The 288,358-nt window shown below is 46.5% G+C and overlaps 6 protein-coding genes across 6 annotated transcripts; 2 read left to right on the top strand and 4 right to left on the bottom strand.

Moving 5' to 3' along the window:
* Nucleotides 1-94,541: 94,541 nt before the first annotated feature.
* On the top strand, nucleotides 94,542-116,025 carry XIRP1 (xin actin binding repeat containing 1). Its single transcript, XM_082290854.1, has 4 exons — nucleotides 94,542-94,680; nucleotides 104,340-104,494; nucleotides 105,756-105,809; nucleotides 107,374-116,025. The coding sequence occupies exon 4, from the start codon at nucleotides 107,374-107,376 to the stop codon at nucleotides 115,054-115,056; it is 7,683 nt and encodes a 2,560-aa protein (XP_082146980.1). The 5' UTR covers nucleotides 94,542-94,680; nucleotides 104,340-104,494; nucleotides 105,756-105,809; the 3' UTR covers nucleotides 115,057-116,025.
* Nucleotides 116,026-121,626: 5,601 nt separating this feature from the next.
* Nucleotides 121,627-135,894, top strand: LOC309579638 (solute carrier family 22 member 13-like; the record flags this gene model as incomplete). The annotated part of the gene is made up of 10 exons (XM_082293056.1): nucleotides 121,627-121,748; nucleotides 129,591-130,002; nucleotides 131,669-131,772; nucleotides 132,224-132,378; nucleotides 132,494-132,662; nucleotides 133,090-133,210; nucleotides 133,810-133,904; nucleotides 134,404-134,618; nucleotides 135,382-135,490; nucleotides 135,630-135,894. The coding sequence occupies 10 exons, from the start codon at nucleotides 121,627-121,629 to the stop codon at nucleotides 135,892-135,894; spliced, it is 1,767 nt and encodes a 588-aa protein (XP_082149182.1).
* A 7,207-nt stretch (nucleotides 135,895-143,101) lies between these two features.
* On the bottom strand, nucleotides 143,102-148,831 carry LOC309572627 (solute carrier family 22 member 13-like; the record flags this gene model as incomplete). Its single annotated transcript, XM_082281011.1, has 10 exons — nucleotides 143,102-143,197; nucleotides 143,673-143,883; nucleotides 144,038-144,146; nucleotides 144,607-144,821; nucleotides 145,139-145,233; nucleotides 145,833-145,953; nucleotides 146,365-146,533; nucleotides 146,869-147,023; nucleotides 147,362-147,465; nucleotides 148,460-148,831. 10 exons carry the CDS (start codon nucleotides 148,829-148,831, stop codon nucleotides 143,102-143,104), a joined length of 1,647 nt encoding a protein of 548 aa, XP_082137137.1.
* A 1,348-nt stretch (nucleotides 148,832-150,179) lies between these two features.
* Nucleotides 150,180-238,479, bottom strand: OXSR1 (oxidative stress responsive kinase 1). Its single transcript, XM_082289738.1, has 18 exons — nucleotides 238,228-238,479; nucleotides 219,131-219,243; nucleotides 209,490-209,598; nucleotides 198,713-198,854; nucleotides 184,442-184,497; nucleotides 175,195-175,304; nucleotides 171,663-171,764; nucleotides 168,848-168,981; nucleotides 166,948-166,996; nucleotides 164,286-164,351; nucleotides 163,926-164,048; nucleotides 159,288-159,323; nucleotides 157,465-157,653; nucleotides 155,953-156,029; nucleotides 155,010-155,062; nucleotides 154,609-154,677; nucleotides 153,677-153,741; nucleotides 150,180-152,837 (listed from the first exon to the last, which is right to left on the bottom strand). The coding sequence occupies exons 1-18, from the start codon at nucleotides 238,295-238,297 to the stop codon at nucleotides 152,763-152,765; spliced, it is 1,638 nt and encodes a 545-aa protein (XP_082145864.1). The 5' UTR covers nucleotides 238,298-238,479; the 3' UTR covers nucleotides 150,180-152,762.
* Nucleotides 238,480-248,470: 9,991 nt separating this feature from the next.
* On the bottom strand, nucleotides 248,471-259,170 carry MYD88 (MYD88 innate immune signal transduction adaptor; the record flags this gene model as incomplete). Its single annotated transcript, XM_082283908.1, has 5 exons — nucleotides 248,471-251,258; nucleotides 252,828-252,919; nucleotides 253,445-253,625; nucleotides 255,257-255,388; nucleotides 258,816-259,170. The coding sequence occupies 5 exons, from the start codon at nucleotides 259,168-259,170 to the stop codon at nucleotides 251,104-251,106; spliced, it is 915 nt and encodes a 304-aa protein (XP_082140034.1). The 3' UTR covers nucleotides 248,471-251,103.
* Nucleotides 259,171-260,939: 1,769 nt separating this feature from the next.
* Nucleotides 260,940-279,077, bottom strand: LOC309578249 (cryptochrome DASH-like; the record flags this gene model as incomplete). The annotated part of the gene is made up of 14 exons (XM_082290688.1): nucleotides 260,940-261,047; nucleotides 262,256-262,432; nucleotides 263,415-263,534; nucleotides 266,385-266,542; nucleotides 267,578-267,637; nucleotides 268,897-268,976; nucleotides 271,041-271,130; nucleotides 272,780-272,853; nucleotides 274,880-274,968; nucleotides 275,921-276,069; nucleotides 277,068-277,198; nucleotides 277,500-277,593; nucleotides 278,727-278,899; nucleotides 279,012-279,077. The coding sequence occupies 14 exons, from the start codon at nucleotides 279,075-279,077 to the stop codon at nucleotides 260,940-260,942; spliced, it is 1,569 nt and encodes a 522-aa protein (XP_082146814.1).
* Between the last annotated feature and the right edge of the window lie 9,281 nt (nucleotides 279,078-288,358).

Raw genomic sequence — 288,358 nt, 5'->3', positions numbered from 1 at the left:
TAGATCAGGGGAACCCTTCTTGCAAGAAGAGGTTGCCCCATGCCATCCTGCTGCTCAGCCTGAAATAGTGTGGTCCCCCCTCACCATCAGATGACCAAGGGCAGAGAAAATTTCAGCAGATATCTGAAAAATAGCTACTAAAGCAGATCTTCAGGCCCTAAGTCTGTGATAAAGAAATCTTTGTGGTGTGTTTCAAGTCCAGCTCCAGCTATCAGCTTCTGAAAATAAAGTGTATTTGGATTCAGGTTTGGATGAAAAATAGACTTAGGTCATAACCTGAATTCCTTAACGTGTATCTCACTCTGGACTTCATTTCCTACTTCTTTAAAGGTGTCTCTTGTTTGAGACTAGAGATTGAGAAAAACGCACAAAATAAAGTGAAAATTTTCCTCAAAGACTAAGGTTGTTGAGATCTGGCAGAAAAATAGAAGACAGGTTTTATTTTGTCAACTGTACATAAACACAGGCATTTTATAAACAAGAAATTGATTCAATTGTTTCCAGAGGTATGAGAGCGAGCGAGAGAGCTGAGATTTAGCTATTAAAGACAATCTCAGGAGAGGGAGGGAATTAGTCTCCAGTTGAGCCAGATATTTCCCTCTCCAAAAATAAATGAATCAAAGTCATGCTCAGTCAGCCAAATTATCCAAGCAGCTGCCAGCATCCCTGGTTTCTGGGGTTTATGTGATTTTGAGAGAAGAATGCTGTATTCTCTCTAAATGGAGTATCCTGAAGGGGGTCAGGATTGCAGAGTGTCCCAGTTTGGGGGTTTTTAAATAAGATGAAGCTGGTGAGTCTTAGACCCACTCCATGCTCCAGGTGTATGGATTTGATTTGTAGCTTGCTGTCCAGCTCCCTTTGGACCCAACTTGTGCCTCACAGCTTCCTCTGTGGGTCACTCCCATAGCCACTGCAGAACCGAGTCCCTGCCCATGCTGGGAGCAGCTCTGCAGTGCCTCCCACTTTGCCATACGGGGGTCCCACCCCCTGGTCCCCCACTTTGCTTTCATGTGCTCTGCTCTGATTCACACAAAGTGGGCCAAGATGCCCTTCATAGGGTCACGGGGCCATAAAATGCTTTGGGTTGGAAGAGATATTTAAAGGCCATCTAGTCCAACCCTCCTGCAATGAGCAGAGTTACCACAGGTTGCTCAGCCCCATCCAAACCTTGAATTTTTTCAGGGATGGAGCATCTACTACCTCTCACAGACAACCTGTGCCGGTGCCTCACTGCCTTCACTGTAAAAATTTTCTACTTTATATTTCGTCTGAATCTACCCTCCTCTAGTTTAAGACTATTGCCCCTTGTCCCCTTGTCCTATTGCTACAGGCCCTACTAAAAAGTCTGTCCCCATCAAAATGAAGTCACTTAATTAGCTTTGGGAAGGGTGCTGCCCCACACAGCTCCTTAATCCTCTCCCCATTATGTAGCAGCCACAGCAGCAAGGGCACAGATCAGCATCTGCTACACGACCTCAGCTCCCAGCTTCCCTCAGAATCTCCAGCTGGTCCCATGCAGAGCAGCCAAGAGCTGGTTTTTCACAGCCTGGTCCCTGGAAATGTGTAAGTGGCTTGAAACACTTCCTTTTTCTTTCCAAATCTGTCACATGGAGTGTGGTTGCTGAGGTGAGCCAAGGGCTTGGCAGGTCCAGAGGTTCTGTGTGTCCCCTTGGACACCAGATGATGCTGGCCAGCTGGTGTAAGGGTACATGAGCTATCTTTAGCATTCCAGAGAGTGCAGAGTGCTCCCAGACACAGAGGGATGGGATGTAAGCTGAGCCGCCACTTTGCAGTGACTCCCAGGACTACAGCAGAGCCCAGGAGTGTCACTCAGTGGGGTCACCCCACCTATAAAAGCCACCTCCAAGCACCACAGCACCACTCACATGTAACAGGAGGCTGTGGAGCCCAAATTTCCCCTCTCAGCATGACAGCATCCCCTGGCTCCCTTCCCCTGCACCCTGACTCACAGCCTGACCTCAGTGCCGGGCAGGGGGCCAAGGAGGAGCCACACTTAACTCACAGCTCCCTGAAAACCTCCTTCAGGAGGGATTTCTGCTGAAGGATGGCGTGAAGCAGCTCCAGAGGCCAACCCTGCAGGAAAGGGCGGCTGGGACCCAGGGAAAGCCTGGCTGCTCGCCCTCTCCTGCTGTGCTGCATCCCGCTCTGTACCACTGCGGCTCAGGTCCCCTCTCACACGCCCTGCAATGAGCTGAGCCTTGCTCAGGTGGAGGGACACGGGCTGGCGTCGAGTGTCCACCCTGGCTCCCTCCCAAGGCTCTCCCTGATCCTATTAGTGAGTGGCAGCAGGCCCTGCTAGCCCTGGGGACCCACCACGGCCACCTTGGCTCCATGTGAGCCCGGCAGGGGTGGCTCGGCCAGCGGAGCGCCCTTCGCCCCCTGCGAGGGACACGGCGGGGAAACCTGCCAGAATCCATCGCCGACAGCAGCCCTGGCTGGCTCGGGCAGAGCAGCGTCTCCTCTCCTGGCAGTTCCAGGGCTGGGGGCAGATGGACACTGGGGGTTGCCTGTGGATGTGAGCAATTCCCGTCCGGAATGAGTGCAGGAGGAGGGAGCCGTGTCAGCACCCCTTCCCTTGTTCTGGTAGTTCCCCACAGCCTTTACAAAAAGCAGAACTAGGCAGTGGAAATTGGCAAAGATTTGTCTGAAAAGGATTGTTGGAGAATACCTCTTTATGGGTGAATATTTTATTTCTTCTGTGGCATTTCTGCACAGATACGGGGACGTGGATTTACAAATTCACTTGCAGGAAGAGGGGCTCTTCTTTGTAGCAGTCTGAGCCCCTGGAGGAAAACTTTCCCTGTGAGGAAAAGTCCCACTTCTGGGCAATCTGCACAGAGCATTTAGTCCTAGGATTTGTGCTCTAGGAATGTCTCTGTGTGTCCTGGGCTTGGTGTTCACCTGCTGTATGTCACATCCCAGTGCAACCATCTGGATCCACATCAGTGACTGGGTCAGTGTGTGGGAGGTTAGACCTGTTGAAATTAAAATATAAAAAAAGAGGGAGAGAGGGAGACCAAGAAAAAAAAGAACAAAATGGTTTTTATAGAAGGTTGTCTGAAATTTGGATTGCCATCAAAACCAGAATGGAAAACATGGTCAAAACTGAAGGAGACAATTTTGGTCAAGAAGGATCCTGACCCGCCTGGGCCACCAAAGAGACCTATCCCAGACTTGAAACCTGGCATGAGACTCACATATGGAGTGACAAATGCAGAAGCTTATAAGCCATGCCATATAAATAGGGGGGTCTCAGCATCTCAGCACAGGTCCTGATGAGGTGTGAACAGACTCACAGGTTGTGGGAGACAGCATATGGCCTCGCCACTTGCAGTATCAGGGCTGCAATGAGCCAAGAAGGTGGCTTCTGGTCTGGTGGCTCTTTACTGTGACAAATGGTGTCACTGAGTCCTTCAGCTGGATGCCATCTGCCCACCCTGCCTGCAAAGCTGGTCTGGAGCTTTTCAGCAGAGATGCTAAAGAGGTTAGATTTAGGAAAAGGTTCTTCACTCAGAGGGTGGATGGGCACTGAACAGGCTCCCTGGGGAGTGGGCACAGCCTCAAGGCTGCCAGAGTTCCAGGAGCATTTGGACAATGTTCCCAGGGATGCCCAGGGTAGGATTGTTGGGGTGTCTGTGCAGGGCCAGGAGTTGGACTGGGTGATTCCTGTGGGTCCCTTCCAGCTCAGGATATTCTCCCATTCTGAGGAAGTGTAATTCTAGCATTGACCCCCAGAGATATGTCCATGGACAAATGGGTGGGATTTTATCTCTCTCCTGGTATATCTACACTGCTCTCAACTGAAACAAGTGGGGAAACACGTGGTACTTCTGCCTCTCCCTCTGCTCCTGGCACTGCACAGCCTGCTGCTGAACCCTGGTTGGTGTTGAGCCAGGCACAAAGAACTCACTGTATTGGAGCAGTTCCAGGGTCAAGAACTCCCCTTACAGCTGTGACCACAAGCAGGTGCTCCAGAGGAGGGCAAGAGGCTTTCACAGCTTTTCCTTTCCCCCTCATCCTCACATCTGCTTGCTGTATTCACCGCCATCTCCCAAAACACACACGACTACTTGGTTTTGGTTCATGTGGTTGAACGTGGCCACGGTCCCTAACTGGGCCTGCTGGGTCAGCTACAGCACTAATGTCTGTAATGCTCAATTAGGGAATAACTTGCCCCTGGCAATCCAGCTCCTGTCTGCAGAGACGGGGTCATGAAGAATCACCACCCATCCATTTCCTCCCGGTCTCAGGTTCCTTCAGAAGTTCAGCTGCGGAAAGTACAATTTTCCAAGCTGTGAGTAGCCAGAGGCACTTACCACCAACAGCCTTGACCTAGAGAGGTTTCTCCAGAGCCACCTGGTCTCTCTGGGAAGCTCAAAAACCTCCTTCTATCGCTTTGCATCTGACAGCAACTCATAAATCAGCCGGCAGTGGCTGGCAGCCCCTTTGAGGGCCCCCGTCCGTGTTTGTGTTTGCGGTGAAGCGTGTGCAGGTGAGGAGAGCCCCGGGGGAAGGCAGCCAGCCACGGATGCAGCTGCTGGCTCCAGGGGTATCCACAGATCCCACCCTCACACGTGGGACTTGCCTGGCAGTCACGGTGGGGTGATTTCACGAGGGCTGGCCCCAGCCGTGAGTTGTGCACTTTGCTGCTCAGTGAACCCCTTCCGACGTCCCCCGCAGCTGCAGCCACGCCAGGAGTGCTGGCACTGCCCCCCTCCCTGCCAGCCCGGCCTCACCTGATGCTGTCACATGCTTTTTCTGCTCCTTCCCCAGAAAAGCAACCTCTCCGTTTCAGCAGATATTCCATCTGCAACGTTTGGAGATGATTGTGTTTGGAATTGGGAACAGCGCTGCAAAGCAGAGCTGACTTCACCACCACCCCTCTTTTCCCAAATCTCTGTTCAGGAATATAGTTTGATGCAAATCTCTGGATTTTCATATTATGGAAAGAATCACAAACTAAACTATTCTGGACCAGTTATTTCTTTCTTCGAATAAACTGAAGAATTTATTTGTAGAGCTACAAGTAAAATAAAGTGGAATAAAATAAAATTGAATAAAATAAAATGAGATAAAATAAAAAATGAAATGAAATTAAAATTAAAATTAAATAAAATAATAGATAGCAGCTAAAAGAATAAAATAAAATAAAATAAAATAAAATAAAATAAAATAAAATAAAATAAAGTAAAATAAAATAAAATAAAATAAAATAAAATAAAATAAAATAAAGTAAAATAATACACAGCACCTAAAAGAATAAAACTCTAAATCTCACCAATATCAGATCCCAGTGGATGTATTTCCATCTAGTACTAATGCATTGCATGTGGACTCAGGGCTGTATCGTCCCTTTGAAGATCATGGGAATTTTGTCATTTATTTCTGTATTAAAAATAAAATGCTGAATACTGAGCAAGAGTCTGGTTGGCTGCTGACTGAAACACCCTGCAAACTGAAATCATGCCAGGCTTTCTGTCCAAGGACTGCTGCCTCCACTGAGTCTCACATGGGTAACATGGGTTCGGAAAAGTCTGCTGTGTTGGGAAGGGAGGGTTTGGGTATAGGCTGGCAGCTTCATTGCATCCACTCATCTGCTGCTGGTGACAGGGATGTCAAAAAGATTGGGTGACTTTCTTCTCTGTGGCCCTGCTCCGTGGGGAAGTGGCTTTGGAATCTTTTCACTGCATGTGGGGAAACTAGAGAGAGGGAAGAGAAATGGCAATCCAAAGAGCACATGGAAGACACTGGAACAGTGTCGGGGGCTATTCACTTTCCAGGTTGAAATTGTCTTGCTCTGGATAGAACTGATAATTCTACCACTTTGCTCATCTGACAGCCCAGGTGAAGATGATCTTGAGACATTAATGCCCAGAGTACACCCAACCAGAACTCCAGAAATCAGTGAGAAACCAAGACTCTCTACAACCTCTGGGCCACCAGATCCTTGATCCCCACCCAGTCAGTGGAAAAACCAGTTGTTGATTAGTTAAACAGTGATCTCTTCTGGCTGACATAGGGGTGCTTGCTTTAGCAGTCAGTCTGAATTGCTCTTTTCTGAACATCAGTGACATTGAAAACATCTCAAGTGCAGCCTTAGACTTCGATGATTCTTGTGCATCCCTTCCATCTGAGCACACCCTGTGATTCTGTGATCGCCTGTCATCTCTTAGCCGATCAACAGTTTGAACACATAAAAGTTCTGCTAAAGATTGAACCCCTCCATCCACCTCCAGCTAATAATTAATGTGCTGGGGGAGCAAGTGGAAGCTGATGTTCAATGAGCAAAGAGTCCATTGCACAACACACCTCCAGCCCTGCCGACTGCCAGCAGCTTTGTTTGACAATTACACCAACTTCACAGTCCTTACTCTCTGCAAGCACTGAGTCCTTGTGCCAGGGACCAAGAGTTCCGGGTGAAACTTTCTTCTGTGTTCAGAAATGATCAGTCCTTGATAACGAAAGTTTGAGCCCAGATTGTGCCTCTTAGTCATATATATTGATATATAGCAGCAGCATAACACTAAATAACAGATTTCCATTCCTGCATTTCCTCCTCTTGGAATTTAAGCTGAAACACAAAATCTTTTGACTTTTGTTATCCTTCTCCAAAAGGAGAAGGAAACCCCATATTTTTAAGCAGCTCATTTGCAGAGGAGTGCTAAACAAGATGAAACAGAGTCTCTGCCAAAGGAGTGGAACAAAGATTTAACATTTGCTCAGCAAAAAGCTCCCTGTTCCTTACTCAGCCCCCTTTTGTTATGGGATCAGTAGCTGACATAGCTCAATTCCAGCCACGAGTGACCTGACTAACACTGATGTCTCACAGCATCCTTCAGATCAGCGAATACCTTTGCACCCACAGGGATTAACTCTAATGCACAACCTTTCTATAAACACCCTTATCTTATGCAAGTAAGTGCTGGGGATTACCCTTGGCAACCCCACCCTGCTTTGTGTCCCATTTTTTTGCTTTCCTACAGCCTTAAAATGACCATCCCCTTCAAACATTTTCTTGTGCACAAAGTGGTATTGAAGCCACAGCAGTGGCTGCCTGGGTAACTCTCTTTTCCCCATAGGCACTTCAGAACCTTCCCACCAATAGAGTAATGTTCTTCATATCAGGTCAGCTGTCCCAAGAGACTAGGAGTTCATATGCTCTGGTTGAAAACAGACTAGGGCTGAAAAAACAGGAGGAAATTCAGTCTGAGCAGAATAAAGTTTAGGGGAGTGAAAAAGATTCAGTGAAAAAGTAGAACTAGGGAAAGGAACAGTCCTAGAAGGCAGCACAATTCAACTCCTTGTTTGACAAGAGTGACAAGAGTCAGAGAAAATGTAGAAGTGGTTTTGCAATGATTAAATATTAAAAATAATAACAACAAGCTGGTGGGTTGAGGAAAAGGGGAATGAGGAGATGAATGGAATTGCATAGATGAAAAATATGGCTGAGGCAGAAGTTTCTGGGCAGGAAGATATCTGATGAACAGGCTAAAATTCAGAAAGGAAAATCCTATGGGGGCAGAAACACACCAAGAACAAAGTTTTCCCTTGGCCCTTCTTCCCAGCAAGGGAGCTCTGAGACATTGTGGCATTTCCACATGGGCAGCTGGGACTGCTGAGATTTCACATCACTTGCATATTTGGAATTCCTGGTGGAGGGATAAAGTGAGGATGAGTTCCCTTGGTAGTTCCCTGTCACCTGCCAGGTTGCTGGCAGATCCTGAGGTGCCATCAGACCTTTCTCCAGCTACCTCCAGCTCTAGGAGTATATATTTTCTTTTCTGTCAGGGCTCTTATAGGTAGATAAACAACCCAATCCAAATAAATCAAGGAGCTCATGCAGAAGAGGACCGTGACTCCTACTGGGATGAGTGGCTGCCAGTGGCCCATGGGATATTGCGTGGAAAAGGGGAAAATGCATGGAATCTGAGAGGGAACTGGAGACTGCTCTGATCTGTACCCCAAGTCCATAGGTGTGACAGATCTGGGGCATTAGTAACTCTCACAACTTCCTCACCAACACTTCTATTAATTTGTGTGTGATTCTGGTAACAAGAAGAAGCAGAGGGGGAACCCTCTATGAAATAATCAATGGAAACCATAATGGGGACAGCTTTATAGGCTGTAAGATCCATGGAAGCCACAAGCAGTTAATTTACAACAAAAAACACCTTTAAGAAACCTCTTTTTTTAAGTCATTCTAGAAAAGCATAACACAGCAGGAGCTGCACTTTTCATGAAGTTTTGTAACCCAGTCCAAGGGAGCCCATTTTGTACTTTACAGCCCTTTTGTTCAATTTTTAATTATTAGCTTTTCCCCCTTGTAAATTTAAATCCGCTTCCATTACATTTAAGGAACAATAGTGAAACCCTCCTGTAGCTAATTTAACACTTTTAAATTCCCAGGGAAGGTAGCCAAAGATCTTGTATCCTGATGGATAGTGAAGAGCCTACCTTATTTTAGGGAAGGCGAGTTCAAATCCTTCTATGGCCATAGCTATTAAAAGAGACTCTTGGTTAACTTTTTGTTGTTTTCCATCAAGATGGCTAAAGAATAATCCTTGTTCATTAAGATAAAATGGCAGTGAAATAAGTAGCAGCATGTCCAAAGTACTTCATGTTCCCTAAAGATCATCTGGGAAAACAATAGCTTGATCCCATAGAAATGAATACACCTTCAGATAAAATGGAAGAGATTTATCAGTTCATTTTTATGGACCAATCTGTGATCTATTAAGCACCCTGATGCACTTACAGCAAACATCCTTCCACACCAGAAGATGCCTTTTCAACCCAAACTTCTACTGTCTTGGTTGAGAAGACCTCAATGCCTAATACACATTCTCCTGTACATTTAATAAACACAAATAAGTCAAATCTCAGCTGTATTTGGGGGGAGACACACTACCTGCTTAATAGGTCACAACTTGGTTCATAAAAATTAAAATAATTTTATTTCCTTTTGACATTCATGTGCATTTTGAGATTGTGTCTGGGTTCATGTGGGTGCCTTGGGTGTGCTGAGGGCCCATTTCTCCAGAATCAGAGACTGTCTGAAAATAAGTTATCAACATCTTTTTTTTTTTTCCTTTTCTGTTTCCTTCTCAGTTTCTGGTTACATTCTAAGAATTTTGCACACACAGTTTCTGGGAAAAAAAAAGAACAAAAAAACCCTTTACCAAATAATTTTGGTGAGTAATTCCTTGACAAAGCTCCCCAACACCACAGTTTGGTCAGTTCCCAGTACTGTTCAGTCTGAATATTGCCTTTATTAAGATCTTGTCACTTGTTAGTACTTGGGTGGTCATGTGAAAACCTACTTGCACTACTTCCTCTGCAAGTGGCATTTCAGTCAGGGAGGAGAGAAAAGTCTGTATCTATTTATATGTACACAGAAACAGATTTAAACCCATACCCCTGAATCTACTGCATAAAAGCAGAGACACACATGTTCTCCTTTATTGCAGGTACATCCAAGAAAGATGCACACACCAGCAAGTGACTAGATCTGTGTGCAAGATCCCTCATGAGGCCAACCAAAAATGCTGAAATGAGCAAATAAGCTGCCTCAATAAATCCTCTCACAGCCCAGGGAAGGGTTTTCTTAGTTTGTGGATTTTTCTAACAGTTTTGGTCTCATAAAACAATTTTGGTCTAATAAAAAACAACATCTTACCCTACAAGACTTGCCTCACTTGTTTCCCTTGACCACCAGTGGTCCAAAACCACCATATGAGATGCACCAGCTCTCCAGGAACCAGGTGTGACTCAGATTGCTGGAAAACCCTCCACTTCCTGAATTCAGATCAGTTGTAATAGGAGGTTTTACCCACTGCAGAGGTCACTTCTCATCCTTAGGTCAAATCACCTTTAATTCTGATGATTATTGGTCAGGCTTTTATGCTAATTTGTGTATACATAAAGCTTAGTGAAAAACCCTTGCCCGAAAGTGATCCAAAATCACATTTAAGATAACTCAGGTGCTACAAAGGCGGCTGATGATGGCTCTTACTTGATGTTAAGTACAGTATGTGGCTTTCTTTCCTGACCTTATGCACACTGTTATAACGTGCAGCTATTCTGCCAGCAGCTCATTAGCCCGTTGTAAAAATCTCTGAGATAATTTAAGGGTGAATATACTGAGGGGGAAAAAAAAAAAAAAAAAGAGGGAGAAATAAAAAAAAAAAAAAGCTTTGCATGTGAAAGGGAAAATAGTGGGAGGAGGGTAAAATCACCAGGGTGAAGTACAACATGTTCAGCAGACTCCCGTCCCTTGGCTGCCTGCCCGATGACTTTCCCGAGCAGAGCTCTCCTAGCAACCGGTCCCCAGCCGCTTGAATTTTTATGTATCGCTATGTCGGCAGTGATGTCACGGTTTCCATAGCTACTATCAGTTGGAGGAACGATGACACTTATGCTGCTCAGTAACTGAGGGGGGGGGGGGGGGGGGGAAATAAAATAAAAATTGTCCTGGCTGAAATATTCCATGGAACTCTGGGAGCCGGCGAATGCGGGGCACGCGGCCGAGCTTTTTGCTGATGGAGCCGCTCGCTCCTCGCGGTTTCGGCTGGGCACAGGAGGCAGGCACATCACAGCTGCTGCAATATTCATCCTCCCCTAAGTGCTCCATTGTAGAAATTAAATATTGTTATTAATTAAACTCCCCCCATCCCACAGGCTGCCCAGCCCTGTCTGGTTAGAGCACACTCGTGAGAAGAGAGCAGGCAATCCATTTGTCATGCGGTGACAACTTCTGGCATCGGGAATGGAGTGTTTCAATAAGAGAAGGCTTTGATCCTATTCATAACAGAGTATTTAAATAATTGCTAACCAGGCAGAGACTCCAGGCATTATCCCAGGGAGTGTTACATTATTGCAAAAGGTTAAACTGAGCCATTGGTGCTCAGGCAAAAAAAAATAGGAAAGCTCAAGAAATTTGGTCAAGGGATTAAGTTCGAAGGCATGGCTTTGCTAATGTGAAATACAGCAGAGACCAGGAGATGGTCTGGACACAATGTTCCCTGAGAATGAGTCTGGAACATGGCACAGAGGAGAAAAACACAGCACTGGCAATCTCACAGCTGATAGTTCGAATTGCAGCAACTCCCAGACTCACGTCAGAGAGCTTTTGACGGTACTTTGAATTTTACAGAAGTACAAGGTATTGAGTATTGCCCACAGTGACAATGTTGCTGTCCACCATGTTACCAAGCCTTGCTCACTGTTTTGGGGGGCTTGACACATATTAAGTGATCAAATGGTAATAAACCTCTCAGGCATTGATAGCAAAACTTTGAAAGACAGGGGGCTGCCTTTTCACTCAGACAAACCACATCTTTCTCACTACGGCTATTCTTAGCATGGTCTATCAAAAATAATCCTCAAGAAACAATCCTGGAAAAAAAGTCCTGAGAATAAATAACCCTGAGAAATAACATTTTGGCCAGTGTTGGACAATGTGTGGTTCTCACACAGGATGTTGACGGGATGAAGTAAGCTGGGGGCCTTCCGTGTGGTTTGTGTTTGTAACTCTTTGGGATATGCCTGCGAGGGAAGAGAGCTGCTCAGCACATGCTGTTCACCAGCCTCACAATGAAAATCACTTCCCCAGGACTTTGTCTTCCCCAGTGCTGTGACCACCTCTGCAGGTCTGTCTCACCATTCTTTATGCTGCTGGGACCAACAGGAACTCCCTGAGATTAAGATAACTGCAGATTCAATTTAAGCAGTTACAGGTATGTGTTTGGTGTCTAAATGCCCCTTGCAGTGGAAGAAGAGCCAGTTAATACAGCTGAGACTCCAGGGTGCTGTTCAGGTTCCCAGAGTAAGCATCTGCCTTTGGTGAAGCCATCTTTGAGGTCACCTGATGTGAGGTGAGATTCAGCTTCCAGCCACAAAGAACCCCATGTCATTTCGTCCCATTCAGGTGGGATGCCATCGGGTATTTCCAGTGTATCCAGAATCTTCTTTCCTAGTTCTCCACAGCCTGGTAGACATCTTCATGCAGATATCAGAACCTCTGAGCTGATTTCCCCTCGTGTCTTCTATGGTGGCTGTGGCCAGATTCAGTTCTCGTGTATTGCCGTGCACTGTCACTTCGGGTGCTCTACACATCCTCTCTGTTCTCCAGCTGCTGCTCCAAAACATCACCTGTAAACCCTTGACTCTCATCTCCCATCCCTCATGGCTTTCCCTGTGGTGTTCCCAGAGAGATTTCCAGAAGAGAGGCCACGCCTTTGGTCCCTAATTCAATGCTCACCATCCAGGCTTTGCTGCAGTGCCTCAGCAGCCTCAGTGATGCTGCTCCACCTGTGTAGGATATCCCCATGTGTCCTTTAGCCCAGTGTCCTACCCTCCAGCTGGCTGAGCATGGTACCAGCCTCCCTCTGCCACCCTGGAGGCAGACAGACACCTTCCAGGGACAACTCAGAGGAGAAGGAAGATGTAAATTTCACCCACCGGTATCAGAGGTGCTGAAACAACCACGTTCAGCCAGATGAGTCATTTCACCCTTGTAACACTGTCCCTCTCTGAGCAGTGAGCTGGGAAATCAGGACATGAATTCTCACAGTGTCACCCTTGCTTGCTTTATCTGAGATCCCTCGCAGGCCAAGCCAGTGCTAGGTGGGTGATCTTCACATGATCAGACAACTGCACACTTGGCAAGGGCGCTGTGATTCCACGGCCTACAGGAATCGCAAATCCACATATCATTCCCCTGAATGGTGGGACAATGCCTACACTCACCTCTGAGCCTTTCACACAGGCACTGGTGCTTTATTTCCCAGGAGATAATTAGATTTGCTAGCGACCGTGTGCCTGCTTCTAAGTAATGCTGGATATGCTATTTTCAGGCACGATTCAGAGTAACCTACAGCAGCAGCTCAGGGTTTTTTGGCAAGTGTTTTGCAACAGCACAGTAAAGTTTTTAATGTGCCATCATTTCATTTCAGTTGTTAACACAGATGTCTGTTGAAAGATAATGTTGCACATTACAATCTTTCAGGCATCGGCACAAGACCACTTTCTCTGAGAGGCAAGTCCTTGGCAGAATTAATCCCTGAAACTCCCTCTGAAAATGTGTGGGAGTGTTTCTCTCAGTCCTGATGCCTGCCTGGATAAGACCAGGCTTGTTAAAAGTGTGAATGTACACATCTGTACATACACAAGCGGGTTTTTCGAGGAATCTCTGTAATTGCACTCTTCATGCTACGATCTGGACGTGGGAATGACTCCCTGCATATTCACTTTGGTCATTTGCAGAGGACCTTACGAGGAACATATGTAGAACTGTGATTGCTTTTGTGATCCAGAGACGTGACCAGCAAATGCAATCACCAGACAGTCCAAGGCTCATTCAGGAGAAATTAACCATTGATGGAGGATGTGAATGAAAAAAAAACCCAACCAAGTGAGCATATGCACCTCCATGCTTTAATGATCAGCCCAGCCTGGCTCAGGGATGGGGAAGAAAGCTTTCCTGTAGCCTGGTGCCCCATAGAGGGCCATCAAATGGCCCCTGCACATTGCTCTGAAGCCTGACATTGTGATTTTCTCCTGCCACCAGCCATCTCTTCTGTCCTGATGCACAGGAACAACAACAGAGAGCCGTGGGCAGCAGAAACAGCTGGAGAAAATTTATCCTGGAGCTGATGACTGCAGAAGAGAAGCCACAAAAGTTAGCTGGTGAGGTTCTAGTGCCCCTCTTAGGGTCTGTGTGCAGATGCCTACTTCTCAATGGCACAGCATGGCCGGCAAGACTTCATGCCCATCTCTCTACCCTGCTTCTCCATCACCACAGCTGTATTGTGCTGCCCGTTCTCGGTCTCCTCCGTCAGTTCACAGAGGAGGATCCTATCCACACCCCTCAGGCATCTTTTCTCCTCTGGGGCATCCCCTTGTCCCAGCCCAGAGTGAGAAGACACCTCTTGCAAAGCGAGACACTCCTGGGCGAGAATATATCCTGGATCTCCCCATCATTCCCACCCCTGGCCCTCCCTGGGCGTCTCCAGCTATGCCACCCTGCAGCCCAACCCCTCCGTGCGCTGCCAAACAGGATTTCCCCGCGGTGCTGCGGCATCCTGAGGCTGCCGGAGGGTTCCCCGCGGGAACCAGGAGCACCAGGAGCGTGCCCTGCACGGGGCTGGTACCGCCGAGCGCTCCGGAGCCACTCAGCACCGCCCTGAAAGAAGCGCTGTTCGCTCACGGGCCTGGCTCCCATTGTCACCCGGTGATGAATGGGCCATCAGCGCGCCGCAATACTCTATTTGTTTTAGAGGTCAGTGTCACACTGAAGGGTATTCTTCACACACCGAACCAGGGGCTTGGTGCTGACGTGACCGGAGTGGCAAGTGCACGCCGAGCCCCCGGTAGTTCCCATTGTCCCCAGTGGGAACAGAGCTCTTTTGAAGACCTTACCCATAAATTATCTGACACCACACACACCCCCCCCCCCCCCGCTCTCTGCCAGCTCCCCACTCGTGCTCGGATTCAAACACCAACTCAGAGGTGATGGGCTTGTGCCATTGTTTAAGGTTTGCTGCTGTCTGGGACCACAGCTTGGTTCCTGCAGGAACAGCACAGTACCTGGCATGAACCCCCAGCCCTGGTGCGAGGATATCATGAGCTGGGCAGTGAAATTCTTTCTTTGTTTCTCTTTTCTCCCCCTCCTGCCTCTAAGCATCATCTAGTCTGATCTGACAGCCCACAGGGGAATGTGCACTGCAGGGGCAGGGAGCAGAAGCAGGAAATTGCATCAAACAGGACAGGAGACCATCATTTTGCCTGGCTTTGAAAAAAAGGCTGCTCAGATGTTTCTTTCTTGTTCTTTTTGCTGGTGCTTTTGAGATTTCCACAGGACTTCCAGTCTGGGAGACCACATATTGGGCTGGTATTTCCAAACAGGACACACATGGGACTGGCTTTGGCACAGAGGTGTTTAAATCCTCTCTTCCCTCTCGCACAGGGAGGACCTACATGCTGAGTTTCACCTGTATAGCCAAATTTTGAAGAGGTTCTCCTTTCCCCAAGGTTTGTCTGTCCAGGTATGTCCCTGCAAGGGAATACACAAACCAGGGACCATGGAAAGCAGAGAAGAGGATGTTGCAGAAATAAACCCACTTTTCCTCCTCATTTGGCCTGAATGTAACAAAACAGCCACACAAAATGGAGGCAGAGGTCAATATTTTTGAGGATGGAGTTGACACCAGACAGACCTACATTTCTTTCTTTAATTTTAGGATGATGCAATGCCAAGTGCAGATGCCCACGATGCCTGGGCAGGAATGCCTACAGATGGAGAAGACTCCAGTAGGCTTAAACCTGATTGTAGAACCTATTTCTTAGCACTGACCATACAATCACTTGTCATGACTCTTGTGTGCAGAAAGTCATGAGCCCTTGTAGTCAGCCAGGTCAAAGCCAATGAATTTCCCTGGATTTTTCTGCATATCCCATCCTTGGAGAGGAAATGACCTTGACTGCCAGCAGGACATCCATGGTTCCAGAACATCTTCCCCATTTGGCACAGCATGCCAGGGTTGTTGGAGCTTTCTGCTCCTTTGCACAGTAACATTTGCTGCCATGCTTCTTATTAAGAGTCAGGAATTTGTGACCTTTTGCAGTGCAGAGATCTGGAGATTACTTACAAAAAATGAACTAGTCTATAAACTCCAAAACTGCTGCATGTGCATTGCTGATAGAGAAGAGCAGAGAGGCACCTCTCAGTCCAGCCTGATAGGATCTGTGGTTAAGGAGGGAGTGTGTGTGCTGCACAGCAGATACTCAGTGTGGGGACCATGAAAAGCCTTTTTTCTTTTCTCACTGAGTGGCTTTTGTTGCTTCATATGAGTCTTTCTGTCAAAACAACCTGGCCTGGTGGAAGTGTGATTAGATACGGCACCCACTCTGGTGAAAATATCTGCACAAGGGATACAGGCTGTGGTGGGAAGGGGAGGGTGTGTGCTAATCCTTCCATTGCTGGTCTCCTCTTTGAGGCCTCAAGGCTGTCAGAAAGCATGGAGTTATCAAATCCATTTCACAATCAAGTCGTTCCTCCTGTGCATGGCTTGCCAAGAAGCAGTAAAATGTCAGTAAAAGTATAATTATGGTTTTTTCCCAATACAAGAATTAGGGGGCATCAAATGGAGGGAGCAGAAGATCTGTTCAAAACAAGCAGCAAAAATTTCTTCAACCTGTGCAGAGCTGGGCTGCAGGTCACCCAAACCCATGCAGTCAGAATAATCCTGTTAAACTAGGGGAGTAGTTTATAATATATCACAGCAATTTATTTAAATTGGGGAATTCTCATCCCCCAGGACTAATTGCAGAAGATGGGACACTTCTTCAGGTCCATGCTCTTGGTGGCTTTAGCACGAATGCAATAAAAAATGAAAATGAAATCACTCTGGATAGCCTGTGTTGAAAAAATTAAACAAACAGATGAAACAGGGAGAGAGGAGCAGATAATTAAACAGACAAATGAAGAGCTCATGGCCCCCTGTGGCTCACAGGAACAATTCCGTGCAGGGGCAGTACACGCTGTGCTGGCAGATCAGGGGTGACTTGTCTAAAAGGGGTGTAGATGATCACAACTTCTCCAGATATGTGGAGGCAGAATGAATTCCCAGTGCTGTGCACTGTTCAGAAGGCAAATATTAACTCTGGGTGTGTAAAAAGGGGGAAAGATCTGACAGGGGGTACAACAGTGAGCATGGCGCTACCTGTGCATGAGCGGGACTGATCTGGGAACCTTCTCTTTGCAGAAGCTGTTTCTGGCAAGAGATTAGAGAAAAACTTCAGTGATAAGAAATCTGGAATATACTAATTAATACCAATCCCTTCAATTTATCCAAGACACTAAAAAGTGGCTTGGGTGTCCCTTTTCCTTCTGTGTGGGGGCTGCAGGTGAGCACTAGAGAAAGAGCTGGCAGCAGCCAGATGTTAGATAGATGTGCCAGACAGCATTTTTCTAAGTGTAGACAACCACATCTCAGTTTAGTTACTCCAGGCCCTGATATTGCCAATAGATCCCCAGCCAAGAGTGAGATTCCTCCCAAACAGACAAAATAGGGAAGACAGAAACCATGACCAAGTGCTTTTTTCCCCCTTTGAATCTGAAAGGACTCTCAGGCAACCAGTTCAGCTGTGGATATCTACACTGTAAACATCCAAATTTAGGTAAGATGAATCCGACCAATTCAAGCTAGAAATGATGTATACACCTTCTGATAGCAAAGGTAATGAACCATTACAACAACATGTCTATGGATACAGTGGATTCTCCATCATCCAGAGATTTTAAATGAAGACTGAGCATGTTCTAACAGAAAATGCTGTAGTTCAATCAGATGATAAAAACCAAACACAAAGTGGCCCTGGACCATAAACCTCTTCCCTGTGTTGCATGGGGGTCTGGCAAGAACCATCTTTTCCAGTCTTAAAAAGATTTTGAATCAATGTCACAAATAACTACTAAATATTTCATCAGTTCAAGATCTACAGATACACCTTGCACAAGGCCACTTGGAAAATTAGTATTTTCAGCCTCTCACACGCTCCTTTTCCTTTTCTAAATAAGAAAGCAAAGCAAGCAAGCGAGAGGACTACTCTGCATAACTATGGCTTGGGTCTTGCTAGAGGCAAAATTGTTTGTGTCTTGTCAAAGGTGCAGCAAAAAGGTAGTGGTGGTCACATAAGAGCCCCCATGAAAAGAGCATTTGGTTTTGTCAACTTTTTCCCCTTGTGCTTTGTTTTCAAGAGTTGCCTTGTTTGAAAGAGGGAAGCTGTTTGGCCGCAAAAAAGCAACTGTCACCTCTTGCAGCCCTGAGACTTAGAGCTAAAAACATCAGTGGGAAGAGGGGGAGGGGAATGGAGAGTACAGCCCGATCTTGAAAAGTAGTCTACTTAAATTCTCCTCCAAAACCACAGGGGAAGAGGGCAACCATCTTCATCCCAACAGTCAGAATTGTGCAGAAATGCTCTTTGCACAGACAAAGGGCTCTTCTAATTTCTGGGGTGTCCTGTTGTGGCAATCACATCCACACTGTGCCTTGATGGGGATTATCTGCAGAATTTTTTACTTGGAAAGTGCCAGTTAATTGCACCTCTGACTTTCAAGGAAGTATTTAATAAGCATGTCCTCTCTTCCAGCATGGCTTGTCCTACAGGTGTCCCTTCAGCCTCTCCTCTTGGAACTGCTCCACTGTGCTGGTGGCGCAAAGCCCACTGGAGACAGGACTGGGATCTGCCACATGCTGTGCAGGAAGGAAAGAGGAGCTGACACGCACTCCAGCTTTAACAACAAAACTGTCCTCTCCTCCCGAGTTTATTTGTATTTTTCAAAGGTCAAAACCCCAACAGATCCAGATAAAGCAAACTCAAAGGGCCCTTTAGTGTAGCATCAACTCCTGGCTTACAGATAATGTGATTGCCTGTAGGAATCGTGCTTGGCTCACCACATTTTTCTTGCAAGCATAACAAGAACATGATGGTGAGGAGTGACCACAGTGGGATCCAGAGCAGCAACGCTGCGGCAAACAGTCCTGGATACAGTTATCTTTTGAGTCACCCTTCCTGTCAATATTTGTAGAGAAATAAAAGGCTCTGGCTGGAAATGAAGAAGATTATTTTACTGGAACAACGGGCACATTTTGGCTGCTAAAATCATCTGCAAAGCCTTTTAAAAATGATCGCATGCTGTGAATCTGTCACTGCACACGGCAACTTAGAAGCAAGTCCTCCACAGCTTGAACCACTGATGGCTGGAAGGCTTTTTTCCATATTAGTTGGAAAAGCTCATTTAAGAGGAACAGTCAGTCTCACATCACCTTTGCTCTCAGTTTCCTGGTCCCTCACTTGGTTTCCAAGGTATGACTTTCCAATGGCCATGGCGGTTTCAGACAAGACTACCGGGCCTAAAAGCTGGCTGAAACCTTGAACACCATGTAATCATCAAATGATTTGGGTCAAGGGACCTTAAATACCACCCTGTTCCAAACCCTTCTGCCATGGGCATGGGCACCTTCCCACCAACCAACTACAGCAGGTTGCTCAGAACCCCATCCAACCTAGCCTTGAGCACCTCCAGGGATGGGGCGTAATGTATCACTTTTCCTCATGTCGAGGGGTTCAAGCAGCCCTGAACAAGGAAGAGAGAGCTATTAAGATGCCTGGCTGTGACCTTGCATCTTTTCTGCACTGATTACACATCTTGGCAGGCAGGTTCTTCTAAGGTGGTTTCTCAGAATCTTCTTTCAGGACAGTTTCGCTTTGTCTGGCTGCACAGACAGTTTGAATTCAGAGTTTTTACACAGAAACAAAGCTATAAGGTAATAAAAGATGAATATTCCACCACATCATGTGAGAGACAAAAGTGAACAGAAGAATACAAATAGCTCCTCCAAAGATATTAAGTGGAGAACATGCCTCTCTTACCAAGTAAGCAGGAGAGGAGCAAAACATAGGGTTCTTGCTATTTCTGGCTTCATCTGTGGTAGTAAATTAAGCAATGCCAGGAAATGTTCCCTGTTAGTGGAACTCGATGAGCCATACTTTTAGATCACCAGCACAGTCTCTGGCTGGTTTACGCTCATGCAAACAAGCACTGTCCTAAACAATTCCTGGAAAGACCCATTTCCAACAGGCAGCTGTGAACTCCCTTTTCTTCGAATGACAACTGAGATTACTAAAATGAAAATGGGATGTTCCATGCTGGTAGAATTTGCTATCCAGGTTTGACTGTACATGTAAACTGCTAAGATCTTTTGATTTCTTGCCCAGATCCATCCCCTTCTGTCAGGAGTGAAGAAAGAACAAGACCCAGGTGATTCTGAAGTCTCTCACACCAAGGGAATCCCCTCCAGAAGATGCATGTGGTTTGTGCCCTCAGCATCATTCTAGGGTTAGGAAAAAAATAGAGCAGGACAGAATATCTTCCCCTAAGGTCTAGTAAACAGTGTCAACAAGGCCTGGGAGCTGTTCAGCTCATCAAATATGGGCAGATGTGGGCTCAGCAAAATTGCTCACATGCAACGTGCAGATGTCCAGGGGCACAAACACCACGTTGGTTCCAGAGGTGGATGGAGAAAGTGCTCAGTGCTGGATCACAAGCAGAGCCAATGCACTGGAAGGCTCTTAGCACTCATCTGCTTGTGCAGTTGTATCTCTAAAAGACACATGAATTTAAGCTCTTCCAGTTACCAGCTTGATTCCTTTTGTGCATAAATATCCTCATTATAAGAAGCGGGGGGGGGAAAAAAGGAGATTTGGTGGTTTGTTTATTCCTGGAATAAATCTGTACTGGTATAACCAGTATTTCATAAGGGAATGCTACTGGCAAAACAAGAGCATTCTAATTAAACCAGCATATCAGAAAAGCTAAACAAAACTAAACAAAGAAAAAAAAACTAACAAAAAACCCACACCATGCTCATAAGCTGTGGAAGCAAGAGACAGCAGCTGCTCTCTGCTCTCATAACCAGAGTGGAATGAATCATGGCACTCGACCTGGATTTGCATCTAATTCAGCTCTACTTCTCTCCTCTCTCAGTGACTGGGTTGAACCTCATCCTGATCCTACACAGTGAGAATGTTTTAGCTTCACCCAGCAATTCCTCAAGCTAGCAATAAACTTCCGACTACTACAGAGGGCTTTAATATGTTTTTTAAATGATGAACAAAGCTCTGCAGAGCAGCAGCAGCAGCATGGCATCTGCAAGCAGCCACTGTCTTATCCCTCCAGCTCATTTTTCAGCTCTAGTATGTTTCTTGGTGAAATCAATTCAGCAAATGTCCAGATTTATAGAGTTCAGACACACAGCAACCTTTTTCAGGGCCACATGAACAGCTATTATTTAAAGCCTTTTACTGTGTTCGTAGAAAGGAACAAAGTGCACTTTCCCATTAAAGATTTAAAGCCTTTTTGTGGCAAAGCACATGTCACGCTGAAGGACATCTTGGGTCTTGCATATAGATACATCCTGTGAAACTTCCACTGCAGGATGAATGGGTTGGTTCTTGGTAGTGGGAATTCTTGGGAATTCTTCTGATCTTGCCATTAGGTTGCAGGATAAGGTCTTTCTTAGGGGATTAGGAAGTGTCTCCCACACAGGCATGTAAGGGCATTTTATTCTGCACTAAGCAGAGCAAAGCAAAGGCACCAGAAATATCTTGGGGACATGGAACAATTACCCATGTTAATGCAGTGCTCTTCCCAAGGACTCAGCTCAGCAGCAAGGCACAGACAGATATTTTTGGGCACATATAGTTAGGAGGCATTAAAGTGCTGTCGCTTTTTCAGCAGTTTGTTACACCCTCTGCTGAAGGGCACTGCTCCCCACCCCTGACACCTGTGTGCATCTTTAACATCTCCTGGATTATCCTGGCAGAACAACCTTTACCCAGGTCAGCCCAAGGCAAATGGGAAGAAAGGCAGCTGGGCTGGCCCTGCTCAGGAAGAGAGGACAGTGGCACAGCTCTGCTTTTCTGGGACTGCAGGCAGAGTTTGAGCCTGCAAACTTGGCCTCAGGCAGACTTTCAGCTCACCTGGGCTGGAAGAGCCTGTCAAGGTGGGGTCTGGGGGAGAATCCAAGGATGGATTCTATGCTTGGCAGAGACAGCATCCCCCTTAGGAGCAGAGCTAACTTAACCTGGGAAAGGGGAAGAGGAGGAAAAGGGATTCGGGCAAGGATAGGTCGGCTCATCCTTGCTGTTTATTTTGCCCCTCTGTGTACAAGCATCCCTGCAGCTCTCCTCATTCCAGAGGAAGTTGCTGGCAAAGGGAAAATCTTCCCTGCAGTCTGCTTCCTCCCAAGGCATAGATAGAAGTAAACCACACCCCGCACACCACTCCTTATGCTTTCCACCGCCCATTCCACAGCATTTCCTATGACAGCTTGATGGGAACGGGGAGGGGGGGGATGTTTTTGTAGGGTTTTTTTCCTTGCAGGCAGCTCAATCCCCGTTTATCTGCCTCCCCTGGGCTTTACTGCACACAGTGCTAATGGAATGCTTCCACGAGGAGCTTATTCCCGGCTCTGCACGGTGAGCACAGTGGGGCAGCAGGAGCAGGCACTGGGACAGCACCTTGACTGATCACCCCTCTCCCCACGCCGTGCCGGGGTGGGAGGGTGGAGGGGAGAACTGTGCTCTGCTATAAACAGACTCCCTGCCATGCCAATAGCCCGCCACCGAGTGATGCCAATAGGAGAGTTTTAGTGATTTAAATCATGTGCGTGATGGGGAACAGCTTGATTAATTCATATGAATTGTAACTACTTAGGGCTCCATTCATCCGGAATGATCTGTGGTCCTAGCTGCCGGCAGAAGTCACAAAAGGTGCCTGGCTCCGGCTGCAGGTGATGCATCAGTCACCCCCTCCCCAGGACACGGAGCACTGAGAGCTGTTTTGTTGCTACATCAGAGTGACTGAGAGCAAGACAAGCACCAGGGATCTGCTCCATCAGCAGAGAAGGATGGGGACCCCCACCAAGCTCCTCTGCAGGGAAGGGGCTGCAGTCTAGGGATGTCTAACCCCAGCTGGCTCCTTCCAGGGTGAATGGTTTTTCAGAAACGCTGCTGACTTTATCTGAAAAATCAGCTGGCAGCATGTACATCGTGTGTGAGGACACCTGGCTGAGACTGAGCCCTGGGCCAGACATGGCTTTGACACAGTGGCTCATGGGATCATCGAGTTTGGTCTCATTTTTCCTGCACATGATGGAAGAGTTAGGCCAGAGACCCCAAGTTAGGCATGTGGATGAAGGACGGGGCTGTTTGGTGGCAGCTGCTCTGGGTGAAGAAGCCAAGGTCACACACAGACCCTCACCTCTATCCAGGAACTGCTTGGCCTTTTGGTTAAGAGGAGAAGACAGTATCTTCATCCTCCTTAAAACTTAAATCTTTTAGCAGCAGCAAAAGGAGCAGTGGGCACGCCCTGGTGAGCCGCTGAATCCAGCATGTGCCTGCTGTCACCTGCAGCATGAGGAAGATGTGGCTCTTGCTGGCAGCACTGGTGAAAACAAAGCCAAGCCCTGGAGAAGGCGGGTGCCTTGGTGAAAGGTGGAGCTGGGATTCCTGCTCCCTGGCACGCTGTCCAGCACGGCTCAAGGCTCGTGCAGACAGGGTGAAGCTGTCCCACACAAGCCCTGCTGCCGGATTTGTACCTCCCAGCGCCCTGAGGCTGCTGGTCACGACCTGTCCCCACAGAGAACCATAGTGTCAGTCCAGGACGCTGGGTCGCAGTGCCACCGTGTGGGCTCTGCCAGCTCCCAGAGCGCCGAGAGAGGGACCTGGGGTGTTCTGACCTGGACCTGGGTGGCTCCAGCTGGTGACTGATGGACCAGGGAAATAAAAATACCGAAATGCAAGCAGACATCCCGGCCTCCCTGAGGGTGCAGCACTCATTGACTGAGATCACTTTTCTCATTCAAGTCCTGGGTGTTAAGGTCAAACATTTGCTTTTCCTGCACGTTTCTTTAGAGGGTCCTTAAGGCATGACCCTCATCAAGCTCTCCCAAAATGTTGCCACCCTCCTCACCCACTGGACTCGGTGTCTGAGGGGCAAAGGCCCTTCCTACAGCACCACCTTCCTACAGGTGTAGGTCAGCATAGAGCCAGGCTAAAGGAAGCACAAAGCCCCTCCTGCCCTTCAGTGTTTGGGGCTCTCATGTTGCCACCCCATCTGCATAAAACCCATGCATGTTCTCAGGCAAGAAAACCCTTCCCGTGTGTATTTTAATACCAGCCAAGTAAAACCATGTGGCAATGCCTTCAAGCTGTTGTGCTGCTGCTTAAGGAATCTTCAAGAGAGACTGGGAGCAGTTTTCCTCCCAAACCTTCCAGCCCCGTGCATGGTGAAATCCTGCTGTGAAGCTCAGCACCTCTGGATGTGCCTCAAACACCCTTCAGAGCTGACACCCATCTTCAAAGACACCACAAGGCCTGGGTCTGCAGAGCTGTGGATCAAAACAACAAAATTCAGCAAAACAGAACTGAGCAAAAGAGATGAAGTTTTTTAGGACATTTTTTGGTGACAAAGAATTACTCTCCCCTGACTATTGCCTTCCTGATGGATGGCCCTTCCCTTCCTAGCCCCCTTAATACACAACCACTTCCATCACCAGGACAGGCTGCAGAGTGCCCTGGTCTGCAGCTTATCAAGGACCTGTGTTCCCTCTTTGGAGCCATAAGTGTGAAACTGTCCAGCCTGCTGCCTGAGGCAGCTGTAGAAGCCTTCAGCCTTGGCGATGGTGGCCTTGGTGGAGGGAAATGAGAGGAGATGAGAAGGTCCTGGGCAGGAAGGTCTCCTGCCACTCTACACATCCTTGCTACAGCAGCTCTCTCTGAGCCTGTCATCACTGGGATTTTGCTGGAGGGAGCCTCTGGAGACTGGAGCAACCCTCCCCATCCCATAGCACTGAGTCACCAGCGGGATTCCCAGCCAGGGCCTTCCAGGGGACACGAAGCTTTCCTTCCTCAGGGCTTCCAAATGTGTCAGCTTCTTGGAGACTCTCAGGCCTGGAGCTTTCCCAGGAATTTCCCAAGGAGCCTGGCTGGGCTGAGACTCAGCGCCTTCAGATGATACTGGCAGCAGAAGGGTCTCTGCAGCTCCCCAAACACCACTTGCCCTCATTGCCACAGGCACCTGAACAGCATCAGTGCAACCACCAGTGAGGAAAGAGACAGCAAAGGCAGATCTTACCTCCAACCCATCCTACTCCTGCAAGAATTGAATAAAAGTCATGTGCTCCATGGCTGACACTGCTTCTGTTTGTGCTGCACCCCTGGGAGATGCTCCCTGGAAGATCCACAGGGCACGGCTCCAATCATTGGGTGTCTCTGGCCAGGTGGCACAGGGAAGATGTTCTGACCCCTCAGAGCTGCAAAGACCTGCCTGGTGCTGACCCTCTGTTCTCATGGACAAGCTGGCTGGTCCCCAGGGACCCTGTGGAGAAATAGAGAAGTGGAATTGGGGATGTGTCAGCAATTACTTTGCTTTCTCACTGCAAAACAGGCCAGTGAGTAACAAGAATGAGCACTTCTTGGAGGTTTGGACATAGATGGTGTGAGATGGGGCAGAAAGTGAACGGCAGGAGGACACTGAACCGGGAAATTGAGGACTTATGCTATTATTGACTGGGTGTGGAGTGTCCAAACTCGTGACCCCTTGAAACTCAGGGCTGAGGGGTTTCTCTTGTGGCTGGCTGTCCAACATGCCTGGGGCTACCAGCATCAAACACAGCACTCAGAACAGCTCCCCTGTGCCCATTTTCTCATATTTTGGCACCCACCAGAAAACTCCCCACTAGGGAACATAGTAGGGTGTTTTTTAAATCATGAAAAAGTATATTGTGGTTACAACAACCATGACTTAAGACCTCAGCTCTCCCCGCTGGGGCCCTCTGGTGAGCTGGCCCCCACAGCTGCCTTGCAAAATTGTGTCACATAAAGTGAGGTCTCATGAGCAAAGAGGTGGCCTTGAGGTTCTTGTGGCCAAGTTAAACTCAGCAGCTGCCAAAGCCCTTGGCATCCACAGCTGGACCCACTACAGGTGAGCCTGCAGCAAGCCCAGAGAGCTCTTCTGGAGAACAAGCAGGCAAAGTGTAGGATGTGGCAGAAGGCACAGCACTGACACAAATGGCACCAGTCTGTCAGAAATGAGAGCAGACTTCATCTGACATTTGCATTCATTCAGCTCTCTTTTCCAGTAACTGCCCTTGGAGAACTCCACTCACAGACCAGGGCCCTGTGGCTTTTTTCCCCTTGTCCTCTCTGCTCTGGAGTTCTGTCCCCCTCTCACCTGCTCACGACATGCAGCATCAGGCACTTCTCCCTTGCTGGAAGAGGGTCGCAGATCCAAAATAACTTTCCCCACACCTTCTGGCAACAGCTCTCAACTTATCACTTAAGCCTGTCCATTCTCACAGTCCTTGCTAATTAGCCTTAAATCAGGCTAAACATCAGTTCCCATCCTCACCCCAAGACTCCATCTCCCAAATTTTCCTGCCCATTTCTCTTCCTTGTGTCTGCTCAAGCTGCGAGTGTTGCAAGGGTTGCTGACAGCTGTGGCTGTGTGGAACTCACCAGCGTAGAGTTCAGGTGCTTCTTCTGCAAAAATATGGGTGAATAATTGTTTTGAAGTTACTGTCTTGTTATCACTTTTACAGCAGGCAAATAAACTTCAGAGTGAAGCACAAATAGGCTTTAAAGTGTTTACAAGCTTCTGCAGGCACCCACCGCTCTGGCTCCTGTGTGACACCTCCTCCTACTGGGGACAGGACTGTAGGGAGGTCTTTCACCTGTTTGGGTGGCATTTCTCCAAGGAACAGAGCAGTTGCACTGAACTAGGGCCGTGCAAGAAAGTACTGCTGCAATAACACGTTCAAAACCCCCTCTCTCTGGGACCTCCTGAGAGAATATTCCATGTTTTACAGTGACTTGCAGGCCAGGACTAAGGAGACATCACACATGGTTGGAACCACTGGCCCTGCTGCCACCCAGGACTCCTGGCAACCCTCCCTCCCTCTAGCAGTGCAGACAGGAGCCCCAGTGCAGTATTTTATTAGTAGAAAGGAAATACGCCTCCAGAAAACTTCCAAAAAGCCTAAGGATTTAAGATGCTAGAGAAACCATAATTCATAGGCAACCAATGCTGGCAGACTGAGTGCCAGAAGTGCCATCTAAGAGGAGAGTGATGGAGCAACTGCTCCCATTCCTCATCTCCAGCACCCAGGGGCTGTTGTGTGCTCTAATTGAAAATGTGAGTGTAGAGGAGTTTGCTCTGTACAACCTTCTCAAGAAAAGGCCCATTAAGTTTAATAGATCTCAAATGCTCCCAAAATCTATAAACAATGAGTCCTCAGGGAGCAGGGGGAGGAAGGGTCCTTTAAAGCATTGATCACTGGAGCTGTAAACCACAAAACACAAAATGAGTGCATTATTTAATTGCATTCAACTATTTGGTAGGAGGAGGTTTCACTGAAGAATTGTGCCCACAAACTTACCTGTTTTTCCCAGTGGTATCAGATGGTGTGAGAAAAACCTGTCTATCACTTCTGTCTCTGTTGTGTGCTTTATCAGGAACAGCACAACCCAGTGCTGAGCTTCCCTTAGCTGCATCCCCACATCCTTGTGTCACAGCCCAAGAGCTGAATCCTCCAGGAGATGGTCCTTTGTACCTGCTGGGGATGCTGAACACCTGAGAGTCTCCCAGGAGCTCAGCAGACCTTGCTTAAAGCTCCCACAAAGCGCTAATTTTGCAAAGGTTAGGAATGATGCTGTGAGTAGCAGTGGTCAGGGATTAGCAGGTAGAAAATGCTGAGCTACCCGTAGTGTGGAATCCAGACCAGCACATGATGCCTGCAACTTTGATGCATCCAGGGGTTTTGCTTTCCTCCAGTGGTTGCATCATAAATGAGGTTGTTATGGGCTGTGAGCTTTGCTCAAGCTGTAGCTCCCTTCAAGGACAACTGAGGAGTGCTCTGGGTTGCAGGATGGAAGAGTTAATGTAGAGCTGGCTCAAAAGAATCCTTTTCCTTGCCTCATTTGGGAAAATGAGCATTAGTTCTACTTTAAATTTCCCATTACTAAAAAAAAAATCCTCTCAATTTACAGAACAATGTTCACAACTCTTCACTGGGAGAGCAAAAAATGCACAGAGAAAATGGATAGAAAATAGGCTGTGTTGCCTGTGTTATCACACGGACTGTGATCCCATGATCCCTGCTCTCCATAGCTCCGCCAGCACATGAATATCTACTGATCAACTTCAAGGACTCACACCTCGAGCAAAGGTGCTTTTCACTATGCCTGACATGGGTGAGAGGGAGCTTTCACAGCTGGAACCACGGAAGAGCAAACAGAAGGGCAGGAACACCATGATTTGGGAGAAGACAGCTGTGCCCAGCCTTTTATACTGGGACATTTTCGATGGCATGTGCAGCCATGCCTTTTATTGACTGGGAACCCAAAGCTAAATCAGCCCTTGGGAGTCCCTCCTGCATTATTATAGCAGTGCAGGCTACTGTTTGAAGCAGGAGATTGATGAAAAGGCTAAAATCAAAGGGCGGAAAAACGAAGAATAGTGGGAAATTGCCTTATTGAGAGATTTTAAAAGAAATAGGTGCTGAAACATGAAGCACTGTAAGGGAGCTGGCAGTGTCGCCTTGGCAGAGCAGGCTGGGCAGGGAGAGCTCTGCCTTGGGGAAGCTAGGTACCAGCTGCAGAGACTCTCCTCACTCTTCCCAGCACCAGGAACCATGCAGGGCTGCTGCCTCCAGCCCTGGTGCCACAGTGCTGGGCACAGAATGGATGGAAAACAAATGGCAAGATCATTTATTCTGAAAAGACCTCCCAGTCTAAATGCCCGGAGACACAACAGGGAAGAAATTCCTTGGCTGAGCTGTAATCCTGTGTATAGGATGTGGCCACACAAATGCACTCCATGTGGCAGTGCTGTTTATGAAAATGATGGATGTCGCATCCTCTCCTCTCCAACACGCCAGAAGCAAAGCTCAGGTGGATTTCTGTGCTGGGAAATCTGTGCCTGCTGCCCAGGCAAGAGCTGTACCTGAGCAGATGAGCTCCTGCCATCCCTCACTGTCAGATGAGAAGGAGCAGAGTTGTGGCTGAAGTGTGTTTGCAAGAGGACTTTGCAGCTTGTCCCCAAAGACCTCCCTCATGTCTTTGTGGCTTTTCCAGGGTGGGACATCATTGTTCCTTACAGAAAGACGCCTCCATCTCTGAATTCACATATGTACCATATATTTGCTTGGTGAGCAAAAACTTCAGCTTCCCAAGGCCACAACTGTGTTGGACACAGGGAGCTGGCAGGGAGGAGCAGAGGGCTGTGTGAAATATGGCCATGGTGGGAAGCATTCTCCGTCAAAGCAAGCCCAGAAAGGCTTCTCAGGCACCCAGGCACTGCTGAGCACTTTCAGAGCCTGGGGACCCCATGCCAAGACCCTGCTCTGAGACCACAGCACCAACATCTTCCACAGGAGGAAAAACCTCTTGGGTTTTCACTCTCTCGCTTTCAGTGCCTTTACAATTCTATGGAAAGGGGATATCCAAAGAACTGATCATGTTCCTGTGTTATCACATATTGTGACCAGTGTGCAGCACTACCCTTTTTTTGGCCTGTGCTGGAACTTGTGGTTCTTTCCCTTGTATTTCTTCCAAATTTGCATTCTAAAATCCCTTCACTGAAAAGGCTGGAATCTGTTAGTCAGGCAAGGTTATGTAAATCCACCAATCCCCTCTTTCATAAGCATCCTTGCCCTGGTGCAGCTGCTTGGACCATCACCAGTAATATGTCCCTGTCTATTTGGATCACAAGGGAACGTGATCTTTCATGTTGTAGGAGATTTACATATGGCATTTTCTCTGCAGCAGCATAACAAAACCCCACCCAAAGTCTCAAAGCTTCCAGGAAGTTCAGATACCAATCTTACAACTTGAGACCTATTTTTGTTTGGCTTTGTATTTAAAAACCCTTTCTTTTCTCCCTTTGATGATTTTCCCTGCTGTTGAATGAAAAGCCATCAGAGACAGCACTGTGCAGCCTGGAATTGCTTCCCAGTGTCCTGGTCCAGCTCTGCACGCCATCCCCACCCCAGCTGTGTGCTGGGAGGAGGCAGGGGGTGACACGTCCCCTTCCCCAGATGGTGAGATGCAATGTGTCCTCTCGTCTGGATGATCAGGGGACCACAATCGCACTTACCCTGCACTCTGGATGCCACTACTGTGGAGGAAACCCACTTCAAATGGGAAAGCAGGAGGGAAATTATGGCACTTTCAGGAGAAAAGCATCCTTCACCCTGGCAGGGTAGCACAGGTCTGAGCTCATTTCCAAAATATACAAGACACAGAGAAAACTCTCAGGTCCAATCTGTGTCAACAGTTTCATCTCCAGAGCTCTCCAGAAAGGAAAAGCCTCAGTGTGAGGATGTTATGACAGTACTTCACAAGAGTCAGGCCAAGATCAGGTAGTGTGTCCCAAACCCATCCCACCTGCAGTTATCCCTGGCTCAGCATCACCTGGGGCTGTGCAGGACCCTCTAGGCTGCGGTGCAGGTGTGTGGACAGCCAGCAGGAGATGCACACCTGCCTCAAGCTGCTTCTTCCCCCACTTTGCACCCCCTGGAGCAGGAACAGCTGTCATAGGGAGAGCAGCTAATTTGACACAGAATTAAAGTGAACACAGAAGTGTCCTCTCCCATCTCCTCCTCCCTGAGGCACCTCAAAGACTGGGACTGTCTGGAGAGGTGATGAGAAAGGGAGCTGGTCCTTTGCTGTCTCAATGAGAGCAGCCCCAGGAGAAAGAGAGGTGGGGAGTCCAGATAGCTGACACTTGGTGTGACTTGGCCATTCCCCTGTGGCCTGGACACCAATAAGACTCTTTGACCCATGGAGCTGGTGTCCACAGGTGTCTATTCTCAAGTGACAGAATCATAAAAATGATTCACAGGGGTTTGTCGACGGTCTGTGAAACCTCAAATAAGCCCAAACCTTGGAGACTTGACGGCTTCATGTGACTTCCCTCCATTCACAGAACCACTAGGATTAGCTCAATAGTCAGGCTGAACCAGCCCAGAGCTCTGCCTGGGCTCTATGTCAGCATAGCTGTAGAGAAAGTGTCATAAAGTGCCATAAATGCACCCACAGAGTAGAACCATCTATCTAAACGCATGCACACATACCCACAAAAGATTTTTTCCCCTGACATCATATCTGCACATCATCAGCATTTGGCTTATAACAGGATTTCTGTTATCAGAATCTCACTTGTAAAGTAATTTGTCTGACCATCGGGTTTCTGTGGAGAATAAAAATGCAACTTGGGGAAATGAGAGGGAGGAGGCGAAGTGTTTTCCAAGTGATCTCAGTGGCTGCTTTTTTTTTCCAAACTCAGTAATGGGTACTGCTATGGAGAAACCTTAAAGAACACATGAAAATGTTAATGAAGGCTGGAATGATGTCTAGTATCCAACCCAATAATTCTGCTCACAGTAATTTCTTTAAGCCTCATACTTTGAGTTCAGTAGGTCATAAATTTTGCCTGCTCGGAAGTTAACTGGATCCACAAGATGCAAATGTATTACTCATACACTGGTTAATTTGTATGCTCATTGCTTTCCAACCTCTCCACAAATTGATTTTTAGATTCGTTATTTGAGCCAGGAAGATATTTCCTGGCTCGTCCCTCAGAAGGTCACAGCACAACATGGTGCTGCTGACTGCCACGGGGAAGCAGAAAGTCAAGCAGAGGGCTGGAGAACAAGTTTCCCCCTCTCAGGCTTGAGCAAAAGTCAATCAAGATGCCAACTGCACTTGACAGATGCCTGTTTGGAGCTGTGCTCAGGGCAGGGAAGAAGAGCTGCGAGGGTTGGGCTGGGCAGAAGGGAAGCAGGGCAGTAAAAGAGCTGAGCAGCACAGGCCTGGCTGAGAGGGTGCAAGCTGACAGTTCCAAGTGCCGCCTTTCCTCTCACTTTCATCCCTCTGCATGCACTGGATCCATCTGCCACCTTGAACCCCACAGGCTGGTGGCTTCTGACCTCTCTCTTAGCAGGGATATACTGATTTTTTGACCCAATTGAAGGATTGTCCAGGCTGTCAGTGTCCATGCTGGCATCCTGCTGTCTCCACAAGTTGTCCAAAGTCCCCCTCTGTACATTTGGAAGCTGGCTTGAGATGCTGCCAGGCACTGAGGTGAGATGTCAGTGCTTTTCTCAGGCAGGGACTGGGACCCAGAACCATGGTGTGACTGACCACGGGGTTAGCTCCAGGGCTGCCAGCTTCCAGAGTGCCTTTCCATGAGAAGCTGTCAGCACTTGGAAACGTGCAAGTCCACCAACTTGAAAGCAAGGCTGGAATATGGCTCCATTCCAGTTCTAACCTCCCTGGTTCTTAATGGTGCTTTGGGAAGATTAACCTTCACCTGGAAGCAGGAGATCATAACAAAAGGTCCAGAGCATCTTCAGACTTAATAAACTGAGTCATTAGCAGAGATTCACTTCTGATTTGCCTCAGATACAGACCCCTGGAAAGCTCTCCTGCCCATCCCTTCATGTTCCTGTTAAAGAAGTTCCTCAAATCCTTTAAGGAGCGAGTTTCACCTTCTCACAGGTTCTCATTACATTCCTCCCTCTCCCTCTCCAGGGTGTCACATCCATGTCGTGGTCTCTGCTTTTGCTTTCTTTTTTCATCTGATTACTTTTTGACAGTGATTCTGCAGTCTTTATGTACTGGCTCCTGCTCTGTTTGTATTCGAGGAAACATTTACTGCTTGTCTGGCTTGCCAGCACTAGGATTGCTCACCATCCCTTGGGAACAATGAGAAATGATGTGTCAGAACTCACTCGCTTCCCAGCACTCCCTGTTTACTACGAGGACCCCATGGGCAAGAGAACAAATAGATTACTACAATTTATATCTCTCTGGATAATGTCTTGCAGCTTCTTATCTTCCCAACTGGGATATTGTTCACTCTTTTGGGCCCCTTTCAGCTCAGGAATTGTGTGATAGTGGCACCCACAGTGGTGAAAAATTGCCACTCTGACAGCAACAGCATTATGGGAAAACCAAGATTCTCCCCCTTTTTCTATTATCAGATGTGCTTGTTGTAACGTGGTGGAAATCTGGGCTTGGCAGGAAAAGGTTTCTGGGTCCCATTAAAACTTTTTATGATTTCCAAAGGCTCCCTGTTCCTCAGTGAGACGAAGGCCACAGCTTCCATCCTTAAAATGGAAATGAAATTATCCTGTTGGCCAAGACACCCAGCATGGTGGCAGGTTGCTTTTGCCCCAGTCTGGGATGCTGGGGCTCAAGTCCCTGTTGCTGATAACATCCAGGCCAAACGACAAAAGGACCAAGGTGTCTTTTGGCTGTCCTGAATGGTTCTGCCTTTTAAACTGCCTACTGGAGGTGCTTCATTCTGTATTCAAATGTCCTTTTGAAACTATGACTTGAAGCTGGGATTTCCACGTCCCTTAGCACTGAAGTTTTGGAAAAATTATAACCTGGTCAGTGGTATGCAGATCTGAGGAAGCTCCTGCCTGCCACTAAAATAATTTCACAGACTGGCTAAATTTGCAGTTGGACTCAATGTTCCTAAAGGTCTTTTCCAACCTAAATGATTCAGTGGGTATATGTTTCTAAATCTCATGAAAAGTGTTTTTTGACCATCTTTATTTTCTGCTGAAAATAGATTCGCCAAAAAAATTCCCAACCCACTCCAACAACGGTTTAGCAAAGAAGCAGGGCACGTGTTGGATTATTATCAAGGAAGTCCTCCTCTCTTTCATCTTTTACCCGCTGTCTTTCTTTTCCAAAATCTTCCTAAGATGAAATCAACAATCACTGTCAGGGTCCCCTTCACCTCTCAAGATATCTTCAAGGTCACCAAGCAACCACCTCCTTGTGTTCTGCCCTAAACCTCCGTGGTGGTGGCCTCAGGAGCCAGGTGATGTCACAAGCCAGGTGGCCACAGCTCTTTTCATCTCAGACCCCAGTTTGATCTTTGGCTTTTGCTGACTCCATGGTAACTAGAGTTGGGAGTTCTTTGACTGAGGACTTTTTAATTAAACTCATTGTGCCTGCCAAGACAGGCAGTTTGAAGGAAATGGTCAGGAGGGAGGTGGCTCTTTGTGCTTGCAGACACCTCTGCTGCTTGTTTAGCCTGCGAATTCCATAAAGAAATTTCTCTTGGAGAGCTCAGATTCCCATTGATGCTCAGCCTGTCCTCAGTGAACACCAGCACACTCTGCACCTCCCAGCCTGCACAGCTCAATCCATCCCTCCCCACACTCACCTGGAAAGGCCTGAGCATCCTTGTCTGAAGCCTCCTGATGCAATCAGTTGGCTCGAAACCCTCATTCATCATTCCCCTTCCTGCTCACACGGGAAGCCTGTCAGACCCACAGCCTTGTGTGTCACTGAAGGGCAGCGCTGCCGCGAGGAACCCTCTGTCCCAGAAGAGCCATCTCCTCTGGCAGCCTTATTCACTCTGCCCAATCAATCCCAACCCCATTCCCAGCAAGGAGGCCTTATTAATCCTGGCTGAATAGAGAGGGAGGTTTGTGGTCCAGAAGATTTTCCCGTAGGAACAGGAGCGAGACCACCAAGCCTTCCCCAGTGACCACCCAGATGGAAATAACCTTTGGCCAGTGTTGGCATGGGCTGGCCTGGATGCTGGACATGGTGCTGCTGAATAGAGGGGTTGAAGCTGTCTGGGGGCGAGGATGCAAGGAGACTGTGGGGAATTGTTTAAGAGAGCTCTGAGAAATATTGGTTGAGTGCTTCCATTTAATTATTCACTCTGCTTAATTTGTTCTTGGACAAGATGAATCGTTCATTGACTGTGCAGTCTGGAAGCAAGTCCTTCCTGACTAAACAGACTCAGCATTAAATGGTAAAATAAATGAAGGCCAAGCAAAGAAAATTCCTCTTCTCTGATTGATCACGTCAGGGCAAGATTCTTGTAGGGAAGCCAGCGCTGATAGAAATATAAACACAAATTCTACCACTTGGCAGAATAACTTTGTCCAGTTTTCCCTTTTTCTCTGGTAATAGTTTTCTTTCAGGCAATTTTGTTTTTTCAGAAAATACTTCACTGACAGTGTCATCAATGTCACTGCAGCTGATATCAGCTGAAGGTCTGGGTGGGTGAGCAGCACAGGCAGAGCTGGTCTGAAAATGCTGGGATTTTTTTCGGCTGGAGTGTCAGGAGGCATGGTGGGAATCACCTTTACCTGCTTCAAAACCCTGGAAAGTAGAATTTTCAGACTTCAAGTCCTTCTGTCTTCATAGTCTTCATCATCTGTGTTTACAGAGAAGTAGCACCACTATGAGGCACCTCATCTGGCACTTCCACCTCAGGGGTCTGTCTGAGGACAGGAGGAACCACCTTCTGGCTCACCTCAATGATCTCAGCTGCAACCACACAGCTGCAAACATCTGGTCCAGCCAGCCCTGTTTTGGGGCTCCCCACCCGGATCAGGCACTGACCACCCACTGGCAGGACATGGGCAAGTTGATTCCATTTTCTGCTCTGTCCTAAGGAGGTATGAAAGGTTTCAGGGCGTTTGCTGAATAGCTGCAGGTATTTACGGGCTCTCCAGCCCAGCAGGATCCCCATCTGCATTTGGCTTCAAAGCAGTAATTATATAAATAACGGATGGGTGGATTGACACAGGAGTAAAGCAGCAACATCTTCAGCCCTTGATTTTTAACCACTGACAACCAATAAAGACTTCTGGCAAAGTGGAATTATTCATTTACTAACCTCAACCCTTGAACTAAATGACTGGCAGCCATAACTCCAGTGTGAAATCATTCAACCCTCATTTTCAGGTTTTAAAAATAAACAGGACCAAGCTTCACACAATAAAGATGTGAAAATTCTTCCAACACAAATGTCTGAGACCAGCACATGCTACATTAATTTTATTTTCTTTCTTTCATCCTGATTAAACTGTCCACTAGTAACTCTTTGCCTCTGGCCAAATGCAAACACAGCTCTGCCACTAATAGGAATTGAGTATGTCTGCATAAAAATACAATTAAAGTAACAGTACACTTCACATTTCATGCCACTCAAATTCTCAAGTAGGTCTGTTATTACAGGGTTTCTCATGCATTGTTAGAATTTTTTTGCATTACACTCTAAGCAACTGATTTTCTTCTCTGGTCAATCAGCATTAAATATAATGTCATGCCTTATCTTGGCTTGAAATAATAACAATAAAAAAACCCCTGTCCCAGATGTTTAAGATGTTTTTTCCTCTTCTGAGAAGGATTTAGAGAAGTGAAAGATTTTCCCATCCAGCATTTCAAGCGACCCATGGATTTTTGCATTTTTTTGGCAAAACCCAGAATGACCCAGATGGTTACACGCTAAGGAAGCTCTGCTGAGGTGAGTGAAATTTTCAAATCACTGCTCTGAGCAAGACAGGGAGGAGGTTTGATCCCAGCATCTGTAACTGGAGAGGAGACTGCTTTCAGCACTGACCCAGTTATCACACCACAAGAAGGAAAAGGGATGAGCCTTTTTGTCCAGCTTTAATTCCTACTATGTTGCCAAAGCCAGCTGGACTTGGGAGCCAAAGCTTTGGGTTGGAAAACAACCATTTCTTAATGAAAAAAAGGCTGTTCAGAAAACTCCTGCCCATCACTACTGGAGGCATCTGAACTGGGGCAGGCAACACCAGCACACCCAAGGGTCAAGCCTGTCCTTCAAAGCAAACCTCTCCATCCACCAGGCAGGAGAGTTCAGCCTTCAAGGCTCTTCTTCCTGAGTCAGTCAGGATAATTCAGCATTCCCTGGTGCCTTTCCATCACAAAACCATTTGCACCCTACTAAAGTGCTGCCACTTGGGTTAGGGACAGCCCTGCACTGACCCTTTGCAGCAGGGACAGGTTGATGTATCGTGGACAGTTCTCATGTCCTTCAGCACAGAAAAAGCTGCATCTTTTGAGGTTTGGGAAGGTCTTTCTTCTAAGAGTGTTTTAGACGTGACATTGAACACGTGTGAAGGAAGAAAAACAGCTGAAAAACCAAGAAAAGGCTGGTTGAATGAGCTAAGTTGTAAGAAATCTTTGGATCACCTGCATGAGGTTAAAGGCCAGAACCTCTGCAATGTGTATGTCAGCCCGGTGTGGTTTAAACACTTGTGGAAAATTGTAGGTTTATCTGCACTGGATGTATTTAAAAAAAGCCTTAATGCAGCAGTTCATCTCACAGTTCCCTCTAAACAACCTCTGAACCTCATTCTATAGCCAATTAATTCAATCGCTTCTTTAATATCTGCTGGAACCAAACTTGAGCAAAAAAAGCTCAGCCACCCTTTTTATCGCCTGCCAGCACTCAGCAGTCATCAGAGAAGGTTCCAATAGGTCATAATTTAGTCAATATTTTACTTTGCAAAACACATGAAAACCCTTTGACATCAAAAGCAGTAGATTTACAGATGCTGGGCATTTACAGATATGGTTGTTCTGCCAAACTATGAGCGTGATCACTAGTTCAGATTAAACTTCTGTTATTGCCTTGGAATGGAAATTGGCACTCGTCCATCAGCTCCCCAAATTCAATTCAACAGCTCCTATAGATTGCAGCTGTGTTTCCTCTCTGGCTGGCCTGTACCAGGGTCAGGGGTACAGAAGCAGGGGTCAGATACCTGCCAGCCCTCAGCATCACCCAGAGCCACGTCCTGTCCTTAGCTGCTTCACAAATGCATTTGTGTGTAAGTTCACATGTCATAGAGTAACCTGGAAGGATGCTTTAACTGGAAGCTGGCACACAGTTATCTGTCCTCATGTCCCCAAGGACAAACCAAGTGTCTGGTGGTGGTGGGGAAGTCTCAGGGGATGATGGAAGAATGTTTCTCACCACATCAGGAGCTTTTTCTCAGTGCATTTCTCAGAATGAGGGTGAATAGGGTGGGGAGGGATATGGATGGCCATCTAGCACAGCCCTTTACTTACTGCATTTCCATTAAGGCGTGCTATCAACGAGTTTTAATTTTATGGTGTCTGCGTGGGGGACAGAAGAGCTTTTCATTTCCCCTTCTCTATTGATATAGTGTCCATGAACCAAGCAGTTTCATTAACAAGTAGGTTTTGCTGAAGATGCATCCACCAGTAAATTGCTCTGATACAATGTGGGACTAGAGTGGATGGATTTCAATTTGCAAGACTCCTGGCTCCTGTTTCAAAATCTGCATTAACTCCTGCGTTGACCCTTGGCCTATCATTAGCTGAAATCTTCTTATCTTATTGAAGTGGCAAGGAAGAGAGTGCCAGTCTCATTAGACCCTTTCTGAAGTCATTTACTTTGGGTTCTGCCTGCAATATTTCTCTTAAGTCTTTATTTTCATTACATTAAATTTGTCTTGGGAGGGAAAAGCTCCTTTTATTCCTCACTCAGCCCAGTGTCACTGGGCTTCCTCTCGTCAAGGAGGACAGGGGATATTCCAGGTCTTTGTCCCTGCTCTTCAGCAGTCTTGCCTACCAGCTTTGTTTGGGGAATGATCTCAGAAATGTAGCTCTGTCAGTGGCAGCCCAGCACCACTCTTTGCCCATGGAGGTTTTAACGATGCTTCTTTGAGCCTGTCTTCTGCTTCCAAGGAAGAAGAGATGCGACCAACCCACCAGCAACACCCCAAAATACCCTTCTGGGTGCCTGCTCCTGGCACTGATGAAGAAAGGCAAGGGGCTTCCCCTCCAAACACTCAAAAAGGTACAGAAATTCTTAGTCCACCAACTCCTGCAAAGCTGAAAGCCTCATGTTTCACCTGCAGGTGTTACACCAACCAAACCCCCTCTGCCACCACTACTGCAAGAGCTGATGAGATGCTGCTTTCCAGGGATGGGCTGCGTGGTGAGGTACAGACTGCTTTGCCTGGTGTTCAGTGGTTCAGAAGGGCTTGTGCAAAGCTTCTACAGGGTTTATTCTGCTCCGAGTTTGTTCTCAAAGTCCTCCAGCCTCACCAAGCGGGATGCCTCCAACCTCTCCTAAACTCCACATGCCCATTTCCCACACATCCTTTTCCTCGACTGCTGCCCAAGTCCCACCCAACCCACCAGAAGAGCCCCTCCATCCCTTTGAAAACCTCCCCGTCCTTTAACAATGGGTCCAACGCGCGAGGCTCTGTTCGAAACGCTGCGACGGGAGCGCGGTGCCGGCGGGAGCAGCGGAGCAGATGTGCCGCGGGGAGCGGGCGGGGGGCGCTGGCAGCGGAGCGGCACGGAGGGGATGGCAGCTGGAAGACAGACGGCCTCTCCACAGCCTCGTGCCGGGGACGGGGGAGCCCCTTCCAGCCTGTCCGTGCTGCCGCTGCACGCTCGCATCCTCATTAATAACATCCAGCGGATGTGATGGATGGATAGTGCCCGGGGATGAGCCGCGGCCAGCTGCCTGGAGCTGCCCTGCAAAAGCCTCGTTTCGCCAAAAGCCCGTCGGGTTTTTTCTCCCACCCTGCCTGGTTTAGCAGTACAAGGGACATCTTCGATTCCCTCGCTAAGATGAAGTTACTTGAATCGCCTTCTGTTTCCCGTGGGGAGATGCTGTACTCCAGAGAGCAAAGAGGGAAGCAGCTGGAGCTCAGGGAGGGCTCTTTGTGCCAGAAAACAGGGAATAGCTTCTCTTGAGTGGATGTGCTGCTGTTACTGAGGTGTTTTGCCTTTCAGTACACAAAACCACCGGTTAACCGGGAAAATAACCCCTAAATTTAGATATTTCTGTTTCAAGATGTTTGCACCTCTGATTTTTGAGCTTCAGCTGGGGGTGGGGGGGGTGAAGACCTGGAAATAAAAGCAAACCAAGCAACTAAACCCCCACAGACACACAAACTGGAAGATGCAAGCATGAAAAATATAGAAAATAAAATCCATAAAGGCCTTCTTGATCTCACCCAAGTGTGCTATGTCATGGGTGAGCATCATCCTCCTAAGGGTCTTCCAAACAGGAATTTTTCTAAAGTTCACAGAATTTCACATGAGAACTGGATGTGATGCCAACATCATGTCAAATTGAAAAGACTCATTGAAACAGCCTTAAAAGTTTATTTGCTTCCCTGAAAAAACTCTGAGGATATGCAGAGTTATTTCTGACATGAGAGTATCCTAGATTCAAGTAAATACAGTCCTGCTATAAATAAATAAATAAACAAACAAACACAACAACTGCGTCAAAGCTCCCCTAAAATAAGAGCTTTTTACAGGAAATGGGCCAGATCTTCCAGTGATGTAAATAATTGTCTGCCCACTGAAGCAAACCAGCCTGTGCTTAGCTGAGAACTGGCTTTAATTTCAACATGTTTTATATATCTGAGTGGCAGACACTGAAAATAGCTGCCTGCCTTTAACCAGGGGCAGGCTTTAAGGGGTTGTCATTGTCCTGGGCAGATGAGAACAAGCCAAACAGTGCTGCAGAGCTCATTGTTCCCACCTGATGGGACAGGCACAGTCAGACACAGCTCTGGGCATCAGCTGGGGTGTTCTGGCATGCTGGGGCTTGGGTGGGAGCCCTGGAGGGTTTATGACAGCAAATGGATGTGGGTGACATTGGGAATGCCATGATGTAAATCACCTTCCTAGCAAAGCTGCTTTAATTGCTGCTGAGTCTCTGTGCTTTCTCTGTATTTCCACAGCCCCTTGCCAAGGGGCTCTGACAACCTTAGCACCTCCTCTGTGGAGCAAGAAATGGTGGAGATCAGGACATGACGTCCAGAGCTGGAAACAATTCCCTCATGCTGGGGTATTTACAGGACCTTTTGAGGAAGGAGACAGTCTGTCCACTCTGAAGGTTAGGAAACTGAGGCAGGGATGTGTTGTGCTTTGCAGGTTGACCTGCCAGAAACCATTGCTTCCAATTCCCAGTGACCCTCTGCCTTTGCCAGGAGAAGTTATTTCTTATAATGTCATCCCTACTGTAAGCCAGATTTTGAGGGAGAGGCCAGGGGGTTTGATTCCATGGGAACATAGGATAAAAACATACTGAGATTTGTATTTGATTCCTTCATTTGCGTCTGATTTTGAAACCTTCAGAGTTGTATTTCCAGGCTTTTCCCACAGAGAGTTTTCTTAAAATATATATTGCACAGAGCAAGGAAACAGATAGTCCTCAAAAATCTGAAGACTCCAGGAGGTGGGGATTGAAAAAAGAGAGGAACACTCCTTTCCTACTGTTCTCTGAAAGCTCACACTGTAACCATCACATCTGCCAAAACAAGCAGCCCTGCAACACACACTTCCACCACCCCATCTTGGGGATGGGGATGATGCTGGGGGCTGAATGCTCTCCCTAAACCCAGCTGGCAACTTTGGGACACTCATTTTACCCAGAGGCTGCCAAAGGTGACAGGTTTAGTGACAGCACACACTGGGTCAATCCCTTTCTTCCTTCCCCTTCCACCTGTGTGGAGTCACACACCTGCACCCACCTCTCCACCGCAGCATTGTGCAGAGAGTGATCTAAAATTAGCTGGGTGGATTTCATGTCACACAGCTTCCCTCTGCTTTCGAGCGCTCGGCTCCCTGCTATATTTAAACCAAAGGCAACTGGTAAACAAAGGTTTGGTGTGCTCTGTTCTGACAGAAATAGGCACTGCAGCTATTTTTATCCTGCAGACTACACACAATGCATGTCCAAGTTACAACCAGCGGCAACAAAAATATTCCAAAGAGGGCCAAGATGCCGCTTTGAGCAGTGAACAGTAATGAAACCACTCTACTCCCTAAATGCCAGTGAGGCAGCTTTATCTAGACCCTAATTTCTCCCTTTGAGGCTCATCACACAAAAGCCTCACAGGAAGCAGACGAGGTTGTATGTCATGCTTTGCATGTATTTCTTTTCCCTCCAGGTTTTGTATTTTGGCTTAAACTGAACGGGGCAGTGGAAATATCGAAGTATCTTGGTCACAGGCTGGATGCATGAGGGCTATTTCTGTTCTGTCCAGTGCTGACACACATGGATGAGATGCTCAAGATGAAGAAAGAGGTTTTACCTTTCAGGTGACTTTCAGGAGAGGCTCTGAGGCTCAGATGCTCCAAAGCAAAAGCAGGAAGTGGTGTTTATAGCACTCTTAGTGTTGATGATGTTTATTCTGCTAGCCCTGGGGTGGTTGCCCTTGTGGGATATCACAGGCAGTGCTGAGCAGGACAGAGTGCACTTACCTGGTGAGTCACACACAGTCACCTGGGCCTGTGGCAGGAATGGACACTGGATTCAGAGGGCACAGAGCACTGATCAACAGGCCAGGACTTCCCATCCTCAGAGTCTGCCCTCCTGTCTCAATCCCCACAAGGTTTTGGTGTCATGCCAAGGTCAGGCACACACCTGGCCTTCAGCAGGGCTTTGTGGAGCATTGCAAAGGGGTCAGACCACACAGTGCTGTGCATAGTTTTTAAATTTTCTTCCTAGTAGCTGGTATGGAGCTTTGTTTTGGATTTAGGATGAGAATAATGCTGATAACACACTGAAGTTTTGGTTGCTGCTAAGCTGTGCTCACCCTAGATCACAGACTTCCCAGTGCCTTGTGCTCTGCCAGTGAGGAGGTGCACAAGAGGCTGGGAGGGAGCATGGCCAGCACACTGACCTGAGCTCCTGAACAGACCAGAGGGACATTCCCTACCACATCCTGCTCAGTGTATAAGTGGGGGGAAGTCAGCTGGGGGACCCTGATTGCTGCTCAGGGTCAGGCTGGCACTGGTCACTGGGTGGTGGGAAACTGTGTTGTGCAACACTTGTCTTCCTTGGGTTTTATTTCTCTCTTTTTGTTTTCTCCCTTTTCACGACGATTACAATGACTATATTTTATTGTTATTACATTTTATTTTATTTCAATTATTAAACAGTCTTATACCAACCCATGGATTTCACCTTTTTTGTTTCAATTCTTCTTCTCCCCACACCAGTGGTGGGGAATGCGAGCAAGCAGCTGTGTGGTACTTAGTTGCCAGCTGGAATTAAATCTCAGCCCCACCTTGATTTGGACCTGCCTCCAGAGCTAGTTTGCAGGCCTGCTGCCCCCAGCCAGCAAGCCCACAATAGAGCAGAGATGGCTTCTCCCTTTCTCAGCCCTTTCTTCCCACTCTAGAGACCAACCCTGTGCCTGCCACGGGGGAGCAGGCAGTGATGGAGGGGTTGCCACATCTGGCAGCAGCTGGGAGAGCAGTGCCCCACAGCTGGCACATTGGGCACAGCTCAGAGCTTGGGAAAGGAGAGACCTGGGTCACCAGGCAGCCCTGGCTTCTCCCTTGGTTCTCATTTATCACCAGTACAGGCACAGCAGGGCCCTTTTTTTATGCATCAAATCATTAAAAAGAAAGGAGGGAGGGAAAAAAATCTTTTATAGTAATAGCTGTAAAAGAAAAGGGAGCAGGGGGGAGGCAAGCATGCAACCACAGACTGATAAATGGAGTCTGGTTACAGAACACTGGAAGTTCAGCTTCCAGTGAAGGAAAGGTGACCACAGGGAGGGTGAGGCTTAACAAAAGCCCCTGGTGTAGGGCTGGTCTGGAGCCAACGAAGAGACTCAGTCTCCTCCTGGGGCCCAGCACCAGCGATCACAGACACAGGTGAGCATTTCCACTGAGTTTGTGTGGCCTTTCAAAGGAGCCCTGAGCTTGTCAAGCCCTGCTGAAGGCACACAGGGAGGAGACAGTGACCCACTGAGGATGGCTGGGTCAGCATCACTCTGAGGCATTTGGAGTGGCTTGGGTTGCTCCAGCAGGCTCAAGGTACGGGTGTGGGAACCTGTGTGAGTCCATGGGGTACCGAAGAAATATACCCAGGTTTGTTTGCACCAGAAGATGCTCACCCATCTGCAGCAGGGTCCTTGCACAGGGCTGCGTGTCTTCTTCACTGTCCTAAAGGTTTAGCAAAGTCAATGTCCTGAGAAGGGCTTGCTGGGTTGGTTTTAGAACATCCACCTCCTTGGGACAGAAGGTTGGGGTAGGCAACTGCCAGAATCTGTCATTACCCTCTTTCTTGCTCCTTGCCAGCTTTATTTTATACATTTTTTTTATTCCTCAGTGTAAAAGCTTCCCTAACTCGTCATTAACCTCAGTCACAGGACACAACCATTAAACATTATTGTGGCTGTAACATGGTACATTACTTGCAAGCATTTCCTCCAGCAAGGGAGAAAAAAGAGTCCTGCATTAAGGTCAGGATTCTCCTGCACACGTGTTAAATCAGCATCTGGCACTGCAGACCTGTTGCAAGGAGTGTTTTTGAATGGAAAGGACATTTTACAGGAAGAGTGCCTCTTTCTTAATTAAACACACAAGTGGGGAAACCCATCTTCAGTTTCATCTCAGAGAACAACCCAAGCATTCAGAGCCCGTACTCAGCTGTCCCCATGCCACCACAGCCCACTGCCAAGTGGGTGATACATCCCTGTGGAGACATCCTCGACCGGCTCAAAACCTTCTCCACACTCATGGCCCTGCCTGGGCTCTGGAAATAGCAGCTTCTACAGGAATCAATTTGGTGAATGGGATCTGGAGAGGTCCCCTGTGCCACACACTGCTTGTAGACACGAACTGAGGGAGGAAGAACTGCGCTGGAGCTTACAGTAGACATGACTTTTGCTGCCCACCAGTGCTGCAAAGCCCCTAGGTTGGATCTCACAGTCCTGAAACACAGAGAGGGAGGGATGGTCACTACAATCATTCCCTCATGCAGCGCCCTGTGCCAGCCAACACAGCAATCAGCTGTCTGGGAATGTCCTACATTACCCAGGGAGCCTTCCTGAGAGGAAGACAAACCTCCTGTGTCTCAGTTCAGGAGGGAACACAGCACGTGACCTCCTCAAGTGAAATCTCTGCAGATGCAGCCCCGGGCTGACAGGGAGAGGTTGCGATGGGTCCTGCCCGTTTCCATCCATCAGAGGACCCAATGAGACATGACTGATGTGAGTGGAGCTGACAGAGGCTGGAGACCACTTCCCCATCTGGGGACATGCCACCAGGCTAGGGGGGGGAAAGGCTGCCTTTTCACACGTGGGGGCTGTTTCATCCCAGCAGCTCCCTTTTGACAGCGCAGGGGTCCTACAGCTGCAGCACCTGCCTCACAGCCTTGGTACGAGCTCGCCTTCCACCTCGCTGCTTTCAAGAGCACATCCTAAATTGGAAGTGGCATGACATGAGTAGTCCCCCTCTCTGAAACCAGGCTGACCTCCCACCGCAGGGTGGGGATCCCCCGGTGCTTCTGTCACACATCGACGCCCGGCAGGGGACACGGCCCCGTGACTGACAGGGTTTAATGAAGACCTTTGACGTTCAAGGGAAGCGACTGCTGTTGGGCAAGGTCGGCTGAGTCAGAAGAAAGGGCAGGCCAAGGCTGGCCAAGCTGAGCCCGTTGTGCTGGCAGGGCCCCATCTGGAGCACCTAAGAGCTGTCTGGTCAGGGCCAGGCAGGTTGGAGGTGGGCAGCTACGGGGGTTGGTTTCATGCCAAATGCCGGCTGCCTCCCTGAGTTACCATCACCAGCACTCACCTGGTGCCAGCACTGCTGCCTGCAGGTCAAAGCCTGGAGTCCTCTCTCATTCCGTGTACCCTGGGGCTGAACTCACATTTGCTTTACAGACAGAAATGGAAAGGTTGGTATTTAATCAAGGAGGTTGTTAACAAATAAGAAATCTCTTCAAGAAAGACCTGGGAATTGCAGTTAATGACCCCACAGTTTCAACCTCTCACTGGGTTCATTGACATGGTGAGGGAAGCACTCATCCTCTTGCAGTCCCAAAATACATCTCTGTCCAGTGAAATTAAACAATATCACCTATGCCAGTGGTTGGGCACCCTCCATGCAGGTGTCCAGGTCAGTGTCCATGTCCCCACAGACGTACCCCACCCCTGGAAGTGTTTAAGCCTGGGTTTGTTGGGGCCCTGGGCAACCTGATCTAATGGGTGTCATCCTTGCCCATGGCAGGGGGGTTGGAATGAGATGAACTTTAAGGTCTCTTCCAACCCAAACCACTGTAGGATTCTATGATATATGATTTAAGGCTCTTATACAACATGAGCAGCTTCAGTGGGAAAACAAAGAAAAAACCTTGTTTTGCCTAGAAGTCTGGGAGTTTTTCCAGAGATGAGAGGGCAGATGAAAAATTCCTTTAAACAACAGGGAATTTTGCTTCCTTAGAGCATGAAGATCCGGTCCATTCAGAAGTTTGGATCAGTAGCTGTAGAAACAGCCATCTGGATGTTTCAGAACTGTGTCATTTTTGTCTACCATAAATATTTTTTCAATAAGAACAAAGGAAAATTAACAAAAGATACAACAGCACATTTTTGTCCATCTCTGGTGGTGACATATTTCAAATTTTTACCCTGACAGAGTGTGTTTTAGCTACCAATTGCATTCCCACATCCTTTCTAAATGGCTTTTTTTTTTGTCACCTGTGATACAAAGGCAGTAGTTTAAGGTGGAAGACCAGCCCAGTTTTACCATGGTGGCCCAATCTGCAGGCAATACAGATCAGCAGAACAGGATCTTCTGAGAAACAGCAATATTTGCAGAGAAAAATTTTCAACAAAAGGAGAGGAGCTGAGACAAGCTTGACCAGGACTCCAAGCATGACCTGGTCAAGCCAGTGATTGTGGGTCTGCACATCCAGAGCAGGAAGGAGAGGGCAGAGGGAGATTTCTGAGGTAGTGAGTTTTGTCTCACCTTCCTAAAAGGTTTTTCCAAGATTTTCTGCCCAAGTCCACCACATGGACAGAGTCACTCCCATCCAAAACATCCCCGGTTTGAGGCAGCACAAACGAGACCCAGCCCCACCAAACAGCAAAGGACCGTGACTTTCCCTGTTGAACTCTATACTACTCCAGTGAACAATTCATTTCTCATTTAGAAGGAGATTAAAATATCCCTGTAACTCCTGGTGTGGTTCAGGCAGTGTCTGAGCACCCTTTTTGATGAGTGTTGTAGAGGAAGGTGGTCACTGCTCATACCAGTCCTGTGGAGGAGGCAGGTTGGGGTTTTTCTCTGAAAATCTTTTTTTGGGGGAATGACATGGACATCAGCCACTTTTCCTGCTCCAGAGAAAGGGCTGAATGCTGCAAAGATCCCAGGGAATTCCTCCACTCCTATCACCAACTTCATAGGGTAGAAGGAGGAACTGGCAACAATTTGTCTTGTAATTTCTGTTTTGAGAAGTCATGTCAGGGTAGCACTGCACTAAAATCACCTCCAAGACCTTTCTGGAGGATTCCTTACAACCTTAGGAAGAGTTTTGGTCTAGTTCCCAGGGGCAGTGAGGCTTTTGTGACTCTAGTACCTGTCTGTGCACATCTCAGTCCTGGCTTTTCCAAAAACTTCCAAAACTCTTGAGCAATTTTGGCCATTTGACTACGAGTCCACAAACACATGAGATTGCCACCAGGTTTTAAATGCAGGTGGGCAGGGAGAGGAGGAAGGCACAAGAAGCCCAGAGGCACAGCAAAGAGCAGAGAAGCCTCTTGGGTGAGAGACAAATGCTCTGAGGATGTTTCAGTCAGAGCTGGCACACCATGAGAGGTGTGATACTCTCTCCACAAGGCAAAAAGCCATGGGAAGATGACGTGAGACCTGAATTAACATCTTCCTCGCTAAAGATGAGGGAACCTGGCAGGCTGCTCGTGGTGGTTTGGGTCTGAGTCCCTCAGACTGGCCCCACAGGCTGATGCAGGAGCTCTGCCCTCCTCCCTGCACAGGCTAGTGGACAAGTGATTCATGTCTCAAGAGGGGAAATGCAAGAGCAGAGCAGAAATGAATCACCCTCCGCCGCAGGTCATTTAATTCATTCTCCCTCCAGGAGGCAAGTGCTTTTGCACACTAATTAGATAGTTCATCCTAATGGCAGCTACATCTTTTTCCTTCCTTCTCTACAACTTCCAGCAAAACGGCAAAAAACCTGATGGATGTTTAAAAGAAGAAGCAGTGCTACCCCGGAACAAGCCCCATGTGCCGTATGGCTGAGACAGGACAGTTGCAAAATCCCACAATGTGCTTGCTGCATGGGTTGTCTACACTGTAGTGCTCTCTCTGCTCACTGCCTCCTCTGCCCTAGTTCCCAGACTTTGGGGTATAATTATAGAAGAACAGCAACTGAAGCTGGTTTAAAAAAGATGGTCTTTTTCCATGGGAAAAAAAAAAAACAGCTCTGAACAAAATAACAAAAAAAAAATTCTTGGCAATGTGTTAATTTTCTCTCTCTCTCTCTTTTTTTTTTTTTTTTTTTTTGAGAAAAAGAGAACACAAAATGTTCTATCTTCTTCTCCCTCCCCGCCCACCTGTTTTTGGGAGAAAGTGAGGAGGAAAGAGAAGGGGAAAACCCTATGTGTTTAAGCTTGCTGTTTTCAAAAGTATTAAAACATTTCTACCAAAGATGACATTTTCTAAGGAAATTCTCATTTTACCTGAAAATCCCCTTTGAATTCAGGAAAGTACAACTGCTTGTCAGAACAAAAAGAAGAAGACAAAAAAGCCTAATTTTTAACTTTCCTCCCCAAAGCTATTGCAAGGTGGCATTGAAAACACAGACATTTGTGGGTGAGGAGCCTTGGAACGCAGATTGTGCAACCTGGGAGGTGAGGAGTATTTTCCCTACGGATAAGATCTGCTGAAACATTGCCATCATGATGAGACTTCTGTATGGGGGCTGGCGAGGCTCAGCCTTTATGATTTCAACCATATTTTGTTAAATCAACCACATGGGGATTTGGGGCAGAGTCGGGGTTCTCATGACTGCTTGAACCTCAGTCTGGGAGGTTGCAGAGCTATCAAGGCCCATCCAGAAGCTCACAGGGGGTGCAGAAGCTGCAGGACCTCACTCCTGATGAAAGACACCAAGAAATGCCCGGGTGTAGATCAGGTGGGAGGAAGGCAGGTATGGCCCCACAGGTACGAAAAATACCTTGATTTTCCAGAATAAAGGGTGTCTGAGCAGCACTGTATGACCCACACAAGGTTTTGAGACCCCTTCAAGGAGAGTTTAGTGCTGCAGAAGGGATTCACTGCTAATTCTGGGTGCCAACCCATCACACAACAAGAAAAGCCATGGGCTGCAGAGCCTGGCTCTTTGTCTGCCATCTCTACCCTTCCCTTCCCAGCAGAAGACAGAGGATTCTTGCTGGTACCACCCCTCATGGAGGAGATCTCAGCCCACCCCTGGGCTACATTTACATTTCTACCAAAGTGATGAATTTATTGTGGGATAAAATGAAGAATGCAGAGAACTGGAGGCCAAATCTCTCCTGTATGAGCCATGCCCTTGTAGAAGAGGACACAGCCTTTTCCCACACCTTCAGCTGGGAAACAGGTGAGTGTCCAACCCTAAACCCACCACCACCAAACCCCACTGCTCAGAGGCCCCATCTCCTCCATCCAGGTGTGAGCTAGGAGGACAAGAGCCTTGCAGTGCAAACAAGGCTTCTTGCAAAGGCTTCCCCCAGCAGCTCCCACACTTGGAAGCACAGCCTCACTCTCAGTGCCCTCATCTCTCTGCCTTGAGTCCTGGCCTGCCTTTGATAGATGATTTTCATTAACATTTCCCTGCTGAGGCTCCCACCGCAGCCGCTGTGCCAGTGGCACAGCATGAGAGCTCGTAGAGGGGTAGATGACAAGTGATGAAATGTTGCTGGTCAGGCCAGAGAAAAGCTTTTTTGGGACTGCCCAGTACTGTCCTGTGTGTGCTTGGGTGGGACTAATATCAGCCTGTCCACAGAGCAGTCTCAGATGGGAGAGGGAGGGGTCATTCTGCTCCAGCTCCGGCTGTGTCCTGCCTCAATCCTTCCCTGGTTGATCTGCTGCCTCCTCTTCACCATGGGGATTGTCTGTAAATCCTCTGGGGATGATTAATGCCCTGCTGTCTGCACATGTCCTGCATTTCTGATGTCCTTCTGCCCTCCACAGACAGAGGATGTGCTGCTGCCTCTGGGTCACTTGGAGGGATTGTTGCTCCCTGAGGAATTAAGTGTTTTACAGCATTTGATTTAGTTTATTCTCAGTTTTTGTATCACCAATTCATCCCATTCCAATGAGAACAAACAGCCATTGGCATGATCTCCCCAGGGAAGACTTGGATTCCCCAATGTTGGACACATTTAAGATTCAGCTGGGCCATCTTTTGCCAAGAAAGGTTGAACCAGCTCATCCTTTAAGTCCCTTGCAACCTGGTATTCTGTGATTCTATAAAAATATCCTCGTAGAAAAAAGCAGTAGGTCAAAACACTGCATCAAAATATACTTCTTTTTTTCTTTTCTGGTTTTTTTTTTTCTCAAGGGACTCCCAAGGAAAGCCTTTATTTGTGCATAAAAACTTTTTTTTATTTTTGAAACATTTGGAAGTCAAAAGAACCTTACCAAGAAGGTGCAGAGAATGTGTTTAGGAAATAAGTCAGAACATGTGAGGTCACAAAAGGCCCCTGAGCCACACTGAGGCACACAGGAGGCACAAAGGAAATGCAACAGCAAAACCCCAGCCTGTTTTACAACACCCTCTTCAATGGCTTAGCACCCATGTCTGACATTTCACACCTGAACCTGAGCCCTCCAGCTGAACGGGAGGAAAAAGCCTTTCAGTGCAATTACAGCTCCTAAAAGGCTGATTATCACACACCCCCAGGCTTTGATCCAGACCTCCCCCAGCCTCCCAGGGGACAGGCTCCTGAAAGAGCCATCTCTCCCCTGATGGGCATCCTGCAGGTGTCATATCTTGTGTCCCCAGCACTGCTGTGCACACGCTGCTGGCTCCCCAAACACGAGCTCCAGAAATCCCAGCACAAAGGAAGGATTCCACGGGTTGAAGGAAATCCATTTGGGAATGTGCACCTGGATTGGACATGTGCTGAGCTGATCACAGGAGTGACCGGTGCTCCATCCATGGTAAACGCTCCCAGCTGACAGCCTTGGCCTTGTACCTTCCCCTCAGAGAGCCATCCCAAAACTTAAAAGGCTAAAGCTCTCCCCTGGGAAGTTTTGTTTCTGAAACTTCCAAAAGTGGCATCAGTTCATGTAACACCCAGATTTCTTCCATTTCTCTACTGCATCAGTGTCTCGGCAGCAGAGCAAAGAGCCCCTGAATCCCCCTGGAAAAGCGGAAGGAGAGAGATGGGAGTAAAAGAAGGGCTGGTGGTAGGGCAGGAGGGTCTGGCATTTTTTCCCTGATCTAGAAAACTCTGATTCCCTATGACTTCGTTAGGAGACTGGAAGCTGCTGTTTAGTCAGAACTGTCAGACAGCAGTGCTGGCAGGAGATGGATGAGCTGTGGCTCTGCAAAAGGTGCTGTGGAGAGAGGCTGCTTCGAGGAGCAGCTTGGGGAGAAAGCAGCAGGAGAAGGCTGAGGCAGGACCGAAATGCCAGGGAAGGGACTGCCTGGCATAGCTGTGTACAAGAGCCAAGAGCATGGGGCTCCTCAAACAGCCACAGGGACAGCAGAGCTCTGGGATATCTTCAGGCTGAGCTGACAGCTTGGCTCCAAGGGGTCATGGGACCAGCCCTTGGTGCCTCAGGATCTTGGTCCTGTCTCCTGCCAGGTGCTGATGGGCTCTTGGTTCTAGTCCCCAGTGATCCATTTGGTCTGTTTGAAGAGAAGGGAGATGTGTCCTCCAGCACCTCCCAGCAGGACCCCACCATGCTGCCTGCTGCCAAACCTTTATCCCAAACACCAGCACTGCAAGGCAAACCCACAAGACAAAGATGCTGAAAGTTTTGCTTTATTTTTTACTGTGCAATATTAATTATGAGTTTATACTTTGACATTCACTGCACTCCTAGGGCCAAGGATGTGATTTCCTCCTGCCCTGGACTTGGGTGCAATCCTGCCACTGCTCTGATGCAAATCTGGAGGTTGCTTTATTGATGTCCTGTGATCACTCTCAAGACATCCAACCCTGCCATTCTCAGCTCTGCAATGATACTCTTGTCATACTGCTGGTCTTTGCAGGACATCTGCAACTGCCCTGGTGCAAGCCCAAAGGAGTCAGTGATCAGGGACAGTGTTATTGTGGTCCATGAATCCTCACTGAAGTGCCTGGACTCTTTTGTGTGGCTGTTTCTGAAGCAGAGGCTTGACTTTGTTTATTCCAGATGTTCACAGGCTTTGCCCTGTCAGTTTCCCCAGTCTCTTCTGGTCAGGAGAAGACCTCCTGCATGGACACTTCCTAGCTGGGAGAGCGAGTGCTGACACAAGTGTGCTTTGGGATATAATAAAAATATTTGCCTCTTTTGTATTCAGGGCACACACAGCCCCCTCGCACCCCCAGGACCTCCTGCTGCAGAGAGAGCCCTCAGTCCACATCTGAGGCAGCCTAAAAAGCTGCAGCTGTGGTCCTGCACCAGTCCTGTGGTGGCACATCAGTGGGGTAGACATTCCAGCTGAGAAGTAAGAGAAATCTCGGGCTAACACCTGCCCTGGGATTTGGGAGATTTTGTTCTCTGATGTGCCAAAGGTTCTCAGTCACTTAACCCCTCAGCTCCTGGTCTGTAACAGAGGTATTGGTGTGCCCATCTGTCTCTGCCTGGAGAGCTGGGTGAGATGCTGAGGCAGCAGCCACAGAGGCACTCTGAGCAGTCTGGCAGAAAGAGACAGCACATGCCCAAGACTTTGGTCCTGCAATGGGCTTGTTGGTAAAAATTCAGCCCCAAACTGCTCAGAGGTGATCTAGCCTTGGCTTGATCTCATCTGATCCCTGCAGCAGGGTTTGTTGGCATTTTCTGTTTGGCCTCTCACTAACAAAAACACAGGGCTCCTAACAGATGTTTTTAGTTGGGAAGCTGTATCTCCAGGACAGTGGGTTATGTGGTCCCTTGGTTTCACAGTCAGGATTTTGCTGAACAAGGAGACCATGTCTATACCAGTAAATAGAAGGGGCTAAGAGCAGTTGTGTGGCCAGATGGCACAACACAGGCCTGCAAACCAAACCCCCTTCTCCTCTCCAAACTCTAACCAGGGTGGTCTCACAGCCATGCTGACAGCTGAGGCTGGTCTCTGCCCCATGCCAGCCCTTGAAGAGTCCCCAGGCCCTCTCTGGGAGAGGAGGATGCTGTGCCAAGGAGCTTGATGACAATTTAACAGTATGGACCATTGTGAATGGCTGGTGCCTGGCTTAGTGCAGAATTACGAGTGTTGCCTTAGAGATTTGGGGCTCCCCATTGGTGCCTGCCCTCTCGTGACACAGAGGTCCTGAAGTGGGCACACCCAAGCATGAACCAAGCATTGGAGTCCCACCTTTAAACCCCCTTTGTGGGTTTGCACAGAATTCCTGCATCACAGAGCAGCAGGATGCAGACCTTTTATCCTGACAGAGTGCAATGCAAAGGGATGGTGTATCCCCACTGACTTTGCATCCCACTCCCAGAAGGTTGAAACTACAGGACCAGGGGCTGTCACACACAGTCCAGGAGCTGGATTAAGTCTGGCAAACACTTCCATAAAACCCTGCCTCCCAGCTCATGGTCCAGAGCTGTGCTCCACAGCTCCAGGTCTCTGCTGCTTTATATCATCTCTCCTTACTACTTGAGAGGTGTTATTTTTTCCTGCTCAGGGTATCCAGGTGGGGTCTGGAGGGATTATCCAGGATACCCGGGATGTACTGTCAGTGTACAGATTGCCTGATTCACAGAATCACGGATTGGTTTGGGTTGGAAGGGACCTTAAAGATCATCTCATTCCCAACCCCTGCCATGGGCGGCGACACCTTCCACTAGACCAGGCTGCTCAAATTCGTGCAAATTTACCCAAAATGCACCTCCTCTCTCAGGGTCATGGCACGTGCATTTTGCTGTTCCTCTCCACTCATCCAGAGACTGTTTTTTCCAGGAGAATCCTGGGTGGACGTGGCCAGGAAAATCTGGATGCAGAGAAATCCAAACAGAGTCAGGCACCTCTTGGAGTGCTTTACAATCCGTTTGCTCAGCTGGGAGGGGCACGAGCTGCAGCACAGCAAAGAACAGGGATCTTGATGTCTCTCTTGGATCAGATACAGACAGTAGCCTGTCTGGTTACAGAGAGCACTTTCTTTGATTAAAAGCTAATAAATATTCACCCTCTCCTCCCCTGCCATCCCTCCCAAATCCCCAGAGACAAAACTTAGACAAGCAAAACTGGTTCATTTGTGATGTATTCCAGTGCATTTCTCCAAAACACTTGGAATCCTTCCAGACACCAGTGCATGGCTGCAAGGGCTATGGATCATCAAGGAAAGGGCCAATACTTTGCATTCACTTAAAACAAGGCTTAGGTCATAAAGGACATGCTCGTTATTAATGGTGGGTGTTGGGAAGCAAAGTATAAAGTGTACACAGATCCTTATCCCCAGCTAATTCCTCAGTAAATTGGCAAAGATTCATCACTGCCTGCAGAGCAGGAGACAGAGAGAAATTAGATGTTAAGGCCAGCTCAGTTTCCCAGGAATACAGATGTGCCATCAGCTGATGAAAACTACAGTGAGGAGCAAGGGAAGAAGATGTATCAGTGGTGAAGGCTGTCTCCTTTTAAGGCAAGGAAAACTAAACTCTCACCAGGAAAGAACAGATCCAAACAGATGGAGAGATCGTAGCCGGTGTTAGAGTGCAGGGCCTGCTGAGCCAGCCCTGGGGAAACACAGACTGCCAAACCAAGCCACTGTCACCCAGGAGGAGACCAGAGGAGCCAAGGGCTTATTCAGCACGGAGATGTTGCTGGAGAAAACCAGTGCTGGCATAGAAATATGGAATAGATGCAGTACTGTGCTGTCTCAACACAGATTTAAGCCACAGCCCTGCAGGGAAAGTCCCCTGGGGGCACTAGACTGTGTATGGAGAAGAACTTTCCATCTCTGGATGGAAGCTTATCCCATAGTTCTCGCTGAAGTTGCTATAACCCTCTGTTTTTCTGCCTCTTGGCTTCCAGTTGGAGTATAGAGCAATTATTTCTTGGGGGAGGGCTGCCTTCAGCCTGTATTGGTAAGGGGTCCAGAAGTGATCCCACAATTATTAGTAAAATAGTAAGATTAGGATATTAATTTATATACAAATAGTAGTAATTTATACCAGTTATAATAATTTATAACTACAATTATTATTTCTTACTGTTATTACATCCAAACACCTGCATCCTCCTGCATCCTGGGGATGTGGTGCTGGGACCCCAGGCTTGGTCCCTGCTCAGGGTGAGCAGTAGCATGTTATCCATGTGCTTCTGCTACCCACCTGCTCTGCACAGCACTGAGCTTGTTGCAACTCCACCAGCATCACAGTGCTCAGCAGCCCAGAGACAAACCTCCACCCCATGATGTCCGTGCCTTTTAAGCACAAGTAAACTTGTGGGTGCTGTCTGGCCCTGTAGAAACCAATCACTTCTGCCTCTCCTTGAATGTTAAGGCTTCAAGCTAGAGGCTGACAGCAGAAGTGGGTAGAAGATGAAGTATTGCAATTTTCCAGCTTTTCTTATGGCAGCCCCCAGCTTTGTGGGGGCTGTTGGGCAAACAAGAAGCAAGCAGCTTCATGGCTGTGTTTCAGCTGGCACGAGCATTGCAAAGCCCATATCATGGGCCATTTTCTCTGCTGAGCTGAGATTTGCTTGGCACATGCCTGTGGTGAGTCCTGAGGGAGCCCAGGGCTGCTCTCTGATCCTCCAGCTGGGTCCCAGCCAGTCCCTGCCAAGCCATCCCTACCATGGGGGGAGCACAGCCAAGTGGGGCCAAGCCTTGTCTCAAAATAAGCTCAGCTGATCAAGGCAATGGAAAAGGAAAAAAACAGTGGGAAACTGGGGATCCTCATCATTGAATGGAAAATCCCTCTCCAAGGACAGTGTCCAAACACCCAGGTGATACTGGAGAGCACAAGGGCACCACCGTACATGGCAAAGGGACTCTGGTCCTCAGTTTGCAGAGATCCAGGCTCTGGGGTAAGAGCAGGATGCTTTTCTTTAAAAAAAAAAAAATTTAAAAAGGGAAAAATACCACAAAACAAAACAAAAACCTCCCCTGCCCTTTCATCTTCCCAAGGAAATGAGGTGCTTGCAGTGACACCCACATAAAAATCTCTTTTTCCAGAGCCCTCATGTCCCCTTTGCCTACATGAGCTGGAACGGGTCTCAAGGACAGCAACAGCCCTATGAAATGCATGGCCATGCCATCATTTTGAGATTTAAAATGTTAAGTGGGAAAAGCACAAACTTTGGTTTTTGCTACTATCAGTGTTAGCTGTTTCAAACCCATTTTCACTTTTACTTCCCCTTCCTGTGTGGGGTCAGTCAGATTTCAGCACTTTTAGACCTCTGGTAGCTTCTCTTCATAAGGATGTCCTACAGCACAGACCTCAGGACTCTTGGGGATGCTCTGCATGTTTCAGGGACTCAAGGGTGGGCCAGATTTTCTGCACCAGGCAGAAAATCAGGTACATTGAGAAATTTGTGCTTTTCATTTCCTCTGTGTACCCCAGGTTAGCAGGCTGGCAAACTCTCTTACTCCTTTGCAGGACTCTCCTTGGTGAGGCAGAAGAAAATCTTGGAGCGACTTCAAGAAAAGCACTAAAGGCTCCTCTAGGGATGCCAGAATGGGTACAGTCAAACCTCACGCTTGACTTCATCTTCAAGGTCCTCTTGCCATGGCAGTTCAGCAGGAGATGACAAGGAAAATCCTTCAGTAAATACGGCAGGGAAAAAGATTTGGGGGGGAAAAAAACCTGTATCATCTCCTAGCTAACATCTTTTGTGTGGAGTCTATATGTGCACACATGTAGGTGTGCATGTGTATATATATATATATATATATGTATTTATGTATGTCATATTCCAGGCTGTTAGGCAGGTCAGATTAATTCATATGAGTAATTTGCACAGCTTTGCCTAACAGAAAATATTGTGCTTATGCACAAGCTTAAAAAAAAAATATATACAGCTTTTGATAGGCAAAAATTAATCTTGGATGGGGACAATTTGCTGAAATACTCTGTAAACATCCCAGATGTATTTTTGCATTTGTTTGTTGTTTTGCAAGACCCTGACTATGGTCCTTTTGTGTTCAGAAGGTTCAGACTTCACAAATAGCGTGGTTTAATGCACAATTGTTAATACACTTATCCAGGATTTAAACCAGCACCAGGATCTGACCCACTGCATCTATATGCAAATACACTCTCAAAAGTACTGTGCAGAAAGTGACCTGCTTCCACTAATGCCCAGATAATGAGGAAATGAGGATTTATGCCACCAGAGACACTCCCCCCTTGGAGCACATCTTCTGAGACATTCAGTCGAGGAATTGCTTCAGCACAGTCTCCAGAGGGAAGCCTGATCATTAAAAAATGGCAGTTCTTTTCCGTGTGATGAATGACAATTGAGCTGGAAGCTCAGCTTTCATCCAGGCTGAGGAGTCATCCCACCAGAGCACTGATGTCAAGAGAAACAAACCCTTCCATTTAGGGTTTGGGCCAGGCTTCAAATGCGGGCACTGAGGGTGAGAGCTTGGTTTCCTGGGAGTCCCAGGCTCTGTTGCAGCACATCCTCAAAACCCTTCCACAAAGACATCCCATGGTTTATCTCCTTTGAGTGTCTTTTCACTGCTCCCAAAGCAGGTGTGTCCCAGGCTATCACAGGTCCTAGCAGTGTCAAATCCAAAACCAGAAACCACTGTCCCTTTGCACCCGAGCCAAGACTGTTCCTGAAGGCAAACACTGGGGTTCAGGGTGTCCTGCTCAAAATCTGTATGTTCCCCACACCAGGACTGACGTATCCAGAAGGGCAGTGGTTTGATATAGATCCCAGCCAGGAAACACAATCATTCCCCAAACCCAGATTGCCTGGGAGATGAGGACAAGTTTATCCTTCACAAGGGAAAAAATTGAAGCACTGTTGTGTTCATGTTTCCTTCCAGTGGCAGAGCTGGGTCTTCTACAACTGATGAGTTGGAAACCAGGGTGGGACAGGAGTCACTCAGTGAAAGACATCTGGGCTGATGTTGTCTTTCTGAACACCTCACGTGGGACTCCCGCTAGACACAACAGGAAAATCAGATCCCTGCAAAAATGCCCCCACTTTCTTCTGCTTTGGTGCCTATTTTAGATGAGAAGAGTCACACTTTGGGATGGACTTCCACATAAAAAGGGCTGAGGACACCCACTCCAATGCAGAGCTTGTACCTACCCCAGAGGTGACTATGTCTGCACATCCCACCTCAGGCTCTGAGCTCTGGAGATCCTTGTCCCATTTTGGAGGCCTGTCTAAATTCCCCACCAAATCCAAGAACCAGCTGATTCTCTTCTTGTGTTTCATCCCAGCTGGGGCCCACCAGACTTGCTTTTTGTCCCAGCAGTTCCTCTTCATGACCCTGCACAATGAACAGTGCTGAGCTGCCACCAGAGACTCCAAGCGCTGAGATGTCATAACCAGCCTTGTCTCACATCCTAGGCAGGACCATTCCATCTACCCAAAGAGTAAGACACATAAAAGTGGGAGGAAAGGGGGAAATCCAGATGCAGTAATTCTGGAATGCCTGCAAAAAAAAAACAAACCCTGAGACCAATGTAACTGGATTATTTAAGGCATTCTTAAACCACTGTATTTCTGCTTTCCTTCCATTGCAGCTGGAGGTGCCGGATCCCATCACGTTTGACAGCATGCAGAGCAAGGTCTGCACTGTCCCAGGAAATTTCTTTATTGTCAATACATTGCAGACCCCCTTGGAGATTCCTGGGGTGATTAACTCAGCCAAGGAGTGATATATTGAAGAGTTCTACATTTTTAATTGCAGGTCAGCAAGAAGAAAGGAAAAAACAGCCTGCAGCCACTGAAGCTCTCAGTCACTTTGAAATGGAAAGTTTCCCCCTTTGCACAATCTCCCAAGTATGGCATGTGGCCTAATTCTATAATTACAAAATAGATCCGAATTGCTTCAAAGGAGCTGTTGTGTTCCAGCAGGTACATAATAAGTTTATAGTATCAGCTAATTGCACTGTTATATAAAGGTTCAGAATGACTTTTGAAACCAACAGACAGACCCTCAAGGTATCAAACATATATTGTTTTGTTTGGGGAACTTTTTATTAATACCTCATTTTGAATGCAACCTGGGCTTTCTCCATCTTTTCCAGAGAGGATATAAATGTTCATGCTGTGCAGAAAGTGCTGGGCTTGATACTGAGCTGGTGCACATCATCTCCACTGACCTCAGTGGGTCATTTTAGACACCAGCAAAACCCTAATAACACATGTAAGTCAATGGCTCGGAGCTCATGGCAAGTAGAGCTGTGGGGACACCATCAAACGGGAAACACAATGGTTTAAGCAGCTACTGCCAACTGTTGTCCATCCTGTATCAGCCTGGTTTGAGCTCACATGTTCAGCCTCGCTGGTGGGAACAATGTAGGAGCACACAGCTGGAGGGGACATCGGGTCTGTCACAGCAGCTCAGTCACACCCAGTTGTGACTTTACACCCCCTCGCCCAAAAAAGACACGGAAATAAAGGTGGGGTTTGCCACAAAGAGCCTCCTGCTGTTAACCTCTCTCATGGATGAGACTCTTGAGAGCTCTGGGTCTCACAGTTATGAAAAAAAAGAGTTTTTAATAACGAGCATCAGGGCCAGGGTCACTCAAAACATGGGCACAAGTTCATCATGCAGCCTCAAGGGTAAATGACCAGAATGCAGCAGAATCAGTGAATGCAGAAGGCCCTGGGAAGATTCATCGTACTAGATGGGAGGAGGGACAGCTTCCCAAACAATTTCCTGCCTGGCTATCCACACGTAGAAAGTTCCCTATCCAGCAGTGCCTCGGCATTACGTTCAAAGGAACTGGAATTCCTTCCCAAGCCTGAGTTCCCTTCCTGTCCTGTGACATCCAACATCCAACCCCATTAGTCCCCATCTCTTAACACCTCACAGGGCACTTGCCTGCTACAACTACTGCCTGTCCTGGCACTTAAGGAAGGTGCAATCAGGAATCACTCCATTCAACTCCTCAAAGCTGCTGTGATGTGAAGCCAGCACAATGGGGGGACCCTCTGATCCAGAGCACACATTTGCACTTTGTTGTCAGCTATTCACCCTTTGAGGGCAGCTGGGATTCCCCAGCTGCAGTGGGACTTCTGTGGAGCTATAACTTTGTGAACTCAGCTCAGCCTTTCAGGAAGAGATTTCTAATTTTATCCAGGCCATTCATCCACCCTTAATTTGCAACAAAAAAAAAGAAAAAGAAGCTGTTGCAGGGTTATTATTAACTATTGGCCAAGACAGAATGAACTCCAGGCTTGGCTGACTCCCTCTTTGGTAGAGAACAAGTGCACAGACAACAGACACATTGCTGATTTGCTTCCCAAGCGTTTCTGCTCCTGAGTGAGGATGTCTGAAAGCCAAAGCAGAAGGAGAACCTTTATTTCACAGGTGTAGCTGCATTGTCCAGGCTCCACCTCAGCCAACTGGGCTTGGAGATTTTGGCCAGCCTGCAGTGCTCAGCCTTTCTTCCCTTCCACACGCTCAAAATGCCCTTGCCCTGCAAAAATGAGCGGGAAAGGTCCCCACTGGCCTCAGTCAGGCTCTGTAATCAGATCTCAGACACAGGGAGGAGTGTTTTTTCACCATCAACTTGTCAGGTTCATGTGTCCCCACTCCCCCCGAACACTCACTGAGAGCACATTTCCTTGCAGTACCGCAGGACGTACTCAAACCACTCCATCCAGCACAAGAGGTAACCCTGGGCCTTGGTACGAGGCCAAGGAAGCAATGATTTAGTCTTCCCCAGCACTGCTTGCCAGCACAGAGATATAAAATTCCCTAAGCTGGATACCTAGAGCCAGTCAGGGGAGGATCTCCAGCCATACCCTCATATCCAGCTATGCCATTATTCAGTCTGCCTGCAGCATGTTGGCAAGGGGCGATTAATCACAAGTGTTCAGCCATGAGAAGTCTTTTTAATAAAACAGCTAAGGTAACAAATAATAGCAGAAAGAAAAGTCAAGAAATCCACATCCTTATTAGCTGGGGTAGTAGCCCAAGGATTCAAGAAAACCCAAATGATCTTAACCGCAAAATATTGCAAAGGTTGTTACTTTTTCCCTAAAGTCTCCTAAAAAACCCCGGTTATTCTTATGCCCGTTGTTGTAGGATCTGCCACATGCTTCATACATTTGAATTTGATGGGATAGAAGTTTAATCTATATTGAGCTTTTAGAATATAATGAATACTCCAAGAGAGAGAACCTACAATTTAACATTTAAAATGCACTGATCCAAGGTCACAACAGTTTATCTTGGAGAAATTAATGCAGAGCTCCCTCAATTTTATGTATTTTTGTAATTCAGGTTGCCCTCAACTGATCATCATACTTTAGGAAATGTGTATCTATTTATTGCAAACATAAAACCCAATATAATTACAATTATAAATTATTCTTTCCATACAGCTGCAAGAGTTTGTCTGTGACCAAGTTTTTTTGACAGCGTTACTTTTCCCCAAATTCACCCTGGAAAAATGTTCTTGCTAATATATCAGGTATCCCATTGCTCCACCTGCTCTTGCTTGCTTCAAGAGAGGACCCAGACAGCACCCAAGCAACCCCTCACCACAAAAATAAATCAATTTGCACCCAACATCTACCCAAGAACCTCGTGCCAGAGCTTCCTACCAACAAATGAGAGGGAAGACAAATTCGGAGAAGTCCACCCTGGATATGCGAGTATGCAAAGCTGTGGGGCCTGGGGACTTCCATGGTAACTCTGTGTATAAACAGGACCAAACAGCTTGAAGTAGCTGCTTTCCTTGCAAGGCCAATGAACAAAGTATCTCTGTAGCTTGGCCAACACAGCAAGCTCCAGCCAAATGTAAATAGCCTGCGGGGCTTTTTGGCACTTTGCACTCTATTTTGCATACAGCTGGTAATGTTTTAAAGGCCAGGCCCAGCCAAGGGTAATGCTTCCAAGAACAGAGCAGGAAACACTTTGTGTACAGAAAAGAGTCCCAGGAGAAATCAGTGAAATCTTAAAGCCTTTTGTGTTTCTTTCTCCCCCCACCAAATCAATCAAATAATTTTTATGTTAAAAATTTCCAGAGCTCCAGGTAGATGCGGCCGCCTCTCTCGGTGCTCTGGGTGCCCAGTGGGAAGGGGAGTATCTTGGCTTCTGCAGGCACACAAACACTTGCTGCATGTAGGCAAGTCCTGCTGGGCACATCCACGATGCCTTTCAGGGCAGAATTCCTGGAGCTGGCTGGCGGGAGTGCCAAGCATGAGAGACAGCATCAAGGGAGGAGGAAGTTTGTACCAAAGCATCTGGTGACACTCCTTGAGTCTTCCACAGTAACAACACCAAGGAAATACCACAATATTTCCAATTATCTGAATGTCACTCAGCATTTTGGTAAAAATTAGCAGGACCTAGGGCTTAGGATGAGTTGATGTGATAGAGTGAGGCAGTGACTACTAAAATGCTACTAAATTCCTGCTCTCCAGGGGCTTATCCCTGCAGGTGGGATGGGATTTCCCTCTTGATAGAATGCTGAGGAACCGGGATTCCACTATTTTGTCTTATCACCTTAACACCCACTATGTAGGGCATGAAAAGGACAAATCTGGCTCTCCTGCAGCCTCTCCCCTGCTCTTGTGTGCAGAAGGCTGGGGAGGGGATGCAGATGAATTGGGTAGAGTAGAACCACACTGAGCATGCAAGACTGAAACAGGCAGACACGAGGATTAATATTGCAGCAGAAATTTTGTTATCATGTGTTTAAAATCACACCGTACCAGCACACACATTTTGCCCACCTGGCCCTCTCCTTTCAACCTCGTGTGTGAACACATTTGTACATCAGAACCATCGTGTCCTAGAGGGAGTCTGTCCTTCTGTTAGCTGTCCCAGTCACTTGATTATTCAGGGCTGAGAGATGAGTGCTGGCTGACTTAGCAGCAGCCGTCAAAGCTGGCAGCAAAAGGGAATATATGTCAATAACTCAGGAAAGGGAAGCAGAGACAACTTGGAGAGGAGTCATGGCTACACCCACATGAAGTGAAATCGAAAGCCCTGTTTATCATCATTTAGTGTCCTTTACTTTGCATCTTACAGATGTCTGTCTTTCCACAGGTAATTCATATGTGCAAAGCCAAATCACTGCCCTGCAGACAGGGCTGGAGCACAAAGGCAGGGTCACGCTGCAGAGGGACCCTGGGGGACAGATGGGGGACTGTGTGCTGCTGTCAGATGGCACAAAGGGCTGCGCTTTCATGTCTTTGTGTTGCGGCTGCACATGGTGGGCCAGCCAGGGAACAGGGAAATGGGGGGGAAACAGAGTTGGGATCTATAATGAAAACCATGCATTTGACCCCTCTGGCTGGGGACACAGCCGAAATCTCATTGTTGGCTTTAAACTGACAGAATAGTGTCCTCTCCCCTCAGTGCTTAGTCCCTTTCCCTCTGACCGGATTTGACATGTGGGTATTGGAACTTCCATGGGATGCAGAAACTCTGGTGCTGCCAGATTTCAAGGAACCAAACTCTCCTTGGTCATGGGGACATGAAGATACACAAATATTCAGCCAATCCCTTCCTGCCAGAGCAGGTACCCATGGGCTGCACCAGTTATGGTCCAAGATCTCAGCAGGCTGCTGAGCAGGTTCTATCCCAAACTGCTGAGAGAGGTTGGGCTCAGCCCCGGGCAAGGGCCTGCTTTGCCATTTGGCTTGAACCTATAGGAAGCCAACATAAAGCTCAGTTGTCCCTCACCGATGCCAGAAAAACTTTTGCCTGGATGTCTCCAAGGAGCTCCAGTGATGTCCAGGGTGAGCTGCAATATCAGAATTTATCCCTTTGCTGGTCTCAGGGAATGGAGGTGGGGTGGCCTTGCAAGACAAGCAAGCACAAACAGCTAAAAAAGCAAGATAAATATGGGACATAAATATGTGATGGTTTAGGAGGCGGTACCATAAACTTGTTTTATTGCCACTTGTCTGCAAAGGCCAGCATAACTCACTCCCTTTGCCTCGCAGTCATTCGTGAGTAATGAGATGGCCCAAACACACGCCAAGAAAAACCTCCTCACACCCCACACCTGGGTAAGGAATAAAGGAATGGGGATTTTTAATAATGATCACTGCCCTGCTCTCCATATCGTGCATACCTGATGTTGTTTGTACTGATTACCAGTACAATCTAATTATTCATGGCAGCTCCTCTCCAGCTGCCCTCTGACTAAGCCCCTATCTCAGGAGTTCTTCAGGGGTGATACAAGTACATCAGAGCCCAGATTCTGCAGTCAGAGGATCACGGTGTCTCATAAATGGCTCCCAGCCAGTGCAGCCCATACTGTGGGCTGAGCAGGTTTGTGCAAAGGCAGCACATTGCACAGTGGCAATTCCTTCCTGGGGCTGAATTAGCCCATCCTGCCTCTCCTTTGGCTTGTTTTGGCTCACCACAAGCCATACAGGAGTACTCACAGAGCCAGGCTGTGCCCAGAGGTGCTGACAAGGGTTTGACCTGTGCCTCCAGCAGGAGCAGGGAATCTGCCTCATGGTTTTAGAGAATTGTAAACACTGTGCTAGTCATACTGGCAGATGAGAAATTAATATTTACTACCCTTTAGCTGAAAATCATCTTTTTCCTACCTGCCCCAGAGGACTGTGAATACAGGTGGTGTTCTCCTCCCTCCCTGCCCTGGCCAGCCACATCCCCACAGCCTGCTCCAGCCTCCACAAAAGCCAACATCCACTAGGAAATGTGACAGGCATGTGTGGGATTGACTGTGCCAGAGCCAGAGAGGACACAGATGGGTCAGGCTCGTGGCTATGCAAAGCCACAAAGAGGTTCCTGGTGCCTGTGGTGGGGCTGCACTCCCCAGCCCATCACTCTGGCACATGGATGTGTGGGCATGCCAGAGCCCATATCCACACAGCCTCTGGCTCCCAAGGGTTCAGAGACGGGATGGCTCTGCCCTGTGCTCACAGCCCGAGCCTTGACAAGCAGGAGGAGGAGTCAGAGTCACTCACCCTCTGCCAAAGGGCAAAGCAAGAACAAGACAGTGGAACAGGAAACGGGTCGGCAAAGACAGCAGAGTTTTTTTCCAGAGCACACGAGGGAAAACTGCTGTAATGCCATGCACAGGAAGGACATCGATGGGCAGAAGGATGTGCTGGATGAGGCACAGGCAGAGAGCTGGTCCCCAGCACTAATCCTCTTTCCTCCTGTTACAGTCCAGCACTTCTGAGCCATCATGGTCCCAGGGACAAGGGAAAGCAGACAGTTCTTGCTGCCATCCCACTAGTGGCTGAAAGCAGCATTTCCCCAGCTTACTCAGGCTGCATCACCTGCTCCATCTGGGCTGAGAGCTGGAAGCTGTAAATCAAGGTGTCCAGTGGAGGTTGTAAGGGGATAAAGCATCCTCAGTAAAATTTCTCTGACAAGTAGTCACAGCTGAGATATCACTTGATGAATGAGTGCAGAATTCCCAATGCAAGGTGATGGATTCTCTGTGGCTGTGAGCAGGCTGAGCTCTGTTGAGGCTGACAGGGCTTTAAGACATCTGTCACTCGAGCAGGTACATGTGAGGATGCACCCAGTCACACACCCCTGGGATGTCCCCCTACACCCCTCAGCAGGAGCAGCACAGGTAGCTTTTCTCATCCAGTCACTTCCAGCTAGGGAGGGCTGACTTTGTCATTAAGCCACCACACATAGAAGCATTAGTATTACTCCTATCTGGAGTACTTTGCTCTGCTCTGCTTCATGGTCCATGTAGATAAAAAAGGAATAGGTAATTGCCTCATCTATCAAGGGTGGTTTCTCCAGAGCAGAGCCTACAAGCAGTGACAATCAAAATGGGCGCCTCAAAGTGGTTTGATCTCTCTAGATTGGTTTATAACAGATTGAAATAGTGCTAAAAAGTGGAGATACATGGACCATGACACCCACACCAGGACATGGGGCTCACACTTTAGCAGATTATGTCCCTAGAACTGGAGCCAACACCACAGCTGAGCTCTGCCGTGATAGGAAGGTTCCCAGGGGCGAGCCCAAGAGATACAGGAGGAAGTTCATGTCCTGATAAAAGCCAAGCACCCCAAAGGTTATTTTCAGGATGGTGGGAATGTCCTCAGTCTCATGGAACAATCTCCAGCCAAATCAGGATGTGCAGCCACCCTGCAATAAATCCTCATCCCCATTTATGACATGATTATAAATGTTATAGCAGGAACTGTAACAGAGAAAATAGTCCCAGATATGGCTTGGAAAAACATAATCAGGGCAAGGCTTTCCATTTCTCTTTGCTTTCCTGGAGATACCAGGAAATTCAAGAGATGTGGTACACCTCTGAGATATTCTGATACTCAGCCTGCTGAGCAAGATCCCTAAAAACTATTTGGGCTGTACAGAAGTGAGGTTGTCATAGGCATCTTCCCAGAACTAAAGAATTGCATTTCAACTTCAAAACCACTTATAGTATCTCAAATATAAAATACAGGTGCCTAAATTCACTCAGCTGGAGCACATATTGGGTGGGGTTTACTTTGTTTGTTTGCTTTCATCCTTCAGATTTTCTCTCTGCCAGCTTCAGGTGGCTCAATGTCCTGACTCTTAATCCTCCGTCTGTAGGGGCGTGTAGCTGGCACTGCCTGGAAAGAGAGGTCCCACTAAGAGCCAGCTCTCACCTAGAGAACAGTATCATGACCCTGATCTACTCATGACACCAATATGCCCACACTGGTCTTATCAGACCCAACACAGAATTGCCTCGTATGTTGGGGAAGAAGATTCCTGAGGGGTGAGGCCCATTTTTCGGCTCAAGACTACAGTGCTCAGCAGATGTGCTTAATGGAAGAGGAATTTAGGCAAAAACACTTGCTTCTCAACAAAAAAGCAGTATGTTTAAACCTCATTTATTCTTGGCAAAGGTCCAGTGTCAATTTTTGACTGGCTGTGGGTGATGCATAACTCAAGCATGCTGGAAAACCAGTCTGGTTCGCACCAAGGGACAAAAAAGTGCATTACAACTGAGGCCTTTCCATCCATATCTCCTTTCTGCCAGGCCCAGCCACAGAAACTTGTTCAGCTGAGAAGGGGAGTGACAGAGCAGCTCTGATGAGTGTCTGGCATCCAGTCAGGGTGAACAGGGTGAACTACAGGAGTCAGGAGTCAGGGTGAACTACAGCGTGCTATGGTGATGCTCTAGATACAACCTGCACTTGGCAAAAGTCTGTGATAAAAACCACTGAAAGACAATCCCTCTCATTTCAGGGAGACTCTTCTCAAAGAAAGCAAAAAAATGTTAAGATCCAGAGATGAAGGAAGGAATACACATGCTAAGATGACACTTGGATCAGGTCCTATTTTAGGTTCTATTAGCTGGAGCAGAGATCCAGGCTGTGTTGTGGGATGTCCAGACCTCCAGGCGAGGGACTTCTGAAGAGCCTGGAAGTCACTGTTTGAGTGCCATGAGCTGCTAAGCAGCATCTGGGAGCTACAAAAACTTACAAAGCCCCCTAAACTCTCTTCTTTCTTCCTTTTCTGGATCAGGAGAAACTTTTTGGAGGACTGAATTGACCTTGTACTTCCCTCCCTTATCCTTCCACTCTCACTGTGCCCTTCCCTGGGTTTGGTACCAATCTACAGTGACAGCACATCATTTAAGTGAGGGGAAGGGTGACATTTCCTAAGCACTGGGACTTTCTGAGGTTTGATAGAGATGACAAACTTCATCAGGATGAAGAGCTGAGCTTTCTTGTGCACGACCCTAGACAGGGACCACAAGAGACTCACATCCTTGGCAGAGGAGACATCAAGGTGAAATGGTTAGCTGGCACCAAGTCCTCAAATAGTCCCCACTGGTGTGACAACCACCTCCTTGGGGAACACCAGGGTCTGCTGAGGAAGCTGAGATGTATGAACATCTAAAACAGGGGTCAGCTCAGGTGCTCAGGAGGATCCCAGCTGTGCTTCCTTGCAGGTGATGCTCAAGAATGACATCCTTCTGACAGACACTGAGTTGGACCTGTAATCCAAAATCTGTCACTGCTACAGAAACTGCCACACAGGAAAAAAACCTCATGTGGCTGCTACCCTTAAGCACTTTGGCTTTATCTTCACAGTAAGTTGCCCTCCTGCTGATACAGATTAGATTAACACTGACAAGGAACATGATGGACTCTAACCATGTCAGACAGCTGGAGAGCTGCTCTGATGATGTTTAAACCAACCAGTACATTTTTGGAGGGGGGATTGGTTTAATGTGGAGAACAGGACCTACCCAAGACAAGGGCAATAAGGGCTACCTGATAGTTTCCAGACATCTTTGCCTCTATCTGTATTTTCCCCATGCATTTATATGCCTTTGAAATCTGCAGCCGAAGTGAGAAATTCCTAGAAATGCCTCTTACCTTTTAAGAGCCTCTATCTCCAAGGTCACATCAACAGCTGGAGTACATGGAGCTACACTTAGATACTCTCAACAATGAGGGTGATGAGGCCCTGGCACAGGTTGCCCAGAGATCCTGTGGCTGCCACATCCCTGGAAGTGTTCCAGGACAGTTGGATGGGGCTTGGAGCAACCTGGGATAGTGGAAGGTGTCCCTGCCCATGGCAGGGGGTGGAATGAGATGGTCTGCAAGGTTCTCTTCCCACCCAAACCATTCTATGATTCTGTGATTCCATTGCAGATGCAGCTTGGAGTCTTTGCAACGGCAGAGGTTGGTGTGGAACATTTACATCATGCAGACTGGATACCAAAGAGGGAGAGTAATTATTCCTGTGGGGCATTAAAAGTGTCCTGGGCTCCTTGATGGGATCTGTCTCTCCTACATTAGGTCAAAACTCCTCATGCATTTAAACAGTTGCTGTTTTCAGAAGAGGTGACTGCAGTAACCAGCCTCACAGATGCAGCTGCCACTTCCCAGCTGGTGGGAGAGGTTATCAGAGATGGTCATCTTTCAGAGTCCAGGGATTTGTCTGAACCAACATCTGAAAATCTTTCAGTGCTTTCCTTGGACTTTGGCCACTACAGGCAAGATCCAGGTTGGCAGTAGTGCACTGCATTTTATATTGTTTTGATGGCTGGCTACAGTCTGCTTTGAATAAGCATCCATGAAAGATGCAGCCCTGATCATATGTTGGAGTAATTTTGGTGTTGGCCAGGGGAAGGAGGATTAGAATTGGCCTTGGAAGTGCTACTTTTTTATCCCTCTTACTCTTCTTGTGCCGAGTGGCCTTGGTAAACTCACCCAACACTTCTGCCCCATGTCATTCAGAAGAGGAACATTGCCCTACTCCATCTTTACAAGATATGTACTCTTTCAGTGTTAGGCTTTATTATTAATATTCTTCCTGTTTTCAGGTAAAATACTAACAGGTTACATCTTGGGGGAAAAAGTGTGAGGATCCTCTTCTCCTTGGGTTTATAACCTCTTGCATACTCAAGGATTGGTGTAATTTAAATAAAAAAGGGGGTTGGAGGAGAATTCCAGCCTAATTACACATTACAATGGCGTTGTGCTGCTTCTGGGAGACCAGCCAGGCATCTGGAAAGAGGTTCAGCTCCCAGCAGGGGTGAACTGACAGGACAAAGGAGAGAAGGCTGGAGAGTAATCGGACACAAAATACAACCAGAGGAGGGTGGCCCAGCTTCAGTCAGGAACTGGCAATATTGCCCTCACCAGGCAGCATGGACACAGCAGGCACGTGGCCAACCTCAGAGGTAAATCTGGGTCACAGTGGTTTGAATTCAGGTGCCCTGGGCTGCCCCTTCACCTTGCTGAAAGCCTGGCACTAGGAGCACACTCGTCACAGCTGAGCCTCTCACTTGCCATGGGCCACCTTGGAGGTTGTTTCAGTCATCCCAACACAGCTCCTAAGAGCTCTACTCCCTTTGGAACACTTCAGAGGTTGTTTCAAACAGTTATCCCCACACAGTGCCAAAGAGTTTTGCTCCCTCTGGAACACCTTGGAGGACCTTTCAAAGTACCCTCCTAACACAGTGCCCAAGACCTCTGGCTGCTCTCTCATCAATGCAGCAGCTCTGCACGTTCTGTCAGAACATCATCCACTTCCAAGATGTTGTTAAAATTATCTCCCAGCTTACCCCTCTTGAGCAAATTCCCAGAGCAGGGTAGGACTACAGGACCACCTTCCCCACACTTTCCCTACATCTATGAGCTTTCCCTGGCCAAGGCCAGCAGCTGAGGGTGGTTAGTAGACACTGAACTCGTGTCCCTTGCAGACAAGTGTTGGTCTGGACTTTCTCAGCATACAAAACCAGAAGAGGGTGCCCTGGCAGCTGCGTTTGAAAGCTCTGCTCAAGTGACTGTGAAGGGCCAGATGGACTCCAGCCCTGAAGACTTGAGTGCCCTATTTAGTGGGGGTGCAGTGAATTTTTGTGTGCAGGCTGTTTCACTGCTCTCCAGCCCTGGCTTGGAGGACTCCATCCAGGCTGGATCTCCAGATCCGTTCAGCTCTGCCAACGGACTTAAGGAACAAGTCTGGGGAGCTGAACAGTGAGGAGCCAACCCATTTCACCAGCCCTTCAGATGGTAACAATCCTTTCCAGCCCACAAGCCCGCGAGCAGAAGAGGGGAAAGACTCCAGATTTCATTCTTAATCCTGAAAGTTATTCATCCTACCCCCTTTCCCCAGCATTAGGAAGGACAACACTCCCTTATAAGGTGAAGAAGAAGCGGGGAATATCTGCAGTATGTTCTCACATCTGTGCTCAGCTGAGCCTGGCAGCGCGTCCTTGGGAATGCAGAGGTCGGAACCGCCAAGAGCTGAGGAGCAAAATGCCTCCACCCTGCTGTGAACAGATTCGGGTGGAAACATGGCAAAATGGGTCACACTAAGAAATGCTTCTCCATGGGTCTGTGGTATCTGCTCTGGGATGTTTTCCCATGCAAGTCTGGAGCCCAGTAGGAAAAGGCAACTTGCAAATGTGAAAACAACTGTAAGAAAACACTGCAGGGCCAACTCCTGGAGAAGCCACTAAAATGGGGCATGTAGATCCCCAAAGGACCCAGAAGGAAACTGATCCTTACTAAAACAAATAGGTGCAGGTTCCCCTGATGAAATCCTTCAACATCTTCTGGTCTGATAGGAAGGTCAAGGTTTGAAATTGTGGAGGCTCAGAAGGAAGAAGGAGGGTTTCAGACAAGCTCTCCATGGAAAAATGGACAAGACCATTGTAGAGATCCCTCCAACAGATAGCATTAGGAACATAAAGAGGGAGATGTTGCCATATTTCTCTGCTGATGGAGAATTTTAGAGTTTTAAATACCAATACCTCATGCACAAGACACATCGGAAGGGTTGCCCAGGCAGCTTTTGCCTAATTATTGACAAAGCTCTTCACCACATTAATTACTCACACACAGGTGTCCAACCTTCTTTCAGAAAGGATCAGCTATTCACTAGATGGGTTTAAGTTTTGCAGGACCCTTGTATGCACATTAAAGAGACCAAAGCATGTTTTTAAGTGCAGTGCATGAGTTTGAGAGCCCTTTAATAAAAAGCCAGCCTGTGGTCCTGAATACATGGCACTTATGCCATCCATAAAGTGGAACCCAGAGCAGTGTGGCCACATCCAAACCAGATTCAAGCGATGCCTTGGGTCACTCTGTCCCAGGACAGAGCAGTGCCAGGTGTGTGCTGCTGATGGAAATGAGCCTGGCTGTCACCTGCTGGTCTCAAGAAAGGCTCTTTCCAGGATGCCATATCCTGCTCTGCCCTCCTACTATCTTGGCCTTGGCTCTGCAGCCAGAATCCCTCAAGGTAATGGTGCAGAAAGGAGGCCTTTAGGCACCAGGGCAGCAAGGTGGGCTCAAAGATACCTGGGTTTTCCTTCCTGCCTCCCACATACTGTCCTACCAGAGGATGTTCCAGGCCCAAGGACCAGGATGAGATCAGAAGTTAGCAGAGTTTTTCTGGGCTTGGAGAGGAGAAAGACAAAACCTCATCTTGACTGCCCCAAATTTCTTTCTTCTGATGAACATTTGATTCAACCTGGAACGGGACAGCAGAGAGGAATGTTCTGTTTAAGCCACTCGGAGCTGGCTGAAAGGGACACACACATTTTCAGAACCCAGCAACGCTGCCCATAAGCTCCCTCAGCACCTCTCCCCCAAGGATCTATGGATGCTCTGGAAATCAGAGCCTTCCTGTATCAAGCTCCATATTTGCAAAACTAAACTGAGGCACTCTGATTTTCAAAGGTGCCAAGCACTTTTAGTTTCTTTTTCTCCTAATGGCCTTTGCTGCTTTTTTAAAAGTAGAACACTTGAAAAAACCCTGTAACATGTCACTAGTGTTGGGGAACATCCTGTTCCAGAATACAACTTTACACATCAGAAAATGGTCTGATTTGCAGGAAGGACCTTTCCTCCCATAGAGCAGTTGTTGAAAGACAGGCATCTTAAAAGCAGCTAGATTTAACAGCCTTTAAAAAAAAACTAATACCAGGTAGTAACCCATCCAATGTCACCCAGCACAAAAACCCACAACCTCCACATCCTGGAGACTGTGCAGCCCCAGGAAAACCTAAAGCCCTACTGTTGTAATGAAAAATACCCCAGCACTCTGATTTTGCCCTGCAGGTTGTATGAAGAGACGTGTCTGGCAGCATGCTCTGTGCCTTCTCCAGGTCAGCCCTGCCCTGGCTGTAAATGCTTTGTCCCTTTCTGCCAGCTCTGTAGCAAAAACATCCCTATCCAAACACCTGGATGGAAAACTGCTTTCCCTGTGTTTGAACTGAAGTGATAGGACAAGGGTGCAGAGGAAAAGTTGGGTGCTGGCTAATTAAGCTTTATTTACAAGCAGGTAATTAGGTGTAGCTGCAGTAGTGATAGCTGCAATGAGAGATGTGTTCCTATTGCATGGCTGTCCCTTAACTCTGTGGCTCTCTAGGAACAGCCTGTCTGGAGACAGCCTTGAAGGGTGATGGAGGAGGAAAAGCAGACTCCAAGTCCCAGGAGTGAGCCAGCACAGGAAGGGAATTCCAAGACTGCCTGTATTTTACCGCTGTTGTACAGCCTGGGCTTTCAGGCTGTTGTTCAGGCTCCAGGTATGGAGCTCTTGGATAGAGCAGTGAATAAAAAATTCCTTTCACTGCCAGTGCCATGATGTGGGTGTGCACTGCAGGTCAGCCTGGGGGTCAGGGGTCCTGTGTTCTCCATCTCTAGAGCATGGCTGGGATACAGCCACCAGCAGGTAAAACCTTCTCAGGAAAAGAACACTGGGGAGGAAATAGCCTGGATTAAATGGATTCAGACAGGTTCCCCAACCTCTGGCAGTTTTCTTACCAGTTCTGCCTCCTCCTTGGTGGGGGGATGTCAGATGTGTGATGTGCTCACCCTCTGTGATGTGCTCACAAAATCCATTCCCTCTCCCTTCGCAGGCTCCCAACTCTTGTTTTTAAACCAAATTTCCCCTGGATCCATCAGTTCTGTTACAGTCAGAGAGGATCCCAGCAATGATGCCTTGACATGTCTGCTTCTCACAGTGAATAATCAAAACCAATGACACATCTCAGTGCTAAGATCCTCTGAGACATCCTCTGAAAATCCACCAGATCCTGAAGTGGAACAATCCCTGTCTCATGCACATAAATATGATTTAATTTGCGCTGTGTGAGGCTCTGGGAATGCTGCAAGGATGAAGCTCCCCTCATCCGAGTGCCTTGTAAACACATATAGAGATCAATTTCCTGCTCTAAGGACCTTCAACCAACCTTCCACGTCTGATGGGGTGAAGGCGAGAGAAAATCCTGCTGAAGAAGTGCTCCCCAAAAGTGAGGTGGAAGCGCCCTCTTGTGTCCTCTGCGGAGGCCGTGTGGGATGGTTATCCAAAAATAGGTGGGTGCACGCTCTCTGCAGATCGTTTTGCAGAAGTAGGAAACACCTTGGCTACCTAAAGGATAGAAGGTAGAGGACAAGGAGTGCTCACAGCGTGACACCGAAGCTCCATCTCTTACTGTAAATGCAGTGGGAAAGACCGTGCAGAGGTAGAATGGAAATGGATTCTATCACAGCATCGAGATACGCAGCACGGAGCCCACCACACTCAGGCAGAGAACTGTGGGCAGGAAAGTGCCAGATGGGGGACAGCAGTGAGGGGGTTTGAGGAAATAAACTGCACAGAAAGTTAAAATAAACTGCAATTATATTTTAAGTGTATTGTTGCCTTCTAAATCCTATCCAGAGTGGGATGTGGCTAGGAGACTGGCTTAGGACATCTTCTAAGGAAGATTTTATGCTCTGAACAAACTAAACTGCTTTAGTTCCTCCCACTCCCCACTCTCTGCTTGGCATAGTGCTCCTTCAAGCACAGGGACAGCAGGGAAGTGTGCATCACTGATGGCCTCTAGCCATGGAAACAGGCTCTGACCAAGGCTCTGCCTTGTCCCTGGACACCTTTGCAAGCAGGACCCTCGAGCATCAACAGAGGAGCCTTGGGCTCTGCCCCCTTTGCTCACTCAGCTGAGATGCATCAGGGAGAGCAGGTGGATGCAGGTCTCCATGAAAAGGCAGAAGCAAACTCTGGGCAGGTGGTTCAGGACAACCCCCATAGTAAAAAATCTATTTGGAAAAGACCCGTCTGGAAACAACACTTGAGAGTGTCAACCCCAACGTGACATTTTCCATTGTCTGTCTTCTTTAAATGGGCAAACTTCCCAAATGCTCTTCGGGGTACTCTTGGCTAATTCAGAATAGACCCTCTGAAGCCAGGGGAGCAGTGAACAGCAGCCCTTTGAGGTGGAAAAACTGCAACAACCCAATATTGATCATGGAAAACGTGCAAATCTCATGCCAAACACCCTGTTTAGAGCATATGCCTCTGCAGACGTGAAAACAAGACAGAGAACAGGGCTGTAAACAGAGAAACAAAGCTCAGAAATGCAGAGGTCACAAGCAAGGAGAGGGGAGAATGAATCAGGTCTTTGAGCCTCTGCAGTTGGGGGTTTATGCACAGCATCTGTCCACAGGTAACCCTGAGTGTGGTGTGCCGACAGCAGAAGTTTCTGGTTGAGCAGAAAGCAAAGCCAACCTTCCCCCTGCCGTGTGTGCTCCAGGCTCGCTGACTCCTCTCCAGCAACAGCCCACAGATCCCAGAGGGTTTTGTCTTGTCAGAGGCACGACAAGCTCCTGAGGGCACATGCTGCACACACCTGCAGACACACTCCTGCCTATGTCCCCACATGGCTGCAGACAGACACCCTCTCCCCTGGTGGGAGCATCCCCGGGGCTCCGTGTGTTTGGCAGATGCAGGGAACCCCCCCCAGGCAGCCCCCGAATCCCTAAATGCACCATTTCCTGTGGCCAGAGAGCACTTTCTGTATTTTGGGTAAGTGGTGGCACCGCAGGCTGGGTGGTTTCAGGCTTCACAAATCTATTTACAGAAGAAATGAAGAGCTGAAAGCAATCTCTTGTTTTTACCTTTTCTCCCTTTTAGACACTCACAGAAGCACGCCACTAATAACAATAATAATAATGCTGAATAAATCTCATTCAGAGCCTACTTTGGAATGCAAATGCTCCCTTCTCATTTGCATCTTTCCAAAGATGCATGCAGATATGGAACCAGATCTATTCCTTAACAGTTGCATAAGGTTGGCATGTGAAGACCTTCAAGATAATTACATGGGATTCGGGAATACAGCTCCTCAGTGAGGACTTGCAGGCATTAAAGTGGAATAAAACTGATACCCAGCCAGTTCCTCTATAGTCTGCAAGCCCTTGCAGCCCACTGCAAAAAAACCATCTCTACCTTTCAACCTTACAGTTCCATCTGATGTCTGATCTTGAAGGTCAAACTGGGCTTAAGGGAAGAAAAGAAAAAAAAAAAAGCTGTTTTTTAGGCTACCATGAGCAGTTTGGAGTCCTGGCACATGGAAGACTGATGCAATTCTGCCCCTTTCCCCATCCCCTGGCCCAAACCCTTTTCCCTGCTCCTAACCGTGCAGCAGGAGGGAACTGAGCCTGAGGACCAAGAGGAGGGAGGCAGTGACAGCTGCCAAGTGCCCCAGCCAGCTGGAGAGAGGCTGAGGATGGAGCAGGGCTGCGTGAGCCAAGCCCTGGGGAGCTGCCCCAGCACCTCCCAGCATCCCTGGATCCTGATGCTGTGCTCCAGATGCACTCAGGGCCAGACCCCAGCTGAGAGCGATGGAGAAACACACATTTTCCTCCTCGTGAGACAAGAGAAGCTGGGTTTGCTGTTGGGATTTTGGGAGCAGTGCAGTGATGCAGGACTTGAGCTGCTGCTTGGCTCCTCGCCCACTCGGCTGAGCTGGGCATGGGGAGCATCTCCCTCTCACCCAGATACAGCCTCACTCACATTCCCCAGGCAGATCTTCACAGATTTCCCACCTCTTTGCTGCAAGGCTCGTGGTCAGGGCTGGCAGGCAGCAGCTGTTCAGCCAGATCCCCCAGAATTGCCCCCTTTCCACTGAGTCTACATTTTCAGGTACGAGAGTTTGTGCTGCCCAGAGTTTTAGTGCAGGCACAGGGGAAAAAAAAAAAAAAGTAAAAGACACACTTGTGGTCACCAAACCTTTGCACACTTTTCAAACAACCCAAAAATACACTGCAAACTGTGCACAAGAGCATGTTTACCAGAGGTGCTGAGAGGTTGCTGTTGCCTTTCCCCTTCCTTTAGCATCAATCAGGGCAGTGTGTATGCTCCAGGCCCTTAAAGAAAACAGGAAGAAGCCTTATATTGTGGCTTTTGCCCCATATTTGCCCACAGAGTACAAGAGCACAGGGTATGCACACTGTGCAGTTTGCAGACACAGAGCCCCCACAGTGTCTTAGAGGCAGCCAGGAAATATTTCCTCCTCACAAGAAATGTATTCTTGCTGGTTTTAATTTTCAGAGCTTCCCAGGGGGGAAATAAAAAAAGATACTTTTCAATGAGAAACTGAAGCCTGAACAATCTGCGGTTTCGCGTTTTGCTGGGTGGAAAGAGGGTCTAAGGAACATCCACCTCTGAACACTTTCATAAAACCATCACAGGCAATCACCCCTTTTCACGGGGAAAAGCCTGTGAAACAAAAACATGATCAGCCCTAAGGGACACTGCAGCCCCATACAGTCAGAATATGATGCTTTATACACTAAAGATTGAAAAGATGATGTTTTCCCTTGAGAAAAAGCAGTGCCTGGGATGAGCAGAGCACTCAGCAGAAGGAGAGTCACCCAGCTTTTAGCCGCATGGGCTTATTGTATTCAGAATTAAAGGTAGCTCTAAATCTTCCTTTTTTTCCTTCTTTTCTTCCTTCTTTTCTTCCTTCTTTTCTTCCTTACTTACACATAAACAGGAGGTTTCCCTGCTGTGATAAAAGAGTTGAAGACTTAGAGGATGTGACCTATACCCATGGAAAAGTGAGGGAGAAATCTGGGGGATCTGGGGGATGTTCATTTGACTTTGAAAACAACTCATGGAAGTCTGGGGTGTTGATCCACAGACACAGCTGCAGCAGTGTATCCTGGGGGATAACTGATGTTCCCTTCCCAAGCATCAGCATGGGGGACCCATGGTCAATCACTGGATCCAGGAGGGGTGGATTCAGCTCAGGATTCCCCCAGATGGAGACAGCCATGGGGATGGGCACGGAACCCACCTGGGAGCAGGGCAAAGCAAGGTTTAAGCAGCAGAATTTTGGGGAGATGAGTCATGTTCTGTGAAGGGGACCTCACACCGCTGGGATTAAGATGCACCACAAGAGGTTGGGAGCATTGAGAGGAGCCCATCGAGGTGCAGCATCTGGCTGTGGTGGAGATGACTGGTGACATGGAAGGAGAATGTAGAGAGGTGGGGCCTGGTCTCTTCTCCCAGGTAACAAGGGATAGGATGAGAGGAAATGGTCTCAAATTGCACTAGGGGAGGTTGTGGTTGGAACAATTGCTTCACCAAAAGGATTATCAGGCACTGGAACTGGCTGCCCAGGGAAATGGTGGGGTCACCATCCCTGGAGGGCTTTAAAAGGCGTGTAGATGCGGACATGTTTTAGTGGTGGACCTGGCAGTTCTGGGTTAATGACTGGATTTGATGCTCTCAAAGGTTTTTTCCAACCTAAATGATTCTCTAATTCTCTTTTATGCAGAGGGGGGTGCTCTGGTGTGGCAAGGAGAGACATCACCAGGTATTGCTCGAGGCCAGCTCTGGTCCTCAGGCAGGTGGTGGCTGTGTCTGAGTGCAGCCTGGAACCATCAAACACCAAAACCCAGCAAACACCAAACTGACTTGCTGCTGTCCCTCAGCTTGGTCCTGTGCACCACAAGACAGTCAAATGTGGGCAGAATTTCAGGGTGTTTTCTACTCACAGACCCCATCAGGTCCTACAGGCTGTGCCAGTGCTGTTCTCAAAATCAGAACCCAAAACTCTAAATGAAGCCCACCAGAAGCCTTCTCTACTTTTCAGTGTATTGGGACCAGCGTTTCATTTCCAGAATAAACTTCGTCTTCACACACCCTGAGGTGGTGGGTGAATCTATGGTAACACTGATGTCCTGAGAGCCACATCTTGGCTCCACTGAAGTCCAAGATTTGCTTCATTTCATGCACTGAGGCCAAACAGGAGCTGGAGTTGGCCTGGGGTGTCCCCATACCCTGAGCCCTACATCCTTGGCCACCTCTGCAACTCAACCACCACTGAACTTGAGAGCATGGAGTCCAAAAAACTTCAAAATTTTTATCTTTTCATTTCCTTGGGGAAGCCAGGGGCTTCTTGAAGGGGAAAATGCCACCAGAAAACCCAGAAGCTACAGAATTCCCCCTGAAAAAACCAACCTTTCCACCCTGAATGCAAAAACAAAAATCAGAAAAAAGACTTGGCCATCAGGGAGTATCCAAAGGGAATATGCATTCATGAAGGCTCTTGCAGCAGTTTTCCTGTGCTTCCCACAGACCAGGCATTTGTGTTCCCACATGTTGGGGTGAAACTGGAGCCCCACAGTCCCAGGGGGCACGGGGTGAGCACACGTGAGGTCCCTCCCCAGCATGTGCCAGGGCTGTGGAAGCTCATTAAAATGGACCAAGAAATGTGCCAGCTGCAAATGCAAAGACAGGTCTTTTCAAATAAGCCCCATTAGTTCCACATGTGTGTTTGATAGATAATTTTTTTTCTTTTTTTTTTTGGTTATGTAACATGAAACCAATAATTATGGAAATGACTGTGAGGATCCAGATAGTCTCCACAAGAAGAAGGCAGAGAGCAGGAGAGCAAACAATACCAGAGACTTTGCAGGGATTTTTTCCTCCCCTAATGCACCCATCCTTAGCAAACTGCTTGTGCAGAGTCCTACCCAGCAGACCAAAGGAAGGGAACTGGCTCTGGGAGCAGCAGCTCCCTGGAGCTGCACAGGACCTTCAGCTGCAGGATAAAAGGCTGGCTGTGCAGTCAGATACCCAGCCCTGAGGCCACACAGGCAAATGGCTCCCCTCACCCCCAAAAAATGTGGAGAATGTGCTGGAAAGAGCAAAATCTGGTTCTTCCCTCAACTGCTTGTAGCTAGTTTGCTGTAAATTCCTTGGCTGGGGATAGAATCTGGAGGAAATAAACATCACAACCAGTATTTTTCAGAAAACCATTTACGCATCAATCTGTTTATAACAAATAGCAGAGCTCTATTCACACCCAAACTGATTTATTCTCTCTCACGCTTGCTCACACCCCACCATTCCCACTCACACTCATTTGACAAACAGAGCACTAATCTGCGTGCAGCGAAGCTGGGCACGTGGGGAGGAAAGAAAGAGGAGCACACAGGTTTTTAGTGGGAATACAGCTATCAAAACAACATTACACAGTTTGGGGAAGAAAAGTTTAAAAAAAAAAAAAAAAGCAGAGGTGATTATGTAAACTGCTGTCCCTCTCTGGTCAGCACAAAGCTTGTGTGGGCTTAGGCCAGTCCGTTTGACACAGCTAGAAATAATTGTCTGTGTTAACCATTAGCAGCTCCCAGTCCAAAGTTCCCTGAGAGCTGTCCCTGTTCCCTGCCAGTACTCCCTATGTCTGCCTCAGGTAAGATGCAGGCAGCACTGCCCACCCCTGTCCATGTCCATGTTGGAGAGTTCAGCACTTCAGCAGGGAATGAGACACCAAACCTCAGCTTCCAGCCTGGATGCTCCTGGATGCTCCCCAAGGAATGTCTGACCACAGCAAGCAAAAACCAGAAAGCAGAGCTTTTTGTTCCTGGGGAAGTGGGTCAGGAGATGTCCTGAGCAGGCAGTGAGGCCTCAGAGTGCCTGGAATAAAACTCCAGCCCCTACCCTGGAAAAGTCCTGGGATGCAATCACAGGACAAGGAAGGGCAGGTGGTTCTAACAGGTAAAGGTGTGACCCCAAGGAGCAGCATGGCAGTGGCATCATTTGCTGCCTGTGGAAGCATCTGGAGGACTTTCTGCCTCCCTTCTCATACTCTGCAGGAAAACTCCCCTTGCTTCAAGGAAAAGAGTGTGATTTGGCTGTTTGTCACTAAAGGAGACAAAAGGAAGCTTGCATTCTTAAAACCTCTCAGCTGCCTTTTCTCCCCAGGTGTCATTAGGATGGAGGGACACACAAGTAACGTGGTTGTTTCCATCTTTCTGTAGGAAAGAGAGGAGGTATTTGAGGCTGGCTGCTCCTTCTATCTTGGCCACCAGTTTTTAATTAACATTAAGGACATTTGGAAAGGCTCTTCCAGAGGTACAGTCAGTGCTGAACTGTTTGCTTCCCTTGGAGAACAGAAGCAGAGCAGCCAGAACACAATCTGTGTCCCAAATATGTCAAGGGTTGCTGGAAAGAGGATTTGGGGACCACAGGGGTGCTGAATGATCCTCAGAGCACTTCTTTACCCCTTGTCTTCCACCTGGGGGAACTGCTGAAGCTCAAAAATCACATCCCATCAAAGCTTCCAGTTTCTACAAGTGATCTTTTCCAACTTCTCACAAGGCAACGCACGAACCCCAGGAGTCTTCAAGAGTGATTATTTCCCTTCCTTGGTTGTTGGAAGAAAAGTTGTTTTGGGGACTGGTACATCCAGTCCCTCCATCCTCTAACTAGCCCCCAACTGCCTTGATTTGCTGCCTGGAGGCAAATCAGTGTGATTCAGGCCCCTCTGCTTCGTAACAGCTCAGCATGAAGAATTCCCTCCCATCTTCCCACAGATCCTTGCCAACAGAGCGAACCCAGAGAACTGCTAATAGCAAAGGCTGAAATCACTGTGAGATGAGCAAGGCCCCCAGCAGAGACAGTAGCTGAGCAATCAGCCTCAGGCTCTGTAATCCTGGCAAAAAGAGTTTCAAAACACACTTTATCTAGTGGGGGTGCCTCAGAGCTGTGCAGGGAATTGTTTCATGCAGCCCTTTTATGGAGAGAGGATCTGGAGAGCAGTAGTCCCCAAAATAATTCACGGGGCTTTTAGCGGCCTCTGTTACTCACTGTTGGAAGGGCTGCAGTGCTCATTGTTTCATTCTGGCGGCCAAATCCTCCTCCACTAAAATAAATAACTGGCAAGGATGCATCCCAGCTTCAGAGCTTTGGTTTGCCCACACAATTAAAACCCTTCTATCCTCCATCAGGAGTCTCTTCAGAGTCCAGCAGCTGCTACAGTCACAGGTATTTTCCCATAACCATGCAGGGCATCCTGCACAGCCCTCCAAGAATTGAACTGTCCATCAGTTCAGAGAGACCCTGGGAGAACATCTGGCACAAATCTGAACATGTACAAAGCCAGGGCTGAGCTCCAGGCAGGTTTTTAGGCACTGCTGCAAGGAACTCAACTGACACCATGACGCAAGTCCACCATGTGGAACCAAACTTGCTGTATCTATCCACAGAACAGAGAATTAAAATCATTAGTGCCTCTCAGTTGTTTTAGATGCTGAAATAAAAGCTCAGTAAGGAGGTTTGTTCCAGTAAGAGCTGAATCAGAACAGATGGAGAAGTGCAAGCTATTATTTCACATAATGACATGGACACTCCGTTTGTTTATCCAGATCTCTGCCTTGCCCTGACTCACTGGCTTCTCGTCTCAAAGGTATCTTGCTTAGCTTAGTCATTTCTGGGTAAATTATTTTCCGGCTTTTGATGTCAAATGTAGCTTTTCTTGTTCATTATAAACCAACACAGTGATCTGCTCTTATTTGTGCACTGGCTTTGCTGCTTGGTCAACTTTCCAGGGTGAGCAGAATAAAACCCAAGGAGAACTTCCCAGTAACCCACTTATTGTTACGTGCAAAGCAGCTCTTTTAGTGGCCATGGTGCTTTTTGAGAGGGTGAGGGGGCTACTTTTGCCAGACTCTGACCTTAATCAAACTTAGATTTTGGCTAAATCAAATCTCCATTGACAGTCCTGCCCTCTGTTTTCTCTAATGGTGAATTATTTCAATTCATTTCATCTGGACCCTGGCCTGCCTTTCATTTTTGCCAGGAGGAGCAGTGTATTCCCTGGTGCTGTTAACACTCCAGAGAGATGCCCTCTCCTGCAGCTCATGCAGAACATCCTCAGCAAAGCCACAAGCCCAGGGGACCACAAATCGAGCTGAAAACACTCTCAGGTTCGGAGTATGGGTATATGACCTGTGCCAGAAGCATCCATTTAAAAATCCCCTTAGAGTGGAGCTCATTCTGAGACAAGGAGGGATTCCAGCAGCTTCCCACCTAAATCAGACTCCAGCTTTGGGTCTTGATGGATGTGGGTGCCCCAGCCAGGATCTGAACTTATCTGGTGATTTTATGGGGAGAAATGAGACCTCAATAACTGGCAAAAAGCTGACAGGAGGAGGGAGGAGGCTTCATCTCCTCCAGTGCCAGCTCTCTCATTCACACCATCCCCATTTGCACATCAGCTTTTAATATTTAATTGCAGCTCTGCCGAGGGACTTTGCCTCCTCTCTTGCATAGGAGGGGGAGAGGAAGGAGTCAGCAGAGTGGTGCTGGAGAGCCCCAAGGAGACTATCAAATGGCAGATCTCGGGCAGAGGGAAGCGCTCTAGCATGTAAGTGATTTTACACAAAAACCCCTCCCAGATCACAGGAGATGGAATCAATTAATATCAGAAAAATCCTGTAAACCCTCAGCAACTGGGGGATGCTGTGCTGGCTGTGGGAACTCTTCAGGGTGGGCTGAGAAGGGTATTTCCATCGACTGCCTGTATTTAAGGGAAAGGAGGGATAGGGAATACTTCCCTCCTAACAGGCTCATTTTGCCACAAAATAAATCCCTGGAGGGCCCTTAACCTGGAATTGTTTAATGTTAGACACCACCGCAAAAACAGGAAACAATCCCTTAATTGTGGGAGGTGGGAGCCTGTGATCTGACAAATCTGTCTCTTCTCTAACACCATGGGAAATGACGTGGAAAACAAAAAAAAAAAAGGAAATTTTTAAAGCAACTACTGAGAAATATATTTCCCTCCCTCTGGTCTTGATTTCAGATGTCTTAGCAGACACGAGAGAAAAGAGGCAGAGATTCACAAGCTGCTGAATGACATTCCTATCCCCCCGAAAATCTGTCCCTTTTGAGTGCATCTGGAAGTGAACACCCAAACACGGGTGGACAGTGACTCTGGACACTGAATAATACTCAGGCCAGAGCCACAGAAACTGCTGATGAAACATTTTTTACAAGCAACGTGGCTTTTAGAACAAATACTTTCAAAATATAAATACAAGTATTTAATAATCCCATAGTTCAAATGTCTGTGTCAGTAATTAAAAAGCAATTACATATAACTTGTGGGTCCCCAGAGCTCTGTCTACATTCAGAAAATGAACCCCAGATGACCTAATGTACTTCCAAGTGTCAGATCAGTCAATGCAAATACAATGCCTGAGACTTCTGCTGCACACTGCTGAAGTCTGGAAAACAAGAATATTTTTGGCAGAAGAGGCCAAGGGGTGCTTAAATCTCCAGTAACTGAATCCAGAGCTGGTTCAGGTCTATGTGACACTGGGAACATCAGAAAATTTTAACTAATGATGCATATACAAATTCCATTAAATAACTTTTAAATTATTTAAAGCTAATTTTCTTCACGTCTTTTCCCTCTCACTGTTATAGAGATGAACTTGGGATCTAAGAGAATGAGATAAGTGGCAGGCAGAGTAGAAAAGACCAATGCCCTGCATTAAGTGTGATTTAATTTAACTTGTGTCTTCTTTAACCCCATTTTGTTTTTCAGAAGTGAATTTCAGTGATGAGGTTTGCAGATGTATCAGTGGAGACAGCATTTGTTCCACAGCCCTTTACTGATGCACCGGTCCCCTGAGCAGAGATGGACACACTGATTTTTGGCCTCTTTTCCCTGAGTCTTCACATCCAGCACCATAACCTTTGCTCTCTTGTTTCAGTGCCAGCAGACAGAAAACATGGAAAAAGCCGAGAAGCTGAGGCCAGCTCAGTCCTTCCCTTCTCTGTGCCATTCTCCAAGGAGCAATCCAGAGCTCAGGGCAGTTCTTCTGAGGAAAGCTGTGTCTGTCTCAGAACTGGTTGCCAGGTGGGTGTTTAGTCTGTGGCTGAAGTTCACCTCAGATCTGAGGGCTTCCAGGGAGAACTCTCCCTCTCCCAGCTCTGTAACAAACAGATCTCACTCAGATAAGATCTTTCCCAAACACAGCATCCCAAATTGCCGGGTCTCAAGTGAGAGGTGGGTGTTTTCTGCCACCAGTGCTCCTATCTGTTGTAGATTTCCAGTGCATGATCATGTCTTGGAAGACAAGTCCTGATTTAAAATCCAGGCACACTCGACAATCTTCACTAAATAAAATTATGCAGAGGAATTTGCCGTTGACCCCAAGGACTGGAGCATTCCCAGGTGGACAATCAAAGCTTTTAATCTCGGTAGTTTGTAAGGTGCCACAAGGGAAAGGAGCAAATACTGGAGAGATGAGCTGATGGGAAAGAAAGAGGGGTATGGGCACTGTATCCCTTCCTGGTTTCTCTCAACTGTCTCTCACCAAAAGGCTCCAGGGAGAGTCACATTTGAGCCCAAGCCTCTTAAGGGCTGATTCCTCTTCTTGTTACAACCCATAACTGAGGTCAGACCAAAACACTGCCAAGCGTGAGACGAATAAGATTAGGAACAGAAGCCAAAGTACATCTCCCTCCATGTAAGAGTGACAGAGCAGCTGTCAAGTCTGTCTCTTGAACTTCCCAGTGGGACAGTTTCGTTCCAAATATCCCATAATTGGTTAGTTTCCACTGCAAATAGCCATCTCTCTGGCAGGGTCTCTGGAGAAAGCTGAGAGTGCACTCCCCAGAGCACGGAACAGAAGGAAGGTGGTTTCTTCTGCAAAGGTCTCACTCATCACTGGTGTTATATTAGGTCAGGTACTGACTTGGTAAATCCCTCTACATTAGGTTAAAGCTGAATAAATTGAGCTTCTGGAAATCCTGACTTCAGCTCCAAGCTATAAATCAGCAAAGTGCAATAATACACCTTGTTCAGGCAATGTAAACCCCCAACACATCCCCCACCAGTGGGGACATGGATGCTCCAGGGACACATCTGCACGGAGCTCGGGAGGAGAGGGCTCACTCTGCATCTGGCAGTACTGCCCTGAGCTAAAACCAGTCCTCTTTGAGAGATTTTGCACATTTCTGTCACTCTTCAAGATTGTCTTTGGATTCTCTTGACTTTGATATTTTCCAGAGGGTAGGGGAAGGCAGAAAAAGCCTGTTCACAATATGCAAAAAAATATATTCAGGCTGAAAAGGGACTGAGGTGCCATCTCCTGTCTTCCCTGCAGGTACCAGCGCATCCTGAATGGTGAAAGAAACATGACCAAGCAAGAGCATCCCAAGGTGAGAGCCAAAAGCTCAGAGCTGTTGGTGTGGATTGTCCTCACCACATAATGCTCCAGTTCTTGTCAATGAGAGACAAACAAAATCCCAGCATTTTCTGCAATAACCACTGCACCCCAGGACAGCTCAGACCCAATTGCCTCTTAGTATGTACAGATGCACTGACATACGTAAGATGCTCCAGGATGGAGATTTCATGTATAATATTCAGATTGCTATAGAGTGAAAGGTGGAGGTAGAATCTAATGGGAGACCATCAAAAATGGAGGACTTGGCAGAGGATTTAGTACTGGCTTGAAAGTGAGGGGAGGCTCCAGCCTGAGACAAAAGGTGCACAAAGCCATTAAAGCACCCAGAGAGCCACACTGAGCCGGCAGGGATGACACTGGGGCACCTCTGCCCTCCTGCACCACCAGCTTGAGGTTTTTTGGTGTTGCCCTGTGTGTCTGAAGTTAGGTGCTCGTGTCATTTCTGTCATCCTACCCTGCCATTCTAGCACTGGCTTGGTGCTTTTGACTATAATGGGACTTGGACGTGAAGTTCATTACTAGATTTTGCTCACAGCTCATTTAGGTGTCTGCATTTCAGCATCTCAAATGGAATTCCCCCCGGCCAGAAGCTGTGACTGCTGTTCTCACATCATGGCAAAGGGGCACCTCCCACCTACCAATGTCCCTCATGTTTTGCTTACAAACTCATTGGCATAATGTGCAGTTCTCAGCTCTGTGTTTGCTCATTTGACCCTGCTTTGTGATAAGGGGCCTCTTACAACCCGGAATAAAAAAGATAACATGCCAGAAGGCAGATACTCTGGACTTTATCCAGCTTTTCTGCAAAAGAAGGGGTTGATTCCCACTGACCACAGAAAGATTAATTCCATCTAATTAAACAAAAGGTAGAATCAGAAAATTTTTATTATCAGTGCCGGTTTCTAAGAAAAAACTGGAGGTTTCCTATGAAATGACAGAGGGGTGGGTGTCTTCCAACTGTTTGGAAACACATTTTCTATAGACTAGGACGATGGAGATGGGAATAAAGCAATGATCCAAGAGGGAAGACAACCACTGGCCATATTTTTTCTACTCCAAGGCTTCCTTGCACGCTCATGGACAAGTCAGGAGGGCTCACTGGAAACAGGCAAGACAGAAACTTCAACTCTTCAAACACAAACTAAAGTTTAAATTGTGTCCTTGACATTATTTCAGAGAACATAGAAAGTGGTGGGATACTCTTTCATTCCACAAAGATAGAAAATAACAGATATGATGCTTGAAGTAGAAGAGCAGAAAATAAAAATTTCACATGATTTGTTACTGAAATTATGTAAGAACCTATTTCGATGTTTTGGTTGGTTTGGGTTTTTTTTAGCTCATGGAAGTGAGGTATCCATCACAGAACAATGTCATTCCAGTGGGGAAAAACCGTGCCTTACCTCAAAGTCATCCCTGTGACGTGTGCTCAAGCAAGCCCACGGAGAGCGCTCCCATCCCTAAGATTGGCGCTCCAGCAAGGAATTTCAGAGGACTCCCAACCATCTCTGACACCCCTAAAATCACCCCACACTGTAAGAGTTCACACTGTGCCCCACTGGAGGCACCATCTCCCAAAGGGTCTTTGAGGAAGAGGGAGGTTGATCATGGCAGCATCCTGACAACGATCCAGCCCCTGAGCATGGAGAGCAAACCCCACGGAGACCCAGCCTTCCTTTCCCCTCTCCAGAGCATCCAGAGGAAGGCACGATGGAGTCCTGCCACCAGCACATGGAGGGAGTCTGCTGCAAAGGTCAGTAGGTGCTCTTCTTCAAAAGGCCCTGGAAATATATTTTATCCTTATATATTCCTGGAGTTCGTGGTGGTGCTTCATCACCCACTGATGCCAATCCCTAAGAACAGGGGAGAGGTTTCCCTGTGGATGTTTATGTCTAGTGCCACCCAGCTCTGGGTGATTTAATGGCACCAGAGGCAAAGGTCAGATGCTCCACAAACCATTCCTTGTGGTAATCCTCTTCCTGGAGGGAAGGACTTGGTAGGAATGGGCAGCCTAGAGAAAGACCTACATCAAGGAAACATGGGAAATTATACCAACCATGTTGGCATCATCTGGAATATTAATTATGGATGAGATCCTATCAGAAATTATCATATTCATCTCTTTGCTGTTGATATCAGTCCACGTGAGGGACTGGTCCTTCACTGGGAGTGCAGCAAAGGGTGACACCAATCACTGCTGTGTTTGAGACACAAAAATCATTGTGGGAGTTGGTAAAGGAAATGGACGGATAGTCCTGACTCTGAAAGGTGGCCTCAAAATCAAAGATGGGTGGGGGAAACTCCATTTAGCTCTGGAAATGAGGTGAAGCATCAAAAACTGTGAAGCACAGCCCTTGGACAGAACAGAGCAAAGCCAAGGCTGGGTCCTACAGGAAAAAAAAGCCACCTTTGCCTCTGGAAAACCTCTGGTGCTGTCACTTTCCCCACACCGGGCCTTTGCGCAGCTCCTCTCCTCTGTTTGTGGGAACTTACCTGTTTCCCTGCTGTTGTTCCCACACAGGAAGGGAAGCAGTCCCGGGACAGGCAGGGGAACATCTCCTTGGTGCCAGACACAGCCGATGACTCAGCCACGGGCAGAAGCTGTGAGTTGGATTTATTTTGGTTACCAGGTGTCATTGCTACCCTCCTTCCACCTCTATAGCTGCAGCTGGGAAGGGTCTGCTGGGTCCTTACATGGAGCTGTGCTTCCCACAGAACCCCGCAGCAGACACTGATGGGGTGATGCTGCCTGGGGACATGTGGGTCCTGCCAGGACTGGACCTTCAGGAGTGTGACCAAGGATAGGGAGCTCAGAGAGCAGACAACCCCTTGACTTCAGCCCTGATCAGTCCCACCACACGGAGCTGGCAAATCCCAGCACAGCCAGGATCTGGGCCAGTGATGAGTCCACAGAGCCATGCTGGCTCTCCCTGTGCTCTTATCCCAGCAGTTAAAAATAGTTGCTATTAAATACCAAGGCAGAAATACATCCATGTTTAGTTTGGGACTAGTAATATCTTCCTGCACCTCAGCCTTGAGGAGAGGAAGAGGGAGAGGTTCCTTTGTACCTAACTAAGGAGCCTTGGCTGGGCTCCTTTTGAATTTGGCAGCAGTGGTGCGTCAGAAAGAGTCATCCTTGGCTTAAGATAGAGCATGTAAGTGATCCCTAATGTTATGATATCATCGGGACTAAAGCAGGTCAGGGATAATTCAAGGCATGAGGCATCTGTCAAGAGTGAGAAATCCAAGCTTTGAATGGGAAAGAGTTGAATTTTGCCAAACTTTGCTGTTTGAATTGGGCCAGAAAAAAAGCAGGTCTCCAAAAATCCCATAATGACTGGATTAGAGACCACTGGACCATCCCATGATTTTTGTCCCTGGATCAGGAATCCAGGGTCTCCTTAAACCATGGATTTAAGATTTGTTCTTTTTCTTTCTCATTTCTTTCTTGCCTGTCACACAAGAAAGGGAAAAAGGATCACACGCTGCCTGGATTTGAGACCTTGTATTTAATTACCCAGCTGCATGGGAAAAGAACTCTCTTACATGAGCACACAAATGATGGAGCTGAGGTTTCCACAGCATTGCTGGGATTTTCTTTTTCTTAGTATCAGAGCACATGATGTCACCACTCTATCTAGCTCAACACTGTCACAGTGTTGTGTGCCTTTTCCAGCACCAGGAATGTCTTTTCCTCTGGATGGCGAGGGGTGAATCATGGTCTATCTTAGAGCCTTACACCACTCCCCAGCCCCTGACTCAAAGGTCTTGTAATAGCCATGGCTTCATGTGGTCGTTCTTCATTGGAAGGGCTTTGTGTCCCAGAGGTCCTTCTGGGGAGGCAATTCCATCCAGGGAGCTGGGAATACGACAGCTACTGCTGAGGTAGGTGCTGGATTTGCTCAGAGATGGGAGTTGTAATGCTTCCTAAAAAAGCCCAGGAACCAGCTGTCCAAAATTTCTCAGGGACCAGACACATCCAAGGCTGTACCTGTGCTGTGTTCTGTCATTCCCATGGAGTGAGAGAGATGGTGGTGGTCCACGAGCCCCAGCAGTGACCAGGGCAGATCTTCTACAGGAGCCTCCTCACCATCCCACAGGGACAGCCCCACTGCCCTTCCTGAGGGATGAGGAGGGGATATCCCAGACCTGGGATGGGGAAAGCAGTGTCAAGTGGTTTTGATGCCTTTTCCTGGTCTTAAAATCAAGAGTCAAATATGGTTAGAAGGGGAAAAGGGATTTTACCTTGGTATTTATTTTAAGGATCCTTAGGTGCACACATCCAGGTCAAATGCATCAAAATGTACCCCATGAAAATGCACCTCCCAAAAGACCTGGTATAACATTATAGGTTTTACTAATTATCATATCTATCAAAGATTCCCCAATGAGAGGCTCAAGTGAGCCCCCCTCCCCAAGGAACCTTCTCCTGGATGGTTCTGTCTTGGTTTACAGAATGTGTTCTGGAGAGGACCCTGGGCTCTGGGGCACACTGATCCCTAACTACGAAGCTTCTAAAATGTTTAGTCTCAGCTTGACAAACAAGTCCAAGAATGTAGGTAAAAAGCACTAAGAATACAGAAGTTGTAAAAAAGGTATAACAGGGGTCTAAAGGAAAAGGCAAAAAATCTTTATGGCATCAGTTTGAAGCCACACACTAATATAATTTAAGCACAGACCACAGGTCTCAGGGGCTGGGATGTCTGATATAGAAGACAACAGCATGGCAGTGTTCAAGACAGCTCTGCTGACTGGAGTTGGGTTTATCAGCAAACACACGTCAGTTTGGAGCTGAATAACAGCACAGAAAGCCAAAGCACCAGTGGCTGCATCTCTTTCTAGGCACAGCACGGTCACACCTGAGACACTGCTGCAGGCCTGAGCATTGCTCAAAGAGGATGGCTGCTACACCCCAGAGAAAAGTACATTCCCAGGCAGCCAAACCAGCTGGGCTGTGCCCCTGGTCGTGCTGGTGATATCAGATGATCCAGAGGAAGCTGCCACCAAAGACGTCACCAAGTCACTAATTAAAGAGGTCCAAGCAGCTGTAGTCTGCAGTAATGAGATTAAACTGAGCACTAGAAGATTTACACAGCAGAACAAAATTCTTCCTAGGAAGGAAGATGGCAAATCAGGGGACAATTTTTCCCAATGGGAAATAGTTGAAAGCTTGAGTACTTTAATATTCAGAAGGAGAAGGCACCAGCTAATTTACTTCAGGTAAAGTCTCCTGAGTACTCTGGAATTAAAAATCAACAACTTCTAGATTAATTTTGGCAATCAGAGAGAGGTAATTGTGGCCAAGGAAGAGAGAAGAGGGACATGCACACTGGTTTGTGCATGTTGTGTTAATACACAATGAACACTGCTCCATTATCCAGGGCTTCCAGCTGAAGAGCACATGGGGATGTTACCTCGGTGCAGAGCAAAGATGAAACAGGAGCCTGAGGTGACTGCAAATTATGGAGCATCCAGGCAGCCTCAAAACCACCTGCAAACCCCTCCTCCTTCTTTTCTTTTCTTTTCTTTTTCTTTTTCTTTTTCTTTTCTTTTCTTTTCTTTTCTTTTCTTTTCTTTTCTTTTCTTTTCTTTTCTTTTCTTTTCTTTTCTTTTCTTTTCTTTTCTTTTCTTTTCTTTTCTTTTCTTTTCTTTTCTTTTCTTTTCTTTTCTTTTCTTTTCTTTTCTTTTCTTTTCTTTTCTTTTCTTTTCTTTTCTTTTCTTTTCTTTTCTTTTCTTTTCTTTTCTTTTCTTTTTCTTTTCTCTATCTATTGTATCTATTCTATTCTATTCTATTCTATTCATTTCCACCTCTACAAGGTGAATTTTCAAAGCAAGGGGAGGAGGCGAAGGAGAGGGCAGGAAACAGTGGAGTCGCCCATCCTCCACGCAAGGAGACCCAGGCTTGGTTCGAGGGTTTGCTTGCCAGGGGAAGCTTCGCTTGCCAGGGGAGGCTTCATCCCCTGCTGGCTGCAGCCCCCGCGCGTTCTGCTGCGAGGGGGTGCGGTGCCATCTAGCGACCGCGGAGCTGCCTCACTGCCAATCCAAAATCGGGCTTCGCAAGGATGCTCCGGGCACTGTGTCCCAGCCCCAGCGGTGGGGGGAGGCTGCCACCCTCCCTCTCGCCATCACCCGGGGCTTTGCAGCCATCATCCCGCCGTCTGCGCACGCTGTTCAGCAGACGGGCTCGGGGGAACATCGCTAGTGAACTGGAAAGGTCTGTAAGGCGGGGGGGGGGAAATGCTGATTTAAGATAAAAGGCTGTGCTCAGGCTACAGACGGCTCCGAGTTCAAGGAAGCTCTGGCACTTGCCGTGATAGAGGCTCCTGCAGTCGTAATAATCCTTAAAACTCATTTCCCTTTCAGCAGTTTTGGTTTTCTTGGGCATGACAAGCAGGAGTTAAACGTCAGGACTCCTGTAAGGACTCAATCTGCAGCTCGGGCAGGAGGGAAACTTGGGGTGTTTGAGCAGGAGATCCATCTTGACCCCGACTCAAACGCCTCACATCGCAGAAAGAAGGGGCAGCAGGACGTGCCACACATCCCCTGTCACATCTCCCAGCCCCTGTGACAGCTGATTAGGGAAACTGGGATCACAGGCATTTTTTGGGGAGGCTGCCATGGGAGCATGCAGCAGTTCCCAGGCAGTCGTGGAGAGCAGGGGAGGGATCAGGCTCTCCTGAGCCTGGCTGAGCTCTGCCAACAATCAAAGCAGACAAGCTTGTCCCTCCTAATTGGCTTTTCCTGCAAGCCCCAGTCTCTGCTTTCACTCAATCTAACCTACAGAGCCTTTCCCTTGCTAAGACCCTCCTGCCCTCTTCATTGGGCTTCCAGCAAGAGCCGCCCCATCTTAGTCAAGGGCTCAGGTCTGCCCTCTGCTCCAGATCCCCAAGATGCTGATCCCTCTCATCACACCCTCAGTGCCTCTCAGAAAATCTAAGTGCCTCAGTAATCTTTTTTTTTTTTTTTAATTTCCTCATTTCCTGCCTTCTAATTAGTTGCTGTCTGCCAGACAGGAGGACAAAACCCTTTCCCCAGGCGCTGTGCAGAGCTGTCAGGTAGCTCAGATTTCTTAGGGCTGCAGGACCTGTTTGCAGGGGCACTGATGGGGACACTCGTGGGAGTCACAGCCCACAGCAGAGCAGGTCCTTCACCTAGGGATGGAGAGAGACAGGGGGAGTGAGAACAGCCAGCCATGTGTGCAGGCAGAACACATATTTGTTGCAGATGAAAAGAGAGCTCCACACAACTATACACAGGCAGCCTGTGTGTTCCTGCTGGGCACAGGCAGGCCACGACACACAAATACCCACTGTGAGCTGCTGACTGAGCTGATTTGCTCTGCCCTTCACCTCGTGTGTTTATGTCCCTCCATCCACATGGAATGAATAAGATATCTCCGTCCCCAGTGTGCTGCTGTGTTTGCAGACCCCATTGCCACCCTGAGCAGGTGTGTGTTTGCTGACAGCCTCTGCCATCTCCAGCCCTCTGCCTGGCTGGCCATCAAGGACATGTCCAGCACCCTCCTGACAGCTCTTTTTCTGACCCTCATTTATTGAAGGAAACAACAAAGAACGCAGAGACCACAACAGAAGGAGAGGTGATGATCTCCTGAGGCACCGAGCTTAACACAGACAGCAGGGGAATGGCAACTCATAGCCCTGCAGGATGGCTAAAGAAACTGGGCTATGGTAGAGAGGAGCTGGGCCCTTCCAGGAGCCCCAGTGAAAACAGATGGTCATCTGCAGCTGGACATGATGTAATGGGATGTGATGTTGGCAAGGAAACCACACCTCCTGCTGAACTGCAGCCTGGGAGATGTGTAGCATCCTCTCCTGATACCTGCAGACCCACAGGGAAAAGAGAGGGGCAGCAGCCCCTCCAAACACCCCTGTAAAAGTGCAGCAAAACTACTCAGGAGAAGTGCATGAAAAAACTTAAATGTCTCAGTACTTAAAGGGAGCTTACAAAAAGAGGGAGAGAAACCTTTTACATGGCCACATAGTGAGAGGACAAAGGGAAATTATTTAAAACTCAAAGAGGAGAGATTTAGACTAGATGATAGGAAAAAAAGTCTTTACTCAGAGGGTAGTGAGGCATTGAAATGGGTTGCCCAGAGAAGTTGTAGATGCCCCATCCCTGGAAGAGTTCAAGGCCACTTTGGATGGGGCCCTGAGCAACCAGATCTAGTGGAAGGTATCCCTGTCCATGGCAGGGGGTTGGGAACTGGATGATCTTTAATGTCCCTTCCAACCCAAACCACTCTGGGATTCTGTGAAAGTGGAAAATCAGCATCAGTTGCTTGGCACTTTGGAACAAAGAGCGTGGAGTGTTTTATCTCAGGTGATGGGCACTTCTGGTACTGGCACAGCCAGCCCGCATCTTCCATTGCCATGGGGTGATGTTCTCAAACATACACTCTCTAAAGGTGACAGAGAAGCAAACCAAAGAGAGAGCAGCTGGGACTGGTTTGACATTACTGGGTACATTAGTCATATTGGTACCCCAGCCTGCTAAAGGTGGACTCTTAAAAGCATGCTCAGGGTCTTGGTTATGTTTGCATTTGCAAATTATCTTGTCCAGGCAGCATCCCCAGCTCTGGCATACAGTTTTACCCACCCATCAACATGCTAAAAATAGTACCCACTGCCCAGCTGGACTTTGAGGGCATCAAAAGTCCTCCACAGTTGAGTGTTTTATTATTATCCCTCTCCAAACACTTCCCAGAGCAGAAGCAGATACCTGTGACACCACACTGCTGCAAGGATGGGAGCAATTCCCTGCTTACCATACGGCAGGTGGAGTGGTTGTCCTTCTTTCAGTCACTTTCCCAAAGTAATTTTTTTCCTTCTTGGTTCTAAAATACTGGAACTCATGAGGGAATAGGGAACCAGAAAATGTAGGTAATCCCTGTCACCTTCCCAGCTTTTCCCTTAAAACTTTGGCTGTGGCCAGAGGTGACAGGGGGGCCTGGCTGTGTGGGTCACAGCCTGAGGACATGACAGTGAGTCAGGGAAATGCCTCTTCCCCTTTGCACCATTGCCTGGATGCATCCCCTGTCCCGTACCAGGTTACACCAGGGGTATTTTGAATGAATAAATTCTGAAAATAAGCCAGGGCTCTGGCCTTTCCCAACCCCTGCGCGGGACTGCTGGGACTCATGATTGACTCAGCCTGGTGGAAGAGCAATTTCACTGTTCCCTAAAAATAGACCAAGTGGTTCATCCTCTCAACATAGCCCAGCACTCTGAGATAAAACCAGCTGCCAGAGACCACTGGGAGGCAGTGAACAGGACCGAGGGTGTGGGGTGTGGAGCAGGGCTCCTTTTGGGATATTTGAAGGGCTGCCTGGCCCTGGGTTTCACGCAGATTTTCCACTGGGGCTGTCTGAGACGTGACTCACCTGTTGGGACTACAGAGACCTCCCTGTAAGTAATTTTGGGTTAGATTAGAGCGGGGTGAAGGGTTGCATGAATACGAACCTCAGACTGATCCTAAAATGAAGGGCAAAGGAGGATGCTTAGTGTTTCACACTATAGAAGCAGTGTTGCAGCTCATGAAAAGCCATGGATTTTATTCTGCTGGCCCAAAGCTTGGTAAATCCTGCTCTGTGCTGCAGAGGGTGTGTTCCATGTGTGGTGGCTTTGGTTTGGTTCAAGACTGTGGTTTAGGGCACCTGGGCATGTTCTAGCCAGAAACAGAGCCTTGTACCTGGGTGCTTTTCCTCCATCCTGAAATACCGAAGTTCACAGCTTTGAGGCTGAAATTCATGGGGACAGGGGTCAGTGTCTACTCTCTCCCAAGAAAACACTGTTATTTACCATGACTCTGGTCACTCTGAGCACAAAAAAGGGAAAAGAATCTGTATGGGATTCAGTTGAGCCAGAGGGATGCTGGGGGGGGAGGGGGCACCTTCCATACCCAAACTGGGCTCAGGACTGGTGATGGGCAGACAGCAAGACATGGACTGTTCAGAACTAAATGAGCTTTGCTTGATCTTACATCCCTAGGGAACAGGAGGCAGGGAAGGATTAGTTAAAGAGGGAATTTCTTTCCTTGTCTCCTCAATCCCTATCGCCAGAGAGGGCTGAGAAATGTGTTTGTGACCCTGAGCCAAACAAAGGGCTCCAGGAGCCTGTGGGGTCAGCAGCATTAATATGGCCATACCCCACTCCCTATTTGTGCTCACGTGTGCGGAAGGACACTCCAAAAATCTGTGTCACTCTAAGATGGAGCAGAAATGTGCCCCTGTGTGTGCACATGTGTCTCACACCTGATTATCCATTTGCCTTTTGGTTCTAAGGGCTGTCTTGTGGTCACCAGGAGAGCCAGGATTGCAGGTCCAGCCCTGGGGCTGCCCTCAGTCATTGTGGGAAGGGCCTGGCCTGAGCTGAAAGCAGTATTTTTTTCAGCTCATGCATTTGTCAATGCCTGATATTTCCTTCTGAGATTCACGTCCTTCTGATGACTTTGAGAATAACAGAAATTCTGTAGCTTTCCCCAGTTCCTTCCAGGTCTCTAGTTGTCACTCAAATCTTTGTATCAAAAAAATATGTGAAATAGCTTCAGATTTTTGTTAGAAAACAGGGATTTGGGGAAAGAGAGGTAGAGTTGTCTTTCTTCCCCTATGCCTCAGGTACAGATGTCACTTCATGAGAAGAAGCAAAATATGAAAATCCATATTCTTGTCCAGGCAAAGTGGTAGATGATTCACTAGTGGCAATTAAGGGATTCAGCATGGATAAAAATTTGTAGGAACATCTTACAAAGGTTGTTTTCAGCCCTTGAACAGTATTTTTTAGGATACAAACACTTCCTTTTGGGGGCAAACCAGGCAAGAATGCCCTAAACCTGTTACTAGGAGAGAGGAAATCCTTCTTCAGCACTGGTGAAAGTCCCAGGTCTGGGTCTGAACAGAGTAGTAGGAATCTTTTCTTGAAGTACTGTACCTTACTGGTACCTTACCCTTTCAAGCCAACCATTTCTCTCCTCTCCCATATTCTCGTTGGCAATTTGCTTTACCCAGGAGCAAATGGAAATTTCCCAGGAATCTCAGTAGCTACAAGTGGGTTTGGGGTTTTCTCTTTAAAGGATACTGCTAATTTGGTTTGGGGTGTGACACTTTCATCCAAAACAGTATTCAGTTTTCTGGCTGCTGGTGATAAAGAGCCGACAGCGGCATGGAAACACCGGGACAAGAATAGAAAGCCAAGGCATGGCCTTGCAGCTCCTCAGGTCCGTGGCATCCCTGCAATGCCCCCACGTAAACACCATGGCATGGCAAAGAAATGCCTAGAGCTGCACGCCACAGCCTGATCCCAGCTGGGCCCCGCATCCCAGGCAGGATGTGAGGCCGGGGATGCTCAAAGGGCTCGTGCCTGCACACACATTCCCAAGGTATCTCTTCAGAGGGGTGAAAGACGGCTTCCCTTAAAAGGTCTGGTATTTGTGGCATGCCAAGATGCCCTCTCCCCAGGCTGAGGCTATTCCAGTGGGGAGCTCGGTGTTGCTTTCCCTGGGAAGGGGATTTTAGAGGGAGGGGAGCTGCTATCACGAGGGGTCATCCTGAACTCCGGGCTGCAAGGGTTGAGAAGCTGTGCTGCAGGAGGGAAGTTAGGGATAAAAGGGAGAGGGGTTAGGGATAAAAGTAGTGCTGATGATGGGATAGGGGGGATAGAGAAGCCGGGGAATGGATGTCAAGCAGGGGTGTTTATCACCATTCCAGTGAAAAGCACCTCTGTGAATAGCAGATAAAGAGTCACTGGAGGGTACGAGAACGGTGCCGGCGTGAGGAGGGCGTGACCCACGATGTGTCAGGGGGCAGTGCTGGACACCCCCACTGACACACAGCCAGGGACAGAGTCACTAAACATCCACTCGGCCTTTATTAACCCTTTATTAACTTAGCAGAGGAACACAGAGAACGAGGCAATCCCGAGGGGACAGGCGGGGCTGCACCCACCTCCTCCAGGCCCTTGGTACCCAAAACGTGGGGTGATGGGGCGATGCTGGAACCCTCCCTAAGGAAAGACAAGCCCACAGCAGTTGGCCCACTCGGGAAGGCCATGTCCCCAAACAGCAATGCCACTCGCAGCTGTCTCTCAGCAGAGCTTCTTGGCATTTTTTTGGTGCCCAGAATAGAGTCCTCCACATTCCTGGATTTTTGCAAAGCCCAGAAATAGCCCCAAGCTGCCTTGGGACAGATACTCAGCTCTGCCTGAGGCTAAATTTTCCCAACTCTTCTCAGAAGCTCTTTAAATTACCTGTGGGGTCATGATGCTGTTCCTGCAAAGAAATTCCAGCTGACACCGAAGAGCCAAAAACATTTGCAGAAGTGATCAAATATCACGAACCTTCTGTTTGGATGTGCTGGAAATTGAAAAGAGATCTGATTTTGACAATCAAGGGCAGGAAACAAGACACTTTTTTTTTTCCTTTCACCTCCTCCCACTCTCTAAGATTTGCAAATGCAACTTTATACATGTGCAAAATGTTAATTATTTCACTATAATTAGTAGGCAATTCCTAAAGCATGAAATGATAATTTAAATCTTATTTCCTCTTCAACACAGCTGGTCTTTAGTTACATTATTTTATTTTACTTCTTTGTCTAGCACCTTCTTCTGCTTCTGGTGGTTTTCTTTTCAGCCCATTTCCCACCCCAGAATTCACCTATTAACTGTATGTACCAAAGCTCCTCTAATAATTGCAAGATATGGCTTGCAGACAGGGAAATCTCTCTTAAACCCTTTCAAAAGGGAATGATTTCTATTTATTTGATATGTGTTAGTCATTACATTTATGTTCTATACCAGCAGTGCTCCCCACCTCCAAATCAGGGATCTATTGTATGTGATGTTGGACAAATTCATTTGAAAGGACAAGGTATACTCATGAAAGTTTGGAATCAGAAAAAAAAGCCTTGTTAGGTCATATGATTTACATTAATCATCCAACTGTAATCAGTGCTGTTCTTACATCTGAGTTGGTAGGTGAGCATGTGAAAATCTCAGTTCTCACTTTGAAAGGTCGATTCCTAGCCCATACAGTTATAACAAACAGGTACTCTTGGATCAAAACTGTAAAAACCCACATGAATTCTGTGTAAAAAGAACATGTTTACAGTTGCCACTCTGCCACAGAAAGGGCCAATCCACGGCAGAAAAAAAAGCTTGAATTTCAAACACGCACAGTCCTTTGTAGGACTGAAAATGAGAGAAAGTACTGCAGTTTGCAAAGAGAACAAAGTGTGATCCAGGCATCAGGAGGGAGCACCTGTGAGGGTGAGCAGGGTGTTTTAGAGCATGACTGGTCCTCAGTCTTTGCTAGAGCCTAAAATCCCATCAATGTTCCCCGTTGCATCTTTGTCCCATGGTTTTTTCCACTTCCTTTGGAAAAACCAGATAGCATTTTAACATTCTCTAAAGCCTCACAAATGGGTTGTGAGGGCAATGAGAAATAAAGATGCTCTCCCCTGCCCAAATCCTCACCCTCCCAGGACTACCCTTCCCTGCCCACACATCACTGAAGCATCCCAGGACCACTCACCTTTTCAGCAGCCTCCGAACTGGGGTGGCAGGGAGCCTGCCCTGCTTCCCACACCTCCTTCAGCATGTGTCGCCTCTGGCAGAGCTTCCCTGTGGACCAGGGCCACGGGCAGAGGGTTAGGGCAGAGATTTAAACCTTTCCCCACTGACTGAGCACCCCCAATGGGCTGCCTGGCTCCCGGATTAAGCAGCAGCACTGGTTTCCCAGCCAGCTTTTGTGGGTGCTCACCCATCCGTGCAAATTACCCCAGCCCAGCCGTGGAGCTGTGCCGGTATTTAGGAGTCACTTTTGTCAGGGAATGGATTCTCTGGGGAGAAAAAATGGGAGGAGGATGGGACAGATGTGATTCTGCATATGCAGCTGCCACATCCAAGGGCAGAGGCGCTTAGAAAATGGGGTTCCCATCTGCAGGGATGTACTTCCAGCTTTGGGACAGGTCAGTGAGCTGCTGAAGTTCCACTGGAATGAACAGCAGGGAAAAGCAGGTGGGAATGGGGACATGTTCAGTCACACAGGGGTGACACACAGTTCTGGGTAAGGAGGCTGAGCTGGTAGTGACTGTCTGATGGGGGTAACCCATGGCTGATCCCAGGCAGGGAGAAATGCCAGCCCCAAATTTCCAGGAAACCACCAGCCCAGAGCGTCACAAAGCAGCATCTCCTGGTCAGTTTACCTCCATCCCCTTGGAAAAGAAAGTTGCTTTCACCGTCTGAAGAGATCAGTTGTTTTCCTGCCCTGATTTCCCTGGTGCCAAGGAGCTCCAGGACATGGCTCCCTTTGCTCTTCCTGGCCTTTGAGTACTGGGTTTGGGTCCTGCACCATGGGATGAACCAAATGTATCATGGCACCCAAACCATGGTGTAGCCAAGGCATAAGACCACAACACATCTGTGCTCCATGGCACAGGACATGCCAGGCCCAGCAGCCAACATGGCAAACCCAAAACTGACCTGCAGAGCAGCAATGTCAGTCAGCCACGGAGCAGGGGATTGAGGATGCCAGATTCAAGAGGAGATGCTCTCCCCGGCACTGCTCCCTTCAGCGAGCCATGGAGAGGGACAGGACCCTGGCAGAACTTGCCCCACAGGGCCACCCCTTTCCCCTGACTCGTGCAAGCCCTGTGCAAGCCCCCCTCCGATCCCAGGCCCCGTTACACAACCCCCAGCTCCCGGAGCGCCGTGGGGCGCGCGCGGCGACACAAAGGGCTTTGCTTAGCAGCTGTGTTTGCTCAGGGCGGCTGATTTTGGGAGCACAGCTGATGACATGTGGTTGGCCAGGCGACCCGGGAGACTGGTGCTGAGCTTGCAGGTTCCTTTTTTAATAGGTGACTCAGGCGCTCGGTAGCTCACTGGGGCTGGTGGTGGGAGCCGGGCTGTGAAGCAGTGCCAGCGGCAGAGGTGGTGGACACCAACAGGTGAGTAGCATTGTTTGTTCATAGGATGAAGTGGTTTAAATAGAAAGCAGAGTGAGACAGAGCTGCCCTGTTACTGGTGAGATGGGGTTTTCTCAGGGGAGGGAGGGGGCAGAGGTCTTGTTGGCGATTTGTTCTCCACTTGTTAGGAGCTGGCTGCCAGGTGTAAGATGATTCTGGTTCAAGAGACCTGCAATATTACCTCCAGCAGGAGACAGAGAGTTGAGTGATTTATGGGCAATAACTGGAGAGGAAGTGAATGAAATTCTGGATTAATATTTTAGAGCCTCTTTCCCCCATTGCCTTGTCTTCTCCCCCTGTGTTTAGAAAGATCAGTGAGTACAAACGAATACAAGGAATTCTTTTCCCCTGTTGCAAGTTTCCATGTCCACAGCCCTCCCTGCCTGCCTGGGGTGTGATCTACAGGACAGAGAGGCTGTAAACCAAGCCGGACCTGCACAAACGTGGGGCAGGGGAAGAGCTCAAGAAACCCGACAGCTCGTTATGGGCAATCCTAGCATTGCAGCCCCTCACACAAAATGTGCAGATTCATCCGGCGCCAGACACTGGCACGAAGGACATTTTGCCGACAAACGCCAGCAGGGAGGAACATTCCCTGTATCCTTCATTTGGACGGCAGCTACGTCGGCCGCGGTGCCAGCCATTGGGTGGGACGGGAGGAGGGGGTTTTCAGGAGATTTTTCCTCCTATTTTAGCTCTCAGGGGATGCTTTAATGCCTGAAGGATCATGTTTAACACCCCTGGGGCCGCAGTCCGTGCAGTCAATCAGCGTGGCTCGGGACGCATCACTCAGCGCTGGAGCGGATGCCAAGGGCGCCAGCGGAGCCCTTGTGCTCAGCGAGGCAGAAATGTGGAGCCCGGCACAAGAGATCTGCAGGGCTGGGCTTCCACCTCACCCACAACAAATATCACCCTAAGCCTGGTGTGCACAGCGACCTTTAGCTGTGCTTCAGCATCTTCAGCTGGGAAGCTCCCCGCTGCCTCCCAGGGGATGCTGTGAAGCGGCACCTCGCTCCCAGCTCCTGGGATGTCCTCGGTGCCGCTCGGATGTCGCGATCCTCGCACACGTGACAACTCCGCCTTCCCGTTAGCGGCACAAACTGTTGTTCTTCTGCTCTTATCTATAATTAGCGATTTAGAGGGTGGCAGCAGCCTGTTTCTTCAGGCAGAGACCAGACTTTGTGCAAGCGCAGAGCCAGCCCAGCGGGTTGGAGCAGCGCCTCTCCAACGCAGGAGGCTTTGTGAGAAGTGATAAGCAAACACAGGGCTGTGCACAGCCTGTGCACTGCAAAAAAATATTCAAAAATGAGAAGGGAAGAAGAAAAAAAAAAAAAAGAAAAGAAAAGAAAACAAAGGCAGTGATAAGGGGATGCCTTCAACAAAAGCCTTGTGTCTAATTATATCTCTGGTTAAAACAAGCCCTGTGGCCTTTCATCCATCCAAGCTAACGAGTGAAGGAGTGGGCAACACTGACATTGTGCTACTTTCCACTGCCTGAACTGGAAATCTTCCTTCAGCTGCATTATTTGTTCGTGGCTGGAGGGGCACGTTGCTTTTCTTTGTGCAGTATGTGAACCTACAGGCCTATAGCTTAGTACAAATTATATCATCTCAGCAGTAATGCCCATAGCCTGGGGTGGGAGGAGACCATTAAACATCACCAGCCCAGCTCACGGACATGGGGATGCTTTTGCTAAATGCTTCAGACTGAACTGGTTAATCACAGGAACACTCACGTCAGCCTAGGCAGGGTCCCTGCCTTTCCATGAGGTGCTCCTATCTCCTAGAGGTGGTGTTCAAGACAGTCAAGGGCTTCTGTTCATTTTCCCAGCCAGAAAGGCTGCAAATCTGTGCTTGGTTTCCTTTCTACCTTGAATCTAGCAAGGCTCACTGTGCCTAGTGTTCCCCATTGCTCTTACTGCAGGACTTCGCCAAATCTCATTACCATGCAGAGAAGAAACTCTCTGTTTGCCAGACTGATTGGACTCCTTTTTGCCTTTCCAGTAGGTAATTCAGCAATATAGGAGGAAAGAAAGAGATTCACAGACAAGGTTTTTCAAATTCCTCAAAAGGAATTTTTTCAGATTCCCCAAAGCTTTCTGCAGCTAATTCAGCACATGCTGAAAGAACCCTCCTGATGTCCTTAGGACAAAGAGGAACAATTTTAAGCTGAAAGAGGAGAGATTGGGGTTAGATATTAGGAAGAAATTCTTTACTGTTAGGGTGGCAAGTCCCTGGCACAGGTTGCCCAGAGAAGCTGTGGCTGCCTCATCCCTGGAAGTGTCCAAGGCCAGGCTGGACAGCGCTTGGAGCTACCTGGGATAGTGGGTGGCATCCCTCCCCATGGCAGGGGGGTTGGAATGAGATGTTCTCCAAAGTTCCTTCCAACACAAACCATTCTATGATTTCCAGGATGCTGTTCATCTCAAAAATCCAGAATCTAGACAAAGTTTGGGGTGTCTTGAGAAAAGTGGGGGGAAATGATGCAACCAGAGGGTGGTTGCAACCTCACAGCCTATCTCAGGATGCAGCAGGTCTGCCCCAGCCTTGCCACGCCACTGGCTCCAGTGGCTGTAGACAGATAATTCCTTCTGCCTCAGTGTTTAAGCTGTGGACAGCAGAAATCAGGGAGAAAGGTGCTATATTTATATGGAGATTTAGGAAAAAAAAAAAAAAAAGCTTTAAGGAAATATCTTCTTCGGTTTCCTCCTCTGGTGCCCTACTGACCTCCAGCAGAATTGGGCAGTTAAATCTGTATTGCATCCCACTGCTTCCCCATGTATCCAGCCTTGGTTCTGCATCAAAATGTCTGCATACCTGCAGAAGCAGCTGGAACGAAGTACAACAGAAGTCTTGGGGTTTGGCACCCGCCATCAGCACCATTGGCAGGGTCTGAGGTCCCTCTGCTCTTATCATCATGGCTCTTTTGTGCTTGTCTGTGCCTATAGAAACTGGTATTTCATTTGAAGTACCTTTAGTGCACAAAGTTGCCTCTTGTAGGTTTAAAATAAAACCAGAGTAAGTTTCTTTCAGTATTTTAAAGAAAAATTTGGAAATCTGAACTTAAATGCAGAACACAAAGAAGAAGAGTCATTAGGTTTGTTGTTTTCTAATTCTCGTGATTTGGGGGCTGAGGTCTGAGGGCAAAGAATGCTGGAATGGCTGCAGTGCTTCTAGTGTGCATGTATTAAAAAATACATCAGCCCTTTCCTGGCTGTGCAATAGCTGGATTTGTGGAGAGAGAGCCCATTGTTCAAACAGAAAGCATTGCAAATACCTCGCTAAGTCCAAATGCAGCAGTGCAAGCCCTGCAGAGAACGGGAGAACCTTCTCGTGTTTTTACAGTGGCAACAGGGAAATTGCAGCCCTGACTAACCTGGAGGGCTGAGATGCATCCTGTAGGTGTAAAGCTCTATATATTATATATGGTTGTGATGGGAGGTGGAGATGGCCATCCTCACACCTGGCAGATTAACGCAAAAAGAAAGGTCTTAGCTACATTTTGAAGTTGCCTCTTTCTTTGAAAACTGAAGCTCCAGTGGGGACCCCATGGGAGCTGGTGCAGCTCAAAATATCAGGTCTGTAAATTCAAGAGCAGGGTTTGGTCCTCTGGATCTACCAAAGGCTCCCTGCTACATCCTGGGGCAAGTCTCACCCTTTTCATCTCTCCTGAAATGAGCTCCCAGGGGAAAGGCAAAGATAAATGGACATAACTGCTTGTGAGGCACACCCATAGGAGAGTGGTGTGGCCACGGAGCAATAAAAGTGGGAATTGGCTCGAGCTGGGTATGTGTAGCTCCTCCATGTCCTCTGACTGGCTCATGTTTGGTGATGGCCTTGCCCAGGGATGCAGGAATCAAGTCACTGCCAAATGTGTTACTCTCATCCAGGCTCAACATCCACCTCAGCCATGAAGGAGATGAGAATGCCCATGTTTTCTCCCTGAACCAGAGGGGTGTGATGTTAAGTTTTGGGGGACAGGGGTGGGGCTGTGGGGGGACTCGGTGTGTGGCGTCAGAAGCCTGGCAGAGCCCGTGGACAGCGATGCTGGCGCTGCCCTCCCGCCTGTGGCTTGTGGCTCACCGCACGCCTCTGTCCCTGTTTCAGATGATCGGGCACGGTCATTTTTAGACCCATCAGGCAGCACCAGCCACATACTTCAGCAAGGACGAGGGAGGTCCTCTGCACCCTCCGTGAAGGAGCTGTCGGCTCTGTATCTGTCCCAGACAGCTGCTGCTGCTGACGCCAGCCCCGCACAGCCGGTAAGGACCGAGTCCTCCCCCTCCCCAGCCGCCCGCGGCATCCCAGCAATGTCCCGTCCCGGCAAGTGCCTGTCAGAGGGTGAGAGAGAAGGTCTGCTTTTGTAAATCTGAAGAAACAGGGTTTAGTTTCCCAAAAGTGCCCATTTTCCCCTCGTCACTTGCAAATATAAGATAAACGTGTACAAACACACACATGTATCACATACTAATTAAATTCACACATGCACACACACACACCAAGCACATACACACCCTCTACATTCACTAGATTATACAGTTTACTCATACATAAGATTTCCATTTTATTTCCACATTTATATTCACATACATCCATGGAGGAAATATTTAGTACAGAGTAACATGTACATCTCCATGCTATCCTCATTCGGACACACACCCCCCTATATATTATATATATATATATATATATGTGTGTGTGTGTGTGTGTGTATGTCCATATATGCCACACTCAAGCATAACATTATAGTGTAACCTCCCTGTGCTTCTCTTTCTCTATCCCTTATTCTGGGATCCAGGGATTTAATCCCCCACTCCAGGCTGATCATCAGGCCACGGGATAATTCGGGTTATAAGGGTTATGAGGCACATTTTTTCCCATTTCTCTAGTTCCACTGGTGATCCAGGAGTAACGTGGGATGGGATTTAATACCTGGACCCTTCCTGCAGGCTCGCTAATGTTTCCCCACACTCTCAACCTTTTATGGGGCCCCTGCTCAGAGATGCAGTCTCTCGAGCGTGTATCAGGGAGAGGTCCAGATGAAGCAGTCCCAGCTGAAAATAAATAAGTGGAGACTGCATTTGGAAAATTACAACTGGTTAGAAAACCAAGAAAAAAAATTTTTTTTAATTACAAAGCATTAAATTACACAATTCATAATGCAATTACAAATGTAGATCAGTTTTAATTTTTGAAATATTGAAGTATAAGGAAAAATATTGGCTAAATCAAACTTTGGAAAAATCAGTGCTAGTTTTGTTTTTCCCTTAACTTTAAAAAAATGGGTTTGGGGTTTTATTTGTTGACTGGCACTTTAGAAGACATATTTCTGGTCAACTTGGAATAAAATTGTTTTTTCAACTGTACAGAACTGCCAGTAAACCAAAACAGAAAACCACAACCTGCATGGTTTTCAGGTGTAATTGATATACACATTACTACACATAAGCACATAAAAATATGTATGCAGATAATGTGTCTCCCTGTGCAGTTTGATGGCATTTCTCTTCATATCTTTTCCAGAGTACTGTGAAGGACAACTCCATTCACACTCCCCACAGACAGAAAAAAAGCAAGGTAGGAAATGTTTAAGATAAGCACCATTATCTAACCAAATATTTGTGGCCTGTGAGTGTGATCTAAATACCCACACAAGGCAGCCAGGAGCACTTTCATACTGAATATAGCTATCAGCTGCTCGGTTGCCCTTCCCCACATTCAGAAGTTTTTCACAGATTTAAAAAAAAAAAAAACAACAAACCATTATTTTAAAAAGTGCATTCCAAGTACGTTGGCACATGCAAAAGATTTGGATTTTTCACTTGCTGCAAAATATGCTGATTTTGGTGTTCTGAGTGTGGGTTTCTTTTACTAATGTTCAAAACTTATTTTTAGCCAGAACAATCTGTGTGTAACAGAGTGAAATAACACTGTGCACCCTTGCTTTGAGCAACAACTAATAATATTCCAGGCATAACTCTGCAGACGTAACTGCACAGGCATGCCAAGGGTCAGCAGATCTGTTTACTGAAAGAAAAGCCACCAGGATTACTATCTCTTTTAGACAATCATTAAAGGCTTCAGCTACCTTCCCTGCGGATAAATGCCCAGGCAGTGCAGGCTGCAGGTATTCAGTTGAGTGTTCAGTGCCCAGGATGCACAAACTGAGGAGAAAAATTGCAGAAAGGGAGGTTCAAAGTGAGGCTGGACAACCACAGTCCACTCTGTTCACTTCTGTACCAACACTGCTGTGAATTTGAGATGAGCTCAGTCTGACTGAGTATAAACAGGTCTAACTTTCCTGGCCACCACCTATAGGAGCTACCCCACCCTGTGGTCCCTCAGCCTTGCTTTTCCCTCTAAGGCAGCACAGATTTTGGCGTGCTGATTCCAGCAGTTTGCAAACCTTAGTTAGCCTCATGCCTGTACAAGTCTACAAGTCAGAAGAGCTTTATGTAAGTCTCCAGCTCTGTAAACGTGCACCCATTCTTGTGCAAATGGTAACATGGAGTACACTCCTGAGTGCAACAGAAGAAATCATTAATCAGATGAACATCCTTCCCCAAGCCCTCCCTCCTGAGCAGTGGGCACCCCATAGTGTCCAAATTTATCAGTTCAGTTTGACACTTTGGTTCCCTCTCCCCATTTTCTTCTTGAGATCTCTTCACAAATAGCTCCTTGGCTTTCTTCTGTACCCAGATCCTTTGTTCCCAGACTCTGCAGGTCCTCAGCTGGGGACACAACAGTCCTGGACACTGGGCAGCAGGAGGGAGAAGTTAACTTCTAACTGACTTCTCTAAGTCAGCCTTATCTTTGTTATGGTTATTCTCTCTTGATGGCATAGCCCAAATCGGGCACCTCTCTTGTGCTGTAGCTGGACTGAATCCAGGGAATTGTAGACTAACCACCTCACCCGGATTAGAGACCTTGCTTTGCTGTGGAACCAGGGTTAACACCAAGCCTGGAGCGTGTGCAGTGATGTGATGATTTGGAGTGCTGTGTGCTACTGAACTAAAGGTATGGAGCTTACTGGGTGCATGGATTTCCCCCGTTGGCTTTTCCCTTTGCCGTTCACTCCATTAACGGCCGTGGGGACGGGGGGTGAGAGGCGATGCTGACGTTTAAAACTGTTTCCCCAAAGATGTCAGAAGCTCAGAAATCATCTAAAGTTGCCATCAAGAAAATGGAAGATGACTTGCCTCCCCCTCCAGCCATTGGCTCAGTCCAGGTCGTCGCTCCAGGGGGTCAGGATCTCAATGCACTCCCTGTGCCTCCTCCAAAGCAAGCCTTCTCCAAGTTCTACCAGCAGCGCCAGGTGAATGAGCTGAAGAGGCTCTACAGGCACATGCACCCCGAGCTCAGGAAGAACCTGGAAGAAGCTGTGACTGAGGATCTGGCAGAAATGCTTAACACCGAGGATCCCAATGCACAGGCCTCTGTGAACCTGGATAAAGTTCTCCCGGGAGAGGTTCAGTCCATGCGCTGGATTTTTGAGAACTGGGCACTTGACTCCATTGGGGACCACCAAGCCACAAAGAAGCTGACAGAAGAAGAGATCATTCCCAGTGGGGATGTGAAAAGCACTTCCCTGAGGTTTGAAAACCAATCCATAAATGGATACAACCTGTCAACATCAGCCAAGGTGTCAGAAACAGACCTTGCCAGAGGGGATGTTCGCACTGCCCGGTGGCTTTTTGAAACCCAACCACTGGACACATTAAACAAACTGTATTCGGATGAAACCGAGGTGCAGGAGGCAGTTCTCAAGGAGCCTGTCCAGGGAGGTGACGTGAAAGGGGCCAAACAGCTCTTTGAAGCACAGTCTTTGGATGCCATAGGACGCTGCTCCTCAGTGGAGGAGAAGAGCATCCTACAACTCAAGTCAGAAATCCAGGAGCTTAAAGGCGATGTTAAGAAGACTGTCAGGCTTTTCCAAACAGAGCCCCTCTGTGCTATCAGAGATAAAAGTGGGACTATCCATGAAATCAAGTCTGTCTGTCGAGAAGAAATTCAGAGCAATGCAGTCAGGACGGCTCGCTGGCTGTTTGAGACTCAGCCCCTGGATACTATCAACAAGGACACTTCCAAAGTGCAGATAATCCGTGGGATTTCTCTGGAAGAAATTGGAAGGCCCGATGTCAGCGGCGCAAGGTGGATATTTGAAACTCAGCCTTTGGATGCCATCAGAGAAATCACAGTTGAAGAACAGGACTTCAAGGCTTCGACAGATTTTGTCACAGGGGCAGATGTCACTAAGCAGCGATTGCTCTTTGAGACCCAGACTCTAGACTCCCTGAAAGGAGAAGCTTCAGAAAGTGTTGTAACCAAAGAAAAAGTCATCGGAGGCGATGTGAAATCTACACTCTGGCTCTTTGAAACACAGCCAATGGAAACACTGAAAGACAATTTTGAGGTGGGACATTTGAAGAAAGTAGAGCTTTCAGCAGAGGAGAAGGGAGATGTGAAGCAAAGAAAACACGTCTTTGAGACCTGTCCCCTTGGCAGTATCTCCAAGGCATTTGAGGAAGAAATTCCAGCCACCAGCATGGAAGAGGTAGTGAAAGGGGATGTGAAATCTTTCAAGACCCTGTTTGAGACTCTCCCCTTAGACAGCATTAAGCAGGCTGATGCTGAGCCCACCACCAAAGAAGAGGAGGAGAAGATTCCAGCTGGCAATGTCAAAGCCAACCAAATCCTGTTTGAGACAACACCCTTGTATGCCATCAAGGATAGCTTTGGCAATTTCCACGAAGTCACCTCGGTAAGCAGAGAACAGATCATCAGCGGTGACGTCAAGAACTACAAGTGGATGTTTGAAACAAGGCCCCTGGACCAGTTTGATGAAAGCATCAAGAAAGTGGATATAATACGGGGCATCACAAAACAAGAGGTGGTGGCTGGTGATGTCAGGACAGCCAAGTGGCTCTTTGAAACACAGCCCATGGATGTCATTCATCTCCAAGCCATGGAAGGGGAGAAGTGTCCCTCAGTGAAGAGGGAGATCTCCCAGAAGGGGGATGTGAAGACCTGCCGGTGGTTGTTTGAGACCCAGCCCATGCACACCCTGTACGAGAAGGCTGAGAAGAAGCAGGAGGAGGATGGCAGCATGCCCCAAGCTGATGTGAAGTCCTACACATGGATGTTTGAGACTCAGCCTCTGGACTCCCTGAAAGGCCAGGAGGAGCAGTATTTGCAAGTCAGTAAGGCCTACAGTCAGGAAGAATTACAGGGAGTGGATGTCAAAACCGTCCGGCACCTGTTTGAGACCGAACCCTTGGGCAGCAGCACTGTCAGTGAAGCTGACCGGAAAAAAACCATGCGTTACTCCAGTCGTGTGGAGTTCCAGTCTGGGGAAGTGTCCAGAGTGAAAGAGTTCTTTGAAGCCAAGCCCTTGGACACAGCCACCAAGCCAAAGTCCCAGAAGGATGCCGGAACAATTGAAGCCGGGTCCGTGCACAAGTTCACATGGCTCTTTGAGAACTACCCCATGGACACTCTGAAGGACAACTCTGAAGGTATCCAGGAAATCCCTCCAGAAAAGAATGTCAAGGGGGGAGATGTTGGAGGAAAAAGGTTCGTATTTGAGACCTATTCCCTTGACCAAATCCATGACAAAGTGGACGAGACAGAGCTCCAGAAGATCCAGAAAGACACCATGAGCAAAGCTAATGTCAAGTCCTGCACAATGCTATTCGAAAGCCAACCTTTATACGCTATCCAGGACAAAGAGGGGGGATACCATGAGGTCACCTCAGTGCAGAAAGAAGAAATCATGAAAGGTGATATGAAAGGAGCCCGGTGGTTGTTTGAAACTAAGCCCCTGGATCAGATCAAGAAGGAAGAAGAGGTGTTTGTGATTAGGGCTGTCACCCAAGAGGACATCAAGAAAGGAGATGTCCAGACTGCCCGGTGGAGGTTTGAGACAGAGCCTCTTGACTCCTTCTCAGGGGGAAAGTTGTCTGTGCCCAGAACAGTGGATGATGTGCAGAAGGGAGATGTTCAGTCCAACAAGCAGCTCTTTGAGTCCCAGCAAGTGGGCCAGAAGAAGTATGTGAGGATGGTCAGTGTCAGTGACGTGCAGCGAGGTGACGTGAGGACATCCACTTGGCTCTTTGAGAACCATCCTGTGGACTCCCTGTACGGGGATGCAGAGAGAAGCTCATCCATGAGCACAGTGCAGAGAGAGGACAGCCAAAAAGGGGATGTAAAACGCTGCACCTGGTTGTTTGAAACCCAGCCCATGGACACCCTTAAGGACACAGAGGTGACAGCCAGTGCTGGGGCCCAAGAAGAGATCCCTCGTGCAGATGTGAAAAGCACAACATGGCTCTTTGAGAGCACACCCCTGGATAAATTTAGTACTTCTGAAGGTAGCATAGAAATAGAACTGAAAGAAAGAACCATGAAGGACACTTTAGAGACTCTCTGCACTTGCCAAGCTATCCAGCATGATGGAATCCTCATCGAAGCTAATGATATGGAGAGTGTGAAGATGGTGAAGTACCAGCTCAGCAGCCCAGGAGCTCCAGAGATCCTGAAAGAGGAGATTGTGGGAGGCCACTTGCAAAGGATTATGCTGCAGCTCCTGCACAGAACCAACGTGGAAGCACAGAGTGTGCTGGTAGAGGAGGACAGAGAGGGCAAGATCAAAGTAAGCCCATTGCAGCTGCTGGACCAGAGTGAAGCTGTTAAAGGCAAAGAGGACTTGAGTGGAGATGTAGCCAAGGCCTTACAGGGTCTCCTCAGTCAAGATGCTTCCATCAAAAAGGGGATGGTCCTACAAGAGACAAAGTCAGGATCAGTGAAGATGACTCTCTACTCCCTCCTGTTCCATTCTGTCCAGCAGAAAGTTGTCAAGGGGGATGTGAAGTCAACGATCGGGAACCTGTTGGCTTCTTCTCAGGAGCAGAAAGCAGCAGCTACCATCAAGCGTGAGGACAATGAGAAGGGAAATGTACAACTTTTTGCAAGCTGCATTGAGAAGGGAGACCTCAGCTATCTGAAGAATCTCCAGCAGGAGTCAGAGATACAATCCCTCATCTCTTCCCAAGCAGAGGAGGGGGCAGATGAGAGTGGCCCACGGGTTGTGCAGGGGGCTAACGTACACGTCTTGCCAAATAAAGAAAAAATAGAGAAAGTAATTGCAGGAAGTGAGCCAGGGGCTATGGAGGGAGCAAAAAAGGGATTTGTATGTGCAAGCACGGGCAGAGAGGGTGTGTTACAGAGAGAGGCTGTGCATGCAGCAGGTGTGACTGGCACCACTGTGCAATGTCTTGGGAAGCCCCTGCCCACAGTGATGGGAAAGGAAGAAATTCTGTCTGGAGGGCTTAAGGTGACTACAAAGTCAATCCAAAGGGTTGCAGATGCCAGCAAGAAGACAGAAAAAGAAGAAGCCACCACTGCCCATTTGAAGGAACCAAAAACTATGACGCAAGGCACATCTCCAACCCAAGTGACAGCTCAGAGGGCAGAAGTGGATGGGAAACAGCAGAGTGTGGTGACTGGGGAAGCCAGCCAGACTCAGAGAGAAGAAAAGGCCCTGGGGAGTGATCTTCAGGCTGCAATGCAAAGCCTGAGGCTGGCGACAGCAGAAGCAAAAAACATTCAGCACCACGTTCAGAGCAAGTTCCAGAGGAACAGGGAGGAGGTCCACACAGCCTGCAGGCAGCAGACAGTCAGCTCACAGGGGACCATGACCCTTCAATCGACTGTACACCAACAGGACTCTTCATCCACCAAGGAGGAGAGCAGCAGCACTGCCACCAGGACCACCACCACCAGAGTCCAGGAGGCATCCAAGACCCACACAAGCGTGTCTCAGAAGAGCATAGCATCACACAAAAAGGTCAGTGCTTCTGAGGAAGTACAGGGAGGACAACTATTGAGCCAGGAAATCCAAGTTGTGCCCAGTAGAGATTTTAGCATTAAGGATGGCCTTTATACTGCCACACCTGTGAAAACCTATATAAACCCTTGTGTTGAGTCTGATTACAAAGAGCAATCAGTGCAAGAAGAAAGAGATGTTGGTGTCAGAGGGGATGTGCAGACAGCTATCAGAGCACTGCAAAGTGCCGCCACAGAACAGCGCCTGGTAGAAAAGGAGGACGTTGTCCGAGGTAATTTAAAAGCCACACTTCAGTCACTGGAAAAGTCTAACGTTAATGTCTCCAGAGGGGATTTTAAAGCTGCCATGATATACAGAAATGCAGGGCAGTCCTATTCTGTGTGTAAAAAGAAAAATGAGACTCAACTCACTAGTAACGAGGCTGCTGTAGTGGCTTCAGGGTCGCAGGCTGATAATGACTTTCCTCCTCCTCCCTCAGTTGCTGTGATGAAAGCAGAGCATTGCCCACCCTCAACTAAAGCAGCAAGAGAAGGTGCCCTTCTATTACCAACCAGCAAAGACGAAGCCCCAGGATGTTCTGCACTACACCAAACCCCTCTTCCCACTCTCCCTTCTCTGTCCTGCAAACCCAGTGATCAGAGTCCTGCAGAGAAGCCCAGGACTCCTCCAAAACCAGAAACTACTGCCCCACCCAGGAAAAAACCTGTTCCCCCTCCAAAACCTGAGCACCTCTTACACGAGGCATATTCTGCCTCTGCAAACGACAGCACAAGCAAATCAACCAAACCCATCCCTCCACCCCTGCCTCCAAAACCTTCAGGCTTGAGGGAGATTAGCAAACCAAAGCCTTCCCCCACAGAGCTGGGATTAAGCTGCATGGAAGTTCATGAACAAACAGGGTATGAGGAGGCTCAGGCAAAATGCTGCAATTTGGAGACATCTGTGAAGAAGTCTGTCACAGTTCAGTGTACAAACCCTGAGAGAAAGCTGCCAAAATACACTGCCAAAACCCCTCTTCAAATAGCAGAAGAAAGGTACAAGGCCAGCAAAGGAGGACAAGGAAAGGTAGAATCAGACAGTACTAAGACCTCAAAACCAACGAATAATGGAGTCATTGGTTTTGAAGTCAAGCAGGGAATGATGAGTGATGAAGCAGCTGCTCCAAGGAGGTGTCCAGGTGAGGTGGCTCAGAGGCAGATAGAGCTGTGCCAAGAGGAGAACGGGTGCTCTTCGTTGTCCTCTCCAACCTGTCCTGGCAGAGCACAGACACAGAATGTGCCAGGACAAACTGAGCCAAGCACCTCCCCTGTGGGCCACAGCAACCCTCCGAAGAGAGGAGATGGCACTGCACAAAATGCTTTATCCAAGGTGGAAAGAGAAAGTGTATCTAATTCTTATGGATTGTGGGACAGTCAGAGAGTCATGCAGCAGGTGCATGAGAGGAGGCAAATGTCTCATTCTATGTCCTTCCATCAGCAGTCAGTGAACTCCTTTGAGGAGCACCAGCAGGGGAATAGCAGGCAACTGAAATGTCTTGATAGGGAGGCAGAGACACCTGCCCAGGAGAAGCCAGGGGTTGTTATGAGAGAAAAAAAAAAGAGAGAAACAGAAGATGAGCGTCGGAAGAGGTTGTCGGTACACAAAGAGGAGATCATGAAAGGCAATGTCAAGGAGGCTATGGAGATCTTTGAGAACCTCAGGAGACAGGAGCAGCTGCAAGAGATCTTGAACAGAGTGAGGGAGTTTGAGGAGGAAACAAGCAAAGTGGATGTGAAAGCTCTCAAGAGCTTCTTTGAGAAGGTCCCTGAGTGGGTTGTGCGCCAGAAGGCCAAGCAACAGGACAAGGCTGCGGCAAAGGAGGATGCTGACAGCGTCTCCTCAGTGGATCTGGTTTTTGAGGACCTGGAGCGAGCAAGTGCTGAGATTCTCCACCTGAAGGAGCAAACACTTGCCCGCATCCAGGATATCGAGGAGGCCATCAAGAAAGCTATTTATTCTGTTTCTAGTCTCAAGTCTGAGTCAGACATTGCTGGGCTCTCAGGGTTGTTCAAGGAGTCTCTGGGGAGCACCCAAAGCTCTGTGAGCAGTAGCAATATCCGTAAAATCAGCATTGTCTCGAGCAAAGCCAAGCAAGAGGAAGTCATGCTGGAGACAGGGGAAGCAGCATCTGTGGAAAGTGCAAAGGTGGCAGAAAAGACCGAGGCAGCCAAGGCAGAGCTAGGGGTCCCCCGCCTCATTCAGTCTCGTGTCAGCTCTCCCTCCTCACCTTCCTACATCTCCATTGAGTCTGCTGCCAGGAAACCAGCAGAATCACCCAGGACAGCACATTCCCCCCAGGATAGCCCTTCACCAGACTGTCTTGACTCTCCAGGAAAGAGGGATGCTTTTGCTCAGAACAGCTTTAGCTCGTTTAACCACCCCTCAGCAGGGTCTGCTGGGCATGACACAAAACCCTTAGAGAAGAGGCCAGACCCCATCCAAACAAAAGCTGGGCTGAGCTCAATGAAACAGCACATGCTTGGCAATGCCAACCATCCAACCAGTGACAAAGAGAAGTGCTCTCTGGACACCTCCAAAGACAGCTGCCACTGTGGGATGAAAGGCAGCTTTTCTGAATACCACTCCCTGAATGTCCCCAGCCCACAAAATCCACGGAGGCAGAAAAGCATCCTGGAGCTGCAGACAGGGCCCGACGGGTCCAAGCTCTACGGAGCCACCCGGACTGTTATGGAGCAGTATGAGGAAATGGACCAGTTTGGAAACAAAATCATCACTTCGTCCACCACAGTCACCAAGCAATCTGAGACACAAACATCCTCCACGTGCGATGTGGTTTCTCATCCCCAGTATGAGGTATCTGCCTCACCTGTGTTTCGGAGGTACTTGAAGAGCCCAGGTGAAGACTTCCACACCAACGGGACTTTTCAGGAGCCAGGAGTGGTCTTTGTCACCTTTGGCAACTCCAAGCCAAAGAAATAGGAGATTCTGGAGAGCAAGAGAGGACTGTATAAGACAAAAGAGAAGGGCCACGATAAACATTTCTCCTGTTTTATCCACATTACACACAGGGATTTACCTTCACCCTAAGGACTTCTCAGGGTCATCGTCTCGGTGTTTGCATACAGACAGGACAAGTGCAGCCTGCCTTGACACTGGAGAACATCCCTCACCTGGCCAGCCCAACAGACTTGGTGCTGCACCACAACCCAGAGTCCTGGCACTGTTAGAAGCACAAGGGAAAAATCCATCCATGGGCACCTTAGGGTACTTCCCCCTAGAAAGTTTGGTGGGGGTGGTTGGAGGTGTTGGATTGGGCTTCTCTGAACCACTGTAGAAGGAAGGATAGGTAGGATCAATTAAAAAACCAATCAATCTGGTCACTGGAAAACAAACACCTTTATGGTACCTTCTTTTTCTAAGAAGGGCATCCTATACACACACACATATATACTCAAGTTCATATTGATGGGTGGGTTGGATAGATTTTCTCTTAGCCAATAAGAAAAGAAAAGGAAAAAAAAGTCTTGAATTGTTGTCGCTCTTGGACTTGGGGGAGTTATTTATCAGTTTGTTTTTCAGTTCCTGGAAAGTGTTTGATGATACTGGAAATTGTAAAGCCAAGACCTACAGCTACTATCAATGCCATTCCCCCAAAGAAATATGCTATGAAAGATTCTTGAGTCAGAATGGTTACTGCTTTCTCTTCTTTATTTCTAGAATTCTAATTTATTATTCAGTATACACAAACTCCTTATTTTAGATTTTCCATGCTTTCCTACATGTTTACTGTTTAAATTCATTTTGAGAATTTGTAAAGCAATTTTTCTTATTATTATGACTTTGTTTTGTACATTCTCAACTCAAGATTTTAGATATTTTGTGGCTGGTTTTTTTTTTTTTTTAACTTCTATTGCTGCATTCTGACGGTAAACATTACCTTTAAAAATACTTTGGTCTGTAGAGTTTCTTTTATTCAGTGCTTGTTTCCTTTCAAAGTGCCTAGAAATTATATCTTGATGGACCAGTTGAATCACACATTGAGAGCACTCTGTGTCACTGGAGGGGTTTGGTCTACATCTTCTTTAGAGTGTGGGTGGATCACCAGCCCTTCAGCAAAGAGTGTTCATACTCTTATATGAAAAACGAGTCCAGGATGATACAGAACCAGAACTCTGTGTAGGCATGTGGAGCCTGGGTAGGATGAGTACACCAGGAAAGGTCTGGACACTTGTGTGTAGCCATTTCCCCCACGGGAGAAGGCAGCTGAGGTGTTGTGCCTCTATAAGTCCTATGAGGAGGAGCAGTTGATGAAGCAGCCCTTACTCACTGCTGTGCCTCAACTCACCTCACACTCGGCTCTGGGATGGGTGGGTGAGCAAGGAGTTCACTCCAGGTGTGGGGGAATGTGAGGAGCCTATGGAGGGGCCAGATGGTTTCTCACAGAATTACAGAATATCCTGAGTTGGAAGGGACCCTCAAGGACCATTGAGTCCAGGTCTGGGCCCTGCACAAGAAATCCCCAAAATTTCCTCTGATGCCTTTTCCTGGTCTTAAAATCAAGAGTCATACATGGTTAGAAGGGGAAAAGGGATTTTACCTTGGTATTTATTTTAAGGATCCTTAGGTGCACACATCCAGGTCAAATGCATCAAAATGCACCCCGCAAAAATGCACCCCCCAAAAGATCTGGTATAACATTATAGGTTTTACTAATTATCATATCTATCAAAGATTCCCCAATGAGAGGCTCAAGTGAGCCCCCCTCCCCAAGGAACCTTCCCCTGGATGGTTCTATCTTGGTTTACAGAATGTGTTCTGGAGAGGATCTTGGGGTCTGGGGCACACTGATCCCTAACTACGAAGCTTCTAAAATGTTTAGTCTCAGCTTGACAAACAAGTCCAAGAATATAGGAAAAAAGCACTAAGAATACTTTTGTAATACTTTTGGTCTTTTTGTAAAAAAGGTATAACAGGGGTCTAAAAGAAAAGGCAAAAAATCTTCATGGCATCACCTCCATGCGGCTGAGAGCATTGTCCAAACACTTCAGGCTGGTGCTGTGACCATTTCTGTGGGAGCCTGTTCAGTGCCCAACGGGTGAAGAACTGTTTTCTAATATCCAGCCTAAACCTCCCCTGACACAGCTTCAGGCCATTCCCTCAAGTCTGTCACTGGTCACAGAGATTGGCACATGCCCCTCCACTTCCCCTCATGAGGGAGTTAAAGACCATAATGAGGTCTCCCCTCAGTCTCCTCTTCTCCAGGCTGAGCAGACCACGGGCCCTCAGCCACTCCTCATGCCTCAAGGCCCTTCATCATCTTTGTTGCCCTCCTTTGGACACTCTCTAATATTTTAATGTCCTTCTTTTATTGTGGTGACCAAAACTGCACACAGGACTTGAGGTGAGGCTGTGGAGCTGTGTCCTACAGCCTGGCTCAGATTGTAGACTCGTTGAACTATAGCCAGCCACCTCATCTCTCAGTGCATCACTTTATCTTTCTGAGAATGGGACAGTAACCTCAGTGAAAAAACAAAAAATCAGTAATTTGCTATGATTCATGTTTGCCCTTTTCCTCTGAGGAAAAAGAGCCCATACTAATGAATTAGGAGCAGGACACTGGAGAGGAAGGGACTGTTCAGAGTCTACCACTCCACATCCCTGAGCCCATAGCAAGGTTTCTAAATAGCAGTTGTCATCTTGCATCACAAAGACCTTGTTCAAGGTGTTCTAGACCACGCTGGAGTTCTGCTTCCTTCCCAGACAAGATGTACATACCCAGATCTCACTGATTTACATCTAGAACCCCATAAATTTGAAAGACATGCCAAAAGAAGAATAGGAACATAATTTTCAGTTGCACACTGAAGGCTGAGCTGGAAGAGCAGATCATAATAAACTGAGCATAACTATTTTCAGGCAACCTGAATAAAATAACCACTTACACCCTCCCAATTCCTTTAGTAGGACCCACTGCAGAAATAAGGGAGAGTTAGTTACCTGGCGACCCTCTTCAAAATTTTTCCAACGCTCTTTTATTACCCCTGTTTGTTTCCATCTCGGCTTCCATCACATGTTTGTTTCATTTCTCTTGAAGGACAACTGTGGAGCAATTTTAGTAAGCTGCAAACAGGTTGCTCAGGCAATGAAAATTATTCCACATAAACTCAAATAAACCCAAACATCCTGCACTGCCACTGCTTAGAAATACCAATCTTATTGTTTGTGTTTCTGGTTTTACAGGATTTCTAAATGTCTCAAAGAGCCATTTATGAGACTAAGATCATTTAAGACATGCTTCTTTCATGATATTTCCATCATCTAGGAACTGAAATATGATGAGGAGACACATGCTGCACTGTTTCAGCACTATACATGGCTCTTTGGGACACTGAAAGAGCTGGAGAGAAAAAACAAATGCAAAGATTTGAAACTCAAACACAAGCTGAAGGATCAGCTCATATTCTCCGTGCTTCAGACTTTGCAATAATAAACCAGCAGAGCTCATACAAACTTTCAGATCCCAAATTAGCTGTCACAGTTTTTCTGTGATTTTTAGGTACAAGACATGACATTGTTCACTGTTCTTTACCCTGGTGGGTATCTGCATTCTCACACAGTAGATATTTTCAAAAGTAAGCAGGCTGAGAGAGTTACCTGCACAAGGGGACAGGGGACAGTTGGTATTATCAGACCTACATCTCCTTGAGGGGTCAAAGTAGAACTTCAGCTGCAGATCTGGTTCTCTTGCAGTAGTGGACAGGAAACAGGCCTCATTTGAAGTGTCCACAAAAAGTACTGCCCTTCCCAGCTCCGTCAGTCACTGGCCTCCCTGAGGATACTCAGTCTTCAGTCTGAAAGATTCGTGCTTACCATGGAATCACAGGATCATTCAGGTTGGAAAGATCATCGAGTCCAACCATTACCCCAGCACTACCAACACACCACTAAACCCTGTCCCCAAGGGCCACATCTACACGTTTTAAATCCCTCCAGGGATGGTGACTGCACCACTGCCCTGGACAGCCTGTTTCAATGCCTTGCAAGCCTTTCTGTGAGGAAATATTTCCTAACACCCAGCCTAAACCTCCCCTGGCACAGCTTGAGGCCAGGTCCTATCACTTGCTACTTGAGAGAAGAGACCAACCCCCACCTGGCTGCAGCCTCCTGTCAGGGAGTTGTGGAGAGCCAGAAGGTCCCCCAGAGCCTCCTTTTCTCTGGGGAGGCTCAGCCCCCCCAGATCCTTCAGCTGCTGCTCATCAGCCTTGTGCCCCAGACCCTTCCCCACATTCTCCCCTTATCAATAACACAGGAGTTTTCAGGCTGACTTCTCCTGCTATATAAAGGTTTTAATTCACACAAGGAAAAAAAAGGCAACAACTGATAAGCCATAATCCAGCTGCAACTTTCAGCACTGCAGTAATCAGCAGTGTGCTGGAAGAGCCTTCCAGGAACACCCTGTAACTGCTTTTCACAGAAGCCTTAGGACAATTTCCTTGCCCACAGTGCCATTCAATTGCTTCTAATCACCTCTCTATCTTCCAGACCATAAGGAAGGCTTATTCCTGGGGCTGCCAAATACACCTCTGAAGGCAAGAGTGTTTGCCATGCATCAGGCAATGAGCATTGAAAATAAGTCCCCCCATTAAAGAAACCAATACCCCCTATAAAAGGCTATCCCACTGTGGAAACACCCCAGGAGTACAGACATTCATCCCCAGTTCAGAGGAGAGAGATCCTGCTTGTTTGCTAAACAGCTCTGCTTCCTTCTTCGGTCACAGTTAAAGGAAAGCATTTTCTTCTTATACAACACAGACATGTTGAGTTACTCTCTTCTCTGCCAGGACACAGAGCCTTGTGCTGGGTGAGAGCTCGTCACCATCAGAGGAAGTTCTACAGTCACACTGGTGAAATTCACCTTGCAAACAGATCGACTTTGCACAACTACGTGGGCCTGTTTCAGGGTAGATGTATCACCCTTTAGATTGCCTTAACTGGACCTCCACCAAGAATACTGGGAGTCTAGACATCCATTATTTCTGTACTCACTTACAGACCCATGGTCTGCTCTCTGCAGAGGACTGGAAGAGTGGAGGGGTGCTGGGATCATTGCAGACTGAAGGAAAGACAGGGATTTTGTTTGTATGCTTCCCTGTAGAAGGAAGGAAGAAAACTCAAGATGCTAAACTCATCTTCTTGAAAGTGTTGTCACAGGAAAACAAAGATGACCTGACCTTAACGATATGATCAGACAAAATGAAATTAAAAGTTAAAAAGTTAAAAATTGTTTCTCCAGGTGTGTGTTGCAAGTAAAAGATAGGGTTCTTGTTCTTGTTTGTGTCAACTCATCTCTTTAGATACAGAAACACATTCCTGTTTCATAGAAACACAGTCATAGAATGGTTTGGGTTGGAAGGGACCTTAAAGACCATCTTCATTCCAATCCCCTTGCAGAAACACCTTCCACTAGATCAGGTTGCTCCAAGCCCCTTCCAACCTGGCCTTGAACACTTCCAGGGATGGGGAATGCCCAACTTCTCTGGACTACTGTTTACTCAAAGCTAAAATCTGGCCATCAGCCCATTCAACATGAGAGCAGAAAGTAAACTTGTCTTTTCTGTGAGCTGGAAATGCTGCAAAGCAGGGTAGGAACACATGGAAAGAAAGCCAGAGGGATCAGAGACCACCAGCAAAACTGTGGCAAATAACCCCTGACAAAGAGGCAGAGTTGCCCTGATGTGAGGGAGTGTCAGTACTCAGAGCACTGACCTGTCAGAGTTAGGCTGGGCTCAGCTGTGCTCCTTCTGGGGCTTTGGAAAGACCTGAGTTTTCAGATTAATTTGCCAGCTAAGCTGAACCTCTGCTTTGCACCACAGTGAGGAGTGCACAGAGGCATCCTTACTGCCACTGCACCCTCTGGGTCACTTGACCATGCAGAGTACCTGGACCTATTTCTGCAGCTGGGCTGATAGCCAAGATTCTTTTCCCCCTCTCTCTCTCTCCACTAAAAAGGCTGGTGCTGGCAATGCTTTCCAGAGAGATTCTCTGGGCTTTTCACATAAAGAGGTGTTTGAGGAATCAGATTGTGGCACACAACACAATCCAGACAGTAAACATAGTGGAGTAAACCACCACATTCATGGAGCTGTAGAAGCTTTATGCTGATATGAGCTGCCTTTCCAGGGTTTGGACTATGTGTCTGTGTGAGCAGCCATAAGATACCAGTGATTCCAGGAGCTGCACAGAGTTTTTGAGTCAGAGCAACATTTCTCACCTTACTCGAGGTTTTTATATTATTCAACTGAATGAATCATTTACTCTCAATCAAATGAACATATTTTTTTCTCATCAGAGATCCAAGGGTGCTCTGTCTTTCTGTTCTGACTGAAAATTAACACTGACCCATCCAAGCTGACAGGTAAACTGAACCTGACAGGAATCTGAACTCGCACGACAGATCTGCAAAAAATATCCCAAGAAAATTACCTTGCAGATGCACTTCCAGGTGGTCATGATTCCATTATTTAACCTCAGTCTCTCCTTCTTCAGCCCATGTTGAAAGAAATGTGTGCCTCCTGCCTGAAGCCTGTCTACCCCATGGAGTGTGTGGTCACTGACAAGGTCTGTGTGCACCGCTCGTGTTTCTGCTGTCAGGTTTGCGGGAGGAAGCTGAGGTGAGTGGCAGGACACAAGTGTGTTTATTTCTAAGGGATGCCCAAGTAGTTTCCATCTAAATTGCCCAAGGGTAATTCTGAGAGAGCAGGACTCAGGAAATGAGAAAAAGGGCATGCAGTTTCCCTGATTCCATCTGCCTCTCCATCACCAGAGGCTGAAGTCTGCCCACCTCAAGAGTGCAGACCCCCGTGGATTAGGAATCTGCATGGATGGTGGTGCAAGGGTGAGCTGAAACTACAATAAATATTTACAGTTTGGGAATACTGATAGGGAATGTGATTGGAGGAGCCATTAGGGTGCTTCCTATGGTCGTAGAATCATAGACTCATTAAGGTTGGAAAAGGCCTCTAAGGTCGTTGAGTCCAACCATTTACCCAACACTCTCCACCACTAAATCATGTCCCCAAGTATCACATCGAGTCAGGTAGGTTGGAAGGCACCTCTGGAAGTCTCCACTCAGCCTTCTGCAAGCCTAAGGAGAACAGGAGCTCAGGAACATGTCCAGGAGAGGTGTGAATGGCTTCAAGGATGGGGGTTACACAACCTTTCAGCTGGGGCCCCTCTTTGAACATCTGACCACCAGTGAAAATGGTTTTTCTTGCCACTCATCACAATTCCCTGTGTTACAAGTTGTTCCCATCGCCTCTCATCCTGTCACTGCCCCCCTCCAAGAGCACTCCAGCCCTGTCTTCTCTATAACCTCCCATAAAATAGACACACGCAGCAGCAAGTTTCTCCCTCTTAACCTTCTCCTGGTAGGACCTGGCCAACTCATCTCTCAGCCTCTCCTCAGATGACACAGGTCCCTCACCACTTTGGTGGCTTTTTGCTGAATTCCTTGCTGTGAGGAGCCCAAAACTGGACAAAGTTATCCACATGGAATCCTACAAAAGTCAAATATAGAGGAACATTCACTTCTCTTGGCCATGCAGCTCAGGATGTAGTTGGCTTCCCTATCACCAGGGCACAATGCTGACTTGTTTTCAGCTTGTCAGTCACTGAGACAGCCACCTCCTGTGAGGCTGCTTGGAATCCTGTTACCCCTAGCTCTGCAGACACTTCCTCCCCTCCTGCAGTTGCTGTATCATGGGAGCCCTGGGCACTTTTACCCATAAGGTCCACGCTGTGAATACAGGGGCAGAGATGAAGTACTGGTATGAAGCCTGGCCTGTAAATGAGAAAGGGATTGCCCATAACCTGGGCTACAGCCCCCGGAGGCATTGCAAGGAAATGTTTAATTTTTCACGTGTTTTGGTTTTTGAAAGAAAAATCAAACATATTCTGAGAAAGCCAACACTACTTTTGAAAGGTTTCATTCTTCAACCTGCTCCCTCCCTTCCCCACTGAAAAATGATTTTGCTGAAAGCCTGTCCATCAGTGCTACAGCTCCCCTCCCACATAGCCACTGACAGCTGTGCCAATGTGTGTTTTCCAGCTTGCAAAACTATGCTGCCCTCCACGGGGTGTTTTACTGCCAAGTCCACTACAAGCTGATGGCTGGGGCTGGAAGCAGAAGTGAGATGGAAAAGCTGGAGCACCACCATGTTCAGCATGGACCACAGCCCTGGGAGTGGTGTAACAGGGCCAAAAAGACTGAAACGAGAGAGAAATCCGCATCCTTCAATGCACAGTGTGATCTGCAGCTGGCTGAGCACAGGAACAGCAGGTCTGTCCTCTTAGGGAACAAGCTCAGAGCAGTCTGGCCACCTTCAGAACCAGCCTTCACTGTCAATGGAAAAGCTGGTAATGGAGCGTGTTCCCAGAAAAAGCCTGCACTGAGCCTGCAAACCTACCAGGCTGCAGGCAGCAGGGCAGGAAGGATGGTGCTCAGGGGTCAGGAGGGAGCAGGGGAGAAGGGAAGATTCTTACCTGGCATCACCTACACCAGGGAAAGAGAGCAAGTGTGTTCCTGGCCCAAGAACAGAGAGCAGAGAGGCCGTGAAAAGACTGGGGATGGGGATGTGCCTGAAGGGAAGAAAGAGGGGAAGGTGTCCCAGCGTGTGGCTGCAATCCAGCAGGGCCAAACCCAGCTGAAGAGAGGACCTGCCTGTGCCTCCCTCCCTCCCATCCTGGAGCCTGTGAAACCCCTGCCTCGTGGCTCACTTGCTCCCCACCCCACATGCCAAAGCACTAAACCCACCTTGTGGATGTACCTGGGGGGCACAGGTGGCTGCATTCTCGCTGACACAGAAGTCCCAGTGACAAAAAACAAGGCCTGTGAGTCTCTGAGCACACCCAGCGAAGGAGGCACAATGACAGATAACAAGCCTGAACCGACTGTAGCCAGCCCAGATACTGCAGGGGCCAAGCATCACCTTGGAGAGGGAATGAGCAGCACACAGACCATTCATGTGCCAGGAGAGCCCGAAACCAGAAACACCACGAGTACAGAGCTAAAATGTGTAGCTGAGGGTGTTGATCCCCCTGAAAATGAAGCTGAAGAAGCCCATTCCGCCTCTGGTGTGTTGAGGACCTCTTTTGTATCTTCTGGGTCCCTGGAGCCAGGAGGGCTGGGTGTGTCACCTGAGATCACTGAAATGTTGGATGAGAAATCAAAGGCAAACACCAGAGAGTTCCCTGGGAAACAGATGCCAGTAACTTTGGGGGAAGTTATGCAACCATCCAGCAGAAGAGATTTGCCTGGAATTGAGAGCAAAGAGGCAGAATTTGAGAAGACAAAAGAAGAGAAACCAGTAAATGTGTCAGGGTCTCTGGAAGAGCCCAGTCCTGAGCACACATCTCAGGAAAATGAAGCTGCAAAGAGCAGAGTCTCTTCACCTGGTTCTCCAGACAGGACAGATGATAACAATGTGCCCTCTTTACAAGAAACAGAACCTCAGGACACATGTGGCCCATTGAAAACTATCACTCATGAGGGTATTTGGAGCCATCATATGAAATCACCTGGCAAGGGTTTTCCAGTATCAACAGACACTCCTCTGAAAGGAACTTGTGCTACTTGCCCCTCACATGATGAAGTCAACAACTCCAAGTCAAAGGAATACAGGGAAGTTCTTAGTGAAAACACCTTGCACATTTCTGAGCAACCAGCCAAGACATCAGAATATTCCAAACCAAATATATCCTTGGACAAATCTGGAGGCCATCCAGCAGGGGAAGAAAAAGTGGATCTGAAACTCCCAGAGGAAAGCACTGTGCCTATGTCACAGACTGCTGCTCAGAGCAAGGAGGCCAGAAGCAGCCAAGCCTGTAGAGAGACATCAGGTAAAGGTTTCAGGCTTGGGAAAAACCCCTTCATTACCCTTTTTGGCTCTGAAGACAAAGGCAGAGCTCCCAAGAAAGAAACAATAACCCAGAGGAAACCCACAAAGTCCCAGTCAGCCCTTGCCACTTTGTTTGGTCACTCCTCAGAGAAGAAGCAGAATCCACAAGAAAAACCTGCAGGATCCTCAGAACAAGCAAATATTGACGGCAGGACAGAAAAGGCACAGGGCCTCCTCAGCTCCTCCAGGCAAGCAAAGCAAAATGCCTCCAAGAATGATCACCTCCCACAGCCTGGAAAGAAAGAGTTGTTCCCTAAACATATCCAGGAGAGCTCTGGAGGATTCTCAGGCTCTACTGAGAGCAAGGAGACTGATGTCCTGTTGTTAGCTCCTGGCACAAGTATGTCACACGATGATAAACGTGAGAGAACTGAATTTGACATTCATGACCAAGAGGTTTTAGATAGTCAGGTTTGGCAGCAACAGGACAGCTGTTGGCCTCCTCTTGTGCCCACACAGGAAAATCAGAAAGAAGCTGCAGGAATCTCAAATCATGGGAAAATCCCTCTACAGCCTCCTCCAGAGCTTATGCCTGTAGTTGACAACAGTGAAAATCTCACCAGGGGAGGGAATCACCATGATGCTCATCTGCCAGAAACCCAGAACCTGTTGAGCTTGGATGTCCAGGGCACAGTGGCACAGGATGGGATATTTTTTTCACCAGGCAATTCAGAAAAGGTACCCAAGGAGGCTGAGCTTCAGTTCAGCAACATGGATTTTCTGGGGGACAGTAACTTATTCTTTTCTGGAGGACAAGATTTCCCCAGCATAGCAAGAAAAACTCCAAATTCAGATTTGCAAAACTCAGAGGCAGAAACTCCACCTTTCTTCGATCCAAATCCTTCAGATTTATTCCAGGAAATCTCATCAGAAACAAATGCCTCACTAGAGCTGTGGTACACCTCCAGCCTCTCACTTCTTGATGGGCAGGATGAGATGAATATTAGAGACCTGGAAGGGACTCAGAGCTGTGAACTCCTGATGCAGTTGGATCCACAGCGCCAGGCTCCAAAGGCAGCAGAAGAAATGTTTGGAATGGGTCTCAATGCTGAAGGCTCCACAAAAATGTATCTCCCTACACAGGATGACAATTTTCCCTTAACATACATGTTCAGCAGCTGTGCTTCTGAAACCTCTAATCAGGGTGTCTTTGATCATTTTGATGTTGATTCAACCAAAATGGGCCAGGAGGCTTCTGAAAAAATGAACAGGAGCAGGAAAACATCAGGAGCTGAAGAAGATGATGACAGTCTGTCTTCCGAAGACTTGGAGATGTTAAATTACGACCTTTCAGAGAAGGAGTTCTTTATATAGGTGAAAAAAACCAGATTAAAAAAGACACACAGCCCTCTGTGCAGCATAAGTTAGCTGATATGGAACCAAAAATTATTCTTGAAATCAGCTGTACAGTGATGAGAAAAGTGAAATGACCTTGCCAAGGTCAGAAGGGCAGAAGAGAGAAATGAACCCTGGTGTCTTCAAGTCTTGGGGTGTGGGGACATTGCTACATCTGCTCTCCCTATGCCATTGCACTCTGCTCCTCCCGGGCTGCCCTTTGCATAAATATTACATAACATTAATATTACAGGAGTTAACAATTATACCAATGATAAACAAGCACATGAAAAACCCCAGAGGGTCAAAGCATGAACACGTGCACTATGTAAAGGGTCATAGAGCACATCAAATCACATGTTTTAATCAGCTGTCTGTAAAAAATAAATAAAGGTGTTAGAATGATTAATTTTTAAAATAGAACAAAATGAAATAAAATGAAATAAAGAAAATAAATAAAATGAAAAAATAAAATAAAATAAAATAAAATAAAATAAAATAAAATAAAATAAAATAAAATAAAATAAAATAAAACACCCCAACAACCTCACTGCCTCACCAGTGCCAAAATAACCCTGGCTCTGTCAGATCTGCTGGAGGAATAAAGCTGTTTAATGACTGCATCTGCAGCAAAAGCAGGATCAGTGCTCTATGCAGGGAAACTGCTCAATCAGCATAAATCAGGGAAAACAGGGATATCCTTGACATTTATATGACTCATCAGATGCTGAAGACAGTCTCACCTTGGGGTGAGTCAAGGAGCTCAGGGTAAAGGAGCTGCCGTCTCAGAGCTGTGCCTGAAACCTGTCCACGCTGTGCTTGGAGATGGAGAGGAGGCTTGCAGAGATCAAACCCCTCTCACTGGAGCAGTGGGAAGTGGGTGGCCCTGTCACCTGTGCAAAAGCTGCTCAGACTGATGCCCCAAATGAGTTTTCACTACCAGATGGCACCCATAAACCTGATCTCTCCCTGCCAGCTCTGAGAGGAGGAGGGAAAATGCAGGAGCACCACAGTTGGTGGGTACGAATCCATTTCCCCACAATTCACCCCACCACAGAGGTGTCCAAAGGGGTCTCCAGGCACTGTCACTCCTGATGTACAGAAAAAAGCTAAGTCCATTATTTAATGTGTCAATGCTCTATTTCCTGCACTAGACCTCATTCCCAGGCCGTGGTTTCTCTTTCTGAACTTCTCTCTAGGATGCTTCCCCTCCCTTGTCCTTGGACATGTATGTACAGGTTTCCAGCTGTCCATCCCAGGCCTTCCCTGAGACCTCCTGGTTTCTGATGCCCCTTGACAGAGGCTTCCCCATTTTCAACAGACTTTGCAAGCTTTAGTAATCCACCTGGGCAGAGCTGCTGGACAGACAGAAATAAGCCCAGAATCCCTATAAGTGGGGCTCCAGGAAACAGAGGTTTGCAGGGCTGCCCCAGCCTTTGTCCCTGAGAGATCTCTACCATGTAGGATTGACTCACTCAGCTCCAGATGATGGAGACAGTTATGAAAACAACATATTTCCATGAGAAACGTCATCTGAGGGTGACAAAGGGCTGAAGCTTCCCCAGGGCTTCAGAAAAGCCTGTCTGGTCATGGCTGGAAGAACAGTGTTACACATCTGCATTAGCATGTGAGACTCACTCAAGTGTGGGTCACCCCCAAGGAGGTTTTCTAGTCAGAAATAGGACCTCTGTCACAGGAGTTGCTAAGGGCTGAGGATTGAGAGAGAAGACCATGAGCCACACACAACAGAGTGATCCTGAAGACTTGAGTTTGTTGCACACTGATAAAGAAGGCAGGACAGGGTAAAAATGTCTCTGCCAGAGCAGATCTCCTCAGACAAGTCATCCCACAAAAAGGTCAGATAATTTAGGGTAAAAGGAACCTCTGGAGGTTGTGTAGCTCAACATCCTGCTTAAGGAATGTCTCTGAACGACAGTAAGTCCTCCCGTCCAAGGATGTGGATGCAGAGCCAAGTGATGTTTGGCTGTGTGGTGTGTGCAGATGATAAATGCTCAGTGCTGGTGTGAATTTACACAAGTCTAAGTAACATTTGCTCTTGTCTTCCTTTACTCCAGTAGCACTAACCAGTATGATCTCACTCTCCCACTCCAGATTAGGGGGTGATGCTTTAAAATCCAGTATTACACTTTTTTTCTCACTTCCATAAGCACAACAGAGCTATTCCCACTCATGAAACACTAATACAGGCTTGTGCAACCCAGGAGTGACTTTGTTGGAGGCTCAGATGTACTATGGACATTGAGAGTGAAAGAAAGAATATGAGAGGAGACTTGGAATGAGAAAGTTAGTGACGTGTTCATAGCTCTGGTAAAAGCAGCCAGGAGCTCAGGTAAAACCAATCTTTGCCAAATTGTGCACAAAATTTCACATGCTGAGGGCAATCCAGTTATCTGGTTTACCAGGAATAAAGACACAAGCCACTCAGGGAATCTACCCAGGAGGCAGCTCAGATGTGCAGCAGAAATCAGCTCAATCTGCTTTCCAAGTGACATCAGAACCTCAGGCAAAGCAAAGTTGCTGTTGTTTCCCAAATCCTATGTGCTTTCTATGTCTGTGTGTGTAACATGCTTTTTTCCCTGAGGGTACTCTCTAAGCCAGCTCTCTTTTAGGATTCTCCCCAAGACACTGTAGTTTAAATCTAGTTTTAGATTTAAACTACAGTGTCTTTAGATTTAGATTTGCAGGGTTTCTACAAGTGAAAACAGACAGCTTGGGATACAGCAGTTAAGACCAGGTCTACTGGACTACCAGCCGTATTTCCTGGTCCAGAGGAGAAGTGTTCTTCACTTACATATAGTCTCCAGGATGCGTTAGATAGCTATTAAACCATTCATGGGAGCAGAAAATTTACTCCTTTTGCTTCACCACACCGGGTAAAATAAACCCACATTTATAGAATCCCAGCTTCATGCCTCAGACAAAAACCTTGTGCTGCAGCACAGCTGCCTTCAGGAGACCTTGAGACACATTCCAAGCTGGAAAAGGATGAGTTGTCACTGTTCTATCTCCAAGAGCGGCAATGTTCTGGCACCTTTGTTCTCTTCCACGGAGCAGGGAGGGAATGGTTGGTGACAAAGTGCAGCCTGGAGGACTGCACTGTATCATCATAGACTAGTGTGCCAGTACAGGTGCTCATTTTATCTCACTGGATTAGGGCTTTAGTGCTTGCACAGTTTAAACATTAATATTTACCTATTTAAGCCATAGGCACCAGTGCAGCCTGGCCATAGAAGTGCTCGCCATGGCTGAGTTTGGAGATCTTTTAAGTGCTCTGGGGGAGTTTGGGCTGTATCAGAAACTGCTGATGCTGCTCCTCTCCCTCCCACTACTTCTCAATCCTTTCCAAATGATTGCACAAGTGTTCATGGTTGTGGAAGTGCCTCACCACTGTGACACCAGCTGGATCCGCACCGTCGGCCCCAACCTGACCGAGGAAGAGCAGCTGAACCTCACCCTGCCCCGGGGCGCCGACGGGGAGTTTGAGCAGTGCTCCATGTACTCCCCGGTGGACTGGGACCTCGACTCCATCATGGCCTACGGCCTGAATGACACACAGAAGTGCAGCAGTGGCTGGGTGTACCCCTCAGAACAGCCACCGTCCCTGCTGACCGAGGTCTGTAATCGCCGTTTGATGAGACGGGGTGGTGGAAAGGAGGGGATGGGAATATCCTGGCCTGTGGTTTGGTCAGTCAATGCCAGCTGTAGTGCAGTCAGGCTAAAGTTTACTGCAGGATTTTGTCTCCATCACACAGATGGCAGCTGTAACCCTTGGGAGGTTGCTGCAGGAAGGCCATGATGCTGATACCTGGGGATGGCACAGCCAGTGACCATGGGGGTGTGAGTCCAGCACATGTTCTGCCCACCATCTGTCCCCTTTCCAGTATCCGGACCCTTGAACCTATGATGTGTCTGCCTGGAGGGACGTTTTGGGTGTCCCTGCCACAGCTTCCCCTGTTCTTCAGCCTGGTTCTACTCTCATCATCTCTGTGAACACATTTTGTAGGTACAAAAATGCTGTTAGTGAGGACTTCTTGTTATTTTTCTAAGTCCGTGAGAGATTTTTCTCTCTCACAGAAGAGGTAGCAGGGAATGTAAACAACCAAGCCACCTGCAACCTTGGAAAGTCTTGTTTATGGTATAGTAGAAAATATTTTGACAATGGATGTTTTAGGATTTTGGCCAATCACCCCCAAGGGGTGGCTGGTCCTCTGTCCAATTAGACTATGAAGAGAAAAGTCTATAAAGAGTTTGTAAAATAATTAAATAAATCAATCTTGCTGCACAATTCCTGCCTGCTGGATCTTCTCCTTCTCCTCCTCCTCTTCCCTATGGCTGCGGGACACGGTGATATACCGTAGGAACCAGGCCAGCTGTAATAACATTTACCTTCCAAGTGTTTTTAATTGATATTTCTGTCATTGATATCTCCAGAGACCTTCATGGCTGCAACAAGACATCCCATGGGCCATGCAGTTGAACAATGCCTTATCAGCATCCTCAGTTTCTCCATTCTGCCTTACCTTCCACCTTCTAGCTGGAAAGGTGGTGGTCAGTCAAAGGTTGGACTTGATGATCTTGATGGAGGTCTTTTCCAATGTAAATGATTCTGGGATTCTCCCTCTGTGGACCTTTGTTCCTTTCGAACTTTCCCTCATTCCTCCCTTCCTCCTCCCTCCTTTCCCAGCTCCAGCATTTTCTCACAAGTACCCTCCTCTGAGCTGGAACAGAGGAGAAAGTCCAGCCTCTGGTATTTGCAAAGGCTCCTTGGTGTCCCTGAAGCACCAAGTCCATTTCAGAGAAGCCTTCTCTGGAAGTTCCAGCAGCTGCATCCCTTCCCATTCCTATGCTGGTCCTCCTTTACCAGAAAAAACCACTGTCCTCCTCCTCTTTCCACCCTGTCCTGCCTTTTCTGCCAGAGAAGAAAGCTGATACAGCTCTCACCCCCAGGTCCCACTTTTAACAAATCTTGCCAAACAGGAGGCTTCCTCAGGGATGGTTGGGCTGGAGGGGAATCCTGTAGATCCCAGCACCCAGGAGGTGTGCACCAGGATGCAGAGGTGTGCTGAGCACCTCATATGCCTTTCCCACCATTGATTTGTGTTCTAAGTGCTCACCATGAAGGGCTCAAGCCCTTGTGAGGGGTTCTCTGCTCTCAAGTGCTGGAGCAAGAGCTCACACACCCAGATCCTGGACCCACTATGGACCACAAAGGCTGCCCATCCCTAGAGAGCAGCTGGGCTCTGTCAAAAGCAACAGCATCTGTGTTTTTCTTCCTCCAGTTTGACCTGGTGTGTGACAGGGCAGTCCTGAATAACATCTCCCAGTCCATCTACATGGCTGGGCTTCTCATTGGAGCCATGATCTTTGGGATCCTAAGTGACAGGTGAGAAAACACAGTTCCTTCCCAGAGACACCGCCCAGCACCCAGGGACAGCCCAGCTGAGGGTGCAGACTGTCCGTGCACTGAACAGGAACTGCTCACTTCACAGGACTCAATCCCCTTGCCTGAGAAAGGGCATCTGGGGCCACCTGATATGTCTGTAAATGTTGGAGGGTTGAAAAGAGAGGCAGATACTGCCTTGTGGGGGGGTTCTTCAGGAATCACAAGTTTAGCCCCTGCTGGTGTCACAGGCTTTACCAGCATCATGATGGGTCAACAGTGGAGACACTGATCTTTCTGCACATTATTTCTTGGGGTGTGTATAGAGGAGCTTTGCTCACATGCATGTCAAATCTCCTCTGGTTCTCAAATCACTTTACATCCTTCCTGGGCTCTTCCTTCTCCCCATGTGGTCTCTCCAGATACTGACTGTGTCTTCCCTCTTCTTCCACAGGATAGGCAGGCGGCCAGTCCTGCTCATCTGCATCCTCATCCAGAGTGTGTTTGGCCTGGGAATTGCCTTTGTGCCCCATTTCTATGTATACATGGCCTTCAGGTGTGTCGTGGCAGCGGCGGTGTCAGGAATTATGATTACTGTGGTGTCCCTGGGTGAGTGGGAGACCCTTGCACTGAGGCAGTAGATTTAGCCTCTCAAGACACAATAACCAAAGAGAGCCCAACGTGTTTTGGAAAGGTGACCCTGAACCTTTATTTTTGCTCTCAGCTACAGAATGGGTTGGTGCCTCCTACCGGCCAAAGGCAGTGCTGATTGCTCACACGTCTTTTGCCATCGGGCAGATGACGGTGGCTGGCTTGAGTTACGGAATTCGCAACTGGAGGCTGCTGGAAATCACAGGATCTGCTCCTATGTTTGCCCTTTTCTTCTACATCTGGTAAGCAAGAGCAGGGCAGAGCTTCTGGAAGACATAACAGTGATGTGAGGGGTGCGAGTGAGGAGGCAACAGCAGTGCAGGACCAGGCTGGGTCTTTCCCTCTGACATGTAGGTGCTGCAGGAGCTGCTGCAGGGCTCAGCAAATCTCCCTGGGGCACTGGACTGCTGAGAGCAGCAGCTGCTTTGCTGAATCAGGTCTCCAAATTTGGGGCCTAAATTTAGGGCATTTAGACCCATTGACCCCACGGGCCATTCACTTTAGAGCTGGACTTGATGATCCTTGTGGGTCCCTTCCAACACAGAATACTCTGGGGTTCTGTGATCTGATTCTGTGGTGGCCACGGCTTGCTGGACGTGGTCCCAGAGAAAGGGGCTGTGGGGAGCTCAGCAGGTCACAGCAGCATGTCCTGGCCTCCCCTCCTGGCAGGGTGCTCCCAGAGTCAGCTCGCTGGCTGGTGACCAAAGGCAGAATCGAGGAAGCCAAGAAGGTCCTGCAGAAGGCGGCAGCCACCAACAAGCGCAGCCTCCCGCCAGGGCTCCTGGAGCAGGTACTGGGGGGGTTCTTGTCCTCAGACACTGCCCTGGGCCTTGCAGCAGCCCCTGGAGCTCAGCTCACCCCGGAAACCTCTCTCCATTCCCACTGGGGATGGTTTGGGCATGGACTGGGGGGGACTCCAGCTCCAGCTGAGTTACACGGGGACAAGGTCAGGGAAGAGGCCCAGCTTCTGCTGAAGCTCAGCCTGGAGCTTTCTGGAGTCCACCTGGGGATTGGGAAGGACTGCAACGCTTCCCTGGCTTTTCTCCTCTGAGGATTCCAGGAGTGTGACTGATGAGCACAAGGTCTCTGTTTAGTCTCTGCGTTTCCATGCAGAAAGGCCTGAAGGGGAGTTCCCTCCTTGCCCACCCCAAAGTTCCTACACTGGGGAAATGTTCATCCCCAGGAACCTTTCAGTCACCACCCCGCTGTGCTGGGCACCCAGAGCACAGAGGCACGAGCCCAGCCCCACTGGTTTCCCTCCCTCCCTCCCACAGCACTGGGTGTCACAGGCCTGTCCCACCAGGGCTTTCCATGGTCTGCAGGTGGAAAAGGAGCTGGCCATGGGTTTCCTTTTCCTGCTTTGACTCTTTGACTTTTTGTGTTTTGAAGTTGAAGCCTGAGCAAGACGTCAAATCTGGAAGTTTCCTGGATCTCTTTCGGAAGAAGGACCTGCGGAAGGTGACTTTAATCATGTTATGTGTCTGGTAAGACATTCCCTGGTCCATTCTTTCCACAATCCTAGATGAAAAATAAGAAGTTGATTGTTGACAAGAACTCTAAATTCACCTAATGCGATTTTATATGTCATCGTGTAGATGTGTGTGTTTATCTGCTCTCATTTTACCTCCACATGCTGGATCAGATTTACCTTGTCTGGGCATGGGAAGAAGATGATTATCCGTGATAATGAGGATATTGTTAGAAAGGCTTGAGTAATTCCAGCTTTTGGCAATCCCTGGGCCTTGGAATAGTTTTGTGCCTAGAAGTTTTGGGTTCAGTCTAGAAGTTGCTGACCATATGAGGATCCATTCTGCTTTATCTCCTGCAACTATGTCCCACAGAACTGTCACAAGTGGTGACTAGAACCAAAATAGAGGTTGTTGGGAGTTTAAATAAGTTGCGTGTGCTCTGACTTTTCTAATTTTTGATGATAGACCTTCATAAAACCATCTGGTGACATGTTCTATTCCACTTCAATTTCAGGTTTGCAGACAGCATTGTCTACTATGGGCTGAGCCTCAGTGTGACAGATTTTGGTCTGGACATCTACCTGACACAGCTGGCCTTTGGGGCAGTGGAGCTTCCAGCTCGAATTTCCTGCATTTTCCTGCTGGAGTGGTTTGGGAGGAAGAAAGTGCAGGGCATTCTCCTGCTGCTGGCTGGCCTGATGTGTCTCATCCTCACTGGCATCCCTGAAGGTGAATCTTCCCAACCTGGGAGCAGAGCTGGGCAGAGCCCTGGTCATCCCTTCCCTTGTTCAGACCCATCCTCCCATGCTGGCAGACCCACGCTCACTCCCACGGGCTCAGCTGCCTCCAGTGCCACAGCCCAGGGTGCTTCATCCCCAGCATGCTGGCTTCCTCTCCCTTTGGATTCCTTCTCCCTCAGGGCTGTGCCTGGCTCTTCCACAGCTCCTGGCATTCGGCAGGCAGTGTCCATTAGACACCACCACCCACTAGACACCACCAACTCCTGGCAGAAAGGTGTAGCAGAAGAGGTGCTTTAAAAGCCACCACGTCTCCCTTTCTTAGATTAAAAGGAAAAGCAAATGCCCACTCTTCCTCATCTCTTTGTGCCCCAGTCCATACACTACCCCTTGCTGCTGTGCCAGTGCTGTGAGTGAGGCTGAAGAAAACAGGGGGGTTTCCCGATGCTTTCAAGGTCAGAGATGTGGCATTTCCAAACAGGCACTCCCCAAACCCCTGTGGTGGCTCAGCAGCTCACTTCAGCTGCAGATCTAGAAGATGCCCAAGGCCTCAGGAGAAATCTGAGTTCTCTTTGCCAGAGGGTATTTTCCAGGTAAGGTTATGCTGGGGATAATTTCCAATGGGTGAGGTAGTAGGTTTGCTTAGCAAGTCCACCAGAAAGGGCTATCCCAAGAAATCCCACTGCAGAGAGTTCTGGTCCCAAATGAACCATCTCCCTGGAGGTTACAGAGGTGGTCTCTCCTCCTCCCCTCAGACCAGCCCACGGCAATCACCGTCCTGGCCATCATCGGCAAGCTCACAGCCACAGCCACTTTCTCCACCTCCTATGTCTATGCCGCTGAGCTCTTCCCCACAATCGTCAGGTGAGGAGTCCCCACCCAGCAGGGCTTCCTTCTGCCGTGGCTGGCAGTGGAGATGGGGCAAGAGCCCAGCTGTCCTCATGATCACAGTCCAGGGATGCTGACCCCTGCCTACACCTCTCGCTGCCCCTCTCTCCCACAGGCAGACAGGCGTGGGGCTGTGCTCGACTATGGCAAGAGTGGCCGGGATCCTGGCCCCGCTGATCATCCCTCTGGACCAGTACCACCGGGCCATCCCCATGGCCATCTTTGGGAGCATCCCTGTGGTGGTGTCCCTGTTCTGCATCCTGCTGCCCGAGACCCAAGGCGTTGACCTGGCAGATGACACAGGGAAGGACCAACCTCCAGATGAGGTGGATACAGGGAACTCTGAATTTAAGGAAAAAAAATCTAAGACTACAAATTGATGGCAAAGAAAAAATGTCAAAATCAGGGATGAATATGGTCTCAACTCTTCTTCTTTCCTCCTTATCTTCAGGAGCAGAAGACTGGAGAGTTTTTCTGAGACACCAGGGAGGATGACAGGGACTTGGAGAAGGATGTCTGCAGATGCTCAGAGGGCGAGCGATGACTGGACAGGCACCTACCAATGATCTAGTCTGATTCCATTGCTCTTGAAACAGACCAGCGAAGCACTGCTGCCTGGAAACTGGTCTTTCAGATGATGAACACAATATCCACAGTCACAGGGAGTGGAGATTTGTGTCACTCTGCCTTTGGAACAGATGCACATCCAAGTATCCCTGAAATCCAGTTTGGTCATGCCTGGCTGGCCTCCCAGTGTGTTTCCCAGTCCTTTGCAAGCTGGTACCCGTGGAACCTCCCTGTCATGTTTTACAGCAATAAAGAATTGCCAGTAGAGTGGCTGTACTGGGCAAAAGCGGGCGCTGGGCTTGTCCCTCCTGCACTAAATCCCTTGGGTCGTCGGGCTGCGCGTCGGCCCAAGCCTCGATCTTTGATCAGGATGTCACTGCACCCCTGTACACACGTATCTAGCTTTTCTTTCCATGTGGTGTTGAAGTTGAGTTTCTACATGAATAATATAAATTATGCTCTGAGTTTGATAAGAGACACTTGTAATGCAATATGTGAATAATAAATGGTGTTGACTTTTTTTTTTTTTCCCTACGTTTCACAGTTGGCCTTTGTAACTGCTCTTGGCTCTGGAGTGTTTTCTACACAGAAATTGTAAGTCTGTAATTTAACACACAGATGGAAACGTGCTTTGTTTCCATCAGACACAAACAATGCAAAAACAGAGTCTTAAAGCAGAGTGGCTGAGTTCAAAAGGGAACTTTTTCTTTTTTTAAAGTTTTCCAATGAACAATCTGCATTTGTTTTCTCTGCTAGCAGCTCTGGAAGTTTTCTGAATTGCACAGGAATGCTGAAATTCCATGGCATACTCTGTGGGCATTTGGACAGCTTTCCCCGTCACCGTGAGCCTTTTACAGTGATCTTTGGTTGGCTGCTGACAGCTTAGTCATGACATTTTAGTGTCATCTAGTGTCATGTAAAAGAAAGAGTGTGTTCCTCTCCTGTGCTCATTTGTTTGCATGCAAAGGACATATTTCAGTGCCTTCTGATGAATCCATCTCCTCAAACACATCACTACTCTCAAAGGAGGAGAAGGCTGCTCACTCAGCTTTGATGCATCTTTTGGTTTCCAATGTCTTTGTGCTCTAATAAGTGGTGTTTTGAGGGCTGGGGTGTCCCAAGTCCAGGCCAGACATGCCTGGAGGTGATATTAACTTTGTGCTTTGGCTTTGGTGCACAAAATCACCCCAGAGTCACATGGCTGGCCGTGGCTGGAAATGGGGTGGGGAGTTTGCAAGATCTGGGCTTTGGCACTGAAGGGAACGGAGCTGGTGTCTTGGCTTGAAACATAGGTGTGTGCCAAGGAAAGCGGGAACCTCCCTTGGAATGGAAAAATTATCACCCCCTTCCCTCCGTAGTATTATAACTTTGAAATTAAGGGCCTTCCAGGAAAAGATGTGGGACAAGGAATAACAGTTCCTTACTAGTATATATAACAAGGCAAACAAACAACAACCACGGCAGCAACAACGAACAGAGCCAGAACCCAGCGCCAGCCTCTCTCAGCCGCAGCCCCTTTCCCCTGGGTGCAGTTCCGCCCACGGCCGGCAGGGGCGCTGGTGGCTCCCGGCCGGGCAGGGCGGCTGCGATGATTCCCCCGCGCCTGCAGGGGGCGCTGTGGCGCGAGCGTCTCTCCCTCACGCAGTAATGGCGGGCGGGCTGGATGGGAAAATGGGCTGCAGCAGGAACCTCGGAGCGGCGGCTGGAAGGGCAGGGACGAGCAGATCCGGGAGTGATGAACGAAATGTATCGGAAACTCCGCAGCTGTAACTGGAGCCGCGGAGTGTGCCGGCAGGCAGTGGGTGTGGTGTTACAGTGTAGTGAAAACCCAGAGTAGTGGCAAAGGCATGGCGGGGCTGGGCCGCGGCAGCCTGGCTCCTGAATGCAGCCAGGAGAGGCTCCCTCAGCAGGGGCTCGGACTCCTGGGTTTTCCCCTGAGGCACCCAAGTAGATGGTGTGGGTCCTTTCCAGTCAGGCTGGGTGTCCATAAGATCCCAGTGCAACGGCCACTCTTAGGAGCAGAGCTTCACTCATGATAGGAGAAGACAGCAGGAGACGGAGCCTCAAAATGGTGGCAAATTCTCCCCACAGCCTGTCTCCCCTCTGATGCCAACACCGAGAGAGCGAGAAGAGCTGAACCCAGCCCCTCACCCCCAGCCAAAAGCTTGGGGTATCTCTGACCTTCCAAAGAGAAAATCCCCCAGGTAAGAGAGCAGCTAGCTTCACCCTTCCCCCTCCTCCTACCAGCCACATCTTTTGTTGTCTTAAGTATAGGTAGTTATTGTTTCTTACCAACAGATGGGACAAAATTCCATGAGAGAAGGAAACAAAAGGAAAAATCCTAACCCCCAAGAGCTGGGGAAGGGGCTGGTGCACCTGGAGCAGCTGAGGGAGTTGGGGGAGCTCAGCGTGGAGAAAAGGAGGTTCAGGGGATACTTTCTCTCTCTCCAACTCCCTGACAGGCAGGTGGGTCTCTTCTCCCAAGTAACAAAGCACAGGACAAGTGGAAATGGCCCCAAGTTGCACCACTGGGAGGTTTAAATTGGATAATAGGGAAAATTTCTTCTCCTCAAGGGTTGTCCAACACTGAAACAGGCTGCCCAGGCCACTGGTGGAGTCACCATCCCTGGGGGTATCAAAAAGGCACATAGCTGTGTCATTTAGGGATGTGGTTCCGTGGTGGAACGGATGGGTTGATGGCTGGACTCAATGGCCTTAGAGGTCTTTTCCACCCTAAATGAACCAATGATTCTATGGCTTCTTGCACAGTCAGGAGATCAGCTTTAAATGCTCATTTCCTCACCTCCTCAGCCATTCCCTGCTGGGTCCCTTTCTGCAAGCTTTGCTCTTCTCATTGAGCTGGGGCTTGCCAGCATGGGGTCAGGTGAAAGGAGACAGTCATGTCTTCTGGGTAAAGGGGGATGTCCAGGATCCTGACACCTCTGCCCCACAGCCAGGATTGGTGTCACTGTGTGACAGTGTGTTGGTGTCCCTGACACTGACAATGTGCTGATTATCTCAGTGGCCCCTGTGGGGCTACTCTGACAACAGGAGCTGGTTTTGCCTCTGCATCTGCTCTTCCCAGCTAAACCACTCTACCCCATTTTGTCCTCACCACCTCTTTAGCCTTTTGGCTCCCTCCCTTTATTATGGGGTCATCCTCTTTGCCTTAGTTATCTTTCAGGTCACTTTTTACCCTTTGCCCATGGCCTCATAATTATGAGAGCCCAGAGCACCCCACTGTGTGCATGCAAAAGTGTGTTTGCATTCCCACAGGTTTATGTTTGCATTCCCACATGCTGTTCCAGTACTCCTGGCTCCACTTTGTGCTGTCAACTCTACTCGTTGCAGGGCAAGGCCATGTGTGGGCTGGCTAGGAGCGATGTTAAGGCACAGCAAAAACATTGGACATCCTCCTACTTGTGCTGAGCTGAGTGAAACATGAGTCAAGTTATTCAGGTACTCTTCAAGTGTACAATCCAGGGATATTCTAAACTAAACTAACATGGTCCAGTGATCCAGAGAAGAGCAGATAAAATATAATACAGAGCTGTTGGAGTGAGTCCAGAGGAGGCCACAAAGATGATTAGAGGGATGAAGAACCTCTCCTATGAGGAAAGGATGAGAGAGTTTGGATTGTTCAGCCTGGAGAAGAGAAGGCCCCAGAGAGACCTTAGAGCCCCTTCCAGTGCCTAAAGGGGCTCCAGGAGAGCTGGAGAGGGACTTTGGACAAGGGCATGGAGTGACAGGACAAGGTGGAATGACTTAAAACTGACAGAGGGGAGATACAGATTAGATGTTAGGAAGAAATTCTTCCCTGTGAGGGTGGTGAGGCCCTGGCTCCCTCAGCCCTGGCTGAGGTTGCCCAGAGAAGCTGTGGCTGCCCCATCCCTGGAAGTGTCCAAAGCTGGGTGGGATGGGGCTTGGAGCAACTTGGTCTAGTGGAGGGTGTCCCTGCACGTGGAAGGGGGGGATTGGAATGAGATGATCTTTAAGGTCCCTTGACACTAAACCCTGCTGTAAATCAAGTCCCTCCTGATGGGAGAGAATTTTCTGAAAGTCCTTTCAAGGAGTTTCAAAGATAAACTGAGACTTTTCCTGGAGTTTCAATGCTTCCAGATAGTTGTTTATTAAGTCTTATCAGAGGAACAGAGTCACTAGTGTGACCCAGGTGCAGCATAGAGCACAGAAAAGCAGGAGCGAAGGCTCTCTATCAAGATTTAGACAGCCTTTTAAAGATATTTTAACCAATAGTTACTGAAAGCCTACATTATTTTCACTTTCCTGCCAATTATTCAGTAACACGACCAGGAACTGCAGAATTCTCTATCCAATCATTCCAAACTACTTTTACTGCAGAACATGGAGTAGTAGAAGAAGGAGAAGAAGGTTTGGAGAACAACAATAATTGTCCATTTTGATATTTTTTACTCTTATCTATTTACTACAAAGAGAAGCCCAAAACCTCTAAACTTTTCACCCTGTGACAATCTTACATAGTAGTCTATCCCCTAATTCACACCATTGTATTTTCTAGTTCTTGTCTGATCGTTGGTAATTCTTTCCAAGGTTGGATATTAAAACAGTGTTGTTCAGGGGGGGTAAGAACCCTTACAAACAGGCAGAGAAATATTCTTGGCACTCTGGGTTCCTACAGTCCCTTCCCACCCAAACCACTCCAAGATTCTATGAAATGGATCTTCAGCCCACTAGAGGCATGAATGAGATGGAAGCAGAAGCACATCAGCTGTGCTTGGATGCCTGTATTTATGAAATGAGCTAAACCAGAGAGCCTCAGAACACAATTTCCAAAGTGGTTCCTTCAATAACTGTACATTTGGCTCCAAGCTCTTCCCTCAGCCTTTACCCTAAGTGCCTTGTTTTCCATAGAAGCCTGAAGAAGGCACTCTGCAGCCTTTCCAGGGAAAAGGATAAAGGACTGAGCTCCTCTGTTCTCAGGGTACGGAAGAGGAGCACCACAGAAAATCCTCTGAAAATCAGTGCCAGAGAGAAGATGGCATCTGTTATGATCCAGTTTTCAGGTCCTTAGAAATGCCTCTGCCCGAATTAAGGTGCAAAACGAGACCATATGCCAGTAACAATAGTAAGGATTTTATTTGATGGTAAATATGAGAGAGAGAGAGAGAGAGAAAGAAAGGAAGAAAGAAGTAGAAGACAAGTGGGGGGGACAGAAAGAGTGACAGGGACAGAAGAAGGAAAATACCACCACTCCGTGGATCCCAATGATGTCAGTGATCCTCTGCAGCTGGTCTCTCGGTGGTGAAGGTCCCCCAGAAGGCACAGAGTCCCATGGGTGTACATGCCCAGGCTGGGTGGGCATGTCCGGCCATGTCCCCCTGGGGCAGGGGTCAGTCTCTCACAGCAGGCTCTGGGTCTGCTGCACCACGTGCAGCCCTGTGGGGCCAAGCCTCTCATGTGAATGTCCCGTGGATGTGGCCTGTGGGGTTGGGGGTTCCACAGCTGGGCCAGTTTGTGTAACTTGAGGATGGGTGTTTACTGCCTCTCACCAGAGGTTGCACCACCCAAAACCTCCTCCTCCCCCCTCGGTTGGGGGGAGTCTGTGTAAACCTGGCTTCTGTGAGCTGTGCTCTCCCCCCACCCAAACTCAACCTCGCAGCTGGTGGCTTTGGTCTTTTGTGGATGCAGACCTTTCCCTCAGCATGAAATGACTGAACAATGTGTTTCCTTTTATCTAACCAACGGTTTGACTTTCAGTTCAAAGTCCCACTCTTCAGGGAGGCTTCTTTGGTAGTTGCTTCTTTATAATGAGCAAAACTTTGTATCAGTGTTTGAGGCATGAACTATTTTCAGTCTCTGACAGCATCACAGCCAGTCCCTCCTGGCAGGGTACTGTCACATGGCACTGATTTTATCCAAAACTCTGTCTTCATTAAACTGAATATCCATGAGGTACTTTGGTCCATGGAAAACGTACAGCCATGACAATGGAGAGAATACTCTGGTTTAAAAGTTTCTTGACACTACCAGAAAAAAATCTCTGAGCTGTACAGTTAAAGATGAAGAACCACCATGTGCAACTCCCAGGCTTCAGATGTACCCATCCAGTGGGAAAAGAAATGTGGACTGAGGGACATGAGATAATATGAAGGGAAGCAGAGGAAAAACACGTTTTTTTTCTTCACAGTGTAAGACAAAAGTGGTCCTAAATCTTTAAAGACAAAATGGATCCAGCAAAAAATGAATAGGCTAGAACAGAGTAGAAAAGACTTGACATTTCCCAGAAAGATTTGCACTTTTTTCTAAGAGACCAGCTGCCACATCCCTCAGTTTCCTGGAATGGACAAATCAATTTGGTCCCACACTGCAGCCCAACAGCACCATTTTCCATGCCCACAGCATCATGACAGGCATCAATTCAAAGCCACTAGCACTTAGCTGAAAATTCTGCTGCCTGTTAGACATCCTTGCTCCCTGCATGCTGTTTCTTCCATCACATCTTTTTTTTTTTCCTCAGCTGGGCATCTCAAATTTAAAAAAAAAAAAAAGGAGTGTTTTTTTATGAGAGAACCAAATGATCTTGCTAGATAGCCACAATAAATCACTCCTTGCAAGTGTGAGATTATTTTCAGTGCTGCATCTGCTCCAGCTCTCCTGTTAGTGAGTCCAGTTCTCTGTTGCAAGTTTATTCAGTGCTCTAGTGGGTGTCTCACTGCACAAAGTTTACAGTCTCACCTTCCTGGAGACATGACAGGAAAAACAAAGAGAAAGTTCCTCCATTCTGATTCTTGATTTCTTTTTTCCCTCAAGTAAAAAGCACCCAATTTTCTCCAGTAAGAGCACTGTTGGACACCAGTGACAGACTCAAGTGCCTGAGCACATGCTACAGAGGAAGATACAGGAAGGCAAAAAAGACAAGGAAACCCAAGAATTGGCAGTGATGGCCTGAGCAATGGTGGTGTCCTGTGGTGGAGACCCTGCCTGTCCTCAGTGCCCACACAGCACTGGGCTGCCTTTATCCACAGCCACCTGCAGACTCAGCTAGAAGTATGTGGTCTTCGTGCTCTCATTGTCTTGCCCACCATCTTTTCCTTTCACCTGCCCATTCTGAGAGCTGCTGGTGGCATTTTTGCAGACCTGGTGAAAGGGAAAAGGGTGTAAAAGCAAGGAAAGGTGTGCGATGAGCTGAGGGCAGCCGTCCCTGAGACGAGCAGCCTTCAGCAACCTGGATCCCATTCCCTACTGTTCCTGTGGACACCCTTCTCCCAGCAAGACAACAGAAGTATTGGGGTGCAATTCCACCTGGTCCCATGGGGAATGAGGGCTGGGAGCAATGAGAGGCTGAAAGCCAGAGGATGTGGCTACAAGGCACCAGCCCTTCCCTGAGGAGGGCAGGGGGAGGAAAGTAGAGCACTGGCTGTTCTATCCCATGGACAGGAATGAAGGGATGACCACCATGGGCAGGATTATGGGGGTCTCCTCCCCTCCCTCCACAGTGGGACAGCCCCATTCCACGCCCTCACACCCCTGGGACTTCTAAAGAAACCCCCAGCACATGCAACACCAAGGGGCTCCCCACATCCCCACCCCAGAGGCAGCACCAGGAACCCACCTCAGCCAGGGGGTGGCCATCCCCCGTGTCATCTGCCAGGTCGGTGCCGCGGGTCTCGGGCAGCAGGACACAGAGCAACCCCCCCAGCACGGGGGCACTCCCAAAGATGGCCATGGGGATGGATCGGTGGTACTGGTCCAGGAGACGGACCAGTGGGGCCAGGATCCCGGCCACCCGCGCTGACATGGAGCACAGCCCCACTCCAGTCTGCCTGTGGGAGCGAGGGGTAACAGGAGGTGTGGGCAGGGAGCAGCACCCCCAGGCCACCACGGGGCTGAGCATGGCCATGGGGACAACTGGGCTCCTGCCCCATCACCACCGCCAGCCACAGCAGAGGGAATCCCCAATGGGTGGGAAGACCTCACCTGACAATGGTGGGGAAGAGCTCAGCGGCGTAGACATAGGAGGTGGAGAAGGAGGCTGAGGCAGCAAACTTGCCAACGGTGGCCAGGATGGTGGTTGCCATGGGCTGGTCTGAGGGGAGGAGGAGAGATGTCCGCTATGGGATGGGGGAGGGCTCAGCAGCAGTCACGGATGGCAACTGGGGATTGCAGGGACAACTGTGTCACCTGCAGGGAGCCATTGCCTCTGACAGTGCCTGAGCATGAACCAGGCCGCTCTGGCCTGGTGGCCACTTGCAGTGCATTCTACATCCATCATCTCACCTCCCCAGGTATTAATTTTCCCAGAGCACAGCTCTGCTGACGGGGGCCCACTGGGCTCAGCTTTGCCCTCTTCTACCATGACTGGCAAGAAAAGGTTTATATTTTTGGAATGGGCCCTGGGGGTTCAGCCAGGCCCCTGTGTCCTGGCTCAGGCCTAGAGGGATGTGAGCCACCCTGGCTGGGAGGACAGGACCAGCAAGGGAAGGGTTGGGGCTCTGTGCCTCCCTATCCCAGAGGATGTCCTCTCTGTATGGGATGAGGTTGTTCACCTTCAGGGACGCCAGTGATGATCAGACACACCAGGCCACTCAGCACCAGGAGAACGGCCTGGGTTTTCCTCCTCCCAAACCTCTGCAGAGTGAAGATACAACCAACACGGGCTGGGATTTCCACTGCTCCAAAGGCCAGCTGAGTCAGGTAGATATCCAGGCCAAAATTTGTCACATTCAGACTCAGTCCATAGTAGACAAAGCTGTTCACAAACCTGAAAGCCAGGCAGGGTGGCACTGAGCAGCTGTTAGCCATGAGGAAATGCAGCATTGATCTCCAATGACAACACTTTGACCAAGCCACAACATTTCCAAGGAGATGTAAAACCAGAGGAATACCACAGGCCTGCCAAAGCTGGAAGTGCTATAACCTTTCCTGTCTTAACATCCAGAAGCATCTTAAACAGCCAGAAGCAGAAACACCCATCAGTAATTTTCAAAATGCACAAAGTGAATTTAGTTAAGAATAACCATGAATCCCTTCTTTTCTCCACCTAGAAGCCTGCAAATAAGGGACAAGGGAATGTCTTACCAGACACATAACATGATTAAAGTCACCTTCCGCAGGTCCTTCTTCCGAAAGAGATCCAGGAAACTTCCAGACTTGGCCTGTTTCTCAGGCTTCAACTTCAAAACACAGAAAGTCAAAGAGTCAAAGCAGGAAAAGGAAACCCATGGCCAGCTCCTTTTCCACCTGCAGACCATGGAAAGCCTTGGTGGGACAGGCCTGTGACACCCAGTGCTGTGGGAGGGAGGGAGGGAAACCAGTGGGGCTGGGCTCGTGCCTCTGTGCTCTGGGTGCCCAGCACAGCGGGGTGGTGACTGAAAGGTTCCTGGGGATGAACATTTCCCCAGTGTAGGAACTTTGGGGTGGGCAAGGAGGGAACTCCCCTTCAGGCCTTTCTGCATGGAAATGCAGAGACTAAACAGAGACCTTGTGTTCATCAGTCACACTCCTGGAATCCTCAGAGGAGAAAAGCCAGGGAAGCGTTGCAGTCCTTCCCAATCCCCAGGTGGACTCCAGAAAGCTCCAGGCTGAGCTTCAGCAGAAGCTGGGCCTCTTCCCTGACCTTGTCCCCGTGTAACTCAGCTGGAGCTGGAGTCCCCCCCAGTCCATGCCCAAACCATCCCCAGTGGGAATGGAGAGAGGTTTCTGGGGTGAGCTGAGCTCCAGGGGCTGCTGCAAGGCCCAGGGCAGTGTCTGAGGACAAGAACCCCCCCAGTACCTGCTCCAGGAGCCCTGGCGGGAGGCTGCGCTTGTTGGTGGCTGCCGCCTTCTGCAGGACCTTCTTGGCTTCCTCGATTCTGCCTTTGGTCACCAGCCAGCGAGCTGACTCTGGGAGCACCCTGCCAGGAGGGGAGGCCAGGACATGCTGCTGTGACCTGCTGAGCTCCCCACAGCCCCTTTCTCTGGGACCACGTCCAGCAAGCCGTGGCCACCACAGAATCAGATCACAGAACCCCAGAGTATTCTGTGTTGGAAGGGACCCACAAGGATCATCAAGTCCAGCTCTAAAGTGAATGGCCCGTGGGGTCAATGGGTCTAAATGCCCTAAATTTAGGCCCCAAATTTGGAGACCTGATTCAGCAAAGCAGCTGCTGCTCTCAGCAGTCCAGTGCCCCAGGGAGATTTGCTGAGCTCCACTATCTGCATGCCAATGGGAAAGACGCAGCCTGGTCCTGCAGTGCTGCCACCTCCTCACCCATGCCCTCACACTGCTGTCATGTCTGCAGGAGCTCTATTCACATCCCACTTACCCAATGCAGAAGAAAAAGGCAAATATAGGAGCAGATCCTGCAATCTCCAGCAGCCTCCAATTGCGAATCCCATAACTCAAACCAGCCAAAATCATCTGCCCGATGGCAAAACAGCAGTGAGAAGTGAGCACTGCCTTTGGCCGGGAGGAGGCACCGATCCATTCTGTAGCTGAAAGGAAGAAGGAAGGCTCGCAGTCATACAAATTATTTTCTCTGATGCAAACAGGGTGCTTCCCTGGAGAAGAATTATTCTGGAGGTGAGGATTGGACTAACCTCTTGAGATGGGCCACTGTCCCCTTGCCCTTCTCTGAGCACCGGCTGGGGAGAAATGCTCCCCAAAGCTCTGACTGAGGGCTGAGAAGATGCCAAAGTACCAAAGGACAGTGAAGAGCAAGACCTGTCCTCGCCATGGTGTTTTTCTAGTCAAACATGAATATTTTTATTTCTTTGCAGAGTTTTCTATTGCATCTTGAGAAGCCCCAGGGCAAGGGCACACTACTCACCTAAGGCCAGTATGGTCATGGTGATCCCTGACACAGAGGCCCCCACGACACACCTGAAGGCCATGTACACATAGAAGTGGGGCACAAAGGCAATTCCCAGGCCAAACAAACCCTGGAGGAAGACGGAGATCAGAATGACTGGGCGGCGGCCAATCCTAGGGAGAAACAGGGAAGACACAATTGGTGTCTGGAGAGACCCCATGGAGATGGCAAGGAGCCCAGCAGGTTATACAGTGATTTTTATCACCCTGGTAAGGCTCAGACTAGACTGTGGGGTGACAAGTGAAGCACTGTACACACATGCTGTGTCTCTCTCTCTTCCCCTCCCTGTGTGGCCATGTCCTCATGGGACCTGAGGACTTTGGTCAGGGTCCCTGTTAGTGAGAAGTGGTGACAAAATTCACAGGGTGCAGTGTCCAGACGGGCTCACACCACCTGCTCTGTGCTGGGCTGGCTTTGCACAGACCCTGGGCAGGGGGTTGCGGCTCCTCACCTGTCACTCAGAGGCCCAAAGATCATGGATCCCAGGAGCAGCCCTGCCATGTACATGGCCTGGGCAATGTCGTTCAGGTCCTTCCTGTCACACACCAGGTCAAACTAGAGAAGGGAGAAAGAGATGTTTTGGGATCCCCCCTTCCAAGGATGTGAATCCCCACAGAATGCACAGGGCACACAAGTCAGAGGTAGGACAAGCCTTTGGGGCACTCAGTAGGGTCCCTCTTCCATGCACTGGGACGTGCCCCTTGTCCAGCCCAGACAACCCAGGGGAGCCTCCTGGTCAGAAAATTTTGCTCTAAGTGGGCCTGGGGTCAGAAAGAGCATCTTTCTTCCTCTCAGACCACCTGACCTCCCAGAGGAGAAAGGATGAGTGCAGTGCTGATTCCTGGAACAAGCAGTTAAGGAGATGTCCTGCAATTGCCAGCATCCAGAGGGCATCAATGGAAAGAATGACATGGGGAGGATCACAGAACCATAGAATGGTTTGGATTGGAAGGGACCTTAAAGATAATCTAATTTGAACCCCCCTGCCATGTGCAGGGACACCTTCCACTACCCCAGATTGCTCCAAGCCCCATCCAACCTGGCCTTGAACACTTCCAGGGATGAGGCAGTCACAGCTTCTCTGGGCAACCTGTGCCAGGACCTCACCACCTTCACAGGGCAGAATTTCTTGCTAATATCTAACCTAAACCTACTCTCCATCTTAATTTAGCTTCTTTCTCAGCAGTTGTTACAACTGTGATGTTAGGGGTTGGACTAGATGAGTTTCAAAGGACCCTTCCAAGCCAAATCATTCCATGATTTTAAATTGGAAGGTTACCCCCTGTATACAGCGAGGTAGGTAACCCAGGGGCAGGAGGTCTCACCAGGAGTGATTCATCTCCCCACTGACACCTCTATCACAGCCTGCACCCTCTCCAGCACCACACCTGGGGGCTGCGTGGTGGAGCCGAAGTCCCCAACACACACCTGCTGTAAATGTCAGCCCACCCCAGCTGATCCGTGGTCAGACACCAGATCTCAGGGAACTGCAGCCATTTGGGTGTCCCATCCCTTCCACATCCCAGCACATCAGCAGGCAAATACCGACCTCGGTCAGCAGGGACGGTGGCTGTTCTGAGGGGTACACCCAGCCACTGCTGCACTTCTGTGTGTCATTCAGGCCGTAGGCCATGATGGAGTCGAGGTCCCAGTCCACCGGGGAGTACATGGAGCACTGCTCAAACTCCCCGTCGGCGCCCCGGGGCAGGGTGAGGTTCAGCTGCTCTTCCTCGGTCAGGTTGGGGCCGACGGTGCGGATCCAGCTGGTGTCACAGTGGTGAGGCACATATGGGACCATGAAAAGTTGGCAAAATTGGTGGAAAGCCACACTGAGGCAGGGGATCACAGAGAGCAGCACCAGGCATTTCTGAAATCGCCCAAAATCACCAACTGCTTTCAAAATTTCCCCAACACCTGACATTTGGCGGCTGTGTCTGGGACAGGACAGTGCTGGGACAGACTTCCCAGAGGCCTGGAATTAATGTTTAAACCTCAGATAAGCTCTGCAGTCATAGGCAGTCACTACAAGTACACCATGTAATATATTAATCATCCCTGTGCCACCCACCAACATCCAGTGCTGGCTGGAGCAGGAGGACCCCTGTTTCAGGGAACCTGGGCCACCCCCTCTGCCAGGGCCAGGTGGCATTGAAAGGGAAGAGACTCTTCTCCACAGTGACAGCAATAGCTGCATTTGTTGAACCACTCAGGAAAGCAAGGCTCAGAGGGGCCAAAACAAGCCCAGTGTGATGCAGAGCTGGGAACAGCCCAGAGGAATAAAGGGAATTAGGTTAATGGATGGGCAGAGCCAAAGACAAGGGTGGGCAGCCAGTTCATTGTGATTCCAGGTGATGGGAGTTGCCATTTCCTTCATCTTTTGCACCTTCCCCTGTGCAACACAAGCAAACTGGGCACAGGATGTCCCCCCTTCCCACCAGTTCTGGGCCAGTCTGCAGGGAAGACCTGGGGAAGGAGTAAAGGGATGGGAGAAATTTTGACATGGGGCAATGCTGCTTGAGGCTCAAATGCCTAAAATGATCACCAAGAACATGAGTCCAGCACTGTTCAGCCCATCCCTAATGTAGGAACAGCATTTGCCTGAGGCCCCCGTTGAGATGTCCATGAGGTGCCCAAAAGCCACTTCTCCTGGCCAGGCCACTTCTCCTGGCCACAGATCCATGAGAAGGGCACTATAAAGCATGATAGAAAACAGACCATTGATGCCACACTGGGGTTGACCAGGGCACCCACAAAGAACAACTATTGTGGAGGTAGAGGAGGGAGTGCAGTTCATGCTCTCACTGCTTGTCAGGGCATAAATCCTCCCACTTTCACACCAACCTGTGTCATCCCGAGGCATTCCTGGACACGGGAAGCTCATTCCCAGCTGCACAGGGCATGCAGAGCTTGCAACAAACCTCTCAGCTGGAGACAAGCTCTCAGGGCACCATCCCAAGTGCCCTCCTGCTCCATTTCTGCACACAACTCCTGCAGAGTTGGACTTGCGGAACAGTTTGGGTTGGAAGGCACCTGAAAGCTCATCCAGTTCCAAGCCCCTGCCATGGGCCTGGACACCTCCCACCAAACCATGTTACTCAGAGCCCCATCCAGCCTGGACTTGATCTCCCTGTCCCCCTCCTGGGGGCTGCCAAATCTCCCACCATCCCAAACAGAAACACCCCAGGGGTTGCAGACACCACTCAGACAAACCCCTTCCCCAAGAAACACCATCCAACCCAATGACAAGCAAACCACATATCAAACACCTGGCAATGGACAATTTGTTCTTTATTGATTAAAAATTAGACACATGCAGTAAAATACAAAGTCCAAAAAAGGAAAAAAAGCCTGACTATTTTACATCTTTCATTATAATCTACAATACACCAAAGTTGTGAAGAGGATCCGTTTTCATTAACAGAGCATTTTCCTTAAAAGTAGGAACTAACTTAAAATTACCACCTGCTTCCAGGTTCAGATCAGAAATTTGCACAAAAACCAAATTCTTAATGACACTGGAAAACAATTATGAACAGCATTGGCACTTACTGGAACAACATCAGAAAAGACAGTTGTCTAGCACTGTAATAGCCCAAGTAAATATTCTGGATCCCTACCCAAAAGATCTGGAGATCTAGAGAGCAAAACCCATCAGCTTCTTCCTCACTTAGTTTCTCCATTAAAGAACTACGGAACCTTGGGTTAGCGTGAGCTCAAGCTCTCTAAGTCCTGGCTTTGGGAAAATGGGGAATAACAATAAATAGATGCTGCATTGTTCCATTTGAGCAGTTTGAGTCCTAACCTTCCTCAGCACCAGTACACAAATGAACGAGGAGGTCCCCGGGGCATGCAGGCAGACGGAAAATAATACTGTACCACAACTACCTTGTCTCTGTATCCTAAAGGTTCCCAACACATCCACACTGAGCACAGGGTGACGGGAAAATCAAGGTGCCAGCCTGCTCTTCCCAAGCCAAGAAGCTCAATGGGGGCCACCGTAGGGAGTGCTTTGTGACAGGCAACAGGGAACGGTGCCACTCACACTCGGCCAAACGCAGCCACCACCAACTCCCTGCTATCGGGCACGCGCCTCCTGGGCTCTTGAGAGCAACAGCTCAGCACCCCGGGATGATCTCGCTCCCAAATTGTCATCCTCCTCTCCCTTCCCTTCATACTCACCAGCCACAGGGCTGCAAACAGTCCATGGGGACACACCCAATATCCACCCAGAGGCTACAAGCAACAGGGGCGGTATAAAAAGAACATGCACAATTCAGGAAGCTTCCACAGCTGCTCATAGAGAACAAGATGTAAATACAGATTGTTCATCTGAAGACTTGGAAATTAAAAAAAAAAACCCAACAGAACAAAGTCCTAATTGAACCTAGTCATTCCGCTCTGTTTCTGAATTGTTTGTGTCTGATGGAAACAAAGCACGTTTCCATCTGTGTGTTAAATTACAGACTTACAATTTCTGTGTAGAAAACACTCCAGAGCCAAGAGCAGTTACAAAGGCCAACTGTGAAACAGTAGGAAAAAAAAAAAAAAAAGTCAACACCATTTATTATTCACATATTGCATTACAAGTGTCTCTTATCAAACTCAGAGCATAATTTATATTATTCATGTAGAAACTCAACTTCAACACCACATGGAAAGAAAAGCTAGATACGTGTGTACAGGGGTGCAGTGACATCCTGATCAAAGATCGAGGCTTGGGCCGACGCGCAGCCCGACGACCCAAGGGATTTAGTGCAGGAGGGACAAGCCCAGCGCCCGCTTTTGCCCAGTACAGCCACTCTACTGGCAATTCTTTATTGCTGTAAAACATGACAGGGAGGTTCCACGGGTACCAGCTTGCAAAGGACTGGGGAACACACTGGGAGGCCAGCCAGGCATGACCAAACTGGATTTCAGGGACACTTGGATGTGCATCTGTTCCAAAGGCAGAGTGACACAAATCTCCACTCCCTGTGACTGTGGATATTGTGTTCATCATCTGAAAGACCAGTTTCCAGGCAGCAATGCCTTGCTGGTCTGTTTCAAGAACAGACTACATCTAAGATGCAGAATGAAAGCAGCAGGAACGACTGCTTAATGTAAATTAAAAGGTTCAGCCCTCATGCCATGCCTGGCACTCATGTGGAGAGAACCAAAATGATAAAGAAAAAAAAAATTAAGGCAGTTTACAAAGGGAAGCTGACTTCTAACACCTCAAAGTCAGGGAACTTCTCAAAAGCACAAACAAAAGGGAAGGCGGCTCTCCCTCCTGTGGGTTAAGACTCCGCTTGCTTTCTCAGGTGCAAGCACTCAAACCAGCAGTTTTAAAACACACAGCCAAAGAGAAGCAGATTTCTCAGCACTCCAGGTGACCCAAACAACATGTACATTGGTGTTTCCAATAGAAGGAGAAGCAGGTAAGGAACCAAAAAAAAAAAAAATCCGTTCAGTATTAAAACTTGTGCAAAAATAGCAAGTGAAAAAAATGAAACCACATGTAAGCAAACACTTAGGCAAGATCATCAGAGCAGTGGAACCCCCTGCTTCGTACTCAGTAGTATTTTTCTTTAAAGTAAGGCAATAATAAAATGAACATGCAGGCAATGACGTGTTGGGTCTGCATGTTTGAGATGACAGATACAAAAACATGAGAGTTGTTTACAAAAGGTGTAAACGTCATCGGTAATTTCAGGAAGATTTGTGATCCTATTAAGGAAAATGTTAAAGCTTCTAGGAAGGGGGCTGTAGTTCAATTCTTTGGCAGTAGTGGTTTTTTTTTTTTAGGCTAACAGAAGCATTACGAATATGCACATGTGGGTTCTCTGTTGGGAAACATCTCCTGGGACCAATGTTTAGCTGATGCTGAGCTGTGCAAATCCTATAAGTTTGCCATCATCCGGAATTTCTGAGCCGTCAACACCAGATGCCTGAAACAAGAATAGAGATCCAAATAGCAACACCCATGCTCTACCTTTCAGCACAAACCACAAGCAGGTGTATCAGACACGGCCTGGGGAGGAAGCCGACACAGGACAGCTCTGCACTGTATTCAGCAGCTTGCACTACCCAAAGTTTAAATTGAGTGCTTTTACATTTTTGCCTTTTTTTTTTTTGGAAGCTACAAAGGGCTGGTACTGACTGTCTGCCAATGTCTGCTCCAACTAGACATTTTATGTGCAATAACTGGGGCAAAACAAGTGAAAACTCCTTACAGGAAGAGTAAAAAATAAGAGCACTTACTCCTTCACTCCCAATAACCTGGTTACAACCTTCGCTTTGCCACTCCCCTTGAGTTTTACCACCTCTGAAAGATTCACCTGCTCTGCTCTCAGTTTTGGCTCTCTTTTTTGGCCCACCTCTCTTATTTTCCTTTTTTCTTCTTCATTTCCCCATCTCCTCCTCAGGGACAATGAATCTGTACCCTCCCTCATTCTCTTCCTCCGCAAAAGCAGTCTGTGGCAATTCTTAGCCCATCCACCTGCCCTGAAATATTTCTGCAAGTGCACATCCCAAGCCCCAAAAATACCCCTTTGCAACATTTTTACATGTTTATTAGCACATCATCTCATGCTTATTTATCTCAGGTGCTGCTCAGAGGATACAAGCAGGGAGCCTGCAGTGCCTACAGTTATACAACCAGTAAGAAGCTTTGGGAAAGAAGGGAGGATTTAGAGTGCATACATCAGATGCCTGCAGTAGACATCTACATGCAATGCCTTCTCCTTGCAAGGGACAACTCGATCAGTTAGGGAACAGGAATAAATACCAGTCTGAAAGTGATGGATCTGTTTGCCTGGGGCTCTTCCACAATTTTCTGCAAATTAGCTGCAACTGAAATCACACAGACACAAAGAAAATGGGCAAATATTAGCACAGGCCGGATAAAAACATCCCAAACTCATTAGTCCTCTTTCTATTACGTAACAAACTTTGAATTTTTACACTGATAAGGAAAGATTTAGGTCTCAATTAGACTCAGTCTACTTAAATCTAAAGCTTTGAACTGTGAAAACAATGTTATTGATACTACACTACTTTTTCAGAGGTAGTTCTTTTTCCCAGGATGTGATGGGATCAATAGTAATAAATGCCCAACTGCACTTGGAAATCCAGTTAATTTTGCACTAGTAGCTGTCCTGTGTACAAGGAACAGCTTTGCTTGCTGCACTTGGAATACACAGGCAGTGCTGACAGTTTAAAAGTCTCACCTACTCCACAGTAGGACACATTTATTTAGCAAAGTGTTGTTTGAGGCAGCTGTTCTCCCCATACAACTCGTGCTGCTGCCCCAGGGCATGTGCACCTCACACTTCCTTCCCCAGCCCTAATTAAACCCAAAAAGCCTGGCTGATTCCAGTCCCAGAGCTCTATTGCACAGGACCTGTGAGCAGGACAGGCTTGTGCAGCAGTTTGGTAATGCATCTCTGTCAGGATTTGGCTAATGCATCATTAGCCTTCATTCTGCATTACAAGGAACATTTGCTTCACAATGTTACCAACTAAATCATCATCTTGTGAACTGGGGGTTGCCTACATGTTGGCACAGAACTGTCACCAGAACTGACAGCAGTTGGGCAGACCCACTGGGGTAGAGAATCAAGGCCACAAGAAATTTTCTTATCACCCACTAATCAGATAATTTTAAACATACAAAAGATAACTGAAATGGTTAGAGCAGAAAAAACCCCTTGTAATTACCTATTACCAGATCTCTGCCATCAACAAGACCTGCTGAAATGAGCTCCTGAGACACACCATCTGCAGTATCTGTTGGGGAGAAACCCAAGAACCATCACCACAGAGCAGAAGTTGTCCAGCTGGTGAAGGCACCACACAGAAACGTGAAGGAGCTTGTACAAACCAAACAGCAAAAGTGTTCTCTACAAAAGACAGATACCAGGGTGCACACCAGGTGCTGTGAATTCACTTGAATTCACTGAAGGGCTGCACTTTGGCCACATCCATGAGTTTTACAGCAGTGCTCCAAGCCCAACCACATCCAGCCCTTTAGGAAGGCACTGTGGACAGACATTCACACAACCGCACAACACCAAACACAAAACTTCCCCTTCACACATTGGAATTTCCCACCAGCTCACCTTTCCCTGGGGTGAATTCAAACCGAATATCATGGAGCTCTTTATTTGAATTCCTGTGGAAAGAAGAGAATTTTATATAAAAGAGACCATTTCATGGCACTGATAGGTGCCCAAAAGAAAGTGCTGTTGTTGAATAATCAGTCTGCGAAGTGAATTCTCTGCATTCCACCCCGTCAAAGGCAGAAACTCATCACTTGAGTGTGCATGTGGAAGCAGCACAGTCTGCCTCCCAACCTGACAGAGCCTGGGCCAGTCCAGGATAGGTGAGTGCCGCCTCTCTGGTACAAGGCCATGTTGTTCCACTGTCTCAGCAACTCATATCCCTCAGCAGAGGTATCCCTGGAGTGCATGTTTCAGAGGAGGGAAGTGCTCACTGGCTGCAGATGCAAACACATTATGGAAGCGATGCTCAGAATCCCCACTCCAACACCTACCAACAACCAGGATGCCTCCAGAGATGAGAGGCAGGTTCTTTTAATGAGAAACAGCAGTTTCTGCAATGAGTGCAGAAGAATCCTTTGTTCTGCCTATTTCTAGTGACACAGACCAGAATCCAATCCCTGAACTGGGTAAAAGCTCTTCACTCTCAGAACCGGCTGAAGTCTGAAGTTGTGCATGAAGATTAAGATCGTTCAGCACAAGGCCAGAACCCCTGGATCCCTGAATCCTTTAAGGGAACCCAGCTACTATTTCCTTCCCACTCCATTAGAGTTTAGCAATGTTTACACAAATATCAAAACCTCTTTCGATACACAGGTTTTACCAAACTGAAGTGGATGTGATAAACTGCTTTCCCAGGTCCCAGTTTCGGAAGAGCAGATGAAATCCAAGCTGACAAACAATGTTTAACTGCCACCCTATTAATTAAAAGGCACAGAAGTCTGCCAGTGTCCCTCTCTGCAAAGGTTCATGTTGACAGAACAGGACAGTTTTGTGGCCTTACCTTAACCTTAATACAAGGTTGATGGGGACTCTCACGTCTTCCTGTACCGGAGCTGCAGCAGGGGCTGCAGGTGGGGCCTGCAATGGGATTACATCATTTTAAAGCAGGTTAACAATTCCTTGCTCTGGCTTTAAAACTAGAGGTAACCTTGATCAGCTGTAGATAAAAGTTTAACTCATCGTTGGAATCATGGCACTACAGTGAGAAGGACAACAGACCAACGAACCAGGAAAACTTCACACTTGAACAGGAGGGTCTCTTCAATTGCCTTGAAAAGAGTAAAAGCTGCACAACTTTGAGAAACGCCAAAATGGCAGGAGACTTCAGAAGTGCTAAATGTAAAATGATTGCTTGCTTTGCATTAAAACTTAAGGTTTTTGGATATTCATGGCAGCTTTAAGACCTCCTGTGTTTTAATCCCTGCCCCAAATACCTGATTTAAAAACCTGATACAACTCTATCAGTAAAAAATTTAATTTGCAGATTAGCATGTACTCTCTGCTATCTTTTTTTTCCATGAAATCGAAGACTTTAAGAGCATCTAGCAGCAGTTTTATAGCTGCCTATTTTCAATTCTAAATTACTTCTGAGTAGTTACTGGAATGTGTAATCAAAGCATTTTATACTTGTCAGCAGTAGATTTCCAGTAGGGAAGATCCAAGAGTTGCCCTGCACTTGTTACAGCACTTGTGATATTTCCAGTAAAGAGCTACGTGTTAGTCAATCTCCACCAAAAAAACCCAAATAAAACAGAGAGGGGTCAGTCACTTGTACTGCCCATGCTGAGGCAAGGGTTTTATACCTGCAGGAACAAGACAGACACAACACGAGGCTGATAATTTAAGCATAGAAGTCTTGACCAAGTGTTTTGCATCTAGACCACTTGTTTTTTCACAAGAGAAAAAAAATAACCTTTCATTTAAGACTAGCATTTTACTCCAAGGTGCTCTTGGCCCAGCAATGCAGCTCAGGGCTTCTGATCACAACCTGGTTTCTGTTGAAGCTGAAAACCAGGTCAGTGAAAACAAACAAGGGTTCATGGAGAAGTCCAGAGCTCTGCAAAACAGTAACTAGTGAGAGAACAAGAACCAGAGAGCCATAATGGTAACACACTGACACAGAGAGCTCTGAGGAAGAACATACTGACACTAAGAGCTATAGAGACGAACACACTGACATAAGTTCATGAAGTTCAGCTTAGGACAAGCTACCAATAAATCAGGTATTGGGCACTAGTGGCAGATACTCTGCTAGTGCAAATCCAAAGTGTCACTGACACCAACACTGCTCCAGCCTTCACTGCTGCTGGTGTTTCAACTGCTGCATAAAATTCAGGGATTAAACACCAGCCTTTATTTAAGAGATTTGAAGGGGTTTGATTTAAGTATTAAAGCCATTTTAATGTTGCCAAGAATATGTCAAACTTCCATGGTTTCAGATTGTTCTAGCACATCTGGAATAGAACAGCTAAGGGAAAACCTGAAAGCTGGCAGGAGGGGTGTTTGCTCTTACCTGGGCTGCTGCTGGGGCTGCTGCTGCTGGGGCTGCTGCTGCTGCTGGGGCTGCTGGAGGAGCCTGGCTGGGTGGAGGTACAGCAGTTGGAGGTTGTGCAGGTGCTTGTCCTGCAGCCTGAGGTAGTTCAGTAGGTGCCTGTGCTGGAGCATTGAGTGAAGGACCTGGAGGCTCAGCTGATGGAAACAGCTGCAAGCAAAAAGGAGTTTTAATGAGAAAAGCAACTCAAAGAGTTCTGATTCAAGCACCAGCTTTCCCAGAAGTGCTTGTCTGCCACATAAATCACTTAAAGAAGTTCTAATGCCAAGGGCATTCCCAGGCCTCCAGGACATTAACGCTGATCCCAAGTTGGTGTTCAGGGGTTTAACGTGTCCTTATGTCCAGGGACCCATTCTGTCCTGACATTTGCAAGTTTTACTCATCAGTAAACCAAGATACCAGCATGACTGTTGATCTTGGACAAAAATTACGTGCTGTAGCAGGGCTGCGTGCCTTGCTATCCTATCCAGCTGGGATGAGAGCATCCTATCTTTCAATCTCCCTCTTTCCTGGAGTCTGAGTCCTACTTATATTTCCAAGTAGCCACGCACTCAGAGCAGAACAACCCTGCTTTGACTTGTAGTTCCTTTCAGAGAACAAAACCCAGCAAAGCAGTGAGATAACTATCGACAACTGAGCCTTTCCAAGCAAACGTCAGAGTTACTTGGGTATCGATGGAAAGTGAATTCAGAGTTCTTCAAATCACACTAGAGAAGATTTAGGATTGGACTTGACTTTGGTCTCTTGCAAAACACAAAATCAACTAACCAAACAAAAAAAGCTGCTCCCCCAAAAAACCCTGTATGAAATTAATTTGAGGGTGGGGAAAAAGAGCTAAATGAAAGTTTAATCTCTTTTTTACCTCTTGTTATTCAGTACAGAGAAACCAATTTTGGCATGGTAGCCAAAGAACTGTCAGTTTGATGGCACTTCAGTGTGCCCTCCAGCTTACTCTGACGGGTTGTAGGAAATATAAATCATCTTCAGTGTTGGAAATCTGGACAGGAGACTTCCAGTGGGAAAATTCACCCCAAAGGGATTCTGGTTTTCAGCTTTTTGTTTAAATTTAGAATTTATGCCAAATTACAGTGCCAGAACTGTGGTCTTTCTCGAGATCTCCCTTTATAAACACTTCTTGGAAACGAAGGAAGAACAGGACAGCCCAACTCAAGACTAATTTCTAGGAGACAGCTCTGTTTATCTTTCAACACAGGTAGGGAAAAGACAGACATAGCACAGCCTCTGGAAGATAAGCAGTCCCTATCACTGACAGATAAGATATACTAATATTCCTAATGTAAGAAACAGTTCAGAACTGAAGAAAGATGATAAATTGCAACTGAAGTTTTGTTTGCTATCAAATGTTACTACAGATTTATTTTACAGTTCTGAGCACAGGTTCCAAAGCAGAGAATCAGAGAATGCAAACCAGACATCCTAAAGTTGTGTTCTGTTGGGTTTGTGTTGTTTGGGGTTTCTTTTAAGGAGGAAATGAGAAGACAGTTGTTTTGCTTAGATTATTCTTGTGACCAATTCATTACCTTACAACAAACAGTCTTTTGCCATAGCAAGCTGACAAGACATACAACAAACCTCAAGAAGAGCTCTTGGCATTACACAGCCAAGGATTCCTTTTATAGGGAGCTCTTCAAACAGAGCTCAGCTAGATACCAGCTTCTACTTCACACAGTATTGCGTACAAAGGCTAATAAAGCATGTTCCTTGAAACAACACCAGTAACAAGGAGTCATCTTTTCAAGAAGCCATTTGCAATTATAACTTACCTCGGAATTCTGTACAGGTTCTTTCACTCTGGGAGACTGAAAAACAGAGAAGAAGATGTCATTGCCTAGACCAAAGTGAAGCTTACTGACTAGGAGGACTTGTCAGAACCATACTGAACACGAGAACCCTACATAATTGTTTCAAGTTCCATATGTGTATTAAGATGCACGATAAAAGAGACACCACACGATTTGTTGTCATATTGTACCACCCAGAAACACCGTCACATTTCAGAACTTGCAGTCAATATTTCCACAGTGGCACACAATACCCTAAGATGCTATCACGGTTACCCATTAGCAAAATCCAGGACTCCCAAAGATCACTCAGATTGGATCAAACTACTTATGCACCAAGAGGGGAAAATACATTTTAAGCTACTCAAATCTGGCAGAAAAACACACACACAGACCTGCCTGGCAGAATTCTGCTAGAAAACAAATTCCCCTCCTTTACTTAGGGAGGTGGTTTCCACACCAGCTTGCTTAAAACATACAGACCCTTTGTAGGGTGGGAGGGGGGAAATCAGCCTTATTTGTGCTGCCTTTTAGAAGGAAATCCCTGGCCTGCTGTCCCTGCCCTTGGACCCTGCATTCTGCTGTGCTCTTTGTGAGAGAAAGCAGAGAACTGACAGGTAGGTGTACAATCAGCAGTGAAACAAAAAGACCAGTTGAACATAGAGGAAAGTGCAGGCAAAGCAACATGACCAACCTTTGCTTATCAGTAAAACAAAGATAACACTGCACTAGCTGTTTCACACGGCCAGGGAGGAATTGCCAAGTACTCCTGGAAAGCCCTGCAACGTAGAGAGCCTGCAGCTTTGACTTCCAACAAGTCCAATTACTGTGTGGAGATAAGTGGAATGGTTTGGTCCATGCTGGGAATAAAAAAAATACCTGTTCCTTCTGCACATAATGGTCTAACAGGTTGCTGTTTGGACAGTACAGGCTGGACAGCAGAACATTAAGTGCCATCATGCCCCTACTCTGAGCCAGTTTCTGCACTAACCAATGCCACTACCTTAACAAGTGCAGATCAGAGCAATTTGTAACATATGGCTCAGAGGCTTCTCGTGAGAAAAGGTTAAGAAGTCTTACTCTCAGAACAGCAAGTTTCAAAAAGCTCTCTGGACAGGGGAGAAGGAACAGTTCCCTCCGGATGACTATGTGCAGGCAGTGTCAGGAAAACAGTCACACAGCCGGAAAGGTAAAGCCTGAAATCCATCTCAGTGTGCTCAGCCTTCACTTGACAGTTACCAGGTGGGATGAAAAATATGGCATTCCTCCCAGACAAACAGCCCTGCTCCACATCTGCAGGCCACAGCTGCTGCAGTGTTCTTCCAGGAACAAAGCTCACATCCAAGTGTACCTGGATGTCTCAAGGAATTACGTAAAAGGAACTTGTCTGAGAGATCAGCGTGCTAAGCGCTGTACAGATGAGTACAGAAACACTGGCCCGGCCCCTGAGCTGACAACTGATCCAGATAAATGAAACACAAGTGGTGAGAGCCAGTTGAATATGAGCCAGGAGTGCCCAGGTGGCCAAGAAGGCCAATGGCACCTGGCCTGTATCAGGAATAGTGTGGCAGCAGGACCAGAGCAGTGATTCTTGCCCTGTACTTCGGCACTGCTGAGGCACCTTAAGTGCTGTGTGCAGTTTTAGACACCTCATGGCAAGAAGGACATTGAGGGGCTGGAGCAAATCTAGAGAATGGAATGGATCTGGGAATGGGTCTGAAGCACCAGGCTGACAAGGAGCAGCTGAGAGAGCTGGGGAGGCTCAGCCTGGAGAAAAGGAGGCTCAGAGGAGACCTCCACACTCTCTACAACTCCCTGACAGGATGGCGCAGACAGGTGGGGATCAGTCTCTTTTCCCAGTAACAAGGGAAAAGAGGAAATGGCTTCAAGTTGCACCAGGGGAGGTTTAGATTCTATATTAGGAAGGATTTCTTCACTGAAGGGGTGCCCAGGGAAGTGGCAGAGTCACCATCTCTTGAGCTGTTCAGAAAACATGAAGAGGTGGCCCTTGGGAACAGGGTTTAGTGGTGAACAAAGTGGTTCTGGGCTAACAGCTGGACTCAGCAATTCTGAAGGTCTTTTCCAACCTTAACAATTCTGTGATTTTATGAAAAACACGGTCAGGAAGAAGACAGCATAAACATTAAAAAACATTTACCTAAGGCACAAATAGGATGACTTTGGGGATTAGTTCTAACTAATTTTTGCTTGTGTAATCAAAGATGATGTGAGTAAGCAGTGAAATGTGACCACACAACTCACCACCGCAGAGATTTATTGGGTAACAGAAGGTGCACTATTTAAAAGCCCCCAGAGTGCAACTGCTTTAATTTGAATTCAAGGTTTCAAATGCAGAGAGGAAGGAAGTTTAGAAGGTCTTTATATCCAAAAGGTAATGCTGACCCAGGAAGTCACCATAATCAATGAATGGAAGAGACATTTCTGGCTCTGGGTGTAATAAATATTTACCTGCTCTCAGATGCAGTCCTCAGAAAAGACTTTTAAAATACACATTTGCACATATTAAATTCACCCTATTTTTTAATGTAAAGTGGAAACAAGTAAAAAATACCAACACCTTCCATTTATGTAGATGATTTTATGCAGGTTAATACTTCAGTATTTTGGCACATTAAGTCAATCTGCAGGGCCTCCTTTTACTTTGTGGCTGACAGCAGTAAAATGCAGGTACAGATGGAATCACAGAATCACAGAATGTTTTGGGTTGAAAAGGACCTTTAAAAATCCTCTACTCCACCTCCACAGCAACGGGCAGGAAAAAAAGGTGCCACCTAGTTAACTCAAGTTATTCTATCCAACAGCTTGGTTAAAATTGCAGAGGGATTACAGGTGGAATTTACACCCAGTGTTTGAAATATGGCCAAAAACACTGGACAAACATTAGTCCTCAGTAACACCACCATATTCATAGCAAAAACTGGCAGTTTGGATACAAGTCTTAGGACTGCTTGAAAATTAATCAGATTCAAGTACCCAGGCAGATGTGTAGTGAGGTCTGAGGTGTCACATGCCCTTCCTGACATCACAAAACATATAGGCGCCCCAAAATACTGTGTTACATACCCCATGGGCTGCCTCCAAAATGGTAATGTACATCTGCAGGGAGGTAACTGAATTAAGACCTACTGCTCCAATGTCCATCCTAAAGCTTTGCTGGATGGGAGACCTACAAGCAACAGCCAAGCACAGCCCAATGAAAGCAGTCAGGACAGGCAGCAGCACAAGGAAAATGTATCAAAGCATCAAGAAAAAACTGTCTTGAAAAGGAGCTTGTGAACATGTGTGTCAATCTACTTTTTTCTGCCTAAGAGGAATGAAACAAGTAAGTACTGTTCAAAACACAGTAAACAGTGTGAAGTCACGGTGCCCTGGGCTTTGAGACAAGATACAAGTTCTAAATAATCTCTGAAACAGAATTAGGGTCTTTTACAAGAATGCTTCTTAAAATGTGATCATATTCTAACCTACAAACGGAACTTAGAAGAATTCAGCTTATAAAGCATCAAAGAATTTCAGTAGTAGCCACCTGGTACCAAGAGATCTTCCTTGATCATGTATAATACAAAGCTGGACAAAATAAGCCCTTTACGAAGTCACAAGAGTTGCTGTCACAAAGTATGGAATTATTGTATCATGTGGTTTTTAAAAATCCAAGCATTTCAAAAGATGCAAAATCTTGCATTTAATATTTAAATGTCCATTCACAACAGCAACAGAAGCCAGACTAATGAAAGAGAAATGAGGAAAGTTGTAAAGGGATAAATGCTTCAAGCCAATACTACTTTTTTCCCCTTCCTATTGAAAAGCTTCCTCTAAAAATCCTTCACTGTCTCACTAATTCAATTACAGGATGATTATAACACAGAGTCCGCTTCCAGCCACCTGCTGTAGTGAAAAAGGACCAGGCAAACCATTACAGAAAAAACCCACACTGGTGACTGCTGGGGGAAGACAACCTGAGAAACCATTGTAATCTTTAGCTGATCATTATGCACTACTCCTCTGAGTTCTTGGGGGGTTTGTGTATGTGCTGGGAGAGGGGAAAGTGGTGTTTTCTTGAGGATTTTCAAGCACTACACCAATCACTCCTGTGACTTCAGGGATGCTGTGAGGTTTTCTACCAGGATTGATTGATTTCAGTGTAACCGGGGGGGGGGGGGGGCCAGAACCAGACCCTGCATGTTTCAGCAATCAGCCATAAGAACAGGCCCTACTGATTTCAGCTCCATCCTGGAGAGGGTGGTAGGATAAAACCTCTCCTGACATTTCGAGAAGAAAGCGTCTCAAGCAGTCAGCATCCTTAAAGGGAATCCTAGCTGCAGTAAATTAGTATGCTGAGCTGGGAGCAGGCTGTCTGAATTAACATCTCCAATTATGCTGAACATCCCTGAATGAGACCAGCTGTGCCCCACCACAACGACACAAAAGATCAATACAATTTCTTCAACCTTCAATCTGCTTTCTTTCCTTCAGCTCCAAACTCGAGGGAAGGGAATATAACTTGCTGTTTATCATGCTTAAGGCCACATGCTCCCCAAATATATTTAGATGTACCACAACTGGAAAACAAAACAGAGACAGTGGAGTTGGAGGACCCACCCTGAGCTGTGAAATTGCTGCTCTGCCTTCCTCACTTTCTTCATCGAGCTCATCATCACTCCATTCCCAGCCACCATCTTCAGTCTTATGAAGACGCCCACTGGAACCTGGGACTCTCCGGACCTGCTCAGCACAAGGACACAGAACTGACACCTCAAGCAGTTTCTAGAGTTGACTTTTTAGAAGAAATAGCACCAGAATGTCTTCAGGTTCCATCACCTACCACAGTGTCTGATTATTTTATTGAAATAAATAGCTCTATCTAGAAAAAGCTGTACTGCACTACTTATAAAAAATGTGAGTACAAGCACAAAAAATTAGTACAACTGTAACAGCAAGAGCCCAGGAGGTTTTCAATACCTTTTTGGATCTTTCAGTGATTGTTGGTGCTCTCTGCAACATCTTCTCTTGTAAAAACTCTTTATTCTGCAAAGGAAAAAATACCAAACATTTGCATTGCTGAAAATGCCCTTTGATGCCTTCAGTGTCTCTGATAAACTGTTAAGCTGTTTCTAGCAGAAAGTTGTTTACATGTTTCATCCCTATTCCCCCAAAGATATTAACCACTCCCCTACTCTGGGCTGCAGTATATGATGTTTCATCCTAAATACCTTTTCAGTTAACAGTGCCACACTCCCTATGCAAAGTGACATGGAATTAACAACTGAGGAGTTGGATATTATGCTGATTTCCTTGGAAATATACATATTATACTGCAGTATCTGATACCCTGCTGAGGTATTTGGCATTCTTCCACTTGCAGATACTACACCACCTGGATCCAGGCCCTTTGCTTTATCTTACTCCTAAATTTATGCCTGTCCAACTGTCAAAGGCAAATCTCAGATGTCAGACAGGTTGGGATGCAGGAATCCCTCTGTGCTGGAGTAAACAGAAATTGGGGCAGCAAGATTTGAAGTGGCTGAAAAAACGTACAGCATTTATGTTTAGAGAGGAAGCAAATGCAGTGATCACAACAGACTGAATATTGGGAAACTGCTGTGATGCTTTATTGTATTAAATTTCCCCTTCAGCAAGCTGCTCCAGACTGGCCAATATGGGCTCCTGAGAATATAATTTTCTGACTGCTGAATTGTGGGGCCAAACTTCTGGCAGCAGGGGAAGCAGGACAGTCCAGGCAGGCACCCTGGTATTTGGCTGGGTATTCCACACCACACCAGTGCAACTGGAAAGCTCTGCTGTCCCTGCCCATGCAGAGCTCCCAGAACTCCCCCAGGATGGTTGCTTGCAGGCAGGATGGAGAGTCTCAAGACACACTCTGTCATTCCTGGTAAGTGGCTCCCAGCATTATCAAACCATACTTTTACATAACCTAGATGGTATTTAAATATATGACTCAATATAGCTGTATAGAAGCTGCACTCTTCAGCCCTCAAGTTCCAGCTGTCAGTTTGGCAGTGGCTGATGTGTGACAGTAATTTAACCCCAAGTGTGAACTGGCACACGTTTGCACTTCAGATGCCGGGTTAAGCATTGCCTCATTTACAATAATGTTAATTTTCTATCACCACCCATACTAGTATGTTACTCTCCAGCAGCTTAATGAAAGCACGAAGGAGATTTAACACACAATGAAGTATAACGTGAACTAGAACTCACATAACCAAACAGAGAAAGGTCAGCAATGTGTAAACCATCCTGTCACTTTGGACACCAAGTGTGCATCCAGCATACAGAGGCAGAGTAATCAGCTGCCAAAAATCCGACTACAGACAGTGAAACCCCAGTTAATACTGTCAAGAGCCCAGACATCAGTTAAACTTGCCCTAAAGCAAACTGCTGCATTGCATCAACTGGATCACCCTCCAGACTTCCCTGGTTCACAGAATTATCGAACCACACAATACCCTGAGTCAAAGGGACCTACATGGATCATTGAGTCCAGCTCCAGGCCCTGCACAGGACACCCCAACAAACCCCCCTGAGAGTCTTGTCCAAATGCTCCTGGAGCTCTGGTAGCCTTGGGGACATGACCATTTCCTGGGGAGCCTGGTCAGTGCCCAGCCACCCTCTGGTGAAAGAACCTTTCCCTAATATCCAAACTAAACATCCCCTGACACATCTATAGACCATTCCCTCGGGCCCTGTCACTGGTCACCACAGAGATCAGCACTTGCCCCTCTGCTTTTCCTCATGAGGAGGAAGTGCAACTCCCCCCAGCTGCATGTGTTAAAGATTCCTGTCAGCTTTAATAGGGTATCCAGCTCCTGTACAGATACCTGATGTGGCCAATTCCACTTAAGCATCTTAATCTGGGAGCTGAAAATGGATTAATTGGTGATGCTGCTGTGCTAGCCCAAGTATGCAGTCTCTTTTTGACAGTTTAATCTGCATTCTGCTATAAATCCTGTGCATTTTGATCACGAAAAAAATAAGCAGAGAGAAAGTATTCTCTCATGCCCATGGAAATACAAATCCTCCCCTGTGTTACTGCTGTCTGTCTCCTGCAGTTAAGACCTCGCATGCTGCATATGCACTAATCTCCAGGCAGTAATTACATAATGATTGCTGGCAGTTCACTCCAAGGCTAGAAATGGGAGTTTCCTACTGTTTTGTATCACAGGATCTTCACTTTTCATAAGGCAAAACAGGGTGAAATATCTTCAGGAAGGTCTTACACAGTGGGCCTCATTCAGCCCCTAGCACACAGACTGATTATAGACTTCACTACAATACAAGTTACACTTGCTGCAGCAGAGACCTTTATGGTTGGACAGGCAGCCAGAATGGCACCATTACAAGGGAAGAACAAACCCAAAAGGCACTGAAAGATAGTTAAATGCTCAAGAATTCCTAGATAATTTCTGTTAACAACAGCATACACAGGAGGCACAGAAGGGGGATTTTATTCTATTCCTTCACAATGACCCATTCAACTCACTCAGCTCTGCTGGCTCCAAGTGAAAGAGCCCACACTCCTGCCACTAAAGCTGTCACCCACACCTATCCTGCTTCTGAGAAGTCCTTTCTACAGCCTCTGTATAAATCAATGTTTTCTTACCTTTGCTTTTGTGAAAAATTTGTGTCTTAGGAGTTCTGCTGCTGTTGGTCTGTCAATAAAAACAGATGTAGAAAAGACAATTATAAATGCTGCCTTTCAACTCAATGGTCTTCCAGGCTGCTGCAGCTTGTTGACATCTCGTGAGGGCATCAGCTTCTCCTGTATAATTCCCCTAAAATCAATGTATTCCAAGTAAATTTTACACCAGCAATCTTTTAAATTACTCAGTGTATTCTGAACAAGGCCTATTCTGTTCAAAAGCAATGAGTAGCTGGGGATTGGTGGGGAGAATTTGCTCCTGTTTTGATGCTGAACTTGAGACTCTTAGATAACAACAGGATCACAGAAACAATTTGCTCAAAATTGAAATCACAGAATCATCACTGGAGTGCAGTACTCACCCTGTGCAAGTAACAGTTATTTCAGAGATACCTGATTAAATATGTGTAATTGGTTGCATTAAACATAGGTGGGATGATCAGTCTTGGTCTAATACAAAATGAACAAGTAAAAACTATTTTCCCCTTCAAGTCAGACTTCAGAATAAACACTGGAAACTAAGAGATATCCCTTGGTCAGTTTAGGAGGAGTTTCCTAAAGACTCAAGCCTAAATGAGAAAGCTTACAGCATCTCCCACACTGCAAATGATGCTTAAATAGTAACAAAGTTTAATCAGTGTCCTGCAAAGGCCCCTCATCCACAGGGTTTATTTCATCATAGACTACTCCAACAAAAGGCATCCTCCTTACAGCAAGGGAGCCCCTAAAATAATGAAAAAGCAATTGCACTGAATTCTCTTCCCATGCAATATGCCAGCCTCCTGCTCCCACAGTCAGGATGATGCCAGTGGTTGTCAGTAGTGCTTGAGGAGAGAGAAGGGGTGTGCCAGATTCAGGGTGATTACATATAATCTGATCAGCACACATCCTAGCCTGCAAGGACAGGATATGCTTTAGAAAGGTGAAAAAAATTCATGCTGGAAAAAAACCTAGCTATCAACTTTTATCAAGCACTCCACTGGATTCATTAAGCATTTCAAGTGTAATGCTTGTTAGAAGAGAGAGAGACATTGCACAGTGCGTGAGAAGCCTGTGTTCCTGGATCTGACACAAGAGGGAACTGAAGAATGTCTTCATTATTATTATTATTTTATGAAACCATTTTTTCCTTTCCAGAATTAAGTTTGCTTACTGAGGAGAAAAAGGAAAAAAAAACAAACAAAAAACCCAACCTAAGAGGTATTAAAAAATGGCACAGCACACACACCATCCCCTTGGTAATATTTCCTATGTCACTGAGTAGTCAAGATACTGTTCAAGGAAGGCTGAAAGTGTCATCAGGTCACTTAAGCAATCTGTATTGATGAAAACATGTTGGTAAAATTTGCCACTGTTCTTCCTGATTTCCCATCCAAACCAAATATTACATATAATTAAACAAGTCAAAATTACACTAAAAGCCTTCTCTGCACTGGCAGATTTAAAAAAAGTTTATTTATGTAGTTTTTGCAAGTAAACACATATTGCCCAACCTGTAATTTCTGATCTGTAAACACAAAGCAGTTCTGACTGGGAACAAAACATGAACTGAAGTCACCTGCTGGAGGTGGCCAAGGGAGAATGGCCCTACCCAGGCAGTGGACTGGGATGCACTCTCATTAACCCAAATGGAAGATGTGTGCCCTGGCCAGGCACAGTGCCAGACATTTATCCATAAAAATAAGGACAGCCAAGAGAATTTGTTGCCACACAGCAAGATTGCTGTGTTCTTTGTGACTGAAAGGTTGGAGGGGCAGAGAGTATACCAGCTTCAAAAAATAGGGAACACAATGACGTTTGTGAGTTTGGGGATGGGTTTTGTTTGCTTGTTTTAATTTATTTTGGTGTGATCCATTCTTACCTTTTTTCAGGGTCTTTTTGTAGGCATGATGAAATCATCTTCCTAAATGATTTCCCATATTTCTTCAGCATCTCCTTATCTTGCACACCAGTTTCCAAACATGGAGGATCGTTTTGTAGCGTCAGCATTAAAACCTGAAAGAATTATTTCTATTGACAAAGAGATTTTCTTTGGCCTTTGTTAGAGACAGACCTTGGGAAAAATGTATTTTAGACAAGCACTTTCATGAAGCATCTGAGTCAACAAGTATATGTTGACAACAAACACCCACAATTTAAGTTACTGCTTTCCATCCCATCTCCTGGCCCCCCTGCAGTCTGTGGGCCAAACACAGGGCTGGAATGTGTTTTCAGGTCTGTTCTGTGCAATTAAAAGTACAAGCAGAGCAGAACTTCTACGAGCTTTCCTCATTCAAGATGAGCCATTGTGCAAGGCTTTTGATTCAATATACCTCCCTGAGGTATTTCTCAGCTAGAAATCAAATTAAAGACAGAAGGGCAACATAAAAAAACACAAGAGTTCACTTTCATGTACCAATGTGACAGCAGGTGAAGACATTCCTCACATAAGCACCCATCAAGCTGAACTGATTTCCTTCACATCACTTAAATATTCTGAAGGAAAGGAAGAAAATTACTCATTTCCATTTCCACTTGTCACCTACATACAGATGAATATCTATTTTTAGAAAAGGAAACAGCACATAGCACATTTAAATAGCTTTCAACAGCTATTTTGCTTAGGGCAGCAAAAGCCCATCAATCTAGCTGAAATTATATAGCCCATGACAGAATTCCCTGCTTTCTTCCCCACTCCTTGAAGGGTCACTTAATGCATGAGTAATTTTGCTGCATAACAAAATTAATCTGCAGTGCAATACAATTACGTTCAATAAATAAAATAGAGAAGTCTTCTTGCAGGCTGCATGACTGGAACCCAAATCTCACAGAACTGGGGACTCAATTCTATCTAGCATATGACAGCACTAAGTAGGTGCTGTTGATAGTAAATAGGTCATGTTGATATTCAAAGCTTCATCCCATGCATTCAAACCACAATAAACAGAAGTACAACTTGCAGAAGCTGCTGCAAAATGCTACCAATAATCACAGCCCAGAAGAAAATATCAATGAAACCAGCAGCACCTAAATCAGCAACACATTCCCCATAACTGCTCTTTGCTCTGCCACAGCCACTGATATTGAAGGAAATTTAATGGCATTTCTGAACTACTCAGCCTCTCAACAGTCCCTGCACGTAGATGACAAGTCTTAAAAGTAATTCTGTTCTACAAGAGTTAAACCTGTGTAAGTCCTGGCATTTAAAGCGATAGATGGATGTGCCTGCTCTGAGTTAGGAGTTGCTGGATTTCCAAATGCAATTGTAATTGTGGTGTGGGAGGGGACACACCCAGGTCCTGAAGAAGTGACTCCCAACTCCCACAGCACTCCAGCAGTTAAGACTCAGAAAACAGAAGTTTACCCACAGTGTCATTGAGTGGTTTGGGTTGGAAGGGACCTTAAAGATCACTTAATTCCAATCCCCCTGCCATGGCAGGAATAGCCACTAGCCCAGGTTGCTCAGAGCCCCATCCAACCTGGCCTTGAACACCTCTAGGGATGGGGCACCCACAGCTTCTCCAGGTAACCTGTGCCAGGGCCTCACCATCCTCACAGTAAAGCATTCCTTATTCACATCTAATCTAAACCTCTCCTCTTTTAGTTTACAGCCATTGCCCTTTGTCCTATCACTATCTGTCTGTGTAAAACATCACTCTCCCAATGCCAAAAACTGAGGGACTTGACACCCACAGGCCTCATATCCCAGATCACTGCTCTAAGCATCAGCTTTGGGGCTAGAACAGGCTCTCCACCCCCCTGTGTTTGATCCGAAGAACCACACACCCCCAGGAGGAGAACCAAAGTGACCTTCAAGAAGGTGGGCCAAAGGGGCTTAAAGTTTTGTGATTGAGACAAGGCCGCATCAGATATTACAGAGGAGATAAGGAAAAAGATCTCAAAGCTCAGTAGAAGGACAGGATGCTTCAGACCTCAACTGATGGACGGGTGTCAGCTCTTAACTTTAAAATGTACCCTCCCCCTGAAAGAGCTGCATGTTAGAAGCAGCTCCTGGTTCAAGCATCAGGAAACAGGGAAAGTTAGCCAAACTCATAAGGCGATCCAAGGTTCAAGATACTTGAAAAAGAATTTTGAAGTGTCAAGGTTTAAACAAGAACATTTCTTTCACTTCATCCTTAATAAAATACTATTGTTGCCAAAACCACAGTTTGATACTGATGTGGTCCTTTGAACTGGATCAGTGATTGACAGGACTGTGTCAGTGTTAAACAAAATTAAACATTCTTTCGGATAACTGGTAACACAAGAGGTATCAAGAGAATTTCTGAAAGGTATCAAGAAGGATTATCAGTACAGGAGAAAGAATGACTCGCCATCCCAGTGTCACTGGATGCCCATAATGCATTCTGGATCATTATTTATAACCCTAAAAACATCTGCTGACTTCAGAGGTTTAAAACACACAGCACTTTCCTTAAGAACGATGAGACTCAGGACCTAAATAAAAACTGCAGTTCAGATAATGCTGATGAAGTGGCGTATTTTTAAAAGGTGACTCAAGATACATCCAAGAACATCATGATCCACAAGTGCAGGTTGAAAGGACAAACTCTTCTATGCAACGTGCTAAGTTGAGAGGACAAACTCTTCTGTGTAACATGCTAGTCAAATTCTTGGAAACATCCACAGAACACACTGATCCCTTATCTTGCACAACTATCTGGAAACCTGCTCACCTTCATCGGCGGGTATTTATGGTAAGGAGCTGCTCCCGTGGCCAGTTCAATAGCAGTGATCCCAAAGCTCCAGATGTCTGCCTTGAAATCATATCCTCTGACCTGAAAAACATTAGAGGATGTTATTATGTGCCTCTTACTGTTCTACGCTACCATCCCTTTCACACACCCTTCCCCTAGAATTTAGAAAGACCAGCACTATAGAGATGGAAAGAACACTTTCCCCCTCCTCTTCCCCCAGCTCCTTATACCTTCAAGGAGGTGTTTTAGAAGTCACAGTCTGATAAAAATCATGGTTGTGCACTGTACAACCAGGACTGCTCTGCCATAAAACTCTGCTGCAGAACATAAAGGGGCATTGGGCTAACCCAGGCTCTGACTTCTACACACAGACACAGAGAGTCATTACACGGTGTAATAAAACTCTCATAGTTAATAGATGGGCTGCTACCCCTTGGGACACCCGCCTCACTACACTTTTAGTCAACCACTTAATCAATCTGACTGCAAACATGCTCCATTCTGGAACTTCACGACACACCAGCCCAGGAAAAGCCCCTCATTCCTGCCTACAGACTAATGTTTCCCTCCACTAATTAACAGTAGCTTTTGCACTTGACATTAAACACAGGCTTGTTCAAGAAAATTTATAGCATTTACTTCCCCTCCTGCACAGGAAAAAATATTTCATATGCCAAAGCAGTTACTTCCTCATTATCATTAGGTAATACTTTGGCACTTGCTTTCTCCGCTGCAGGGGAGAGACATTATGTACTAACTTCAAGAGCAGCTCCGAAAATCAAAGCGTTTTGGTTGCTTAGGATGGTTTGTGTTTCTTCTTGCTACACTATGGAAAAATGAAAATTGAATCAGAGCAGAGCTAACAGGGGTATTGTGCTCAGCTAACCTAGCCAGCTTTAGAGAGACAATCGTGATGAAGCCAAAAAGCATTTCCCTAACTACCTTAAAGATGATCTTGAATCTTGGCAAACTAACAAAAACCCCTCCTGCACTATTTGTCATGTAATACTAGAGCTGGACTGTAACTTGTTATAGAGACAGGAATTTATGTCTTGCACTGATTTCTTTCACTGTGTAAGCATAATTTTCATGAGCTCTAAAAGTCTGAACTGTTTCTTGAAGTGCCTCAGTTTATGGATGCCATGACTTTGAACAGATTTCAAGTCAGTTAAATGAACAAGCACAGATATCTAATACAATTTAAAAGAGCACAGGGCACAAAGAAATAGGCTGTAAGGGTGATTTTTAGTCCTCTCACACTAATTTTAGGTTTTGAGAATAACTTTTGGGCATTTCTTAGCTCCATCTTTTAGTTACTCTTGCAGCACACCAAGACACTGTACAACTCTCCATTCCCTGACAAGATTTTAACTGTTTAGTGTGTGGGATTTTTTAAAATTATTTCACATAATCCTGCTTGCAAATGAAAGCTATAAAGCTCAAAACTGTCTGCAGCAGTTCATCTTGACATCTGTCCAATACATTAGTCACCCCCTTGCAGTTAGTTTATATCAACTACATTTACTTTTCTCATCAACTCCTTTCTTTTGCCATAAATCAAGTGACCATACATTAAAAGACAACGTTGAGTTATCAAATATTAACATTCTAAAGGAATTTAATGGTGCTGAAGTAAACCAGATGGAATTGGGTCGACAATATCTACATGTGAAAGGCCAACCTAGAGCAAGCCCTCTGTCCCTTTTCCCGGCTGGATCCAGTGGCTCAGAGTGACACCTGCTGGAAGGCAGCAAGATGACCTAATGGACAGTGAAGGAATTCACATCAACATCGTCAGCATCCCGAATACTGCTTTAACGTGGTTACTTGCAACGGGTTAGATGTGCACAGCCTTGGCGGAGGTACTGCACTCCCCCAGAAAACTGACCTCCTTTGGAAACACGTTTGTGGGGAACCATCCCCCACTTTGTCACTGAAAACTTTATTTCCCCTTTTTAGCTCCCTCCTTAAGATATTTTTCCCTTTTGTCCTGAGCATTGCAGCTGCAAAGAGCCTGGAGCAGCACCATCAGGTCCTGGCCAGGCTGCTGTGCCCTGGCCACAACACACAGGACAGAAAAGCAAGGGACAGCTCTGATCTAGCTTTGGAAACACTACATACTCTATTTTTATTTATTTTAAATCAGCATTAAATTAAAAAATCCAGAAGAATGTGACAGCAAAGCAGTTCAGAATCAAGTTTGCAAAGACAATCCTGACTTGGGAAGTGTGGCTTTATTCTGCACTGTTAGATCTGCACTCTGAGGAGGCTGCAGCAGTGCTGGAATGCACCAGCCCCTCGGTGCCACCACGGGGAGCCACTGAAAAGGGCAAACATGGAACAAGCCCTTCACCAATAATATATTTAAGCTACTCCAAAATTATCTCCATTCCTCAGGAAGTTTTAGATACTGGAAAAAATGCATTAAAATGAACTTTAATGCGCTCATATTTAGCTGCACCTAATTTTAGATAAAGATATCCATGAGGGTTTTATTCAAGTTCCTTCCAAGCTTCAGAATATTTTACCGTGAGCAATAGCAAAGAGAAATGCATCAAGGTGGATTTACTGCAATAAACCAATGTTTTCCTCAAATATTTCTGGTTTAAAAATTTGGAAAGAAAAATGGAAACCTATTTACAGCCAGTTATACAGCACACCTGTCAGAAACCCAGCCCCCTGTCAAACTGACTTTAAGGGGATGAGGGATAATTTTGGAATGCTCATGGCACTGAACATCAATGCCACTGACAGGTACTGCAAATGTCTTGGTAAGACTGTGGTGTGATTTTCTCTGTGGATCTTCCTCAGCAATGGGCAGCAGTTTTACATTAAACAAAGTTTCCAGGTGTCCTTCATCAGAAGTCACACAGACAAAGCTTCTGTAGTTTAGTCTAGAAGCAGTGGAGGACAAAAAAATGACATTTCTCCATATAAGGGGAAGAAGTACGACATCTTTTAGTGAGCCAAAAGAGCAGAGGAAGAAGGGGAAAATGCAAGCATTCCTTAGCATTTAGAGCCTGGATACTCACAAGCCAAGTGAAGTTAAAAACCTGAATGAAGTCAAATGAATGCTATTTTACTGAATTAACTCCCCACTCTGACATGTCACAACTAACTACCCCAAATTCTTATGTTTGCAGATGCAGAAGAGCACGTCACTGAGCTGTGTATGTGCATATTTACCACGTGTGAAACTATTTATACTCTATCTCACATTCATGCAAAAGGGAGGGGCAGGTTAATCTTCTTTATGCAACAGCTGAGCTGTCCCATCCTCACCTTAGGCAGGAGCCTGAAGAGAAGCAATGGGGAACAAACCTACTGAACATTTAACATTCCCCAGTACTAGTCTGGCTGTAATAGGCAAGTCAAAGAAAATCCTGTGGTTTTAATAAAACCCTTCAGGATGTCAAATTATCATCTTAGTTTGAAATAAATATAGTCTTTGCTGATAACAGGGAATTCCAGGTGCAGATCATCTCAGAGGACACTGGGAAAAACAATTCACCTGCTCCATAACTTCTGGTGCCATCCAGCAAGGTGTGCCCACAAAAGTTTTCCTGACTTTATTCCTGGTAATGTCACCACCAGTGGCCAGGAACGCGCTAACACCAAAGTCTGAAAAGAAAACAAAAGCAGAATTTATTAAGGACACACATCCTGAGCAAACTGAAGGGCTGTCCCTTCTTTCCCCTCATATTCCCAGCCACCTATTAAGTACCAGACCATGCAGTCACGCATGAGGGGTTTCCTAATAAAGGAGGAATGATCAACAGTTAGCTAAGAGTGCTGGTACATGAACTGCAGTTCACCATTCAGTTCCTGGGGACAGCAGAGCTTTCAGCCCTGGCTGGCAGAGAGGAAAATTCCACTTTCCCTTACAGCCCACTGGTCACATTAGAGGCTGCCCACACTCCCCCAGCAGCCCTGCTGCTGTACAAACCTGCCCTGCCAGCCAGAGCTTTATTTACATTTGCATGCACACATAACTGTACTGACCCTCAAGCAGCATCCTGTAATGTCCACAGCAATCAAGCTGGGTGCAGAGAAAGGCCCTTGAGAATATTTCACTGCCCTAACTGAGGTATCAGCCCCTTAGTCTGGATGCTGTATTACCAGAATATGCTTTATTTGATAATCCTCCATGACCCAAATGCTCAGTGCTTTAACAGGACCTCGGACTGGTTCCTCATGATAATGAACATGCCACAGTCCAGCACCAGCATCCCAAGGAAGCCTCACAGACAGTGATTCACACCCTGCACAGAATCACTCCACCTGAAACACCTTTCACACAGCAGGATGCTCAAAGATGCCCTTTGCATTCACTAATTGCATTTCTTGGAATAAATCACTCTTTTATGTGAAAACTATGCTGTATCCTCATGTTTTATGCAATTAAGAATGACATGGAAAACAGCATCTGTCACCAGCAGCAGCATACAGGGATAGCAATGGGATAAAGTATATTTGTTCAGAGAAGAGCATTACAAAAGATCTGGCAACCAGGTCATTCAAGAGAGGATGGCACTTTGTTTGGAGGAAGAAAAAATCAAGTGACAGGGAAACTGTTAACACAGAACTGTGTAAGTATTTCTTCCCAATCTGCTCCAAACTACATTATTTATGCACTGCTGAATTACAGGCCAGCAACAGGCCTATAACTCAATATATAACTCAATTCCTCATAACTTTATCCACACATACTTTTTTTTTTTTTAAACACAGTACAAGCAATCAAAATCTCAAATGCCATTTTTGAGGCTGCTGACAGGCTTGGGGGGCAAATCTCTGAAACTCCAGGGCTATTTAACATAAAACCAGAACATAATTGATCACAACTGGTTTGAAAATTCTTGAAACTCTGCTGACAGTTAACTGTAAATGTAAAAGCCTTTGCCTCTATGGCCAGAGGAGCCAGAGTTACTGCATGGCTTAACTCTGAAGAATTAACTGCAACATAAGATACCTCCTTACAATTTGCAAGTCATGGCATTATTATGAGGACTGTCCCAAGTTTCCCTCTGCATCACACCAGCAGTTCAATGAGTCACTTCTCATCAGTATTTCAATATTTGAGAAACACCTCTGAAGTTATCACTCAGAAGAAGATGCTGAAAGCTTCCAGCTCACTTCAGTTAGAGACTTCCAGGACAGGAAGTTAGTGCTTACTCAAGTACTAGACATGGGTAACTGCAAGGTGACATTAAAGAAAGTTGCATAGAAATCACAGGGTTAAAACCAGCACTAACAAAAGCCTATCATTAGAATTTAGCTCTTCCAGATGTGCTGTCCTGTTCTTTTCCTGTTCCCAAAGGCATCCTTGGCTCCCTGCTACCCTTGAAGTTTTAGCACACCTAGATGGATCACTGTCCCCATCAGCACTGCAATTTGTATTTTTCTGGAAACCCACATTTTGCAACAATGATTTTTGCTTTGAGATCTTCTATGTGACCCTTGCTTTTCTCAGAAACCGAAGGAGCTTCCTAAAAGACTCAGAGTAAAGTTGCCTTTTACTGCTCGTTACAGGAAGTCTCGCAAGATCTATTGTTCTAAACACAAGAGCAATTAGAAGTTCTTTTAAATAAGATAATACTAATAGAAACTTGTCCAAGTGCCATCAGCATTTTATTGTGATGTGCTGTATTTGAACTTGCACATATTATCTTACCTCAAGTTTCCATGCAGTCATTTTGAGGGGAAAGGAAATGCCATTCAAAGCAAAAGCATTCCAGCAGTAAAAACACAAGTCCTTTACACAGTATTCACCACATCTCACATCAAACATGGGTTTATAAATTCCAGATGGAAATCAGGCCCCTACATCTGCCATCTGAAGAAAGCTTAAATGGAATTAAAGTTTATTTCATTACATGGTTGATTTATTTAATGTTTTCCCAATTAATTTCCCTCATTTCCAGTGGGCTAAAACAGGCTCACACAGCCTGTGCTACCCTGCTGTAAGGAATAACTTTGAGACCATCTTCTCAAATGTCATCTTACTAACTTTATCCAAGCCCCAGCTATTCAGATAAGAATGCGCCTGCTCTCAGGAAATATCTGCAAAGCAATAAAACACAACCCCAACCACAAGTTCAGGTTCAATTCCTACTTCAGAGCACTTGGTACCATCTGCGCCTCAGTCTCTCTGCCCCCAGAAAGGTTAAAACAGAACTAGGTTATTGCAAATGAATTTAACTCTAGAAAATGGGAAAATCCATGAAATTCAGGATAGCTCTGAAGTGTTTACACATTCATACTCTTCCTTGGCAGCTCGGAGTTTACATTGGCTCACTACAGTGATAACTGGAAAGGACTGAATCACCAGAGACAGGGAGGAATTGGAAACGGTTGGACCTGGCTTGCAATACCAGTAACCACCACTGCTGGGGATCCACCGACTGTCAGATATCCTAAAGGAGCCCAAAAATTGCAGACTTCCAGCAATCTGATAGCAAATAAGTCTCCAGGGTGTCTGGATCTTTTTTTTTTCTTTCTTTTTTTTTTTCTTTTCTTTTTTTTTTTTTTCTGAAGCAATGTAGAAAAGATTCATCTGTTTGAGCTGTTTCAGTCATTTAAACCAAAGACTACTAAAAAAACCCCCACAAAGATGTGTATCTCCAGACTCGCCTATCACAGCAAAACCAATCCAGGATGGGAATGTCAATTCTGCTGATGCAGGCTCTGCACAAAACATGGCCAATTTTGTCTCTTCCAGCAGAAACATGTGTTGCAAACTACATACCCTACAGGACGCTCTACAGTGGCAATGAAGTTGCAGAGTAGTGTTTGAAAAAGCATGGTATGAGGCAACAATTCCTGATAATAAGGTATCCAAACTGTCAAACTTAAAAACTACTCTGGCCACTCAGGAAACATAGAAGATGAAAAGAAACACCCAGTACAAACAACTCACCAACACAAGAATGCTGTGGCAGGACCACATCACAACAGGTGCCAGTGCAGGTGTGTCTCTCAGGAACATACATTTCTACCGTATTCTAGATTGTTCTATCCAAATCTAGAAGTCAGCTGTTAAAAATCAGCTCACCTTGGCCATCTCATATTGTAACATTACCTTAATTCTAAAAAGCCCAAGTACCTGCTACTGCATGTAGCTACCTACAGGTATATAGAAGGGAAAGAAAGGAAGAATACGGACTAAGAGCCAGGACCAAAGCCTGCTGATATCAGAAGGGCTCCTACAGAGTTTGATGGGCTTGGATCAGATCCTAAAGCAGTTTTCAACCAACAGGGGCAGAAAAACATAATAATTCAATCTTGACTTCAAAATCACTCAGAGCTGTCTTTAAACAAAAAGTATTTCAGAAGACAGCACTAAGTGGTTTTTTCACTGGTCACCTTCCTTCTTGTTCAGTTGTTCACCATCAGAAAATACCTGCAGTTGTACTTAGTGCTTTCCTGCAAATCTTAAAGCTTTTAGAGCACTGAAGATGAATAAAACTGGCAGCAAGAAGAGGAAGGCAGTGATAAATAGCAATTTTGTGCTGAGAACGCAGCAGGTGGTAGGACACCAGATAAAAAGAAGATTAGTGGAGAACAAGAATCAAAGGCTTCTTTCCTTTTAAAGTCTAGATGGATACACAGTGGTATTGCATCTGTAAATGCACACTTGTCCTCCTACTTCGCAAAATAACTTAAGGATGACAAAGCCCAGGCTGGGTGACGCCACCCATCGCCTTCTGAGACATTCACAAGTGGTTTCAACAATCAAATAGTGCAACATCTCTTCAGGAAACACAGATAGTACAAGTGACACAAAGAAAAAGTTATTTCACAACATGCTTCTGCAGGTCCTAAAAGTCTCCACCAATCACAGAGAAAAATACTTTTGGCCCTTTTTTTGAAAGGGAGAAGAGGCTCTGAGGTGTTCATGATACAACACAGACTCCTCGAGTGAGCCCTGCAATCAACACTTCCCTCCCAAGTTAGATTTGTGCCTTGCCCCTTGTTCAGGCAATTTAATCTCCCAAAGTTAAGAGTTTCCTAAGGGAAAGTGGGGAATGACACTGCCTGCATCATAGCTCAATGTTTATGTAGAGCGCTATTTTAGTACAATGAATTAAGAGCAGTCAGGAACACAGCGAACCGGTGACAAGCTGGCATGGATTTGTGGAAAGTTACACAAATTCAGTTACACAAGTTTTGCCTGGCCTTAACTATCCCCGTTTTATAAATAGATAAAGAGAGAGGGGTTAGGCACTTTGCCCAGGATCAATTAGCAAGTCCTGAACGACTTAGTGAAATCTCAATCTACTTCAACTGCTTGGCAACATGGCCTGCCCAGGCCATGGCTGACCCTCCAGGCACCTCTCAGGAGTGCGCATTCAGAATTCTCTGGTTTTAAATCCTGAAGCCATTGTGTTACTGTCTCCACAACCAAAAAATCCACACATGGAGGGATGCATGCCTCAGCCTTCGGCAGACACTTCTATTGTCACATTCAATCTCACAGGGGTGGGTGACAGCATTATTTAATATCTCAGTGGATAAAATCAGGGAGAAAAAAAGATTTCGTCTGCATTCAGTCTCAGTAGGATGCTCACATCACGCCATGGCTGGAGCATGCCTCATACTGAGCAAGTCTCATACACCCTGGGAGAGATTCCCCTCAACCTCTCCCATCCTTTCCCAGTCTATCAAGACATTCACTTCATTTCACACTAATTTGTAGGTCCTGCATTATTAAATAAACTGACAAATGCAAAGCCTTGCTTACTGTGAGAAGCCATCTCCTGGTTTATGCAGCAATATTGGTGCCAATACAGTTTTATGTTGACAGAGTGTTTTTATCCGTGCACTTTTAGACTCCAGGGAGCTGATAAATGCCAGGCCTAAGAGGTTTTATGCTCTGATTAAAAGAAATGAAGTAATTGCCATGGAGAGGCTGGAACACAAAAGAACATGGCTATCTCCATTTACATTGCAACCACTGTCAGCACAGGCCAGAACAACAGTATCTGGGAAAGAGTCCTGCTCTCTCCAGAAGACAGATTAATCCAGTGTGCAGGAAAACACTTCAAACTGAGAAAGCGACACTCTGAATTGTAACAGGCTCCAAAAACTTGGTGCCAAGCCACAAGCTCAAGCCAGTGCCCTTGGGGAAAAAAAGAGGAATGTTAAGATAGAAGCAAACTGCCTCACTTTAGGTCTCGCTGCTCAGCTGGATCTGTTAAAGGCAATTTTCTCCTTGGTTCAGTGGATGCACTTTTTGAAAGCCAAAGGAGCGACAAGAGTTAAAAATAGAGTCATGAGTAAAAATAAGACTTGGGGAGGAGTTCCAAGCTGGGAATTTGTGCAGGCCATTAGAGGAATTTTTAGAATTCCCACTTCCAGCAGATGCCCCAAAGCTCACAGATTTCTCCTCCATCTCTTTACCTGCAGCCACCTCAGCTCACAGTGCTCCCACAGTGGCTTTCCCCATATGCACAACCACAAATTCAGGGTTACAAACAGAACCTGAGAAAAGTCTGACACACCTTCATCAAGCTGCTTCTTCTGTTTAGCCTTAACAGAAATTGCACAGCCAAAAATCCACAAAAGAGGCTTTAATTTTCACTGGTTAGAACGGTGTAATACTGCAGCAAAATTACTGCCATGAATTCCATACAGTGAAAGTTTACAGCAATTAAATTCACTGACACATTGTGGAGGTACAGTCCTGCAGTGAGGTTTCCACCACTCAACCTTAAATGCACCTTTGCTTTTTTCCTCAAAGGATGTCCAGATTGAGATGTACATTCCTCATTTACATTTAAGAATTACATTTCATCTGGGACAAGAAACAGGAATTGTGTCAAGCAGTAGGAAACACATAGGAACATAAGGTCACGAAAGTCAAAGATTGAATAAGACCTTCTTAACAACTGTTCACAGGCAGTTTAGATAGAGGAATGGCAGACAGGAAGGAGTCATTATAAAAGAATGGCAGTCTTTCTTCCCTGTTACATGATTTAAATTTTTCATGTATACCAAACCAGCTCCTTGCAGGGAGGTGCCCCATTCACTCCAACCCTCAGGCTACATTCCACAGCTGATCAATCTTTTGTTTTTTATCTCGTGGTGTAACTCTCCAGCGAAACTTAGGAGCGTTTGTTTCATGGGAACGCAGTGATGTCATCCAGCTCATAATTGAAGCACTCAACAATCAACAGAATTATTCATAATATGCATTAATATTATTGTCAAAGGCAAGTGCTTTGATCTTGCTGAAACAAATCTCTTTCTATTTGGCTTGTTTTGCTTCCAGCATTTTCTCCTTGAAAAATTCCCAAGAAATTTTGCTACTTCATCCTGGGTCAGGAGGCAATGAAGTTTAAGTGTCAGAAATTCCCACAGAAACAAAATCTCACGTTACGACCAGGTCAGGTTCTTCTCTATTATTCATTCATTTACTTCCATTTCTTCAAGTCATCAGCTGCCTCTACAGAAACGAAAGTGCTTCCTGCCACCGTGGTGAACCCTCTGACCTGGGTTTAGTGGCCCTGCTGCGGCTGATGAAAGGTGTAGGGTTGGGCCTTCTGCATGTTGGAAGAAAGAATTTGTAAAGAGAGAACTTTGCACATCTCACAACGCTGCTTTCGCAGGATTTGCAGAGAGATGGATTTCATCATTTAAATGTTGCACAGACAAACCACGAGTAGTTCAGTCTAGGGGAATGTGTACAATCACAGACAAAATAAATCCTCTGAAATTCATAGACCAGTCAACCTTAAATCTATTTATCAACTAAAAACTGCTCAGCAGAAAAAATACACGAACAGGTACCTAGTGCCAGTGAGCCTTAATACAAAAAAGCCAATCCCTGGCATCCTTGTGGGAGAGAAACACAAGCAGCTTTCTCTAGGCTGGCAGAAACACTTGGAGTTACAGCTATTTGCAGCCTCTCCCAGAACAGCATCAAAAGCTCCATGCAATTACAAATCCTAAGTGTTATCTTGGCCCCATTATGGAAAAAACTGTAGGATTTCACCGTATAAAGTTTGCTCCTTTAAGCGTGTTAGGAGCCACTCCCTACTTTCCATCAGCTGTCACACAACTGAATTATTTACACCTCATTTGAAATAGAACAGCAGGCATTAAGGGTACCAGGAAACTTAAAAAAGGAAACAGGGCAACTTCAGATTTTAAACAGAAATAGGTGTTATGTCCTGTAAAAGGGCTTATTGTCCTCTGCAGAGAGGAGAGCTACCTAGAAAATACTGCGTTCCAACATGTTCTACCTCCTGGTGGAAAACCTACACCTTTCATTCCAAGATGCAATGCCAGGTATAGATATTCCAAAGTAATAAACAATGCTACAGGCACTCCTCCCTCACACAACAGTCACTGCCTCATCCCTAAACTCCCAGCACACTGGCTTGACCCACTGCTGTGCCTCTACCAGCAGGACAGGGCACTAAAGAAGAGACATCATCACACACCGATATGGCTCTTCCCAATTAAATATGGGATTGAAAATGTTACACATGTATAGGGATGTTTGCCAAGCTGGCAGGACTGGACAAGAGCTCTGTCCCCAGCTAGAGGTGGCACAAAGGACTGGAAAGGCACTACAAGATCCACGGCAAAGGCACTACAAGATCCATGGGAAGAACGCAATACTGAGGGAAAGGAGAACTGGAGAAAAATTGTACTCAGGACAGGAAAACAGCACACTGGGAAAAGAAGGATAAACAAATATCACAAGTTCTAAATGTACTCTCTAAAAGTCTTGGCTTACTTAATAATCTGCAATAATAATAGTAATAATCAAAAACTCAGAATAGTTTGGGTTGGAAGGGACCTTTAATGGTCATCTTGTCCAACCCCCTGCCATGGGCAGGGACACCTTCAACCAGAACAGGTTGCTCAGAGTCCCATTAAACCCTGAATGTTTCAGGGATGGGGCATAATTCTTGATTTCTGGAAAGAAGAGTGAAGTCTGCAGGAACATGTATGAAATAAAATACTGGAAGAGGATCAGGGGGGAAACACACCACACAGTACCCTCTTCCCCATGGTCTATCCCCACGCAGGACTGTTTCCAGGACACCTCTGTTGCTGCAGCTCCTGTCAGCAGTGACTGCAGCAGACATCTCCAGGCAGATCTGTATGAGCTAAAGCCACTGTCTTAACAGCTTTTCTTTGCATGACTGCTTCCAAGACTTCCAGCTCACCCCAGTTTGGGTTGGGCCAGGGCAGCCACTCAAACACACTCTCTGCCATCCAGCTCAACTGAAGCAGAGCAAGGAGCATCCACAGGAGCAGTTTGACCGGCTGATCTTTCCTTAAATGACTTTTACCATCAGATATGCCCATTTCCTTCTGATGGATCTGTCCACCCTTCACCAGAGGCCTTTCAAAAACCACCTCACACGTCAGTGATAAATCGGTGAGGTCTGTGCACTCCACTTCCAAGCCTATAAACTTGCTGATACAAAAATCTGACTAGCTGATGCCAAGAACTTTATCTGATCTATTGATTCTGAGGACTTCACAGACAAATGATTTATATCTGCTGATTGTCATTATTCCAAGTAGTAGTATTTTAAGATAACAAGACATAATGAACTCTGGGTTGGTTTTTCATTTTGGTTTGTGGTTTGTTTATTGTTGGGATTTTTTGTTTGTTTTATGAACCGTGGAGCTTTCTGAAGCTAACATTTTTATGTAGGTTTCTCCTTGATCATTAAACTATTTCTTTGGATATGCAGTTATGCCTAAAGTTTACTCAAAGCTACCAGGAAAGTTACCTGCAATTTGCACTGAGCCATCTTCTCCAAGAAGAATATTTCCTGCTTTCACATCCCTGCAAAAAGATAAAGCAACAGTAAGTGTAAGTCATTAAATCTTTCCTTCAACCTACGAAAATACATTAAAATGTTATTACTTCTTATACTTTGTTTCTGACATTAGTACTTCTTGCCTCAAATAATGCAGAAATAGTAAGGACTTAACATCAATTGTAACTTCAGTAGACAGGCACTAAGTAGTATTTGTATGATTTATACTTCAGGTACTACACACAGAAAAAAAAAAATTAAAACTTTGCAGAAGGTACCCTTAAAAATGCAAGGAAACCTGGTTTGTCCCAGGTTCTTAGAGTTAGCTAAAAAAGTGAAAAGTGAACCTAGTACTGGCTGGATACTCATGTACCCCTTTAGGAGGAGAGACTTCAAGAGACAGTGAGTTGATCTTGTCTCACTTCCACTGAATGCCTCCTGTTCTCCCCCAGCCCCACATCTCACTGCTCTCCAGCCCTGCCCAGGAAATCAGTTTAGCCCCATACACTAGTCAAAATCCAGAGAGCAGAAAAATGTTGTTTGCTCCTGGCTTAATGAGCAGAACCACATTATCCTGGTCAGTGAAAAAATGTCTCCATGTTATCTTTTTTTTTTAATGAACAAGCACCCAAGAGCATCCAGTATGTGCTATGAATGTTTTGTACTATCCTCTTTCTAGTCAGAAGCTCTGGTTTTCAGGTTAACAGCAACACCTCTCCATCCTTGAGGGGAATGCTACTTTCACTGCAAACACTGAAGTTTTCCAGTTTGTTTTCACAGGCTGGTCCCCACGCCAAGCCAAGAGCAGCACTTCATAGTTGACACTCCTGTTCATCAGCATGGCTGCTAAGCTTGCACTGCCCAGGAGCCCCTGTGAAACAGGAGCAAAAAGAGGAAAACAACCCCAAAACAAGCAGATTTTCCCTCTACTGCCTTTGGCAAATATTCCAAATCCTTTCACATACAGAAAAGTCCAAAGCTATTTTTTCCTCTCCTCCCTAGTGCATCATGAGAACAGAACTGGTGAGATGGCCTGGCCAAAGAGCTCCAGTCAGGCCCTGGAAATCTCCTCCTTCCTGGCTTTGCTATTCTGAAGAGGAGGCTGGGCCACTGCCAGTTCCAGGCCAGGATAATTTTAAACACATCCTCTCCAGCACAAGCATTTGTCAGATTCTTCCCAATACTCAGTCTAGGACAATGGCATGACAAGGCTTTTCCCCAGCACACAGCAGAACAAAAACTGTCCATAAGACAGTCCCACTAAAGATGAACAGCGAACTGCAGCTGACAGCACCTTTAGCCTTCTAACAGGTATTTCAAATCCTGCCAAATGTACACGTCTTGCTAGCAGTGCCCATCCTGGAGCCTAATCCCAGTCTGAAGAACAGGTGTGAGAGCAAATACAGTAAAAATTCTAATTTGCTTTGATAATGAAGATGTGTCATATAACTTCACAGTTTCATATAGCCTCAAGAAGCTGACTTTCCCTTCCAGAAGCATGATTTTTGTTTTCTTCCTGCAACCAGCACCTGCAGCTGTTGCAGACAACACAGCATCCGTGGATGGAGGCTCTTAAACACATGAAGGACCTAAAGGGATTAAATGCAGAAGTCAGCAGGTGGCTACACCACCCCCTTAGCATCTATTGGTCAAATCCAATATAATTGGTGCTGTTGAACTAATTGTCATGAGAGACACAAACCTGACTGAGCCCTGCACTCCCACAAAGTGTTCATGGTCCATAACAAGGAGGAATGGAAAAGCTCCCTGCCAATATTTAGGTAGAAGATGCCTTTGGGATTCAGCCCCAGGAGCACATGGAGCCACAAGAGCACAGCGCCAAAGTCTGCTGTGTCCTAGGCAAGGAGCTGGCTCACACGGTGTGAAATGTGCCTGGCACAGGCACAGCCACCTCCAGGAATCCCCCAAACACCACTCCTAGTTCAGAGGGAACACAGGGCATTCAGGAAACTCTCCAATCCTACTGGAAACGTTTACCCACAGCTGATTCTCCTGTGATAGCCAGGATGCACGAGGCCCTGCCAGTTCCAGGTTACAGGGAAAGAAACAGCATGCACGAGGTTGCCTGTTGAAGTTATTAATTGTCTTACTGGAGTAAGAGTAATTTCCTCTTCCATCTGTACTTCAAGGCAGCCCAGGATGCTGGAGCATTTCCCCAGTAAGCTGGGCCATGCAGTATTGTGTAGCCTTTCCAAACTTCCCCTCTGGCAGAACTGCATGTGTGGCTCACCAAGCCCCCACAACCGACCCCACTCAGCCACGAAGGAAGTGCCAGGGAAGATTTTAAGCAAAACTGTGGATGAAGTCTCAACTATCATGCACTTCACAGTCCAAAACAACTCAGGCAGGTCTCCCTGGTGCAGCAACAGCTGCCAGAAACCAGCAGGCATTCCCTATCACAAAACCATCCCACCACAACAGAGCAAGCTGGACAGGCTTAGAATGCCAGAAGTAGTGAAACAAGCACTCAAGTTGAATCCCATAGAAAAAATGAGCCCAAGGACTCTAGGCCCTTAACCCCCTCAAATCAAGAGGCTTGTTTTCTTTTTAATGTCAGCTTGGATTAATTAAAATTCACATATTTTCTCATTGGAAACAAAAGTCAGTAAATATGATGCTTAAAGCTGGTTCAAGAAATTAAAACAAGCCACAGCCACAATATGAAATCCGGGAGGCCAAAACAGCACTGCCAAATATCCAAGTCAAACTGCAGAATTAAATCACCACTTCATGTGTCACTTCCAGTGATCAGCCCTCTGCAAAGGCCACTACTCAGCCCAGCCCAGCACACTCCACCCCAGAGCAGCAAAACTCATGGGGCAGCAAGATGTCTGTGGACATTGACTCCATTGAGGAGTCACTGTGCCATAGAAGCAATTCCCAGCTTTCCCATTCCCCAGCCCAGTGTAACAGGGCGTTACAAAGGCACAAATCCCTTTCTTTTAGCATATACTGGTGCAGTGGCAGCATCTTTGAAGTAGGTTCCCCCATAAAATCATACTTTAAATTAATTAATTGCATTTAAAGCAATGGGGCAGGGGAAAGACGATCAGTGCTTTCCTGTTTATTTTCATCAGGAGATGCTTATAAACTTGTGAGGTGAATGGCGAGAAGTTTGTTACTCCAGGATATAGTTATTGCCAAGTGTAACAATTTGAAGGCACTTCCCCTTAATGTGGTAATGGCCATATCCTGGGCTGATACACTGATGGTCTGCCTCTGGCATAATTACTATAGTGGAAACAGGAAGCAGCTTTAGGCTTTAGCGTAAACAATAATTATATCACATTTTAAATGAAGTTACAGAAGGCCAGAGTAAACTTTCTTGTCAATACCTTAACAAATGCTACAGTAGCTGTGGACACTCCTGCTCCACAGCTGTCATCTTCCTCTCCTCTAAAGCCTCCAAGAACCCTTCCACAAAATAACCATTATGTTTTTATTTACCTTGTACTCCACAGCCAGAGTGGGAAGAGCGGTTTGGACTCGCTCCAGTGCAGAGCTGGCTTCCCCACATCAGCCTTGAAAGGTTTCACAGCAGGGCAGAAACCCTTCTTCATCTGCATTCCAAACTGGTTTAGCTTCCCAGTTTGACCAGACACAAGCTACATCACATTTATGCCTCCAGGTTGGGGCTGGGCCATAGGAATGAGGTGCTGTATGACCAAATCTCATCCCAACAACAAAATTACAGCTGAGCTCCAGCTACAGGAGACTTGGGAGCACAGGAAGGCAATGAGATGATGCTCCCCAGTTTTAAGCACCATGTTCCCACATTCCCCACAATTTTTCAATGGGGCACAGGGAAACTACATGAACTGTATCCTGGTGGCTTGTTCCCACTATAAAAAGAGTATTTAAATTCCTCCTAAATTATCAGATCTGCCCTCATCTGTAGCCCTCAATCCTTGGCCCCACACCATAGTGGTTGTTACAGCCACTGCAAACACAATAGAAGGGACCTGAGCAAAGAGTGTCAACCCCAGGAGCTCTGCAACCCAGCAGTGAGAAGAAAACTGTCACAGGAGAGGGAAAACAGATAAGCTGTTTACTCTGTCTTTGCTTCCAACCTGCTGGCATGTGCCTTTAGAGCACAAAGCTGGCTGTAAGCACAGCCGTGAGTCATTTGCCCATTAGATGCAATTTACATCAACTGCAACAATAAATTTTCATGGACTGAACTCTATAGTGCATAATTTGGCATGAGGAAGGAGTGGTTGGTCCTGCCAAGTTTCATTTAAAAAAACAGAAGGTGAAAGATGCAACAATTACTGTTTTCTGTTAATGGTAATGAATAACTCAAAATATTTATGCTGAATGCCACCAATTGCTGGAGTTGACATGGTTCTGAGTAATTTGTAAAATACTTCCAGGACAGTATCTCTACATACAGTTAAATATGAGGCAATCTGTGACATTTTAAACCAAATGAGTGCTATTGTCTCTCTACCAGCAAACATTCCTCTTCCTTCAATAATATGCTGTACCTGTGTCACCTGTTCCCTTTGCCTTATAAGCAAAGATATAAAAAGCTGGTGACAGGCAAGAGCTTTACCATTTAGAGCTGCAAAATGTAAACTAGGTTTGGAGCGTGCAGGCAGATCAGTATTTTTACACCCTCAAACGTCAGCACGTTCAGTACAACATAGGAGAAGGCATTCAAAGCCATTGTATTGGAAGTGCTGTACATTAGCATGTCCTTGTTCCTGCTCAGAAAAGCTGTGTGCACCAACATTTTCATGCCACAGTGTTGAACATAAAGTCCCAAACTCTTGGGTGATGTGCAATTACTGCCTGTTACAGTGTTGTACTTAACTGCAGAGTTGGACTCGGAAACATCTTCCAGAGCTTGAAGGTTTTCCAATGGCAGAGAGCTGGCAGAGCAGCTTCCATACTCCCTGCTGAGCCAGGCATAAACAGAGGGAAGAGAGGGCCAAGTCCACAGCTTGCTTCATCCCTGCTCATCCACAGCCCTCTCAGCAGGTCCTCGTGGCCACTGGCAGCTCAGCCCAGCAGCAGCAGCCAGGCTGCCATAAATTCCAGCAGGGACCAGCCCAGTGACATGCTTTATTGCCCAGGATCAGGGAAGCACAGTGACTACTTCTTCCCTCTTCTCCGAGCTGCTCTTTCAGCTGCTGGGCTGTGGTAAAAGACCAGGACCTCGACACAGGAGCTGAGCCAGCTGCACAAGGAAACTCATCATTAACTTCAAGGCTCAAACGGTAGAAGCATTTATGAAGCTGCAATGTCATGGGGGCTACATAGGTGGAAATAATTAAAGGCTTTTGAATTATCATTTTAATGGCTGGACAAAGTTAGAAGAATAATCCAATGTTACTGGGAATATTAAAATTTTTGGGGTTTTTTTTTTTTTAAGCAGTCTGAAGCAAGGCTTGAAAGGCAGAAGTGACTGACAGACAGACTGTGGCTTTGCAAACAGAGCCATGCATAGACAAAGCCCACTGGAAAGCACTGTCAGCTTCTGTCACAGAGAGCTTTATGAGTACAGCAAGTACTTGTTTTCTCCCTGCCCTACCCACAAGATCCAGGCAGATCGCTCTGAGTGCAGCAAAAAAACCTCCTGGGAGAGATAACTCCATCCTGTCGCCTGGCATAGGCAAACAGAAACCCCAGTAAGGGCTGCATGAGAAATTCATCTCCCACTGCATTTCATTGTAAAAACATAAAACATCTTTCAGAGGCTCCACAATGTGCTTACTTGGTACAAACCCTCTCAATTTTCTGCCCTTTAGTGCTGTAGAAGTGGACTGCTGCTTTAAGTAGAGGGTTTGGGGCCCAAGAAAGCATGACTCAAATTTGATTTCCTTTAGGTTAACTCGCTGTGTCAGCTCAGACAAGGGACAACTCACTAAAGAAAGCTGCAGGAGATATGCCTGAAATTCACTGTCATCTTGGTTGTCTGAATAGCTATGGGGGCTGGGAAGATGCTGAGGCAGTACAGAAAGAGTTGCAGACTTTGGGCTAACTTGGTGCAAGCCTCTGTTATAAAGGGAGACAGGCAGCAGCGTGTCACATCCCTCAGTGTGTCCCTGTCTGTCACACAGCCACCGTTATCGCGGCGCCTGCAATTTTCCTTTATCTCAGCAAATTACATCCAGCTCACACTTCTCGTTCCTGTGCCAACTTTGTTTCTGATGGCTTGGCACTCTCATTAATTCCTTCTCTTCCCACGTGGTTCAATACTAACAGAGGATTAAAGAGAGGTGTGGTTTAAGGCCAGATCCTGCCTGCCTTGGACTCCACCTCCTATCCATGGCCAAACCTCCAGCCCAGCAGCAGTGCTCAAGTAACCTCAACGTGAGGCAAGTTGCTCCAGCTAAATCCAAACCCTTAAAAAACAGTTTTCAAACACATCAGCTCCTTCTGCCAGAAAATAATGCTACAAGCACTGGACCTCCAAACATGGAGATGATCTAATCACACCAATCCTCACAGCCCCACTTCTTCCTCCTGCAAAAGAGGCCTTTGCTTCACCCATCCACCCCAAAGCACATCACTGCTGTAACATCAGCTCATGGCAAGGAGGATTTGCCACACAGCCCATGCTTCTGATTGCCACACAGCCCATGCTTCTGATAACCTTCAGCAGTTAAGGCAAGAGAGAAGCTACATCTCCAACTTCATACACCACATTTAAAGTTTCCCCTATTCTGTCAGAACTTCATGTTTTCTCTCTTGTATAAGGAAAAGACTCTGCCCAGCAGGCTTTGAAACCAAGCTTTTATACACTGAACAGCAGCTAAAAATGTACCAGGATTTCTTCCACAAATTCATCTATTCAGCCCTTCCATTTCCTGATCCTACCTCCTAAGGACTGGAGTGGGGACAAGGCACAAAGACCCTTTAACGGCTGCTGCCTGAAAAGCAACACACAGAGCAAGCTGTGGAGTCACAAGGTCTGTTCCTACCCCTGGAGGCCCAGATATTTTTGGGATACCCTGCCTTAGCCATTGGTAACAGAAAGAAATAGTCAAGTTATAACACGGTCTTATTTCAGTATTTCATGTCAAATTCTTTCATGTGGAAGGAGGTGGGTTTGCTTCACGTGGCAATACCAGTGACACCACCATACTGCAGTAGGTCTTGGCACGTCATAACATGTTCCTAGTGCTCTAAGAAATAGCAATTTCCAAAAAATTACCATGTGTACATCACCCCAGTTTGAGTACAAGCTGCATCAGGTGGCAGAAGAAACAGGAATGTCACTGATTCACATATCTCCCCTCCATGACGGAAGGATGAAAGGTCATTCTGGTAAATATAGAACCAACTTGGATCAAATTAGACCCCAAAAAATTGACATACGGGAGCTCAAAAAGGTCTCCATTTCCCAAAGGCAGTAAGCACCCTGTTTTGGAGAAGCAGTAAGTATATCTCTATACACACAAGGTCCAAGGCATTCCCCATGCAGCCAAGAGCTGTCCCTATCTACATAGCCACCCACAGCTCCTGCTCAGCCATGTCTGCAACGTGACACAGGAGGAGAAAGTCAAGACAGCCAGAGCTCACAAAAGACCTGTCAGCAAGACTTCCTTCTCCAAAATCTGTAATATGACAGTTTTAAGCATGACCAGCATAGGAAGAAAGATCTCTATTTCATCCAGTTATTCCCATAAAATGGAGAAAGCAGTTATTAAATCAGTTATCTGTACAATGGAAACAAGTCCTCTCTGCACTCCCAGTCTCCCTTGGTGATGCTTTCCAGACTACCATGAAGAGATAGATTTCTCTACGGCAGTTCCTTGTTTGTTGTCCGAAATGTGTGTGGATTTTGTCTCACCTTTGTTTTTGAAAGTATTCGCTTTACCTTTTAATATCAATGCTTTATTAGAACTCTGTAAGGCAGGATATAATTCAATTTAGTAAACATACAAAAATAATTTCTGATGCAGCCTTGCAAAGTTTTCAAGTGTGTTTAATGTGTTACCACACAAATTTAGCAAATGGTCCTTTTCTCCTGCTTTAGCATAAGACACAAATGAAAAGACTGCAGTGGTCTGAAGAAATGTTTAAAGCATTTCCACATATGCAGGTTTTAAGATCTATGAAGGCCAGAAATCCTGGTGCACCAAAACAGGGAAGGCTATCCAAAGGCATCTTTTTGAAGTGAGTTATATTCACATCATGTATTATTCACAGTAGAACAGATGAACAAGACAATTTAAACAATTACTTTGCTGCTGGAGAGATGCTGCAAGAGCCTGTACTGGGTGACCTAGTCTCAGCAATCTACACCAGATTAAGGCATTGACACGAGAAAGATGTCACAAACAGTGTTGTACATGTGTGAATGGCACTTGGTTTCTTCAGAGTAAGAGTCTGTTACATTTTCACTTGATACATGTAATGCTGCAGACAGTGAACGATTATTCCCCCCGGAAACACATCAAATTCAAATACTCCTGACAATTTGAGAATTGCTAGAAACCACCATTATTTGAGTATACAACTCAGTTATGGATCACTGACCAAAAACCTGTCAGTGCTGTTGAACCTTTAGATCACCCAACCTCTATTTTCCCACTCTTCGTTGTATTTTTCCTGCTTCTCATCTCCATGCAGCAAAGCGGAGAGAAAAACCTAAAAACTCCCCTCCCTTTTATAAAAGGCCAGAGTAGTTCTACCGAACAGCTGATTTTCCTTTGGACTAAACCAAACTTACTTTGAGTAACTGCAGGACATCCAGTGATAAAGTTCAGAGGTAGCACCTGGGTGTGAGGGAAATGACAGTGGGGCAAACACCTGATTGCAACAGCCACACCTTCAGGCATCCCCCTGGAGCCCTCCTGGACCCTTGCATTGCAGGGAGTTGCCAAGAGTTGGGGCATATCCTGGAGCTGTTGCAGGCCCCCAGCACCCCTGTGATTTCAGCAGCCATATTTACCATCAGAGGTTGAAATCCCAGGTTTTTAGACTTCAGAGTAAAGACTGTCTTTATCCACTTTGAGGAAAACTGTCTCCACAGGAGTTATTGTTTCTGGCTGTCTGCAGGTTTGGGTTCATATGGTTCATATTATCTCTCTGCAACCACAGGGAATTTTCTATTTTTTTAAACAATGAATTTCTGGATGATGCAGTGGAAGAAACAGCCACCAGGAAAACGTGCTGGTTTGCCAAACCACCACAATACACCCCAGTTGGACTGTACAGAGAGTAAGGGTTCAGTGGTCCTTGGGCCCTTGCCACTGCACAGCAAGGTGCTTATTTGGGAGAACAAATCACCCAGCAGAGTCTAGAGCAGCATCTTGTCCTTCTTCCCACAGAGACACACAACAGTAACATTTCTATTCTTCTGGCTTCTGAATTGTTTACAAATTAAAGCTCTAAAATTCATATTAACTACCAGCTCTAAAGGTTATTTCTACCCATCTCATACTATAGAAGAAAAGAGACTAAAGTACCTCTCTGAATAAAAAATTCCACTTCCCACAGCTAAGCAATAGCCAACTTTCAAATTACTGGTGTCCTGACTTAAAATCAAACTGGCAATTAGAAGTGGAAAGGCTCCACATCCTGTTATCCATTCCTCAATCCTCCCCTACCAAACTCCACTTCCAAAACATACTCCCCAAAGCAAGATTACAGCACTGTGGGGAGGAGAGGCTGAAGTTCTCCCACAGTATTCCTACAGAAACATGAAAGTACAGCATTTCAGAGGCACAGTGGAATCCCGTTTAACCACAATACCTGCCAGCACGGCTATCAATGCATTAATCAGCTACATGAAAATTAAGCTTGAATCCTGTAGGACAGCCAAGTTCTGCCAAAATATATCCATCAGCTCCTTCATCTTAAATCCAAACCTTGCTGCTGGAGGTGAGCTCCTCCAAAATCCCACATGCAAGTATTGGTGATGTGTATGTACTCACATATAGATACCCATTTTTCAGAAGTTATTTACTCTTATTATGGGTAAAGAGGCAAAGAATTAAACTTTTGATTCTCTGTCAAAATCATGCTAAGGTCCAAAAAAAAGAGTGAATCTATTTGGCATAAAAGCACAGGAAGAATATTGTTTCCAGGGTCTCTTCAAAGCCACAAACAGCTGTCCCAGCACCCTGCTGCCAACACTGTGATTTTGAAAAGACACCAAAACCCCCCCAAACATTGTGTATGGAAGCACAAGCTGATTTAACTCAGCATATCAAACATGCTGCTGCTCCTCTCACCCTGTAAGAAGTAGAGCAGCAAACAAACTAATAGCTGGATTGCTGCCATGCCAACAGTTCAAGTGCATGCAACTCTAAACCACTTCCCAGGCTTTTTTTGTTTTTACAAAAAGACAGGCCAGTATCACTTTTATTGTCCTGCAATAGAAGAATCTGGTTATATTTGAGCAGTGTATTATTTCACCTGGACTAACTAAAATATTCAGTTACACAACAGCTAATCATGAACAGAAGATAAGCTCAGAGATAAAAATAGGGAGAAAGACAGAGAGACCTTGTAACAGTTAATCAGCATGATTCATTTGTCAGCCTGCCATATACAGCACCACCTGAAAAAGAAAGCCTCGAACTTGCCTCCAATAAATCTTTTTAAGCAATAAAACCTCTTGGGTTGGTTTTGCTTTAGTTTTATTTCTAAGTCATTCATCAAACTGCTGCTAATCCCCAAATACACAGAGGAATCAGAGTCCAAATGGGGAAGAGGTACAACATACCCTGAGTGTCACCCAGCCCATATTAGCCCAGCAGTGACCCCTCATAGCATGTCAGCCGTGCTTGACTTCCATAAAGAAATGTGCCCGAGCAGATTCCTGCAGGACAGCTTCATCCGAAGGCTTCCGAGTCTGGCCCTCTGTCCTCAGCGCCCTGGCTGGTGCCCAGGTACTTAACTCACTTAACATGAGCCGGATCACTGGGATTTCAAAGTCTCGTTGGGATCACCATGCTACACAGGAAAGCACAACAGCGACAGGAGCAGCTGCCATGGGAGAGGCGGCCAGGGACAGGCACAGGGCAGTGAAGGCAGGGAGCTTCCAACTCCCAGGAAACGGAGGCACAGGTGATTTTGGAGGCAGATGGGGACCCATTTGTAATCAATTGTTACTGTGGTATAGTGTTTCATGAAAATAAAACTGGTTTTGTCTTGTCCTTTGTCTTTGCCCTAAGGCCTCAGATGCTTCCCAACAGCCCTTGAAAGATGAAAGCAAAAAAACCCATCACTTTGGGCAATGTGGGAGACTTCAGCATTTGTTCCTGAACAATGGTGTCTATTCAAGTCTCAGAGTCACTCTGGCTGTTAATTAGGAAAGTAAACAAGAAAAAAATCATAATTTAAGCCTTCACTAGATATTTGGCTTTCTAATCTCCTCTAGAGAATACTGTCAAACTCCTCTCCTGTCCAAAGCAGGGATTTACACTTCCACACCAAGCCAGCTCCCCAAAACTTAATTGGAAGTGGCATTAAGTTCAAGGCAGGCATAGGCAGAGCAAGATTCAGCAGCAGCAAAATTTCATTAAGCCAGTTTTTCACGTGTTAACTTCACTTACCCATTTAAGATGATGCATAATTTAGAAGTATTGAGCAGCTCTGCTGACAGAAATATGTTCTCTGATCTCACCAATGATTTACAGCCCCACTTCTGGTCTACGGTGCCCACAAAATTACATTTGGGACCCAATATTCATCCTTTGGGCTGTGACACTGGCCTGGTCATCCAACTTCAGATGTGGGAATTACAGTCATTCACTCATACTGTGTCTCTAATTTTATCAAGTTGCTTTCTCCAAGGTGTAACATGAGCAGAGTTGGGATATTTAGCATAACCAGCTGAACATTTTTTCTGCTGGATGGCTGCTTGCTTTGGGCTGGCTGTTCCAGGTCTTAACTAAAGCCCTTCAATTTTGACCCTTCACAGCTGATCTTGCTCTGGCCTGAAGTTCACCCCAAGCACAGCTGCCCCACACAACAGACACAATATTTGCAGTTCAGCCATCACCTGATGTGCTTTCCTTTAGAGCCAGAAACTTTAAGCTGACCCGTGGGACCAAAGTTCAGTTATTTTAAACACTTCCTCTCAGAGCATCTCAGGCACGGCTGCAAGATTTCCACCTGCCTTTCCCATCAGGCATGACCAATATTATGACCCCTAGCATTAAGCAAAATGGGAAAACCATACAGATATTCCTACGGATGAGGAAAGGTCCCAGCTGCACTACAACTTTAAACTGTGTTTTCCTCAGCAGCAGCACACACACATCTGGATAAAATGGAACGCAGCGAAGGAACTCTATTAAGGAAACATGTCTCATCCCTCAAAGGCATGTCAGCTCGCCTTCTGCCAACAGCCAAAACAGCTTTGCATCACAGGTAGGAAACCACACAACTTTCCTTCTGTATCCCAATTCTCCAGATTTCCCAAACCGCTGTGTCCAACACAATGAGATAATCCAAACCCTTTTCTATGCTAAAATTTTACACAATTTTTGGAGCAGCCCCAAAACACAGGGATGAAACACATGCAAAGGAGCTGATGCACAACCACAACCTTAAGCTGCAGCAATGACACAGCTTTGATTTCTTTGCTGAAGTGTGGGCAAAATGCTTCAGTGAGCAGGATGAGAATGGTCACAGCAGGTTTGATCCAGTTCATTTCCAAAGGATTCAGTATGAATCATATTTTCTTCAGACCAAGCAGTTTGGATTTTGTGAACACAGTATTTTTGCTGAGTGCAGTTAAAAAAAAAAAACCCACACCACACACATAAATATTCTCTCTAATCTTCACCACATTTACTAGTCTTCCAGCCAGCCAAATAGTGAACCACCTCTCTTCAGTACATAAAACATTATGCAGTATCTTCCAAGAAACTGAGATGTAACAGGTTTCTGCTGCTTTAACATATACATTTCAATTTCACTAGACCAGAAGATAACTAAATCAGCCAAGCAAGCCAACTGCAGGTCACAGATGAACAGAGTTCTGTCAATTACTTACGGCAAAGTGAAAAGTTACCACAAGCGGCAAGTAAGGTGGTTTATTACTTTACTCTAAGTTCCCAGAGCTGCCTCAAGTCTTATCTCTAAAAAACAAAGTTAAGCAACCAGCTATGAAATCAAAGCTGTCTCCAATGAAGACAATGATTCTTGTTAAATCAGAATTTTAATTGAGACTGGAAACCGAAATTTGAGACTTCTTTAAGGGAGAAGAATTCCACCTGAATTATTTCCAATTGTTTCTTTCCTTTTAATCCAAAATAACCTACAAAAGCCAGTCAGTTTGATTGAAAAGATGAAATAAATACCTCTTGTATTTTCTAATTAAAATAATGTGCTGGCAAAAAAATTACCTCTTCTTGTGCAGCTGTAAGAGGACAGAAACTTACTCCAGCACAGCAGCAGCAATGCTTATAATGGCATTGTACCAAAAGAGCCAAGCTCACCAATTTCCCAAGAAAGAAGAGGCTGTTCCAGCAGCAGTCTGTGGCTGGGATTGTGTATATTAACCACAAGCGGTATATTCTATTTTCAGCACATATTTAGGATTGCAAATCTCAGTCTTTTTAACACAGAACAGACCAACTTAGGATCTTCTCATACTGAACTACACCACACCTTGACACCAGGAGAGAGGAAAATGTGATTTAAAAACATATCCCAAACAAGACAGCAGCGCAGAAACCCATGAATTTCAGTGATCTGTCAAATCACAGGCCATTAGTTAGTTAACTGGGCTTTGCCTACAGAAGAAGTTTTTCCATTATTTTTATTTCCCTTTTTTTTTTTTTTTTTTTTGGTAAGAAATTACTCAAATTCGAGTTTCATGATGTTGATTTTGCAGTAAAACCTCAAAAAAAAAAAAAAAAAAAAATCAGAGCTGGAAGGACTTTTTATTAAATTGCTCCACTCTGCCTATGCCATGCTCTTGGTAATTCGTAGCTCAGCAAGAAACAAAACCAGTTGAAGTTTTCCAGCTTACCATCAACTACATTTTGCAGCTGAATGATGACATTTAGAAAGAGATTCTCTATATTAGAACTTTCAACACCCTGAAGTTTACCCAACTTTGGCCTACTCATAGAATATAGACACAGTATATAGAAGATAAACATTTGAATTCTGCATTTTGATTAAGCTCCCACCTTTACTTTCCTCTCTTTATGCCCTCACATCAAGTTGTGGGATGAGATTGTGTGTGCTCAGCTACTCTGTTTCAATAACATTTTATGACAAAGTGAGAAAAACATAAAATACCTGTGGATTTGCCCGTTTTTATGCAGGTAGTCCAGTCCCTCCAGCACCTCCTTAAGGATTGTGGCTATACAGGCTTCATCCAGGACACCAGTCTTGTGTTCTCCTTTGGCCACGATGTGCTTGATAATATCCAAAACAGAGCCTAGAGAAGAATTAAACATCTTAGTTTAAACTACAAGAACTGATTCAAAATTAAGTGTAATTTATCATCATTTAATATACAAGGAATTCACTGATGATAGTCAGGATCAGAGTCAGAAGTTGAAGCCTTTGCTGCAGGAAAGCAGAGGCAACAATGCACCCCTGGGTGCAGATCCTCAAGGCAGGCTGTAAAACCCCTGTGATCACAAGTAATTGAGAAGTTATTTGAAAAAGCCAAAATGTAAAATATACACACACAGGACTCTTGGAAGGTTTTTAGGTACATACTGATGTTACAAGCTGGTTTAGCGCTGAGTACTGGAGAAGCTGAAGGGGGAAATGGAAAAAGCAGGGGGCTGCCAGGACTCACAAGCTGAAGGCAACAAGCTTGATAAAATTAAGCACTCTTTTTCAACTCCTACAAATTCTGTGCAGAGGAATAGCATGAAAAATCTGATTTGTTAAGGGCTGGTACAACCCTAACAGGGAAAAAGCTGAAAATCACTAAATAGAGAACAAATGAGCCTGAATTCTGACAGTAAGTCACTTCTCCACTGTGCACAAAACTGGAGTAGCTTAGATCCTTCCCTAGAAGCATGTTTAGTCTCTCCCCCAAGCATGGTGTGAATTACATCGTCTTCCATGACAAACCCTGCTTTAGAGAGCAAACCACTTCTTCAAACTGCACCCAGGAATAAACGGAACCAGTGACTCGCACCAGGCCTCTTGTGCAAGGCCCTGCTTTTCATAGGCACTGGGTACTGCCCTCTTTGTATTTGCATCTGGACTGAAGACACTTCTCAGAACTTGTATTGTTCCACCATGGGACGGCTAAGCCTCTTTTCCAAAGCCTGTGCCATTTAGCCCCTTCAAACTTGGATTTCTATGGTTTAATGACTGGATAGGGACTAGCACAGTTTTTACAGCTACGGGCACAAAGCAGTGTCAGCGGTACTGGGAAGCTCTTAGAGAATGAGAAAAGCAGGCACAACTGCACAGCACAAATTGCAGCTTTGCCTGTCTTTGAACAGGAAACTTACAGGGAAAAAATATCCCAGTATTAACTCAGCTAGCTTAGAGAAGCTGGGTTCAGTTTTAGAAAAGCTTAGGGAACTTCATTCTTCCTAACTCACAATCAAAAAAGTAAGAGAAAATTATTTTTGGATCTGAAGAACAGAAACTTCCTCTCATGAATTTGGCCAGGGGGAATTAGAAGTTTCACCTTGTAAATTCTTGAAGCAAGTGGAAAATACAATGGAGGTTTTTTGTTTGATTTTCTTCTCACCCTTCAGGTTCAGGTAGACAAAAAAACCCTCTCCTTTTTAACATTTATTTTGTTAACTACCCCAACTGAATTTCTAGGCCAAAACAATTGTGCAGATCAGTTTTCACTTAGAAGAGTATTTTCCTTTTGGATTCTCCTACAAAAGCAGAGGCTGCAAGGTTTGAATACAAACACCGTGCGGAAACGCTCATTTTGCACAATTCAAACTGCAGAGGAAACAATTACATGGGTGCACAGTGTCCCTTAGTTTGTGTAAAGCAGTTTATGTTGATCTAAAAGCTTGCTGCAGCCAGCAGACACACCATTTCTGACTTTCCATCTCCTCTGGCCTACTGGCACCAGCCTCACCTGGACACCAAGACATCCAGTAAACCCAGTGGAAATAAACTGAGGGATAAATTGGTTGGCCTGAATGGCAACTTCAGCATCCTCTTACCAAAAAAATAATCTTTGCTTGGTTCAATATATTTGCAAAGGACACAACATTAACACAGCAGACTCTAACAAAAATAGAAAAAAAACCCAGAGGAAAATGGGAAAAAAAAATAGAAATGAGGTTACATAACACCCCCCCCAACATTTATGCAAGAATACTCAGTGTTCAGCCTTCCTTTACCCCACCCAAGCAGAGAAACACACTCATGTTTAGTGAATTTTGACATGGGTCTTAGCCAAAGGTTTCACCCAGGGGTAACTCAGGTTGTTCTGACATACACTAGACTTCCTGCAATAGAGCAAGAGTATCTTTACTGAAGAAAACTAAAATTTGAGATGTTGGAGATGAACCCCTTCATTGAGATCTCACCTTTATGTTCTGAGAAAAGGATCCTCTGTTGTATTTCATGAGGACTCACCTGGCCTTCAGCCTATCACGTTTTCACATTTAATGAGTACATGCTTACAAACTTTGAGGGTTCTTATTCTGGATGAGAATTTTTGTGATATCAAAATAAAAACCCACCAAAAAAGCCCCTCCACTTCCACTGTTCAGGTCTTTCCTCTCAAATGTGCCTTAATCTGGAGAACAAACTGTCACTTGTTTTAGAAGTCCAGTGAAAATATGTGGTTCTTCACGTACTCATTTTGTCCTCTTTCCACCCACGACTCCGTTAGCAGACTTTGTTCACAAACATTTCCCTTCTCCTGCAAAGGGTTCAGGGAACATGAGGAGGCAGATCATATGGTGCTCAAATTCATTTGGTCAAAATTCCTCTATTTAGCCAAGTTAGAGGTTGCATTTAACCCTGAAAAGGGGGTGGAGGGTAGACAGACGAGAGCGCACGCACAGAGCCAGCCCTGGTTGTGAAAAGGCTGATTCACACCCAGGCTATATCTGCTCCCAGTCCTGCCTGCCACTCTTTAAGCACATTTATTTTAAAACCACTTTCACATTGAGATGTTCATGGAAGTGGGGGAATTTGCCAGTTCTCTGCAGAAAGGAGAACAGCAAAAAGGGATCAGCAAAACGCTCAGTGCACATAACAGCAGAAAAGCAACCCAAGAGTCACTTTTCTGTTGGAGAAAGTGTTCTTAGGATCATCCCCCTTTGTCTGCTCAGGGTTTGACTACTGGCACCACAGCACCATGAAGCTGTGATTTTTCCACCTCACAAATCAGTAAGTTTGGGAGTTGGTTCTGACTCACAACTCAACTGCAACTTAATTAAGCACAGCACCATGGAATACAAAGAACAAAGCCAAGCTCCACTTCCAAGCATTGCTCCATGTCATGTTCCAGCATTCTGGCTCAGGAAGCCTGGCATGGAGCAGCAGAATAACCAAATCCCTGGAGAGAAACCCACAGCCAAGGTAGAAGCTACTTTGAAAGCAGAAGTCATGGGAATTTCACTGTTAAGGAAAACACCTCCTGCTTGAAGGCCAGGATTGGATTTCAGCATTAGGGTGATAAATTCAAGGCAAAGTTGATCCCAGGGATCTCAGTTAAGTGTGTGACACACTCACTAAGTAAGACATCCACTGCCTCAGGATACAGCCAAATTCCCACACCAACTCCATTATACTGGACCAAGAGATCAGCAAATCAGAATCTGAAGGGGAAAATGACTGTTTTGCACAGTGACCTGTTCTCAATCCAGCAATATAATAACTGCTAAAATTAACTGGAAACGAATTCAGCTGAACTGGAACCAGGGCCTAAACCACACCAGAGCATGTGCTTTACAAACTGACCACACTGCTGGAAAACACCAGCATGACTGCAGATACTGCCAGCTTCTGACCCAGCCTCAAACCAGTTTAGGAGTAACTGGGGAAGAGAGAGCACATCCAAACACAGCTGGATCTCTACTCAAATGCAGTTTCACTATGGATTTGTGCTCCATGTGCAAACTGCTCAGTCTCACTGTAAGACAGAATCTAGTGGCCACAGGATGAGGTTCACACTGGAAATAAGGCACCCAGCTCTGTATTAACGAACAGTTACAAGATTTTCAAGGAGAAAACAAATCCACTACAATGTATCCAGAAAAGAAAAAAATATCTTTGACTCCTCCCTAAAATAACACCTCTATTTTAGATAATGCTATGAAGCACTCTGGTGTGTATTATACATGTCATTAGGCTTGATTACACAATTTCCTCATGATTTTTCTCACTAAAAATGCACAAGTAGCAAGTACACACTCACAGTACAGAAAGGTGAGCCCTAAATCAGAGAAAGAAAGAAAAAAAAAGAAATTAAGTTTGGCTGAGGCTGACTGGAAGGCTTTTCCAAGCCCAGAAGGGGCCACATACCAAGAAAAGACAAAACAAGACACAGACAAAAGGCTCAGAACTGGAGTCTAACTATAAATATAAATAATGCTGTCATTAACAAGGATGTTTAAAGAAAGCTGGTGAAGAGCAACTAATCTCAAACCCCAACAGAAGACAAAGGAAAGGAGACATTTAATGATTGATATGGAAAAAATGCAGCTAAAACAAATTCTTGCCCATCAAATATACACTTTGCAGCACATCAACAGGAAGCCTACAAGATACTGTGCAATCTGATAAAGCATTTAGCATGACTTGCCATTCATCATCCGAGTGCCTCAGTGTACTCTGACACCAATGGCCATGGAAAGGCACCTACTTAGCAAAGAGCAATCTCTCAGCACTGCATTTGAGAGGGGAGTGGTTTTCTGCTCAAAGTCACAAGCTTCCTAGTCTGCTCCAGAAGTTGGTAATGCAGTAACTCCTAAGGACAGCACAAGTCAGCAGGAACTACCTGTACACAGACTTAGCCTCAGCTGAGAGAGCCCAACCTGTAACTACTTGTAAGAGAAGGATATTGAGTTTTTGGATATTGACATCAGGCAGACCACTTGCAATGGACAGTCCTGTCTTGCACCCCACACACATATCCAGTAAAACTGACTCTTTCAACACCATGAACTATGTGTTTCTCCAAAGATACTGGGTTACCTATGGCAAGAAAATGAGCTTAGAGTTCCATGGTTCACCACCTCGCTGCTGTGCCCCTGCACCCACTTACGAGGCCATACTGTAAACGGGATCACTGCAGTAACTGGAAATCCAGTTTTCCAGGCAGGGTGGAGACCAAACAACCAGGAACTCCTTAAACCAGCTTTGCTGCTGAGGAAAACTTCCGTGTAATCACACCCTCGGGGCAAGGAGTCCTAATTGTTCCACTGATTCACTTTCAACAGCAAACCACCACAAACACTGAGGCTTCCTGTTCCAAATCCAGAGCACGATTCCTTGACCTCACCTACACCAGCAAGCCTGTGGAACGGCATTTAGGAAGCCTGTTTCTGACGTTTCTCCTCAGCAGAGGAAGAAAACATCCACAGTCATCACTGACACTGCTTAGTGCTTCAGCACACTGGGGCTGAAGCAGAGAAGAGCATGAAAACCTGAGCAGAAAGGAAAGCTTGTTTGGATCAAGATTACAGATAAATGCAGGAGTATTCCAGCTGGAATTTTACATGCCCCCAGAGGCAGAAAAAATGTACAGCAGAGCTGGTTGCTGTGGGAACCATATCTTGCATGTTATATTATAACTTAAGTGACAGAACCAAGATACACTCTAAGTTAAATGCAAAAAAACCTCCTCCTTTAACTTTGTCTGGGAAGCAGAACGAGAAAATTTAATACTCTAATTTCCAACCTGGGGAAAAAAAAAAAAATTAAAAAAGCAGGTAACAGTACCTGCATTGACAGGCTGGAAAACAGTGCTGGGGATCACTACACAACTTTGTGAGAACCAAAATCTGCCCCAAACCTGACAAACACTGATGCTGAACAGGCTGAACCTTTGAGAAGGGGGTGTTGGCAGATTCACTGCTGCTTCTTTCAAGACATCACAGCATTAGCCCGTGGTTTCAGTGAATCTGACTCTCATCAGAGCCAAGAATTAAATCTGCACCTTGTCAGTCTCTGGCAAACAGATGAAAAAATGCAAAAGAAGGAAGAGCTGCTTGGATTCAGTACTTCTGGGACTGAGGAATATAGATACAGCAGGAGAATAGCAAAGTAAAGGAAACAACAACATATACAAAACAAAGGAAAAGACATTAACCCGGGTTAAACCTCAGAGGGGAGGCTAAGGAAACTTCCACTTCTTGCCTCCTTCCCTCTAGGGCATGTGCATGGATGCATAAGAAATATGAAAAGATTAAGGCAGAAAACTAAGTAATACAATAAAGGGAGCAAAACAGCCTATTGCTGTTGTGATCAAGACATTTATAGGAGAAAATCTGAAGGACAAACTAATTTTTCATGCTTTTCCTATTACAGATAGGAATGGCAATGTATCTATACACTCTGCATTCTGCAGTCACGTACAGTCCCTGCCATCTCCTGCTTCTGACTTATCCCATCCTTAATTGTTTGAAATTGTGTCTCTACAAATCAAATTAAAACTCCTCCAGATGAATTAAAAATAGCATATCTGTGTCCTAAGAAAATAATTCAACATAAACATGAGGATTTCTAAAAACCTGTGATTTATGCTTTGATCATAAGTCTCTGTTGGAATTAGGAGGGGCCAGATCAGAGACTAACACAGCAGAAGCAGAACAAGAAGTCCCAACTCCCTGGTAGAGAACTAAGACTTGCCTACCTCTTTTGGTCTGGCTTTCTGAACTTCAGATCAAAGGTTGAAGCTAGAAGTTGATTAGATAATCTTAAAAACTTCTGGAAAACAAAAGGTTTAACTATTTCAATATAGCTATCTCCTTAGCAGATTTCATTAGGAGCCTTCAAGAGGGCAGAATATCCAAGAGCCCTGTCTGGAAATGTTTCAGTATTTAAAGGATTTGCACAGTTTAAAAATACTTTGATGGTTTCCACTGCTGTAGGCTAGGACAGGAAAAATTGTTGTGTGATGTAGCAAGCCACCAGAGCCAGCTGTTTCATAGGAGCAACTGTTTTATAGAGTTATCTACAGCCTTGGGTCACCTGTGAAATGAGAGCTCTTGTTAAAAGCAGGGAGAATTTAGAAGAGCAAACAGGTCACAGTCAGTAAAACCACAAGAACAAAAGCACAGCTGCTCCTCTTCCTACTAAAAAGCCGCAGGAGCTTGAGAGCAGGACTGGGTTTCAGCAGGCTTTAAAAAGGCACGAGTAAAATTCATGACAGGAGAATGCCAGGGAGGCAAAGAGCAGGCCACCAGTTGTCTAGAAATAGCCATTGGCGTTTAGTTTGGAGTAACACTGGACCCAAAGGCTGGGGTGTCGAGTTCACATTGCTAAGCTTAGAACCCTGCAAAACTTCCATCATTAGAGAAAAGGGTCTGCCATTTCTACTGAAGGGAACAGAAACAGCAGACACTTCACAAACCTGACACAGACACATGTCACGAGACCTGCAAAAGGGTGTCAGTAACTGGACACACCAGCACCTCCTGTCTCTACCAGCTGCATCTCATCACAGCCACGTTTATGCCATCAGCAACTCCACACCTGTTTGGGGTCAGTGCTGCCAGTTCAGACTGCTCTGAGCAGTGACTCCCACCAGCCTGGCTGGGCTCTGATGCACATCAGCTCCCCACCATTACCTCCTGGCTGCTGACACCTTTCAAATACAGAAATCTCCCATCAGCAGAGTACTTGTGGAGACAAATAGTTCCGTTTCAGTGACAATGTCAGTCAGGTAATTAAGGTACCTTTGAGTGCACCCTCTGGTTGTTGAGGAGCAAAGCACTATTAGACAGCAGCAATTAATGGATTTATTTTCCCTTGGAGACATTCCTAAAACTCTTGCATGTATGACCAGGTTAGGATTTCATAGAAAGACTGCAGCCAGAAAATAAATTAAATTGCACTTACAACAACAACAGCAAAAAAGGCTTGCATTACGGATTGGGCTGTCTTATGGGCTGCTTATCAAATTAGTAAGGTCAGTGTTTGTAGGCTGAAATTAAAACCAGTTTCAGCCTGAAATCACACACTGACAGAAAAGACGCAATAAAATTCTGAACTTTTACCCAGAACAAATTCCCAAGTACAAAAGCCATGATCAAGATACAGAATGGACATCAGAATGTATTTCATATGTACTTACTGAGATGTACGAATCTCTTTGAACATCTAAACAAAATTAAAGTGTTAGGCTGTACTCTGTTTTGGGTCTGTTTTGGTGGAGGGCTTTTGCTTGCTTGTTTGTTTTTGGTTTTGTTTTGGGGGTGTTTTCCTTTGCTTTTTTGTTTTGTTTTGTTTTCTGGTTTAAAAACCAGCTCAAAGGTTTTTCCTGTTGAGAAACCCAGATCATTATTTTTCCCACTGGATGACAGATGACTGCAAAACGAGCCACTTTATTACTGATAAGAACTAAGCTCAAAGGAATGAGAGACAGTTTCAGAAGTGTCTCTTGTTACATAAACCACTCAGTCTAAGACCAACTGAAAATAGTCTCGTTAAAAGTGAATGAAAACGCTCTTCAGTCAGAAAGTGCCAATCACAAGTTTCTTCCCCCATCCTTAAGACTGTGCTGTAGAATTTGCCTATGAGATATGAGATTCCTGAAGCACAGATAGAAAAAAAAGTATGAAGTAAAAAGTATATAAAAGAAAACAGCTGAAAAATACCTCACAAGGTACCCTCCTGCTTAGAAAGTGACAGGTCATTCTGAAAGTCTTTCTATTTACTTTAGCAATTCCTCCAGCCTTCAAATGATTCCTTTTAAGTGAGAAAATGTAACACTGACTCACAGAAATGTTGGACAGAGGGAAGAATTACTCTTACTAGTCTGTCTTCTACTGTATGACCCTACTCTTCAACATATACAACAGAATAAGAAGTGAGATTTCCTAGCACTACTTTACTGCAAGTCCCCCACTAAATGCGAGAGCTGCACATGGGTCAATTATCAGGCTGAAGAACATAAAAGCCCATTCAAAGGGAATATTAAATGAGAAGCAGGTTGTCACTCACACCAGCAAGAGGCTGGCTCTGAAGCAAGGATTATTTTTCCAGAAATTTTCCAGTGTAGTCTTTACATCTGTGATGCCTTGATAATGATGGTCTTTTTCCCAGCTTTACATAAAAAAAAAAAACAAAAAAACCAAAAACAACAACAACAAAAAAATCACAACCAAAAAAACCCCACCTCCACACAAAATTGAGAACAGACAGAGACAACGTTTGGAGGTTCAAGGATGACCCTCATTGTGACTTGATTCTGACAGAAAACTGCTGTGAAGTGACTGAGGCAGCTGTGCATTTTCTTCAAGAAGGTTGTGTCCTCTCCTGGAAAAGGCCAAACCCCTTGCTGCTGCCTCTCCAGCACCCCCTGAAATGCCATTTCCTCGTGTTGTGGAAACTTTCCCATAGATACACCTTTTATACACACAGCAACACTGCTTGCTCTAAGCTGTCAGGGGATTCTTTTCCACACACACACAGTCATCGTATCTTTAATGGCTTGTTACATGTCCCTCTAAGAAAACAGAAGGTATTGCTTAATGACGCGTGAGACATTAAAAACCCTTTAAGACAGACTTAAGGTTGGCATGGAATTTGATTTCCCCCAAGAGGACTGCTAAAATTCTCTAAAGAACACCTTCAAAGAGACATGTTTTATGGTCATTGTTGAGCTCTTGAGTAAAAAGCAAACAGGTTTAGCCAGATTTTTCCACATCGTCTTCTGGCATTTTACAGTCCTCAAAATTAAGCCAAGAACAGAGAAGCCAAGTTGGGCTTTTTTTTTTTTTAAGCAAGAAAATAGGGATTTTTTTTTTTTTCTCCCAGTTTTCAATTCCTTTTCACTGCAGTGCCAGGAAAATGAAGTCTTCCTAAACACAGGCCCAGGATTTAGCAACAGCCCTTTGTGCTATCATCCAGAACTTGATTCCATTTCTTGTCTCAACTGTAACTTACACAGGGTTCCTGGAAAATATTATGACATCAAATAAAACACTACTGATACAAAATTTTCAAACTCACTCTCTCAAAAAAAGCTGTTTCTCCAGCATCTGAGAGAATAAATCCAGAAAAGGGAAGTTTCCCTGGCTCTGTGTTAACCAGACAGTGATTTTAAAAAGCTAGTTAGGTGTTACTACTGATGGACATAACATGAGAAGCTATTTCTGACCTGAACGAGTTGAAATCAAATTATTACTGTTCATACAGAATTGCTGGAAAGATGCTTGGTGGGAAAGGACCTGGGGGTGCTGGTTGACAGTGGCAGAACATGAGCCAAAGTGTGGTCAGATGGGCAAGAAGGCCAATGGCACCTGGCCTGTGTCAGGAATAGTGTGGCAGCAGGACCAGGGCAGTGATTGTCCCCCTGTGCTCAGCACTGCTAAGGCACCTCAAGTGCTGTGTGCAGTTCTGGGCCCCCCACTATAAGAAAGAGCTTAAGGGGCTGGACCAAGTCCAGAGAAGGGAATGGAGCTAGGGAAGGGGCTGGAGCACCAGGAGCAGCTGAGGGAGCTGTGGGGGCTCAGCCTGGAGAAAAGGAGGCTCCATGACTCTCTGACAGAAGGGTGCAGCCAGGTGGGGGTCAGGCTCTGCTCCCAGGGAACAAGCAGTAGGATAAGAGGAAGCTGAGTCAAGTTGCACCAGGGGAGGTTTAGATTGGACAGTAGGAAACATATCTCCATGGAAAGGGTTGTTCAGCATTGGAACAGGCTGCCTGGGGAGGTCGTGTTTAGAAGATGCATAGATGTGACACTTGGGGACAGGGTTTTAGTGGTGAACTTGGCAGTGCTGGGGTAATGGTTGGACTTTCTGATCCTAAAGGTCTTTTCCAACCTAAACAACTCTACAATTCTATGAAATGTCTTAATTCACAGGTGGGATGCTTAAGAGGTAAACAAGGGAGAGAGGAAGGAGGTAAGACAGGTTTTTATGCTGCCTTTTAGGGTAAAGAAATTGGACCACTCACCTCCACTAAGTAACTTCATCACCAGCCAAAGCTCATCTTTCACCACAAATGATGTGTAGTAAGATACAATGTTGGGGTGATGGCATTGACTCATGGCTTGAATTTCTTTCTGTAGAGAAAAAAAAAACATTAGCAGTTGGACACACACAGTGATTATTACTCCTCAGGCACAGAGGTTATCTCCCTCAAGACACAAAGAGGGTGCAAAGAAAAAGGATACCTAGAAGGTAAATGTAGAAAATCCAGAAATACTCTAAACACTCAGGCTGCATCATACTAGAGCCAAAAGGTATTTTAGGATGTTATTCCTGTCTGTCTAGAGGAAGAAAAAGTTACCCAAAAAACCCTTGGTAACACCATCAAAGTGGTGGCAACTGAAACACCTGCATGCAGCTATAATAGAATATTCCCAAAAATTCACTCCAGTTTGTGACCTAAGAAGTTCATGCCGACTTCTCCTTTCAGTAAGACACGACGAAACAGATGCTTAATCTGTTGAAGACGATCATTTGGATGAGAAAGGGAAATACTGGCCTCTGGGAAAAAAAGGCCTCTTATTCCTAATGTTTCTTCCCAACAGGAAAGCAGATGGCTTAGCTCAATCAGGTTGAAGGCACAAAGGACAGCTGTATCCTTTGTCATACTGGAAGAAGAGGGAGATCACTTTGAGATTAGAAAGTCAGTAGCTACTACTGATGGAAGACAACATGAAATATGTTGAGATATATAAATTGTTTCGAGTTTTGACTGTGCTTAGTCTCAGTTTTGGTTATGTGTTCAGGTTATGGGTTGAGGCTTCCCAGGCTATGGAGGGAACACCACAGAAAACACAGACTGATTTCATTATGCAAGCACAAATCACCAGTTTGGACAGGCAGACCCACAGTTTCTTGGCTGTCCATAGACAAAAGCCATCCACTGAGCCAAGCCTGGCACCCTGCACCGCACCCAGCTGAGCCCTTGTGCTCCAGCCAAGTCCCCCAACCTGTCAAGTTGTACCCTCCAGCAGCACCAACCCCAGACACTCCTCCCCTCATACCCTGAACTTCTGCTCTCAACTACAACATTCCTTCACTGGACGCAGGGAAGGAGGAGAGCACGGGCCCTTCACCCCCTGATCCTTCCCTCCCTCTAAGCACAAGACTTCCCTGGTACTGAAGTACAAGAGAGAACTCTGAGAAGAATTCACTCACGCCTAGGACGCCCCACAAATGCAGCACATTTTCCTCCTACTCCTGTACAAAGCTCTGCTTGTGACCGAGTTCAGAGTAAAGCCACTGCTTCCCCTTGGCAAGGCCTGAGCTGGCAATCACAGCTCCAAAGGAACAGGCTCATGTTGATTTATCCACTTAGCACTGCTTTTCAGGGAGTAGGTGCATTTGAGGAATCCAAAGCAATTGGTTCCTCTTTCTGCTTCCCCAGGAGAGGCACCAGCTTTCCAGGAAACTTAACAAGCAGATTAAAGAAGAATCCTTCTAAACAGGAAAGCATATTTGAAGAGTGGGGAATAGGCTATTCATCTCCATGTAGCATACTCTGAATAAAAAACACTCTGTGAAAATAAATACAGCCTAAAACAATATATTCTGCTTACTCTGACAGCTCCAGCTCCCTTCCTTGCAAACTTTCACTTGTGTCAAGTCATTTTTCAAAAAGGAATAAATCAGCAACTTCAGAGTTTTCTGTGGCTCTCTGTAGTTCTCTCTCTGACAATTAAAATATACTACATGAGCACAAGTGGCACCAGAGGAAGCCAAGATGGAAAGCAGCAAGCAGGACTAGTAATCCATCTCTTCAGCCAGACCTGCCCCAAACCCACCACTCTCAGAAATTATCCAAAGGAGCTGGTTTTATATTTTCTCAGCTAGACTGCTCAAAATATTTTGAAGCAGTTCCCTGGGAGATCAAGAGAGTAATATGAGAAATATACTCAAACATTGCATATTTGATATACACTTGTGTATCCTACTGGAGTACAGGAGGCAATGAGACAAAGCCTGGACCAAGTTTACTTAACAGCCTAGACCAGGATCAGATCTTTGTCATTTAAGCAGCCCTGTACTTCAGAATTTTTCAGGTGTTCTGTTACACTTAGTTACCATTTTATTATTTTTGAAGAACTTCCTCTCTCATTCACTACCACAATCTGCTCCCTGGGCTGGGAAGCACAGCTAAAAAAAAAAAAAAAAAATAGCTCAAGTCTGTCATGTGCACCAAGGCATAAAGAGGGAAAATAAATAATCACAAACCTGATCTGTGCAATTAAACACCTCTGTCAGCCAGTGGATGTATAACACAGGCAGATTAATCCATTTCTCACACAGTGTAGCACAGCTCTGAATAATTAATTGCATCACAGCCCACGATTTTTAGTGGTTTTACATTATTACCAATCAGAAGGAGCAGCAGACTTTCCCTTCCACCCACAAACCCCCACTCCATTTTCAGCAGTTTTCTAGGCTAATCTCTCACTGGCTGTATCAAAGCTTGGTTCTTCTTCTCCCCCAAAGAGGGTACCAACATCCTGAAAGCTCAACCCATACAATTGTTCTAAGTGATAGTGGCAAATCACAGGGGCTTTGTGGTTAAAATGCTTCCTGGCATAACTGAAACCAAGCCAATTCTGTCATACATCCACAGTCTGCTCCAGCAATACAAATGCAGCGGCTGAAGGGCTGTAGCTAAAGCAGGAATCCCACTCAAGGATCACTGGGAAGCTCTCCTCAAAAGCATACTTACAGAAGGAGGGGATAAAATGCAGCAACAGCCATTCTGTGTGTAGTAAGCTCAGCTTTAATACTATTCCCAAAGCCTTTGGGAGAGTTTGCTGCTCTTCAAACAGAACAAAGTCAGAGCCGGCAAGGGTTTCCTCTTCATACCTCCCTAATAAGACTGCTATCCCCAGATAATTGAGTTACAACTGTGCTTCCCATATTTTCCCCAGCATGAAAACTATATTGGAAGACTGCTAATAAAAATCTCAGTGATTTCCACACCTCTGTAATAATTTATTTGGGCTGCTCTATACAAGCATTAAGGTGGAAAGGTTGCTTTATTCCCTCTCTGCCAACAGCCATGGGTCATTTGATACAGACCTCCACGCCATCCACAGATGCAGTGGGTGATAAGCAGCTCTTCCACCCAACACCCCTCACACTCCATGGCTTCAGTGATGAGAGACAGCCTTCCTGCCAATTCCCATAAATTGCTCCGCTTTTTGTTTAGCTATGGAGAATGAATTCCCGACAAAAACATGTCTAGACACAGGCAATGGTTTGGAAATGGTTACATGCTCACCCTGGGCAAGATATTAAAAATATCTGTATTGTCAAATACCAAAAGCAAATAGACTGGGATTAGCTCTAAATGCCTCCATGGCTTCCATTAAGGGTTCTGACAAATGTTTTCAGTACTTCTACAGGCAATAAAGGAAACATTTCAAGGCTTGCAAAACAGCAATAAAACTGCAGTGGAAGTAAAATCTAGAATCATAAGCAACCTGCTAGTCTCCTGTAAGTCAGACATACTTCTGGAGATCTGCTATTTTGGATGAGGGTTTATTTGCCCACTGACACACAACTGAAGTTTGAATTAATGGGAGAAGTTAAGGCTGTGTTTTAGCTACCAGCTCAAGTTTCTTAATGGTATTTTCTTTTCACATCATCACCTTTTACTCTGTTCGTCTGCCCCTGAGGCTTGCTTCAGAGACGCTCTCAAATACAGGGACAAAAATTGTGCTTTATTTAGTTTTACCTTCTACATGTTGACATGAACTCAAGAGATACAGCACAGCAGCAGAGTGCTTTCATGTGGCTACCTGCAACTTCAGAGTCCAGAAAGCTGTCAACGTGGCTACCCTGTTTGAAGGCAATCACAACCATAAGAGAACTGAGGAGGGAAAGCATGGCTAGGCAGAAATCAAAGCAGGTCAGGTGTGATCACCCCTTGAAAACATCAATGCTTCAAGTATGGCTGGTAAAGACCTTATACCATGAGATTTCAGCTGAGAGATAAGGCATTAAAGCTGCTCTTCATCCTTTTAAAGCAGGATTTAGAGCTCCAGTCCTACAGGCAGCCATAACCATTCATATTTTGCTCCAAGTGGAATTTTAACCGTTTAGCTAAAAGGTTGGAAAATTGACAATAATAATTCATTTGCCTTTTGAGGTGGCAACATAACTAAAAACAAAACCAAACATGTTCTTCTACCAAAATTAACTCGAGAGACATTAAGAAGGTGGGAAAAAACCACAAAATCAGAGATCCTGATTCACCTCCCACTCCTTGGATTATCCAGTTCAACTCCTTGCCTCAAGTGGCTACAGGACCTAAATTGGCATGAGTAAAGAGGGGTTAGATTAGCCCTAGAACAACAGTGGAAAAGAAACAATTCTGAAAGGGATAAACACACTTCATCCATTAAATAATCTTCAGTGATGGGAACAAAACAGTCCCATGGCAAGTCATTCAGCAGTTGCCCATTTTAATGGCTGTCTTCAGCCTCAGTCAGTGGTCGTTCCCTCTTTCAAAGTCTTCAGCATTAGTGGAAATGTACTGAAGGAAGCAGGTGTTTATAAACTGTTGTTTGTTTATAATTGTGCTGTAGCAATTCCTACATGGCCATTTTTTATTGGTTTCAGCCAAAAAGCAAACGGGCAAGTGAATGCCTCCTCTCACAGATACAAGCAAGCCAGCTTTACCCACATCATCAACCAACCTATTACTGACCCTTACAGTTGTTCAGATCAATAGCCAGTGCTTACAGCTCAACAATGCTTTCAATGTGATTAGTGCCCATAGACAGCTGCAAACTCTCTAAAGTTCTTTACATGCACCATCTCATGCTCATCCAGTCCAAGTAAAGGAAGACATTCTGTGTTCAGGACTTCACCCACCATTAACACTGATGATCATTGTGAACTCTACACAAAAACAACCCCAAAACAAAACCAAACCAAAACCTAAACCAGTCCAGTAATTAAGACTTCTGTTGTTCCTGCTTTGATAAACAATACAACCAAGCTGTACCCAGCATAGGTTTAAGTCTTAAGATGCAATCCCAACATGTAACACAGCAGATCAAATAACCATGCAGAAACCACGTATCATACCTAAGACTCCCTGGCACTGACACTGGGGACTTTTTTCCCCTGGAGTAAGTGTAAAGCTCCTCAGGCCTGGAAATGGAATTATAACAGCAATTCCCATCAGATGACAGGCATGGATGAAACATCTGTACTACTTCCACAGCAATCTGCTGCTTTGTTCCCAACAACCTTATAGTCTGGTTAATCCACTTGTAGGAAGTGCTCCGTCAGATCAAAGGCAGTTCAATATCCTGCCCAAGTCTTCAAAAGAAGGTGTAAAAACCCTATAAAAAGCAGTTACACAATTATCTGCCCAGAGGGTAGACTTCTTACTAAGCCTGGGCAGTTAACAGTTGGCTTATGCTTTAAACCAGGGGAGTTCATAATCCTTTTTTTAAATCCTATCTAATTTAACCTTCTAAACTATAGGTTGATTTATTTAATCTCACACAATGTTTGATCTCCATTATTGGCAGCAAGTTCCCCAGGTTATTTCCATGAAATTATAGAGGACATTTCTGTTTAACTGCAGTTCAACTTGTTCCCTCAGCCTCCTTAACTGCCCTCTGGCTATAGCAGTAAAAGAGTAGTACCATCACGTCTTGAGTGCAGACCTGTCAGACCCAGTCCCAATCAGTCTCTGGAGTGGGAAGAATTTGGAATCTCTTTCTAGGAACAGCAACACCACATCCCCCATGCTCTTTCCTGAGCCTGTCTCCTGTTGAATCATCTTAGGGAATAAACAGGCAGCATTTCGCCCTAGCTGGGAAAGCCCAATGTGAAATATCCCATAGCTTATGTTTCCCTCTCTGCTGTTCAACATTCCTGGTAACTGCTAAGATGACAACCCACGTCATCTGCTACTCATGGAGAAAAAAGTCTCCATCTGGATGAAAGAAAACTCAGCTTTAATTGCATGAAAATGAAGCAGAGTTTGTAGGACAGAGGGGGGGTTTAAGGCCTTTTACATCAGTAATTCTTTAAAACAAGAAAACACTTATACAAGAAAAAAGGCTGGAGGCATGGTTATTTTGAGGCAGATGTTTCACCACTGTTTCAAGGATTGGCAACAGCAGTAAAGCAACCAGCATCGCACAACGGAAAAGAGTAAGAGCAAAACACAGCACTAAATGGTGTGCAGCTGTGACATACAACACATGAACAAGCAGACTGTTTGCAAACCCACACCAGTGTGGTTGTTAACTACCACGGGTTGCAAGACAAATAAAAACTGGAATTGAATAAATTCCACGTCAGTAATAAATCAAAAAGTCCAAGATAATTTATAGAAAACGCTGTATTTGACCAGCTCTCCTTACACTCCACTCCCAGTCACACCCCTGAGCAAGAATCATTTAAGCTACACTGTACTTCCCTCTCAGCTGAATCCCACAGGCAGTCTAGGAAGGATCTGGGAGCATTCAAAAACATACAGGGGAAAAGATAAAAATGAAGCATGGAAATAAATTCCTGACAAACATCACCCCTAATTCAGCAGCTGGGTTAGAAAGAGGTACATCTCTGCCCAGCATTACTCTTGCTGTCTACATTCTTTACAGCAATTAGCACTTCAGCTGAAGAGCTGAATGCCCTTGACTTGGCTTACTCATGATTCAACAAAACTGGGCCTTCCTGCATTTTCCATACCCCATAGCAGCAATAAATAAATACAGTGCATTAACCTAGAATGTCACACAGTATATGCAAAGTGTGCAGTTTATTCCTGATCACCCACACGGCTCAAATGTATATTGAGCTAAAAGGATCAAGATCAATATCTTTAATGAGCCAAGTCATAGCACTTACTGTGCTTAGAGTGAGTATCTCCAAAGCAAGGACATGGTCCCAGATTTCCTGGCCTCTGGACACCTGCTAGGCTTAAAGGAAGCTCAAGGCCACTCATCCATCCAGCTGATCATAGAGCCACTTGCTCTGCATTTCACACTCCATATTAACCTTCCTCTTCTCCTCTGTCCCAAGAAGTAGAAGTGCCAGCCACTAAGCAGCACAGACATTGAAAGAGGTATACAAGAATCAAATCATCTTTTTAAGGATGACAGAACTGTTTGCTGGTCTTCCTAGCCTCTCATGAGCAATGTGACACTGTTCTACCCTCTTAGCTAGGCAGATTCTGGGATGAAAGAAGCTTGCTTCAACAGAGAAGTCTACAGGTCTGTAGAAAAATAATTATAAAATAATTTAAGCACAATTTCCCCCTTGCTATCACACTGCCCAATGAGTGGGCTGTGCTGTAACCCAAGAGCACTCTCCTGACCCCAGGCAGGAAAGCAGAGTTTACCCTAAGCTGACTGTTGTGCTCAAATGCAACAGAAGGATAACAGAGCTCCTGAAGGCCTCAGTTTGTGATTCTAACTGTACTGGGGGAAAGGAGAAAGCAAGGAGGGCGTGTAACATACCCCAGTATGAATTCATCATATTTGTCTTTGCATTTGCTTCTTAAAGCAACTGTAACCTGCAACCATCTACAGTTACCTTTTTTTTTTTTTTTTTTGGTGGGGAGGGAACACCACAATCCTGCAATAAGAAGCAGTTGCTCAAAAAAGTTAATTAAACTAATTGGGAAAACTGCCATGAAGGGAGACTACAAGAAATTTGAGGATATTTACTTTAGAGTAGAAGCAGATATGGAAACAAGATAAAAATAAGTGAAGGTAAGAGCACACAGAGCTGGGAAATCAGGAACTTCCATCCTTTTGGCTCTTGCACTGAGAAACAACATTGGTGATCCAATAGACTGACAAATTCAGAACAAGCCCAGGGAAAACACTTTTTCACACAACACATCTACCTCGGCAACCCCTGCCCCAGGAAGCTGCTACAGCTCAGAACCATCTTTGTGCCCCTCCACCCCTCTATGACTTTTAAATTCAAGGATATTTACAGCTGCATACCCAAGCCCAGCGAAGGACCCACACCAGATCTGGTCACAAAACTGGAAGCTCTGGAGAGCTGACAACAGCAATACATTGCAGGCCTACCCATAACAGGAAAAATCATTGTGAGGAACAGGTCAGCCAGAGACCCAAAACACACAATTAGAAGTACTTATCTAAAATTATACATCATATCTCTGCAGTATCTCTTTCTGAACCTAACCTTCTTTAGCCAGAATTGGCAATTACTCAAAGACTCAGTCTCAATTACTACATCCTGACAATGCAGGCAGGAATACCACTGAGGCAGGGTAGTATGAGCAAGACATGTAAGAGGCTCGAAAAGGATACCAAGGGTTGGTATAAGGACAAAAAGACCAACTGTGAGAGGAGATCTTGAACTCCTACACTAGCAGAAACCATAAGAGGATTTGAACACAGGCCATCTTGAGTCCTTCACGCAACCCTCCGCAGGAGCACTATGACAGACTGAATGGAGCCTTTACCTCTTTACCAGGGAAGATTTGCAGATGCCTATAATGACAAAAATAGCATTAGACAGAAACTGGAACTGTGGTTCAGGTGATTTGCTGAAGATTGTACAAATGTAGAGGTAGCAGGACTCCCAAATTCTCCCTGTTCTACCTTGTAATTGCAGGCACCAAAAAAAAGTGCCTGAAGTAAACTACAGAAGCTGTCGAGATGCAAGTGGACAGACAGACAAGGTAGGATTATAAAAACCTTAGAGAGTTGCTTTAGAAGAAAAGATAGTACCAAGACTCATCTCCGTAATGCCAATATTTACTGTGGAAAAGCTTTGCCCCCAGAGAGCTTTCTCATTTTAGTGGAGACAACTCAGTGTTCACAGGAATGTCTATTTCTACCTGGTTTAAATTCAGGGCCCTTCCAGATGTGAGGCAAATGTAACAGCCACTGCACTGCAGAGACACCAGCTCACACACACACAAAGAGAAGAAAACCAAGCCCATCAACACAGGGGCCAGATGAGAAAAGGGAAATTTCAGTTACCACAGCTACTGCAAAAATCTGTTTTTCATTGAGATAACCTTGAGAAAAGAGGCACAGAGCAGCAGAAAATGACAGAGCTATAGCTCCAAAGGATTCTTTCTCCTGTCCTGAACTCAGAATTACGGGGATTTCCATACGGCAGCCTGCAATATGTCAGTGATCCCTTTACCTGGCATCAGTACCAGAAAGAGATTAGAAACAACAGCTAATTCATTCAGTTTTTCTCTTTACAGGTGAAGGGAAAAAAATGTAAAGAACTGAAGGAAAGGAAAAGAAAGCGAAGCCATTTCCTTAAATTTGAAATGTTCTGAAAGCAGTTCTGGATCCCCCTCAAACTTCAGAGCTCTTGTGGGTACAGCTGAGCTTCACACTTGCACATTAACTCAGTTCAAAACAAAGGGATTATACAAAGTGCTGAGCTCTAAACAAACAGTCTGAAGTTTTGCAACAGTTGATCTTTTTAACATTTTAAGTACCATGTCCCACAACCAGGACAACTAAGATGCCTCTAATGAAGTCAGTCAAGTTCCAAAACCTTCATTCCACCTCAAGAAAGGTTTTAAGGCACTTGGCAAAGAGATATTTCAGAAATAACAGAAATACAATTCCCCAGACAATTCTGATTGCATACCAGGAGCTCATCCATGCTTGTCTGACACTTCTCAAGATTGATCCGTTTAATCGCCACCTTCTCTTTCTTCGGAGCGCAGAAGGCTGCCTGGACCACTGCAGTCGCTCCACTCCCTGAGGGGGGAAAAAGAGAGAGTTACCAACACCTTACGGACTTCACCAGGAAGGGAGGGAGGCCAGACAACAAAATTCTGAGTGCCAGGTAGCAAAGACAGCAGAGCCAGGTAAAAACCCAGTGAAAGCCCTCTAGGCACTCCCCACTGTGCAGCTCCATGGGTTGGCTCAGCCGCCACATCCAAGTGCTGGGCACACTGAAGGAAAACAAGTAGATCTTTATGGTCCCTTCCAGGGATCATTACCGCTCTGTAGACCAAAAACCCTCTCCAGATTCCAAGTTCCTTATAGAAGAGTGATTCTACTCATGTATTTTTAAAAGATATGCCACTGAGGTCACACAGACTTTTAACCTGATGTGTTCACCCAAAGTGTCAAAACAAGCCACTCTTTGCTACCGACACTAATGAGATTTTTCAAATATTTTTAGACACTAATTGCTGTTCCCATCTCTCCTGATTTTATGCAAATACACGAGGTAGGTTTCATTCAAGCAGGTTCAGCTCCAGCTCTCACACTGCCTCAGTTTCTGGGTTGAAAACCATAGCCGGAGAACATTTAAATTCCAATGGGGAAAAAATACCGTATTTTAACATACAGTCCTTCAAACTGCTACAGGTAGGGAGCTCTGGATTTAACATGCTCAGCAACATTATATCCTTTGACATGAGAAGGAGTTTGCAATACTGAGACATAAAATCTATTTGATGCTCATTTTTGCTGGCCTCCAGAAGCTGTTGCAACACTCACCTCTCATCAATAGGACACCTTGTTGCTTTACCTTCTACCTTCATCTTGGTTCCCCACATTTACACATTTCATTGGAAAGGAGTAAATCCAAATTAATTAAAAAAGGGGTAGGATATGTGAAAAATAGCTCAAAAGTTCCTATTGCCAATACCTAAAAAATGCTAATAAAAATAAACCCACAGCTATTTTGTTTATTATCCCAGGCATAACTCTTGAGCCCATTTGGGCAGAGAGAAATGAGAACAACTATTCTACATTTTGGAGTAACACCTATTTTAGCAGATTCTCCTATTTTTAACACTATAAAAACTACTTCCAGAAATCTGCAATTCAGGTAAAGCACGTTTTGCAAGCTTTGGTTTTTTTTTTTCTAGTACATTCACATAAACTGGGGGCTAAAAGTTTCATCTTTAAACAAAAGCTACTGAAGCTCCCTACAACCAGCATCAAGAATCTTCTCACACCAAGTTGTACCAACTCGAAGTTCCATGTGGGAGAAGGAGCTTGAAACGCAGCCCTGAAAGATACAGGAAAAATGCTCCATTCCAAATCACACTGAAATAAATTGAGAAGCCCTGAACTGTGGGACTCTGCTCCTCTAATCTTCAACCAGTACCTGCTACAGTGGAGCTACGGGACTTTGACTTCACTTTATATGGCATGGCCAGTGCACCCTGGACAACAGCATCAGCTTGCCAGGACTCCCTGCACTCAGGAGTTTATATTTTAATGGCAGAAAGTGAAAGTGTGCAGAACACAAAATGCCAAGGTTGCTAAAGCTTTATTATTTCACAAAGCAAATGGGTTTTTAAGAAGTTCAAGACTAAGGCCATTTATTACTTGCACACAATGTTTTTCAGAGACCACTCACAGCACAAGGCAAAACAAAGTTACGAGGAAAAGGACAGCAATAACAGCAAGAATATTTACAAGGGGCTTTGAAAACAAAGTTTGAGTGCTGTAAGCAGATTCTTGAGCAAATGAAAGATGATGGAGAGGTCTATGCAGATATTTAAAAGAAAGTGCTCAGAAAGAGCAAGGGATGGAGGTTTTGACAGCAGTTTGGTTAGACTGCCAGGAGCAGGGCTGAAATACACAACATTAAAAACAGGACAAACATCCTGAAAGCAAACCTCCACATACACTCCCTGTAGTCACTCTGCCCAGCAGGTGCAGGAATCCAGCATGAAAGCAGCAGTCCCAGTAGAAATTAATTCCCACTCACTGGGAATCCTGGGTGGCACTGACCTACTCTCTCCACCCAATACCTGTTTCTCTTGTTTTGTTTCTGCTGTTTCTTTGGTGGGGGGAAAAAAGTAAAAACACAAAGGCTCAAGACAAAGAGAGCAGAGCACACAGAAGTGGTGACAAAAGGCAGAAGTGAGTTTGCACTTCCTAGAACTGCTGGTCTCCCTACAGCAATAGCCTTTTGGAAGTCAGAACAAAAAACAAACACTGTATCATTTCTTTGGAAAGAGTTAGTCCCAGAAGAAATGTTGCTGCTGACACATTCAAAGCACCAGTATTATGATTTCTTTCTTTGGATGCCTTGGTGCATAGTAATAGAGGCTGAAAACACCAGCCAGATGCTGGAAGAATATGACTGTGCACCTCGGAGGACTGTCTTGTCCCAGAACCCTTTTCACTCCCCAGTTAGTTGTATAGTGTGTATTTTTACTTCTAAAGCTACCTGTCTTCATCAGCATAGGTATCTGTGTTCAAAGACTCACTCTGGATATCTCAGACACTCAATAGTGTCAGCATACTGCTTCCCCCCACTGCATGGCACCCCAGGATTTCTGTGCCAGTTAAACCAGTTTGTGTAAGCACATCTGGCAGAGGTGCTTCTCACAATCCAGATGCAACATCACTACTATGAACCAAATCCTTCACAAGATGAAGTCCAGGGCTTTATAGAAGTCACCACTCAAAGAATAGCTTTGTGTTTTATTCTTTCAGGATGTCACTACCAGAAACAATAGATACAGGCTAATTAAAAGCAGGACCACTCATGCTACAGCTCCTTTCCAGTCCTCAAGTCTGTGCGATCAATGCTCACTAGGACTTCAGGGCAAAAACTGCTTTTCACTAGGTGCTGGACAATGTCCCAGCCTACAGGGACCCGATCTGTTAGGAGTGCATGGCATTATTTGAACAGTAATGAAATCCCAAACTAAATCCTTCTGGGCACATGGCAGGGAACCATCTGAACTCGAGACTCCTCCCATTTAATTCCCTGCTGCTCCTACTTTTCTGGCAGCTCTCTTTAGTTCGATCACCACCTGCTCTCCCCACTCCCCCCTCTCCTTCTAATTCGTCATTTCTTTCAGCTCCTCTGTAGCACTAATTATAGAGAAACAATGAAATCTCAAAAGCGTATCAAGCGAGGATTAAGCCAAGCTGAAGCACGATGTGCCACAAGCAAGCTGCTCTTTGGTGGCAGCAGCAGCAGCATGCCTTGCTTCTGGGACCAAACAAAGACAGGTTTCCATGCTTCTTTGGAGAGTTCAGAAAACATGGCAACACGGGCACTTCAGGGTTTGCAGCCACACAGTTTGTTTATTAAATGCCAGGGTGGCAAGAGAAAGAAAGGAGAGAAGCTGCAGCCAGGATGCTGAACACACTGCTAAGTGTAAAACAAGTATAGGGAGAGATGATACCAACAGACAGAAGAAGAAAAAGCTCACCAAGAAAGTTTTGTGAAGTTTAAGAGCGGTTAACAAATATATAGGGAACATGGAAAGAGATTTCCTGGGCTGCTGTGAACAGCCTTCAATGAGGAAAAACCCCAAGGGCAGTTTGTGCCAGGGTAGCACAACTTAGACAAACCAACTCTCCCAGCAGCCACAGATCTGCTGTGCTCAGAGCCAACTGCAGTCCCAATGAGGTGGGCAGCATGGGGTTAGTGTTCCTGTGCTGGGTTCCTGCTCACTCCCCCACTCACTCAAGACACTCTGATCAAGGTCAGTGCTGAGGCTCTTCCCCCACCTCTTTTAAGATCAGCTTTCGGAGAAAATTTGCTCCCTGGTTAATCTCTTCTAACATAACGGCTTAGCAAAACAATGAAAACCAGGCACAGCCAAATGCTTGCTACTTTATTCCTGAAAAGCAAGAGATCATTTCATTGAAGGGTGATGGGGAGGAATCGTTATTGGGATCTGCTTAATACCCTCTGCTTTTGCCTCTGTAGGCTCTCAGATATAGTTCCAACCCCTAGGATAGCAGCTGCAAAATTCCTGCATAAGAGGGTCATGACCTACTTTAGAAAACACCGCCTTAAGAGGCAAACATACCCTTTCTAACCCCTGCTTCTTTCATGTTTCTACGATTAAATGGCTCTTTCTGAAATAAAACCAACCTCTGAAAGGATTAAAATAACCCAAATAAAAAAGTCCCCAAGCACTCAGTTACTGAAGCCTGATTTTTCAGGTTATCTCCTCTAGACCCCTGGATCCATGCTCCCTGTACCTTCAGCACCCACAGCTCCAGCCTGAACTTCTCCTTGAGACAAACTCCCCATAAAAGCCCAGCATCAGCCTTTAAGGCATGCTGGACACCATCTCTTCTACAGCTGCACAGCTTACATGAAGCTTCCATTTTTGAAAATAAAGACAAACCCTCTGAGATCTCCGTTGAAGTTAATGGAAATCAATTATTTCAAGGCTAATTGGAGGAGTGGAAAGACAGGGGACTGACCAGAGGACACAGCATGTTCCTGTACACTTTGTCTCCAATTTAACTGAATCTTTGCAGCCATATCAGGACATTGAAGCTCTACCAGTAAGACTGGGATAAATTGCACTGATACCTCTTCCCAGGCAAATGCAATTGAAGCCAGAGATCCCCTTGGCAGAGAGATCCGCTTAAGCAATGGAACAGTCATGCCAAACCGTCACAAGACAAGCATCAAATCCTGGCTCTAGGATAGTATTGTCCTACCACATGCAATAGTGATTTGAAGTAGTCACATGGAAGGAGGATTCAGAAAACGGTGTTGCACGAGCTTTACATTTACTTCAGGTACCCTGGGAGATGGGACAGTTTCCCTTCACTGTAACTCGGTTGCTCACAAAGCTACAATCAACGGGGGACATGTTCCATATTAGTCTTGGAGCACCAGTCCTTATCCTACTGCAGTATCAGATACCCTCTGTATTGGAAATATTCTTTCCCAGGTTCAAATGAACATTACAAATCACTTAGGTTTGAAGGAACCTCCAGTCCGTCCTCCTGCTGAAAGCAGGATCAAATCCCAGCCTAGATAAATTTCCTCAGCATCGAATTCAGTCTAGTTTGAATTTTCTTTAACAAGAGGTATTTCTACAACCTTTTTGGCTGTTTCTGTGTTTGACCACCCATGTGGCACAGCTTTTTTTCCCCCCTTGATAACTAATCAGATCTCCCAGCTTTGCTCCCAAGCTTGGTCTTTCACCATGCACCTCTGTAGAATCCAGCTTCATCTTCTCTAAAACTTCCCACTTATATAGCTGAAGACAGCAACAACTCTGCTAAGGCTGAAGAAATCCAGCTCTCCACACCTGCCCCCATAAGTAATATTCCCAAGTCTCCTTCAGCATCAGGCCATGCTCAGCTGAACACCTCTGCACAACCCTGCCCTGTGCTTTCACCCTTCCCTGCACACACACGACCTCTCTATTTTTAAGCAAGATCTGGAATCCATCCTCCACTATCTGGAGTGCGGTGCCAGAAAGCTGCTCGTGACGCAGGCTCTGTTTATAATTGTGCCCACGGGTTTTCCTCTTATGAACAATGCACACAAAACACTTCCCTGCAAGGCTACGCTGGACCAAGCACTGACTTTCAGGTTCCAGGTATCCCAAAGCCCAGGAGACCTTTAATGCTTTACAGCCAAGGCTCAGTATTTGTGTCTCTGCAGGCTCGCTCCATCTCTGGATGCTTCAACTCTTTGACAGCCTCATGCCAAAGAGCTGTGGGAGCCCTGCTCTGATTACTCATTCCAAGGACAATACAGCTATAAAACAAGAAGCTACAAGACTGGGAATAGAACTTCTTATGCGTTCTTACAGAGCACAGGGCAAATACAGATCTAATTAAACCCGAAATTAAATACCAGATTGCAAATTCAGACTGATCTTGCATTGTTTGGTCCATGTGCTATGAAGGCAAAGTGATGCCTCTGTTTTCTGCACCTCATTTGAGGCTTCTGGTAAGAAGAGTCCTCTTGCAAAGAATGAACTGCTTCTAAGAACAAGCTAGCAAAAAAAAAAAGCCTACTCTCAGATTTCCAGCTAACTCAGCATGGGGTGGGAATACTCCTTTCCCCAAGCAGGACTTGGTAACAAGAGTCCACTGAATGTCAAAGTCTTGCTGGCACAAGCCCCACAATTCAGGAAGAGTGAAGTAATGCAATGTTAATGGTCCTTGAGTATGTTTTTCAAGCTGTCTCCCCACTACATGTCATGTTCTTACTACAAAATGGAAGATGCAATCTACAGCAGCTACAAATAGCATTAGTAAAACCAAACGGAATTCATAACAGGACTCGGACATAGTCCTAGTACTGCCACAGAGGGAGCAAAAAGTCTTCTTACCTGTGGAGACAAAAAGGTTCTCACAACAAAGTGTCATCTACTCAGCATGAGACTGTAGGAAGAGTGATAACAATTCTAGAAATGGAATTACAGTCCCAAACCAGCAGGAAGATCACTTGGGTGCTTCTAGCACTGCTCAGAGTGAGCCCAACCAGCAAACTGGCTGTGAGTACTGCTGCTAAGAGACACTGGGAGCAGCAGCAAAACCAGTCAGGGAGAATTCAGTTGGGTTTGCTCTGTGCCTGATTGGGGGACCTGTGGGAAACTGAAGCAGCAGCAGAGCAATCCACAGACAAGAACAAAAAAAGTTACAAAACCACAGGAGTGAGCACAACTCCCCTCCCACAGCAACACGGGAGTGCAGACATGCACCTACCCACAAGAAGCTCCCAGAGCTGCGCCAGCAGAGCCACACTCACTCCCAGACACCCTTCCACCACTCATTCCCAATAAAAATTTACTATGAATAGTATTTCCTATTGAGAGAAGAACCAGGGCTTTACATTTATTTCTTTACAAGCTGAAGGATGACACATCCACAGCACAAGCACTTATTTAAAACTGTGGTAGAGGGAGTAAGAGGCCAGGTTTAACTAGGTGCACCTTCTCCCAACTCCAATCATACAGTGTTTGATCTCTGGCAGAGATGGAAAGACACTGTGTGGAGAAGAAGGAAAGAAACACTTGCTAATACAGTGCAAGGAAGAAATAAATCAGAGAAGCATAAGCAAAGGCAGAAAGCGAAAGCAGATTTAACTGGAAAGTTGTGAGGGAGCCAGATTTAAAGCCTATATGGGGGGGTGGAGGAAAACCAGCAATCCCCACAGACTACAAATCACAGCATAAGTACACACTACATATGAAGACACCTGCACTATGTGCATGCAACAGTCCTGCAGGCAGCTTAACAGCTGACCTCTCACATTTACAAGACAGTGGCTACCCCCATATTTCTGCTGAAAAGGCTTTAGGAAGAACAGCTCAAGCCTGGTTTAAATAAATAATTTTAAAACTTTGCATTTCTGTGTGGTCAATGACAAAATGTCACCCCACCCTTCAGCCCAGCCTAACTCACATCACTGCATGCAGCAGGTTCATTCCTCGCTCAGGCTCACCTTGAGCACAGCCCAGCACTGGGAACATTCAGCTGGATTCAAGCCAAAGGCAGCTGGAGGTACAGCAAGACACAGGGCATGGGATGGACAACACCCTGAGAAAGGGCAAGGATAGGGAGGTAACAAGTCCAGGCAGAGAACTGAGACTTAAATACAAGTGACTTCTATTTCACACCAGCACATATAATGACTACAGTCTAGACCTTTTACTGAAGAATTGGAAGGAGGAACTGGAAAAAGCAGTTTTCACTTGTGAATTCCTGTTGTTTCATTTAAATTGCAGGTGTATCACTTGGCAATGCTCTCTGATCATTTATTCCAGTGCAGCCAGAGTTCAAGTAGTTCGAGATTCTGTGCAAGTTGTGAGGCCAAAGATTTCCAACAGTGCTCACAACACAAGCGATTTCTGTTAAGACACCATTATGTGTCTTCCCAAAACCTGAGAGTCTTTGCTCAATTTATGTCAGCACCTGCAGTGTCAAACAGACAACTGATATTCCAGCATTAATCAAGCATGCTCAAAGAATTTCAGAAAATAAGAAGCATATTTTGAAAGTCTGCAGTCCAGTTAGAAATAGAGCCAAAACATTTAACAGCACATAAACTTGCTGACAGTGAGTTATTCACCATCTTGACGAGAGCTCTCGCAGTCGACAATACCACTGAAAACCACACATCCTGTCCAGAGCTCAGATGTTTCTGCCCATGTAAGACAATGTACTTCTCAAGATTCCTAGTGCTCCATGTACAGTGGAGCAGGATGGTAAGCCAGCAAAGATCACGCAGTGCTGCCAGCACTCGTTTAAACACGCTTCCCATCCAGTGGTCCATCAATACAAAAACACTCAATGCTGCAGACTTATTGCCCAAGTCTTTAATTCACATCTCAGACTTGGAGGAAGTAATATAAACCCAAATCCAATCACTTGTAATAAGTCCAGTATTATTTCCAGAGCCATCAGCAACTGATGGGCAATACCCACAGATAGGTACATCTTCCCGTGGCCCCACTGAACTCTACACTATAAATAAATAAATGACATTGATTTCTAAGCTGGAGAGAGGTTAGCTACTGTAATCTAAACGACTCAATGCCAAGGTTTCTGCAGAAAGGAAAGGGAGTCTTATGGAAGTTTTCACCCCACCCCACACCACATTGTTCTCTCAAAAATCTTTCAATATCTCATAGGCCCTGAACACAGAAAAATGTCATCTGTTTTCCACCTTCGGCAAACATTTAGGCTGAGAATCCTCACAGACTAAGGAGGGAAGTGACAGGCTTGAAGAGAAAACGGTCAGCCTGTCAATATAAAACAGGCCAGGACTGGAACAGAGGGCGAGGAATAGGGCTGGCCATGCAAAGCATGTCAGCAAGATATGTGACAAAGTTGTCACCCGGTCACCTTGCTGTTTGATTTCATCTGCAGGCACCAGCCCACAGCACAGGCAGCCAAGGCAAGCTTTCCACTGCCTCCCTATGACAGAGCTGCAGCCCCCCAGCATCAGACTCCACTCCAGAGCAAGGAATGCAAGAAAAAAAAAAAAAGACCAGGGGAAAAGCCACTGGCCACAGAAGGTACCAGCAGAGAGGATTACCAGGGAGGAGTATCAGCCCATCTGATAGTCCTCCAACATTTCCACTGCAAACACCAAAGCATGGAAGAGAGGGTGGCAGAGAGTGCTGCTCTTGGCTGTATGCCTAACCTCCCGCAGCCCTCACATACCCCAAATGAGTCCAGACTAGCAGATGTTCCCATCATGCTTTAAGAAAACACCCTCCAGCTGTCCAAGGTACCCAGGTGATTTGGGGAACACCTCTGAGACCATTTTCCCCATGGCAGTAACTACAGTAAGCTCAAAGGGCTAGTTACACAAGTCCTGCGTGACCTGCCACATTTACTTAAGATGCTATTAGCATGCCTAAATTAGATTTTCAGTTTGAAACCAATTATATTTATTTGATTTTGTGCCAACATCTCTGGCTAATTTAAAGGGCACTGCAGCTATGCAGTGTTAATTCTACAGGATGGAAAGCAGGCGCAAACATCTCCAAACACAGCAATTTTAGTGGAGAAGGTTCATCGTTCCCTTTTAATTACTGTCAGTTGCCTTTATGGTATATGCAGCAATGTAAATATCATGCTGGCTGTCATCAGGTATTACCAAGGCTCAAAACACAGCACTGGTACAGTAGCCAAGCCAGTGTTCTCCTTTCTTCCCTTCCAATCTTTATCTCTGAACTCTGTCTCTCAAATGTAATTGTCAACTGTAGAGGATATTTTATTTGGCCGGGGTTCCACTTAACAGAACAATCTGTCTGCTTACAGTGCAGATGTTTGATAGTACCATGGTTATTTTAGGTAAACAAGCTTTTAAGTATCAGATATATCCTCTCTCAAAGGCTATTATCCTTTCTTTTCAGCAAATATCTTGATCTAGTAAATATTTTCTGCATCTGTTAGTCTGTTCAGCACACAAGATTAGCCCATTGGTTAAAAACTACATTCTCTAACCAAGGGTAATGAGAACCATCCTGAGCCTTAGTATCTGGACAGATAACTGAGCTGAGGTTGCCAGTTCATCAGGCCTCTCAGCTGTTCAAACAAGATTTGCATTGGTGAGTCGTTCAACAGGAAAACTGTTCATGCTCAAGATGCTTTTTCCAGTGAAATATAGTTTGCTGCAAGTCAATACCAAGGTATTTATTAGCTGTTAATACCAAGCTATTTATTAGACAGCAATTGGCATCCTCAATGACTATTTTTACTTTAGTGAAAGGATGGAACTTATGGCTTCACCTTTCAACTTGCTTGGTGCTCCTGGAGGGGACCTTATTGCCATCTACAACTCCCTGAAAGGAGGCTGTAGCAAGGTGGGAGTGAGTCTCCTCTCCCAGGTAACAAGTGACAGGATGAGAGGAAATGACCTCATGTTGCACCAGGGGAGGCTGATATTGGATATTAGAAAAACCTTCACTGAAAGGGTGGTCAGGCATCAGAACAGGCTGCATTAATGGCTGGACTCGATAATCTTAAAGGTCTTTTCCAATCTTAATGATCCCATGACTCTATGATTTTATAACTACCTCACATGATGAGAGATAGAAAGTTTCACAAAGAAGTGGCCTAGGAAGTAAAGACATATACATACAAGACATATACACATCAAGTTTCCAAATAACTCCATTTCCATTGGTAGATCTTGAGGAATCACAAACTGGAGACATTTGCATCAATGCCTTTAAGGTTTGGAGACGGCACAAACGTCAAGGTTCAGCTTCCCTGTGCCTCCACAGGGAATTGTCCCTGCAGATACAGCCTGAACATAAAGCAAGTGGTGTAAGAAACCACCAAGCCTCAGCCACATGCTATGAAAGACAAGGCATTGTTACTTCCCACTATCGTGGGGAATCCATTAAGCAGCTGTTTCATCCAGCAATGACAGGGTCACAGGGAGATTTGAGTGTTTAATAGAACGTGTGTCAGTAATTCCCCCATGTGCCATTTCCAGCACAAGCATTCATTAATTCGGTATAGGGATTATACAATTTGGCATCAGCCAGAGCAGGGAACTGAACTCCACAACCCTGGGAGTCCTCACTAGCTCTGTGTCTCAGCAAAATAAGTGACAGGAGCTTTCCGGTTTTGTCCTGAAAATTGACATCATTAAATCCATCCCTGTGGATTTTGCAGGAAAGGTGTTTACTGCACAACAAGAAGCGCTGCCTTTAAATGACAAGTTTTCAAGCCATCAAGATAACCTAATACTGTGTTGCCTGCCTGAAGATGGAGACAGCCTGAAATTCCCAACTGCAGTTTCAGCTGCCCCACTTACCTCAACAGGTATCAGCTCAGAGCACAGCTGAGCCCAAAATTTTGTTAAGAAAAATATTCTGTAAGTGCTCTCATCCCACATCCATTAATGTGCTCTCTCACTTTTCAAATACCATCATTTTCCAATACCCTCTGCACTGTTTTCATGGCTTCCTTCTCAGAAGAGCTGGAATGAACCCCAGGACCTAAGGAGATGGACTTAAAATCCCCCGAAGACTGAAAATGAGCAAGGGCCTAACTGGGACTGAACCAAATTTGAAAATGCACAACCTGTCCAATAGTAACTATGGAGCTTTCATCCAATGTTTAGTAAACCATCAGTTTTACAAAACGCGTTGAACTGCCCCAATATGCAATAATCTCACATCCTGCCACAAGTACCTCAACACAATTCTACATTCACAGATAGTTTTTTAGACATCTTCCTACTTGACAACACCCTCCCCTCTAAGGAACTGCAAAATTTGTCAATTAACTCTGCAATAAGACAAAAGCCAACTTCAATTCTTCCACACAATAAGCCACCAGAGGATACAACTGGACAGATCTTACCAGAAGTCAGGTGGGTACTTAAGGTCAAATTTTCCTTCTGCTGTTTTAACTTAATTCAACTCTGTGGATGGATGAAATGGGAACAGCATCCTCCCACACAGCTTTATTAATAGCAAGGTGCTAGCAATAAAAGTAAAGTTTGTCCTTAAATTACCGTTCATGACAATAAAACGGTAATACTGTGGCAAAACTCAAGGAGAATTTACTACAGTAAGAGATGATCACTGAAGTATTTCAATTCACACTATTCTTTAACAGCTGCTTGTACCTTCTCTTTACAGAATGAATTTACATAGGCTCATTTCCTGCCTGAAGGAAATATCCATTGGAGAGAATGCTATAAAGTCAGTTTAGCATGGAAAAGTGAAATGAAAGAAAACAAGAATATTTTCTGTCCCCCGCCCCAAACTCTCAAGACAAAGTGGTTGGAGCAGAAAATTGAAATCTGGCAAAAAATTAAAGCCTCATTCAGAAAAGCTTTTCTGTATTCACTCACAAATGCATTTTAATTTGACTGAGTTATCAGACTTTGAAGGTGTCATTTCACAAGCATGCAGTACAAACTGTATAAAACTGTAAGGGATGGGAGGTGGAAGGAAGATTTGCCTAATATGGTAATTTGGTGAGAAAATGAATCTGTGCTCTGAATTTATTCTGTACTTCATTCATGGATGGGATGTGAAGCCTCTAAGAGTGGAAGACAGTCATCCCCTGCAGACTTCCCAGTATGTAGAACCAAAAAGGTCTCAGAAATCCTGGCAAGGCACATTAGACCCTAGCTTGATGGAAGCTGATACATAACCAGTATTTTTTCCAGGATGGAATTTCTCCTAATTACAAGAAAATTTGCATTAAGCAAAAGTTCTGTGTGCAGTGGTGCACACCAGAAAACAGCAATCTTTAAGAACCTTGGGGAGTGATGAGAGAAAGGACTTGGAAAAAAGCTTTGCTGGTTGTTGTAGCTGTTGAATAGTTGTGAAAAGAAGTACTGGATTTTTCGTTTGTGCACTTGTATCACCACAAATCCCTACCTGCTTGTACAATGTGACAGGACCACCTAATATGGTTAAAACCAAGGAATATGCAGGCTGTGATGATTAACATGAAAACCCCACTCATTAGTAGTGTTTCAAGGCAAACAACATGCTCAGACAAGTTAAGGGATCAAACTTAGGGCTGACAGAATCCCACACTAAGTCAGTCTCTTCATCTGTGTTCATGCACACAAGGGACATGAGAAATTCTGACTCAGTACCATGGACCCAGTCAGGCATCTGTATCCCTGCTGCCATTCAGCTGTAGTTACACCATTTGCTAAAGTGATCTTGTCTTACTCAAGCCAGACAAGTTGGATTTTGTTCTTAAGTCTGACTCCCTTCATTAGTATATGCATTATTCTGCCTCTACCAGAGGTACCCTATCTCTTCTCACACACCAAGAGCTAAGACCTTCTGATTAAGAGCCTGGACTGCCTGTCAGCCAGGGACCTAACCCTGTCTCCAAGACTTTCCCGTGTGGCTGCCAGGAAGAGAGATGGAGTTTCATGTGTTTTTTAGAAATGTCAAGGCTGAACTCCCTTAGGTGAAGTCACAGGAAACTGTAGCAGCTTTGAGAGCCAAGTCCTTCAGATCTGCATCTCAGTTGTTTGATTCTAAAGGGAGTGCAGGATAATAGCTCAACTTGTCTGGAAAGCCCCAGCATCCTGATATTTGAAAGATTTTGCAATGCCAAATTCCACTGTTCCAACAGCTATTCTTCTACACCCACAAAGCCCTCAAGTCTGTCTCTCCCTATTAAGAAAGTTTAATAACACCAAGTTTACAAGCACTCCATTATCATGTCCACAGCTAAATTTACGGCTGCAGCAATTCATGATGGATATTGTCCATTTTCGGGGAAATCTTCCAAGAAAATTTGACCAAGACACAGTTTGTTGCTACGCACTAATACTATTAGCAATAAGTGGTATTGCCATCATTTTAAAGAGCTCCAACTTTTATTAAAATATTACATCTCTAGACTCTGGCTTAGTGGGCAAGCTGCTAACACTTGGAAAGAAAAGAGATGCTGCCAAGTTTAAACAGACAAACGTTCTGGGGAAGAGTTGATTCTCTTCAAGATTTCATCAGCTGAAGAAGCAAGAAGCCTCCCAGGCATGCATTTGTCAGGCAGCACGTACAACCCTCAGGTGTGTTCAGGAGCACAGTACAGACACACTTCCCAGCACCAGCAAAGATATTTGCATTAAACTGAAACTATTTAAATGGATTCTTGAGAAATTGAAGTGTTAAACATTAATCGGTCCAGGTACCTAACAGTACTGGAAGCAACTGCTACATAGAAACGAAACCCAGGAAAGTGTGAACTACTTCCACATGAAACACCCTGCATGCTGGCTTTTTTTCTTAATACCCCAGAATAGCTGAAAACAGCAGGATCTGTCCCTGCTGTCCCCTCAAACCAGTAGGCAAGGCTAACAACCAGGTGTTCTTCCCAGCCAGCCTCCTCCATCACTGCTTGGCTTTGTAAGTCCTCATTCAGCTGCCTTTATCCTGCCGTTCTGCTGCATTTTATCCTCCTTCCTATCAGGGCACAGACAACAGAAGCACTAAACAAAGGCACACGAACAACCAAACACCTTTTGCTTTCACCTCCCCATGGGTGAAAAGCAACTCATTTCAGCTCTAATTCTAGCAGGGCAATGGTATCAAAGGTCTTAAAGAAATGAGATGTGTCGAGTGTCCAAAGGCAAGGTAGCCTGGATGCAGGAGTAGCTTGGCTATTCTGTTGCACTCAGGATCACACAAGACATACTTGTCTACATCCAAGCAGCTGAGAAACTGGTACTGAGCATCTCTCACTTCAATGCCCAAGCAGACCAAGTACTATGAATGACTGCTCACATTTTTTTAACTTATCTGTATTTGCCCAAAGTCAATTTAATATAAGTTTTAACATAATATAAAACAACTAAGGCTTTTCCACCAACTTTATGTGGAAAAAATGAGCACACAAAGCAAGTCTTCAAATGAATTAACCAGCCTGAATACTGGGAATACAGTGTAGGAATCAATTTTGCTCAGCAAAGCTGGGGGGGGGGAGGAGTGGGAATCCACAAGAAAATGCTAAAACAAAACATATGGCACCAAGACTGAATCCTAAACACTCCATTTAGAGCTCAGGCAGTTATATTTTGTACAGTGTAACATTTTTCTTGAATGGGTTTTAAATAATCAGGCGTGTGAAACTGGCTGCAGCCAGCACACAGGCACCACAGCTAGCAATGAACACCACGCTCCAAGGAAAAAAAAAACAATCCCTAAAGTCATTGGACAAGAACCTCCCATTCCAGCCTGGTTTTTACATCCAAAGACCCCAATCGCTCCTGCTCTTCTTCAATGGCACATGAGACTTCTACAGAAGCATCAGACAGATGACCACGGACACTTTGATAAAATTTGGGAGAGCAGAAATCTTAATTCTAAGAAGGTCCTCTGTACCTGTGAAAAAAAATTTCTCCCACACAGGGCTGGGATGAACACAGATAGAAATCTAAATATACAGCCCCAAAAGATCAACATGTTCACAGGCAAAGCCCAACTCCAAAGCTACTCAAACCGCAGTCATTAAAGAAACTAATCATTCCTTAAATGGTGACTTCAGTTTTCAATTTAGGCTTGATTTCTGATGGGATAAGAAACTCCCACCACATCTGTTCATGCAGCCTGCACTGTCCTCATCGCTGCGAAGGAATCTGTCAGGGGAGAGAGGGCACAGGAACAGAGCATGGGAGCATTCCCACCACTAATTTATCTCCTGTTTCTGGCACGGGCTGTTTGCAGCAAAGGGGATGCTCCTAAATCAAACAGCCACAGTCAGCACTGCTCTCATCTTTCCAAAAAAGTAGCAAAATGAGAATGACCCAGTTCCAACCAACTTCACTCCTGCTACCAGCATTTCCAAGAGGAATTGTGAGATCCAGGGGAACCTGCCTGTGTATCTGATCAGCACAAGCAGCATGAGGTCGAATTTATTTCAGGCTTCAAAAAGAAGACTGCAGTAATTTATATGCAATCCACGCTCAGAAGACCAACCACCTTCACAACCACCACCACGGCACAGACTATATTCTGCTTTTTACATCAAAATTGCAGTGTCTCCAAAGGCCCTATTCACCTGCAGAACTCTCACTACTCTGGGGGTACATTTCACTGAAATGCTTTATAAATTGCTTCCTCTACCCCACCTGCATTTTATCCTTTCTTAAAATGAAATTAGGTTATCATCTGATCGAAGTTCCTTGATTCAGCATACTGGAAGTTATTTAAGCCTAAGGAGGCTACTCAGCAGTTATTAACACTAACCAAGCATAATCAACATGGATATTAATCCATACCTTTATAATGAGTCATCCCTGGTGCCAAGTAATCCTTTTTTATTTATATATAGTATTAGCCAGAATCAGGGGGGCAGTTTTACAGTACAAGTTCTCTTTGCAGGTAGGAAACTTGCTTTTTCTATTCCCGTACTTGAGTGGTATGGAACCATCCACATTCAATAAAAGCCACATATGGCTGTTTTCAGGCAAAGCAAGTACAAATTAAAGAATTAGACTACAAATGGATTTTCGTTATTCCATGTGAAGAAACAGCTGAGCTGGTAATCTCAAAATTTACTCTATATTTTAAGAGTTATGGGTTTTTTTCATCAGGAAACAAGTTAAATCCTTTAAAAGCACCAGTGCAAGGTTCATCTCTTTCCACAAGAGAATGTCTCTTTGTTCTGTGCTGAAGGACCTTTACAGCTCTTCAGTTAAAAAGAGAGCTCAACAAAAAAAAACAAAAAAAAACAACAACAAAAAAAAAAAACAACAACAACAACAAAACAAAAACCCTTGAGGTTTACAGGAGACATGAAGCAGGAGGCAAGGCAGACCAGCTCAGTTAACACAGTGACATTTTGTCCCACAAATCATATACGTGCTAGGAAACTTGCGTCACATCTCCATCCAGGCCGCTGGCAGACACACCAGTGTTTGAAATGAGTAAAGGGGGGGCGGGGGACGGGAAAGTTAAAAAGAGAAACCATATGTTTGCAATATACACATCTCAGTGTACACTCCATCACATGCCAAAATGCCAACACAACCTTTCAGTGAGCAGGCGACATCCAGAAACTCAGTTTGCAGAGGGACAGGGGATAGAGAAGAAATTAAACATTTTTTCCAGATTTCTCCCCAAGTTCTGTCAGTTAACACGAGACAACACGTCTGTGCTCCTCCTCACACTCTGAGGCTGTGGGATGCGCGTCTCCAGCAGCAAGTTCTCCCAAGAGCAGAAGTGTATTTACATTCCCTTTTGTTCCCATCCCACCCTGCTCCCCAGTTACAAAGAGGCATTCGCTCCTATCCTTGATTGCTCAGGTCCAAATCCTTCCTTTGTGCCACCACAAAGCACCCCTTTGCAGGCTCTCAAAAGAAAAGGAAGTATTTCCTACACAGAGAAATGCAGTTCTCTTTCCCCAGGAAATGGGTGGCATGTTCTCCCCCTTCTGCCCCACACCTGTATCTCCTGCTCCTCAGGGAGGCTAAACATCCTCCTCCCCAGGGCACAATTTCCAGGAGATTTAAAGGGTTGGTCTGAGGATTTCATCTTCTCTGTCTTTACAGGTAGTTGGTCTCCTTCCTAAAGCACTGCTGCTCCCTCTGAGCAGAGGGAGAGGACAAAGCCTGATCCCACAGAGCAACAGGGATTTCCAGAAGGATTTCCCCCACTCCACAGCTTTAGTTCCTTCCTACTTTTAAACAATGCTAAGAATTTAACCTCTTAAAACAGCATTTTCACAGACTCTCCCGCCCTCAACAGAAAACAAGCCTCCCGAGGAGGCAGAGATAGAAAGCCTGGGCATGACAGTGCTACGTCATTTAGAAACTTCAAATGAAAGCACTCCTCAAAGATTACTCAAAGAATTAACCTCCTTCCTAAAACCCTCTGGCCGGGAGCCACCTCCTGCTTCATTCGTGCCTCCGGAGGGTGAGACGGGAGGTACTGACCTTAGAGTCACCTGTGGCACCACCTCTGATGTGTCACACACTCGCCCTAGAGCAATATATCCCTCAAACACACCCCAACAAAATGGTCGAGATAGCCAATAAATCAGTACAGCGGGAGGCCTTTGGCAACTGGGCAGTTTAAAGGCAAGAGAGAGTGAAGAAGGAAAAAAAAAAATGTTTAATGGAGAGAGCAAGGGCTGGGGCCTCGAGCTAAGGACAATGAATGAAAATGCACGGCAGCAGCAAAATTCCAGGATAAAAGGCTCATTCGGCGGCTCTACCAAGCCCTCCGTGCAGGGACCAAAGCAGCGCGGGGCTCCGAAACTGCTGAGAGGTGTGATCGCCCCAAAACGAACGGGGGTGCCCCAGAATGAGAGAGCCCACGCAAGCTCTGGAGTTCACTCCCGCTGACCACCTCACATTCCAGCACATCCAGATCACACCGTGATGGGAAGAAAAGCCCCCCGAAAGCGTACCCCGTCCCGCTCACCCCGACACGAGACACAGACCCTGCCCAGAGGTGCGGGCAGAGGCCAGGGACGAGCCCCCTGCCAGGGAGGTGTCCCCGCGACCACCGCAATCCTCTCCTGGGATGGGGCAGACCCACATCACCTTCCATGGGCCCCACACACAGATGAGGAGGGGCAGCAGCCTCAGCAGGGGACTCACACAGACCCTCACGCCCCTCAGAGTTCCCCGCAAGGCGGGGGGACAGATCCTCTCACATCCTTCCTACATACGTGGCTGGAGAACGGGGCGGGGGGGTGGTCACACAGTCCCAGTCCGTGACGGGGTGTGTGCGACGGGACCCCTCCCAGCTGAGGGGTACCCCGACCCTCACACCCATCAGAGCGGGGGGACAAACCCCCCTCAGCTGAGGGGTCCCCCAGACCCTCATACAGCTCAGTGTGCGGGAACGGATCCTCTCACACCCTCACATGGCTGAAGGAGGGGGCAGCCACACAGTCCCACTCCTTTGCGGGGTGTGTGACAGGATTCCCCTCAGCTGAGGGGAGTCGGACCCCCCCTTCCCTCAGCCGACTCACACCCCCACATCCGAGAGGCACCCTGCACACCCCCCACCCCCCCAAACCCCGATGACCGCTCACCGATGACCTCCTGCAGCTCGTAGTCATCCTTGTTGATGGACCAGGGCAGCGCGCTGGACTCCTCGGCCATGGCCGCGCCGCGCCCGCCGCCCTCCGCGCCGCGAGGGGGAGCGTCCCCGAGGGGCGAGGGAGCGGAGAGGAGGCGCTGCGGTGTCCCGGCTGTCCCCGAACCCTGGCCGAGCCCGAGCCCCCTCCTCCTCCGCCTCCTCCTCTCCCGCCGCTACCGCCGGCCCAACTCCGGCCGCCGCCACCTCCTGCACCTGCCCATGCCCGGAGCGCCGCACGTCACCGCGTGCGCCCCGCCCGCCACGGCGGGGAACCGCCCGCCGCCATCTTGAGCGTGGCTTGGCGACTCCCTGCCCGCCACCACAAGGCGACTGCGCCACGGTTTGCTCGGTTATCACCACCGGCCTCAGGGGACGGGCCGGTAAGGAGGGATTCCAAAGAGAAGGGCGGAGGAGGAGTCCTTAAGGAAAGGGCGGGGATGCCACACACAAGATGGCGGCTGCAAACATCGTCCCCGCCCTCAAGCACAGGGCGGGAGCGGGTGCCGCTTAAGAGCGGCAACGATTGGCTGCCCGCTGCCGGATCCGCTGCTTCTATTGGCCGAGCGGCTGCCAATCATGTGCCGGCCTTTCCCGGGTCCCTGCGCCCGCGGGGCTGGGCCTGATCCTGCCCTGAGGCGATCCGGAGCCTGCGGGCGGCAGCGGAGCCCGGCCCAGGCGCTCCAGGGATGCACATTCCGTGTTTAAAAATAGTGTGTGGGTGTGAGGCATCAGGAGGCCTGGTATTCTCTCAGCCCCCGAGGACGGGCAGTTCTCCGCTCCACGCTGCAGTTCTAGCGTTCGTGGATATGTCCAACGCCCTCATGGAGATGTCCTGTGCGCTCATCCTATGGTTTAAGGCTTTGCACCCGAAGCTTTTTTTGTCTGGATGCATTCAGGTACATCTGGTGGTCATTGAGGAAAACAAAAAGAGTGAGGAATACAAGGCTGAGTGGCACCATGGACCCACAAAGGCTGATGTTTCTGTCTAATGTATATACATTTAAATTGCTTGTAGTTTGAGGATTTTTTTTCCCACCAACATAAAAAGAGAGAAAACAGCATCTCACTATTACAGTGCAGGACAGTAACCATCAGGAGAACCGACTTGGAATCTCAGTATCAGGTTTCATCCTTCTTTGCTGATCACTGTTCTTCTTGTGGCTTGATGTCAGGCTCTTCTGCGGGTCAAAGAACATCAGTTACATGTATTTTTAGTTTATTAAGACAAATTCCTGAGATGCCTCTGGTGAACCAGGCTTTGTGGAGGGCCACTGCCAAAGGCATAGTCTGACCACAGTGCTTTCACTTGAGCCCTAATGCAGGACACCAACTCCTTCCTTCTACTCTTTTCTGTGTTCCACAAAAAAGCCCCACAGCCCCATCTCGCTCGCTGCTGCGCAGGCACTCCAACACTGTCATAAGGCAGAACCTCCAACTGAAAAGCTGTTTGTTTTTCTGCTTGTCTGTGTTAAACATTCCCCTGCTGAGCAATTTTTAATATTTGCTAAATAGGCCTTAATTACTGCTTGGAACCATCTCTGTGATCTTTTAACCATGTTATAAAAGGAGTTTATATAGCAATTAAAAACAGGTTTTACCCCTAGAGCAGGCACTGGGGTAGCCAGTGTCATATTTCTGATAGCTAACAGCATGTTAAAAATGGATCTGAGCCAGGCACCACCAACAAAAAGAGACTTATACACTTAATTTTACCACTGCAGTTTTAAATTCAGAACCATCTTTTGGATTCTCTTATTCTGGGCTGAAAATCCTCTTCCTGAAGGCAATGCTAAAACTTACTGCTTTAGACCACTGGGGCCGGATTAGGCCCACAATGAGCCTTGTTCTTTAAGAATAACTACAGGCTTTGATCAAAATTAAAATTTAAAATGTGCACTGGCAAGACCACTAGTGGCCACGTGGGCATAGAGAGATGAGTGCTGCATTTTAGTTTTCCAGCTCTGCAGCGAAAAATGCATTTCTATATTTTTAAACCCAAATCTCTCATTCACTCAGAGACTCCAGGTCTCATAAATTTTGCATTATTTTTTTTAATGAAGTCAGCATTTTGAGTCTCTCAAAAGTCAGGGGTTGCTGTTGCACTCATTCATTCAGTAGGTTGTTCCAGCCTGAGTCTGGTGAGGGATGAAAACATGGAACTGGATTCCATAAAGCTTTTATTCCTTAGCCAACTTCAGACCTCCAAGCTGTACCTTGTCCTCTTTCATCGCTCCTGCTCATCCTCTTTTTCCTGATTTGCTGTATTTCGCCTGTCTCGTGTAGGCTGTGAGCTCCTCAGGGCAGAGGCAGTGCCTCTATTTATAAAAGAGCTGTGAAGTGCTGCTGCTGAATCAAGTGCTCTGTTGTAATAACAAGAAATTTTAGTGGAAATCTGAAGTGGAAAAGCAGCTTCCTGGTGTATCCACCTCCACTCTGGACTAGGCTTTAGGGAAGACTGAGAGTGGAAAAACTTCAGATATCTTTCAGGTGGGAAGGCTGCAGCCTGAGAAAAAAAAAAAAAATGCCCTGAGAAAAAAAAATTCCAGAGCTGGGTTTCCTGATTTTTTTTGACTTCCAGTAAAACACCACAGATCAGGGCAAGCAGGACTCTCCTCCTCCATTGATTCTGCAGCAGAATGGAGGCTGTCCCCTGACTCCTGCATTTCACTGATATCCTGGGGCTGGTGTTCCGCTGCCAAAGCCTTGGTACACCAGGCACACAATGCATGCTCTCACACAAAATGCTCCCCTTCTCAGAAGGCACATGGTTTCCTGCATTTCTGGGCCAACTACTTATTGTTTCAGTGAAACTTACTGGCACTATCCAGCTCTTTGCTTGGTTTTTCCATCCATGTAATATTGTAAAAATGATGTTTAATGCACACGCTGGTGATTCTGATGTCCAGACATTGCTACCTTTAGTACCTGGAAAGGGTCTTTGATGGTGGATGGATTTTATCAGCAGGTCAAGGGAGGTGATTCTGCCCCTTTCCTCTACTCTGGTGAGACCCCACCTGCAGTGCTGCATCCAGCTCCAGGGTGCCAGCACAGGAAGGACATGGACCTGTTGGAGCAAGTGCAGGGGAGGCCACAAAGATGCTGGAGCACCTCTGCTATGGGGAGTTGGGTTTGTTCAGCCTGGAGAAGAGGAGGCTCAAGGGAGATCTTACTGGGGTTTTTTGGTACTTGAAGGGGGCCTGTAATAAAAATGGGAACAAACTTTTTAGCAGGGCATGTTGCAATGGGACAAGGGGGAGTGACTTTAAACTGAAGGATTGTCAGTTTAGATGAGATATCAGAAAGAAGTTTTTTATCACAAGGGTGGTGAGGCACTGGCACAGGTTGCCCAGAGAGGTATGGTAATGCCCCATTCCTGCAAATATTCAAGGTCAGGTTGGATGGGGCTCTGAGCAACCTGATGTCATTGAAAATGTCCCTGCTCATTGCAGGGAGGTTGGACTAGATGTCCTTTAAACGTCCCTTCCAACCCAAACTGTTTTATGATTCTATGATCATCATCACAGTTGCGAACATAAACTAACTTCATTTACACTTGGGTCATAGAAAACTAATTTAAACTCCCATTTGTGTATCGAGGCCCTGCAGTTTTAATCTTTCTAGTCATGCAGCCTCCCAGATATATAATTGTCTTCTTGTTAGAGTTTAAGCCAAAGTTGCTCTTTCAGCAAAGCCACACAGAGGCATTTGCTGTCACAGTTCAGTGGTGTTCAGAGCCAGGGCATTTGTTGCCGTGTTTATGGTTTAAGGCTCTTTAAGGCACCATAAACCTCTGTGTGGAAGTGCAGTGGCTCCCAGGGCTGGTGCAAACAAAGGCAGTAATGTGCCTGTGGAGCTGCCTGGTACAGGCCTGGGCTGAGGGGAGCCCAACAATGCCTGTTTGATTGCCTTCAGAGCTGGGCAAGGCACTGTCCTCGAGCAGAATGCCTGACCTTGTTCCACTGCAGAATTTGCCCGCTGTTCTCTCTTCATGGAAACGCTTCCAGGTTTATTGAAGGGACCTTACTCTATCAAATTGCAGCTGATTACTTAACTAAGTACAAGGCAGTTTCCTCTCCAACAAACAAAGGCAGGCACTGCACTTGATCTCCAGGGGTTTCTTCTGGCAGCTTTGCTTTGGGTTTGGAGAAATGAGGTGAGGACCCTGCAGTGGAGGAAGCAGCAGTGATTTCAAACCCTCCAACTGGAGCAAGCTTTTAATAATAGCTGTTTTCAAACCACAAGCTAAATTCCAGTCTAAACCACACCGGCAGGTTTTCCTAAGTGATCCTGTGTGCTACCCTGTATCTCCACCCCGTCACTGAGCCATTTTAAATTCAGCTTTGAGGTCACTTTGAAGTCAAGTAGCTGAAGGCCCGGTTTTAACAGGTGGATTCTGGTTCTCACAGGGTGTTTACTGAAATCAGCTTTTGCTCTTCAAACACACTTCTCATCCCAACACTCTGCCTCTCAGTAGAAAATCTGTGCTGCTCTCTTACTTCCTCCATTGAAAATATCCCCCAGATTTTAAGCTCCAGGAAACAAGCAAAGAGTTTATGACCAAGACAAGTTTTTTTCTTCTTACTCTTTTCTGCTAAGTTTGTGATTTTTTTAGTACATAAATTGAAAGCCATTTAACCCTCTCTGTTACAAATTAAAGCTTTGCTGCCTCCTTCCAATCTAATATAAAATCAATGCCAGGCTTGAGAAATAATTATAACAAGATCTTGATTACCACATACCTGAATTACCATTTAATTATCAGCCCTTGCTCTGCTCTGGTTTACAATAATGCTTTCTTCATTCCTCTTTGTCTTTACAGAAGCCAATGAAAGACACTTCACATGCCTGTACCTCTTTGCACCCTGGGAATGTCACAGCTTCTGAGGACAGAAAGGTTTTCCCACTGGCCTCTTCTGTGGAGGGTAAATCTCCATCATAAAGCATTTTCTAAGCAGCTGACCAGGACAGCGGATGAAAATGTGTTTCAGAGCATTTTCCCTGATTCTTGAATGTGCAAAATAAGCCTGCTGCAAGCAGCCAGACCCTGATGGACAAATGGACACACCTGGCCTGACTCTTCTGCAGCTGATGAAGGGTGGCCAAGGACTGTTGGTACTATGATGTAAAGCTTTGTGTGTGTATTTAAGACCATTCTAACATTTTATTACTCAGCAAAACTCTTCTAGAAAAAAACTCAGTCTGGACATAACCCCTGAGAGACCCTTGGAAGGAGATTGAAGTATCCAGGGACACTTGGGACTTCTCTGCTGCAACAGCAAGTGGCAGGGAGGGTTGGCCATGGCAGGACTGAGCACAGAAAGCAGCTGTTTGGAGGTGACGCTGCTGCTCCCAGATGGTACAGCATGGATACTCTCTCAGCTGGGAGTGCTTGGACCCCAATTTACATCTGGCAAACCTTGAAGAAATCAAATAAAACTTCTTTTGTAACATTACAGTGAAGTAAGAGGAGTTCTCTTAAGAGACACCCTAGGAATAGAAAGATAGGATTGAATAATATTTCATTCACTTCTTGTTACCTGGAATAAAATTTGTGAGGGAATACTGTTCTTATCCTTGGCCAGTGTCTTCTCAAACCCAGCAAAGCAGAGAGCAGACAAGGTTTATAGTTCACATTTGCAGATTCTAGTGACATAAGTTTACAATAATGGTCTAATAGTTCAGCGTAACAGTGACTCATGTGGCAATAGGAATGTAAAGAGATCTCATTTGAAAAAAAAATAAATTTGGATAGTTCACATCCTTTCCTCCCTACTCATGAATTCCTGTGCCATTGACTGCTAGCTGCTAAAAATAGGATCCTTTTTGTGTATCTAAAGGAAAACCTAGTATCAGAGAGAGTGGGAGGGGACCAAGGTCCTTCCACACAGAGCCTTCAGGAAATATTTGTAATGAAAGCCCTGTGAGAGTGCAGGAATGTTTTTAAAAGATGGGAACAATCTAGGAAGGTATCCTGGAAGGAAGAAGGAGAGGAATTAATGAATGACAGCAGTTCCCAGCTTTGGTATTTTGCACCATAGGGGTGGGAGGTACAGGACCAAGCTGCAGCTTTGTCTTGGAGAAGCTGTTCCACTTCAGCAGCAGGAAGCTCCAGGGAACAGCCCAGGAACAGCCCTGTGGGCTGATGAGGAGCCAGAGAGGAGCCTCAAGAGGAGACTCGCTAGGAGTCACTTGAAGTTGTACAAGTCCCTTAAGAAGAGCAGCAGGAAATAGGATCTGGAAAGACACGAGTAAGGTATCTGCAAAATAAATGGATTACCACCACCACTCCTTCGAAAAAGAAAAAACCCACATGGCACCTCAGAAACAAACCTCTGAAGTGTGAAATCCTGTGGCAGGGAAAGCTGTCACAGAGAATCAGAGATTGATTTAATAGACACAAATTGACTGCTGCATAATTTGTGCAGATTGCTGCTGGCTGAGAGGGAGAGAGATCCACAGCTCTGGAGAGCTGAGCGCAGGCACCGCCTGGCAAAAGGTGTGGAAAGCAAAAATTTCATCGTTGGTAATAGTACGTGTACTGAATGCTTCCTCTTCAGTAGGGAACAATTAAAATCGATGGCAGGATGCAAGGTAACAAAAGGAAATGACTGATCAATATGCATGTCTTGGAGCTGAAGACAAGTGTGTCTGCCAAGAGCAGCATGCTGATGAGGCGAGATTCTGAGAGGGAACCTGAAAAGCTTCCACTCCTGATGCTCAAAAACACAACCCAGCTGAGCAGATGCCAGGTGCAGTGCTAGGAGAGGTGAATGCACCGAGGAGGCAAGAGAATAACTGTTAGGAAAACCAGGGAATATTAATTTTAAGACTAAATAGATTTAAAGTAAAAAATGTGATGCTTCTCTTCTTTGCCTTTCTAAAGATCTCAAAAGCCCTTTAGTGATATTGAAAAATTATGTTCTTTACATACCTGGGCAAGCTTTTAGAGATATTTTAAGACCAATGTCCAATTTATTCCTCTGCTGAAAGCACTTGAAATCTCATTTCCCTGTATATTTTGCTGGGGGGTCTCTGCCAAGTACTGCCAAAAATCAAACACTAAATCTTCTATGATTCAGTAGTTTTAAATCAGTCACCCAGATTTCTGAATACTTTAAAAAATGTTACTGTAAAGTTGACTGCAGGGTCTGCCATGGCTCCAGCGGGACAGGGAAGAGCATGTGGAACTCCAGGTTTGTTTTCCCAGTTTTTCCCCTCCTAAATGGTATTTGTTTCTGAGGCAACAGTCCACAGACTGGCACATGAGCGGTTAAACACCTCAGGTCTTGCAGCTCATACATCTCATTCTGCTGACACAGACAGAAGGCAGACACAGCTGAAGATTAGAGCCAGAAAAATGCTGCAAAAACTTTGTGAAAGTTCACTTCATGGTAACCCCACATTTGCCTGAACATATTCCCCGTGAGTTCCTGACTAGCATCCTAAACAGTGGATAAAGACCTATTTTATCACCTCATGACTTGGATTTCATTATGAAACCAGAGAAGGTGGGTAACATTGAGCCTCCACGATCTCACTGGGGTTGGAGCAAAGGTTCTCCTCGTGGTCCTGCATTGTGTCACCCCCTGCCTCCTCTGCAGAGCCCTCCTGCTCTCTTGGCAAAGGTGAATGAGCAGGCACTCCGCTTAGGAGCCAGCAGGACCCACGGCATCTTTCCCTGGAGGCTGGCACCCAGCCAGACATGCTGCTTCGCTCTTTCCCTGCGGGAATGCATGGAAGGACAGAGCTGTGCAAAATCCGTCTGGTCCGGAAAGGGTTTGGATGCTTGGCTGTTGAGGAAACGCTGGCATGCTCCTCCCAGTGCCTCTGTGCTCCAGCCATCTGCCACCTGCTTCCTCACTGGGAGTTCTCCGTGTTTGCTGGGAAGGGGAAGCTTGGAAGCTCAGGGTGGAATAGCTGTGCTGTCCTTGGGCTCAGCTGGACACATTGCACATTGTCCCACTCTCCAAGGCAGTGGGAAGATGTGTGGAAACCAGAGGAGGAAAAAGTTGCAAGCAACCTTTTTTAGAGAGCCATAGTTAAGTGTTGCAGAACTAACACAGATACGTTCATTCCGTCCTTCCAGTCCATCCCCACCAAAACCCACCCTAAGCAAGACTAGGAATTGGGGAAATGGGAATCAAAACCCCTCCACTGGCTGTGAGGTAGGAGAAACTCCATGTGCAGCTGATACAACCTTCATGCTCTGAACTGCAGGGATGCATCCCCTGCCTTTGTGGAAACCATCTATCCAGCTGAGATAGAAGGATCAGGCTGTCTGGTGGGCAAGGACAGCCCTGACCTCTGCCATGGCATAAGCAGCTTTATCACTGGGAACAGGAGGAAGGAAAGGCACTGCTAAGCTGGGTTCTGCTGCAGAACAGACAATGCATTGTTTGTAAGTCAGACTTTGAAACTGCTTAAGACTTAAACACAGCTTCAATTAATTAACCTTTCGCAGAGCAGCACAGCCTCAGAGTGAATACAACACTATTCAGTCCCCTGACTGCAGATTTTGTTGCAAAATAAACAAGTTTTTCCAGGGCTGGGCTTGATAGTGCTGATCAAGAGGTTGGATTAGGTTCAAAGTCATCTCAAAGTCCTAGTGGGGATATGGAAATGGTTGTAACACCTAGAGAAAATTATCTTTAGCAAAATATTTGTACACAGGACGTTGTAAAGCCCCAAATGGTCTGACAGAGGTGCTCTTTAATAAGCCCTATGAGCATGTTTCCCAGCAGTGTGAACCTTGTGGGGTTTGTTTTTTATTGCCTTATTAAGATCTGTTTCCAGGATGTTCAACCAACATTTTTCCAGCTATTTTTTATGCATAATTAGACTTTCTTCCCTTGCTAATGTTATTCCTGTAAATGTGCCCTCTGGACCAAGCACTGCCTCCCTCATGGTAACACAACTCTTGTCACGTTGGTGAAAATGAAGGATGGAATTTGATCCATCGAGGTCAATACTTGACCTCTCACCCTCTCTTTATAAAGCTAAGAACATTCTGCAGCAGTTTCACCAGATAGATGCTGTCCTCCAGTACATGAGGAAATGGCACCAACATTCTTGCACCAAAGTAAAACTGGGAGTATTTCTTCAGCATAAAGGGAAAGACAGCTGAAAAAGAGCCACTGCAGCTGGACCCCTCAACCCCACCTGAATCAGAGCTCAGGCTCAACTACGGGCAAGAATCATTAACTGCTCCAAACCATGAAACAGGGGAGTGTGTGAAGATGTACTGGGAGTGATGGGATGCCAGCACTTCCAGGGAATGGAACGCTCCTGGCAGGCTGCTCTTGCCAGCAGTTTCCATCTAGAATAATGTATCCAGGGATGGTTTGCACACTACTGTCCATATGTTCATAGCAGCCATAGCAGAGACACGACTTCATATGCTCTATAGGGAACGTGGCCCTGCAAGTGGCTTAGTGTATGGCCCCTCCCATTGGGAAAAGCAGCTCGGCCTTGACCTCCAGGAATTCCTTCCAACCAACCTTCCGTGATTCAGTGATCCTTCGTCTTTTCGTGTAGCAGGGCCTTGGCCCGACAGCTGCTGGGTTTGTAAGTTATTTCCCTGGCTGGGAATGACTGCGAGCCAAAGGAAATAAAGCTGGCAGAATCCCCCGGATCGCTGCGCTGTAATAATCCCTGCTGGGGCCTCCAGAAAGGGTGTGGAACAGGAGCAGCATCCCAGCAGAGCCCTGGCTCCATCCCCTCCAGCCTCATGGGCACCAGGGCTGAAGAAATCCAGGATGGCAACACAGATCACAAACCCATAAACAAGACCTGGAGGGGAACCACGTGTCTGAAGTACAATTCCTTGATAAATTTTCCTCCTGGCATGACATAACTCTATTTCTCTCTCTCCCAGGCACAGCCAACCACCCCCTCTGGTGAAGTTATGAAGCCAAAATTTTAAAAGAAAATAAAGAACTATCCCATATAATTCTTCAGTTACACTTCAAGACACAGTTTTATTCTTCAATGCCCACAAAGCAGATTCAGCCTGCTGGGTTCTCATTCTTTATTTTAAAATGTTTTCACAAGTAGCAAAAGTTTGGGTTTTTGAGGAGAAAAACAGAAACATTGTCTATTTTCAGAATGCCTATAAACACAGATGCTTTCCCCCTTTTTATCAGGACACAAAATTAATATAAATATATGTCTATATATAAAAATAAATGATTTGGCACTAACAGATTCAACTAAGACCATTTCAATGGGGGACAGAGACAAAATAGAAAAAAACCTGTAACATCACAATTTTATAAATCCCTTTTTTAAAGGTTTTCAAAAATTTTGACCTTCCACTGAGCATGAAAGAGGGCAGGAGAACCCCAAATGCCACTGAAATGGGCAAATGGTTCACAACAACTACATTTTGTATCATTCACAATGTCACACTTCAAGTTATTGTGACAAGATATGAAAGTGTCAGAAGTGCATAAACTCTGGGGTTTACATAGAAGAGGATACATATTTAAAGTATATTTTATATTTTAGGGCTGTTACTTCACTTAACCCAAAATAATTATTTTAGCCTGTAAGATAAATAGTAACTTGTAATAAAGCAACAGACCCATAACAGTAAGACCTTCCCAGCATCCAAGCCAAGCAGAGAGAAGGGCCAGGGCACCACAAGCAGAGTGGTAACAAGATCCCAACATTTTTCACCATTAACTGGAATATGGCATTTATCTATTGGAAGTCAGAAAATTTAGAAATTCAGCTCCTGCGTTTGCTTTCCCATCCAGAACCAGCACCTTCCCTGTTGGGTGATCACCAAATCATCTATTACAAATATCATCATTTTTCCTGCTGTTATTTTCCCCTCATTTGCAACGCTCCAAGTCCCAAACCGTCAGGACTCAGAAGACATCGCACGAGGTTCAAGCTGCCAAAATTCTCGCTGTTTTTGGTGTACCTTGCTCAGAAGGGGAGCGAGGGGGAGAAGAAACCCCACTTGTCTTTTTACCATACCAGACAGGGGTCAGTGCCCTGCTGGACCATCCCGGCCGTGTCTCCCCATTCCACCCGCATTCCCTCGCAGGGTGCCAGCGTGGGCCATGGCCTCCCTCTAGCGTCCAGAGCACGGGCTCCTCTGCCTCAGCTCCCCCTGAACGAGCCACCAGAGCCTTTCCAGCTCTCCAGGCAGGAGGAATCTGGTTCGGTCCTGTGAGTAATGACCCATAATTGATGTTTATAGACTCTCCGGAGTATGAGAATTCACCGAGCCCTCCGAGCGCCTGGGGATCAAGCAGCCTTGTGAAGCTCTTCTATAATTAACATTTAATGATTATGCAGAAAGCCCGAGGCAAGCAGCTGTCTCCACTTCTGCAGGAGAGGCCCCAGGGCAATAGGACATGAAGACAAACTATTCAGAAACCCCTCATCAACTTAATGTTCCTCCTCCCGTGCCCACAGACTTCTCACTTATTCTAGCAAGACATGAAGGTGCAAATGTCACCTTGGCAAGATGGCAGCAGTTATTTTTGTAGAACAAACACCCAGCTCATGGGTCTATCCACAAATGGCTCCCGCTGCCAACACGATGTGCCTGAATGAGCTTCACCATGCTCAGGTCAAGGGCTGCTGCTGTCAGCCAGGAGGAACCAGCAGCAGCACCTGGACAGGATTTGGCAGCATCCCTGGTAAGGGATCATTCACTGACAGGGAGCATGAGGGAGGGGCGGGAGCACATTTCTGTCTGTGCTTCAGCCCTGGTAATGCTTTAAAACAAAGCTAAAATTGAAAAAAAAAAATCACATCCAGATGCAACCCTAAAAATGTAAACTAGTAAAACATTAAGCTGTAAAATCAACATGAGTCAGTGGCTGAAGTAATGAACAAAAGGGCAGAGTTCAAGCAACTGCGGACACATAAGCAGGATTCCTCTCTTCCCCAATTTAAAAAGTAAATATTTACTGATAATCTGTTTAAAACACCAGTGGATCACTTTAAACACTCCTTTGGGCAGAACTCCTGACCCCCACCCTGGAGCACTGATGAGATCCACTAGTCACAGGCAGGATTCAAGGCCAAGTCTAACAAGCAGAGCAGTCTTGACGTTGCCCCGAGCCTTAGTCACAGAAATACAGTAATTATTGTGACAGTTAATTAAATTAGGCTCTTTCCTTATTCAGTGTTTAGCCCTGTGCCTCTGAGGCATCCCAAAAGCTGCTGTGTTTAGGAAGGCTTTTAAAGGTGAAAGAATTTAAGATCCGGACCCACTGAGGTGCAGACCTCGGTTAAGTCAATGAGCAACAGCAGGCCCTGCTTTGTGTAGTAAGGACAGTCACTGAAAAGATGTATTTTAAGACTGAATTTCTCCTGAAGGAGAAGTAAAAATTTAGTAATATCTGGGAATATTAAATGCTGGTATAAGGTCACTGAATCAAATGTAACCTGAAGAGAGACAGACCTGTCCAACATGGTACAATTCCCACCAAGCCTCCATGTTACTGTAGCTTTTAAAACATTGACAAAGCCTGCAGTTTGAGGCTCTGAGGTCTTGCTAATGCTTGGAACAGAGTCTTCCTGTATCAGACACTCTCTAAATGTGTATTTTCAGTATTTTTAGTGAAAGTGCTTACTCCACAGATGCTGGATGCTGCTGCTCACTGACTTAACCCGGAACACCACAGAGTTGCTTTATTTCCCCTCGGAGTTGTGAAGGAGTGCTGGACAAAGTTCTTTGTTCCCAGTCACAGGCTCCAAGCAAAGATCCAGGTTCTGAAGTGGTGGAAGACCCTGTGTCAATGACACCCCTGGTCCGAAGGCACAGCCAGGACAGGTTACAAGAGCACCCAGCTCTCAGGACTTTGCATCAGGGCAGCATGAGGGATTTTGCCAGTCTCGTCCAGAACCATTTTTTGGTGCAAGGATTGGTGTAGTCACAAATCGTAATGAACCGTAAGATACTCGGAAACTCGTTCTTCATGGATTTGTACTTGACTGGAATCAGCCGTTTGTGACGAGCACCTGAAAGAGAGGTCACACAGGCAGAGGGTTACACAGAGCCACAGGCAGATCACACACCCACTCCCTCCCCACCACAGCACACACATCACAAGATCCAGGTTTGCTCCTGATTGTGCATCACCTGAGTATATTGCAACCAACTCTCACCCTGGAGAGGAAGTGTCTGAATCCTGAATTACTCAGGCTGCAGATGTTCCCTGACGAATCCCCCTGCTAACATGCACTGCTGGTTTTGAGACACCATGAGATGAGAATACCCTCCCTCTGACTGCTGCTGCTTGAAGGAGCAGCTCTTCTACAGAGGAATTTCTCCACAGGGACACCTGCCACCACCTGCACTGTGCCCAGCACAAGTGATGAACTGAGACTGGGATGAGACAAATAACCACGATTTCATAACTGCAGCAGATGCTGGAGTAATGCATAGAGCTCCCAGAGCCTGTAACCAAACCCTGCTGTGCATTAGTAACACCCCACACAAACAGCTAATGCTGTGACTTCTCTAAGCCTGTACTTCCACCCCTGTTCTCATTGGCAGAGTTCAGGTTATTCCATACATTAGAACTTTTCCTGTTCTAATGGAAGGTGTGATGCCCACAAGAAACTGGTGAGGAACGAAAAGGACTTTTCTACAAATCTTGATGACTGGGGGCTGATACAATGTCCTGGGGGTGTTCAATGGATTAAGTGATATCATATGAAATTAGTGTGTCAAGGAAGATGAAGTGAATTCCTGTCTCTGCCACCAGCTTCCAGCCTAACCTCTGGCATGTCATTTATAATATCATGTTAGATGCCTCTAGAAAAGACTTTACATCTAGATACTCTTCCCAATTCTACAGATCCTCTGTACTATTAGGCTGCACTTACTCCCCAGCAACACAGACAACTGTAGAACAACTAGTGGCTAGAGAAGAGCAATCAGAACAGACTCAGCAGAAGTAAATTGGTGGTTTTTCAATTCAGAACAAAATATGTAAAAAATTTCCCAACCAAGTTGAACATTCATTCCATATTTTGTTTACCTATCCACAAGGATCTCTACAAGAATCATAGAATAGAATGGGTTGGGTTGGAATGGGCCTTAAAGATCATGTAGTTCCAACCCCCCTGCTATAGGCAGGGACACTTTCCACTAGACCCAGTTGCTCAGAGCCCCACCCAGCCTGCCCTTGAAATCTGCATGTTCATTACCTGTCACCTAATTCCCAGCTTTACTCACATCCTGGATTTATTATACTACTTGTCTCTTTAGCAGCAAATTTTCCTGTATGGATCTGGAAGCCCTTCACAAGCCTGACATGCAGCTCTGACATTTCTGGAGCAGGCAGCATTATCCCACCGACAGCTGGAGCAGTGCAGCACAGGCAGCTTCTCGCTCATGGCCACGTGAGGAAGGTCAAGAGCAGGGCAAGGGACTGAGCCCAAGCCCCTGCCTGCACAACCAAGTTATGAAGCCCCTGTTAGTTCCAGTGGTACAGTGCCCGCTGGTGTCAGCTGAAGCTTTGGGTGTCACTGTAATAAAAATGATAATGTGCAATTGTAAATGGGATATTTGTGTGACCTTACCTGGGGAAAGACTAAGAGCAAATTTGGTCTGGAAATCACACTCATTGCTTTCCAGGTAGTCATCTGAAACGACAACCACCATCCTCCGGCACCTGGAGATGAAGCAGGGGAGAGAAAAAATAAAATGTCAAAGGAGATGGTTCTCATCCCCACAAATAGAAGCATGTACTGCTCTGAATTGCTCCAGTGGAGAAGGACCTGGCTGTGTTCCAGAAGGAATTAACTGTAGAGCAGGAACAACTGACAGATACAGTGATGTTACACAGAAAAACCTGATTACAGATAAACACTCATATACCAAGAAGTGAGGAAACAGTAAGTGCAGACTGTCTGTGTAACCTTTATGTGATCCTCTGTCGATATAAGACACACAAGGCAAAGAAAAGCCATTGAACGTAAGTAGCATCACCACAGTGGCACCTTCCTCATGAACACAATGGACACACTGGGGAACGCCTGAGTTGTCCTTCTTTAGACAAGAGCATAAAACAAACCCCATGAAGACATCCTTGTGGATTTTTTCTGTTTCACTGGCACCACACTACAGACATCACTGTAAAATGAATGTAATGTTCCACTACACTCACAGCTGGCCCCAACAGCCACGGTTCACTTACCTCCTCTCTATAAGCTCTCCGCTGATGGACCACACACAGGTTCCTGGCAAGACATCCCGATCAAATACACAGAGCTTCAGTTTGAACTCTGTTTGCTCCAGCTCCCTGATCATCTCCTGGACAAACTGGAGGTCTTTCTGACAGTAGCAGATGAAGGCATCAAATATCTCTGTTCCATTCCCTGAAACCATTAAAAATGTAGCTGTCATCTTCTACTATAAATGAAGTTCACTCCTGTAGTGAACTTTCAAGAGCTCCCACAGACTTTAACTCAGAATTAGGAGTCTGACAGAAAAGCTCTGGCCAAACTTGCAAAGTTAATGCAAAAATGCAAAGGTAATTTAGCATTTTATTAGATGAGCTGCCCTTCAGCCCAGACTCCAGTCCTTAACAGGGCTGGCAGGAGGTAACACACATCACTGCCCCGACTGCTTTCACTGGCCAGGCTACTTCCCCATGTTGCCTGGCAGGGGTCACGGAAAGGGAGCTGAGATGCAGACAGGCAAAATTTGTGGAGGCAATACCATCCAGCCACAGGGAGTCTGGGAAGAGCTGGAGGGAGCAGAGTACCCCAAGACATGCAACTCAGAGCCCCAACACTCTGGGATTTCACTGAGAGTTTCACATCTAAAATACCCTCATGGCTCTGGGTTCTTTTTCTCTAGTTCAGGTCACAGAGATTCAAACTTCCCAACCAAAACACTTCCTCATCCAGCAGTGTCCTGCCATCTGCTGTCCATGGAGCTATGGGGTGAGCCTTGAAATCTGGGACCTGTCATTTTTACAGCTAAGATGTCAAACCTGGGTACCTGAAGTCATATCCTAATGGGCCTGTTTTCTAACTACATTAATGGCTGGCAGCTCTTGTTTATTTAGCAGTTATCCAAATATTAAAGTGCTGCATTTTAAGGGCAATGTCTCTCATAATTAAGTGCTTTAATACTGCTGGATAGTTTCCAACTGTGTTATTTTTTTTTCCATATCAGTGTCACTACAGATATATTCAATTTTTTATGCTGGTTAAAGCCTACCACAGTGAAAAAATAGGTCAGGCTCTAAAAGCTGCTGAGGAAAGTATCAACCCAGCAGGCAGATCCAACCCAGGAAGCATCCAGTGAAGCAGAAGGGGAATGTCTGCCAGGTCAGTCAAACTGAGGGTACTGCTGCAGGGGCACGGCGCTAACTTGGGGGTCACGTCAGGGAAAGCTGCTGCGTACAAACACCAGAATATTTGTCAGTGGACTTTTGTGGAGGGTTGGTGGTGTCCACACATGTAGCAAAGGTGGCCACCCAAAGTCAGACTAGCCAGCACACATGTATGCACACGTGGCTGCACATGCAGGGCTGCACACACACAGAACTCGTTTCCTCTCTCCACCCACTGCACACCCAGTCCTACTTCAAACCCACTTCCTTTTCATTCAAGGTGGTTCCACCTGCCAAAGACAGGGCAGGGAAACCACCTCTGACATTCTTTCCCCTGGACTCCCACCCCCTGAGGTTTCAGCAGCTGCTGCTCTGGACCAGGCTGGGCTAAGGGACATATTTCTGGGAAGTCTCGTCCCATGTGTGTCCAGTGGCTCTGTGGCAGCCTGTTCCTGGGTGAAGTGTTCCCCAGGGTTGCTTTCCCTCTGTGCTCAAAGAAACAGGAAAAATGAAGATGCCCAGTGACTGCCAGCCAAAGCATTCTGGCCTGGGTTATGAAAAGTTGTGGGAATAATAAAAGCAAAAAAAAAAGGTTTTCCACACTTCCCATGGGGAAGGCGATTCCAACATGAGGTATCAGGCAGCCATGGAAGCATGGGCTCTTACCATATGGATCATCCCTGATGGTGATGCCCATCATTTCTGATGTCTTCGGCATGCTGCTGTCCACTGCTGGCACTTGGAGAGGCTGGTTAGCCTCTTCCTGCTTCCTCTGCAAGTACTTCTTACAGTCCTCCTCTGCAAAAACACACAACCAGGGCAAGAGGCTTCTGTGATGTGGGTTTACACCGCTGGAGTTCATTAAAACAGGAATAGCTATTTCATGGATCAGGGATGCTAGAGGGAAACCCTGTCTGGATTTTTTGGTATGTAGAATTTCTCTCACCTCTTTCTGAACCTCCTGATGCTGCCTCCACCACCTGCTCTAGCAATTAATTCCTGAAAATCACTCTTGATTTTTAGAGAAGTACTTTCTTCTACTTGTTTTAGTCCTCCTCCTCCCCTTAGTGCTACTATATCCCAGTACACCTTTAACAGCAGGCATAAGGTACAGAGCAGGTCCCAACTCTGCTGTCTGCTCTCACTGTTCTGCACTTTGGAGTATTTGAAATCACAAAATAGTTGGGGAGGGTTTTCAATTAGAGGTTTTCATGATGTTGGTCCTTATGCCCACGTAAAAAGCCATAAGACAAGAGGAAATGGCCTCAGGTTGTACCAGGGCAGGTTTAGACTGGATATTAGGGAACAATTCTTCACTGAAAGGGTGGTCAGGCATTGAACCGGCTGCCCAGGGCAATGGTGGAGTCAACATCCCTTGAGGAATTTAAAAGATGTGTAGATGTGGCACTTGCAGACATGGTTTAGAGGCGGCCTTGGCAGTGCTGGGTTAATGATCCTGGAGGTCTTTTCCAGCCTTAGCAATTGTCTGTAGACACACAGGAGCTGATTCACGCTCCCAGCCTTTGCCAGCCAGGACAACTGCAGGTGACATTGACTATCCACACTCACCACATACAGCAGGACCACGTAAAATGTTAAGGAGCCCCTAAAGCAGCTTTTATGTTGTTGAGCAATAGGGACCCTCTTATCCTAGGCAGAGTAGATGTGTACCCCACTCTGAGATAACTGATGGGCAAAGACCTGTCACAGTCACTGCTGTGAACTTCCCAATCAGGTCAGTGATGGGCACAGATCTATTACAAACAGACTTGGTTTAAAAATAAATTATACGTCTAAATATCAAGTCTTTGGAGAAGCGACAAGAAACTCTGCAGCCTCTGCTACACTGCAATTACAGAAGAACTGAAAATAAAAGGAGATTTGAAATCAGGAATTAAGAAAAAGATGAAAACTCCCGAGAGCCTTTGCCTTTACCTAAGATTAAAAAAAAAAACCAAACCAACAAGTGTTAATCAGGAAAGTACTGATCACTCAGAGGGTTCAGCTGGCACAGCTGCAGAGCTCACTGGTGCAACAGCAGAGTAAAGGACCCCTTGGAAGTGCAGGATGCTGGTGGGAGCCCAGTGAGTCCTCCTGTAACACAACCTGGCCTGAGCAGGTCTGCAGGAGGCCCAGTTGTACACAAAGATGCCCCTGGCATCAGGAAATACTGTGCACAAGAGTACATGAAACCATTCCTTTCCTTTCCAAGTGTAAATGTCTCTGACTTCTGCAAGAGCTCGCAGCACCAGCAACAGGTCACAGGCCCTCAGTGCAATCCTCAGCCAAAAATAATGAAGTGGAACAGTCACACTGGTCAGGCTGAGGGTCCATCTGCCCCAAGCCTCATCCTGTCTCAAGCACTGCACAAAAACAGGTGTCTAGGGGGGAATATAAGAATAAAATAAGCTTGCAGAGATATTTCCCTAAAATATATATGTATGTCCCTAAAATCTATCTTTTAGGTATAACCTACAATCTATTTTTGTAATCTGTCTTTTGGACTATTCACAGTTAAGCAATTTCCTGAGCCACAGACAGTATTTTTGTTGATCAGCCCTTAGTGGGCCCCCCTTCCAAGAATTTACCTGTCTCCTCTCTATCAGCGTGACCCAACTCTGGGCAAAACTTGTGATTTTCCTGCAGCCCAGGCTCCTCCCACTCCTGCTGGAGTCTATTCCAGGTCTGAAAAAGCCCGTCCACCACACTCCTTTCCAGTGGGACAGGTCCTGAGCTCAGGGCCAGAAGCAGCCTAGGTGATCTCAACATCTTGTGAAGCCCCAGATCTTTTCCACAGCTAGAAGCTCCCCCAAATTTACTAGGAACCTCTGATCAGCGGATCATAAAGCACGCTGATGCTTTTGTCTTTTGCAAAACCTGGCTTTCAGACTTTGATCTTAAATAGGAAGAACCACAGGAACAAAGGGAAGTCCTCCATCGCTTCTTGGTCAGGCTCTCTACAGAGATGGATTTCTACATCTTCCTTTACCTCCGTGAGTAACAGGAAATGAAATTTATTACTTCCTCATCGCTAACGCAGTAAGCTCTATTATACAACACGGGCCTTCAGGGAATTCTCTGGCTTTGGAAATCCTTTGCCAAAAAACTTTCCATTCTGATGACAGCTGGGTTCCCTCTGAATTTCTCTGATCATAAAGAATATAAAGAGCCTAAAAAATTATCAGAACAGATCAAGGACCTTTTTTCTTCTCATTGACCTGTCCCAACTTTTTCAGTTTGCATGGAATTGTTTTCCCTGACATTATCCAGTTCCACACATCCCTCATCTCCCCCAGCAAACATCTTCCTATCACACTTTATCCACACATCGTAATTTTCACATTGTCTGGTGTCAGTGCAATCTGTCTCCTGGCTAACCTGGCCAAAAGCATCTTTTGACACACAGAAACTTTTTTATTGACGATTTGGGATAAGACAGGGCTCCAGGTCACTTTGCAGGGCTCATGGTTAGCAGTAACACCACACACTTCTCTCCTGGAAGCCAGGTGAAACTCCTGTGAATCACAGAATGGTTTGGGTTGGAAAGTACCTTATAGGTCATCTCATTCTGACCCCCTGCCATGGGCAGGGACACCTTCCACTATCCCAGGTTGCTCCAAGCCCCGTCCAACCTGGTCTTGAACGCTTCCAGGGGTGGGGCAGCCACAGCTTCTCTGGGCAACCTGTTCCATTATCTCACCACCCTCACTAGGAAGAATTTCTTCCTAATCTCTTATCTAATATCTAATCTCCTAATATCTAATGTAAATCTCTCCTCTTTTAGTTTAAAACCATTCCCCTTTATCCTATCACTATCTGCCCATGCAAACAAGTCCCTCTCCCAGTTTTTATAAGCCCCCTTCAGGCACTGGAAGGGGCTCTGAGGTCTCCCTGGAGCCTTCTCTTCTCCAAGAACACCCCCAGCTCTCTCAGCCTGTCTCCATAGCACAGGTGCTCCAGCCTTTGGAGCATCTTTGCGGCCATCGTGAGAACACCGAGGATGTCACTCCGTAATCTGGAAAGGGCTTTTCTTCTTGAGAAGGATTTTTTTTTTAACATCACCTCCGCGGACAGAGCAGCAAAGACCGACACGAACAGCAAAGACCAACACGAGCAGCATCCCGTCCCTCCCCAGGCATCAAGGAAGCAGCACCGAAGGCAGGCTCCCGTAGCAGCGCCGGGATTCCCCGGGCTATCCCAGCTCCCCCCGTCCCCAGCGCCTCACCCACGCTGCCGGCCAGGTCCGTCAGAATATCGTCGCGACCCAAGCGGCGCAGCACATCGAGGAGCTGCCCCACAGTGGCCCCGCCGGGGCAGCGTCCCGGCCATTCCTCCAGCAGCGTGGCCGTGGGGTCGGGCAGCCCCTCCAGCCGCCGGATCTCCAGGAAGCTGCATCCCAGCGCCTCCGCCAGCGCCGTCCAGTCCGCGGCCGCGGCCGCCCGCGGGTTGAGGTAGAGCCCGAGGCGGCGGCGGACGCCGTAGTTCAGCGCTACCATGGGCACGGCGTGCAGGTCCAGCGGCGGGACGGGGCTGGGGCTGGGGCTGCAGCTGCGAACGGGGTCCGATGAGGCCGTGGCCATGACCGGGCCGCGCTCCGAACTTCCCCTTCCCGGCACTTTCGCTTCACGGCTCGCCCCGCCTCCCCACCGCCCCCGCAGCGCTGTCTCCGCCCGCCCTCAGCGTGCGGGGCCGGACGGGCGGCATGGGGGTAGTGCGGCCGGCAGGACCAGCGAAGCGATGCTTCCCCTGTGCTCGGCACCTCGAGTGCTGTGTCCGGCTCTGGGCTCAAGTCAGGAAGGGCATTGACGGGCTGGAGCGGGTCCAGAGAAGGGAACGGAGCTGGGGAAGGGTCCGGAGCACATGTCCTATGAGGAGCGGCCGAGGGAGTTGGGGGTGTTCAGTCTGGAGAAAAGGAAGCCCAGGGGACACGTTATCACTCTCTAAAACTCCCTCCTGTCAGGAGGGTGTAGCCAGGTGCACATCGGCCTCTTCTCAGGCAATAAATGATAGAACAAGATGACAGAGTCTTAAACTGTGCCGGGGAAGTTTAGGTTGGACATCAGGAAGAATTTCCTCACTGAAAGAGTGTTTACATTGGAATGGGCTTCCCCAGAGAGGTGGTGGAGTCACCATCCCTGGAGGTGTTTAAGGAAAGACTGGACGTGGCACTCAGTGCCATAGTCAGCTGACAAGGTGGAGTTGGGTCATGGGTTGGACTCGATCTCAGAGGACTTTTCCAATCTAACTGATTCTGTGATGCTCCTGCTGGGCTTTGTCCAAATGTAGTTCCCTGCCCTCTGGAGTGGCCTGGACAGAGATCTGTGCTGTGTGTCAGGAGACACTTATGCCAGAGAGAACAGTGCTGTCACTAAGGCTGTTTCACTCTATTCCCCCTCAAATCACCCCCTGATGGCTACATCCCTGCCCAGCCCCCTAATATAACAAAAAGGGGAATTATTAATGTGGCTCTGACAGGGTGTGTGTTCAAAATCACTCTGTTTGTCTGCTTTTGGCTAAACAAGTTGCTCTTGTATTCAATGTCAGTTCATTTCTCATCCAGATCTGAACCCATCAACCCAGAGCATTCAGAGTTTTTACAGTATTACAGTTATTCTTTACAAAACAGGCCCAATGGATCTCTAGTAGTAATAAATCCAGAACCATGTCCCATCTTTGGTGGTCAAAGTGTTCAGATCTGGGCTGCCCTCAGATGACAATGCTCCATGACAGCACAGATATGACCATCTCCAAATTCCCAAACTCTTCCAGCAAGTACAACATTCTGCATAAAAATAAAGTCCTAAAAATGGTTAGGGATACATTTCAAACTGGTTTTGATGCCGAGTACAAAACACAATTCTTGGCTATGAACTGAACATTTTTCAGCTTCCAGGCTGATACCAAAAACAACAGGGTACTCCAAGGAAGTTTTCAGGAGGAACATACTCTTTCTCCAAAATGCTGCAGGAGACACAGTAAAAGAACATCCTCTGCAGTCTCTATCTATGGAGCTCTGTGGAAATGAGGAAGATAAAATATTCCAGTAGCAAAACTTTTAATTGCACAATGATTGGTGGGTTTAAAACTTTAAAACATGAAAAATTAGCATAAGAACTTTCAGTTCTGACTGAACACCTGCCACATAAACCACGGCTCCAGATTGTAAGGAGAGGTGCTAATATACAACCTGCAAATACCCACATCCAGCGAGTGTCCCTGGGAACACCAGACAGGCAGATCCTGACTTACTTTACCATGCCAGTCCTCTATCTTTGGCTTGTTCAAGGTGTTTAACCATTATCCAGGCACCCTCAGCAGCAAAACCTCTTACTGAGTGCTCTTCCAGCCTTCAGCAAGCATCTTTCTTGCAAGAGAAGTAAAAATCTATCCCTCTGTCTTTGTGCTGCGCTGGCACCTGTGCAGGTCCCCTCCTGCCCCTGGGATGGGGACTTCCTCCCTGTGACAAATGACAGAGGAACAGCGAGATATTTACTGATGCTGCAGAGTGAATCTGGTCACAAAGCAGTGCTGACATGCACGAAGAACGTGCAGGTGGAACTTCTGCCTCCCAAGTTCATAAAAAAGGCAGAAAGGCCTGACAGGCACTGCTCTAGGCTGGGATTTAGGAAACCAGGGTTTTCTGGTAAGGTGAGCTGGGAAAGTTGATCAAAATTAAACTTTTGCCTAATGGAGAAGCTTCTTGGCTTCAAGTTTCATCACTGCCTCAAACCAGTGTCTCACCAAGGGGCTCCTGCATAAAGGCCTTTCTCTGATCCCAGGAGGTCACTAATTGAGACCCTCCAACAGCATGGATGAAGCAGAAGGCTTTGCTTCCACAAAACTTTCCACTCATGGCAAAGGAATCTGGCCTAAAAATTTGGTACTGTACCTTGGGATTAAAACCTGAAATGGGGACATGCTTCATTCGTCACCAACTTGGTACAACACCTAAATTTGAGCCTCCACAAAGTATCCTCACTCAGGAGGAGGGAGGATGGATGCACGGGAGAAAGGCAAAATGCTGAAAACTCCTTGTAATACACAACCACTGGTTACATCCATTTCCTTCCATACCCATCTCCTCTAAGAGCAGCATCCCAGGCAGCAGATAAAAGCCTTGACATGTTGCAGGATCAACATCTCGTTCTGCCCCCATTCTAAAGGGGAAATACACCCAAAAAGCAAAGTGCAAGGAGCAGCCTCCATATTTACAGGTCTTGCTGACTCCAGTTTGGACACACTCAAGCAGGAAGTTGGTTGCTTTTACTTCCAGCTCCTGAACAGAGAAAGAACAGGGGGATGGCTCCCTTCTGTCCATCTGCACTGGGCAGTGGTCAGGCCAGTGGAGGCCTTGGAGAAACCCCAGCCCTCAGGTGGGACTGCCAGGGCAGGGAAGGATGCTCTGAAGGACATGCTCTGGCTAAGCCCTGCTGACTATACAAGGGAGAGAGAAGCAGCTAAAATTTGCCTCCTTCACCACAGCAGGCAGGACAGACAGAACTAAATAACCCTGGCTGCACAGTCCCTGCTGTGATGTAATGTGACCTTGCATTAAAACAACTTTTTTCCCTTTACACCTGAGAAAGAAGAGCCGAACTCACAGAGACTAATGCAGAGCAGCCCCCTGGAGCCCTCCCACCCCGTCTCAGCCTTCCCAGTACTCACAGGCCTCTGGGGGATGTGTCGGCTCCACTCTGGGGCTGTCACCACTGGCCGTGGGTAGGACTCGCCTAGAGTTACTCCTGCCTGGGAGAGAGCAGCACTGCTCAATACCCAGGGGGTGTGGATGTCTGCTCCCTTTATGCCCTGCAGTTCTGGCACCCACAGCCGGATGTAATCCCCCTGCAAACAGAACCAGTGGGACAGGATCCATTCAGTAACAATGTGCAAGTGCTTCCCAGCAAGGCTCTTTCTCAATGGGAAAGAGAGGAGCTGGATTTCCACGTAGAGAGCTGGTGGTGTACAGCATCAGTTATCTCTGACAAGCCTTAGCCCCTCCTGCTAAACCCTCTACCCAGAACTAGTGCCTAAAGAGAGACCTGGATGCTGGAGTTCTTCTCCCAGGCTCACTCTGCAAGCAGAGGAGGGAGGCAGAGGTGAATTTTCAGCACCGTTCACCTGTCCTGTTTGGGACATCCTGAACTTAAGTCACTCCCAAGAAGTTTCCAGTGACTGAAGGAAATTAGGATGACTAGCTCAGCTGCACACTCTTGTGTTCCTGAATCTCTCCTATTAACTTTACTGCTATGTCCTCTACTAGGACTAATTTCTGATTTCTTGTTAAATCCTGCCAGCTACAGTGCCAAAGGCAACAGCACAGCCTGACATGAACCTAAAGAATAGTGTGGAAACAGGTAATCCAGTGTGTAAAACACTGGCTAAACACATGCAAAGGGCAATTTTTCTGCTCCCAGCATTTAAGAGAGGATAGTCAGAGGAGTCACAGGTTTAATCTACTCTTCAGCACCTCTCAAGGAGCAATTCTGTCTCTCTGGTAACTCCTGAGTTCTCCAAGAAGCTGCTCCGTGCTCAGGGAAGCATCTGTGTGAGGTCCTGATGGGATGTAGCTGTGACTCGAAAAAAATGGTGATGAAACACTAAACACACTGACCAGGAAGGGTATGGGGAGCTCCAGCCTCCCTGGGGACAGCAGCAGGTTGTTAAAGTCACATCTTCCAGTACACAACAAGGAACCTGCCTGACTGTTGGCCAGGACACACAAGAACTGGTTTTCTATCCACACAACGCATTGATCTCCTCTGCTGCCTAAAAACACCACATCCTTCACTCACTCATCCCTGTAAAACAGCCAAGCAAGACTTACATTCCCATCGTAATCCAGGCCTTGTTTGATCATGTTAAACTTCCTGTTGTCCCGTGGGTACGTGCCAATGCCAGCGCTGTATAACCAGTTGCCATAATTGCTACAAACATCATAATCCACCTTGAGAACAGAGGGAGAAAACAGTCAGAAGAGCTAGGCTGGCCCTTGGTGAATCTTCTCATCCATCCTTTAGCTCAAGGGGAAAATTCCTTGAATGGGATTCACTCCAGCCAGACTGGAGTGGTCAGAGGTCTCCACGGTAGGTACAGGCATCTGGCTCAGAAAAGGACCTGCATGGCTGCTTCTTACAGCTGGGATCGGCTTCCCAGGCTACTTCAATTCATGATCCTTAGGTCAATGAGACAGATAAAAGTCCAAAGTCTCTGTCTCAGTGTTCTTTCTTTTAAAGAAAATCCTTTTCTTTCTGCCATCATCTGGCAGACTTCACAAGTAGCCCTAGCTTTTGAATGCTCATATTCCAAAAGGAAGTATTCAAATGTGAGAGAAAATCCTTCCTGACCAGTTACCCAGATACCACACACTGGCAAAATCATCTCTGCAGATCCTACTAGGCAGTTTGGAGAGAAGTCTAACTCAGACTGGGCAGACAAACCACACAGTGTATATGACAATGCAAACGATACAAACACTGCAGTTTTTTCCCATTGTCAAGTTATTCCTCATCTAAACAAATAAAAAGCTCTCAAGGATGCTTATATAAAATGGAGCAGGGCTTTTGGAACAGGCACAAATGAGAGCAGAACATGATCCCATCTGAATGCTCTTCAGCTGGGCAGGGTGGCATAAATTCAACACCAGAAGTTTTCCAGTTGTAGGACAATTCAAACCCAGCTCAGGAGGGAAGTGAAGTGATAGCAAGGAGGGTGTGGGATCTCTGAGCATTCCTAGGGGTGTCTGTGCTGCAAAAGCAGCAGCTGTGGCAGAAGGAGCTGTTTCACTGCAGTTCTCTTCTCCCTTTACTGCAGCCACAGCAGCAGCCAGTCCACACAGAGGTGTTTCCAATACCTCAGCCACTCCTTGGAGTGAGGAGCTCAATGCACCAGGATGGCAGAAGGCTCAGGGAATGGGCTCTGTCAAGCTGCCCTTTCTCTGCAGAGCCAGTGAGTGCTGGGGTCAGGGTGAGCAGCAGCCAGCTCTGCTCCCTGTGCACCAGGCTTCCCCTTCCCAGCTCACTTCCTCCAGCTGGTGAGATAAGGAGAGGAAGAAAGATGCCATCGGAGGCCTGACTGTGTGATTAACATGCAGGGAAGTGTGTGTGGGAGGCGAGGGCAAATCCAAGGGGGCCTGGAGAAGGCAGGCTCATTTCCCCCTCAGCCTTGGCCCTTCCTGGCATTCTCTTCTGTTTGTTTCTCTGCCTTTCCTTGGGGCCTGACCCTGCAAATGAGATCAATGAAGTCAGAGCTGAGATATTCTCAGTTCAGGACACCAGTGGTCTCTGGCCTTTCCCCTGGCTCCAGAGGGTTGCAGAGGGCTTGTGCCTCAGTTTCCCTGCCTGTCTGGTGTGGATGGCACACACAAACACTTGTGGGCCTTTGCTGGCAGTACTGGAGATGAAATAGGCATTGCTTCCCTTTTTTTAGAGGCAAGTGAGACAGTTTCAGCTTTGTACTGGCCTCTACCCTTCTACAGCTATGTCTTCCCCACTAAGCCAATGTCTCCTGTGTGCTGCTCTGTCACCAGGCCACAGTGACAGAGCTGTGTGACACAAGCAGAAAGAATGGGACAGATGGGCACAGGGATCAGCCTGTGCCACACCAACCTACCGTGTCCATCAGCATCTGGGGCTCCCTGAGGTGAAAGGGCAAGTGCAGAGTGCTAAATCCTGCTTCCAGCAAGGCTGGTAGCATTCATGTCCTTAGGAATAAATGTAGATAACACAGGGAGCATCCTTCTAGTGTGAGACCTTCCAGGTCTTCCTCACTTGTGGAATAGGACAGACTTGTGGAAGGCTCTTGCTCTTATCTGGAAAAGCATCACTGCATGGAGCTACCAAAAGCCTTTTCTGGAGGATCCTGAAGTCCTGCACTGTGTTCTTGTGCAAGCCCACTGCTGCTCATGGCACTGGTGTGGGAGAGCACCCAGAGTTTCCTCCTGCAGCCAAAGCCATGTCAGAGCCCAGCGCCAAGGAAGTTAAAAAAAAATTACAATCACACAAAAGGTCTCTTTTAACTGTAGATAACAGAAAGCCCAGTTGCCTTGTTCTGTCCCTCCAGCACTCTGAGTGAGTGGAAAATTTTCTGATTGCCAGTAGCCTCCTGTATCCCACAGATAAGACCTTTAATGTGAGGCTGATGTGAGTGTTTGGCCTTTTTCAGTCAGTGCCATGAGAATCTATGGGGACTGAGGTTGGAGAAGTGACCCAGCCTTTCAACTGAGCTCACACAGCTGCTGATTGATATATGAGAGAGCAATTGGTGCTCCACTTGGCAGGGAGGCCTGTAACACCCCAGAATGAAGGAGGATGCCTGCAGCCAGGGTGGAGCTCCCTGGAAGCTGATCCAGCTATTGTCCCTACTTGCCTGTTCTTGACTAGATGGCTTCTCTGTCCACAGATATCAATGCACAGACACTGTGCCAGCACACATTTCTTTTTATCTTCTATTTCTGGGCTCCCCTCCTCCCCAGCCTCTGGGGTGAGCAAATCAGAGCATTGTTAATTTATGTTTGAATGTTTTCTCAAGTGCGATGGATCTCTGGCTAAAACCCTACACAGAGGATCAACACTTTTACTGCAAACTTCCTAGCTACATCTTGGTTGATGGCAGCTTCACTGTGGCAAAATTCCCTTTACTTATGCGAGCTTTGGGAAGTTCATACCCTGCAAAGAGTATATACGTGGTCTTGTATCAGCCTGAAAATTACTGATCATCACCTGTATCCTTTCTTATTAATCAGGGCTGTCCTCCTGCCTGCCATTAAACTCCAGGTACACAAAGGGACCAATCTTACCAGCAGGTATTCGAACCATTCTGCTCCCATCCTCCAGTCCAGCCCCAGGTCCTTGGTGAGGAAGCTGGCGACGTTCTGCCGCCCTCTGTTCGACATGAAGCCCGTGGCACTCAGCTCCCGCATGTTGGCATCCACAAAAGGAACCCCAGTTTTGCCCTCTGCAGAGACAAAAGACAGCACTGGGATAATAGGATGTTTTTGGGCACTCATAAACCAGCCTGTGGTCATGTATTCACAGCCATTTCCAAGACAGTGCCAGTGCACAGTGGCAGGGAGAGATTTCAGTGTGGTTTAGCTGGAGTGCAGCCACTAAGATCCACTGGAAATTAAATGGGATACCATACTGAAAATTAAGCTGAGGAGAAGCTTTGGCTAGGAAAAAATAAAACAGGTACAGAAAAATCTCAGACTGGATAAAGAATCGTGTGTGTTGCAGGGAATTTTGCAGAGTAAAATAAATATGTAGACAATAGTGAGATGGGCCAAGAACAGAAAGATTCTTGACAGGTGACTAACAGAGGGATGTACTGGACAAATCCCCTAGGGTTAGTACCTGAAAAGCAGAGTTTGTCCGTTGTTAAGGAAAAGATTTATTGTGCCTGGATGATTTATTTTATCCTGTGTGCAAATGGGTACACATGGCATTAACATGAAAAAAGATACAGAGGTGTGCATTTCACCGATTCTGATACTTTAATCTGTCAGTCCCTCCAAATTTTGAGATATTATGCTTGCTATTCATGTTACAACAACAAAGTTATAAAAGCTAAAGAAAAGGCTGTGGGATTACAAAAGATGTGATTTAGTCTAAATCTGTTGTAACCTTTTAACCAAAAGCAAACAGAACCAAACATAGCAGGCTTGGCAATCTAACATTGATAAGAAGGGCTGGTCAGCCTCTGTGTGACTAAACAGAAGGGACCAGCAGGTCACAAACACTCCCTCCTGGGCAGGAAAATCTACCTGCAGCGCACCTCACAAAGTAGGGTAACCCTGTGAGCTGCTCCTGTACGGTGCTCAGTCTGGGAAGGGAAGCCACACACATTCATCACTGGTGATGCCAGTTTAAATGCCAGCCCTGACCATGCTGGCAGGTCCCCTACAGAGACCAGAGTCAGCGTGGGGCATGCGTGAGCCCCAACAGACACATGGAAAACAAAACACACCCAGCCAAACCTGTGGTTTCTACTGACCTTTCCAACAGTCGAAGAGCTGAAGGTCCTTTTTCCAGGGGATCTCTTTACTTTGAAGCCCTGTGGAGGAAAATAATGACCTGCTGATGAAGAAACACTGGCAGTCAGTTCCTCATACAACAACACAGCCAGGGGTGCTTGGTGGACACAAGGCATGAGGGTGAAACTCAGCTGCTCAGTGCCGTGACAAACAAACCTTCTGCAGAGGTTTAGAGGTGATCCATTCCTCCCCTCAAGTATTGCAAAGGGGTGTCTTTTGCACACAGAGGGTGCTCAAGTTCTAGTGGATTTTGACTGTTTGTTTTGCTGGTGTTTGCCTTTTTTTTGTTTGTTTGTTTTTTTTAATTAAAATGACTCAGACCTCACAAGTGGACGGAGATGTGCTCTGGCTTACGCTGGTATTTTCTTTTTCAGCTTTACTCCAGGACAATATTTTTGTGAAATCCATTTCTGTAGCAGGTACTAAACACAGAATTACCTGGCAGAAGCCCCAGGTAAAATTTTGCCCCTGCAGTGGGATGGGAACAGATGCGGGGGATGATTTAATGTTTGCAGGATCCACTGGAAATTACAGCCTTCAGTGCAGTGGAGCAGAGGCAGCAGGGACAACTCAGCTCTAGCTACAACCACTCAAGATTAGGCTCACAACTGGCATCCAGTGCCATCAGAACAGCCACACAGGCCTGGCAGATGTGACACAGGCCCTGAGGGAGACGTGTCCCTCTGCAGCCACAGCTGGATGCGAGGCAGGCTGCCCTGGGGCATCTAAGCCAGTGCTGCATCAGCTGCAGAACAGCTCACCCAGCACAAGCATCTTCCAACATATGGACTGGGTATTTGTTGTTGCACTGAGTGTTCAGACCCCCATTTCACATGCACACTCCTGTCACTGGGGCTGGAGCTGCATCTCATTCTGGTTCCTATGTAGTGCAATATCTGGTTTCTTGGGATTCCTCCTGCTGGCTCAGTTCCTGCTCTATCCCAGGTCCTCTGGGAAACTTTGGGAAGCCTGAAGCCTGGATTCTACTTAAAGGTGGAATGTCTCTGGAAACAGCATCTTCACCCTCATTGTGCTGCTGTTTCCCATGGACATGTGTCAATAATACTCCCCATATCTAATTAGATTTGGGGCTTGGTGTCCTGCACCGTGGTGCTGAGGCACTTCTGTGCTAACAGAGAGTCCCCAGCAGCATCCCAGGGTGGTGACACAAGCACTATGAGAAGAACATTTGTACAACTTAAGGCCAACAGCCTCTTCTCTTACTTTCCCTGTTGTAAGAGAGTACCTTTCTCTTCTCAATGTGGTGATCCATACACACCTCTTAATGAGAAAATCCTTCTGCCGTACTTCAGGGCCACAAACCGAAAGTAATCTCTCCACAGCAGCTCAAACAGGACCCTGAAACACAAAGCCATCTCTGTATTTCACTGTGGGTCAGGTATGACTCCTGAAATGGGATTTTGCTTCCATACAACCCCTCATTAACACCTCGAGGTTTATTCACGACAAGTGATTTCAGGGACCTTCCCCATGACACCAGCTCCTTCTCCAAGCCTACTTACCTGGATTACAGGGAGGGCAAACTCTGCATGAATCACTTGGGAAGCTCTCCTTAGCTCGTGTGCAGGAGCAGAGTGTCAGGAAACGTGCTCCTCCTCCATCCCTAGTGGGATGTAATTCTCCACAGAGCAGGGCGAGGGCCTGACTCAGCTTCACACTTCCGCAGGAACGAGCACATCAGCACATTCCTAAGAGCTTTGCATTGACTTAAGCAATAACCTTTGCAAGGGACTCTTAAGACACCTTTCAAAACTGGTTTACAGTGCTCCAGCCCCTGAGATCAGGTGCTAGGCCCACAGAAAATAGACAGTTTTATATAAAAACTTTTATATAAAAAGCGTTTCTTATGAAATAATGGCACATCAGCCTCAGAGGCCTGCTTCAGCTCTCTGCCATATGGGAAGCATTCTGTTCAGCTGATTTTTAGGCTGACAAGATCCTTCTGGAAAATCTGGTTACTGAACAGAATTAGGGAATCAGTTAGGTTGGAAAAGACCTCTGAGATCATCCAGACCCATCTGTGACCAAACACCACTGTGTCCATGGCACTGAGTCCAGTCTTTCCTTAAACACCTCCAGGGACAGTGACTCCACCACCTCCCTGGGAAGCCCATTCCAATGTCTAATCACCCTGTCTGTGAAGAAACTCCTCCTCATGTCCAACCTGAACAGGACACTGTCCAAATCTTAAAAAGTAATGTCATAATACTGAGGTTCAATGAGTCCCTCATGTGCAGCCACCTGTACTTCATTGTACAATTGACTTCTTGGGAGTTTGACAGCTTCATTTTCATAATTCCTGAGCACTTTAAAATGCTAAAATCACCATGGCATGCCAGCTGCCAGCAGGCTGGTTGACTGTTACATGGAAAACAGGAGTATGTTCATTTTTTGAAATCTTTCCTCTCTTAATTGTCTTTGAAGTAAAAAAAACCCAAACATACACTTCATGGGTGTTGATATTTTATCTGTCATTTGAATTTTAATGAAACTGAGCATTCTGGCTAGAATGGTTGGCAGTGTGCTGCCTGTTCTTCACCAACCACTGTGCTGTTTGACATGTTGCAAACGTAACAAACCAAAATGAATATTTAGTTCCAGTTTGCACAGACGTTACAGTTTGGGATTTTTCCCATCCAGGTCTCATGTTAGGCCAGGCTCTAACATGAACCTGTTTCTCTATTAGAGTTCCAGGTTCTGATTCACAGTGTCTGGGCAGATCTGAGCAAGTTCGAGGCCAGCCCAGGGATGGATAAACTGAGTTCAACCATCCCCAGATTCCCCCAGGAGAACCTGCAGGCAGGACAGCAGGCAGTGGAGAGGTGAGGAAGAGCATGGGTGGCAAGGTGGGATGCATTAAACCCAATTCCCTGTGCCCTCTTCCCCTCTGCTCTGGCGTGGTGGTCATGGCCAGGCAGCTGAGCAAACATGGGGCCACTTGCTGGACTTGTGGTCATGGGACCTTCAAACACTGTGAGATTTGTACAAGTCACACAGTCACTGGGACTTTTGGGCTCATATCCTTGGCATGAGAAACCCTTTGGCTTTAATCTGTAAATTATTCTTCCTTCTCATTCAGCCCATAATAACAACACAGAGATGGATGGTGCTGATTTGCTGAGCTTGTTTTCAAAAATCTTGCACCATGGTTTCCCAGCAATAATAATGACAACTGGCATTCATAATCTTTACTTACAAAGTGCCTAAAGCCCCTGGGTGTCAAAGACAGACTAATAAATCCATACTGAAAGAGAACTACAGTGCAACCCAGAGGAAGCAGCCAGCAGGCACAGGAAAAACAAATATTAATTATTAAAAGAGTTAACAAATCACCCTCCTGTGCGTGAAATGCCAGGTTCCTTTTCAGAGAAAATAAGCCATGCTGATGATGCACAGACATACCAGTATGTGCTCTGATTTGCTGTTCTCTCTCTCTCATACTTCTGGATCTGCTCATAGATGTACCGAGGTGAGATGCAGCCCAGTGCCAGCCTGAAAGCAGAGGAATGATGTCCTGAATGCCATGCAGGACTCACAGCTTGATGTCAGTCAGCTCAGAGGGAGGAGAGGGGCAATTTTGTGTCTAGAGTTGCTGTCTAAAAAGCTTTTCTTGTTTTGCAGTTCTGACCCTGACTTCCCAAACAGCTTTAGTCAAGTTGTAACTTCCCTGCAACTCTTCAAGAGAGAGAATTCTCTTCAAAGAATCAAAATCCTCCCCTTCCTGGGGTATGACTGCTACAGGAGTCTCCAAGCTATGGAGAGAAATTATTTTACACAAGTTTGACAAGTTTTGCCGAAATGATTTAACAAACCCAATGCCAAACCCAGAAAAGGATCTCAAATGCCAACCTCTGTATTACCTGTCCTACCCGTCTTTTTACCACAAATCTCCTTATCGTAAGTTCAGGGCTCCTTTTCCTGCAGAACCTCAGTGTCTCGTTTGAGCAACCACAGAAGGCAAGTGACTGCTGAAAATCAGAGCCCTGGCAGGAAAACTAGGGAATCAAACCCTGCTCTGGCATTTCAACCCACTGGGCTCCTTCCATTTGTTCCAAATCAGTGCAGTTGCAAGACAGGAAAGAACTTGCAGACTCCAACCCCATCACACAGGGCGATAAGGAACAACCTTTACCTTGATTTTCCTAGAAATGCATTTTACTGCCATTTCCACTACAGCTTGTGGAAACACTGGATGTTCTAATGAATTGTGGAAAACAGGAAGAAAGGCATTGAAGAGTTTTTCCTTAATTGTTGACCAGCTCTAATGGCCAGTATGAGATGGGAATGACTGGCTGCAGCCTGAACTGCTCTGATTTTGATTATGTGACAAAGGAACATTTTGGGGCAGGCAGATCAGGACTGGCTGCTCTGGGCAAATGGCCAGCTTGGAAAAACTCAAGTGGAGGCCACAAATAACAAACTTCCACAGGGCCAGCAGTCCTAGGATCCCAAAGTGCCACCAGATGGAGCCATCCACTGCAACCATCAAAGCACAAAGCTTGCTGGAAACAAGAAATCCTGACCCGTGACAGCCTCAGAAAATTGGTTCTCATTGCAATTCTGTTGGGAGAATCCAGATGCTCTCAGCTTAGCCCAAATTGTGTTCTGCTGCTGCAGTTCCAGTCTGGAATTAACTCTGCCCCTTCTAGCACCTGGGACTAAACCCCCTAATGAAAAATCAACATATTTACCCAAACAAAAAATCCTTTCCAACAGGAATAATCAGAAGTGTCTCTTCACCCCACAGAAGGAGAATGGCAGTGAGGTGGGGTGATTTGCCAGGAATTCAGGCAACCAGGATTAGGCTGAGTTCTGCTACAGCCCTGCCAACACATTGAAGCTGGGTTGCTTCCCTGCCTTTCCCTTCCCACACAAAGCAGCACAAAGCCAAAGGCAAATGGTGAGTCCCTCCTGCTCCCTGTCCACACTGGTGCTCCCAGCACACCCAGCTCCTGGCACAGTTCTGCCTCACTGCAGCAGTTCCAGGCAAGTGCAGCCTCAGAGCTGCTCTACCACAACAAAAAGGGCCAAAGGAACTATACCTAGACCCCCACCCATGCCCAGCAGCACCCAGCAGACAGGTAACATCAGTTTGGGATGAGAGCAGACAAGGATTTTCCAGTCTCAACAAAAATCTTTACCATGGTGCGAATTTGGTTGAGTAATCCATTCCCACCAGCCCATTCCGAGTCTCCTTGTAAGACGCAACCAGGTTCTGTGAGAGCAAATGAACAAAAGGTTTTAATACTTTACAAGCAACCTGCTAAATGTTTTCTTTCCTTCTGGAGCCAGAGCAATCTGGCAGGGCTGGGCTCCCTCTCATGGCTGCCTGCAAGGATTGCACAGCTGCCCAATTCCTGCCTCCAGCACACAGGGATTAATCAGGCCAGCAGTTTCCATTAGAGCTCTGGGATGTGTGTCACAAGCTGTGCTCCCCGTTCAGCCTATAGCACGTTTCTTTCTACAAGCACTGTGCACCTGGTTGTGCTGCTCCCTGCCCATTCCCATCTGATTCTGGATCAGTAACCCACTGAAAAGCACTAGTGGAACTGGCAGCAGGCTCCCTTGTCCAAGTAGCTTCTTGTTTGGGGGTTATAGAACCAGTCTGACAGCACCCAGCACTCAGCTGCAGGAAGCCTGACTGCTGTTCTTTCTGTGCCCCACACATTTACAGCAGGATGCAGATCTTCCATGTTATGAGCATTCCACTCTGTACTGCCGTACAGAGGAAAGACCAATCTCCCCTTGATCTCCTTTGCTGCCCAGGTTACAAGTGCTAAACTCCCTGGGGTAGACAATGTTTGCATTACAAAAAAAGAAGGAACAGGTTTTCCAGTTCTGATTATATTAATGCTTGACCAAGAGCAGAAGCTACACACACTGGTACTCATTTTGGCTGGGATGGAGTTAATTTTCTTCACTGTAGCTACTCTGGGGCTGTTTTGGATTTGTGCTGAAAACAGTGCTGATAGCACACCAATGTTTTCCTTACTGCTGAGCAGAGCTCACACAGCCTCAAGGCCTCTTCTCCTTCTCTCACCACCCCACCCTGAGTAGGCTGGGGGTGGACAAGGATTTGGAAAAGGACACAGCTGGGACAGCTGACCCCAGCTGGCCCAAGGGGTATTCTAGACCATATGATGTCATGCCCAGCATATAAAGCTGGAAGTGAGGATGTCTGGAGTGATGCCATTTGTCTTCCCAAGTAACTGTGATGGAGCCCTGCTTTCCCAGGGATGGCTGAACACCTGCCCACTGGTGGGAAAGTATTAAATGAACCCTTCACTCTGCCTGCACACGCAGCTTTTGCTTTCCCTATTAAATGGCCTTTACCTCAACACATGACTTCTCTCACTTTAATCCTTCTGAATCTCCTCCATCCCACTGGCAGGGACTGAGGCAGCAGCTGCTGTAGGGCTGAGCTGCCTCATGGGGTTAAACCAGGACAATGCTCCCCCAAAAGCAAAGGAATGCAGGAACACAGCTGAAAGGATGTCCTGAGGCTATCCCAGTGAGGCACTGGGAACACCACACTTTTAACTCATCTCAGCTGGAGAGGTGCTCCCTCCTTTATCCACAAAGCTGCTTGGGGTCTGATGCTGTTGGAAATCAGCACACGTGTCTTTTCAATTCAGATAAGGGAAATTTAAGACAGTTTCTCAAACTAGACCAGAAAGAAGTTCAAAAACTGTCTGACAAAATGCAATCAGCAGGAGCTTCACTCCACCAAAGCAAGGAAACAAACAGTAGCTGTCATTATTGGCTGCAAGTTTTTAAACCAGACTACAGAAACCTCCTGCTATTTGTAACTGCAGGCAGATCTTGGGTTGGTTGTTCCTCACCCCAGTTGCAATTCCAGCCCTTCGGGCCACTTTTCACTCCTCCAAAACAGAGGAACTACATTGCTGATGATGTGGGACATGAGCATTGAAGGAGCAAATCAAGGTAAAGCAGCTAAAAAATTTTGTCCCAAGTCCCAGAAGTTAATGGAAAAAAATACTTCAGAGGGATGGCCAGTAAACTAGGTTCCTAAGTATTTGGCTTACATTCTCCAGTCCCAGATGACTTCTTTTTGGTCTAGTTTGTCTCTCTGAAAAACTGAAATAATGCTAATTCTCTCCTTTGTGAAGTTTTATAGGGGAGCTAAGGAAATACTATTAGGAAGTGAAATTGCAGCCTCACCCACTTGCACAGCCGTGTGTACAAGGGGGAGGATGTAGGCAAGGAAATGTAAGAGTTACCGTGTCCCAAAAATAATATTGCAGCCTCATTAAAGCCTGGGTCTCTCCTCCACTGCAGGGGAAGGCTGTTCGGGGGTCAGTCACAGGATCTGCCACAGAAAACACCATCACCTTGTTACCCCTTGGGAAAGCAATTCAAAGGCAGGCAGCTTAAAATCTAGGGATGCTCAGCAGTGGGAATGTGTGCTTTGGGAGCATAAAAGATTGTGTGGTCTTCCTTTACAATAAGGGTCACACCAAACATATTAAAAATCACTAAGAGGATGTTTCCTACCCAGCTGCAGGGCAGCTCCTCCACACAGGGATTTTACCTTCGTTTGCAGTGTGAGTGAACTGAGGCTTAGTTACAGCTTGAAGGGCAACCACTGCCTCTTGTGTTTTGGTTCTCAATAAGAGATGTATCATAGAATCACAGAATGGTTTGAGTTGGAAGGGACATTAAAGATCATCCAGTTCTAACCCCCTGCCATGGCAGGGACACCTTCCACTATCCCAGAGTGCTCTAAGCCCCTTCCAACCTGGCCTAGGACAGTTCCAGGGATGGCACATCCACAACTTCTCTGAGCAACCTGTGCCAGGGCCTCACCACCCTCACAGGGAAGAATTTCTTCCTCACATCTAATCTAAACCTACTCTCTTTCAGTGTGAGGACAAATATCTGACTAACCCTGCAACTAGAGACAGATGCTTCTGCAGCACCTCCCAGACTGAAAGGGCCATGATAACCCAATCATCCTTAGGGAACATCTTTCATGAATCTCTTGTGCACTAGGTGCCTCTGCATCTTTACAAGGAGACGTCTTTTCTGTGACAAAATATAATGTGCAGTGCGAGATGCTGGGTTTGTATTAACCACCAGAGCTCAAGTGCAGCCAGTACAGGTACCTACTTCATCCTGGCTGAACATCTGGGTATCTGGAGCAGCAGGAAATAATTTGCTTTGTAAACCCCATTGTTAAAAACAGACCTAAGTAGGATATTTTTAAGAACAGAATCTAAGCAGGATTTTATTAGAGCAATTCCCAAATTAAGTTTTCTCACCCTTCTGCCCAAAATCCTCCATTGTAGGGATACTTCCTTCTTCCAGCCCTGGAGCCAGGGGCTTTAGTTGATCTGTCATCCGCAGGGTTGGCCGGACCTTGGCCTGGGATTCCAGCGCTTTTCGGAAGTGGGTGTAGACATCAGGTAACCTGCACAGATAGGAGCAGCCAGCTCACTGCAGGGCGGCTGCCCTGGCTCCTCCACACACCCCCCCCCTCCTCAGGAGGAGGATTAGCATTCCAGGCTGTCCTCTCAAATTTGTGATGCCTGTTTGTACACTGCCAGGCACAATAGAGGCAGATGCCCCCGGGGATAACAGCCACCAGCAGCTCAGTCCTTTGCCCAGTATTTTTCTGCTTCTGATGCAAATTGTGCTTTTTCAATCTAAGGCGTGCCCTGATGGGGAAATCCATGAGATCCTGATTTAACTCACCTAACTTCTGATTAACACAGCTGATCTCAGTGTAAAAAAAATCTACATCCTCCTGGTGCCTTTTCAGTCAAAGGAGAAAAACAGTCATTTTCATGGCCTGACTTGTCTGCCTTTATTTTATACATTTTCTAGAGAGTACCATGAATCACTCAACTCCATCAACTGCACCTCAAGTGACTACTGAGGGAGCCGTGAAGAGTACCCACAGAGGGGTAAATAATCTCTTAGGTCCCTTCCAACCCAAACCTTTCTATGATTCTACGAAGATGCTCCGGGGGAAGTTTAGATTGAATATTTGGAAAAGTTTCTTCACAGAAAGGGTGGTCAGGCTGGAACGAGGTGTCCAGGGAAGTGGGGGAGTCACCACTGCCAAAGGGATTTAAAAGATGGGTGCATGTGGCACTGAAGGACATGGTTTTGTGATGGGCTTGGCATAGTTAATGGTTTGACTTGATGATCTTAGAGGTCTTTTTCAGTCCCATAATTTGAATGGTCAAACACACACCTTGGCTTTATACACACTGAAGCACAAAAGAATGCAGGAGGACGAATGTGCCACTTCCCCCTTGTATGCCTGAGCATGACAGCAGTGTTCCATAAGAGCACAAATAGATGGACTAATAGGTCCTTTCCCCGTGGGACCAGATGACTGGGAGCCCTCCTGAGTGAGAAACAAATGGGACAGTGGAGGGGTGATACCGTGGAGCAGCTCACCTGTCAATAGGCCTGAAGGGAAGATCATCCCGATGATAAAGAGTGGACCCCCAGAATGTCTGAATCTTCACCCCGTGCTGACCACACACTTGGCACAGCCCCTTCTCCACATCCAGCTCCTCTTGCGTGGCCTAGAGAGAAAAAAAGAGTGAGGCCAGGGCTGCACAGATGCAGTTCCCACATGCACACTGACCCTGGTCCCGGCTCTTGCCCTCCTCATGCTTCCCCACCTTACCTTCATCCATTTGCCCCATCGAGGACTCCCTCTCAGGGAGTCCCCATCTCCGGAACTACTCAGTTTCCCCAAGGTTAACATCACCACAGCCAAGCAAGGCTCTGAACACACAGGATCTGCATCACCACTTGGTCGTGGAAGAAACCTTCATGGCATAATTTTGTCTTTTAACTGTGTCACTCAAGTATTTCCCTTACCTCTTCGTGGAAAACCACAGCGCTGACAGAGCCCAGCTGAGTAATCAGATCACGGACCACATCTTCTGGCTTCCCCTTCCTCACAAGCAGGGTACTAAAATACAAAATATTGGCCTGAAATACGTTTGATGTTATTGTTATTTACGTGTACAAAGAGGCCCTCATCCCATCCCTGGCAGGCACTTGTGTTCTAGTTTTCTGCAAAGCACAGACAGTGTGTGGGGGCAGACAGACAGGATTTGACCAGCCTGCATTTTTTAGGAGCCCCTGAACCGAGTTTATAAGCCTCTGGGGCTTAGTTTGTGTCAAACACATTTCTGCCACTCTGGATGCCTTAGAAAGGATAATTGGGCACAAAGCCAGGCTGTTACCTAAAAGTGAATCAGTTCATCCTCACAGCTAAAGAGATTCAAGAGCTGACTGATGCATCTCGCCCAAGTTTCCCTGAGAGGTGGTGGGGGCCCCACCCCTGGAAATATTCAAGGTCAGACTGAATGGAGCTCTGAGCCTGACATGGCTGAAGATGTCCCTGCTCACTGCAGGGGGTTGGACTAGATGGCCTTTAAAGTCCCTTCCAACCCAAACTATTCTATGACTCTGTGATCTTTTGCTCTGCAAAGCCAGGTAACATCTGGTAATGGATTCTTCAGGCCCTGGTCTACCCCAGTTACGCTTCTAAAGGCATCATAAACTAGGATATCTGAAGACCTCCTTCTCACATAGTAACCTAGAGACTGGGTTTAGTGGGACAGGGCAAAAGCAAATGTAACTGTCCAGTCTCAGAAGCCAGGATCCATGCTGGTTTGTCTCAAGCCAGCTCCCAGGGAAAACTCTCCAGGGACAAGGAAGACCCCAGGCTACAGTGGCTACTGTAACTGCCCACATCTCAAAAGTCTGCCTTTCGTGTTCCCCACTGTCAGCACTCTGGGCAAAGCACTTAAGGCTGACACTCCTCTGGGGTATCTGAGTTCCAGAAAGCAAAACCCACATGGCACAAAGCCTGGATGGCTCTTTGTTCCCCGTGCAGGTGACCACAGCAGGTCACCTGAACAGGGGCTACACATGGGACCCTACTGTACCTAATGGAAAGGCTGTGCCTCTCTGAAATAAGCCACCATCAGAGCCCAGAGTACCCGACAGGACCCGAGTCACAGCACGGGTATGTGTTGAAAAAGAGAAGGAAAATAGAAATACATGTGTCATTTTGCACGGTGCTTTCTCAACTACCTTCCTTTTTTCTTGAGAGTTTCCCTCAGATCCTTCACACTGTCCAGCAGAAACCTGAGCCTGTGGGGTCCCGTCTTCGGGAAGCCGTGCCAGTGAGTGCCCAGGTAGTGCCGCGGGTCGAAGCAGTAGAGGGGAATCACGAAATCCGCGTTGTGCTGAGCCCAGTGGAGCACCTGGAAACATGGAGAGGGCCGTGAGAGCTCCCGGGGCAGGATGCAGGGAGAATCCCTCCCCATCCTGCCCAACAGCGCGGTTATTCCTACAGAAACCCCCGGCGGTCCCTACCTGGTTGTCGTGGGCGCGCAGGTCACAGCGCAGCAGGCAGATGGCCGTGCCCGCTGTCCCCGACATGGTCCCTCGGCGTGGCTTCTCCCACCTCCCCCGGCCCGGCTCAGTCCTCCCCCGGCCCGGCCCCTCATCCCGCCCCGCCGGGGAGGAGCCGTGCTGCCTCCGGATCCCCGCGTCCGCCCCCAGAGCTTCCCCGTGGGATGGGCAAGTCCTATCCAGCATCCCTGGAGGGCAGCAGGGCGGGGACGAGGTCGATTCCCTCGGTTCGGGGTCCCCCCGCGTCTCACCAGAGCCCTGCCCCGGCCGGTCACACTTATTGCTGGGGGTTTTTTTAACCTCTTTACCTTTTTAAATCTCTTCATCTTTCACTCAGCAGCATCAGGGAACTGCCTCGCTCCGCGCTGCAGCGCGGCCCCGTCGTGCTGAGGCTCAGCCACGGTGACAGCGACCCTCTGCAGAGATCGGTGACACCGAGCCTCCCCCTGCTCTGATCGCGTTGATCGGTGCTTACCCTTTAAATGACAAGGCTGGGATGTGGTGGCCACTAGCACAGGAACCAGCTTTGCAGAGAGCTGGTCACCTGCTGACCGACAAAAAGTGAGCTGTAGATTAGCAATAATTAATGTATTTGGTTCTCAGCACTGACAGAAGTGGCAGAAGTGAAAAGGTTTTGCCCCATTCTATGGCTTCTGTCAGCTGGCATTGGACACCAGTGGTCAGACATCCCTTGCTCACTGAATTGTTCCTCAGGATCCTTTTTTTTTCCATTCAGCTACTCTCATAAGAGGAAACCAAGCACAGGAACTGCCTGCCCAAGGAAATAGTGGAGTCACCATCCTTAGGGACACAGCTTAGTGTTGGATGTGGCAGTGCTGGGTTAATGGTGGAGCTCAAGGTCTTTTCCAACTTAAATGATTCTGTGAAGTGCTCTGTTGATGTGGTCTCCAGCCACCTGTTTCCCTTGTGTAACTCCATTGATTGTCCTGGGATGGGAGAGAATGGAGAAGGGGTTGTTAACATGTTCCAGCAAGGAGCTGGTGATGATTCAGGGTCCGGGTTTACAGCAATGAGTTGCTGCAGCTCATTTAACTACCTGGATTGCTGAAGTGGAGCTTTTGGTGAAGCCACATGGACTCTGACCAGCTGACCAGAGATTAAATGTGGTACCCAAGCCCCAGTGGGTTCTGGGGAGTCCTGGCTTCATGTCCATCTCCTCCAGGCCTGGAGGTGCTCTGCATGCAGCGTGCACCGGCTAGCTGTGGGAAGTGATGTGGTTCCCTGTGTAACCCACATGACACATCATCTCCTGACCCTTTCTCTGTGCACCAAGGGCTCCTTTTCCTGGCTCAGCAGCTGCAGCCCATTGAGAACCAGTGACTCATCCCAGAGGGCTCATGTTCGGTAAAAGAAGAGAGGAGCCAAAACTTTGGCTCATGCCCAAGGAAAACATTGCTGTCGGCTTGCAATGCTTAGAAGACAACATGTCTCTTTATCATATCAGAAATAATGAAAAAAAACCCAGTTTATAAATCTTCCCTGTTTGCCTTTGCCTTTATTTGGACGAGGACAAACAGTGCAGTTGGCTTTGCTTTTGTTTGCAGTCAGGCTTCCCCCACAGTGTCTTGGTTGACATTAAGCTGGGCCAAGTCTGGCAATGCTGACATCCTCTTGCAGCTTACTCAGAGCTGCGAGACAGCCACCCACGTGCACTGCCACGCCAAGAACCTCATCAAAAGGGTGTGCAAAAAAGGGGTGCCCTGCTGCCTGCAAAAGGGGTATTTCCCATTGGCAAGGAAGGCTGGCTTCCACTACAGACACCTCTGCAACATAACATTAAGATTTGAACCTCTTGATTTGACAGTGAGGAAAGAAATGTGGGTTTAACAGCAAGAGAGTCTCTGCCAGCTTTCAATTTGTATTGATGTGGAGGGTGTGAGGTGTCCAACATTGGCTGCAAGAGCCGCACAACAGACTCTGCACCCACACAGCTGTTGGATGTGGTGATCCAGGCAGCAAGAGTGGGCAGGAAAAACAGATGTCCATAAGGGATGGGCAGTTTGCTCAGGCCCAGAACCCAGATTTGTAACCAACACTGTACCCTTGTGGCTGGAGGTTGGTTTTATTTCCTTTGCGCTCTTGTAGGAGAGTACAGATCCTGTTGCACACTCGAGGCAGTGCTTCCTAAAACAGTGCTGATCACATCCACTCTGGATTTTACCCTGAGAAAAGAGGGTAGGGGTTTTTTTCACTTATACAGTTGCTTCTCTTCAGATTCTGCAAGTACATCTGCCTAGTCCCTGCTTCTGTGAGACCTTATGAAATCATCCTCTGAAAATAAGTGTAACAGGGGTGTTTAGGAAAGGCAGTGTGGGCAGGAGTTACTTTGTTCTAAAGTTAGAAACCAGGGGACCTGGCACTGGGAGCTGTAGGCCTGCCAGTCTCCTTGCCTGGATTTTCCATTCAGATGAACACAGTCAATGAGAACAAAAGCTTTCTTTTTTTCCCCGCTGACACCTGTCTCTTTACTCCAATATGGTGTTCCAGCTTTCCATTCCCCCTTTGGGAAGCAGGGAAGCTTTGCCTGCTTGCAATAGCATCAATCTCTATGCCAATATGGAGGGAACAAGCTGTCCACTGTCATTTTTGTTCTTTGAAGCATCCTGCAAGAACCAGCTTCTTTCCTAGAGTCCTGAAGTTAGGCAATTCATGGTTCTTGGGAAGAAGCCTGTGAGCTTTGATGAATTTACACAGGGGACCTGTAATAAAATAATGGAATATCAATGTGAGCAGCAGCATGTGAGCCCTTTGTTTCTCAGAGAAAACCTCCTGGGATATCAGGTCATGGACAGACCCCAACTCCCAAGTCAATAATCATTCAGCAGTCATTTTCCCCTGGCTGCTTCGGGTGTTCTTTTTCACTCATTAAACCCATTTAAGGTCTCGTTTATTCCTGGTGTTGAGTGTGACAAAACTGCCTGTCGTACCCATCCTGGATAACAGGGTCAGAGGATTGCACCTGCAGTAAGATTGCCTTTTATGTCTTTTGCTGAACAAATCTCTTAGAAATATAGCCAATTTTGTGACATTTCTCCTTTCCTCTCCTTCCCTCCCCTCCCATGTTCACAAGCACCTGTGCCCAATTTCATTCACTAAGTGTACCCACCATTTAATTCAGATGGTGTTTCACCTGTCAAAAGCACAAATTGGCCTGAAAATTTTCCTTTTACATTTCGGAAGCAAATCCCAACTGTTGCTCCTTCCAAGTCTCTGCGAGAACGACGCTTTTGCATTTAGCTTGTCATGCATGAAAAGTCTGACATCGTTATCTGATGTTTTACTGATTCTCCCTCTGAGCCCTTCACAGAATCCTGAATCATGTCATCGTTAGCTGTTTTCATAAAAGCATAAAAACTCCAGGATCAACACAGAGTGCAGCTCTGCTCAGGGACAGACCAGAGATTCTGTTACCAGTCCTGTTGTATCCAAGTGTGTGCTCTAATGGCTCTTTGGCTATGACAAGCACACTTTGTGTAGCACGATAAATCCTGTCCCCCAAACACCTCTCTCCTTTCATGCATATCTGATACTGCACCTAGATCTATCTTTCAGCTCTTTGAACAATTAGTTAACAGCAACAACCTGCATTTAATGCCAATTCCCTTCCAGAGACAATGCTTTAATGTTTTGACTGCAAAAGGCTTGGCACTCTCTTCCCTGGTGGAAGCAGGACATAGCCCTGCTCCAAGGGTTCAGTTCTCTGCCTGCAGAAATGCAGTCACTCTTTTTACATGTCAGAGGCTTTCCCCTGGTGTCATTTGTCATTCTGGTTTGGAGGGGTCTTGCCGTCAGAGACTGTGCAGGGACAGTCTGGCCTTGGTTCTGCTATGATCATCCTTGTAGGAAAACATAGAGACCGACTGCTCTTTGTAGTTCAGCTTGTGACCACTATTCATTAAATCTGTCATTTCCTCTTCTGCCTTTCAGTGGTGTTTCCTCCATCAGGAACCTAATGACCCTCTGCAAGCTCTCATCCACCTACAATTACTGGACCGGTGTAAGCTTTGCCAATTGGTTTAAATAGTGTTTAGTCTCTGGTGTCAGCTGCTGCTTATGGCTGGCACACAGGTTTGCAACACACTCTCACCTGGCTTTTATTGCTCCCTCAAAATACTGGGAAAAAAATATCTACCCAGGCAAAGGATCAGACATGCACCACTGCAACTGAAGTAGTTAATATCAGTTGAGTGTACTCACATCCTTGGCTGATGGAATTCAACAGAGCTAACCAAGGATTTACTTCAATCCTCAGCTGGCAAAAAAAAAATCTCTGTTCAAGAGGCTTTTAAAGTGAAAAAAAAAAGCAGATGTGATTTGTGGTCACAACTAGACCTCGGAACATGATGTGTGCATTGTGTTCTCCATGCTTCTCCCCGTGTTCTTGGAAGGGATCATTTCAACCCTCTGCCTACAGCAGAATTTATTCTGCTGTAAAATGGATGTAACATCACTTCCCTCTTGCACAGGGCTGTTTGAGTGGTGACTGCCTTCATATCAGACACCCAGCTCTAATGGTGCTATTGAAAGCACAGTATATTCTAGAAAATAATATATAGAGAGGGTTACAGTCAAATCATCTTAGATATTTAAAAACATCCAAATGTTCCTGTCCACTGGGTTAAGAATCAATGGTCACCAGGCTGTTTCAGACACGCAGGCTGTGACACAAGGACAAGGACTGCAGTTCTGTGTGACTGCCCAGCTCAGTGGGATGCCTACAGCAGATATGGGCACTGTCAGGGACAGAGGAAGACGTTACAGTCCTGCCAGAGGTGCTGAGGAACAGCTGTCATACACACCCTTTTTTTCCTTCACATCCCCACTGGACAGAGGGTTCATGCTGAGTTTTGTTTAAAGGGGCAGTAGTTCAGTAGACAATATTTCTGGGAATCATATGAACACTTTCACAGGGTAATTGTTATTAGAAGGAAATGTCATTTTAAGGTGTCACACCTATTAGAATTTTCTCTTGGAGACAAACCCCAAGGGAATCACGGTCCTGCAGCCATCTCCTCCTTGCCCTGCAGAAAGTGAGGCTCTTTGCTGGAAATGGGAAGAACCAACATTGACCAGGGATGTGAAACACTGGCCTGCAGGCTTGGTATGGAGAGCTTAGTGCTGCTCCTGCAGATGACACTGGCATCATGGTTTGGCCAAGGAGAATGGCAAAGGAATGGAAACCAGAAAAAGAGTTGAAAAAAAAGCCTCCACTCTCTCCACTCCTGTAGTCCCCACCAAACTACACCTAAAATAGCTTTTGTCTGTTGCTATTTAGCCATTTAGGTCAGACCTACCAGCTGCATGAACTTGCCTCTATTGTACTATTGCAGTTGGACTGTTGCCATCCTCCCCCCATGGGCTTTCTACAGATCTATATTTCAAAGTTATGGCTCTCGCAAAGCTTTGCTCTGTGAGTTCAGACAAGCTAAAAAAAAAATTAGTCATGTTTCCTCTAGTCCTGCTGCTTTACTAGGCTTCCTATTTGCAATCAAATTATTTTTAATTTTGACCACGTTCCTATTGTTTGCCAGGAAGATAATCATCTTATCTTGCTGCCGGGATATTTTTCTCCTTTCTCATGTAGTTTCAGATGGATTAAATAAATACCCCTTACACAAAGCACACCAAGCTGGGCAAAAGGGCATTTCACCATTGCTGGCTGATCTGAAATTTAGGAAATGTCTCTCTTTTGGGGGGAAAAAAAAAAGTTTGGAAGGACCCAGACATGCCATAATAGCAGCTGTGCTAATTGTATGCTCTCAGCTAATTTTTATCCATCTCAGAGTGGCTTTATGGAAATGTGTGGGTGAAGTTCAAAGTTAGTGAGGGACACTGGCTTGGTTTGCCAGTGCCAACAAGGGCCACAGGTACAGTCATCTTGAGTTTTTGGTAAGGGAGAAGCCAAAAAATATCTGAGTGGTCCTCTGGGACCTTTCTGCTCCTTCTTCCCAGGTGAAACTGTATTAGCTCCATGCAGGAACAGGGAATCCCCCACTGTGCCATCTGTCCACCCAAGGAGAAGGCTTTTTACAGGACCACCAGTGGGTGCTTTTCTCCCCCTCTACCTGTCTGGAGATCCCATCAAAGGGACTGAAATGGGACCGAGTCAGTTCACTGCCTTTTGAGGTCTGACTTGGAGTCCTTTACAAGGGAAGGATTTATACCCAGCAAAGGCCAGCAACCAGCTTGGAGCAAACAGACTGGGGAAGATCAGGCACCCTCAGACCTCCCCAGTGCTTCCAGTATCCCCTCCCTGGAGGAACTGGTTTGTAAACACGCGAGCGGCGGGTGCGCAATGGAAAGTTGTGTGGACGAGTGGCACGGCTCGAACCCAAAGTGCTCTGCTTTGTGTTTTGCAACCTTCACCCACATCCACTTTCCTCCTGCTGGATGCTGAGTGCTTTACCTCCAGCTTCCTAATTATCGGAGCGCCGCCGCTTGTGTTTCACCGCAGATGAGGAAATGAGGACATATGGCTTTTGTGATAAGAGATTTATGTGCGCTGTCTGTGCAGCAGCGCTGCAACTTTCTATACAAGTCCATTTATAAAACAAAACGTGTAAACAGCCAGGTTTTGATTGTTTCGGTGATTTCTTCCCCCCCTCCCCCCCCCCCGTGACAGATGTAAAGGAAAAACTGGAGGTTTCCACTTGATGTGTGCAGATAACTGTGTGGCAAATGGGAGAGATCCCACTTGCAGTAAATCACTCAATACTTCCTTTGATTTCTGTCACCTAAAATCCAGCTCCATGTGGGTAAATGCGAAGAAATACAAAGAAACTGGGGCTCGATGGCTGCACATACATGATCCCCTTTCAGCTGTAGGAGTACAAATATTCCTGAAAAGCTCCTGGCAGGAGTTTCTTTGACAAGAGAACAGTAAATAGTGCAAGATACCAATTGAAAAGGCAGCCAAAATCCAGTGATTATAATGGGTGGCTTTGACTACACCCCTGTAGATTGGTTATCTTTCGAATCAAGAGACAGATTAGAGAAATAGGGTCATATTCTCAAGGAACAAAATCCTATTATCAGTGGGGACAAAGAGTGGGGCAGGCTGGACACACATACCTAAATCCATGAGTGGGCCATGCTCTTTCAGTCCTTCTCTTATCCCTTACACTCTACTCAAGAAAAGCCAGTTGCAGGGTGGAGAATCTTGGTTCTTTTCAGGGAAAGTCTCAAGGTTTTCTCTGTGGTTTCTGGGGAGGTGAGATGGAAACACAGGATGTCCCTTGCAATTTTTGGCTTTCTTGCAGTCTCAGCTGCAAAATGCCACAAGGACAGTATTTCTTGTGTGATTTTCCACAATATTCTGGTGCCAGATGAACCCATAAATATTCTGAGATAGTCCTGACCTTGCCTGAGAAAGTTTAAACTGAACCTGTTTGCAGATAAGCAATGTAACTGTCCAGGGCTTGCAGCTTCACGCTTTTCACCAGTGTGACAGAGTCACCTGGCAAATACAGTTTGGTTTGGTTGACACAAGTTCCAAGCACGACACACATGTGAAAAAGCTTCACAGAAAAATGATGTTTCCTTAACAACTCACCCGGAAATCAGACCCTCTTCACTTTCACTCTGTCCTTTTTGGAGAGGTTTTTCCCTCTGTTCAGGCAGAGAAGGTGAGTCATGGAACAGACACAGTGTGGAAATTTACATTCAGCTATGAAAGTGCATGTTATGACTACCAGGAAAAGAAAATCATCCACACAACTCACTCTCAGTGTAAGTCACACCCAGCTCCGAAGAAATATGAGTTTAAACCTGTACTTTTTGGTTGATTGACACTCCTGGCTGCTGCAAGATGCTTCCTCTCTGTGTCACACTTAGCCTTCAGCCTTGGCTTTGTAAGAACTGAAATCTCTCTCCAGCCAGCTGTGTCCAACCAGGTGGATGGACACAAATGCTGCCTCTGAGAGGGCTGGGGAGCCCCCTTTTTCTCTGACCCCTTGGTGGAGCAACTTCCCAAGCCCCCAAGATGGGGTGTTGCAGTATTCCCAAGTGTTTGATGGGTGGCAGTGCATGGAGAGTGGCTCCCTGCCTCTTGGGTTTTCAGGCCCTGAACCCTCTCCTCCAAGACAAGGACTGAGCATTTTATCTTCCAGTGCAAGACTCGCCCTTTCCTTCTAAAATGCGGTGCCTGCTGCTGCCACCTACCTTTTGTGCTGGAGTGGATCCTAGAAATACTCCATACACCAAGTCTGGGAAGGAGCCCAGGATTTCCTCCTCATCCCAAAAGCTAAACCCAAGATATAAACTGCGAGGTGAATTTGTTGTGTGGGCGGGAGGCTTTATCTGAAAAACATTTCTTGCCATGGAAGAGGAAAGGTTTCAAAACCCATCGAGAGATCACTTCTTGCTCTTGCCTGGTTGTGGGGTGTATAGAGTACTTCATAGAGTAGATTTTGGCATCTGCCCTGCAGAGCAGGTGGTCATGTCAGCCAGGGTGCATTTCATGCAACAGGAGATGCAGAGGAAGGTGGCAGGGAAGTGCGTGGCCCCACAGCAACTGAGATCTGAACCCGACTCTCGCCCTTCTCAACTACTCCATGACACTGTGATTGCAAAACAGAAGCAGAGGTAGAGATGAAATGGCATCCCCAAATGTTCCTCCCCAGAAACCCTCTGCATACCTTCAGGCATGTTCTTGGAGGAGCAGAAAACCCTTAAGAATGTTGACAAATGTGTGGTTTGTGCCAGGTTTGTCTATCAGGCAGCCCCCAGATCTCTCAGAACACGTGGGAAATATTTAAGGTAAATAAATGTGGTTTTTCTATGGGTCCTAACAGAAAGAGGGACATAGGATATCTCTAATTCTCCTTTTCCACCTGCTTTTCTGCAGCAAACAGCAGACCTGCAACTAATTTTCGGTGAGGAGGAGCTGCAGCCGATGCAGATCTGCCAAGCCCGGGTGCTGCCATGCAGAGGTTTTAGCATCACAGGCTTGGATTTATGTGCTGACATCTCTTCCAAGCCCATCCCCAGCTCCAGCCTTCACATCAGGAGCAGCTCACAATCTCTGAGTAAGTAATTGGTTCCTTTTCTTTACCCCGAGATGGCATCACTCCTGCATGCACAGTTTAGAAACTAAGTATAGGAATGATTTCACCCACCATTCTCAGCCATCTTGATGGGAGTGAAAGCCTGGCAGGCAACAGCTCTGTGCTGCTGTTCAGGACAGGAAGCAAGAAAGGATATTATATCCAACAGAAGGCATGGGAGAATTTCAGGTTAGATGGAGCATACTTAGTCACAGAAGAATTGGGTCAGTGCTCTGGGACCTG

This window comes from Coloeus monedula (assembly GCF_965178545.1).
Source record: "Coloeus monedula genome assembly, chromosome: 1".
Lineage (NCBI taxonomy): Eukaryota > Metazoa > Chordata > Aves > Passeriformes > Corvidae > Coloeus > Coloeus monedula.
Note: the sequence above shows the minus strand (reverse complement) of the source record. Positions and strands in the feature narration are given on the sequence as shown.

What these genes read in the sequence shown, in the direction of transcription:
- XIRP1 (XM_082290854.1), top strand. Translation starts at nt 107,374, where the DNA reads ATGTCAGAAGCTCAGAAATCATCTAAAGTTGCCATCAAGAAAATGGAA.
- OXSR1 (XM_082289738.1), bottom strand. Translation starts at nt 238,297, where the DNA reads ATGGCCGAGGAGTCCAGCGCGCTGCCCTGGTCCATCAACAAGGATGAC. An exon ending in CACCAGAAGTTATGGAGCAG is followed by an intron (nt 171,765 to 175,194) that starts GTGAATTGTTTT and finishes AATGTTTTTCAG; the next exon opens with GTCAGAGGATATGATTTCAA. An exon ending in AATTTTTCACAAAAGCAAAG is followed by an intron (nt 164,352 to 166,947) that starts GTAAGAAAACAT and finishes TTTCCTTTGCAG; the next exon opens with AATAAAGAGTTTTTACAAGA.